Source organism: Schistocerca americana, chromosome 5, assembly GCF_021461395.2.
Source record: "Schistocerca americana isolate TAMUIC-IGC-003095 chromosome 5, iqSchAmer2.1, whole genome shotgun sequence".
Taxonomy (NCBI): domain Eukaryota; kingdom Metazoa; phylum Arthropoda; class Insecta; order Orthoptera; family Acrididae; genus Schistocerca; species Schistocerca americana.
This window is the reverse complement of record NC_060123.1, coordinates 337620449-337908806: the sequence shown is the minus strand read 5'-3', so window position 1 is coordinate 337908806 and position 288358 is coordinate 337620449. Positions and strand designations below refer to the sequence as shown.

The 288358-nt window shown below is 42.9% G+C and overlaps 1 protein-coding gene and 1 pseudogene across 1 annotated transcript; both read left to right on the top strand.

Annotated features, from left to right (window-relative positions):
* The first annotated feature begins 106098 nt into the window (after positions 1-106098).
* Positions 106099-224992, top strand: LOC124615829 (peroxiredoxin-6-like). The gene is made up of 5 exons (XM_047143978.1): positions 106099-106245; positions 148429-148585; positions 209849-210066; positions 217193-217265; positions 224515-224992. The coding sequence occupies exons 1-5, from the start codon at positions 106163-106165 to the stop codon at positions 224695-224697; spliced, it is 714 nt and encodes a 237-aa protein (XP_046999934.1). The 5' UTR covers positions 106099-106162; the 3' UTR covers positions 224698-224992.
* On the top strand, positions 149428-149545 carry LOC124617063 (annotated as a pseudogene).
* Positions 224993-288358: the final 63366 nt, after the last annotated feature.

Below are 288358 nucleotides of genomic sequence, written 5' to 3'. Positions count from 1 at the left end.
TTCGGTTGATCGGTGAAAGAAAGCAGTACAAAACTGTTCAGGGAAATTCAGGAATCCAGAAAAACAAGTCACTGAGGAATGAAATAAATAGGAAGTGCAGGGAAGCTAAGACGAAATGACTGCATGAAAAATGTGAAGAAATCTAAAAAGAAATGATTGACGGATGGATTGACTCAGCACACAGGAAAGCAAAAACGGCTTTCGGTGACATTAAAAGCAAGGGTGGCAACATTAAGAGTGCTACGGGAATTCCTTTGTTAAATGCAGAGGAGAAAGCGGATAGGTGGAAAGAGTATATTGAAGGCCTCTCTGAGTTGAAGATCTGTCTGATGTGATAGAAGAAGAAACAGGACCCGATTAAGAAGGAATAGGGAATCCAGTATTAAAATCAGAATTTAAGAGAGCTTTGGAAGACTTTAGATCATATAAGGCAGAATGGATATATAATATTCCATCAGAATTTCTAAAACGACCATTCTGGTTGGTGTGTAAAATGTATGAGTATGGCGACACGCCATCTGACTTTCGAAAAAATCTCATGCACACTATTCAGGAGACTGCAAGAGCAGACAAATGCGACAATTATCGTAAAATCAGCTTAACAGCTCATTCATCCAAGATGCTGACAAAAATAATGTACAGAAGAATGGTGTAAGTAGGCTGTTTAGGTTTTTATGCTGGTAACGCCATGTAGCGATCTATATGAAAATCACTGACTGTGCTGTGTGCAGTTGGAATTTGCTATTGTAGTGTTGGGCAGCTGGCTGTTAACAGCGCATAGCGTTGCGCAGTTGGAGGTGAGCCGCCAGCAGTGGTGGATGTGGGGGGACAGATGGAGTTTTGAGAGCGGATGATCTGGACGTGTGTCCATCACAGGCCGTAAATTTGTAAGACTGCATGTCATGAACTGATATATATATTATGACTTTTGAACAGTATAAAGGTAACTGCATTGTTTGTTCTTTGTCAAAATCTTTCATTTGCTAACTATGCCCATCAATAGTTAGTGACTTCAGTAGTTAGAATCTTTTATTTAGCTGGCACTATTGGCGCTCGCTGTATTGCAGTAGTTCGAGTAATGAGGACTTTTGTGAGGTAAGTGATTCATGAAAAGTATAGGTTATTGTTAGTCAGGGCCATTCTTTTGTAGGGATTATTAAAAGTCAGATTGCGTTGCGCTAAAAATATTGTGTGTCAGTTTAGTGATGATCAGAATAAGTAAAGAGAGAAATGTCTGAGTACGTTCAGTTTTGCTCAGCTGTTTGAAAATCAAATAACGTAAGGGGTTTACCAGCACAATAATTCACTAATTTTTCCAAGGGGACGTTTTAATGGGAAAGAAAATTGAGGATGTATTAGATGACGATCAGTTTGGCTTTAGGAAAAGTAAAGGCACCAGAGAGGCTATTCGGACGTTACGGATGATAATGGAAATCAAGACACGTTCATAGGATTTGTCGACCTGGAAAAACCGTTCGACAATGTAAAACGGTGCAATATGTTCGAAATTCTGAGCAAAATAGGGGTAATCTATAGGGAGAGACGGATTATATCCGATGTGTACAAGAACCAGGAGGGAATAATAAGAATAGACAACCAATAACGAAGTGGTCGTATTAAAAAGGGTGTAAGACAGAGATATAGTCTTTCGCCCCTACTGATCAATCTACATATCGAAGAAGCAATGACAGAAATAAAAGATTTAGGAGTGGGATTAAAATTCAAGATGAAAGGGTATCAATGGTACGATTCGCTGATGACATTGCTGTCCTGAGAGAAAGTGAAGAAGAATTACACGATCTGCTAAATGGATTGAACAGTCTAATGAGTACAGAAAGTGGGTTGAGAGTAAATCGAAGAAAGACGAATGTAATGAGAAGTAGCAGAAATGAGAACAGCGAGAAACTTAACATCAGCATTTATGCTCAGGAAGTAGATGAAATTATGGAATTCTTTTACCTAGGCAGTAAAATAACCAAGGTCGGAGCAAGGAGGACAAAAAAAGTAGACTGTCACTAGCGAAAGGGGCATTCCTGGCCAAGAGAAGTGTACTAGTATCAAACATATTAATCTGAGGAAGAAATTTCTGAGAATGTACGTTTGGAGCACATCACTGTGTGGCAGTGGACTGATAAGGTAAGGAATGAGGAGGACCTGCGCAGAATCGGAGAGGGAAAAATGGTTCAAATGGCTCTCAGGACTATGGGACTTAACATCTGGCGCCATCAGACCCCTAGACTTAGAACTACTTAAACCTAACTAACCTAAGGACATCACACACATCCATGCCCGAGGCAGGATTCGAACCTGCGACCGTAGCAGCAGAACCGTTCCGGACTGAAGCGCCTAGAACCGCTCGGTCACAGCGGCCGGTGCAGAGAAAAGGAATATGCGGAAAACACTGGCAAGAAGAAGGGACAAGGTGATACGACATCTGTTGAGACATCAGGGAATGACTTCCATGATACTAGAGGGAGCTGCAGAGGGTAGAAACTGTAGAGGAAGACAGAGATTGGAATACATCCAGCAAATAATTGAAGATGTAGTTTGCAAGTGCTACTCAGATGAAGAAGTTGGCACAGGAGAGGAAATCCTGCTGGCAAGCCGCATCAAACCAGTCAGAAGACGGATGACACAAAAAAAAGGCTTAGAGAAAGCTTTTGACAGTGCCGACTGGATTAGTCCGTTTCAAATTCTAATGGTGGCAGGGGTAAAATACCGGGAGCGGAAGGCTATTTACACTTTGTACGGAAACCAGATGGCAGTTATAGGAGTCGAGGGGCAGGAAAGGGAAGCACTGGTTGAGGAGGGAGGGAGACAGTGTTATAGCCTATCCCCAATGTTATTCAATCTGTATACTGAGCAAGCAGTAAAAGAAACAAAATAAAAATTTGGAGCACGAATTAAAGTACTGGGAGAAGAAATAAAAACTATGAGGTTTGCCGATGAGATTATGATTCTGTCAGAGACATCATAGACAGTGTCTTGGAAGGAGGATATAAGATGAACATCAACAAAAGCAAAACGAGAATAATGGACCGTAGTCGCATTATACGGAAATTACATTAGGAAATAAGAAACTGAAAGTAGTAGACGAGCTTTTGCGCAGCAAAATAATAGATGACGGTCGACGTAGAGAGGATATAAAGTGTAGACTCGGAACGGCAAGAAAAGCGTTTCTGAAAAAAATAAGTTTGTTAACATCGAATAAAGATTTAAGTGTCAGGAAGTCTTTTCTGAAACTACTTGTATGGAGTGTACCCGTGTATGGAAGCAAAACATGGACGATAAAGAGTTTAGACAAGAGGAGAATAGAAGCCTTTGAAATGTGGTGATACAGAAGAATGCTGAAGATTAGACGTGTAGATCATGTAACTAATGAGGAGGTATTGAACAGAACTAGGGTGAAGAGGAATTCGTGGCACAACTTGACTGGAGGAAGGGATTTGTTGGTAGGACACATTCTGAGGTATCAAGGGATCACCAGTTTAGTCCTACAGGGATGCGTGGAGGGTAAAAATCGTAAAGGGAGACCAAGAGATGAATACAGTAAGCAGATTCAGAAGGATGTAGGTTACAGTGGTTACTCGGAGATGAAGAGGCTTGCGCATGATAGGATAGCATGGAGAGTTGCAACAAACCACTCTTTTGACTGACGACTACCACCACCACGACATCACAACAACAATAGCATACTCCAGTCTAGTTTTCACCCGCTACAGCTCCCGCTTGTACCATGAGAGGCACTCCCTGATGCCTGAACGTATATTATCCTTGTCCCTTCTTTTTGTCAGTGTTACCCTCATATTTCTTTCCTCCCCGAGTCTACAGAGAACCTCATTTCTTACAAGCACACCCAGTATTTCTGCAGGGCGCCAGGGCATATGGATATTGCGGGGAACGAAAGGGCAGTAGTTCTCTGTGTCGCCCCGGTGTATGCTGTCGTCTCGCTGTTGAGGTACAGAGTCCTGCGTCCGTGGGAAGATGAGCGGCTGGAAGTGACAGACGTCAAGCTCCGTCTCATTAAGCTCGCAACGCGGCCGTGGTGTACCTCCTTCCAGCTACGCAGACGGGACGAGGTTCTCCTTACTCGCATTCGCTGGGCCACAGCCCCATGAAGCATGGCTTCTTGCCCCGGCGAGAGGATCCTCCAACGTAAGGTGCTGTGGTCTACAGAATACAGTGTGCCATATTTTATTAGACTGTGTTTTACTTTCTGATCAGAGAGCAGAGTCAGATTTGCTGACAGACCTGCCCTCTATTTTAAGTAACGTTCAAACGAATGCGGTGAGATATTTAAGATGCTGTGATTTGTCAAAACGGTTTCCTAAAATTTTAGGGAGATGTTCTCAGTGTGTTAACAGGTTGATTGGCTCAGCCACGTCTCTTCTAACTGCTCAGCCAGTCACATTTCCCTGTGCCTTTCTTTTGGTTCTTATGTGGTTTTACGTCTGTTTTAATCCAAGGTACAGCACCTGTCAGATAGAGTGATTGTGTAGGGTCAACGAGAGTGCGGAGTGAGTGAGTGAATGAGTGTCATTTTATACGTTTCATCCTCTGGGTGCCAACAGTCTTAGTCCTTTTATCCACATTAGTTTTCTCAATATGTGTAAGAGCGCTATTAACCTCGGCGTTGAGCACTCTTAAGCTCCAGATACAGACGTACACTACAACTAGTTTTCAACACCCTTCTACACGACGCATCCATGCTGTTCTTTACCGGTTTCCGCAGAATCCATGATTCACTTTCATAGAATGCTGCGCTGCAGATGTACATTCTCAGGAATTTCTTCCTCGTATTAAGGCGTATGTTTGATATTAGTGGATTTCTTTTCACTTCAGAGCGTTCTTTCCCTGAAGAAGTAAGCATTTTAGATACTCCTTGCTTTCTCCATAATTGGTTATTTCGCTGCCAAGGTAGAAGAAATCCTTCACTCCGTCTATTTCATGGTCCCAAAATTTGATGGTGAGTTTCTCACAACTCTCGTTTCTGTTATTACTCATTACTTTTGTCCTTCTGTTAACCCTCAATCCACAATGTGTGTTCAGTAGACTGTTAGCTCCATTCAGCATGTCCGGTAATCCTTCCTCGTTTTCACTGAGGATGATATTACCATCAGTGAATGTTATCATTAATATTCTTTCATTCTGAATTTTAATCCCACTCTTGAACCTACATTTAATTTCGATCATAGTTTCTTCCATGCACACATTGCACAGTTAGGAAGAGTCTGCATCCCTGTCTTATAAGTCCTTTTTAATCCGAGCACGTTGCTCTTAATCTTTCATTCTCTGTTCCTTCTTGACACATTGATACACTTGATTCTTATACATGCTGTATACATTTTTCTACAGCTTATTACCATTTTTCTCAGAATTTAAAACACCTTGCACCCGTCACAGGCGTTGACAGGTCACCACCATTGTGCGCCAAGCACGTATAATCAGAATCATCCTAGAAAACTGGCCACATATATATTTTATCACTGTACTTACAATTAAATATTACGATCGCAGATGGATGACATTTGACAACGAGGGAAGTATCAGAAATACACACTGCTGACAGCTGTGTCCCTAGAAATAGAAATATCTGTACCATTCTTATGACTTGACATACTCTGCCCTTTGCTGTCACAGTATTCCAAGTCAAATCCATACCTTCCTTACGACTGGACATAGTCATTTCCTCTGAACATGTCGGAATACACACACACACACACACACACACACACACATTCACAAACACACATACTTTATAAGCCTGATGCTCAATGCGAACCTATCACGCAACCCCTACTACTAAGCATAATACTTCGTCAATAACTGATTACTGGCGATAGAAAACAATCCTGAGCGAAAAATCTGTGATGGGTGGACATGTCTCATAAGTTTTTCCTACGAGTATTACCGCTGTGTCTTAGAAATAGAGGTGTAACCGTCTTACAAACCGCTATATATGTTTTAAAAAAAAGAGAGAGAAAATCAGTCGCAACAACCATATTTCTATCGCAATCGGTCTTGGTTCTACATGTGCACACAAGTATTCATGTTAAAAGCTACACTGCCTTTACGAATCAATGTATGGAATAACTTGTGAATCAATTGTGTTTTCCAGACAAATACCGTGCCAATGAATATGGATGGTGATCATAGGAGTGTATATTATCAGACCAGCTGTAGCCCACGATGCATCCTCATGATAAAATCGCTGAATTTTGTGATTCGGCTAAGGAACATGCAATGAAACCAGTATTTGCAACTTTCTCATGCCGCCGCTAGATATTTCTTCAATATTTATAACGTATTCTGCCTCAATGGCATGTCAGAGGTTCTGCGATATACTCACAGGACTACAGGCGAAGGCTGATTGAGAAATATCACAAACAGTAGATGGTGTGCTGACTGAGATCGTAAGAAACGTAAACAAGCTTCTCAGATCTCTAGTGTTACTCTATCTGCTAGAAATGCTGCCTGGGATTTGGAATCAGGTCCTTCCATTCAACCACATACCTGCATTGGATCCTATGGAGACTTCCTTTAATGATTACAGCCATTAGTGAACCACATTTCTGATACTCCCATATCTCGAAACTAGTCACCTTACTCGAACCTGTCTACTTCAGTAAAATTCCAATGTGGTTTTAGGTATTACCTACACATCTTTCAACTGCCCCTCAGACTCTGTACTACCATCCCTGCAGCTTTGAGCATGTGATCGTTCCAATTTAAATCGGAATTGAGAAGAAGTCGGTGAAAGCTTTATCTACCACCTCTGCAACCCGTGTATAAAGAGGCTGAGCTGAGTTAGTGCCACAGGACTTCGTTCTGACCATTCGGTGGAAACGGGAACATGTTGTCGTAGCTCTGTCAACTTTGTATGATGTGTAAGCTCAGCACCAAACGAAGCCTGCTCCTGCAACACAAGGTATTTTAAAAGATAAAACGGGAACTGTGAGAAGGACGAGGGTTTTGCTACTGCATTGTGGTGCATCCCCAAACTTCATACAGATACTGCAGTCTGAAGCAGATCTGCGTCCCTCAGGTTCCAGTCACGTCTACCACCCATACTGCTAGGCAAGCGATATTGCTATGTGCTTGATATCGAGAAGTATCACGTAAGTGGTATAATATTCTGGGAAACCATGTGAAAATACATGTGTTCTTGTAGTCCCAGAGTCTTGTGATTGATGTAGAAAGCATGCAAGCAAGCAAGCAGGTCAAGACCAGAAATGGTGATGCCTTTGTGCTGAGGGAAACTGACCCGGTTTTTGTACAACAGTCTTCACAGTATATGTACGAGTGTCTGGTGGTTGCTACTGAGTGTCCTATCGTGAGGGAGGTATAGATTCAGCACATCGATAGGTGTAAGTGGAATGAAAAATATTTTTTACATGGAAAATTATGCGCGCTATGGACACTGAGATTCGTTCCAGAAACACAGTCGTAAAGAGGAGACATACAAGTACATTGCTCGGTGTCAGATTGTGGCAGCAATCCTAATATTTAATTGTAGTTACACTGATAAATACGTTTCTGGTTCCCAATATTCTTATGAGAGGCATAGAAAGCATAGCAGCAAGCAAGCATGCCATCTTTTGTACACCAGTTCAGAGAGTCAGAGAAAGCTTTTGATTTAAGATGATTTGGCTCGTGGCTCTCATGAATTGGTAAATAGTGAACTAATACCAAGTTTGAGTTGTGTTGCCTTTGGGACCATGTGTGTCACATTTATGCTCTGCGGGAATTTGAGAAGATTCAAAACAATGAGTGTTTTTGCTGGGAGTATTGACAGTGTTCAAACTCCTACAACTCAGATCCTCCTGGGGTAAGGTGTCATCAGCCACCGGCTGGCCTTTCACTGGCTGACGTGTTCTTTCGTGGCTGCGGACATTGGCCACATTTATGGTGGCAATTTTCACCGTCGGCGCTGCATTGCAGCACAGTGAGTATGCTGGATGTATTTGATGATCTGTAGGCCATTTTTGCGGAGTTTAACTGTCAGTGCAGTATGGCGATCTGTACAAAATAGTTTTGGTGCTGAAAGTCTCGTCTGCAGAAAGGAATAGCTGGATAGGGCTTCCACACTGGCAGCATCAGTAATTTGGCGGGTAAATTCAGTAAGAGCCAATCAGAATGTTCCGTTCATTCGCAAGACATCCTTCGTGCTGGGACGTAGGAGCATCTACATAACAGCGGGAACATTCACCATTTCGGAGATGTATGTTGAAAGCCAGACGTCGCGATTTCCAGGAAGGGTAACATGTGACGCACGGGGTGCCTAGTTAGGGGTATCAGGAAGAATGCTGCCGGTGTTATTTTGGGATATTTTCGTAAACAGGTGCTGTTAGGACACGAATTTCCATGTAGACAATCTGGGACACCACGAAAGATCCTACAAAAGCGACAGTTAACTATTTCTGCAGCACTTTACGAATTCCGTGACGGGACTGATATATAATGGGTGGGCTGTCCCGTTAGGATCGCTAGGAACAATGCACCCTATGCTATTCTGGGAAGCATTGGACCAGATTTCTATAGCGCGACCTGTGACGTCAGTATACACAGGTAGAGGGGTGTTGCAACAGCAACGGTACCTAGATGAACACGTATTTCGACAGGTATTTCTCAGGTGTCATGGGGGAGCCGAAATGACACCTGCACATGGTTCGCCAACTGACGCCCGTGTCGTCAGTCCACGAGGGGCGCTGCTGCATCCCGACTCCTGGGAGTGTGTGCAGTAGTGCCCTGTGTGGTCCAGTGTACAGGGGGTGGTGGGTGGTGCGTGCTTCACAATCGAAAGATTTTTAACTGTGTGTAATTACGTGTGATGTGTGTTTCATGACGGTATTCCCCGCGCAATCGGAAAAAAAAGAAATGTGATAAATATAATTACTTCTCATAAGACCTGCATCTTTCCAAATGGAGAGAATGATGAGCAAGAGAAATCTAAGCCTCAAAAAACTAATTTTTTATTAAAGAACAATATACCCTTGAATTTCCCCTTTGTGAGACACTTCCTCTCCACCTCAGAGCCGCCAATTTCCAGGTAAAGGTCAGGTGGCAGGGGGGGGTGGGGGGGGTGGGAGCAGGCAGGGGGCGAGGGGGCGGAGATGGGGTGGCAGTGGTAGTGATGGATTTCCTGAAAAGTTCTTTAAATAAATAAATAAACTATATTTCATACACTGCCTTGAATCCCCTAAATTGTTTAAATAAACGATATTCCACACATAGTTTAAACAATATTCCATAGCAGCAATCGATTTCCGGACAAATTCTTTAAGTAAATAGATAAGCTATATTCCATATACTACCATAATAACTAAACAATATTCTATACATTGTCTAAATTGTTTAAGCAATATTCCATACACTACGGTCGAATTCCCTTAATATGACCGATCAACTGAGTCTTTTTCCCGCCAATATCAAGGAGGGAGGGTGTGAGGGGAGGGGGTTTACCAGAGGGGAAGAGGTTAATTAATTGATGAATTTAATTCAGTGATCAATCAAAGAGATAAGAGTGAGAGGGGCTATCCAATAACTCAGACCTTATAGTGTACCTGTAGCAGCGAGAGGGGTGGTTTCCTGAGGGGGAAGGGGAGTGTGGGGGTTGGGGTGACAATAGGTTAAGCGCCTGTCAATCAAAAGGAAGGATCCTTTTAGCAGAACAATAAGTTAAGGTCTTGTCAATCAAAGGAGAACAATAGGTTAAGTACCTGTCAATCAAAGGAGAATAATAGGTTAAGTAGCTGTCAACGAAAGGAAAACAAAACGTCTGCCTCTGAGTGCATACCTGCCCCTAATGTAGGCAATCTGTACTAACAGATTGACCTTATAGTGTACCTGTAGCAGCGAGAGGGGTGGTTTCCTGAGGGGGAAGGGGAGTGTGGGGGTTGGGGTGACAATAGGTTAAGCGCCTGTCAATCAAAAGGAAGGATCCTTTTAGCAGAACAATAAGTTAAGGTCTTGTCAATCAAAGGAGAACAATAGGTTAAGTACCTGTCAATCAAAGGAGAATAATAGGTTAAGTAGCTGTCAACGAAAGGAAAACAAAACGTCTGCCTCTGAGTGCATACCTGCCCCTAATGTAGGCAATCTGTACTAACAAAATGCACCAGAACATAGCTTGTCCCACCACTTACGCCATGTTTGCTGTGAACCAATTACAAGCCTATTCCACTATCCTTCTAGCTGTAGGTGGTATAGATGTGTTTGGGCCATTTATCCATGTACTTGCACTCGTATTATCAGCAAGTATCGCAGTTCTCAAGAGTGTGCCAGTACCTTTGGTACCTGCTTGCTGTATGTGGAGAAGAGGAGCAACTAGACTCCATGCCCCACAGTTTGGACAAAGTTGTAGCAATCTGGGGAACATCTGTGCAGAACGTTAGTGTGTTAATCAACCCTCTGTCAGGGCAATGTTGACTTATAGCACTACACCACTCATGCGTATCTCTGCACATCCCTCTGCTAAAAATTAGGCATTGCGGACCTGATTTGTCACAACCTAATTGCACAATCGAATTCGCCATCCCAAAACGCCTAGCCCTGCTGTCCCAAAGAACACCACATCTAGTGGTCCTTTGCTTCTCTGCTTCGCGAACATCTCTTTGTCCCCTCCCCTCCCATACTCCTGCTGGTTATGTCATAACAAGTGCCCAGTAAATAGTCGATAGTGTGAGGCCCCTAATCATGCACTTCTGTCACTAATAAAATAGTTCACACCACTCTTGCACACCACAAAATTTTAGTATCGATATATTGCATGTTCAGTACCTTACGTCATGACTCACACGCGATATGGCAGCACCCAGTTTCATAAAAGGATTTGAAGTTCTTTACTGGTTTTGGGGAATTGGTGCCGTTCTTCAGAAGGTTACAGTTGTCGCATTACTGGTAAAGAAATTGAATGTCTTTTATGCAACTGGTTGCTTATTATTTCGTTATGTACAGCTACAGTTACTGAGTGTGGATATAATACTAAACTTTGTTATTTATGGCAGTATATACGCGTAAGCTCACTGCTTCGCCCATAGGCAAGTCTTGTAAAAGGACTCGTTCAGGACGTAGGTCTGCAGGCGCCCGCCAGAGCGCTGGAGAGCCGTGCAGCGTGCTGTTGTGCCGACAACTCATGCGGCGTAAGCGTACACTGGGCAACCAGAACATTATGACCATCGACCTACTAACGATACAAACCGGGATAGGCGAAGCAGTGTCACTTGGCGGGGAATGACTGCTAGTCAGACACACGCATGGTGCATGTAGAATCACTGAGTGTGCTGTCCGTGTGTACAGTGGGGAAGACGCACGATCTGTCTGAGTTTCACCGAGGGTAGAATGTGATGACATGGAGGCTAGGTACGAACATTTCGGAAACTACAAGACTTGTGCAAGTTCGAGAAGTGCTGTGATGAGTGTTTTGACCACGTGGCGAAACTAAGTTGAAACCACGTCGAGATGTCATGGGTTTGAGCAGCCACCTCTCATTACAGATCTCGGTTGTCTTAGGTTGGGGAGAGTGGCAAAAGAGGACTGGTAGAGAACTGTGGCGGAATTAACATTAGACTTTAAAGCTGGGCTGAGTACAAGTGTGTCTGAACAGACAGTGCAATGAACATTCCTATCAATGGGCCTCAGCAACCAACGATCCACGTGTGTGCCAACGTTAGCACCACGACATCAGCAACTACAATTGAATTGGGCACGTGACTATCGGCACTAGACGTTGTCCCAGTAGCAGAGCGTTTCGTGATTTGATGAGTCTCGATACCTTCTTCATCGTACCGATGGGAGGGAGAGAATCTCCTTGACACCTTTTTCCCTGCGGCCCCATTATGCTATGGGAACATTCTCATGGGCATACATGGGCCCAGTGGAGCTCATGCAAGGCACAAAAGTAGAAGGGGCGTTCAATAAGTAATGCAACACTTTATTCGTCCGCCTATTTAAGTTAAAAAAATGCGGAATTTGTTGTGTTAGATGGTAAAATACTCCCGCTTCAGCCCCTATAACTCCACAAAGTTTCGATACGTGGCGGCGCTATATATAGCCTTCAAAATTGTGTCTGTAACGGAAGTGCGTTCCAAGCAGAGAGCCGTCATTGAGTTTCTTTTGACGGAGAACCAGAGTATCTCAGATATTCATAGTTGCTTGCAGGATGTCTACGGAGACTGGCAGGGAACAGAAGCACGGTGAGTCGTTGTGCGAGGCGTCTGCCATCATCGCAACAAGGTTGGGCAAACCTCTTCCTCATCCACCCTACAGTCCAGATCTCGCACCTACCGTCTTCTGTCTGTTTGGTCCAACAAAGAATGCACTCAGCGGTAAGCAGCACGTGGATGACGGGGAGGTTATTAATGCAGCAAGACGTTATCTCTAAATGGTTCAAATGGCTCTGAGCACTATGGGACTTAACTTCTAAGGTCATCAGTCCCCTAGAACTTAGAACTACTTAAACCTAACTAATCTAAGGACATCACACACATCCATGCCCGGGGCAGGATTTGAACCTGCGACCGTAGCGGTCGCGCGGTTCCAGACTGTAGCGCCTAGAACCGCACGGCCACCCTGACTGGCTGACGTTGTCTCTGATGTGAACCAGTTGAGTGATACCATGTGGGCACATAGGATCTGCTAATAGGGTGGCGTGAGGCCTCGCATTGAACGGAGATTACTTTGAAAAATACGGTTTTGTATTCAGAAGAGTGGAGAATAACACGGTGTACTGGAATCCTGAGTAAAACCAAACGGAAAAGGAAAAATGTTTTCATCACTTATTGAATGCTTCTCGTATGCGAACGGAAAAAAACGCGTGCTAGTGGCAGCTGCCTGTGTTCCACACATCGCTGAACAACGTCCGTGTAGTGTCAGGCGGCTTGGCCTCGGTTGAGCGAGCGATGTGAACGCCGTTAGGGCTTCGGTAAATCGGCAGCGCACTGAACTTCACCTGCCGGAAGGCAAGCACCTGTTTCCTCGGCAATTGCCTCACCGCATGGCGTAACGGAGAAGCGGATACCAGACTGTATTATAGACAGTGATTGAAAAGTGTGGATGCGTTACTTCAGTGAAAATTCCTAGGAGGTGTTTACACGTCAGCTACTGTCTTAACTCCAGCTAAAGCATAGTTAGATACTAACTTTCAGATAAGGTAAATGGATGCCCGTGATTATTTAAAGTCTAAAATTGATCGAGAAACGTACAAAGATTGGAAATATCGAAGCTATTTTGAAACATTTTTTAAAAAATTGGAACACTTCAGGCGAAGCGTTTTGAACGGATGTGACGTAATAAACCATCAACGACAGTTCACAGCGCTTTTATTCTCGCAGCTACATGTATAAACGGAAACTACTTATTTCAAAAGCTGGTTAACATTGTTTCCATCATGCCCGGTACGGAACTACAAGTCCCACTGCCACACCTTCACCTGCCCATATTAGGCAAAATTTTCTGTCTGACTCATGTAGTCGCAGCCCTGTGGAAATTTACTGCCTCACCGACACAGTTAGACCGCAATAGACCGGTGATGCTGCATTGTAACTTATCACCCCGGACTACAAGTCCATAAAAAAAAAAGAAAAAAAAAAAGTTTTACAGTCGAGTGAAGTAATTGTGTAGGCATTCGGTAGCAGAAGTGTATAATAATGCTGATAGGTACGAATTCTGAGATTTGATGTATACAGTGGAGAAATGTAATGAGACAGAAACTCTGATAGTGAATGGCGGGAAACGAGTGAGACAGGACTATGTGTGCACTTAGCAAGCACTGGAGCATGTTGTAGTGGAAAATCGTGTAAAAGTTCTGTAGCAGAAGCGTTTACAAAGTTCACTGGTACAAATCCAGAAATTTGGAACAGTAGTGAAACCGATGAAGCAAATTGTCGTTTACAACTGACACAGGAATGAGACAGTAAAGCTGATAGTCGAATGGCAGGAAAGGAGTTAGACAGGATTATGTGTACACTGAGCAAGCAGTAAAGTATTCGATACGAAAATGAGACTCTAAAAGTAGTGGATGAGTTTTGCAACTCTGGCAGTAAAATAACGTATGATGGCTGAAGTACATGCAACACAAAATGTTGATTAGAAATGGCAAGAAAAGCGTTTTGAAGAAACATTTGTCGACACGAAACATAAATAAGTTTTTTTTTTTTTTTCAGTATTTAAAGTACGCAGACAACTGGTTGCATAAGCTCCATGTAACAACTTTGACCAGGTGTCGACACCAGTAAGCCTATTTTCTCCAGAATGTAGTCACCTATAGCGGATAAACATGTTAAATATAAACATCTAAAATACTCAATACTTGACCTCACTGAAAAGGAGAACGTGCAATAAAACTAGCACTTACATAAATTAAATGACGTTAGAATGGTAAACATACATGATGAGCTAAGGAGCTCAAGTCAGACAGCAGAATATATGAAATAAAGCTCTCCACGGGAACAGCAAAATTTGTTACAACAGGTATAGCTTGTTAAAAGAGCAGACGTTAGACTGAACGTTTGACGACCAGTTACGACACCAGGTAAACAAGGTCTAGAGCGCGCCACTCACTGGACTATAGAAGCCTCATAAAAGTTCAACTGTATGAAACTGTTTCGCTAATAAGTCAGTGTCACACATATTTAGATGTTTTAAACAAAGTAATTGTATATGGTATAAAAAACAGGATGTATAAAAGATACAAAAGGAATAAGATAATTTTTATAAAAGTGACTATGACAATAAGTTGCAAGATGAGTAAAATGATTGATTACAAATACGTACTGAAAATAAATAATGTGCTGCAGCAGGCTTCGTTATCAAGATATTACAACAAGCAAAAAGGAGGAAATATGCCTTACATAAACCCTTTAAAACAGCATGTAGTGTACAGTGCCTTCTGGCTTACAATCAGTAAGCAAGTACAGAATCCATAAAGGAAAGCGAGAAACAACGTTTCCGAAATGGAGGTGAATGGAAACATGAACAAGGACAGAGCAGCTTGCAGAGCTGAATCAAACAAGTCTTCAGATTCAAGACCACATCAGCACCTTACTGATAACCTCCAGTATGTACAAACGCAATAAACAGTTTGTATGTTAAGAAATCGACTTTACTTGGTATACGTTGAATGAATACACATTCACATGCAATAGGCTCCATATTTCTTGTCTGGGACATATCGACCCAGAATTAAATTAAAAATAATTTCCAATCCTCTATTCTGATCAAGGTTTTTGGGAGGCTTCCCTTGATTTTAAGGCAAATGACGCAGCTTGAAATTCAGTCCCAAATGTTCACAATCTGGATTCGTTCTGTCCCACAAGCACCTGTTATTTGGCTGAAAACTCCCTGAATCTATAACTGATCATTACTATAGAATGAAAAGTACACTACCTGATGAAAAAAGTGTCTGGACACCACTATGTTACGCGGAATTGACCACTAGATAGACGTGAGGAGTAGTGTGTTGTCAGTATAAAATCAGTAACAATAGAATAACTCGTTCAGGAGGACTATCTCCGAACTGTTTAATATATGCAGTACAAAGTGCTGTAAAATGTGTTCATACCCTTGCACGTTTTGCGTCTCTTAGGGGAATTAGGCGACCGCTACCTAATCACGAGAAACACCCTCTTACAGTAACGCCATGTCCTGTCACATCCTCAGACAAGACCTGCCCCCTCGTACTGGCCTTCAACCAACTCTTTCCATCTATCCGTTCTTTCCTCTACGTTTAAAAGCGGAATTCACATTACACTCTTAATGTTATTACTATCGTTGCTTTTAATTTCACCAAAGGTCGTGTTCACTTTTCTGTACGCTGAATCATACCTGTCCGCTCTTCCCCTCTCTTTGACGAGGCCGTTAGCAGAACGAGATTGACTCCACTTGCCTGAAATCATTGGCCGAAATTGCTGAAGATTTTTATTCAAAATTTAAGTAGTGAGCGGGTTTGAACCCAGGACCCACAACGTTTTCATTACTTGTCAGAGATGCAGCCTCTAGTCGACAGATGCCCGATCCCTTGTAAACTAACGAAATAGAAATGTCTGAAACCGGATGTCATCCCGTGCATATTTTCGGTAGTAAATGGACGTCAGAAAATGCAATTTGGCAACACATGCCCGCAGGTATCTTTATCCACTACTCAGTAGCAATGCTGGCCAGTTACTTAACGAAAACTAAAAACCCTTATTTTTAAAAGAATGGGAGTTTATTTCATTTAAAAGCAAAGTTCTTTTCGAAGTAAAGATATATTTAACATGACGGAACCGTCACAAACTTGATAGAATAGATATTTATAATTTTTTATTTTGAATCTTACTCAATGAACGAATGTCAATGAAAGAAAAACTTTTATTTCATTCAGCAAGAAGATTTCACTTAAATATTATAATTTATTTATTTCTTTAAATATTCTTCGTACAATATAATGTACTGTGAAGAAAACAATTTCATTAAGAAGCAGTTATTTTGTTTCGGAAAACATACATACACTCCTGGAAATGGAAAAAAGAACACATTGACACCGGTGTGTCAGACCCACCATACTTGCTCCGGACACTGCGAGAGGGCTGTACAAGCAATGATCACACGCACGGCACAGCGGACACACCAGGAACCGCGGTGTTGGCCGTCGAATGGCGCTAGCTGCGCAGCATTTGTGCACCGCCGCCGTCAGTGAGCCAGTTTGCCGTGGCATACGGAGCTCCATCGCAGTCTTTAACACTGGTAGCATGCCGCGACAGCGTGGACGTGAACCGTATGTGCAGTTGACGGACTTTGAGCGAGGGCGTATAGTGGGCATGCGGGAGGCCGGGTGGACGTACCGCCGAATTGCTCAACACGTGGGGCGTGAGGTCTCCACAGTACATCGATGTTGTCGCCAGTGGTCGGCGGAAGGTGCACGTGCCCGTCGACCTGGGACCGGACCGCAGCGACGCACGCATGCACGCCAAGACCGTAGGATCCTACGCAGTGCCGTAGTGGACCGCACCGCCACTTCCCAGCAAATTAGGGACACTGTTGCTCCTGGGGTATCGGCGAGGACCATTCGCAACCGTCTCCATGAAGCTGGGCTACGGTCCCGCACACCGTTAGGCCGTCTTCCGCTCACGCCCCAACATCGTGCAGCCCGCCTCCAGTGGTGTCGCGACAGGCGTGAATGGAGGGACGAATGGAGACGTGTCGTCTTCAGCGATGAGAGTCGCTTCTGCCTTGGTGCCAATGATGGTCGTATGCGTGTTTGGCGCCGTGCAGGTGAGCGCCACAATCAGGACTGCATACGACCGAGGCACACAGGGCCAACACCCGGCATCATGGTGTGGGTAGCGATCTCCTACACAGGCCGTACACCACTGGTGATCGTCGAGGGGACACTGAATAGTGCACGGTACATCCAAACCGTCATCGAACCCATCGTTCTACCATTCCTAGACCGGCAAGGGAACTTGCTGTTCCAACAGGACAATGCACGTCCGCATGTATCCCGTGCCACCCAACGTGCTCTAGAAGGTGGAAGTCAACTACCCTGGCCAGCAAGATCTCCGGATCTGTCCCCCATTGAGCATGTTTGGGACTGGATGAAGCGTCGTCTCACGCGGTCTGCACGTCCAGCACGAACGCTGGTCCAACTGAGGCGCCAGGTGGAAATGGCATGGCAACCCGTTCCACAGGACTACATCCAGCATCTCTACGATCGTCTCCATGGGAGAATAGCAGCCTGCGTTGCTGCGAAAGGTGGATATACACTGTACTAGTGCCGACATTGTGCATGCTGTGTTGCCTGTGTCTATGTGCCTGTGGTTCTGTCAGTGTGATCATGTGATGTATCTGACCCCAGGAATGTGTCAATAAAGTTTCCCCTTCCTGGGACAATGAATTCACGGTGTTCTTATTTCAATTTCCAGGAGTGTAGATAGTTATCTAGCGATCACAGGCCCTGCAGACCACGCGCTGCTTCCACAAACTGCCCCCATTCCTTCCTGTTTTGTTCCGGTTCCTCCAGGGGTCTTCAAGACATGCCTGGCCAGTAAATGTTATTTTCTACACTTAAAAAAATGATTGTTATATATATATATATATATATATATATATATATATATATATATGGATCATTTAAAGAACAGTGTATGCTATGGCATTATTAGGAAGATCAAAATCAGAAAATAAAATAGTTACACCTAGATCTGGAATCGAACTCTCGAACTTCCAGAAGCTCGGGTTGGACAAGGACGGTGAAGGACTGACCGTCTTTAAGTAAATCGGTCCGGCATACACTTTAATTGGTTTGTGTAATAACGGAAAACTTTAACTAGGATGGCCGGACGGCGATTCGAACCCGGTCGTCAGGGATACGAGTCCACGGCCTGTCTATACCATTTTACCGCCTCGCTCGGAAAAAGTACTTACAAGGCATTTCCTGTGAGGCTCTGTAGAAACATTCACTGAGAAATTTAGTGCTTATGTCCTGGCTAAATGTGCAGTATTCAGTCTAAAACAAGCTGTTTGTTTCACAGTCAGGTAAAACACATACAGAGCGGACTAGAAAATACAAGTGCTTCATTGGGCTGTTGTTACTACACTGTCGAGTCACATTAGTGTGGCCACTTGTCAAAAGCTTGAGTAACCATCTGCTGCAGGTCAGACTGCTGCGACACTTGAAGGAACAGAGTCAATGAGGTTCTGGAAGGTACCTACACGGATGTGAAGCCATGCCGACTACAGTGCCGTGGGCAGCTGCGCTACGTTTCTTGTATAAAGGAGTTGTTTGTGTTGTTGCCTCGGATGATAATTACACGAAATATTTGTCAAGATTTGTAAGCGGTGGGTCCTTGAGGTACAGCAATACGCGAACACCGAGAAGTAAGTTTAAACAGTTTTATTAACAGAAGGCTGATTATAAAACACGCCCGCTATGCGCACCCATCATCACTGTGTCTGACATCCTAACAGCGCTAATTACAGTCGCATCGAAAGGCTCCATGATGAGATAAGAAAAAGAGACATATTCGCGGCCGATGCCGTGCTAGTTATCCCGTGCGCTGTGGACGGCGGCCAGTCGCTGCTTACTCTCCTGCGTTGCACTGTACTGACCGAGCAAATAGTCAGCAATCCAGATAGGTCGGCTGGGGAGCGCGTGTTACGTACCGTACGGCTGCGTGCAACCCGTAGACCCTTACAATTGGTTGAGGATCCATGGCGCGAGCAACCAGATCGATAGGCTTTGAATCCGATGAGTTTGGTGGCCAGGGAAGTACAGTAAACTCATCCCTGTACTCTTCGAACCACACACGTACACTGTGAGCAGTATGAGAAGTTGCACTGTCCTGCTGGTAGATGCCATCGTGCCGAGGAAAAACGAACTTAATGTAGCGCTGAGCTATTAATTAGCTTCTTTAAAAAATGCTTTCGTTACATCAGTATCACAAAAGGTGTCAGTGACTGAAATGGAGGCAAAACAAACTCCTTCAGATATATGATTACGTCATTAGTCGCTTCCACTGAACACAGCAGAGAAAATGGGAACTTATTTGTGATGAGCTTCGAGCCTTGGTCAGCACAAACGGATCCTAATTGCGGAGAGCGTCCTCTAGAGATCTGGGAGAGTTGCAAGCAACTCTTATCTTCAGTGTGTTTTAGTAAGGCAGCAATTTTTGTGTTACGATTTCCGAAGGTTATTTTCAAAGGCTGGCAGTGTCACTGAAAGAAGAAATATTCTGTGTGGCAGTCTCTAGTTAAAGTTCCTTTTGGTGATGGACTGATTACAAAATACTAACATCAATCACATTTAACATATAGTAAATTACGACAAATACACAAAAATGGTGCAATGCTCTCTTTCGCAACGGAGAGAAATGCGCATTTGTGTAAACAAAAAAATATTTTTCTCAGTTTTAAAAGTGTGTCACACGATTCTCAGGACATTTTAAAATTATTTAAGTACGATCCTGTACTACAACAGAAAATTTTTGTCAGTATTTAAATTGAAACTACTTTCTAACATCAATCATTTGAGCCAAAACTGAAGTAAGATACTAGGTACTACATTAAAACATAATTTTTCTGATTCCCAAATATTATTTTCCATTTGCAGTAGCTATTTTCTTTCTGATATCAGTATTAATATAGCATAAGTGTACTTAACCAGCTGTAGAAATTCTCTTTCTAACGTTCATACTGACCTTTTTTTTAAGAAAAGTGAAAATTTCGTTATTAAACTTTCCTGTAAATAAACATGGCAGATCTCACATACAAGAAACAAAAATTATAAGTTCCTGTTCCAAACCTTGTGTTTAATTAAAAGTCACTATTTTTAAATTTAAAAAAACCTATAGGTCGCAAATATCGACACATGTCTGCATAGAGGTCACTGACCCGATCTATCCTAAAGTTACTTTATCGATACTGAAGACAATTTTACCATCTCTATATCGTGTTTTACATAAGTTGATATTTCACGTTTAAGGTCCAAAGTTTCGAAGTTGCCACGACAAGTGTCTACAAGCAGCCAGCAGAGGTCTCTGCTCTCCACGGCGAAAGAAAATTTATCTCCCACACAAAATTCTGAAATTTATGTGCAGTATGTCTGAGGATGTCGAAAACCTGTTGTTGGCTTTAACAAGGCTGAGAGTTATGGTAATTTTCTTTAGAACGAATAAAATTTTCACATCCGGAAACAGCTACAGACTTCTCACGTCATATCTTGTAAACGTTTGCACGTACCGAAGCACTTTTTTAGTTGATTAGAAAACTAACTGACTCGTCAAAAGGTATTTCCAAAGTCACGTATTAGACTGAATTTCATATGTTTGAGCATCGGTAGAGGGCGTTTTCTTTTTGTTAATTTGTTGGCATACAATACGTAACAAATATGAACTTTAGTCTCATACCCTACAAAAATCAGGTAAAAGACTGAATAACCAATGTTGTACAGGTCTCCATAGTGTCTTTCCTAAGCTTTTCCGTCTGTTTCGAAGGAAATCGTAAGATAGGCTGCTAAACTAAATGTTGATGAATGTTATGCTGCAACGCTCACTGAAACTTTTCAGGAGCAACGTAGCGTTAAGTGACAACACGGTGAGAGCCGACGATGCCAGTATAGTTCCCATGGGTGAATTGGCGGAGGAAAGCAGTCCAGCCTACTAACACTCAAATGCTAACTTGTTTAAAACGGGTTACAGTTACTCTCCGCGACCGGCAAGCGCCTACTAGTCAGACTTCCCCGCAAACAGATGTGTAGGATGAGTAGTTGACTCACAGTCCCCCCTTTCACTTGCGAACCACGTCGTTAATGATCGGTCACCAGTCTTCCTGAGGTTTACATACATTTTTGTACAGTGAACCAAGCGAATAATTGACAGTTATGAAACCAGTTCACTAAAAATGATCACAAAACTCATATAATAGGGTTTAAATGTTATGTCTGGTTCCTTCTGAACTAGAAGTATTATAGGCAACACTAAAACTGACTGGCTGTTGAATGACAGTATTAACGTAAGGTCTCTGATTGCACATGATCAGTGAACAATTCGTGCTTCACACATTACAGTACGCGATACATTTTGGATTGTAAGAATGTTCGTTAACTCTGATCGTCATTCAAACCAGACGTGATGTTCACCTTAGCGTTATACGAAGCAGTAAAAGTAGCGAACATCGAGAAAATATATGAAGAAGAACCTAAGACAGTCAGTAACCTCCTACAATTTGGAAGTCAGTACTAAAAAAATACTATGTGATTGTATCATATGTATTATGTTCTCAAAGGAACCCATCGATAACTCATTCTGCAAGTTGCACAACGCTGTCGCTTGCCAGACTCATTCTAAAAACAAACTCTAGGCTGTAACTAACCCATTTTCCGGGAATATCCATTCTTACAAGAGTGCTAGTCTATGATATAGCAGAGAGGCTCTGCAAAATTTGGAAATTATGGGTGGGTACAATGACAGAAACTGTAAGAAAATTGTCTGCCAAAGACGATGGTCTGAAGTCGAATGCTGGTCCTGAACATAATCTTTCATCTGCCAGGGATATTTACAATAGTGGATAACCGCTGCAGGCTAAATGATTAACTGTTTAACCGGTTACTGCCTAAATTTCGCACAGTGGCGCTTTCTTCACCCTTCTTCCCCTCGCCTCCATATCAGGAGATGTGATAATATCGAACACGTATTGCAATTACTAAATAAATAATTACGAATTTAAAGGACGTGAGTTAAATATTTCTGTATATTCAACCACATGCGGGTTAAAAATGGTGTTTTTTGCCCTAGGGCAAGTGATGGGTGTGTCTTTAGCACCTCCATATCAACGAATCTCCAAATGTTAAAATTAGTGATGTCAGGAACAAGTGTGATTACACTTCATACTTTGCCTGTTTTCTGAAAAAATCTCTTTACGAAATTTACTTGTAGTTGCATTATTACTTTCTAACATCGACTTTTTAAATTAAATTCTGAATACATTTCATTTCCAAATGTATAAGGCCTATAGTAAGTTTTAGTTGGTTTCTTCCTAAAGAAAACCAATTTTGTGATCATATGGAGACCTATTAGATATGCATTAACTGACCAACTTACGTTATCAATTACGGTGAAAAAATGGTAAGGTGACGATTTGATGAGGAATCTAGCGCAGTGGAGTATTTCTTTTAGCCCTCATATAGGCAGATGCACACAGAACGGAAAGATACAGCAAAGGTTCTATTACAGGACACTACCTTGGAAGGGTGACTATATCCTGCGTTCAGAAATAGTGCTAGCCATATATTTTTATTGCCCCAATTCCGAGTTGGAAAATGAAATATTGTTGCTTGGGCTGTGAAAGATAGCCTCCACTACAAGTGGACTCTGGAGAAGCTAGTTAAAGGTAGCAGTTCACAGTGTAGATAGCTTTACACATTCACCAGAGGCCTCTCCCGACCCACCAGGCTGGAGAGAACGAAGACGACGGTCGAGGAAGGGAGTAGCCGTTTCTCGTTGCCCATCTCCACTGTTGCCATCTAATGGCTCCATGTTCAGGTCGGGTGAGATCTGAACAAATCTGGAGCCTGTCGCACTGTCAACAAGTGACAAACTGCTTTTACGTTCGCGTGTCTTACACATCATGCTTTACGTATTAGTTGACAGCCAACTGACTAGGACAAACGACATTGAACTCTGTGTGCGAGTGGGCTAACTCCGGCAAAATTCTAAGATTTCATCTTTCTTCCTGACGAAACTTCGTCCAAAACCATGTGACAGTAACTCAGCGAGGGAGTATGCTAACGAAAACGTAAGAACTCTCTCATTTAGATTTGCAGTGGCACGAAACTCCTGTCAACGACCTTTGTGCCAGTAACTGACAACTCACAACCTATTGTGATGGCTGTGCACCATACTTAAAAGGCAAAATGAGAAGTTTTAATTACATTTAGGAGACATTTCGTTAGTCATGTCAAATAAATGAGTGTATTCAAGGCGTTTCAAAAAGATATTCCACATTTCAAAAGACTGTCTCTTCTACATAATGAAGATAGAAACTTATGGTCGATTTTAATTTCCGCATTGTAACGTCCCTTCCGTTATATTCTGGTTACTTGCTGACTTTCTTGTTCTAAACCTCGATATGGTTCGAATCAGGAAATTGTTTTAATTATCTTTCACGAGATTTCCGATTAATAATCACCATCCATTTTTACACTATTATATACCACTGCTGTTGTTGATTAGCAATACAACTAAACCCTAAACCATTCCACGGGAGCACCTTTCTTAGTATCGACCGAGGAATCTCCTCGAAGTCAAATTTTCGCGACCGGCCCGTACATACTCTACGACCGCTCATCAACGATTCTGCCAACCGAATGCTTCTAACCGCGGCGCTAAAAACTGGGCAAAACACAGCCATTGTTGTGGCCAGGGACGCAGCTCTAATAATTATTCTGACAACTCGCCGATGCTACTGCTTGCTGTGCTCGTATCGATATTCTGACGAGCTTTGAAAACAGTAATATTACAGCATCGAAACTAAAAGTTTACCTTGGTGCTGTTTCTAAATTTCTGTTTCATATGGTTGCCAGTGAGGGCTCCTCGCTAGCTTACTCGTTTTCACTCTTCAGCGGAGTGTGGGGCGATATGAAACTTCCTGTCATATTAAAACTGTGTGCCGGGCTGATAATCGAAATCGGGACGTTTGCCTATAATGAGCAAGTGCTCTAACGACTTTTTTCCCATTTTGATCGTTATTGTTCTGGGAATTTAATCTAGCGGACGTTGCATTACATCCCTTCAAGTTCACCGTTGAATACTTCACTCAGTTTTTATTTATTTATTTACTTTTTTTTATTACAGAGGATAGACAGCCCTCTGATAGAAGACGCTGAGCTACCGTGCCGGCAACCGACTGAGACACCAAGAACGACTCACGACCCGTCCTCACAGCATTACTTCGCCAGTACATCATTTCCTATCTTCCAAACTTCACAGAAGTTCTTCTCCGGAACTTGCAAGACTAGCACTGCTGAAAGAAAGGATAGTATGGAGACAGGGCTTAGCCACCGTCTGTGGAATGTTTCCAGAATGAAATTTTCACTCTGCAACGGAGTGTGCGATGATAATAAACTTCCTTACAGGTTAAAACCTTGTGCCGGACCGAGACTCGACTTCGGGATCTTTGTCATTCGCGGGCAAGTGCTCTACCGCATATCAGCGCACGCTCCGCTGCAGAGTAAAAATTTCGTTCTAGAAACATCCCCCACGCTGTGGCTAAACCATGACTGCGCAATATCCTTTCTTCCAGGAGTACTAGTCTTGCAAGTTTGGCAGGGGACCTTCTGTGAAGTTTGGAATGTAGGAGATAATTTACGGTGGAAGTAAAGCCGTTAGGACGGGTCCTGAGTCGTGCTTGGGTAGCTCAGTCGGCAAAGCACTTGCCCGCGAAAGGTAAATGTCCCGAGTTCGAGTCATGGTCCAGTACACAGTTTCAATCTGCCAGGAGCTTTCAGCTTACTCGTTCATTGCTCAATGTGCGTGAAGTGGAGATGCCGACAACGCATCAACAAAAGACGTTTCATGATCTCCGCTTCAACAAGAGTAATCCGGTTACAAGTGTGAACCATGATTTTCGTCGAGAGTACGGCATTGCAAAGACGTATTAGCTGTAAGGAGCGTACGGAGCTCGCATTGCGCCGTTGGTCTGCAAGGTGGTCAAATCTCAGGGTTTGTGGTTACACCTACACATACATGTTGTGTATCTCACCCTATTCAGTTTGTTTACGTACACCTGCCTGTTGTACGTAAACAAGCAAAACAGGATGAGATACACAGTGAACTCAAAATACACTCCTGGAAATGGAAAAAAGAACGCATTGACACCGGTGAGTCAGACCCACCATACTTGCTCCGGACACTGCGAGAGGGCTGTACAAGCAATGATCACACGCACGGCACAGCGGACACACCAGGAACCGCGGTGTTGGCCGTCGAATGGCGCTAGCTGCGCAGCATTTGTGCACCGCCGCCGTCAGTGTCAGTAGAGATGGGTGGAGCTTGTTTATTCCCGTGAACTACTTCATTCATTTCACTCTTTGCCGTGAAGCGTTCAAATGAAGTAGTTCATTCATGAGGCACGGAAGCCTGGCGAAGGTGCCCAGTTCGCCGCTCAGCCGCGGCTACGCTCACTTCGCCTCGCTCGTACAATAAAGCTTCGTAATACTTCATAATTTTACCAACAGATGGCCGAACTATACATAATGTGCAAGCACCGTTTTACTCTCTTACGGCGTCCGAGTTAACTTAAATAGAGCATGGTTGAAGGGGACAAAGGAAAGATAAACAAAGAAGCCTGTCGCATATAAAGAAGGTATTACGTTTAATCTTGCTCGACATTTTCTCATGAAGCCCCCATTAAGTCTTTATCTACCAAGTAAAACCTTTTTTGTTGTATTCATGGACTGAAAACTAGGGCTACCAACGATATGCAGCCCAGTTTTATGTTCCTTTTCAAATTTAATCCAAAATAGAATGAGTATGTTTACCACTGTCATAAAGTCTATATATCTACGTTAAGTAATTATTCATAAGTTTTCTTGTAGATTTTATTTTTTTTGAGAACAATAACACTCCAAATTCAAAACGTAAACTGTCACCTGTAGTCATTGGTACGATTTCAGGTAAAATCGTTCTTTATCTTATTCGGAAAACAGTTTTTGTGTTTGTTCACGCTTATACAATGCCTAGCAACTCGCAATCGCGTAAAAGTAGTGAAATTTGGGGTTTCTTCGCCGATTTAGGTGATGGGAAAGCAAAGTGCAACTGTTGTTCTAACAAGGGAACCTCCCCATCGCACCTCCCTCAGATTTAGTTATAAGTTGGCACAGTCGATAGGCCTTGAAAAACTGAACACAGATCAATCGAGAAAACAGGAAGAAATTGTGTGGAACTATGAAAAAAAGAAGCAAAATATACAAACTGAGTGGTCCATGCCAAGATAGGCAACATCAAGCATAGTCTGAACGCAGGAGCTCCGTGGTCCCGTGGTTAGCGTGAGCAGCTGCGGAGTAAGAGGTCCTTGGCTCAAGTCTCCCGTCGAGTGAAAAGTTTTTCTTCATTTTCGCAACGTTATGATCTGTCCATTCGTTCATTGACGTCTCTGTTCACTGTAATAAGTTTAGTGTCTGTGTTTTTCGACCGCAACGCAAAACCGTGCGATTAGTAGACGAAAGGACGTTCCTCTCCAATGGGAACCGAAAACATTTGATCGCAAGGTCAAAGGTCAACCGATTCTTCCACAGGAAAACGCGTCTGATATATTCCATACGACACTGGTGAGGGCATGTGCGTCACATGACAGGAATATGTTGTCGACCCACCTAACCTGTACACTTGGCGAATGGATAAAAAGATTCTTCCACATTGCCTGATTTAGGTTTTCTTGTGGATGTGAGAATTACTCCCAAAAAAGTGATGAAAACATAAGAGTTTGTCACATAAACTGCAACAAATGAATCCAACAGTTTCACAGTCGCACAGTTTTCCCTGTGCTCTGTCAAAACATGTTTTTAACGTTTTCAAATTTTTCCGTGTGTAGACCGTCAAATCCTGCATATGCCCAAGCAAATCTGAACATGTCCTGCAATTTTGGAGAGCGAAGTTGATTATGTGTGAGTGCCTGAACTTTGATAATTGTCTGAAAATAAAAAATAAAATTTTACACTCGAAGGAAAACTTGAACCAAGGACCTTTCGTTCCGCAGCTGCTCACGCTCACCATGAGACCACGGCGCTCCTACACTCATACGATCCTTGAAGTTACATATCATCCGCATGGACTACTCAGTTTGTATATTTTGCTTCTTTTTTTTCATAGTTCCACACAACTTCTTCCTGTTTTCTCGATTGATCTGTGTTCAGTTTTTCAAGGCCTATCCACTGTGCCAACTTATAACTAAATCTGAGGGGGGTGCGATGGGGAGGTTCCCTTGTAAGTATATTTTGCCGCGCGATTCGTCGACAGGCAGTAGAGGGAGGATTGAAGTGAAGGGAGAATGAGTGACGTAGCGCCGATGTAGTGGGGGAGGTAGAGGGGAAGAGAGTGAGTGAACTAGAAAAAAAGTGTGGAGTGTGCTATCTGTGAAGAGTTTGAAGTACCAGTTCATTGAAATTGAGTGGTTAGTCCACACTTCACTGGAGTGAAGCCTTCATTTGAACGACTCATTCACGAGCTTCCCATCACTAAGTGTCAGCCAGTTTGCCGTGGCATACGGAGCTCCATCGCAGTCTTTAACACTGGTAGCATGCCGCGACAGCGTGGACGTGAACCGTATGTGCAGTTGACGGACTTTGAGCGAGGGCGTATAGTGGGCATGCGGGAGGCCGGGTGGACGTACCGCCGAATTGCTCAACACGTGGGGCGTGAGGTCTCCACAGTACATCGATGTTGTCGCCAGTGGTCGGCGGAAGGTGCACGTGCCCGTCGACCTGGGACCGGACCGCAGCGACGCACGCATGCACGCCAAGACCGTAGGATCCTACGCAGTGCCGTAGGGGACCGCACCGCCACTTCCCAGCAAATTAGGGACACTGTTGCTCCTGGGGTATCGGCGAGGACCATTCGCAACCGTCTCCATGAAGCTGGTCTACGGTCCCGCACACCGTTAGGCCGTCTTTCGCTCACGCCCCAACATCGTGCAGCCCGCCTCCAGTGGTGTCGCGACAGGCGTGAATGGAGGGACGAATGGAGACGTGTCGTCTTCAGCGATGAGAGTCGCTTCTGCCTTGGTGCCAATGATGGTCGTATGCGTGTTTGGCGCCGTGCAGGTGAGCGCCACAATCAGGACTGCATACGACCGAGGCACACAGGGCCAACACCCGGCATCATGGTGTGGGGAGCGATCTCCTACACTGGCCGTACACCACTGGTGATCGTCGAGGGGACACTGAATAGTGCACGGTACATCCAAACCGTCATCGAACCCATCGTTCTACCATTCCTAGACCGGCAAGGGAACTTGCTGTTCCAACAGGACAATGCACGTCCGCATGTATCCCGTGCCACCCAACGTGCTCTAGAAGGTGTAAGTCAACTACCCTGGCCAGCAAGATCTCCGGATCTGTCCCCCATTGAGCATGTTTGGGACTGGATGAAGCGTCGTCTCACGCGGTCTGCACGTCCAGCACAAACGCTGGTCCAGGTGGAAATGGCATGGCAAGCCGTTCCACAGGACTACATCCAGCATCTCTACGATCGTCTCCATGGGAGAATAGCAGCCTGCATTGCTGCGAAAGGTGGATATACACTGTACTAGTGCCGACATTGTGCATGCTCTGTTGCCTGTGTCTATGTGCCTGTGGGTCTGTCAGTGTGATCATGTGATGTATCTGACCCCAGGAATGTGTCAATAAAGTTTCCCCTTCCTGGGACAATGAATTCACAGTGTTCTTATTTCAATTTCCAGGAGTGTAGTTAGATTTGTATTAGTGTTATGTCTATGTTGGTTGGTTGTTTTGGGGAAGGAGACCAGACAGCGAGGTCATCAGTCTCATCGGATTAGGGAAGGACGGGGAAGGAAGTCGGCCGTGCCCTTTGAAAGGAACCATCCCGGCATTTGCCTGGAGCGATTTAGGGAAATCACGGAAAACCTAAATCAGGATGGCTGGACGCGGGATTGAACCGTCGTCCTCCCGAATGCGATTCCAGTGTCTAACCACTGCGCCACCTTGCTCGGTGTTATGTCTATATTAGTGACAGAAGACTGATAGTGCATCACAACAACAAGGGCAAATAAAATCAAAAGTGGAAGAAAAACACAAAAAGATGCTTATGTTTCGTAAATAGAGCGATAGTGCGACCTCCATGTGACCAGATGAGAGGAAACTCCGATGCTAACTAAAAAGGCGAAGAACTATACGCTGATAATGCCTTAAAGTGAAAAACGGCGAAACTCTTCTGGGAGAATAAAATATAGTACAGCAAGAAAAGACGTTTTTTATTTACAAAACAAATATTTTTGCGCTTTCTACGGAGGGTAGCCACGCAAGCAAACTCGTAACTCTAGGCATGATCGCAAAAATGTGGGGTGAATTTGACTTTCGTCTGGATGTTTTTCGTGCGTCTGGTGAAGGGAACTTGCAAAATTTGTGAAACGTAAATAAAACACTGATACTAAAAGTAGTTGATTATATGCCTATCCATACGAAAGATATACCCTTGTAAAAGCGGATGATTGCTTTGAAACTAAAAACTTCTCTGTCCTATGCGTAAGTTAAAATTCACGCCAAGTCAGTGTCTTCATTCACTTATAAGATATAGTCTTCTGAAATGGAATCAGTCTTTTCTGAAGCACATCATATAATAGCAATTTCTACAACATTCGTCCCTTCTTTATAACATTTCTTTTTCGCCAGATATAAGTACTAGGAGATGCGACTGTCATTTCGGTCTTTCTGCCTATGCGTAACAACAGTAAGCTGCGGACGGTGTCTATAAGCCAAAAAGGTACTCCTGCATCACTTTCAGCTTTTCAGCATCACAGAATCAGCTTTGTAAGTGCCCAAAACTAGCCATAGATCAAGTAAATGGACGAGTACCGCGAACAGTATTCTCTGTACCTGCCCCAACTAACCTATGTCGGATAAAATTACTATTGAAAGGTAGAAAAATAAAGAAGAAATAAAAAGAGCATCCTCATGATCATCGAGCTTGTTTTATAAAAATAAGATGGTATCATTCTTTAGAAAGAAATAGTTCCTCACTTATGATTTCCAGTATCTCATAATTTGTGGGAACCCTGGTACGTTCTTTGTAGAATAAAATTTCCCAGTGGCTGCAGCAAAGAGATGATTTAGAAACTGACTGATAAGAGACCCTGCTTAACACGGCCTGTCATTTTTGTTGACTCAAATGTACATATAATTTACTTTTAAATTTGGAAGTACGTCACGTTGGCCAAGTTGGTCCCTTGATAGTACAGTCATTCATAACAGTTCTTTGTTTTGTGACATTGGAACTTAATACCAAAAATTCGTCTTTTCCTGTGGCTTCTTTAGTTTTGTTTGGCAGACATACAGTGTGTAAACTTTTAGATGGCAGACCTCTCCCTAGTCCTGAATCGGCAGAAGTCGGTAAACGTCGGGAGGCTTCGCTAGGCACGCAGTTTCGACTGCTGCCAACATTACGTAGCTGACCGTGTTGTACAAGGTAGCCATTGTCGTCTGCTTCGCTATTGTTTTGCGCTGTACTGTTCTGCGTGTTTTTATTGTGCAGTTGTGTTAAACATTATCAAAATGAGTGAAGAGGCAGTTGCTGGCCCATCTCGGGAGTCGCCAACAACCCCTACCGGTAGGCCCATGGTTAGAAGGACAGTATTATGTAGCGATGCTCGCAAAATTATATTGCGTGTGATTGAATGCTGCGAAAGGGAAAGGGAGCAGAAAAAATTGCTTCACCCCATTTACAAATCTTCAGTGAGAGCTGCTACATACACAGGACAAAACATGCGTAGCATTGGAAGATTCAAACAGTTTTCCAAGAATCATCCTGGCGTCTCACCACAAACGCCTGGCAAGAAAAGGTGAGTTTCCATTTCAGATATTTTGTTCGCGATCACTTTGAAGGAATCACCAAAATTTCATCGCAAGCGGATGAATGGTTTGGGAACGAACAGAGGGCAGACATACATACATTCATTTTCATATATAGAGATTGACAATTACGTTATACTATATGACTTTTTAAGGATATTTAAATTTTATAATTAATAGTTTAACATTGCGGGGAATGAAAAAAAAAAAAAATTTGCGAGTAGTGGGAATCGAACGCGTGACAAGCCTTTGCCTAATCAATTGCGCTACGTGTAAAACGGTGACCTAACTGTAGAAACAGTGCCCATTACTGTTTTCGGGCGTTCGGAGAACAACTCACTAATGTTTCATTGCAATCGGATGAATGGTTTGTGAGCGCATAGTCCGCAGCTCGTGGTCGTGCGGTAGCGTTCTCGCTTCCCGCGCCTGGGTTCCCGGGTTCGATTCCCGGCGGGGTCAGGGATTTTCTCTGCCTCGTGATGACTGGGTGTTGTGTGATGTCCTTAGGTTAGTTAGGTTTAAGTAGTTCTAAGTTCTAGGGGACTAATGACCACAGCTGTTAAGTCCCATAGTGCTCAGAGCCATTTGTGAGCGCATAGTAGACAAACATACATACATTCATTTTTATGTATATAGATTTTAATGTACATGACGATTTCAGTTTCGTTTACGAACAACATTTAAAACGAGTTTTACTTCCAAGCCTTTCGTCTGCTTTCGTGTAAGCATGACGCGCAATTTGTAGTGCCAGCACTGCAACTGGTAGGCGTGCCTCGTCCCCCCCAACGCTCCTCTCCTCTCCCCTCCCCTCGCCAGCCAATGCTTGCTTCCTCCTCTTCCCGCACCCCCCTCACAACTCTGCCGTCATACAGTTAACACACTGCACTAAACATGTGTTGCTGCACTGCTGGACCAAGTAAAACTGAAGTGAATTATTAACTGGAGTGAACTGTCAACATATTGCCATGGAATAATGGAGTCAAGGATTTATTTATCTCATTGTTTTATTTGCTTCTTCGTAATTACCCATAAATGTTAGCCCGACTCCCAACTAGGGCGACAGACTACTTTCGAGTCTGATTTCTAACATCGCATTCACAGGTCTACTTCTTCCTCTCTTGATGACGTATAAAACTGGGGCAGCAGCAGAGATAAGAATAGACAAGTGTGAGCTTTTAATTCGTACCGAAATACGTTAACACAAAAAAAGTCCTTACTGAAAGTCACTAAGCGAATCGGATCAATTTAAGTCGTAGCTAGGCGCAACACGGCAAATTGAAAGCTTCGTCCTTACCTAGTTTTATGTTCACACAGTGCTGCAAATTCGTCGATTTTCGGACCTCCTGGAGGTAAAGCTGTAATATTTCTAGAGGATACTGAAGGTTTTTTTTCCGTACCACTTACGACGTCGTCTTGTCGGCTGCGATCCGTGCACCTGTAACGCGATAACGGAAACTATAGGGCTCATTTCTGCGTGAGCTAGTTATTTCTTGTGTGGTTGAACGCTGACGAGTGACAGCGTGGGAAGGTAGGGATAGAAAGGGAAGGTGCCGCCACGCTCGGCTGAGCCGGGCGCTGCCTAATAACGCCGGCCACCTGCCGCAGGCACTCAGGAAATCTGCGCACCCTACGTACAGCCCAGGGCTTAGCACCTGCCGGAAGGAGCCAAACCCTGACCATCTGTTGTTTACTGTCTAACAAGCGAGGCATGCTCCCCCGTCGTGGTGCATACGTGGACATAGTCAGACATACACTGAGGTGATAAAGGTCATGGGATAGCGATAGACGCATATAGCGGTAGTATCGCGTAAACAATGTATAAAAGGCCAGTGCATTGGCGGAACTGTAATATGTATTCAGCTGATTCATGTGCATATGTTTCCAACGTCATTATGTGCGCACCAAGGGAATTAACAGACTTCGAACATGGCATAGCACTTGGAACTATATGCATGGGACATTCCATTTCGTAAATAGCAAGCGAATTCAGAATTTCGAGATCCCCAGTGTCAAGAGTTTGCCTTTCACCACGGACAATGCAGTGGACGACGGCCTTCACATAACGACCGAGAGCAGTGGCGTTTGAGCGGTCGGTGCTAGCAGACAAGCAACACTCCGTGAAATAATCGAAATCAATGTGGGACGTATGACTAACGTATCCGGACGCCGGCAGGTGTGGCCGAGCGGTTCTAGGCGCTTAGGTCTGGAACCGCGCGACCACTACGGTTGCAGGTTCGAATCCTGACTCAGGCATGGGTGTGTGTGATGTCCTTAGGTTAGCTAGGTTTAAGTGGTTGTAAGTTCTAGGGGCCTGATGACCTCAGATGTTAACTCGCATAGCGCTCAGAGCCAGTTTTTAACGTATCCGTTAGGACCGCGGGACGAAATTTGGCGTTAATCGGCAATGGCAGCAGACGACTGACGGTAATGCCTATGCCAACACCGCATTGCTTGAAGCGCCCCTTTTTGGCACGTCACCATATATTTTGGGCCTAGACGACTGGAAAACCGTGACCTGGTCAGATGACTCCCGATTTCAGCTGATATGAGCTGATGGTAGGGTTTGGGAGTGATGCAGGTCTCACGAAGCCATGGACTCAAGTTGTTAACAAGGCACAGGGCATGCTGGTGGTGGCTATGTAATGTTGTGAGCTGTATTTAGGTGGAATGGACTGGGTCCTCTGGTCCCATTGAACCAATCACTGACTGAAAATTTATTTGTTCCGCTACTTGGAGACCATTTGCAGCCGCTCATGACCTTCATGTTCCGAAAGAACGATGGAATTTTCATGGATGACAATGCGCCATGCCACCCAGCCACAATTGTTCGCGATTGATTTGAAGGGCATTCAGCATAACTGGAGCGAATGATTTAGTCTCCCAGATCGCTAGATATGAATCCCATCGAACATTTATGGCATATAATTGAGAGGACAGCTCGTCCACAAACTCCTGCGCCGGCAACACTTTCACAATTATGGATGGCTATAGACGCTGCATGGCTCAATACTTCTGCAGAGGACTTCCAACGACTTGTTCAGACCATGCCACGTCGAGTTGATGCACTACTCTGGGAAAAAGGAGATCTGAAACGATATTGGAGGTATCCGATGACCTTTCTCACCTCAGAGTAAATTGGATGGCGTGTGACATCTAATATTCAATGTTGCGACGTTGTTGCGACATGTACGATACATGGCGTGCATCAGGTACTGCCATCATTTCAAAAGCTCCCAACTTGGAAACTATTATAGATAGTTAATCGTGTTTTGTTCTAAAACGTCTAGCAGTTCTCAAAGTTTCATTTCCATTGTTCTTTACAGCTGATTTGATATGGACGACAGACGAGGAAAAGGCGCAGTGTGTCCTCTGGTATGCAGAACCCAAATCTATGACGAAAGTACCGCGGAATTATCGAAGGCAGTGCGGGAGGACACCACCGGCAATAACAACAAGCATAAAAACTTTAAAGAAACAGGCAGTGTCACAGATCTTCCTCGAAGTGGACGGTCTCCTGTGTGTCACGCACGTGTTGACAGAGTGCATGCTGAATTTCAGCACATCTCCCAGAAGTCAATTCACCATGTATCCCGCGAACTGCAGGAAGCAAGACCAACTGTCCACTATTTGCTACACAACGGGTCACGCCTACAAAGTACAAATGATCCAAACATTGCACCCAAACTTCCGTCTTCTGCGGTACGCATTCGCATGTCCCGTGCTGGCCTCCTTAGATGCTGACAATAACTACGCGAAAAAGCATTTGTTTCCGAATAAAGCAACCTTCTTCATTTCTCGACACACACTATGTGATGAAAAGTATCCGGACACCTGGCTTAAAATGACTTAAAAGCTCGTATCGCCTTCCATCAGTAATGCTGTAATTCAATATGGTGTTGGCCCACAACCTTGATGACAACTTCCACTCTCTCAGGTATACGTTCAATCAGGTGCTGGAAGGTTTCTCGGGGAATGACAGCCCATTCTTCACGAAGTGCTGCACTGAGGAGAGGTATCAATACCGGCCGGTGAGGCCTGGCACGAAGTCGGCGTTCCAAAATATGCCAAAGGTGTGCTATAGTATTCAAGTCAGGACTCTGTGGAGGCCAGTCCATCACAGAGACGTTATTGTCGTGTAACCACTACGCCACATGCCGTGCATTATGAACAGGTGCTCGATCGTGTTGAAATATGCAATCGCCATCCCCGAATTGCTCTTCAACAGTAGGAAGCAAAAAGGTGCTTAAAACATAACTGTAGGCCTGTGCTGTGATAGTTTCACGCAAAACAACAAGGGATGCAAGCCCCCTCCATGAAAAACACGACCACACCATAACATCACCGCCTCCGTACTTCACTGTTGGCACTGCATACGATGGCAGATGACGTTCACCGGGCATTCGCCATACCCACGCACTGCCATCGGATCGTCACATTGTGTACCGTGATTCGTCACTCCAAACAACGTTTTTCCACTGTTCAATCGTCCAATGTTTACGCTCCTTACACCGAGCGAGGCGTCGTTTGATATTTACCGGCATGATGTGTAGCTTATGAGCAGCCGTTCGACCATGAAATCCAAGTTTTTTCACCTCCCGCCTAACTGTCATAGTAATTGCAGTGGATCGTAATGCAATATGGAATTCCTGTGTGATGGTCTAGATAGATGTCTGCCTATTACACATTACGACCCTCTTCAACCGTCGGCGGTCTCTGTCAGTCAACAGACGAGGTCGGCCTGTACGCTTTTGTGCTGTACGTGTCCCTTCACGTTTCCACTTCACTATCACAACAAAAACAGTGGATTTAGGGATGTTTAGGAGTGTAAAAATCTCTCTTACAGATTTATGACACAAATGACACTCATCACCTAATCACGTTCGAAGTCCGCGAGTCCTGCGGAGCGCCCCATTCTGCTCTCTCACGATGTCTCATGACAACTGAGGTCGCTGATATGGAGAACCTGACAGTATGCTGCAGCACAATGCACCTAATATGAAAAACGTATGTTTTGGGGGTGTCCGGATACTTTTAATAACGTAGTGTGTGAATCGCCACAGCATTAGGATTTGTGGCTTCGAAAACCCACACAATAAGCCTGAAGCTTAATATTTGGTGTGACTTACTGTGCGGCAGGGTGATAAGGCCGTATTGCTTCGCAAAGAAAATCAGAACAGGAAACGTTTACCTGGACACGTTCTAGCAGTTCCTGGTGCCATAGCCGAATATCACAGACACGGTGTACTTGACCGTTGCCATGGTAGGTAAGTGTTGATATCGTGAGTGTTATGAATAAATTATTTGTTTTGTTTTTCTGTCAATCACTGTCAAAAACATTCAGCAAGACATAACAACAACAAAGAAATAAAAATAAGAGACAATACATCATTTTCACATTGCCCCCCCCCCCCCACCCCTGGCCCACACCCTTCGAACCCCATTACTACCAAAAAGAAAAAAAAGAGTGTATCAAGCTGATATCAAACGTAGTTTGTAAATTATCAGGCAGTTAATTTGGGATTATTTGAGTAAACTTTGCTTTTTATACGTCCAATTAACTCGCCTTAAGATGAGCAAAATGTGCCTGAAACGCGTATAGCAATGTATGAAATTAAGAAATAAATAAATAATGTAGTTTGTAGCAGCACAAAACGAGTAATTTAAATAATGTGCTGCAGGCAGTCGTCATCTGGCTCCCCTGAAAGAGGCGATCGAAGATAGCGTTCAAGTCTGCTCGTCGTCTTCAGGAACTACAAGAAAACCTGAAATGTAGACACGGTAAATTTCTCTGTTGTGTCTTTCAGCATGTCAAAAACTTGCTCTTAAATTGATTGAAGGTTAGAGTTACCTTGACTTTTCGAGGCTGTTGAAATTTTCCCTTCTGGCAAAGAGCTTCTACCAAAGTAATACATCATATCTGAAACTTATTGAACCCACGGAAATAGTTTTTTTTGTTAATTAGCTACCAAAGTACCTCGTTCGACGAGGTGTTTTTCCAAAGTAACGCATCGCAGAGTTTAAGGTCCGTGTGTTATAATATACCTCAATTTTTCATAGAATAAAAATGTTTTGCGATGTAATAAAAAGGGAATGTAGGGAGGTGATCGTAAGGAACAGGAATTCGCAGCTACTGAAATTTATCGAGAGATTCTGCTCCTTCTCTACACTGAACTTGGTCACACTCCTGGTAATGATTTGACAAATTATTTGTTCTAACATTTTGATCGAATGCTCTTCCTGCCACCCATGTCGTCAGTAAACGTAAGAGTGGAAGAGCGCCTTCCGACTGTGAATCGTGTAAACATTGTTCGGCGTTATTGCAGTTTAGCTTTGTGCGTTTCGCGTTTCATGAATCAGAGATTGTGGCTCACCACAGTATTTGTCTAAACGAGCATGGAAAACCTATTTCAAAACCACATTCCATTGTCCGGTGTACCAGAGGAAAGGTTGATACACCGGGGCTTGGATTCTATCCGTGTCTTAAGGCTCTTTTACACAGAAACGAATTCTCTCTGTTGTAAATGATGGGTGCGCGCGAGAAAATGGCATTCGGTCGTGATCGGTTCTAATTCGCTGCTGTTCGCTTGTGTTGTGTTTCGTCGCTCTTTAGCTTTCGTCTGAAATCTTATCTGCTTTTGTTGACATGATTTGCTAGAGCCATAGAGTGGTCCCCAAGAATGCAATATTGCTGCTAGAAGAATGCAGATATGCGTGCTTCGAGGATCCAGTGCAAAATATGGATTAAGAGTGAACTGTAAAAATACAAAGGCAGTGAGATGTAGTAGGTATGAGAACAGCGAGAAATTTAATATCAAAATGGGGCTCACGAAGCAGACGAAGTCAAGGAATTCACCAACTTTGTACACAAAATAAGCCATCACGGACGAAACAAGGAGGACATTAAAAGCGGAGTAGCACAAGCAAAGTGGCAAATATTGGCTTTAATTTGAAGAAGACATTCCTGAGAACAATTTGGGCTCAGCATTGTGTCGTAGTGAAAGGAATGAACATATGGAAAACACTGACAAGAAGAAAGGACAGGATGACAGGAGTTGAGGAATAGCCTCCATGGTACTTGTGGACAAAAACAGCCGCAGAAGACGGAAATTTGAATGCATCCAACAAATAATTGAAGACGTAGTGTGAAGTGCTACTCTGAGATAAAGAGTTTAGCGCGGGAGGGGAATTCGTGACAGGGCGCATCAAACCAAGCAACCAGTCAGAAGACTGAGGACTGAAAAAAAGTAGCAAGCTCCAATGTTACGATAGACACCATTTGGCACAATACTGTACATTAAGTTCTTTTCTCTCACATTATGGTGAAAGGCCATGCCAAGTTTTATCAAGTGGGCTATTGTTATTAGCAGCCAACAAGCGGTGTTAAGGACATGCTCAGTATTCATAAAATGGCCGCAGACTTCCCGTGCAATTATATGTCGCAAGTTAAACACATAAACATGATTCGCACAAAAAATATTGTTGTTACGTTTCTAAGGAATAAAAAGTCGGAAAGAAAATTTTGGAAGAAAGTACACCGAAGGCAACGTCATGTATTTAAACTACCTTACATTTTCCTTCGTTAAAAGTCGCTTTAACTAAACCGAAAAACAATCTTGCTCTTGTCGCAGTTGTTTTTGGTATAATCACATCTGGTTGGGCGCAGAAAGCAGTCTCGCACGGACGCGCGGTTTAAACAGCGACAGGTGCTTCGTGTTTCCTGTACGGTAGCTTTAAAAGCATCCGTCTGCAGCCAGGACACTTAAACCGCCGTGTGCAGGGGGAAGTGACAGGTGCTTCAGGAAGGAAGGGCCTTTAAATGCAAGGTCACCTCTACAACGGACAACTCTGCAGTTCAGAGTCACAATCACCTTAGCCGTGCAATGGGTGGGAAATCTCGTTACATGTACGTTAATACGAAACACATCAGCAGAAAAACTCTATTTTTCATTATTTAAGGCTTTCTGTACTACTCTGTTTACAAGCACATGTCCATAGACAGTTGCGTGAATCATCTGAGAACGAATAATTCATTTCTCAGCGTAGTTTACGCCGTTATGAAACTCACTGAGCGGTTAAAATTTCATACCAGACGGGGATTTAAACTTAGCCCCTTGCTTTACACGGGCAATACTCCTTACGACTGGTCTTCGAGGCTTGGTTCACAAGCTGGCCCAAAGCTCGTTTGTCACAACCTCTCGCCTAGTTCCAAAACTTAACGCAGAGTGGATACGTGATTCTATTCCGTTACTAGATATCTTGCTACCTGAATCTCATAATAGAGAGTGTCAGTTGCAACATTGTCATCGAAAGATTTTTGACGTTTTTTTTTTTTTTTTAATATGATACACAAGTACATTTGGATCTATTTGCTACCTGTGGATAAATTTTATCTTATTTACACACTGTTTCTATTAAAAAAAAAAACTAACTTTAGTTCCGAATTCCGAACATGTGTAATCTGTCGGATTAAAAGCTGTGACAAAAATTTTCTCTAATTTTAAGAAGTATTCGGTAAGGGGTTCAGTAGAAACAAAATTTTATTTGGACCACCACCACTATTTTGTACAGTTCGTGGTTTTTGGGTCGTAAAAATCTTTCTCAATAGCACCGTGGTAAAAGTATGTTTCTCCCCGTAATTGTACTTTACCAGATACGACAATGAAGTCAATAAAATTTACCTTACTCATTGTTTCTTGAACACAGGGAAGCACTACGTACAGCCGCACAGGTAATGGAGATAAGAGTAAACCAGCATTACCACAGCAGTTTAGCAGAGCGCGCGTTGTCTACAAGTGTGATAGGGAGAATGAGGTTTGTCCTAATTTTTCATCTGTCAACATCCCTCGGAGGGCCACTTTTAATTTACACCGTGCTAGAACTATCACTTTACGCCAAGAAGGTTTGTCAACAGGAGAACTTGACCGTCGAAGTGGCGCACACCAGAGAAATGACATTTGAATATTCGACGGCCGCCACGAAACACAAAACATTGAAAAGCTCTCTCATGGCGCTTTCTGTGATCAATAGCACCAATTGTAAACTACTGTCTACAAATTACGGCCCTCAGTTCGCCGAGGAGAGTGCGACAGAACTGCGTTCGAGGTGCCTGGTACGATCGATTTAAAGAGGGACAGGCACTTCGTGTGGCTTTAAACCCATCCCTCAGCAACTTACCTCGAAGGCAACTCTGAGTGCTATACGCATAGGCATTTGTACGAATTTCCAGAACTTAGTGCAAGAAGAACGTTGGTAAGGGAATACCTGCATGGAAACTTGGCGTCAGGTTCTCTTCACTAACGACTGCTGAATGAGGTGGAGAGAGTGGATAGGAGGGTGTTGTACAGTGAAAGCTTTTAAAAACGTCGAGGACTTGTCTGTTGACATGTCTGATGTTGAAAAGGGGGGTCGACATGACAGACATACTGGATCCAGTGATAGACTCAGAGATTCGCAGAGCTTTAAAAGACATGCGATCAATTAAGACAGAAGGGATAGAATTTGGAATTTCTAAAATCATTGTGGGGAGTGGCAATCAAGTGACTATTCAAGTCGGTGTGTAGAATCTATGAGACTGAAGGCATACCAATGGACTTTCGGGAAAATATTATCCACATAATCTCGAAGACAGCAAGGGCACATAAATGTGAGAATTACAGCCCAATGCGCATAACAGGTTAATCATCCTAACTGCTGACAGGAATTATATACAGAAGAGCGGAAAAAAAATTTAGGTTCTGATAAACGACGATCAGTTCGGCTGTAGGAAGTTTAAAGGCACCAGAGAGGCAGTTCTGACGTTATACTTGATAATGGAAGCAAAAAAACAAGAAAAATCAAAACACATTCATAGGATTAACCGACTCAGGAAAGCATCCGACAATATTAAATGGTACAATGCGATCGGAGTTCGGAGAAAAATCGGAATAAGTTGTATGGAAAGACGGATAATCTACTATACGCACGAGAACCAAGATAGGAAACGAGAATAAAAGACCAAGAACGAAGTGCTCATATTAAAACCTATGTAATATAGGGGTGCATTCTTTCGACCTTACTATTCAGTCTACACATCGAAGAAGCAATAACAGAAATAAAAGAAAGGATCAAGAGTGGAATTAAAATTCAGTATAAGATTGGTATATAAGAGTGGAATTCGTGATGGGAGCATCAAAACAATTACAAGGCGACCGACTTTAAAAAGTAAGCCTCAGCACCAAAAGGATATTTTCTTCTATAATCGTTTAGACTGGAGCTATAGTGGCATCGTCAAATGTTAAACACACCTTGTTTGTTTGCAAGCTTGCTAGCAAATCGATGGCACGTGTAAGGGACTGCGATTTAGCGAGTTTACTCCATCACAGTATAACAATCAGAAATAATCCTTTTGAAACGGGACACTATATTGCCAGTTCGGAGATAACACAAAATAGTGGAAGCTACATTATACGGCAAAGAAATAACCAATTAACTACAAAGATAACCACAATCATAATTACTTCCACATGCTTCGATCATCAGGAACATGTTTACAGTTTGCGCCAACTATCAAGGTTAAAATTATGTGGAGGGTAGAGGATAAATTGAAAATTTCGATGATAAAAAGCCATTGGTCTGAGTTGAGTATTTAAGGTGATACGAGGTCGCCTGCGATTTACACTTGCTAGGGACCAATGGTCGGAAATGAATGTTTTAGGGCGTAAAAGATCTTGGTTGAGTAATACACTTGTTTATAAACTGCTTAGATTTCATTACAAGCAAATGTTAACCGAATCGACATTGATACCGTTACCTGGTACAACATTAACTATCGTCCACGATGCGCCCCAGCTGAGTTTCACCAACGTTTGAAGTTCATGATTTGTTGTCACAAGTGAAACATTATTCGATGCAGTAACTTACAGAGATGCATTTATTGTGTAGTACAGCAGGATGTAATGTACGGAAAGAGAAACGAATGCAAAGAGAAAAGTTTCGCAACGGGCGCCTTCATAATTGAAATGGTTTATTGAAGTGGACAAAAGTTTACGATACACTGGGCTATTCAAGCAACAGAGAGCTGAACAAATTTCTCGACATAGATTTGTTCTCACGGTAGACTTCGAGGAGACAGGGTTCCATCTTGTTGGACAAAATGTTCAAATGTCTGTAAATTCGTAAGGAACCAAACTGCCGAGGGCATCGGCCCCTAGACTTACACACTACTTAAACCAACTTATGCTAAGAACAACACACACACCCATGCCCGAGGGAGGACTCGAAACTCCGGCGGGAGGGACCGCCCAATCCGTGCATGGCTCCTCAAACCGCGCGGCCACTCCGCGCGGCATCTTGTTGGACAAGTTTCCTCAAAACAAACTTTCATCATCCTGTCCGTGAAAAGAGGTCTTCGAAGAATAAAGTGTGAACAGTGCGGGTGCTACAAGAAATACAGGCCTGTCATCATAATGAAAGTATTGTGGGCAAAATATATAGAACTTATAACATACATGTATAACGTATCATTTGCAGGCCGCCCATCTACTAGCCCTGTTTGCTTTAGTACTCCCATCTGCGGCAGGGGGAAGGGGCTTTTTGTTCGTCCTGAAGATGGTGGGCTGGTTTTCCTCTAATCATCCCATATAGGTGGCGGTAGGAGCATGAAAGCAGTGCCTTACCACCATGATCCACGAACTCCTTCCCGCGGAGTGCATTCTTCATTGGGCCAAACAGGTAGAAGTCAGGAGGTACGAGATCCGGGCAATAGGGTGGATGACAAAGAACAGTCCAGTGAAGTCTTGTGAGCCCCTCTCGGGTGCCCAGACTTGTGTGAGGCTTTGCGTTGTGTTGGAGAAGGAGAAGTTCGTTTGAACCAACTCGAATGAGAGTGTCCGCACGTTCCAAAATTGCAGAAGTCAGAGCTGTGTGCAACAGGCGCGCGGGAGATCGGACAGGTTTCCGCGACTTTGTTGCGATGTTGACAGACGCCTCGCCTAACGACTCAGCGTGATTTTGTTCACTGTCAGGTCCCCGCCGATATTCTGCAAGAGCCTATGAATATCTGCAATGTTCTGGGCTTTCGTCAAAAGAAGTTCAATGACAGCTCTCTGCTTGGAATTCACCTCCGTTTCAGACGCCATTTAGGAGGCTGCGTATAGCACCACCACATGTCGGAACTTCATCAAACTATTGGAGCTGAAGAGAGAATATTCGGAGGTGCCCCAGAACAAATTCAGAATTTTTCAACCGAAACTGGTTGAAAAAAAAAGTGTTGCCTTGCTTACTGGACGTCCCTCGTGCAACACTCGTTAACAACCAGATAAGTTTAGAAGCTCAAAGGTAATGGTGGGAAACAATAAAAAATAGAAACAGTATCGAAACAATAGGGAAAGCTACACTGAAGCACCAAAGAAACTGGTATAGGCATGCGTATTCAAATACAGATATGTAAACATGCAGAATACGGCGCTGAGGTCGACAACGCCTACATAGGACAAATGTCTGGCGCCAGGGGCGAATCTAGAAATCTAAAAGTCGGTGAAGCGGGGATGGGGGGTGGGGTTAATGGCGGGAATTGGGGTGAGAGCGAGGTTGGGGGAATGGAATATCGGTTAACAAAAGGAGAGTTGGGGTCCTCCACCGACAAATTGGTAAAATATCGTGTGGCTGAAAGTAGTTTTTGGTAACTGTTTTGGGATTCAGGGTAAAAACGTGTCTACACAATATGTGTGCTCGGGAAAATAATACGACCTGACCCGGATTTCCGGCGATTTCGAAGTTTTTGTCTGGGGTCAACAATTTAACTGTTGGTAGGCATACCCAGAATATTTAGTTTTCTTGATTACTGTAAATGGTACTCGTACATTAATATACATCCAATGTATATTAATAAATAATAAGACGCCCATTTTAAGTTAAATGATATTTATTGGTTTAGATAGTAAGCTATATGCCTCTCTTATTCTTTTGTTGAAATGTGTTCGAAATACTTTGCAACCTATATTGCTACACAATTATAAAAAAATTATTGAATCTGTTAAAGTAATATATTAGCTGATTTCTGAAGTAATTTTATTCAGTGTAACATGATACTATAGCCCCATAGCCCCAAACCCCCTTGCCACCGCCCCTGTCTGGAGCAGTTGTTAGATCGGTTACTGCTGCTACAATGGAAGGTTATCAAGATTTGAGTGAGTCTTAAAGTGGTATTATAGTCCGCGCACGGGCGAAGGGACACAGCATCTCCGAGGTAGCAATGAAGTGGGGATTTTCTCGTATGGCCATTTCATTAGTGTACCGTGAGTACCAGGAATCCGGTAAAACCTCAAATCACCTACATCACTGCGGCCGGAAAAAGATCCTGCAAGATCGGGACCGACGACGACTGAAGAGAATCGTTCAACGTGAGAGAAGTGCAACCCTTCCCCAAATTGCTGCAGATTTCAGTGCTGGATCATGAAGTCACAACGTGCGAACCATTCAACGAAACATCATCGACATGGGCTTTCGGAGCCGAAGGCCCACTTGTATACCCTTGATGACTGCCCGACACAAAGCTTTACACATCACCTTGGCCCGTCAACACCGACACCGGACTATTGATAACTGGAAACATGATGCCTGGTCGGGCGACACTCGTTTCAAATTGCATCGAGCGCATGGACGTGTACGGGTATAGAGACAACCTCATGAATACTTGGTCCCTGCATGTCGGCACAGGACTGTTCAAGCTGGTGGAGGCTCTGCAATGGTGTGGGCTTTTGCAGTGGCAAGGGACTCCTAATGTGTCTAGATACGACTTTGACAGGTAACACGTACGTAAGCATTCTGTCTGATCACCTGCATCCATTCGTGTCGATTGTGTATTCCGACGGACTTGTTCAATTCCAGCAGGACAATGCGACACCTCACACGTCCAGAATTACTACAGAGTGGCTCTAGGAACTCTTCTGAGTTTAAACACTTCCGCTGGCCACCAAACTCTCCAAACATATACGTTATTGAGCATATCTGGTTTGCCTTGCAACGTGCCGTTCAGAAGAGATCTCCATCCCATTGTACTCTTACAGATTTGTGGACAGCCCTGCAGAATTCATGGTGTCAGTTCCCTCCAGGAATACTTCAGTCATTAGTCGAGTCTATGACACGTCATGTTGTGGCACTTCTGCGTGCTCGCGGGGGCCCTACACTATATTAGGCAGGTGTAACAGTGTCTTTGGCTCTTCAGTGTAGTATTATCATATGCTTTGTTAACCTGAATAAGCAAAAATTTGTCACATACCTTAGTGCAAGGAAGAAATGATCTTCGACTCCAGGAAGCTATACTAACTTATGCTAAGATAGTGGCTACACCAATAATGAAGTTTCATGCAAAGAGTTAAAAGTAGAAACAAGAAAGTAAAATTAGGTTTGACACAAGTAGAACAGTGCGACTGAGAAATGTAGTTATTGAGATAACGAGTCCCAGCTTCAGTGTCCCCGAATGACAGTTAATGTGTTAGAGCGTTGGTAGAACTTAAGGGAAAGACGTCCCCATCGACTCTTCCCCACCGTCCGGCAACTGCCCATTAGAGCCTCATCCGTTACCAGTGAGTGCGCGGCTTCCTGCCTCCCACCAGCTGTCACATCCGTTCAACCACGCGCAAGTGAAGCCAACACTGAGAATTATTATGCACTTGTCAACCGCCGTTCTGTTCGTCAACAACACACAGTTTTCAACGACGCCTTTGAAAGTAACGACCTTCTCCTTTGCGCAACCGTTGCAAGAGATTTTCTGTTATTCTCACTCCTGTAGCGACGTCAGCCACCCTCAATCGAGGACCACGAGAAAGACAGTCCGTGTCAAGGGTGTAGGTCTGAGCTCACTGGCTCATCTCAGATGACAAACTGCGTTTCTGCGTGTGTTAAATCTTAATTGGATGTTTACGAACAAACGAGAATTGTACGTCTGCTGGAATCCGCTATTATGAACTGTTATTGTTTACGAGTCCTACAACGATCGGAAGTACGTGGCTCACATAATTTGTTATGGCTATGCATCGTGCAATAAAATTAAAATCATGTCAAAACGATCATCAATTACATGTGGCACTTCGTCTTGTATGAAATGAGGACTAGTAAGCAGAAGATAGTAAATGCTATATACGAGCTGTTATACTGTTTATGTCAAGTATGTATCTTAAAACGCAGTGTACTGCACAATTGTGTATTTTGTTGTAGTTCTAGTAAGCAGTAATACTCCATAAAAGCAGATTCCAGTAGAATATGCAATTCTCATTAGTAAGTAAACACACAGTTACGAGTTAACAGGTTTAGAAACGCATTTTTTCTGCTGAGGTGTGCGAGAGAACGAGCTCAGGCCCACCCTCGTGACGTACACGTACTGGCCTGTCTTTCTCGTGGGCCTTGCCCCGAAGTCATCAGTGAATGTTGGGGAATTCGCAGGAACCCCTATCGACATCTTAGGTAACGTGCTATAGGAGGTTTTCTGCCGCTGTCTTCCTCGGTCCCGTTAAGAAGCCGGTGCCTATTCAGTGAGTCTGACGTGTAGTGTCGTATCTGTAAGGTTATACATAAGCAGAAAGAACGGTTGCTGAGCCGCGTTTAACATTTTCATCTGACAGTGTAACCGTCATTAATTCCATGAGGCGCTGCCGAGATGTTTCGAATGCATCGCTTTGGAAAGGGGAGGGGGTTATTGGTGGATACCGAAATCAATAATCTATGTCTACGTGATTACTCCGCTATTCACAATAAAGGGCCCGGCAGAGGGTTCAATGAACCAACTTCAAGCTCTCTCTCTCCACCGTTCCACTCTCGAAAGGCGTGCGGGAAAAACGAGCGCTTAAATTTTTCTGTGCGAGCCCTGATTTCTCATATTTTATCGTGATGATCATTTCTCCCTATGTAGGTGGGTGCCAACAGAATGTTTTCGCAATCGGAGGAGAAAACTGGTGATTGAAATTTCATGAGAAGATCCCGTCGCAACGAAAATCGCCTTTGTTTTAATTATTGTCACTCCAATTCACGTATCATATCTATGGCACTAGCTCCCCTATTTCGCGATAATACAAAACGAGCTGCCCTTCTTTGTACGTTTTCGATGTCATCTGTCAGTCCCACCACCTGATGCCGATCCCACACCGCACAGCAATACTCAAGATGAGGACGGACAAGCGTTGTGCAAGCAGTCTCTTTAATTGACCTGTTGCACCTTCTAAGTGTTTTGCCAATGAATCGCAGTCTTTGGTTTGCTCTAACCACAACATTATCTATGTGATTGTTACAGTTTAGGTTATTTGTAATTGTAATACCTAAGTATTTAGTTGAATTTACAGCCATCAGATTTGTGTGACTTATCGTGTAATCGATATTTAGCAGGTTTCTTTTGGTACTCACATGAATAACTTCACACTTTTCTTTATTCAGGGTCAATTGCCACTTTTCGCACCATACAGATATCCTATCTAAATCATTTTTCAATTCGTTTTGCTCATCTGACGACTTCACAATACGGTAAATGACAGTATCATCTGCAAACAATCTAATAGGGCTACTTAGATTGTCTCCTATGTTGTTAATATAGATCAGGAACAATAGGGGGCCTATAACACTTCCTTGGGGAACGCTGGATATTACTTCTGTTTTACTAGATTACTTTCCGTCTATTACTACGAACTGTGACCTTTCTGACAGGAAGTCACGAATTCAGTCGCACAACTGAGGCGATTTCCATAGGCACGCAGTTTGGTTAGAAGACGCTTGTGAGGAACGGTGTGTAAAGCCTTCTGGAAATCTAAAAATTTGGAATCAATTTGACATCCCCTGTCGATAGCACTCATTACTTCATGAGTATAAAGAGCTAGTTGTGTTTCGCAAGAATGATATTTTCTGAATCCGTGTGGACTATGTGTCAATAAATCGTTTTTCTTCGAGTTTCTTCATAATGTTCTAAAACTGTATATGTTCCAAAACCCTACTGCAAATCGACGTTAGTGATACGGGCCTGAAATTCAGCGGATTACGCCTACCTCCTTTTTGGGGTATTGGTGTGAGTCAGCGATTGTATATAATTGCTAAATATGGAGCTATTGTATCAGCACACTCTGATAGGAACCTGACTGGTATACAACCTGGACCGGCGGCCTTGCCTTTATTAAGTGATTTAAGCTGCTTTGTTACACCGAGAATACCTGCTTCTCATCTTCGCAATTGTTCTTGATTGGAATTCAGGAATATTTACTTTGTCTTCTTTGGTAAAGGAGTTTCGGAAAACCGTGTTTAATAACTCTGCTTTAGTGGCAGTGTCATCAGCGACTTCACCGCTGTTATCGCTCAGTGAGGGTATTGATTACATCTTGCCACTGGTGTGCTTTATATATGACCAGAATCTCTTTGGGTTTTCTGCCAGATTTCGAGACAGAATTTCGTTGTGGAAATTACTGAAAACATCTCGCACTGAAGGATATTTAGAACTTCTGAAAAACTTTGCCAATCTTGGGGATTTTGCGTTCTTTTAAATTTGGCATGCTTTTTTCGCTGCTTCTGCAACAGCGATCTGACCAGTTTTGTGTACCATGGGGAACAGTACCATCACTTATCAATTTATGTGGTATATATCTCCAAATCGCTGTCGATAGTATCTCTCTGAAATCATTCCACAACTTTTCTACACTTACATGATCAGATCGGAAGGAGTGAAGACTATCTCTTAAAAAGGCGTTAAGACTATTTTTATCAGATATACTTAGGGTTTGTTTTTGATGGTTGTAGGTGTTACGGCATTCAGCCTAGCAGCAACTGCCTTTTGGTCGCTAATCCCTGTATTCGTCACAATACTCACTATTTGTCCAGGATTATTTGTTGCTAAGAGGTCACATCTGCTTTCGCATCCATTTACGCTTCGAGTGGGCTCATGAACTAATTGTTCAAAATAATTTTCTGAGAAAGCATTCAGTACAATTTCGGATGACGTTTTATGCCTGCCGCTGGCTTTAAACGTACAATTTTTCCAGCATATCGAGGGTAGATTGAAGTCACCACCGACTATAATTGTACGAACGGGGTAACTATTTCAAATGAGACTCAAGTTTTCTAAGTTTTCTTTGAACTGTTCAGCAACTACATCTTCTGAGTCGGGGGGGGGGGCGGTAAAACGCTCCAATTAATAGTTTAGTCCTATTGTCAGGTATAGCATCTTCCCATGCTATTTCGTACGAATTACGAAAGTAGTTTGCCTTGTAGAAGAGCTAGAATTTGTTAAGTACCTATCTCTGAAGGACGGTCTCATTCTTAACGAACAGTTGCAATTACGTAACAAAAACTTTTTGCAAGGTAAAATTGTCGGAATGGCGCTACTCTCCTCAATCTAGTCTCCTAAATATCGTTTTCCCATCTAATTTTATGTTTTCTCTGTACATTACTTGAACTGTATTTTCTGTTGTAAAAAAAGGACTGTTATGTTATGTTGTAACTTTCATATACCGGTAATTTTTAAAATTGTCCTTGCAGTGCCTCATTTGCTCTTAAGTTGTCTGTAATTCGATTACTTCCTGCTAGATGGCGCGAATCTGTTTTCGTGTTCACCTCGTGGCTGCCTCGGCCGATTAGCCGTTTAGTCTGACGATAGCGGCTATGTTACGCCGCTCTTGGCACTAAACGACCTTGCGGCTGTCATTATATTCCATGGAATATTTTATCTAGTTGACAATCACGTTATGATTTTACATTTTAGCTTTTATTCCTGTGACATTTCTGTTTGACGGGAGCACCTCTGCTCAGACGTTTTTAACCATGGTGTAAGTGCATTATGTTGGCACATAATTTATGGAAATAATCCTATCAAGTGTATTTTATTTCAAGCCGTGTCATTATATTTTTTATTTTTCTACTAATTTATTATTCTGATGAAGATTGCCCTAGTGCAATCGAAACCATGGTCAATGGACAAAAATTTTTTGTAACCGGTGTGACTATATGTACAGCTCGTAATCAAAACTTTATGCCACTTTTTTAGTAGGGGGACTCGAAACGGATACCTCCAGGTCGATCATTACTGTGCTAGCGATCGTAGCGAATGTAGGTGAAGAAGCGAGTAGAAATTTGTGATTAAAATTGTAATAATATTCGTTTCCTAGAAGTTTCAATAGCCAGCCTTTATTGACTACCAGAAATAATATAGCACTTAATCCGTGATTCATTGGTTTGCGAAAAGTATAAAGTTGATTAGAGCTTTTCTGTTATGTTTTCTTTATTACAAAGAATTAACCGCCCATAAAATCTCGCTGAGTTTCGTTCTCCTCGCACAGCTTAAGGAGTAGAGCGCCATACTTCGGGGGAGATGAGTGAAAGTCCCTTTACTCTGTTGCGAATGCTAGCGAAAAGTGAATGCATATTCGCAGTGTTCACTACCATTCGCTTTTATCTATGAAATAGTGTTTGCACTAGATGGAAGGGAAGGGAACACAAAGCGACGAACATACCCTAATACCGATAGATTTTTGTTTCTTTGCGCTTGTGATCGGAACACAGGATACAACACTATATGGAGCCACGCTGCAAAACTGATAGCCAGAGAGGATGCAAAGGAATTGATAACATTAGCTGCTTGAGAGAATTGATTTAAATCAGTCAGGAAAGTTGAAAGTTAGTTCAAAACTTTGCCCGAATGTCGGTTGACGCTTTTCATTGGTTACTCGTGACAACTGAGAAGGAAATTTAAAAGTAGAAAGCTAATTACCGACCACCAACATAACTTGAACAAATGCTACCATTCACATTCGGTTTATTAACAACTGGAGACGTTTACGTCAGCTAGTGTCTCTCATCTCAATAGCTACTATATCTGAGATAGGTGGTGATGTCTGCAGCAGATCTGCGAAGCACTATAAGAATTTTATTAAAATGTGTATAAGGAAGATATTGTCAATAAATATGATTAATTAAATGTGAAATATACAAACGAATTGTCAGACAGGCTATTTGGTAAAATCTGCTGTACAGTTTGTTAGAGGGCTCATGACATGATCTCTGCTAAACCATTTTTATTCATCATCAAATGTCTCTAACATAACACTGATACATCAACCATGTATTTACAAATGCCACGAACGTAAGCAACGCTATTAATCAGGTCTTCCACATATTTTTAAAATTTATTCCAATCTATTGTAGCGCGGTGGTACAACAATCTCACAGTTCTAGGTTGCACAGCGCTTTTTATTGGTTCATCAGTGTAATGGATACATATTTCTTTTTCTTTACTTTCAAGGAAATTTATTGTACTTCTTCCTTATTAATAAAATGAATTAGAAACATCGTATTTATTCTCCACGTTTCCGGGTGAGGCAAGCATCTAATAAATTTATCGTCTTTCTGACGTCCAGAGTAAGACCGTTGAGTAGTTCGACAATTTTTTACCGGTCACATTTCTTTTCCTTCGACGGTTGTGCAGTGGGTTTGTACTCATTACACTGTTCATTCCATCCAACAGATCCTGAGCGTCTTCTTAACACTCATTGAGAAGGACAATGTCATCAGCGAATCTGATCACTTATATCGTTTCATCCAGAATTTTAATCTTATTCTTGAACCTTTCTTTTATCTCTGCCATTGCTTCTTCGATGTATAGATTGAACAGCAAGGGTGGAGAGCTGCGTACCTGTGTTAGACACTTTTTAATCCAAGCATTTCTTTCTTGGTCTTCCAATCTTATAGTTACCTCTTGGTTCTTGTGCACATTCTATATTACCCGTCTTTCTCTACAGATCACTCCTATTTTTCTCAGAATTTCGAACATCTTGCACCATTTTACATTGTCGAACGCTTTTTCTAGATCAACGTATCCAATGAACGTGTCTTGATTTTTCTTTAGTGTTGCTTCCACTACCAATTGAAACGTCACCACTGGATTTCTGGTGCCTTTACCTTTACTAAGGCCAAAATAACTGTCATTCAACAGATCATCAGTTTACTATTCCATTCTTATGTATATTATTCTTGACAGCTTGGATGCAGGAGCTGTTAGACTGATGGTGCGACAGTCTTCGCACTTATCGGCCCTCACTATCTTCGCAATTGTGTGGATGATACTTTTTCGAAAGTCTGATGGCACCTAGACAGTTTCACAGATTGTATACATCAACTTGAATAGTCGTTTGGTTGTCATTCCCCTCAATGATGTTACAAATTCCACTGGAATGTTATCTATGCCTCCTCCTGCTTGTTACTAGCGGTTGGAAAACAGGTAAGCATGTGCTCAGTTGTTGTTGAGGGTTCAGTCCAGAAGCAGGGGATAAAGACAGTATCAGCTCAGTTTGTTAGTGTGGGCTGCCTACTTCAGGGGGAAGAATACGTTCAGGACCAAACCTATACTTCTCCTTTGATTGACAGGTCCTTAACCTATTCTGCTAAGAGGATTAGACCACCCCAGGTATAATCCGTCCTTTCAACCTATTATTCAGTTAAGTGGTTTTCCAAGAAACAACAGTACGTCATAGACTTCTTCTGTCCCTAAATGTTACCTCTCATGTGACAGTGTTGTGGTGCCATGTTTCAGCAGGACACATCTCCTAACATGGCATATGTCTCAGTTATCTGCGCTATGTTTAGGTACTCCCATGACCAGCAAAATCCCCAGATCTGTCCCCCTACAGGACATGTGTGGGATCCTGTTCGGAGATCGTCCTTGAGCCAATACCAAGATATCACCGGCCAGTACTGGGCTGGATGGCCTCAGCAGAGGATAGAACGGCTTTACGACACCCTTCTCAACTTAATCAATGCAAACGTCGACGCCATAGTGGCTGCAACATCATACTGATAAGTGGGCCCCTACAGTCAAGTTCCTTGTAAATGTGACTCCATTTTGTAATCACTGAAACAACATCACATACCCCCTCCGTCTGTGAAGTTTCGTTTCCTCCTCCCCTTCTAGGAGCTTCACTTTTTTTGGTCAGGCAGTGTATTTGATTTTGCTTGTAGTCTTATGGCATATCACCTGTCTCATATATTTGCATACCATGTGGAATAGTTCTGTCACAGTATGTTCTCCGAAGGACTTCAGTAATTCTGAGGGAATGTCATCTGCTACAGGTACCTTGTTTAAACATGGATTTTTCAATGACAGTATTAATTCTCTCGTCTCAACTACTTCCTCTTCCGTTTCTGTAATACTGTCTTCGAGTTTTGGATAGCGTGTTCATTAGAGAGACGGTACTGTTGTAAGAATTCCGGAATGAGTCTGTCATTTCCGTCGGTCATTAAACTGCCGTCATAATGTGGTTTAGGAAAAGAACACTCAAATGAGAACAGTTTACGTAATGGAGCTAGTCGTTCTGTAGAAATCAAGAGACATTCGTTGGCATTCGATGGATATGTAGTAAACTGTAGTAAACTGTAGTAAACTAGTAAACTGTTCCTAATCTGTGTTGCCATCATTTTGCCACGCATGTTGCCTAACCCTGTTTGGCCCGCCGGCCGTGGTGGCCCAGCGGTTCTAGGCGCTTCAGTCCGGAACCGCGCGACTGCTACGGTCGCAGGTTCGAATCCTACCTCGGGCATGGATTTGTGTGATAGTTCTTAGATTAGTTAGTTTTAAGTAGTTCTAAGTTCTCGGAGACTGATGACCTCAGATGTTAAGTCCCATAGTGCTCAGAGCCATTTGAACCTGTTTGGTCCTATGACAAGACTATATAGTTGCTGCGTGGAAGCAAGATACCTCGCAACAGCAACTGGTTTCGGTGGTTAGGGGCTCTCTTCCTGCCATACATTTGTGTCTGACAATAACAGCATTTGGTGAATACAAAACCAACATACCCTTAATTTATGAAGAAAAGGAAACAAAAAACATAACTGTGCTTCAGTCGCAGGATTTTACTTCATCCACGCGCGTTTCTACGGTTAAACCATCAAGTGGAAAGTACCTCTTAGACAGCTGTTTTTCGCGGCAAGCTGAAAGTGTCGTATCAATTGATCCTTTCTCTTATCAAGTTGTGCCACAAATTTTTTGTCTCCTCAGTTCTGCTCAGTACATCCTCATTAGTTTTGTCATAGCTGGCTCTCCCAAGGCAATCAGTAGTTCTGAAAAATGGCTCTGAGCACTATGGGACTCAACTTCTGAGGTCATTAGTCCCCTATAACTTAGAACTAGTTAAACCTAACTAACCTAAGGACATCACAAACATCCATGCCCGAGGCAGGATTCGAGCCTGCGACCGTAGCGGTCTTGCGGTTCCAGACTGCAGCGCCTTTAACCGCACGGCCACTTCGGCCGGCTGTCATGTTCTGAACGAATATCGTCTATCCCTGGGGCCTTGTTTCGATTTAGATCTGTCAGACCTCTGTCAAATTCTTCTCGCAATATCATATCTCTCATCTCATCTTCATCTACGTTCACTTTCCTTACTATAACATTGCTTTGAAGTTCATCTCTCTTGTATGGACCCCGTATAGGCGCCTTCCACCTTTCAGCTTTCCATTTTTTGCTTAGGACTGGTTTACCATCTGCGCACTTGCTATTCATAGAGCTGCTTCTCCTTTCCCCAAAGGCCTTTTTAATTCTGCTGTAGGGGCTATCTATCCTTTCCCTAGTAAAACACGCTTGTAAATCATTACATTTGTCCTATAGCGATTCCTGATTAGCAATTTTGCACTTCCTGTCAATCTCCTTTTTTTTTTTTTTCAGCTTTCACCTGCTGCATTTGGTACATTTTTTTAATTTTTTCCTTTCATCAATAAATTCAATATCTCATGTGTTAGCTAAGGATTTTTACTACGGCTTGTCTTTTTACCTATGTGATCTTCTAGCCGGCCGGGGTGGCCGAGCAGTTCTAAGCGCTACAGTCTGGAACCGCGTGACCGCTACGGTCGCAGGTTCGAATCCTGCCTCTGGCATGGATGTGTGTGATGTCCTTAGGTTACTTAGGTTTAAGTTCTAGGGGACTGATGACCTCAGAAGTTAAGTCCCATAGTGCTCAGAGCCATTTTGATCTTCTGCTGCCTTCACTATTTTAGCTCTTGAAGCTACCCATTCGTTCCTTTTCCGTGTTCTATTCAACCGTTGCTTATTCATCTCTCTGAATTCTCAACAACCTCTGGTTCTTTCAACTTATGTAGATCCTATCTCCTTAATTTCCGACGTTTTCCTATTTTTTTAAGTTTTAATCTACAGTTCATAACCAATAAATTGATAAATAGTGGTCCGAGTCCACATCCGACCTTACAAACGTCTTACAGCTTAAAGTCTGATTCCTAAATCTGTGTCTAACCATCATATAATCAGTGTGAAACCTTCCGATGCCTCCAGATCTGTTTCACGTATACAACCTTCTTTTATGGTTCTTAAACCAAGTGTCGGCTGTGATTAAATTATGCTCCAGCAAAATTCTACCAGGCGGCTTCCTCTTTCATTCCTTTATCCCAGTCCATATTCACTTACTATTTTTTCCTTTTCTTCCTTTCATTACTATCGAAGTCCTGTCCCCTATCACAATTAAATTTTTGTCTCCTACAACTATGGGAATAATTTCTTTTATCTCATCATACATTTATTCAATCTCTTCATCATCGGAGCTAGTTGGCATGTAAACTTATACTGCTGTGGTAAGCGTGGGCTTCATGACTATCTTCGATACGATAATGCGTTCACTATGCTGTTCATAGCAGCTTGCCCGCATTCCTATTTTCTTAATCATTATTAAACCAACTCCTGCATTGCCCCTATCTGACTTTCCATTTATAACCCTTATTCACCTGATCAGAAGTCCGGTTCCTCCTGTCACCGAACTTCACTAATTCCCACTATATCTAAGTTCAACCTCCCCATTTCCGTTTTTAAATTCTATCCTAGACGCCCGATTAAGGAATTTGACATTCTACGCTCCGATCGATAGAACGCCAATTCTCCTGATAACAGCATCCTCCAGAGTAGTCCCCGCCCGGAGATCCGAATGCGGGACTATTTTACCTCCGGTATATTTTACCCCAAGAGGACGCCACCATCATTTAAACCTTCAGTAGAGATGTATGCCATGGGGAAAAATTACGGCTTGTTTGCAGCCGCTCGCAGTACCAGCACAGCAAGAAATTTTGGTTGATGTTACAAGGCCGGATCAGTCAATCATCCAGACTGTTGCCCCTGCAGCTACTGAAAAGGCTGCTGCCCCACTTCAGGAACCACACGTTGGTCTGGCCTCTCAACAGATACGCCTCTGTTCTGGTTGCACCTACGATATGGTTGTCTGTGTCGCTGAGGCACGTATGCCGCCCCACAGTCGACAAGGTCCCTGGTTCATACTGAGGTGCATGCGTATGCTTCCTAAATGGCGGTAAAGGGAATTTTATGCAGTTCCTCGAGGAGATGGTATTAGGTTTTTGATAGTGAGTACATAGAACCAGGGCCACTGAGAGCCAGGACTGGATCCGCTGCAGGATACGTGATTGGGCCTCATCTCCAAATACAACAGCCCAGTTTTAGGGTTACTTTATAGAAATTTTGATGTGATTTGAACGTAACATAATTCGGGGAATATTGCAGATACACAAATGATGCTGATTGTGGTGAAATATAAAATAAATGTGATTTCTTATTATACACTAAACAAATGTTCACAAATGCAGCTTATGCTATGGCACTACACGTTGCGTGCATACTGTCGAGAGAAAACTGATAGTTGTTCTTGGTGCAAGAGGCTGAAGCAGAGCGCGCGGTAGTGCACACGTTTGTGTCATCGAGCCACTATTAACAGCGTTAAGTTTGGTTGCATGTTGTCCTTTGCTGCAGAAGCTGTAAACATCCGAGGAAATTACACAGACTGTGATATGTCATTGCACTGTATTTTATTGTATTCAGAAATCAGACGTCCTCGAATAAATCGCGCGAAGAGCAGAAAGTTTATATACAAGTACACCAAATTAGGTGTCACTAATTTTCTGATGTCGAAGAATAAAAATATTATTTATCAGTAATAGGCCTACAATGTCTGCGAATGCTTCGTTTTCTATACAAAGGCCATCACTCAGATTTTAGATGGGTATGTTTCAGCTGTAATTGTTACCATGGAAACAATGAACTACTGATGTTAGTTTATAATAAGTCACAGAATAGCCTCTGTGAAACATGTAAATCTGTTTTCCTACAAAAGTGCGGGAAGCTAGGCTTCCTAATTGCAGGACTGACACTGACAGTTATATTTCCTGCTTCCGGTACGTAATTTTTTCCGAGCACATTCCCTGCATCCACATTTCTGATTTCCACGTATATTTCCAATCAGAATTAGACTGCATAGTGGTATTTACAAATTTAAATAACATTTGCAAATACATCTGCAATTTTCAGTATATTTAATTATAACTATTGGGCAGAAAAAAAATTGTAGCACACTTGCGTAAGGTGCCGTTGCTCAAATTGTGGTTTCAATTTTACACTCGTTTTGCAATAAAGTCCTTCCAGCAAATTTATTACAATATAAAAGGTTCCTTCATCCCAATACAAGTTCAGAACGGTGCAAGGCTGGATATTGGTTCTTTTTATAAATATATTTCTGAATTCAGGAAACTAGAAATAGTTATTGTGATACACCATGTAGAATATACTATTAAAATCAAAATCATTTAGAACATCGTAAAACAAAAAAAGAAACAGTCTTAAATCACGTTTCCATTTTCCATTGCGGTTTTGAAAGAACTAACAAACAAATCGAATCGATCATGAATGAGTGTGGAAACGTTAAACATATCAAGAAATAATGCCAGTGCTATGACGTTTTCATGGGGTACGGGAATGAAAGAGTGGTAATAAATATTGGTTTGAAAAGTAGTGTTGAAGATAGTTATCAGGAACCCAAGACGACCATACCTGGGTAACTGGATAATGGCTCGACCAAGACTTGCACGGCTGAAGAGGAAACTGATACTCCTGACGAACTCACAAGTTCGACTTCAGATCCCACACAATAATGAATAACTGTCAAATGTATGTATGCTCCATTTAATTTTATTTTTAAAATTGGTTTAACTTACTTTCACTTCACTTTAAAACAAAAGCTCGTTATTTTACTGATTTGAACAACGACGAATGGCTGGAGCCAGTGACGTTGCGATATGGAGTGTTCCGTCCCCCCCCTCCCCCCCTCCCCCCCTGCCCCCCCTCCCCCGCCATAAACGTCCCCCTCCACCCATTCTTTCCCTGCATGCCCATACATTTCAGTAAACAGACATCAGTGAGCTCGTATGTAAACCGCAATGAGTTGTGCAACGAGCGGATATTATAACCAAGTTGCCTGTAATACTGTCAATGACGCTTTGCGATGCGTTTGAATCACAGCATCAAAGCCTAGATGCGTTGCCAAATTATATTCATTTGCCAGGGTCCCCAAATCTGTGAGACGTCGTTGATACATAGTTGATCTGCCAATGAGACAATTTTTAACACGAGCCAGAGTGCCGAATGACAGTTCTGCTTCAGCTATAGTGACTGTAAGAGTGTAAAAGAAATTTCGGAAATGGGACTAGAATTTTAAGCTCGTGCACCTTGTGCAAGAGGTCTGATAGTCCCAGATTAATGTACTCAAAGTTTTAAGAATAAATTGTTTTCAAATACTGGATTTCTTCTTCTGAATCCGTTGTGACATCATTATTGTATCCATTGATAAGTAACTTACATGCCTCGGTGCACCGATAGTCAGTCACCTTTCAGTATTTCCATAAAAACCCACATGTTTCATCTAAAATCTTCAGTGTTCCACATCATGTTATCAAGTTAGACGCTGAACTATCAATAATGACATAAAAAAACATGTATCTTGAATAATGGAAAATCCAGAATGGAATGTAACAATACCAGAGAAGGAAAGCTGCTACTCACCATATAGCGGAGATGCTGAGTCGCGAAAGGTACAACAAAAAGATTCACACAATTACAGCTTTCGGCCATTAAAGCCTTTGTCAGCAGTGGACACACATACACGCGCGCACATACACACTCTCACGCAAACGCAACTAGCACACACGTCTGCAGTCTCAGAGAGCTGAAACCACATGTGTGTATGTGTGTCTACTGCTGACAAAGGCTTTAATGGCCGAAAGCTGTAATTGTGTGCGTCTCTTTGTTGTGCCTATCGCGACTCAGCATCTCCGCTACATGGTGAGTAGCAGCTTTCCTTCTCTGGTATTGTTACATTTATCTTGAATAAATCTTCTGAACTGACGTCTACCACTTCATTTATGATTTCATAATGAAATGATTTTAGTGCACTCCTCCACAAATTCAGGATCGACATTAATTGCACTGCTAGGAAGAAAGGTGTTCCAATTTTCGAGAAACTACTTTAAGTGAAGTAATAATTGTTTTACCTGAACATCGATGGTGGTATTTCGAGCTTGTAGTCATTTGCTTTTGTACTAGCTTGGCACCAAAAACTTCAGCCAGACTGATGCCATGATTGAACACTTGAGAGATCTCACATAATGCAAGACACCCTCAAGCACAGACAGTGCTTCAGCTGAAAAATTTAACTTACTGAGAGTTGCAATAACAATGGCAATCTAATGCAAGTGAGCTGTAATTGGCTTTGCAGCGACAACCCGAGCACTCCAAGGGGTATCAGAGATGGAATTTAAGTACTTCCAACACACTGTTTGAGAATGTCTCACAGTTGTGGACTTCAACTGAACAGACTGTAAAGAAGTTCAATCACTTTGCAAAAAGTACCTACTTCACGACAACTCACAGCTACATATTCTCCGCATGAAGCTATGACAAGCCGACAGAGAAAATTTTGTAAGAGAATTCCACCGAAGAAAATTTATATGACCTCCTTTGTAAGACTCTCTCATTTTAATTCCATTATCATAACCTTGTTCGGTGCATTCACTGAGAGAAATTGAGTGTTTCACAAGTATTGATCGAATTAAATGTCAAATAGCAACTCCTGTTTCCCGATTACGATCTATAAATTGCAAAAACCATTTATTCATTTCACATTTAGCCGGCCGTCGTGGCCGAGCGGTTCTAGGCGCTTCAGTCTGGAACCACGCGACCGCTACGGTCACAGGTTCGGATCCTGCTTCGGGCATGGATGTGTGTGATGTCCTTAGGTTAGCTAGGTTTATGCACTTCTACGTTCTAGGGGACTGATGACCTCAGATGTTAAAGTCCCATAGTGCTCAGAGCCATTTGAACCATTTCATATTTATCAGTTTCCCTATAAAAGTAAATATAACGCAGGATGAATGTCTGCTCAACATGGTTTGAATCACGAGTTGCAGCAACAATAATTTTCTCTCTGTTACAAGATGTTATGCCTGACGTGATGGGCATGACTAGAAATAAATTCATTCTGAGTAACACTTAACAGACAATGCACTTTTAAACTATTTCCAGCTTCTTGCCCGGTTCTGACCTTGCTAATGTGTTTTGCAAGAACTGGACCATAATGACACATAAGCTATAATATTCGGAGGAAATTTAATTATTTGAATCTCCGAAGTCTGAAGCCAAGACTTTTTGATCAAGAAATGTAACATCAAGTAATATGATAGTTCACAAGTAAGTTGGCTACTCTACGGACGAACAAAAGAAGAATATTACCTCTTTATTTCCGAACATCAGCATGGCGAACATACCTATTTCGTGCCATTTCATTTCTTCGCTTTTACGATTTTTTTCAGGGCAACTGTATTCAAATACACATATTTTATTTTGTTTTTACACTTAAATGCGAAATATTTTCTGTATATTTCGTGTAAAATCACCTAGTGATGGAATCAGAAGTGCTTTATTTTGAATGTTGTTGGTAATAGTACCAAATTATAACAACGTTTCAGAGCTATTTCCGTGTACATCTGTTGGAGAAATGTTTTGGTAAGATTTCCAGGCATATTTAAAGATATCACAAAGTGATTTTAGCGCATGATGTCTAAAGGAAAAAACTGTGCAGTCAGAGTTAAACGCGAAATAGAATTTTATGCAGCTGGTCCGTAAGAATAAGTGAAGAACTGAAGTGTAAAGAAAGAACTAAATTGGCTACGTTGATTCTGGGGTAGAGGTTTTCTCATTTTGTACATGACACAAAATTTATTTCATAATAGCAGCATCCGAACTCTTAAGGTACTTGAGCCCCTTATGAGGCTTGGGCCCCAGAGACTTTTCCTCAACCTGCCCCCCCCCCCCCCCTCTTCCCTCTTGCTGAGACGGCATAGAACCCCCTAAAAGCTGGATATGAGTAGCCAATCCCCTCCAGAACCTTCAGCATTCATTAAAATTCCGGATTCTATGCATTCTTCATTATCAAAGAAGATCTACTAGAGGAAACAGCCTAGAAGTAGACTCAAGAAACAACATTATACATTGATGCACCAAAACGTTACGGCAAAATGCTTAACAGAGTATTGCTCCACCTTTGGATCCCAATACAGCAGCGACTCGGCGTGACATGGTTTCGACAAGTCGTTGGTAGGTTATCAGAGGTATTTGGCACCAGATGTCTCAGCACAGGTCACGCAGTACTAATCAGATACGATCCGATGTTTTCTGGTTGCGAAGCTGTTGCCTGAAAGCTTCCCAAACATGTAGCGTCGGTTCAGATTAGGCGAACCTGCTATCGTATTTCTCAAACACTGGAGCACGATTCTGGTCTTGTGACAAGGGCAGTTGTGTTGCTGGAAAACGTCGTCGCCGCCGTGAAGAACATCAAGCGTGAAGAACTGCAGTTGGTTTCTAATAATGTTCACGTATTCCACAGCTATATCGCCCCTTCAGTTAATACCACACGTCCCATGGAGACACAAGTGAATAACTTCCCAAGCATTATTCGGCCCCCACTGGCCTGCATGGGTGTTTCAAGCAGACGTTCGCCTGGATAACCGTGTATCCGGACACGAACATCGAGGTGGTGTAGCAAGAAACTTGATTCATCGGACCAGACGAAACGGTTTCACTGATTTACGAACCAATCTCGATGATTCCGTGCCCACTGCAACGGTAATTGACGATGTCGCTGGATCAATATCGGAGGACGTAACGGTTGTCTCTTGCAGGGCTCCATGTTCAACAATATTCGCTGAATAAAGTGCCCAAACCACTTGTGATTGCAAGTGTTGATCTGCCCGTGGTCTCACCGTCTTTCAGCTACTGTCTATAAATATTCAAAATATTAGCACGCGACCAGACTACCAGCATCATCCGAGATGATTGTCCCCAGGTGATAGTCGTTGTCGGAGTCGCTAATGTCAATGGACGTCTCGTGTCCGAAATGCCACCAAGTGGCATTCCGTATCACCACTGGCAATGGTCATAATGTTTTAGGTTCAAATGGTTCAAATGGCTCTGAGCACTATGGGACTTAACAGCTTAGGTCATCAGTCCCCTAGAACTTAGAACTACTTAAACCTAACTAACCTAAGGGCATCACACACATCCATGCCCGAGGCAAGATTCGAACCTGCGACCGTAGGGGTCACGCGGTTCCAGACTGAAGCGCCTAGAACCGCTCGGCCACCCCGGCCGGCTAATGTTTTGGGTTACCAGTGTTAAGTCACCATAGGAAAGAATAACAGAACCACAGGTTTTGTGTTTTTTGCAGAACCGTAATCTCTACTGTTTGATTCGAGTGCCTTACAGGGGATTTGGAAATGAACAGCGGTACCCTGAGCGTTTAGTTTACGCAATGCAGAGTTCCATTGGCACTGAGTTCTCCAGACGCATATGTAGCTTCTTACTCCCTTGCGGCTAGGGATAACAGTTCCCCGTAACACCCTCTTGTCCCAATCGGTAAGGATATCTTTTCATCCCCTATTGTGATTTGCAGTCGTAATTTTCTCTGGATTTCTTTAAGACGCAAGAACACCAAACACAACAGCTCCAAATACATGGTAAATTGAATCTGAACAAACCGGAAACAGCTGTTATGTGATGATTTATTAGGCAGCGGTTTCGCTGCGTTAAAGCAGCATCTTCAGGTTGTTAGTAGTGTCACATAGATAACGACACTGAGACGCCCGAAGAGTTCGATGGCACGCAGCGAAACCGTTTGGCAATAAATCATCGCATAACAGCGTTTACGGCTTATTCAAGTTCCGTTTACCGTGAATTTCAATGGCAGTGGTTTTGCATATTCTAAGGTGTAGGGTCTAAATACCTATAGCAAATTTTGACCCAAGATCAGTACGCATTATAAATGGCTGCTTAATCAACAATCAAGTTCTTTGTTGCATTCCAAGAGATATGAATAGACCGAGAATACGCCCTTTTGGAAGAAGGGTGGACGACGTTAAAAAAAATTCGGGAGCGACGTATAGACGTAAAACTAAAGTCATCAGTGCCTGTATCTGGTAATGAAAGTCAAATGACGGCTAGAAAATCTTGCCTGTGTGGCAGATTTGGCATCTCTAGTTCATTTTCACTCTGTTACTAAAATGTTTTTACCATTATTTTATCCGTGACAGCTTGAGAACACCTTGGCTGTTTTTGGATATATCACCGAGGACGAAATTTGCAACCATCCACACTTTTCGAATATGTAATTTATTTCACCATATCTAATGTGATGTGCAGACATGTATCAATCACAGACTTTTACGCTGTAATGTGTAAAGCAAAACTTGTCTCAAGAAAAAACTGAGAAAACTGTGCAAGGCATCAACACTGCAGTCTTATCTTTGGCATAGGCTCGAAATCGGTCACAATGAAATAAATTATGAATTCAGAAAGTGCAAATTGTTACAGTATGCTTCCTTAGCGACATATGTACAACTTTGAGCCTGCTGTGTCCAGAGTTTGTTTTCTGAGATGAGATGTTCTTCCTAATCTTTTACCATGAGTGCCCACGTTACTCATCCTGAATCACTAAGACTCGAGTAGGTTACTGACCGTTCTTTAAGTATTCTAAAATCGTTTATTGCTTAGGAGATTTTCCAAGACTACTGCGAACATATTGTCTTATTTACGGAATTTTAATTTTTTTACTTACTTTGTGTTTCATTTTGAACAGTAAACCTGTATACTTAGGATTCCACACTTTCAAAAACTGTTTTCTGAGCACTCATTCTAGGAAGAATCATTTCCTTTATGCTGTGGTGGTTAGTGTAATTTGTAATATCCACTGTTTTCTGATCTTCTAAGCTACCTGAAAAATTCTGTTGATTCTGGTTTACAGAATTTCGGAACATCAAAGTCGTCAGCACATCCTGTTCATTTTAACCACGACAAGTAAAACATCTCTTAATTCCAACTAGTGGCCTGAATACCTTTGCTTTCGTGATTTTGAAAAGAGAGGTTACAGTTTACCTCCATGTATCATAAGATTATGTTAAACACCTCGCATTCTTGCCAGTGATCTCAAGTTATTTCCACAGACTTGGTATCCTAAGACTGCATAAGGGTGGATGATATTCCATGATAGAGAACAAATCCTGTTATTCCTCAAACATGTTATATTGTTTAAAACAAATTCGGCCAATACCATAACGTATATGTCTCGGCGAGCTGTCTCTATTGGTTTCATCCCCATCATCCTCTTCATTACAAAGAATTTAATACAACTGGAACTACCCAGGAGTAGTAACTCTGTGTAGGACAGAGAAATAAAACTGTACCAAGATCTTGTCGCTAGTTTCTCAGCATTAGGACTGTATTTTACAAGCGTTCATAGAAGTACTTACATCTTGAAATCTCATTGACAGAGATGCCGCCGACCAATTACGATGGTTTGCTGGTAGTAAATTGCATCTGAAACTGCTTACAGTACGACAGAACGAACATTTCTTCCACAACGAAGATCCTAACCGACTAAATGATCATTGAGTATCATGATAGATTTATTGATTCGAGGCTAACTGATCGTACCGCTCTTTCACGCGACTTTAAACATTGACATTAAGATTAAACAGGAATCACGATTGTAAGTGTGTACAACTTCCCATGGACTATATAATTTCGAATCAACTTGAGTGAGATTCGACAGGAAACAGAGGAGCTCACTGATATGCTTAATGTGTCTCTTCAGCATTTTCGATGACATCAGGGTAGCCTCAACAAAGCGTGGGACAGTGTTTTCCGCTGTAAGTTGTGGAAGGTCTGCATGCCATCGTCGACCGTTGCACAGGTGTCCACCGGTTTAAAGATCCATCCGACTACACCTGTTACTTCCAGAGTCGCTCGTTGCACAGTTGACCACCGGTTTAAAGACCCAACGAACAACACCTGTTACTTCCGCCGCTGGGAGTGCTTTAAGTGACCTGATAGCAAGTTGCTGCAGAAAGGGACGATCCCAACCTGTCTGAACTCCTTGTTTCTTACTTTTTGTATGTTGTGTCTAGGAAGACAAACAATCAAACAACTCGTATTTATAAGTTTCATTACTGCAGACCAATACAATTCTTAACTGTGACTCATGTGTCGGAAGCAAAGGGCGACATACGAAATAATCAGTCTTTGCGGTGACTGCTGATCTCTGACAGATGTCTTTCCTAAAGTGCTATCGAAGTGCTCGACGTTGACGCTGCTATCCAAATGCCTTATCTTGAAGCTGCTGCCCGCATCTCGTGGTCGTGCGGTAGCGTTCTCGCTTCCCACGCCCGGGTTCCCGGGTTCGATTCCCGGCTGGGTCAGGGATTTTCTCTGCCTCGTGATGGCTGGGTGTTGTGTGCTGTCCTTAGGTTAGTTAGGTTTAAGTAGTTCTAAGTTCTAGGGGACTTATGACCACAGCAGTTGAGTCCCATAGTGCTCAGAGCCATTTGAACCATTTTTTTTTTGAAGCTGCTATTGAAATGGAGTCGGTCAGTGTGCGATTGGCTGATCTCTTTTCATATCCTTCTCTTCCCTGTCGTTCCCGACTGACGTGCCAGCGCTGACTGTACGCCGTAACAGCGTGACCACAGCAGATTTAAATTTATCCTGTGTCACTCTGAGACTCATAAATATGGTTGCCTCTTAGTCGATGTAGGGATGCTACCTCCATTGCTGCATGATGATCAGCTTTTTTAACGAAGATGGTAATTCTAATCTTGCCCGCATCTCGTGGTCGTGCGGTAGCGTTCTCGCTTCCCACGCCCGGGTTCCCGGGTTCGATTCCCGGCGGGGTCATGGATTTTCTCTGCCTCGTGATGGCTGGGTGTTGTGTGATGTCCTTAGGTTAGTTTGGTTTAAGTAGTTCTAAGTTCTAGGGGACTGATGACCATAGATGTTAAGTCCCATAGTGCTCAGAGCCAATTCTAATCTTACGAAGGAATATTTAACGATTCACCAGCCTCCGTGGCCGTGGTCGGTAACTCAAGCCTGTGGGGTTGCTCTCGACTCAGAGGGAAGCCTTTCGTTGCCTGTTGGTGGCAAGATTTCAGTGCTTGTATTTGGCCGGCAAGGGAAGGACTAATACTGACTTAAAGTTCCTGATGGCTAGTCATTGCGCCAGCGCGCTGTATTAAATTCCAAACCTGTCCGCAGTGTCTCGTGAAGTGAGGGCGTGTGGCACTGTTGTTGGAGACCCGCCCTTCGGATGACAACATTAAGCTCCATGGCCCCTTGTGTTATTTGAGGGGAATAGGCCGTGCTGGCAGCGAGTTTCACCGTCTCTGCACTTCATCCGTAAAAACACAAACGTAACACTACAGTGTGCAAGCACTCATCAAATTCATCTACACGGCACAGATACAAACCTGACACTTCATAACAGTTGGAGGAAGGCAATGACAAACAACCTCCCCTTTTCATGAGGGACGATGCAGCATCCCTGCATCTATCCACGTACACTCATTCCCTGAGTATAGGACTGCTCTGACTGTTTTCGTAACACCAGCCGTGAGATTTTATACAAGGATGGATCTGAAAGGGAGGAAAAACCCATGAATCTACCTGTTGATTTAGTTTCTACTACATACCATTTTCTAGTGATTAAAAGGCATTTTGTAGAACGCCGAAATCCGCTCATAAATGGTGAGGCAAATATGATTAGGAATTTTACCGAGTAAGGGAAAATTACGCACGTCGTACCTTCACATATCTTAATAATCACATTTTTATAAACTTCAGAGTTCTTTTAAGTAACCTCAAACGTTAATGTTAGTGCTTGTATGTGCAGATCAGTAGGAATGATGGTTTGAGAAAGACGTAATCTCGCACAAGAAGGGAAAGGAATGGGGACAGAAATACGAATATGAAGTATAAAACAACGCGCTCGGGGCTTCACATCAAATTAGTCAACCACGAGTTAACTACAAAGCGATCTGAAAGTCTACCGACAGCTGCTGTACGCGATGAGCGCTAGCTAAAAACGTAGCCCTGAGGGTAGTCAGGAGGAGTCAAAGCAAACACTAGAAAGAGTACAAACTGAATACGATTGTAGGAGCTCAGAAGTACTACCATTACAGAGGAGATATTACCCAGGATTTTCTTGTATGCACAGAGGGCAAAAATGGAACGATTGAACTAGAGTCATAGTGATGAAGCTGCCCAGAAGCCACTGATTACAAAAATGTATACATGCCATTGGACAGTATAATAGTGGATAAGGGTCCTGTGGATAAGAACAGATGTTTGTTATCTGATGCATGTTAGTGGGGCAATACTCCAGCGAAAATTGTCTTAATGTGTTCAGAACAACTAAATTCTATCGAAGTGGTGTCTTGACCGGAGCTGCTTGTTCCCAAATTTGACCTCGCTTCGCTAGTTTTGATCAATGACAAAAGTGTCCGATGTTTTTGAAAATAAGGCAGTCTCAAGCTTTTCATTATATGAAATCAGTTTGTAATCAGATATTTTGTATATCAACATGATATTGCTCCTGTAATGAAGGCAAGAGAGTTTCAATATGCCTAGAAGAAGAAACAATCCGTCATTGTAACACAAACCACAATCTGCAGACAGCTTCACAAAAATCGGTATGCCTTCTCTCGCCTTGCATAAAAAGTAACTAATTTACTTAACCTTTGCGTAAATAGGGCCCTCAATCTTAGCTAAATCTGTAGCATCTGTTACTAGGTAGAATTACTGGGAAACCATGAAAATAATGCCACGAATCTCGCATTTTTGTCCCACTGCTGGCCACGTACATTCGAAGCACTTACTACTGGCTACCACAAAACGGGCGCACTCACGCATCAGACTGCATGCCGGAATCTACCGCTGTACAGGTGCCCTTCTGTTTAAAAACCTCACGGATAGCACCTGTTACTTCCGCTATCCGGGTGGTTTAACCGTCCAACAGGCAGATTGGGGACCTTGAAAGCAACGTACGGCAAATGCAGCGCACCTGTTGGTATTTAATACCCTTCTATTTGACTACTGTTTCTTTAACTGTCGCAAAAAGAGGTTGATGTTATTACTTATTTGATATCCACACATCGGGTAAGGTGTAAGAACGGAACGAAAACTATTCTATAGACAGCTTAACCCAGATTGGAAAAGGAATACCTGTAAATCAAAATTAACAAACTATAATATAAGGAATGTTGCTGCCACCAACTTGATAACAGCAAACATTTTCAATTGTTTCTTGCATTTTGGCTTTGTTATATTAGCATTTGAAGTTTGCAGATCTACTAATCTACTCACAACACCTACAAGGGTAACAGTTCGAAGCGTTGACCAGCCATTAGAACGTATATTAGTCGTAGTTTGAACACAGTGTGCCAGAAACCATAATTTTGATCACTTCCCTTTCTGTTCCCCTACAACGCTTAAGGCAAATGGCTGCTGGTTGCATTGAAAAGGAAATGGCCGATATACTACTCCAACCTTGTCAAATTGGAGTTTATTCTGGCCCGATAGATAAACCTTGATGTTACTTCCTTTTTCTTCAGTTCTTTTGTGAGTTGAATCATTCTATTCGCCTCTGTGTATCCACTGTACCCATGCAAATGCCGGGATGGTTCTTTTGAACAAGGCACGGTCGATTTCCTTCCCCATCCTTTCGCGGTCGGAGCTTGTGCTCTGTCTCAAATTACCTTGCTGTCAACGGGACATTAAATCCTAATCTTCCTTCCTTCCTTTTCCTAATGTACTGCTTCTATTGTTGACTTCTATCAACTGGTCTTTTGTTTTTTCTACCAGAAGTTGTTCGAAGTGCTTTCTCCACTGTCCAATAGATAAAGGCTGTATTGTGGGTGCGGGATTGCTAGCCATTTTCATCTTCCTCGTCATCTCCGATGACTCCGCCGATCTCCTATATCAAAACGAATGCTCTGTTTCTGCACATACCCTTTCCCATACCTTTTACTTACACTTCCTTGCTAATTTATTCGTCCTCTTGTCTGTATCTTGTATCTGTTCCAGTCCTCTGCCCTCCCAGAGATTAATCATGAGTGATATAGTTTCTTCTTTTCCTCAGACACTCTAAGGTGACAACGGTTTTGCACCTTACATGAGCCCATTTAACGACTGACAGCTGCGCAATCGCTTTGTAGATAAATAGTTGTTGTTTGTTGGAATAATACTCTAAATTACGGTGTAGGAAATCTATGTGGAAACACATCGGCACGCTGGCTAGATAATACAGCGAGAATGCCGCGATTTTGTAATTACAAGATTTTGCAAGCGAGACAGAGCTCGGTTACCTCACCAGCTAGCCGCCGAAGAACACAGCCTAACGACATGAATGGTGAACTGGGGCAGTTCTGAAATCTGTTTAGAGCGGCCACAGCGGCCGCCAGCCTCTGAGGGACGCACGGCTGTAGGTGTCCAAGTGTTTACCAAAACAGAGCAGTGGATAGCTGGACGGGCTTTCCTGTGCGTGCTCTCGCCTATGTCCCACTAATTTGACGCCTTCGAGTAGCTCAAGTTGGGCAGGCCAGGAGTTCCGAATAACAAAAACTTTCAATGCAGGGGTCTATGTTCGCTACGACGGGGAATCTTGCCGGGAAAATTTCGAGTGGTTCCTTAGGACAAAATTTCCAGTAAACGTGTTATTGCCCACAGCTGTGGTTCTTCCCAGCCGGCGTGGGCGGAGTTTACTTGTGAAATTTTGTAGGAAGAATTGTTGAAAATAGTTCTGTTCCCAGGCTGTACATTGGTCGGCACTGGCAAACTGGGTATTTTGAGAGCTTCTAGTGATGTGATTCGCTCGGTAAAAGTTGAGGTGGGAAAACCGAGGTGAAGAGCGATCTTGCACGGCTCTCGGTAGAGGTCTTCCGTTCTGGTCTCTCGTACTTAGAGGACGTTAGCCAAGTCGTCTCCCCTCTTGGTCTTTCGTTCTGAGAGGACTTTAGCAGCGCTAGCTCATTGCTGACGGAAACATTGTCGCAATTAGAGAAGTTTACGGTCAGCAGTCTGTTGTTCGAATATTGTAGGATAGTACTTTCCGAGACGCCACACGCCGACCGCACGGACGCGCCGTAGCCGCCGGAGACCGCCGCTACAACAGGAATATTACGGTGAGATTGCTCCCGCTTCGGCCTGTGTTAGGAGTAACGTTAAATAGCTGGATCAATTGCAATTGCTGTTTCCACAGAGGTTTCACGATACTTTGGGGTTTAGTGGCTCTTCGTATTTTACGTTTGTGTCGATGTCAGTCGGTCAGCCAGTTTATAAGAGATCCCGTTTTGTACCGATTTTGTCACAGTTCACTGCCAGTGCCAGTTGGGAGGGTGATTTGTAAGTTGTTCATTGTGTTTTATTCAGCACTGATCTGAAGGTTATAGTAAAATTATTGTGATTCAGTAGAGCCTTTACTTTCAGTAGTTGATCCTGAATTTACCCTTATGCTTATTTTTTATATTTGTGTATGTGTTTGATGTCATTGAACACCCAAAGTGTTCGTGATCGTTCATGTTTGGAAGGAAAAATAGGTGTGATTTACGTCAACACTACCACCGCAGATCAATTAGGGGTGACAGGGCCACATTTAAATCTAGCGTTATCCATTTTTGCGTACACTTCCACACCCAATTTCTCTGTAAGTTGTTTGTCACACGCAAAATCCGACAAGCAACGGGTGGGGTGTTACAACACCAACAACTCTGTGGTCATCCATTCTGTTCATACTCTTCTCTCCATTTCCCTTCTTAAAGCCTATTATGCTGCTTCCTTTATTGGCTGTTTCGTGAAACTCCAGTTCTTCTCCATTGCATACATTCTTAGATTTAATGTTTGCTGTTACAAACTTTTCACAGTTTCTTCTTGTACTAGATGTATCCTATATTTTGCACCCTCTATAGCTGTACTTCAACATCCTTCTCCTCCTCCTGTTTTATCTTCGTCTTAATCGGAAAAGCAATTTTTGAAGTAACAAATCATCAGAGCCATACTCTATTCCTCTTTTTACTCTTACATATTGTACCTTAATCACGTGTTTACACTATTATAAAGTCCATAATTAGTTTTCGGCTCCTGGACGTATTAGCCCAGGTGTATTTATGAATTTCTTTATGCTGGAATTGGTCATTTATAAGAGCACACTTCTGAACCGTACAGAAGTTAATCTACCTCTTGCTGTTATCGTTCTCCAGATCCCTTCCGCATGGGCATCGTTTAAGCTGTTTCCTATTCGTCCATTTAATTCTACAATTATTTATCCATCGGGTTCAAATGATTCAAATGGCTCTAAGAACTGTGAGGTTTAACATCTGAGGTCATCAGTCCCCTAGCCTTAGAACTACTTAAACCTAACTAACCTAAGGACATCACACACATCCATACCAGAGGCAGGATTCTAACCTGCGACCGTAGCAGGACTGAAGCGCCTAGAACCGCTCGGCCACAGCAGCCGTCTGTCCATCGGGACAGTTGTTATCTCTCTTTTCTCCTCAGGTGGATTTTTGTTAGGGACATATACCCCAATGAATTCCATTTTTATTCCATGAATTTTTATTGTTACACTGATTATTCTTTCATTCACTTCCTTCCTATTAATTATTCGTTATTTCAGTTTCCTTCTTATATGAATTGCTATCCCTCATTATGGTCTTTCAGTCTCTTCCACTTCACTTCGAAACAGAATACAGTTTCCAATCATTTCTTGTTCACATCCTTTCTTTTTTGTTTCTGTAATTACCAGAAAACTATTTTCAGTACTTTCCTTAGTTATATGCTCGATATTTCCTACCAATTCCTGTACATTCAGTGTTCCACAGTCAGAGACTTTGTTCTGAACCTGAATCGGTAGCTTTTTATCCACCCAGCTTTTTTATTTTCATTTGAGAAACGCGGCAAAAGCTGTTTTTAACGCGATGGGGTGCCGGCCCCACGCAGATACATGTAGGGTCGGGATCAGGTTACCTTCCATTAGGAACTTGGATGCACTCAACGACTGTGATATGACTTTCAAATGAGAGAGCACAGCAATCAGTCGTTCTTTTCTTGCAATTCTTTCGGCAAATATAGATTTCGGCTAGTGCCATTATCAACGCACTACTTCATAGTATCAGTACATATTCTGAAAACGGCCTTGCCGTTGTGGATATACTGGTTTCCGTCAGATCGTCTAAGTTAAGCGCTGTCGGGCGTGGCCAGCACTTGGTTGAGTGACCATCCGGGCCGCCATGTTCTGTTTCCATTTTTCAGGGCGCACTCAGCCTCGTGATGCCAATTGAGGAGCTACTAGAGCGAATAGTTGCGGCTCCAGTCAAAGAAAACCATCGTAACGACCGGGAGAGCGGTGTGCGGACCACACATTCCTCCTGTCCGCATCCTCATCTGAGGATGACACGGCGGTCGGATGGTCCCGATAGGCCACTTGTGACCTGAAGACGGAGTGCTTTTAATACATGTTCTAGTACGTCAGTCCCCAGTTGTTCTGTCACAGTTCTTTCAAGACTACTGTTGTAGCTAAATCAGTTAAAATGGAAACGCTCTTCGAACGACAGTTAGTTACTTCACTGTTGGAAGATTAACAGATGGAATTAACATTTTGGTGATTAAAAGTAATACAGAATTATCTGCTTCTCTGTAGTAACGCCGCTGATACAACACATCAGTTAAGGTCAACTCCTTACAGGTGGGCGTGTAGTTTAGAAATTGGTAAGATAACTCGTCTTAATCGGCCACGTTACTACAACATAAAAAAACGAGAGTTACATACGTTACATATGTGATTACTTAAAAGCAATACTCCAATCAGTGGGCCGTAGAACAAGAAATTCGTATGAAAAATAATTACAGGCTTAGCAACAATTGTCTCATCAACGGGCATGAAAATCATAATATACATGCATTACCAATTCCTGTATACAAGAAAGGTTCATATAATACTAAAGACAAGACTTGACACATGGACTTAAACTAATGTGTTTCTGAAGAAGTAACCAAATTCTAGTTAGCTTCATGACATAAAAAACCCATTACGAAACGTGTTGATAGTTACTTTTATTTTAGTTCGCCAAAGTGCGGCCAGGAGCATTACAATAGAATTGGTCTCAAAGGAATCAAAACCTTTAGTACAGGTTTATCAAATGAAGGCTCACCAGATTTAAGATAATTCAATTATGTGGATGAAATTCCATGAGTCAACAGTAAAATACGCTTCAACAACCTGCAGCGCCAAGATTTAGGACCTGTCCGGCGGTAAGCTTCCATCTATTGCAATACACTACACGTAGGGACGATTACTTTTAAATGCCACACTTCCTCACCGTCTGGTGCACTTCATTCTACATGGAGTATAAATTCTGAGTACTTTCCGCCTGTCTTCTAACATACCGGTCCAGCCCTCAGACGCCATCAACACCAGGTCGCGTACCGAGTAAGACACAGCTCGCGCAACCGCATCCCGCACTTAATTTCCTTAGTCGCCTCGTAGTGTACCTCGTATCCGGACGTCCGGAAATCCGCACACAAAGACGAAGTAACAAGGTCTCTGGCCGCACCCGCCACTCATTGATATACAGCAGGTAGGCAAAATAGTTTGAACACCTGCACTTTCTTGGCAATGGTTTTGTTAATAAGGGGTTGGTCCCCCATTTTCCAGTAATGAAGCTGCGATTCTTCTTGGAATACTGGCATACAATGATTGTATTGTCTCCAGTGGAATGTTATGCCATCCTACTATCTGAATCTCTTCCAACTCCTGTAGTGACAATGGAGGCGGAAATCTGGTCTGCGCTTAGAACTACTTAAACCTAACTAACCTAAGGACATCACACACATCCATGCCCGAGGCAGGATTCGAGCCTGCGACCGTAGCGGTCGCGCGGATCCAGACTGAATCGCCTAGAACCGCTCGGACACACCGGCCGACAGAACTTGACAAACCTTTACGTGTGGCTAGGTCAGGCTTCGCACACTTACGTTCTGAACATTGAGACACGACTTGTCTCACATCGGAATTCAAAGTGGTCCGCATCAGATGCTTCTAATTTTTTTAATCGCTTTTTAAGACATTAAGGATCTCCCTTAGCCCGTTGTCGACGATGTAGTACAATGTCGAATGCAGCATGCTCCAGGAGTATCTCAATATGCCTAACAGTAATGGCGTTAGGAGCATCTGGCTGTACAGCGACAGCAAATTCACCACAGCAGCAGCACCAGCAGCAGCTGCAAAATTAGCCTGCTCTGACAACACTGTCACATTACTTCAAATTCCCAGAGCTTTTTAAAGAGGCGGCGGGCTAAGGGAGATCCTTAATGTCTTAAAAAGCGATTAAAAAAATTAGAAGCATCTGATGCTGGCATAAAAGTGGAGTCTTCAAATGCATTTCCAGTCACAAGATTGATTGAACCAGTATGGCAACGCGGTTTTATCTATAAACCCTAAATTGAATGAACTGATTCAGAAATTAAAATCTCCTAGCGAATCGTTGCAGTTTGTATTATACCAACATATTAAGCTTGTTATCAGTTCACTTGTCCAGACGAATGCGTGGAGTGACCTATGAACACCATTGGAAACTAACCAAGCGTTTGGGTAGCAGAAATGAAAGGAATCAGCCCTCTTTATACATCCACTTGTGAAAACCCGAATGACAAACAGCACTACATAGAAGCTTATTTCGGTATGAGGTTATGTACGATGAGGTTACAAAAGTCATAGATGGTATGCTTCCTAATATCGTGCGCACCTTCTTTTGCGCAGCGTATTGAAGAAACTTGATGTGGCTTGGACCTCACAAGTCGTTGGAAGTCACATGAAGAAATACTGAGCCATGCTGCCTCTATAGCGCTCCATAACTACAAACGTATTGCCGGTGCAGAATTTTGTGCACAAACTGACCTCTCGATTATGTTCCATAAGAGTTCGATGGATGGTCAAATATTCGCTCGAACTGTACAGAATGTTGTTCAAACCAGTCGCGAACAACTGTGGCCCGGTGACATGGTGCATTGTCATCCACAAAACTTCCATCGTTGTTTGGGAACATGAAGTCCATGAATGGCTGCAGTGGTCTCCACGTAGCCGAACAAAAGCATTTTCAGTCAATGATCGCTTCATTGGACCAGAGGGCCCAGCACATTCCATATAAACACAGCCCACACGATTGTGGAACCACCGCCGGCTTGCACAGTGCCTTCTTGCCAACTTCGGCCCATAGCTTTGTGGGGTCTGATCCACACTCGAACCCTACAATCAGCTCTTGGCAAAGGAAATCGGGACTCATCTGACCAGTCCATGGTTTTCCAGTCGTCTAGGGTCCAACCGATATGGTCACAAGCCCAGGAGAGGCGCTGCAGGCGATGCCGTGCCGTTAGGCACGCTCGTCGGTCGTCTGCTGCCACAGCCCACTAACGGCAAATTTCGCCGCACCTCCTAACGGGTACTTTCGTCCCATATTGATTCTAGGGTTATTTCACGCAGTGCTGCTTGTCTATTAGCACTAACAACTTTACGCAAAAGCCGATGCGCCTCAGAGAGAACCTGCAGAACGTCGTGAAGAAGTTTCGTGATCATACTATTGTAATAGGGGGAGACTTCAATCTACCAGGTATAGAATGGGATAGTCACACAATCAGAACTGGAGCCAGGGACAGAGACTCTTGTGACATTATCCTGACTGCCTTGTCCGAGAATTACTTCGAGCAGATAGTTAGAGAACCAACTCGTGAAGCTAACGTTTTAGACCTCATAGCAACAAATAGACCGGAACTTTTCGACTCCGTGAATGTAGAAGAGGGTATCAGTGATCATAAGTCAGTGGTTGCATCAATGACTACAAGTGTAATAAGAAATGCCAAGAAAGGAAGGAAAATATATTTGCTTAACAAGAGTGATAGGGCACAAATCGCAGAATATCTGAGTGACCACCATCAAACGTTCATTTCTGAGGAAGAGGATGTGGAACAAAAATGGAAAAAATTCAGAAACATCGTCCAGTACGCCTTAGATAAGTTCGTACCGACTAAGGTCCAAAGCGAGGGGAAAGATCCACCGTGGTATAACAATCATGTACGAAAGGTACTACGGAAACAAAGAAAGCTTCATCATAGGTTTAAGAGTAGTCGAATCATAGCTGATAAGGAAAAGCTGAACGAAGCGAAAAAGAGCGTAAAGAGAGCAATGAGAGAAGCATTCAACGAATTCGAACATAAAACATTGGCAAACAATCTAAACAAGAACCCTAAAAAGTTTTGGTCATATGTAAAATCGGTAAGCGGATCTAAATCCCCTATTCAGTCACTCGTTGACCACGATGGCACCGAAACAGAGGACGACCGAAGGAAGGCAGAAATACTGAATTCAGTGTTCCGAAACTGTTTCACTGCGGAAAATCGTAACACGGTCCCTGACTTCAGCCGTCGCACGGACGCCAAAATGGAAAATATTGAAATAAACGATATCGGAATTGAAAAACAACTGCTATCACTTAGTAGCGGAAAAGCATCCGGACCAGACGAGATACCCTTAAGATTCTACAGTGATTATGCTAAAGAACTTGCCCCCTTTCTATCAGCAATTTATCGTAGATCGCTGGAAGAACGTAAAGTACCTAGCGACTGGAAGAAAGCGCAGGTCGTTCCCATTTTCAAGAAGGGTCATAAATCAGATGCGAATAATTATAGGCCTATTTCGCTTACGTCAATCTGTTGTAGAATAATGGAACATGTTTTGTGTTCTCGTATTATGACGTTCTTAGATAATACAAATCTCCTTCATCATAACCAACATGGATTCCGCAAACAGAGATCATGTGAAACTCAGCTCGCCCTATTTGCCCAAGAAATTCACAGTGCCGTAGACACTGGCGAGCAGATTGATGCCGTATTCCTGGACTTCAGGAAGGCATTTGATACGGTTCCGCACTTACGTTTAGTGAAAAAAATACGAGCTTACGGAATATCGGACCAGGTTTGTGATTGGATTCAGGATTTCCTAGAAGAAAGAACACAACATGTCATTCTTAACGGTTCAAAATCTGCAGATGTAGAGGTAATTTCGGGAGTACCGCAGGGAAGCGTGATAGGACCTTTATTGTTTACAATATACATAAATGACTTAGTTGACAACATCGATAGCTCCGTGAGGCTATTTGCAGATGACACGGTTGTCTACAAGAAAGTAGCAACATCAGAAGACTCGTACGTACTCCAGGAGGACCTGCAGAGGATTAATGCATGGTGCGACAGCTGGCAGCTTTCCCTAAACGTAGATAAATGTAATATAATGCGCATACATAGGGGCAGAAATCCATTCCAGTGCGATTATGCCATAGGTGGTAAATCATTGGAAGCGGTAACGACCGTAAAATACTTAGGAGTTACTATCCGGAGCGATCTGAAGTGGAATGATCACATAAAACAAATAGTGGGAAAAGCAGGCGCCAGGTTGAGATTCATAGGAAGAATTCTAAGAAAATGTGACTCATCGACGAAAGAAGTAGCTTACAAAACGCTTGTTCGTCCGATTCTTGAGTATTGCTCATCAGTATGGGACCCTTACCAGGTTGGATTAATAGAAGAGATAGACATGATCCAACGAAAAGCAGCGCGATTCGTCATGGGGACATTTAGTCAGCGCGAGAGCGTTACGGAGATGCTGAACAAGCTCCAGTGGCGGACACTTCAAGAAAGGCGTTACGCAATACGGAGAGGTTTATTATCGAAATTACGAGAGAGCACATTCCGGGAAGAGATGGGCAACATATTACTACCGCCCACATATATCTCGCGTAATGATCACAACGAAAAGATCCGAGAAATTAGAGCAAATACGGAGACTTACAAGCAGTCGTTCTTCCCACGCACAATTCGTGAATGGAACAGGGAAGGGGGGATCAGATAGTGGTACAATAAGTACCCTCCGCCACACACCGTAAGGTGGCTCGCGGAGTATAGATGTAGATGTAGATGTAGTTAAGTGAACGCCATCGGCCAGTGCATTGTCTTTGATGAGAGATAATGCCTGAAATTTAGTATTCTCTGCTCACTCGTGACACTGTGGATCTCGTAATATTGAATTCTCTAGCCAGTTCGGAAACTGAATGTACCATACGTCTATCTCCAGCTACCATTCCGCGTTCAGAGTCTGTTAATTCCCTTCGTGCGGCCATAAACACGTTGGCAACCTTTTCACATGAATCACCTAAACTCAAATGACAGTTACGCCCATGCACTGCCCTTTTATACCTTGTGTACGAGATAGTACCACCACCTGTATACATATGTGCATATCGCTTATCGCTATCCCATGACTTTTGTTTCCTTCGCGGCTTACGCAACTGGTCAGAGGACCACTCGAAAGCTCCACAAGCCCCAGATAGTTTAACGTCAGACTTTTCGCAGATCAAGCAGTTATCTCTAATGAAGTACTGTCTGATAATACCTTTACAATTACGAAAGTAGATGAAATTTCAAGCTGATGGAAAGATTGGCAACTAGCTTTAAATGCCCAGAAATGTAAAACTTTGCACCTCACAAAACGAAATATATATGACGTGTTACGACTACAATGTCAATGAAACAGTTGGAATCGGTCAACTCATACAAATATCTGGGTCTAGCAATTTGTATGAATATGAAAAGAAACGATCACATAGGCTCTTTTATATTTGAAACAGGTGGCAGATTTCGTTTCATTGTTTGGATGTGGTGGATCTGGCTGAATTACTGACATTCTGAATTTTACTAAGCCAACTTAAAAACTAGTACTTCCCCTCTTGTCTACGACAGCAGCTTACAAAATTCCTGATTAGCAAAGGAGTAATTTCGACCAGTTTTTAGGACAAACCCATGACAATATGCGCCTGCCATTGTCGCTATGGGTGGCATCTAGAGAAAAACTTGATTGGTTTGACAATCAACATGGATGCTTGTGAATAAGCGATTGAAGAAGTGAAAATTACGCATCCACACATGTTAAAGAATAAACGATGCTCCACATACGCTAGTACGATTACGATGCTTCAAGTAGAAGTTAGATATTTTGATCACCCCTTTGTTATTTGTGAATGTTACTGACCGACGGCTTATTTAGGTATCCCTTTGCTAAACGCTTTTCTGCACATAAGGAGCTACAAGGCAGTTAAGAGTTATGAAGGACACTGAAATATCCGTTAGGTTTTGCAGGCAGTATGAAGTACGACAAACAAGAGAAGTTGTACAATTAATTCTACAGTTCATTCTAGTAATTAATAGATTCCGTATTAAATACTTTAAGTGAAAATAGTTAACAGAATACATAATATAAGTTGTACCTAAACATACTTTTCATCTATGCGATATATACTGTGTAAAAATATACTCCCTCAGAGAGAGCTGTCATATATGCAGTAACCTGTAGTTATGAAATATATGATACGTAACACTCCTTATAAATTTCAGTGCCATAGTGTAGGCATATTCTGTTCAAATAACTGCAGGCTGGTGACGTCGTTGACAACCGCTGATATTTGGACAATGACCACCAAGTAATTTCCAAGGTGAAACTGCAGCAAGACATCGAAATGCAAGAGAATTTGAAACCTCGGATTGCAGATAAATTCTGGGAAGATAACACACACATTCACACACACATACTGTAAATACTAGCGCCATCACGCAACCCACCATGACCGCACCAGAAGTTCTCGACAGTGAAAATTACTAAACAACGCATGAAGTAGCATTAGTTTTGTCCCTCTGTTTGACAAGGGAGAGAGCAGCATTCCATGCAAAAACTAAGTAAAAACCTCTAACTCTATTTACAACGTTACTTGCTAACTTAACTTCAACTGCCTCCTTAATAACAGTATCCCAATGGCTGGAAGTGCATGCCAAAATCTCCGTGATGGTATATTCCATAGGATCACCGGTGCCAAGGCAATGTTCTGCAATGGGGAATCTGCTGGGCTGTTGTAACTGTGTGTGACGCTTATGTCCAGTACACCGGTCCTCCACGGTTCTTATATTCTGATCAGCACGTGATACGCCACAGCTGCAAATAATACAACTGTTACATGCCACAAACCAATATAAGAAATAGATCGAATAACACATTTCACATGACATTTCCGCAAAACAATCTTCCCTGCATAAGGTAGAAACGCCGTAGACCTCGGTACCAGCTCGGTATTATCAAATGGCTCTGAGCACTATGGGACTTAATATCTGAGGTCATCAGTCCCCTAGACTTAGAACTACGTAAACCTAACCTAAGGACATCACACACATCCATGCCCCAGGCAGGATTCGAACCTGCGACCGTAGCAGCCGTGTGGTTCCGGACTGAAACGCCTAGAACCGCTCGGCCTCAGCAGCTGGCTCGGTATTATCGTCACTCACCTGTGCACTGTTGGTCGATACGTAATGCACCTCTGCTCTGTCTTCTACTATATCCATTCTGGCGGACGGTGGGTTAACGCAGCTTACAAACTCTTGGGAGGGTCTCAAACGTTGTGGGCCCTTCGAACCAAGATACGAAGTACCCCTGTCATATTGAGCCTGATGTTGACAACTTTTTGGCTTTAGATTCAAGTCAGTGTGAGCAGAATCCCTGTAAACGGCATTTTGCAACGTACCGTCAACCTTCCTGCTGACCAGTACATCACGGAAGGGAAGGCAGTCATTCTCTTCCACCTCCATCGCGAAACGAATATTCAGGTGGATTGAATTCGGGTGTTCTAAATCGTCGTTCAAATTCTCACTGTCATGAGGCCAAATAAAAAAAGTATCGTCTACATATCTGAAAAAAGACGCAGATTTCAAGGCCACCGACTCTAAGCCACGTTCACCGAAACCTCCCGTAAACAGATAGGTGACAACGGGTTTCCCATCGCAACTCCATCTGTCTGCTCATAGTATTGGTGATTGAATAAAAAGTAAGTGGAAGTCAAAGAATCCGTCAGAACGGATAGTAAAAGACAGATCAGAAGTGCTTTACGCTATCGACCAATCATGCACGGGTAAGTGATGATACTTAGTTGAAACCAAAGTCTACGGCCTTTCTGCCATATGCAGGGGGCATCACCAACATGATTCCAGAATGAAATTTTCACTCTGCAGCGGAGGGTGCGCTGATATGAAACGTTCTGGCGGACTAAAGCCGTGTGCCGTACCGAGACTCGAACTCCGGACCTTTGCCTTTCGCGGGAAAAGGGCGTGAGTCGTGCATGGGTAGCTTGGTCGTAGAGCACTTGCCCGTGAAAGGCAAAGGTCCCGATTTCGAATCTCGGTCTGGCACACAGTCCTCATCTGCAAGGAAGTTCCAATAATATTGTTTATATTTTGTGGAAATACTATGTGAAACGTGTTTTCTGATATAAATCTAAGAATATGTTCCTTCTAGTTTCCGTTAAGGATGCTCTTGGTCTGCGGCATGTGTCAGTCGTACGCTTTGCAATTGCGGCATGTCATGTATTGATCATACACTGAAGAGCCAAAGAAACTGGTACACCTGCCTAATGTCGTGTAAGGCCCCCGCAAGCACGGAAAAGTGTCGCAGCACGACTTAGCATGAACTCGACTAATGTCTGAAGTGGTGATGAAGGGAAATGATACCATAAATCCCGCAGGGCTGTCCATAAATAGTTCGAGGGGGTGGAGATCTCTTCTGAGCACCCCTTTGCAAAGCATCCCAGATATACTCAGTAATGTTCATGTCTGGGGAGCTTGGTGGCCAGCAGAAGAGTTTTAAGTCAGAAGAGTGTTCCTGGAGCCAATCTGCAGCAGTTCTGGATGTGTCAGGTGTCGCATTGTCCTGCTGGAGTTGCCCAAGTCCGTAGGGATGCAGAGTGGACATGAATAGATGCAGGCGATCAGAAAGAGTGCTTACGTACGTGTCACCTACCAGAGCCTTATCTAGATGTATCAGGGGTCCCACATCACTCCAACTGCACACGCCCCGTACCACTACAGAGCTTCCACCAGCTTGAACCATCCTCTGAAGACATACGAGGTCCATGGATTCATGAGATTGTCTCCATACCAGTACACGTCCAGTCGCTCGATACCATTTGAAACGAGATTATTCCGACCAGGTAAAATGTTTCCAATGTCGGTGTTGACGGGCCCTGGCGACGCGTAAAGATTTGTGTCGTGCAGTCATCAAGAGTACACGATTGGGCCTTCGGCTCCGGAAGCCCATACCGATGATGTTTCGTTAATGGTTCGCACGTTGACACTTGTTGATGACCCAGCACTGAAATCCGCAACAGTTTGCGAATGGTTGCACTCCTGACACGGTGAACGATTCTGTTCAGTCGTCGTTGATCTCGTTCATGCAGGATCTTTTTCCGGCCGCAGCGATGTCAGAGATTTGATGTTTTACCGGATTCCTAATATTCATGGTACACTCGTGAAATGGTTGTACGGGAAAATTCCCACTTCACCGCTACCTCGGAGATGCTGTGTCCCGTCGCTCGTGCGCCAGCTGTAACAACACGTTCAAACCCACTTAAAACTTAATAACCTGCCATTATAGCACCAGTAACCGATCTAACAACTGCGCCAGACACTTGTTGCCTTATTTAGGCGTTGCTGACCGCAGCGCCGTATTCTGCCTGTTTACGTGTCTCTGTATTTGAATACTGGCTCTTCAGTACAGTGGAAGAGCGGCGTACTGAGCATAAGCCACTGCAGAACATTGTCTGTGCACCGGTCATCCTATGGAATATAACAACACAGAGATTCTGGCATGCACTTCCAGCTATTGGAGTAATGTTATTAAGGAAGCAATGAAGTCAAGTTAGGAAGTAACCTTGTAAATGGAGACGGAAGTTTTTGCTCAAATTTTGCGTGGAATCCTGTTCTATCCCTTATCAAAAAACGGGGGTCAGAGTTAAAGCTACGTCATCCGTCGATAACTTCTGGTGTCGGTCATCCTGCTTTGAGTGGTAGCGCTAGTGTTTACAATATGTGAGTGTGAGTGCGTGTATTATCTTCCCGGAATTTCTCTTCAAACTGAGGTTTTAAATTCTCTTGCATTTCGATTTCTTGCTCCAGTTTCGCCTTGAAAATGAAAGGGTGATAACCTGCCGAAACATCTGCAGTTGTCAATAACGTCCCCCGTCTTGCAATTGACTGGATGGTTGTCTGTGTATACGGAGCACAACATACAGGTTTGGGGACGAATGGAGTTAATATATTTAAAATTGGGTTTTAAATGGTAAAATATTAAATAAAGGTCTGATCCTCTCTACTCCATTCTTACTCAGTTGCCTTCACGCTTTCATACGAAAGAATAAAATACATAAGGCTCAGTCTACAGAAATTTTGTAAAATCCATTGTGAAAGTACCCAAAGCACAACTACACAATGGCCAAAATAATGTAACTAGGAACTGTGACTGGCTGATCATTAGGAAATAGTTCAAGTGGCTCTGAGCACTATGGGACTTAACATCTGAGGTCATCAGTCCCCTAGAACTTAGAACTACTTAAACCTAACTTACCTAAGGACATCATACATATCCATGCCCGAGGCAGAATTCGAACCTGCGACCGTAGCGGTCGCGCGGTTCCAGACTGAAGCGCCTAGAACCGCTCGGCCACATCGGCCGGCTGATCATTAGGAAAAGAAAATGATTAAAGTGCCGTTGCTGATGAAATATTTAATCTGAACAGAAACATATACAGTCACAATACAGGTGTGACAGAAAGACGGCTAACGGTACAATATCTGTAGTTTTAATAAATGTACAAGTTACACAGCCAAATCCGAACGAAATATCGAACGTTCCGTGTCGAGTACCCATGACATTTGTTTGCAAATGTCGCGACAAGGTGTTTTCTTATTGGTTGTCCATTGCGGTTTGATACCAGAGACCATAACAGCAATTTGCATGACGAAAGAAACAATATAAAAAAATGGAAAACAGCACTGCTTCTTCGCTCGCCAGCTTACATGGAGGCTACCAGCAGCTGGCGCGTGGTTTGCGACACGCTGCATACCATTCCACAGCACTGCGTCAGCCTATCTGGGCGAGCGATGACTTGCAGCTGCCCTGAGGTCTAACTGTACTCATTCCGTTATCTCCTGCACACTGCTATGCGGACACATCTCGCATCGAGAAGTATCTCCCATTTTACTGTTCGTTCTCCTGTTAAGGAAAGCAACGAGGATGGGCGAAATAGTATCCAGAGACGTGTAGAACATTGGCAGTATTGTTCACATGTCAATACACAGACGCCGGCCGATGTGGCCGAGCGGCTCTAGGCGCTTCAGCCTGGAACCGTGCGACCACTACGGTCGCAGGTTCGAATCCAGCCTCGGGCATGGATGTGTGTGATGTCCTGAGGTTAGTTAAGTTTAAGTAGTTCTAAGTTCTAGGTGACTGATGTCTTTCGAAGTTAGGTACCATAGTGCTCAGAGCCATTTGAACCAATACACAGACGGTACATTGTGACCATTTTCAATCATGGCAGAGGTGAACAGATTAATTGTTTGGCAAACATCAGCTTAACAGTTTGTTTAGAATTTTTGCCTGCATACTAAATACTGTCAGTTTCGCAGGTGTCAATAATCCTTTCTAAAATGAAGTAGTAAAGAAAATAACTCCGTCTGCTAAAACGCTCTGTGATATTCTTTACAAACACAACCTGCGAGTCTCATGTGTCTTGGCTTACAATGGATAAGAGACTTAGAAGACCGCTACTGTCTTTTTCCCCAGCGTTTATCTCGTCTAGTACGGGGTCTGCTTTTTTCAGGATCTTGCAAACTTTATTTTAATATTTAACTTTGTGGCCGGATACCTTACCTGACGCCGCAATCTTCAAGGTAATCTAAGAGAGGGAAGTCGTGTGGGCCATTTGTCGGCGAATAAAGTAAACTTTTACCTGACTGCGTATCACTGAGGCGGATGTTGAGGACCAGCTCAGCATTTGCCTACACGGGCGTCATAAACCGCCTAAAAGCCGCGCTCAGGCTGGCTGGTGTGGCAGCCTACTGTTGTCAATCCACCGTGTGGACTTTTTTTGTTTTTATTATTATAATTGAACTGTTCTGCCAACAGCTTGCTACAAATACAGTACTGTTTGGAGAAAGTGAAACATCAATACCGAGGGAAGTGATCGCAATGAAATTTATTCCACCGATTAGTGACATGACACTACACAACTGATTAGATTTACAGACCTGTACACGCACTGTGTGAGTGTAGCGCCGCCACGTTGCTGCAGTCAGAGCCGCTAGACGTGGTGGCGTGGAATCAAGGAACGCCTGAATATGCTACTGGGGAATACTCTGCCACGAAGTTTGTAGGGGCGCGTCCAGAAAGCATAAATTGTGGCTGCAGAAAGACATGAACGAATAAGTTGCCGACCGACCATATCGCAGACGTGTTCGATGTGCGAGATGTCAGTCGAACGGGCTGGTCATGGGAGCAATGATACTCGTTGTTCTTTGAGGAAGGCTTGAACAATTCTCGCCACGTAGGTCTGGGCGTTGTCCTGCTGAAATAAGGCAAGTGAAGTGGTCTGCCTCGAGTTGTATAATTCCTTGATGTAGCGGTAACTGTTCATATTGGGCTCAAGGCGGAGGAGGCGAATTCAAATGGTCCAAATGGCTCTAAGCACTAAGGGACTTAACATCTGAGGTCATAAGTCCCTTAGACTTAGAACTACTTAAACCTAACTAACCTAAGGACATCACACACATCCATGCCCGAGGCGGGATTCGAACCTGCGACCGTAGCAGCAGCGCGGTTCCGGACTGAAGCGCCTAGAACCGCTCGGCCACAGAGGCGAGATCACGTCTTATAGGCAACGGCACCCCAAACCACCACTGTTTGCGTTTGTTCGCTGTGCCACTCAACAATACAGTCTGCTCGATTGCGCTCTCCACCGAGGCATCGAACACGTATGCGGCCACGTATGAAGCGGAACTCGTCCGAAAACACTACATTTTGCCACTCAGCACGCCAGTGTCGGCTTTCACATGCCTATTGCAGTCTGCAGCGTTGGTTGTTTCTGGTCAGTGGAAGCCGACACCATGGCATGCGTGCCGCCAGTCCAGCCCGCAGAAGACGCCGGCGAATCGTCGACCCAGACATGTCCACATCCGTTGCAGTGCTCCAACGCCGCCCCAACACTGGATGAAGCCTGTCATGTTCCTGTCGTAAGCGCCCGTGTTCAGCCACAGTCGGGTATTTACAGTTATTGGGGTGCTCGAGGGAGGCGCCTCCGTTGAGTGTGCATAAATTCAGATACAGCTGTTGTCGTATTCCGCGGGCATTTGTGCGGGGACCTAAGACTGTTTAATCTTACATTGTATGTAAGTGGTCAGGGACTAACTATTCCAGCTGTACTAGTTCCTTTACTGTCTTTAATGTGTGAATGTTGACTGAATCTTGAGTGGGTTCAAATTATCGCCAATTCTGTTAAAGCTAAATTTAATCCGTTTGTACAGTAGCAGCAGGGAGGTGATAGAAATCGTGCCTGGCACTCCCGTAACTGTGAAACTTAAGGCCACAGTGCGTCTCATTACTATGCAACTATTTCCAGAACTAAAACAGTTTCTTTAAAGATAGCCTGAGGCCTTAATATGTACTATGTAAGGTGATGGCACCCATCTGAATTGTAAACGTAGTGCAGTTGAATATTGTGCCGTCCTGTAACGGGCACTGAACAGCATTGGCACAGCTGATGTAGATTCTATTTGTTGTTGTTGTTGTTGTATTAATCTTTGTTTGCTGTATTATGCTGTTGACAGTTACTTAATTCACTGATGAATGACAGCTCTATTATTACTTATTAATGTATGGTCCTGCCTGTAATGATTCCGAAGTTGTTATTTTGTTAAAGTAAATCATTATCTGAGTGGAGCTTCTGTCCTTAAGCATTTCTGAATTTGGATTATGCTGCAGAATTAATTTATACACGGTCACAGGTAAATTTAATTGGTATGGGTGGCCGCTGATCCCCTTTTGATTAATTCTAGTCTGTAATTTTGTTTTAATTATCTGTTTTGGCTCTTCAGGGAAATATCAGCTAGATTACTAAATTCTGTGGCCGTTAAGTGCCTAAATCTTGAGTCAACTTCCGTCATTTATGGTTTATTATTGTTGTGCCGCAGTTGTGGCTCATGTCAAAACTTGAAGCTGGTAGCAGGATTTCATCTTTCTACAAGATGACGCCTCCCCATATTCCACGACAGTGTACGAGATAGTTTAAATCAGACATTATTACGTCGATGGATAGGTCGTTTTGCAGTCGCTAACCTGGCGATACCCAAGTGACCGTAATGTTCTTGTTATTTTTTCTTGTGGGGTTACGTCAAGGAAGGCGTTTATGTTGCAGCTCTACCACAGAACCTCGAAGACTAGTGACACAGCATCACAACCGATATCCTTACCGTCACTCCAGATATGCTGGATCGGGTATGGGCAGACTCTAGCTACTTGCTTGTACAATGAAGAGCCAAAGAAATTGCTACACCTGCCTAATGTCGTATAGGGCCCCCGTGAGCACGCAGAAGTGCCGCAACACGACGTGGCATGGACTCGACTAATGTCTGAAGTAGTGCTGGAAGGAACTGACAAGATGAATCCTATAGGGCTCTTCATAAATCCGTAAGATTACGAGGGGGTGGAGATCTCTTTTGAACAGCACGTTGCAAGTCATCCATTTGTGCTCAATAATGTTCATGTCTCAAGAAGTGTTTAACTCAGGTGTTCCTGGAGTGATTCTGGCGTGTGGGGTGTCGCACTGTCCTGCTGGAACTGCCCAAGTCCGTCGGAATGCAGGTGATCAGATAGGATGTTTACGTTTGCTTTACGTAAGTGGCAGAGTCGTATCTAGACGTATCAGGGGTCCCATATCACTCCAGCTGCACACTCCGCACACCATTACAGAGCCTCCATCAGCTGCTGAAATGCAGGGTCCATGGATTCATGAGGTTGTCTTCATACCCATACACGTCCATCTGCTCGATACAATTTGAAACGGGACTCGTCCAACAAGGCAACATGTTTCCAGCAATAAGCAGCCCAGTGTCGGTGTTGACGAGCCCTGGCGAGGCGTAAAGCATTGTGTTGTGCAGTCATGAAAGGGTACACGAGTGGGCCTTCGGCTCCGAAAGCCCATGTCGATGACGTTTTGTTGAATGGTTCGCACGCTGACACTTGATGACCCAGACTTGAAATCTGGAAAGGTTGCACTTCTGTCAGTTGAACGATTCTCTTCAGTCGTCATTGGTCCCGATCTTGCAGGATCTATTTCCGGCCGCAGCGATGTCGGAAATTTGATGTTTTACCGGATTCCTGATATTCACCGTACACTCGTGAAATGGTCGTGCGGGAAAATCCCCACTTCGTCGATACTTGAGGGATGTTGTGTCCCATCACTCGTGCGCTGATTATAGCACCACGTTCAAACTCACTAAAAAACTTGATAACCTGCCATTGTAGCAGCAGTAACCATTTTATCAACTGTGCCAGACTCTTGTTGTCTTATACTGTATAGGCGTTACCCACCGCAGCTCCGTATTCTGCCTGTTGACATATCTCCGTATTTGAATATGCGTGCCTGTACCAGTTTCTTTGGCGCCTCAGTGTACATGGTCGGGTTGTTAGATGCCAACGGTGTCAGGTTGCGCAAGACGTTGGAGACGTTTCCGATAGACCCGTTAAAATTACTTGGGAGGACTCTGTGTGCGCATTATGTACAATATCCTCGTCTCTTTCACTGAAACCTGGCAATCTGAAGCTGTTCCCTGTATCTTCACACGATAAAGACTGTTTTATCGTCACATGATATGGAACATGTACGCAATATTAACAAGGTTTCTCTATACTTTTGCCTTGAACGCTGAGAACCGGTAGAAACTAGTGTCTTCAGTCTGCTTTTGCCACTTACAAGGGAGTTAGCGCAAGCTGCCATCGCAGTTGCTGTTGAGTTGTGGTTTGTATAAATACATTCGAGCTGCTGATTATTAAAATGTATAAACTGAGTGCCATCGCCAAGTACACTGTAAGCTACGAAAATGCGATATTCCATTCACAGTGGACCATATTGAGCATGGTATCATTGCTTTAGCAACTGCAGCCATGTGTTCCCCTGGGTAACGTAGCTATATGCAGTGTGTACTGTGGTGGACACACGCCGTGCCGTACCGAATGTCACCTGATGAAGTGTCCGATGCGACATCTAAGGGAACAAAACAGAATTACGCATAAGAGCAAGGAAATCTGTATAATAGTGACCCCGCCTGTGTTGCATCAACCTCGACGGTTAATCCGTCCGTGCGTGGTGTCACGCGTATCACGTTAATCTCTCTGTCAGCTTAGCTTTGTGATAATGAATCCTGCAGATGTAGTGAGCGTGGTTGTTAGCCACTACAGCTCAAAAGAAATCTCAGAAATTGCAGTAAAGGAGAGAAATGCCGCTGCATTCGTAATCAGTGTGACAGGTGAAACAGAGGTAACCATTGAAAAATACATCACCAAAATAAATAGACTATATGGAAGGATATGAATACGCAGGAGAAGACTTGTCTGTGAAAAACTATGAATGATCCAGACTCTGATAGTGACGAAGAGATGGAAGCCCGTCGTCTGCTTATCTGCCAAGGTCATCGAAGAGAGAGAAGTGGGTTGATATATATTTTTAAAAGGCAAAGGAAATAATTTCGTTCCATTATTCCGGGAAACCTAAAAGATTGAGCTACAGAACAGTACAGAAACGATATCGTATGGTGCAAGACATACATCACTTACGATATTTACGTCATGTGGTAGAGAAAGAGGAGTAAGATAAGTGCTCAAAACGATCATGTAGTTGAAAAATTCAGGTCGACGAGAACTGTTGTAGACACCAACGTTCACGACAGGGATATTCGTGCTTGGGGTTTGAAAAAAGCCCCACAATAGGACTGGTTCAATTCAATCAATCTATCCATGGATGGGTTGCTAGGTTTAAATGAAGACGCCGTCTTGGCTCACGGGCAGTAACGAAATGTATGACCACTAAAGCATGGACCGAGTGAGGTGGCGCAGTGGCTAGCACACTGGACTCGCGTTCGGGAGGACGACGGTTCAATCCCGCGTCCGGCCATCATGATTTAGGTTTTCCGTGATTCCCCTAAATTGCTCCAGGCAAATGCCAGGATCGTTCCTTTGAAAGGGCACGGCCGACTTCCTTCCCCCGTGTTTCCCTAATCCGATGGGACCGATGACCTCGCTGTCTGGTCTCCTCCCCCCAAACAACCCAACCCAACTAAAGCATGGAATACCGATGGTGACGCGAATCAAAGATGTGACGACTTCCGAAAGCAGACGGTGTGCTTAATGAACACAATGAAACGTACAGCGATTTATTATACTGATCAAAGTGGTATACGGAAATAACCTCACCCATCGCGAACTCTGCTTTTCAAAAGGACAGATATCAGTAAGAAGTTCATCGTGGCATGATCTTGCAACAACTCATTCTTAAACCATCCAACTCGTTACGCTGGCAAGTGGAGACGTGTTTTCAAAGACGCTGATAATTTACCAGAAACCTAGAGGTCAATTTGGAGTGCGAGTAGTGCAACACATACTGAAACAGTAACACTGATTCCAGCTGCTTCGAAATCCGGCCTAGTCACTAGACAAATCCTGAAGCAATTCGTTCAAGATGTTTACTCCCCATATGCAACGAAAGAGTCTCTTGTTCTGGTTTATTCGTAATAGGACTCATAGAAATGCTATTCGGCCCCAAAACGTGGTGTATACAGTCAAGACTTACCTCCTGGTTGCACACTTTATATTCAGCTTGTTGTTGTTGTTGTTGTTGTTGTTGTGGTCTTCAGTCCAGAGACTGGTTTGATGCAGCTCTCCATGCTACTCTATCCTGTGCAAGGTTCTTCATCTCCCAGTACCTACTGCAAACTACATCCTTCTGAATCTGTTCAGTGTATTTATCTCTTGGTCTCCCTCTACGATTTTTACCCTCCACACTGCCCTCCAATACTAAATTGGTGATCCCTTGATGCCTCAGAATATGCCCTACCTACTGATCCCTTCTTCTAGTCAAGTTGTGCCACAAATTTGTCTTCTCTCCAATTCTATTCAATACCTCCTCATTAGTTATGTGATCTACCCATCTAATCTTCAGCATTCTTCTGTAGCACCACATTTCGAAAGCTTCCATTCTCTTCTTGTCTAAACTACTTATCGTCCATGGTGCACTTCCATACATGGCTACACTCCATACAAATACTTTCAGAAACGACTTCCTGACACTTAAATCTATACTCGATGTTAACAAATTTCTGTTCTTCAGAAATTTTTTCCTTGCCATTGCCAGTCTACATTTTATATCCTCTCTACTTTGACCATCATCAGTTATTTTGCTCCCCAAATAGCAAAACTCATTTACTACTTTAATCGTCTCATTTCCTAATCTAATTCCCATAGCATCACCCGATTTAATTCGACTACATTCCATTATTCTCGTTTTGCTTTTGTTGATGTTCATCTTATATTCTCCTTTCAAGACACTGTCCATTCCGTTCAGCTGCTCTTCCAGGTCCTTTGCTGTCTCTGACAGAATTACAATGTTATCGGCGAACCTCAATGTTCCTATTTCTTCTCCATGGATTTTAATTCCTACTCCAAATTTTTCTTTTGTTTCCTTTACTGCTTGCTCAATATACAGATTGAATAACACCGGGGAGAGGCTACAAACCTGTCTCACTACCTTCCCAACCACTACATCCCTTTCATGCCCCTCGAGTCTTATAACTGCCATCTGGTTTCTGTACAAATTGTATATAGCGTTTCGCTCCCTGTATTATACCCCTGCCACCTTCAGAATTTGAAAGAGAGTATTCCAGTCAACATTGTCAAAAGCTTTCTCTAAGTCTACAAATGCTAGATTCAGCATTTGATGTGCTATTCTTCCGACAGTTCAACGATGTGCAGAAGCGGATTGAAGATCACAGTATTCTTGACGGCTATCAGTTCACACCATCGTCAAGGGATTCAGTTTTGTTGCTGATGTGTATTCTACACAATCAGTTCTGTCCTCCAGTCTTCGCAGATTTTGTTCGGTGCTCCTGGACCGTAGCTTGATATGATGACTTCAGATTAGAGACGTTTCAAACTCCGCCCGAACGTATTTTTGATGTTCAAACGCAGTGTGACTCGGAAGACTGCTTCATGCAGACATTCATGAAGTGGCTGGCTCTGAGCACTATGGGACTTAACATCTGAGGTCATCAGTCTCCTAGAACTTAGAACTACTTAAACCTAACTAACCTAAGGACATCACAAACATCCATGCCCGAGGCAGGATTCGAACCTGCGACCGTAGCGGTCGCGCGGTTCCAGACTGTAGCGCCTAGAACCGCTCGGCCACCCCGGCCTGCTTCATGAAGTGCTCCTACTATGATAAGCAACTATGTTTCCCGCGCTTTATACTCTGAGGTCATATTCATCCTAATAATGTTTTTCAAGAGCTAACAGCAACTCACTATTTGGACTCGGCAATGTAATTGTCAATGGCAAATATTGTGTGCGTATTTGTAATGTACATGTAAAACTCTTACATAGAAACCAAAACTTTGTTAACAACTGCGATCGCAAGCTGCGCTATCTCCCTTGTTAGTTCCGCCCACGCTTGCGTATCCGACCGAGCTCTTACTCGCCCCACCACATTTACACTGACAGTGATGTGTGCACCGCCTGGTGGCGTATCTTGAAGAGTTTGGCAGATGAGTGACAGGCGGTGACCTCCAGGCTCGCTCCTGCCTCGGCTGCCTGTGGCAGTCTGCCAGCTGTCGTGACGAGGGTGACACACCGCCCTTGGGTGTGCCTAGAGTACGTCGTCTGCCTGCTTAAAAACAGTTGTGGCTGAGTAGCTAACTACCGGCCTCCACATCGGCTGTTACAAATCAATAAGAGACACTTCGTTTCCTCCGAATAAATAAAACGTCATCGGCTTACTTGGCACGTAAATCACAGATACAGGAGGTGGAGAAAAATATGCAAATACCACAAACACAAGACATCTACATCTACATCCATACTCAGCAAGCCAGCTGACGGTGTGTGGCGGAGGGTACCTTGAGTACCTCTATCGGTTCTCCCTTCTTTTCCATTCTCGTATTGATCGTGGAAAGAAAGATTGTCGGTATGCCTCTGTGTGGGTTCTAATCTCTCTGATTGTATCCTCATGGTCTCTTCGCGAGATATACGTAGGAGGGAGCAATATACTGCTTGACTCCTCGGTGAAGGTATGTTCTCTAAACTTCAACAAAAGCCCGTACCGAACTACTGAGCGTCTCTCCTGCAGAGTCTTCCACTGGAGTTTATCTATCATCTCCGCAACGCTTTCGCAATTACTAAATGATCCTGTAACGAAGCGCGCTGCTCTCCGTTGGATCTTCTCTATCTCTTCTATCAACCCTATCTGGTACGGATCCCACACTGCTGAGCAGTATTCAAGCAGTGGGCGAAGAAGCATACTGTAACCCACTTCCTTCGTTTTCGGATTGCATTTCCTTAGGATTCTTCCAATGAATCTCAGTCTGGCATCTGCTTTACCGACGATCTACTTCATATGATCATTCCATTTTAAATCACTCCTAATGCGTACTCCCAGATAATTTATGGAATTAACTGGTTCGAGTTGCTGACCTGCTATATTGTAGCTAAATGATAAGGGATCTATCTTTCTATGTATTCGCAGCACATTACACTTGTCTACATTGAGATTCAATTGCCATTCCCTGCACCATGCGTCAATTTGCTGCAGATCCACCTGCATTTCAGTACAACTTTCCATTGTTACAACCTCTCGATATACCACAGCATCGTCCGCAAAAAGCCTCAGTGAACTTCCGATGTCATCCACAAGGTCATTTATGTATATTGTGAATAGCAACTGTCCTACGACACTCCCCTGCGGCACACCTGAAATCACTCTTACTTCTTTAGACTTCTCTCCATTGAGAATGACATGCTGCTTTCTGTTATCTAGGAAGTCTTCAATCCCACGTCTAATTCGGTGTAGGAAACCGGTTGGCACTCAAAACAGCTTCCAGTCGTCTCAGAATGGATAAATACAGGTCCTAGTCTCTTTCGCAGGGTTGAAACAAAGTAACGCTTTGCAACATCGGTTCCAGTATCGATGGCGTTCCTCTGGTTTGGAGTCGAGAGGAAGGCTTAAACCAGAGGCTGTGTGACGATCTGGAATGCGTATTTCCCGACCTCCGCTATCGTGTGGAGAATTGTATGAACCCTGTCTACAGATCGATCGTGCGCTGCACACAGGAAGCGAATATTGGGGTAGAAGAATACGTGTCGTGTGTATAAGGTGAGATTTTTAGGATAAGGAAATGCCTCGACAGGGGCGATAAGATGCGCTCTGATTCAGGCCCGGAGGAACGGTATTAAAGCACTCATCATGGCAGATAGGAGAAACAAAAATTAATATAATACTACTTAATTGCAGCAGCGTATATGGAAGGATCTCTGAACAATTGTAGTCTCGCTTACAAATGGAAACTCCGCCCACTTAGTATCAGGGACAGAAACGTGGCTGAAACCAGAGGTTAGTAGCAATGAATTCTGAATTCCAATTGGAATGTATATCGCAGACATTGTTTCATCGTCAGTAGTGGAGGAGTATTTATAGCCGTAAAAATACGGTAGTACCTTTCGATTTTAGTACAGATTTCGAATGTGAAATAATCTGAGTGAAGATAAAGGGGATGCACAAAAATATGGAGCCACCAAAAACACCACACAACGCCATTTTTAATGTGGTGTAGGACAGTAGTTCCCTACCTAGGGTAATTACCCCCTGAGCGGTAAATGTAATTTTCTGATAGGTAAAAATAAAACGATTCAATTTTTTCGGTCACGAAATTAAATTACTTTTAAAAGATCATTACTGTTATTACTATTTTGGGAGACTAGCACTGTTTATATAAATTTTTAATAATCACTTTCTCTTGTAGTTACAACTTCCTCTTATAGTCCACCCATTACCCGTGTGCTTCGTACTAAGCATCTACGACAGTAAAATTGAGAAATATACAACACATGTACTTAAATATCTCCGAGTTCTAGATAGTTAGGTTGACCAGATTTCAAAGAGAAAAGAAAAACGGTACACTTTTGTTTACACCTGATTTCATTGCTACATTTACGCTTACCTTTTCTTGTCAATTGTCTTCATATTTTGAAATCGACAATAGGCCTATGTCGATGCAGTAGCTAAAAAATTCACAGCAAGAATGTATCTCCATTTTGTGAATTGCAAAGAGGAAATGGATCTACGTTTTTCTTCGTTGTAATAGCTTGGATACATTGTTTGCAATGTTTGCTCACTTACTAGTTATTTAGGTACGATTTGTTAAGCATAAAAAGTATGTAGTATTATTAATCAGTAATCAGACACAAATTATACATTTCATACTAAAATTTAAGATTTCTTTTTATTGCAAACTGTTAGGGCAAGCGTACACACATGCCAAACAGTATTCAATAAGCGCTGCTAACACACGCCACATCTCACACATTCTTCACAAAATTAGCTTCCATATAGCTGCAGAACCGTTTGGAGAAATGGTTGAAGTGATGCTCCTCTATACTTTCTTTGGTTTTGGTTTTACTTGTCTTGAGGGTCGTAAAGTTGAAGGTCGCCAAGTTAGGGGCTGGGGTACGAAATACTCTTTTCTTTTCTACATATCTCTTACTGTTTCTTTAGGCCTAAGACAAGTAAACCAAATGCGGTAGACTTATATACTGTGAAAATATATATTTCTATAACGTTCTACTTTTAGGAAACTTGTTTTTCGCAAATAATCAATCAAATGAGAAATGTTATTGTACGCATTAAGTTTCTCGATTAAAAACCGTGATAACTGTAAATCCCGAGTGATTTTCTCGGGACACCAGGACATTATGTGGAAACTGGGACTGTCCTGGCAAAATCGGGACGTCTGGTCAGCCTATAGATAGTTCCCGCAACAGACTAGAAATTGCTTCGTTATTCACTTTGCAACAATAAACGAAGTAATTGCTAGCACAACAGTAACTCTTTGATGGCTACTATACAGCCCACAAGTGCGGTTATCATAATCACAGAATCGGCTTCACAAACAAAGTTGACACTCGGCGCAGTGGCTGATGGGAGACACAGTAATGACATTTCCCATTTACAGCCTTTCCCATCATCCTCCGCGCCGAGTGTCAACTTTGTTTGCGCAAATATTAGATGACCCTCGCACGTCACTGTGTGAAACCGTGTTTTTGAAGGCTGTAATTGACCATAGCGACTGGGTGCTCACAGTCCAAAAGTAAAACAACTCGTCTCAGTGTTGTACTTTAACCTGCCATAATGAAGGTCGCAGCGTCAAATTCTGTGATTTTTTTTCTGAGTCTAATCAAAAGAGTTTGACTATCGGTTTTATTAAACAAATTGGTTTAAATGTATTTTTTTATTTCTAATCCTTTGCCACGTCATTTTCATCATCGTATTAACTTTTTTTGTTTTATTTTTCTACCTCCCATTCTTTTTTCGTGAGTCTGCCTGTGTCGGCTATTATCTGCGTGCCAACGAGGACTGCTCATCGGTTGGTAGCGCGGTCGCTCATGCAGTCAGTGAGGATAGTTTCGGATAACCAATGACAGCAAGAAATTACAGTTTAAGCTTATCCGTTACGGATATCTTAGATCCTGTGACTGTTAACTGAATGTAAATAAGTTACATAAAACTGCAATCAGTCACTTTTTTGAATAATTATGTTTTATTGCATGAACCGGTTTTCGAACCTTTCCAGGTTCATCTTCAGATGGTTCTGGAAGTTACATCAATATTTCTAGCATAATGGTGGGTGCTGGCTCTGTGACAAGAAGATGGAACACACTTTAATGTACCGTCATTGCTATTGTTTGTCTGTCGAATTGGGTGTAAATTAAATTTCTTACTTACTGCGACAGTATGGGCAGCTTTTTCCGTTAGTGTCCATCTGTCCGCTTCCATTTTGATGGCCGGTTGGTATATCACTTCGAACTGCTCGCATCATCAACGTGTGAAATGATATATCAATTGTCCATCAAAATGGAAGCAGATGGATACTAACGAAAAAAGCCGCCCATACTGTCGCAGTAAGTAAAAAACTAAATTTACATCCATATCGACAAGTAAACAATAGCCACGGCGATACATTAAAGCGTGTTTCATCTTCCTGTCACAGAGCCAGCACCCAGAATTATGCTAGAAATAATGATGTAACTTCTAGAAACCATCTGAAGATGAAGCTGAAAAGGTTCGAAAATCGGTTCATGGAATAAAACATAATTATTCAAAAAAGTGACTGGTTACAGTTTTATGTAGTTTATTTAAATAACAGTTAGCTTTTTTTCTGTCTCCGTTTGCTCGTAGATGTTAGCTGTAATAGAGGTAAACAAAGCCACCGTGATTTTAGTTCTGCTGCAGACTATTGACCAAAGTTTTGTGGGGTATACTACACACCACGAGGTTGTGTGTAGCCTAGGATATGAGTTTAGATTCAGGGCTGAACAAGGCGTCTCCTGGAGCATTTCAGTCATTGATCGTTTAAGACCAGCTGTCGACAGAGCAGCTTGCCTTCCTCCGGCGGCCACTTACAACATTGCTCCGCGTTACACATTAACAGCATTTGTGGTGAGACTTGCCGTGTTTGTTTGTTACCTATAACCGAGAGGTACCCGGCGGCCGACGTGGCTAAGCCGTAGCAAGTGACAGACGTCAACTATCAAGTAATTTTAAACGGGCTATAGCTAATATTTAATTACATTTAGGGGTAATGGTCTCAGAAATATTGAAAACCACTGATGGAGGACATCCGTCGGCACGCAAAATAGCTTCCAGTAGTCTCGATTGGATGAGTACAGGTCCTGGCTGATTTTTAAAGGAATCTTATAACATTCTTCCTGCAAAATAGTGGCAAGCTAAGGTAACGATAGCGATAACGCACCGTTCTCTCCGAAGTAGACCACAGAGTATCAACACTATTGGGATCTGGTGAATATGGTAGGCAAGGAAGACGCGAGAATTTAGTCTCGTGCCCTCAAAGCCGGTCCTAGATGATGCGAGCAGTGTGAACAAGGGTCCTGTAGTCTTGGAACACAGTATCACCATCGCGGAACAAACATTGTACCGTGAGATGGACCTGATCAGCCAAAATGGTCACATAATCTTTGACATAATGCAAACTTGCAGAGTAATCAAGGGGCACATGGAATACGACAATATGGCCGTGAAAATCATCACCGGAACCTCCCTCCCATTTTTCACTTCTGGGACGAAAATTCGGCCAGAAGTTAGAAACAGTGTGAAGCAAGACATATCTACATATCTAAGTAAATTGCATTGTTCCAGTGTTCCATCCACTGAACACTACAATGCTAGATTTATTCCAGAAGGCGACCAGAACTATTATCGAGACATATATAACCTTTAATGTAGGCATTACAAGGTACTGTAATAAATAATACAATAATAAAACACAAGGACCAGTACATAAGTTCCTTAAAGGGTATTGAGGCAGATTATACCCGCAGAAGGCGTGGGCTGAAATTGCGTTACACTGAACTATTGGCCATCAGACCTCCTTTTAGAATACACATGACTTACAAGAACCAAGGGACGTCGGTTCAATCCCGCGTCCGGCCATCCTGATTTAGGTTTTCCGTGATTTCCCTCAATCGCTCCAGGCAAATGCCGGGATGGTTCCTTTGAAAGGGCACGGCCGACTTCCTTCTCCATCCTTCCCTAATCCGATGAGACCGATGACCTCGCTGTCTGGTCTCCTTCCCCAAACCAACCAAAAAGAATCAAGGGGCCACAGACGGTGCTCCAGGAAACGACTACTGAGAAGGTCCGGCAACAAACACTTTCGCATGCGATGAGATAGGCAGCCAAGAGTTGCATTCACTTCACAAGCTGGTAACTCTGACTAGTGGCAGTCTAACGAATGACTAAAGATAATCTTGCTGAAGCTACCTGACGTCCGATAAACCAAATGCAACACTGGAACAATACGCCAAAGCCATAAACCGCGGTTTGCACTACGTCCCCACAATACTGTGCTTAGAGTGCCCGGGACGAGAAAGGAATCACTACCACCAGAGTAGAAGAATCACCAATCGTCCTACAATCAAGAAAGCTATCAAAACCACACGTCTTACCGGACAGCAGCGGCAAGGCGAAGTATCGTACACTGCCATTACATACACTAACCCCCAGGGCAGGTAACTGGAGGGTTAGCGGCCACCACGCAATAAAAATTACCGCTCGTTGAACTTAACAAATTGTAACAAGTTGAACGCAGTAAACAGTAAAAAGAAGTCGAGGAAAGCTAATCTGATCCGCCTTCCCCAAGCACTCCACTCGCTGCTCTTCGCCTTGGTGACACTACGAGCCGGCCGCGGTGGCCGTGCGGTTCTAGGCGCTTCAGTCCGGAACCGCGTGACTGCTACGGTCGCAGGTTCGAATCCTGCCTCGGGCATGGATGTGTGTGTTGTCCTTAGGTTAGTTGGGTTTAAGTAGTTCTAAGTTCTAGGGGACTGATGACCTCAGATGTTAAGTCCCATACTGCTCAGAGCCATTTGAACCATTTTGACACTACGAGCAGCAAAACGAACCCAAGTCACTGGAGAATCTCGAGATATCACAATGGTGGAGGTTTCTCTACTTGGATTGAAATACGCTCACCTTAAAGCTTGCTGGATCCAGTTTACGACGAGGTGCTGCACCCTCGTGACCACAGCCCTTCCATCCGGCAGTCCATGTGTGCCGCCAGTGGTCCCGGCGTGTTCTGGCTGAAGCCCGGTTTCCCTGTTACGGGTGTTTACAGCAATGATAAGTGGTTTCGCCATTACAGCTCGCCCTGCGGTTCTCTACTTCCGAAACTCCTTTCGTGTTGTTTTGGTGTTTACAAGGTTTTCGAGTGCAACATGCAGTTCTGCAGTAACTTAGCTCCGACGTAACGCACTCACGACTGTGCGAACACTGCTCTGACTACGAATGAGACTAGGAACGTGTTGCGGATATTCCACAAGTGCCGTTCGTGGTCAAACACAACTGCGAACCTGCGGGCTTGGCTAACATCTGCGTTTATTTTCAAGTATGCATTTCGCACTTTATTCAATATTTTCGTCCAACCCCTGTCAGTCCACTGCTGTCGTCGGAAAGAGAAACTGACTGTCGCGAATGTAGGTGGTAGCTACATTTTAAGCCAAAAATGTACAAAGAACATAATATCAGAGATGTGACGCCCACAAAGAACTGCTGGAGGCATACTATCCGACAGGAGAAGGAATGCTGACGTCAGAGACGATCTGGAAGTGAAAAGCTTAAATGCGCAGATTAAGGAACACAGGAACAGCTGGATACTAAATGCAGAAACTAACGTCAAAAGAATGGAAAACGACAGAATACGAAAATTAATCACGAATTATTCCCCAAGGCCCTGGAAAAAGTGGAGAGATCAATAATTTCTACCAAGAAGGCGTAAAACGCAAATATCTGATACAGAGATGATGATGATGATGATGATGATGATGACGAAGAAGAAGAAGAAGAAGAAGATGATGATGATGATGATGAAGTCCGCCACTAGGTCGACTTGCTAAATACCATTTCGAATTACGCTTGTAATATACAACAAGCTCCCAATCGTCGGGGTAAATGAGGACCCGAGACTGCGTGGATAATGGAAAGGATGGATAATCTGCAATAAACTTACGTTTCACCAGAAACTGCTACTTACTGCTTTTACAGAACATGCAATGTATCACATTTGGTTTGCACTGTCATGTCATGCGTTACTCGCCAGAAACTAACGAGTTATTTGCAAAATTACACTTTCAACACTCTGCATTTAGTATCCATTGCTTTCGTTTCACTTTCGGAAGAACTCATCAATTTTTCTTCTTTTTCTGTTTTTCTTCACCCGTTTTCTGACGACGGTTCTCATTTTCTGGAGAGTTAAAATCTCATTTTAGTCAAACGGTGTTTATCGTGCACAATCTAATAACAAACGACGCATTTGAGTGCATCGGTGTGGCTGATAACCGGTTCCACGATCGACTCGTCTTCGGTCTTGTCCTCTAGCCAACACATTCGCCATATCTATGTCTGTTAGCTGTACAAATCTCGGTTCAAATACATCGCTATTTTACCACTCGTGGACATTTTCGTCTCTGTCTCTTCACAAGCAGGAATTGGTTTCACAAGATCGATCAGACGAGTAGTAGTGTCGCTTTCCTCACTGCTATAACATCCAAAACCACTTTCAGAAGAGGTAGTTCCAATTTTCTTCCACGAGGGAGCCATTGTTGTTGTCTTCTCATCGTCCCAAGCCTTAGAAATATCGCGGATTGCATCGAGCACGTACAGGGATTTCCAGAAACTGAAGTTCACCGTCAACTGTACATTCTTGCTCAAATTGTTTCATGAGATTCGAACATTAATGTTGTCTCACAACCACGATCGTACCTGTGCGAGTGACGGAACGCACGGTGGAAAGTACCCAGTGAAACTCAATCCGTCATCCGAAAAAACCACACCTTCTTCGCGACAAGGCTTGTTCTACAGTGCACGGCATATTCGAAACGAAAATATTCGTTCTAATCAGAACATGATACTTCAGGCTCCGTTTCTATATATTTTCAGAAATCGCCGAAAAATCCATGGTGGTTTCGCAGTCCGGATCATCCACGCCTTTGGAGCCCGCTGTAAGTCGTATACAACAATATATTGCAAGCATTCGATCGACATTTGATCGACTGCTCCCGACTGAAAGTTGTTTGCTCCTTTAAACCTAAATCTTGGTGTATTAAAAGCTGATCCTTATGTGGCACAATATACACTAACGACTACAATTAAAGATTGCTTGCGGAGAGAAACAGAGAGAGCGAGAGCGAGAGAGACAGAGAGAGAGAGAGAGAAAGAGGGAGAGAGAGAGAGAGAGTGGAGCAAACGCACGAGCAGCAGGCAGCTTCTGTTTATACCAAGATTTCTGTTGTTTAGATTTTGTTCTTACATGATTCTGCGAAAACGTAAATTGTATTTCAAGTGAGTGAACAGCCTCTGTTGCAATTAACCTACGCAATTATTTTATTAATTACAATTACGCGTTTCACGCGGTTGGCGCATCATCAGACTGGAACAATAAGAAAACAGCTGCAGCTCAAATACGTGAACCTAGTGATCAGGGTATCTAATACCGCTAAAAGGCATAGCGCCAAAAAAGGCGGCGCAGGGAAAACGCCCTTGTCATGAACTACAAGTTAGCACAAGGAAACACTAAAACAAGCTACAAAGTGAAATAGCAAAAACATTGAGTATAACGGTTTGAGATGGGGAGGGGTTGGGGGCAGGAGGATGACACGAATGTGAAAGTAATAAGAAAGATTGTGTCATGTAATTAAACGTCACCATAGCAGAAGGAATAGTCGGTGCATCGTTAGCTACACGTTCACACCTATCAAACTGAATGTGGAAGAGCTGCAGTGCCCTCGCCAGTCGTAAACAGAGAAAAGGTGTGGCGAGGTTACAGAAGAGGAACTGTGTAAGTTGAGGGCCAGCCAGATGGTGGCGCTGGTGGAGCGGGAATGAAAGTGACGTGCAGGGAAAAGGGAAAGAGGTTCAGTATACGGGGAATTTATGTATTAATATGAAAGAGTAGGAAAAAGGGGAATTAAAGAGGAAATGGCGTGAAGTGAGGTTCACGCATGATGGAGAGTAACGTTGTAATGAAGAAAGGGGAACTTATAGTACTGTAGTAGGAAAATTTTGACCTAGGACGAATAGAAAGAAATGTGCCATAGCGTCGAAAGAAGAGAGAGGGGAAGGGAAAAACTAGTTATTAACAAGGAAACAGGACAAGAGGTGGAGAGGGGGTCGGGTGGTAATGGAGTGGGGTGGAAGATTTCATTTTGGATACTCAATATTTTTGCTGTTTCACCTTGTACTTCGTTTCAGAGCTCTCCTACGTTTAACTTGTAGATCATGACAAGGCTGTTATCCACCGCCATTTTAGATGGCAATCGGGCCTCACACTTAACGCTTTCAGTGTTCATCCAAGTTAAGTTTCAAATTTTTTTTCGAATTTACTCATCTTTTAGCAATATTATTACCTTGCAGTTGTGTGGACTCTGCGAAAATTCAGGTATTTTGTGTACGGGAAACGGACCATGACATATTGTGACCATCAGGTTGTTACATTTTTAATGACCTGCAAAGTGTTACTTGCATGGCTAATGTCGTGGGCACCGCGTTTGCAGGAGTATTAGATCGGTATTAGACACCTTGAAGTGGAGGATCATGTAGTAGCCGACACTCCATCACGATTACCACAAGGACTAAGCGATGAAGACAATATAAGTGAAAACAACCAGAATTTTAGGGCAAAGCTTTTGAAAAATATGCCATGCCGAAAGGACCACGAATACACATGTAAAAATTAATCCCACTTACAAGAACAAGATGTGAACAGGAATCGTATAATAAATGCTTTGAAAACAGGTGAAAACGATCACCAATTATTAAATTATAAATCGCGTTCGTGGGACCTGTTTCATCGAGCGGATATCAATAAAAGAAGTAGGAAAGTGTGTATACATGAAAAAAAAATCTCCGAATTCTTATGGCTTACACATCACTCCTGTGGATATTTTAGTGCTACTAAGTGTAACATAAAATCAAACAATATTGTTTTTCTTTTAGTATGAAACGGTTAATACAAAATATTCTTGAGGTGAGCACCCTATATCAAAAGATAAAACCTTTTAATTTACAGCAATAAGTCAGTGCTACACCCAATAATTCCAACAGAACCCTTAGTGATAGTATCTTGTGTTATGATCGAGTTAATTCCGACAGCAACGGTAGATTTAAATATGTAATTGCCTTCTATTACTTGTTTTCAAATTACTTTAAAAGGTACCCAATAAGGTCTACTAATATCATGCGGAGGCGGTAGCATTTTTCTACTATATTATCGTCATTATCCTCATGATTATCATAATCAATAATCACTAAAACATTCAACATGTTTATCTCTACTGTATCATCATCATAATAAACCCACATTTATAATATCCTCATATCTCGTAAATAATCAACAGCAAATACTCTCTGCTCTGTTTCCTTAATTAGTCAGTCTTCATAAATAACACCACTGAGCAAACAAGCCTCATTACTGTACAACTGGTCATGAAAAGAAAATCTCCACAAAAATACGTATTACCTCGGGCACAGATAATTTCGTTCAGACAACACAATCTTACCTTTAACAATCTGTAATTATTCCTTGTACGAGCAGAAAATCCTTCGTGTTCTTCCATTTCATAGTCCCACTATTATTTGCAAAACAGACTTTCCATTTGGACAACACAACTGCTATCTCATTAACCTGTGTATCTCATCTGAACTGGTACTAAATATTTCCTCACTGCTACATGCTGTTTGTAAAAGTGATGATGTTTAAAACTGTGAACTTGTTTCACCAATCTCTGTTTCACTTCCAAAAATTTAGTACTAGAAAATGTTTATTGGGTGCACAGTTCCTTGGACGATCAGTAAGATGTTTCAGATATTTCTGTAAGTGATGGAAGTTTAGTGCGGTAGCAGTGGTATATTTTGCGTAACGTGACCCATTATTACTGCCGGAATTGCAAGTCGCTGTTCTATAGTACATTCTTGTCGCGTATTGTTACGTATGTGCCACAGTCTTACTTCAGTGTAAATTCTGCTTCGTTTTCTTTACATCTTTTGCTAACGGGATCAAATATGTATTAGATGCGAATGATTTTATATCGTTTTCTTGGAATATCATCTCATAGGAATCTCTTTCCATCCCACTGCTTATCATCACGCATTACCGCATGCAACAGTTGGAATATGTACATAGAAACAGAAATCTAGCTTAGCCGCTGCCTGCTTGCTGTTTCCTGTTGTGCTTTCGAGAAATCTGCAAGAATGTTGTCAGGAGGCGAGGAAAGGGCCAGATAATTGTTTTACTTCCGTTGCACATTTAATACAAAGTCAAGCGGCATTCAGATTAGTTACAGTCGAGTTCAATTTAGATTCTGATCTAAGGTTAGCATACGAGAGTAGGTTGGATAATGGTTCGTGAAGACACAGTTTCGGTAAAATGTAGATCTTTATACAGTGAGAGTTTAAGGTGAGGTAAATTTCAGACAGAAACTAATGTAGAGAGAGAGAAAGCAGCTTACACACTGTTACTGAGCGAGGCGGCGCAGTAGTTAGCACATTGGACCCGCATTCGGGAGGACGACAGTTCAAACCCGCGTCAGGCCATCGTGATTTAGTTTTTTCGTGATTTCCCTAAAATCGCTTCAGACAAGTTCCGAGATGGTTCCTTTAAAAGGGCACCTCCCTCGAATCAACCAACCAAAACAGTGTTAGGGGTATCCAAACCGTTTATTTGCAGTGAGTACAGAATGTTGTGGCGTCATTCGCAGCACTGGTTTAACGCTGCGATTTTGCTGCAGTCGTTAGAGGATACGTAACGGAGATCTTCAGTCTTGAATGGCTAGTGTGATAAACAACCTCATTTCTCGCGTTCCGGTAATGGACTGGCAGAGGAGAAACAGGCCATTAAGGCGACGCCCGGAGGTCGGCGGTGACTGGCGATACTAGATGACCGGTCGTTTCTGCGATATCACTCTATCGGGCCATCAGACGTAAAGAGAGACCGCTGTGAGGCACCTCTTATCACTCGTGTGCTGCGCGCCGCGACCAGAGGCCACGGCCAGAGGAGAGGAGAGGAGAGGGGGTCCCGGCGTGGTGACGCAGCAGCAGCAGCCGTCGGGCCAGGGCTGGCTCAGAACACAGTACGCGGCGAGCGCGCCCACCGCCAGCATGCGGCTGGGAGCTACCGTGCCGGACTTCACGGCGCAGACCACGCACGGGCCCATACGCTTCTACAACTGGCTTGGCAACTCGTGAGTACGCTAGCCAGCCCGCGCTGCAACAGTCACGCGCTCGCTAGCTCCTCATCGTGCGACGCAGCAGCCGCGATTACCACATAGCGTCCGTGTCTCTGTCTCGTAAGGCATAGGTCACTGGATCGATTCCCGTCTCGAGTCTGGCAGTGGGTTTTAAGCACTCTGTGTGTCCTGTACAAAAGTTCCCTGGCCTGATCCCGTATCTGCACGCGATCGTCATGTTAATTTGGTTCTAACAATGTTAGTGGTAAAGGATTGCTGGATGCAACCCCCGTAGCCACCCCTCCCCTCCTCCCCCCCCCCCCCCCCCCCCCGCATGGAATTTGTGTGCCCCGTACGCGTGTAATGTTATAACCCATGTGAAAGTATAAGAACGTTTTCGAAGTAGTCGCGCATACTGTATCCGAGGTGGGACGTCGGTGTTAGCCCGGTATTCACCTAGTTGGATGTAGGAAACAACCTAAAAACCACATCCAGGCTGTCCGGTACACCGACCCTCTCCGTTAATACGCCGGACAGACTCCACTTGGGGCCAAAAAATGGTTCAAATTGCTCTGAGCACTATGCGAATTAACTTCTGAAGTCATCAGTCGCCTAGAACTTAGAACTAATTGAACATAACTAACCTAAGGACATCACACACATCCAGGCCCCAGGCAGGATTCGAACCTGCGGCCGTAGCGGTCGCTCGGTTCCAGCCTGTAGCGCCTAGAACCGCACGGCCACTCCGGCCGGCACTTGGGGCCACCACGCCTCCCCCTATCCAGGAAGCGGCATGCTAAGACGCCGGCTTTCTGAGCGAATCTAAATACGATACTACAGCTCAGAATACTGGTTTAACGACAATTTGAAGACAGGAAAAAACAACGTGGTAGCGTATAGCTTCCGAACGTGCTTGCCCATCGGCTGTCACTATTAGAATGGTGCGTATTGCAAGATACACCTGTCACCATTCTTACAGCGCGCCAAACGTGCCATTACGAAAGTCATCCCATAAGAAACAAGGCGAAGAAAACACGCTTTGTACGCGAATGCCTCTTTTTCGATAACACATGCGCAGAAAACACAACATACCTCCCATTCATGTAAACCTGTTGGTATTTTCTCTTTCTTTGCTTTAAACGTGTTGAAAATTTGGTCCCCTTCGAAACATGCCGTACACTTCATATGTTATCATCAGGTGGATCCCTCCTTCCACACCGGCCGGAGTGGCCGTGCGGTTCTAGGCGCTACAGTCTGGAACCGAGCGACCGCTACGGTCGCAGGTTCGAATCCTGCCTGGGGCATGGATGTGTGTGATGTCCTTACGTTAGTTAGGTTTAAGTAGTTCTAAGTTCTAGACGACTGATGACCTCAGAAGTTAAGTCGCATAGTGCTCAGAGCCATTTTGAACCTCCTTCCACCCCCCCTCCCCCTTTTCGTTCGTGACCCAGTCCTTCCTTCCGTCGCCTGCAAGGAAAGACTTCTTAGTCTTGAATGCCTAAACACATGACACACCGTCCGGACACTCCCCCTCCCTACACCTTGCTTTCTTCACTGTTTATAGTTCCCTTCCCTATAGTCAAGTGCTCGACCTTGGCAGCACGAATCGAAAGGAAATGTAACGATACCATAGTCTCTACTGCAGGTAAAGCAATTCACTTCACAGACTGCTTACAGGGAATCAGTGGTACGAAAGACATAGCGGAGAAAATAGTTCTTTTACGACCTATAATGGAACTCGACTCAATTTCTTGGGATAAATAGTCCACGGACAGGAAAGGAAAGTAGTGTGATTGGCCACAGACTGTTTTTGACTTGCAGGAGAGCTGCAAAAGCTCTGCCACTTGATACGTAAGAGAAATGTCACCTACAAATCTCACTGAAGCAGAAAAGCTTAGCAAATTCTAGGAGACAGTTTCCGTAGCAGAAGCCTATACATCCCTCCCATACGAAGCGACAAGTCTACATGAGATGAGTAACACATTAGACGAACGAATTAAAACCAACATTGTCCCCCACGCCTTACCCGTGGCGGAACGGCAAGAAATGTTAATGGGTGGTACTATTCAGAGGGCACATCCGTACGAAATTAGCAGTGATTTGACAAGAATAGATGAAAGAGTAGATGTAGTTCTTATCAAATGTTTGACACTGTGAATAATCGTTTCATTATCTGTAACAACATACTTGCTCCTTGCGTCACTCTGCTTCGACCACCTGGTGTAATCTTGTTTCCTAATTAGCGCAAGTTTACATCAGCGGAAGTCAGACGCTTCTAGTGAGAGTTACTCCACTCTTCGCTCAAGTATTCTATTACAGTGTGTATAATACAGCTGTATGGAGGCCCCGCAACGAAATGTAAAACAGCTTCCCGTGTTTTTTGTTTTTTGTTTTTTTGTTTTTAAAAAAAAACGGAGTATGCATCAACTTCATGTCTTGAATATAATGTGTGCTTCGTATAATGAATACATGAAGACACTAAAATAAGGCTGTCGACAAGATATAATACGCAGATGATAGTCTGATCTTTCTAGGCAATGAAACAAAAGCGTTTTTTTAGTTAAACTATTATTTTTCTTCGAGAATGATTTAATCCATACACAGTGATACACAGTTTTTAATTTTCAGTGGTGCTTTTGAAAAACTATAGGGAGGAGGAGGGTGGGGGAGAGGCAATGGTCGTGCTCATTATGATGTCCTAGATGCTCGGTCCGGCATAGTTCTGACCGTTTCCAGACAGCGGTGAAAATGCACTGCGACGGCAGCCTAGACTGCCACGTTTGTGTACTCACCTTTTATTGCAAAATGTTTCAGAGCTGTTTTAGACAGGTCCAGAATGCCATTAAAACAAATTACACAGTTCAGTTCACACTAAAACTAACTTAGTGCTCAACACTGTCGGCGTGTCACCTTGTCTACGGCATCATTGTATGCTGTATTGCGAGGGGGAGGGGAGGAGCAACAGGTGGCCAGCAATCCGCTGTTTCCAGCCACTGTCAGCTTTCTGAATCTTGAAGCCGCTATCTCTCGCTCAAGTAGCTCAATAATTTGCCTTGCGGATCTCAGTACAGCCTGTTCCACTGCTCCCCCTAAGGAAAAATTCCTAACGGTGCCAGAAACGAAAGTCGGATCCTCCGCAGATCTGACAGACATATTGACTGGTCCGCTACGGAGACCGCTATAGTTCAGTCAGTAACACCATAATAGATTGATGAGCAGGTAGTTAACCATTTAGGAATGTTAAGCGTACAAAATAATTCTCATCCCTTTGCCTACTACACAAGTTTTGCATCACCCCGGTTCCCACAACTCCTGAAGATACGTTAACTGTGGATATTGTATCATAGATACGGTCCCTTTGACTGTTCAGAGATGTCACTAAACCCGCCCAAAGATGTAAACAACAATGCATGAGCAGCTCCTATTAGACGGAGGGGGTCCGACAGCCGATCAGTTCCAGTCATTCCACCAGGAAGGAGGTACACGGCTCGTGTTGTCTGTAGTTCAACCAGGACTAGACGGTCAATACCGCCGTTCGATCGCGACCACATTCTTTGTGCCAGGGAGGGCTCTCAACAACGGAAGTGTCCAGGCGTCGCGGAGTGAACGAAAGGGATGTTGTTCGGACATGGAGGATACACAGAGAGACAGGGACTGTCAATCACATGCCTCGCTCAGGCCGCCCAAGGGCTATTACTGCAGTGGATAACCGCTACCTACGGATTGTGGCTCGGAGGAACCCTGAAACCAACGCCACCAAGTTGAATAATGCTTTTCGTGCAGCCAGAACATGTCGTGTTACGGCTCAAACTGTGCGCAGTAGGCTGCATGATGCGCAACTTCACTCCCGAAGCCCATGGCGAGGTCCCTCTTTGCAACCACGACACCATGCAGCGCGGTACAGAGGGCCCAGCAATATGCCGAATGGACCGCTCAGGACTGGCATCACGTTCTCTTCACCGATGAGTGTCGCATATGCCTTCGACGAGACAATCCTCGGAGTCGTGTTTGAAGGCAACCCGGTCAGGCTGAACGCCTTAGATACACTGTGGCGAGTGCAGCAAGGTGGAGGTTCCTTGCTGTTTTGGGGTGGCATTATGTGGGGCTGACGTACGTCGCTGGTGGTCATGGAAGGCGCCGAAACGGTTGTACGATACGTGAATGCCATCCTCCGACCGATTGTGCAACCATGTCGGCCGCACATTGGCTAGGCATTCGTCTTCAAGGACGACAATTCGCGGTACCATCGAGCAGGTCTTCTGAATGACTTCCTCCCGGATAACGACATCGTTCGACTGGAGTGGCTAGCAAGTTCTCCAGACATGAACCCTATCGAACATGCCTGGGATAGATACAAAAGGGCTGTTTATGGACGTCACCCACCAACCACTCTGAGGGATCTACGCCGAATAGCCGTTGAGGAGGGGGACAATCTGGACCAACGGTGCCTTGGTGAACTTGTGGATAGCATGCCACGACGAATACAGGCATGATTCAATGCAAGAACACTTGCTACCAGGTATTAGAGGTACCGGTGTGTAGTCGTTGTCGTAATGCGATTTACCTGACGTCCAAAAGGACATGATCATTGGATTTCGGGCCAGGGGTGGAAGCATTCCTGATATGATTAAGTATGCAAAGCAAACTGTTTGCGTACCGCCGCGTTAAGTATACTGTTCATGACACATTGGTGCTGTCCAAAACCAGTGCTGAGGCAACTGTTGTGCGGTACCGACCATAGATGACAGATGAAAGACGGCTGCAAAAGGGCTAATAGACGTGCAGCTGCTGAGCAGCTGAGTCCCAGACGAACCAAGGGGCTACCAACTGTCCTCAACGACCGTTCAGCAGATGTTGCTACGTATGGCACTTCGCAGCAGGCTCTTGATTCATCATCGACGCTGACTGCTGTTCATCGGTGACGAAGGCTGGGATATACACGCCATTACCGCAACTGGACGTCCACTGAGTGGCGACAAGCGGTCATTCCAGATGAATCACGTTTTATGCCCTATTGGGCAGATGGCTGTGGTGCTTCGGCGTGAAACGTCTGATAGCAAACACCTGCTGCAACTATGGTCTGGGGAATTATTTTGTTCTACTCCCTTGGTGATCTCGCCATTTTGGAAGTCATAATGGATCAACACAAGTATGTATCTATCCTTGGGGACCATGTCTACCCCTACGTGCAGTTTGTATTTCCTCGGGACGATGGCATCTACCAGGAGGATAACGCAACGAGTCACACTGCTCGCAGTGAACTTGAGTGGCTTGAAAAGCGCCAGGGTGAATTTATTGTACTTCCTTGGCCAGCAAACAACCAGGATTTAAACCCAGTCGAAAATCTGTGGGACAACTTCGATTGGGCTGTTCGCGCGATGGTGTCCTCAACCGAGAAACCTAGCGCAGTTGCCCATGTCATTGGAGTTATCATTGCTCCATGTCTCTGTCGGTAACTTCCAGAATCTCATTGACCCTTCCTGCACGCCTTACATGGGTCCGCGCTGCAAAAGGGGGCTATTTAGGCTTCTGACAGGTGGTCAGATAAACGTGGCTGGACAGTGTATTAGTAACACCGGCCTGCGTGAGTGAGTCAGCACATTGGGTCTCCCGAACTTGAAAATTTGGAAATTTGTGGTAAGGACTATGGGACCAAACTGCTGAGGTCATCGGTCCCTAGGCTTACACACTACTTACCCTAACTTAAACTAACTTACGGAAAGGACAACACAGACACCCATGCCTGAGGGAGGAGTCGAACCTACGGCGGAGGGGAAGGGGGGGGGGGACCCGCGCGAACCGTGACAAGACGCCTGAGACCGCGCGGCTCTCCCGAACCGATGACCAGATTTGAGAACAGAGTGAGCCTTATAAGGCAGTCGCTCATTACTGTCAACAAGACTACTCACCAGCCAGTCATTGTTCCTTACAGAAGAAGTGGTCCAGCTGTGTATTTCTTGACTTGTGAAAATATGTGGATATGATAAGGCTGCAGCTCCAGTACGGTGGATAGTCTAATTCATCCTTCAGATTACACAGTTTTCCCTTTGGCAAAGCACTTTCGTGAGAAGGTGGATTGCATGATTATTTACTTATTTATACTCTCTTTTAACGAATATGAGGATCAGCTCGTCCTCTAGATCTACGGGGTATTCACAAGCTATTGCTTCACTCTTTACAAGATAATCATCAACTAAAAAACGTTTGGATAATATAAAGCGCTGGGCATTTGATCTCGCCTTTTTTTTTTTTTTTTTTTTTTTTTTTAATACAAGACTACTGGCTAAGTCTAGGGGACTGATGACCTCAGATGCTAAGTCCCATAGTGCTTAGAGCCATTTTTTTAACTGAACTGAGCTGTTTATTTCTTATCTGTTGAAGTGGAAGAGTTAGCCTCGTCATCATCTACTGTGACAGTTCCCGTTGACGATACGCCTTCCAAAACAAAGAATTTTTATAGAAGTATGTTATTCCAGTTAATCTGGTTAACATGCAACAGGAATGTTTTTCAAAAGCGTAAAAAGCAATGATTCATACATCAAACTCCAACTGACTAACATTTTTGCGAAATGTGTACCAACATATTAGAAACAAATTTTAACAGCCAAGATCGTATTACGCACTTTTTACTCCTGATAACCGGTTTCAAAACTTATTTATTGGCCTTTAAAAATCTTCTTGTTATACGTCCTTTTCCAGTATGTTTGTATCGCACATATAATGTTGACGTAGTATGTAGCACATTCCACACAGGTTTGTTAAAAATAAAAATAAAAACCGGCGTTTCTCAAATAAAAACGATACAGTTATAATGCACCTTGTGTAACCATGGATATCCACACGCGTAACGTTCCACTGATGCTTGTTAGATGTTGAATTGCGTATCAATACAGATTCACGCGCTTGTTTACTTTTACATGATGAGTTAAATACATCATGGACGCACAACCTTTGAAATACACAGTTCAAAGCAATCACTGACCGCTCCTTCTCATCTTTATGAGAAATTTCATTTTAAATTGGTATTAATGTGATCACTGTGTCCGACCAAAAACGTTTTCACCTCGGCGTGGCACTGTTATCTGTGGTGGTAGAGTGGTGGAACAGTGTGGTTAAATTCCAATGCCAACATGTAAACAGGATAAATATCAGTGCGGCCCTTCCGAATCCCCAGTTCATTAATATACTTACTGCCACGCACATATCTCAACAATACAGACCTCTTCAGTTTTACTGTAAAAGACAATGTTTTAATGCTCGGCGATAATCGTCAGTGAGATGTAAACCATCAGAAAAACTTTGTGATAAATTTCGCAGCTTCAGAACATGGGAAGTAGAAATATTGGATAGCAATGGCTGATTAGTTTAAAAAATATATACGTAACGTTCATCAGTTGATACCATTTTCCACCACTTTAACGAGATTTTTCGAGAGTAAACGTGCACAATACTGTCGTGTATAGATGAAGCACAGGCCCAGAATGTATTGTTAACCTAGTAGTTGGTTGGTTGGTTGTTTTTGGGGAAGGAGACCAGACAGCGAGGTCATTGGTCTCATCGGATTAGGGAAGGACGGGGAAGGAAGTCGGCCGTGACCTTTGAAAGGAACCATCCCGGCATTTGCCTGGAGCGATTTAGGGAAATCACGGAAAACCTAAATCAGGATGGCCGGACGCGGGATTGAACCGTCGTCCTCCCGAATGCGAGTCCAGTGTCTAACCACTGCGCCACCTCGCTCGGTAAACCTAGTAGTCATAGACACAACATACAGCTCGAGTCCTTCAGGAGAAACACTTTTGCCTATGACAAACGCTTGAAAAGGTGTTATCAGTACACAACAGCACTCAAAATTTGCAAAATATTATCGTCCTTCAGATATTTGGCTGTCACGGCGGATAACGTTTTGATACATGCGCTAACAGTAGTTATACAGAGAAACTGAGTGAGGACATAGTGGATTGCCGATAGCAACAGAAGGAGATTTTGGAAGTGTCGGTTATGTTGTCGCCTCACCATCACAGTGATGGACATAAGTTCTCTTCCTCTCACGCGTCAGCTTCGTTTCGTTCACTGCGTCACAATCACCGTGTAATACTTAAAAATACTAGTTGTCACTCATTGGCAGTACGCAGAGAATCAGTGTTGAAACGTGACAGGGGGTAGTGGTATATCTCCACAGTTTGGGCCCTTCAGAGCTACATCGTCAATTCCTGACTGTAACTAGGAAGTGGATATGGATTAGTTGTTGCCATTTTTATAGCGCAAGAGTAATATTTTGCTGCTGCTGTTGTGGTCGGACTTACACTAGGACAATGTTGACCATTCCTGGAAATCGACACTCATGTACCTGACCACTCTCCAGTGATCAGTCTCTATGTCCCTCCTAAAATTTAAGATTCGATTACGCAGTAAGAAAGTTTACAGCTCTCTGGTAACCAAGTTTAGCGATAAATACTTTACAAAAGAATTTGCGCTTTGGTTGATACGATGGATTTTTTGTGTAGTTCAATGAAGCAAGAGACTGTGGTTCTAGGAAAGGATAAAAATTTGAAGCAGTCACAGAAATCTAGAGTGTATGGATCCACCATAAGATCGGCTTGGAGACCACGCACGTGTTATTGTATGTGAAATAAATGGCAGAGTCAACGGCCGTGGCAATGATGATACATCGGTTCCTATCAGATTACCGAAGCCAAGTACTGCAGGGAGTGTCCAGTACTTGGATGAGTGACCGTCCGGGTACATAGCGTACTGGAGCCAGTTTTTCTCTTTGACGGCAGAGGGAACAGGAGGCGTGGTGGTGTACATCTACATCTACATCTACATTTATACTCCGCAAGCCACCCAACGGTGTGTGGCGGAGGGCACTTTACGTGCCACTGTCATTACCTCCCTTTCCTGTTCCAGTCGCGTATGGTTCGCGGGAAGAACGACTGTCTGAAAGCCTCCGTGCGCGCTCTAATCTCTCTAATTTTACATTCGTGATCTCCTCGGGAGGTATAAGTAGGGGGAAGCAATATATTCGATTCCAGAAACGCACCCTCTCGAAACCTGGCGAGCAAGCTACACCGCGATGCAGAGCGCCTCTCTTGCAGAGTCTGCCACTTGAGTTTGTTAAACGTCTCCATAACGCTATCACGGTTACCAAATAACCCTGTGACGAAACTCGCCGCTCTTCTTTGGATCTTCTCTACCTCCTCCGTCAACCCGATCTGGTACGGATCCCACACTGATGAGCAATACTCAAGTATAGGTCGAACGAGTGTTTTGTAAGCCACCTCCTTTGTTGATGGACTACATTTTCTAAGGACTCTTCCAATGAATCTCAACCTGGTACCCGCCTTACCAACAATTAATTTTATATGATCATTCCACTTCAAATCGTTCCGCACGCATACTCCCAGATATTTTACAGAAGTAACTGCTACCAGTGTTTGTTCCGCTATCATATAATCATACAATAAAGGATCCTTCTTTCTATGTACTCGCAATACATTACATTTGTCTATGTTAAGGGTCAGTTGCCACTCCCTGCACCAAGTGCCTATCCGCTGCAGATCTTCCTGCATTTCGCTACAATTTTCTAATGCTGCAACTTCTTTGTATACTACGGCATCATCCGCGAAAAGCCGCATGGAACTTCCGACACTATCTACTAGGTCATTTATATATATTGTGAAGAGCAATGGTCCCATAACACTTCCCTGTGGCACGCCAGAGGTTACTTTAACGTCTGTAGACGTCTCTCCATTGATAACAACATGCTGTGTTCTGTTTGCTAAAAACTCTTCAATCCAGCCACACAGCTGGTCTGATATTCCGTAGGCTCTTACTTTGTTTATCAGGCGACAGTGCGGAACTGTATCGAACGCCTTCCCTGACCACCAGTCTTCGCGCCATTGTCCTGGATTCAGTTCCAAATACCTCGACAGTGTTTGGTCAAGCGAGGGGCTAGTGACCCGTCCGTCGGATGGGGACCTTAAGCTCGGAGGTCCCCTTAGTGCTCTTCGAGAGGAATAGGCTATATGGCAGCATCGTATTTCACTCTCTCCCTTCTGCCATGATCTCGAACACTACACTACACACTCGCCATTACAGTCGTCTACATGTAACAGCTATACTCCCACACAAATCTCCAATACTTCGCCAAGGAAAGGTGCCTGTGGGCGCTAAAAATAGGAAAAACCTTTCTAATTGGGTGACTGAATCTGTCCTTCGTGGTCTCCCGCCCAGTCATGCCATACGGTTTTACTACCATATAAATGGCAGCCACAGAGTGTGCTACCGCAGTTGTAAAAATAATAGTTACTACAGACAGTGGAACTCCTTAGCCAGTGGCTCGCCAAGACAAAGGAAGAGCTCCGAGGAATTCAGAGGCATTCAGCAAAAGCTGCAATCTGCAAGCTGATTCAGTACGTCAGTATCGTCTAGATGCACAGCATAACATAGGTGTAACTCATTGGTAGATAAACGACGCTTCTTTACGAAAGCCGCTTGTGTAAGTTTAGGAGATAATTAGTGAGACTATATTGTAGTCGTTATTGTATACTCTTTTTTAGGCTGTAAAAAGAAAATAAGAAACACCTCTCATAAAAACGGAAGTGTAAAGCAAATCAGTATACACTAGTTCCATGGAACACAAATTAAGGAAAGAGGTAAGTGCACAATATATCCTTCGATATGTAGTATATAGTACCTTTAGGAGCGCACACGTATGTGTTGTCTTTGTTTAACCCTAAAACTGAAAACTATATTTGTAAAATACAACTGCTCTTCATGTTAGCAGCCATTTAGCAATTTGTCTTATGTAGCTAAATCTTCTGAAATTTAGTGTTCTAACTAAATTAATAACAGTATTTCATAGACGACTGCTTCTCTTTTTGATCTCAAACCCCGAATTACTTTTTAGATTCGCACGACAGACCAGAATCACCAGCGCATTTTTCATACGATGCCTCCATGTAGGAGAAAATGCTTTTCAGGTATTCTTTCCAATTTTGTGATGTTTTCCGAGTACGTATCAATATTCGGCAATTCAGCTGAGACCTCACTGTCCAAAGAAGGGGATAAAGGTTCAGATCCTTAGTCCTTGTTTTACAGAGCTACTCCGTCACTAGTACCAGTATTGCTATTTATTCTGTGCTTCACTTAATCCATGCAAACTATCTATTTATAACTCGAACAAAATGGATACGTGTTTCAAAGTTTTACTGAACTTCAAAGTAGTCACCGGCATTGTGTATAACCCGCTCCCAGCGATGTGGAAGTCGTAGGATACTCTTAGCAGTGCCAGTTGTGTTGACAGTTCGAGCGGCGCGGTCTATTGCCCGACGAATTTGTAGTAGTTCTGAAGCGAATGCCGTGAAGTGTTTCCTTCTGTTTAGAAACCGAGTTGAACTTACGAAGGCTTAAGTCAGAGGAGTGCATTAGGTGGTATAGCACTTAGCAGCCCCATCAGTCAAACAAATCAGTAACAGCTTGCAATGTACGTGCTTGAGCATTGTCCTGCAAAATGATGGTCAGGTCCTGCAGCAAGTGTCATCACTTCTGTCTCTAAGCTGGTCGTAGGTTGTGTTCCAAAAATGAACAGCGTAGAAGGCGCTGCTCGAAGTGTCACCACAACTGGCACTGCTAAGAATATCCTACGACTTCCACATCGCTGGCAATGGGTTATACACAATGCTGGAGACTACTTTGAAGGTCAGTAAAACTTTGAAACACGTATCTATTTTGTACGAGCTGTAAATAAATAGTTGCCACTATTTAAGCTCCAAACCTCTTAACTTTCATAGAACCATGTTCCGGCTTCGCAACTAAATGAAAGGCAGTTTGTTTTTACAGCACGCGTTTCGCTTCTTTTATTTGTGCTTCATCTTCAGTGGCGATTTACAATGTTGTTAATCAATGTGTGTTGACCCGGAGATGTATTTACTCAGTCTTCATATTTATTTCAACATTTCCCTTGCAATTTTCACTGTGAAACAAATAAGAATACAATTTGTCCCCCGACCACCCATTCCGTACACAGTTACTAATAACACGAGAAAATGTCACACGCTGCAAAAATATTCTCGTATCTCATATTAAATTTTGGTTAAAGGGTTCACCGTTTTGGGATACCTGTTCTCTACACATAAAGCTCTCTTGTGGTTAACAAGTCAAATGATCGAAGCTACTGGCCTTGGGAAATGTCAGATCTGTGTCGGTAAAGCTTTCCGTATGAGTGGTTATCAGAAGTCGCTGTATGGAAGTTAACCATGCAACGAACGGAAGCGTCGCTCTCAGGCTAGCGTTTGCGAGAAGAGACGTTGATATAATGCGGTCATCACAACAAGCCACACATGTCCGTCGCTGTTGTCAGCGCGCTAAGAATAACTGCAGCGGTAAACGTATCGGTAATGGTATCGGTTCGCTTGCGAGTTTTCGGAAACGCGAATCAACGAACATGCAGATGAACTTCAGTGTTACTCAAAACTGTTATCAATCCCCTGCAGAAAGTATCTCGTTGGCCTGTACTACAGCATTATGAACAGTGGAAGCACCAATTAATACAAGAATTTTCTACACGACTCTGGTTCAAATGGTTCAAATGGCTCTGAGCACTATGGGACTTAACTGTGGAGGTCATCAGTCCCCTAGAACTTAGAACTACTTAAACCTAACTAACCTAAGGACATCACACACATCCATGCCCGAGGCAGGATTCGAACCTGCGACCGTAGCAGTCGCGCGGTTCCGGACTGAGCGCCTAGAACCGCTCGGCTACCGCGGCCGGCACGACTCTGGTCTCAGAATGTGCCTACTTCTTCTCCCCGTCACCGATAGTAATTTACAACTCACATCCGCTCAAACACATCTGAGAATATTCTTCAGCGATTACACAGAAACGAAACCGCTCATCTATCGAAGACCCTCTGGTTTTATCACCGTATCAGCCTCATCTCTGATGTCTTCTGTTCGTGTATTTGAAACTATTCTCAGCAATACTGAAACTCGGTATCTACACACGCCTATTATAGTTATGCATGATCCATTTATTTCGAAAGTCGTGGCACATAGAACAAAATCTGACTGTGACTCATGCGTATATATTCATTTGCAATGTGTCCGTATCAGCAAATAAAAAAAAGGTGTAACGACAAAATAGTCTTTTCTCCTTGGAGGGTTCTTCACAGATCTCCTGAGCAACATCAGTATGTGATGGAACGTCATCTTACTCGGATGCAGGTTGCATCCATCGTGGCATACCGTCGATGAGATCATCAAGTCAGCTCTGGTCCAAAGTGTCCCACTCCTCAATGGCGATGCTGCGTAACTCGCTCACAGTACGTAGTCGTTATCGCTGTCCATAAGCAGTTCGTTTCTATCGATCCCACACATGTTAATTGGGTTCATGTCCGGGGAACAGGCAGGCCACTCCACTCTGGCGTGCTAGAAAAACTTGTTCAAGAGGACAGCAGAATGAGAAGACGAGTTATCAACCGTCTATATGAAACCGCCACCAAAATGTTGGCCAAACGGTCCAGCTATTGGTTACAGAATCACCTTCCTGTACCACAGAGCAGTGACATTACCCTCAATAATCACGGGAGGTGTACGATGGCCCCATGAAATGCCACCCCAGAACATCACTGCATCGCCAACTTGATGCACATGTGCAGCACAGTATTGGAGGCGTTCGATACTACTGGGTTGTCTCCAAACAAGTTGTTTGCGATTATCAGGGTTCAAACAAATCCGAGATTCGTCAACATATAATGCCTGACGATAGAGGTGTACACATTCCGCTTTTAAGTTGCCCACGCTTGCCTGTTAGCCAGGCAAGAAAGCTCCAGCACGTTACAGCAGAACAGGACGGCTGCTTTACTCCCCTTCAAGCCAAGCTATTCTCAACCCAAGCAGGCTACAGCGGTGCTGCTTGCCTGCTCCTTTCCGCCGTTCTGCGTTACATAACAGTTTTTTTTCTGTACGCTTTCATTGCAGTGTTACTAGTAGGGTTCGCAAGTTGATAAAAATACCCGAATGTCACAAGACGAGGGTCAATGAAATGTATATTCATTCTGGATCATTGTAGGCCAGAAAACGGTGGATTTATTTGTCGTTTTTTCCTTTTCGGCGTATTTCGGACTTATTTATTTATTTTAGTGTTGTCTCTGCAACTTCACCCTCTTTCGACTAGTAATGGCCATTGTCAATTCGAACCATCGTTAGGTCATCTCTGATACATGTTTTCTGTAGTAATGAGAACAATCTCTGTAAGCCGAGATGCGTTGCATCTAAGAACCTGAGGACGTCTATTACACTGCAACGCCAAATAAAGTACGGGTTTGGAAGCCTAGTTGCTGTGACCATAGTGTGTTCCAGCCAAATATGACCCCAACTATACCAGTTTTAGTTACTTTTTCCAATATGTGTAATACAGCTTCGCTGAATTTATTCTAAGTGGCCAAAATAGTTCATTCTAAATTCCCCAAATGCAGTTTGGCATAAACGAAGTTCTTTTTTCATATTATATCAATCTAAGAAGTACGTGTCTGGAAGAATAATCTTATCTTTCATACTAAGCCTTCTTCGCACTACGTTGCGTACCACCAGAATGTAGTTTTTAATATCCACTGAGCCATTTTTCTTCCTATTTCAATCAATGTTTACCCTAGATTTAGAAAGCCAACTGCTCAAAAGCCTAAGTCCATAGCACACATTTCGACACACTTTTCAGTCAGTAATTCTTTGTCTTCTTTCAAAATATTTATGGAGTGAGGAAACTGCTGGTCAAATGTACAAACATGTCGTAACATACTAGAGGTTCCCGAATGACTGAGTGGACCCACATTCGGGAGGAAGGCGCTTCAAACCCGCGTCCGGCCATCTTGATTTAGATTTTCCGTGATTTCCCTAAATCGCTCCAGGCAAATGCCGGGATGGTTCCTTTGAAAAGGCACGGCCGGCTTCCTTCCCCGTTCTTCCCTAATCCGATGCAATCGATGACCTCGCTGTCTGGTCCCCTGCCCCAAATCAACCAAACAACAGAATGAGTTTTTAGTAACTGTTCACACAATTTGCATTGCCATACACGTACCGATTTATTTGAAGCTGCCTCGTGCACACGCTACAACTTTTCCCCTGCTGAACTTGTGCTCTTTTTCGTGACAGATTTATACTCCCCAATTCTTAATTTCTCCTCAGTGTCCTTTAAGTCTTTATTCATTTTACCGCACCCACCAATATTAATGAGTTGCAGTGAAATTTCCTACGCAAACATATACCTGGCTAGTTACGATGGATTGATAGTGCAACCTGTTGTCAGGTGCAGAAGGCTGAACGGGTCCCGTGAAGCTTGACAGGCTAGCGGAAACCCAAGTTGGCCTGCTTTAACCACTGTGCTTCAGTACATATGTACTCTTGTGACTCCTTTGCGTGAGGATGAGTTGCTTTAATGGTTGTCGCAGAGATAGGGGCAGGGAGGCTGGAAGGAAAATTTGTGCATCTCTGGTCCATTCTGCATGATTTCTTGCCTATCCGTAATGGAGTCCATGGTTGTTGCGGTGCACAACTTTGTGCTCGCCATAGTCGTCAGAAATGGAGATTCGCATCATGCAGGCGTCTCTTAACACTTTGATGCGACACATGACGCTCTTTAGCCTCTTCGAACCCAGAATTCAGTACTGGAGCACTCAGGCTACGGTTCCTTTGACTCAAAAGTCGTAGGTGTCGATCATCCTGTGCAGCTGTCAAATATGGACGGCCTGAGCGGTGCAAGTCCTTAACACTACGTGTCAATTGGAACCGATTCCATGTCCGCACCTCATCACTTTGACTCTGGTGCACACGCCGAGCAACTTCCCTGGCTGACAAGCCTTCTGTGATGATGTGGGCTCGATCGCTGGTCTCGACCGTCTTTCGTAGCCTGGTGCTTACTAACTCTATTATTCCACAGACGTCTCTGATTTTTCCCTACAAGTGCTTTACTTTTAGTTTAAAGGCTGCAGTCCATTCGAGTGCGGCAGTCTTCCCGTAGTTAGCGCGTACGGTAACAGTGAGTGTGTTTACAAATAACGTCACGGGTGCTCTTCCGATCGGTACAGGAACAGTCACAATAGCAACACACCTGCACGTCATATCTGGATGTTGCAAAAAAAAAAAAAAAAAAAAAAAAAAAAAAAAAAAAAAAACTTTTGTTGATGTGTGTCTAAATTTTTCCTTAATCTGAAATTTATTACTTCATTATAAAAATGCATGTGACATTCCACATCGTCACACGGGTGATGGTGACACAAAATGTAGCGAGAGTGTCATTTGTTGATTGTAGACATCAAGGCAGTTCTTAGCCCGTTATTTTACAATTACCGTCCAACATGATAAATTTGTTGTGATGTGGGGTGGCCCAGGGATCAGTGCTGTTCCTTATTTATATAAATGATATGTCCTCTAGTACTACAGGTAATTCTAAAATATTTCCGTTTGCTGATGACTCTAGCTTGGTAGTAAAGGATGTTGTGTGACCCATTGGCTCTGTTTCAAATAGTGCAGTACGTGACATAAGTTCATGGCTTGTAGAAAATAAACTAACGGTAAATCACAGTGAGACTCAGTTTTCACAGTTTCTAGCACAATTCAACATAACCCGATGTTTCAATTTCACAAAATGGGCATACGATTAGAGAAACTGAACAGTTCCAATTTCTAGGTGTTCAGATAGATAGTTAACTGTCGTGGAAAGCCCATTTTTAGGATCTTTTTCAAAGACTTAATGCTACCATTTTTACTATTCGAACGGTATCTGAAGTGAGTGATAGTTCGACACGAAAATTAGTCTGCTTGGCTTATTTTCATTCGCGTGTGGCGTATGGTGTTATATTTTGGGGTAAGTCTTCCCATTCTCATAGGATATTTTGGGCTCAGAAATAGGCAGTTCGGGCAATAAGTGGTGTAACCAGAATGAGATTTTCACTCTGCAGCGGAGTTTCTCATTCTGGAAACATCCCCCAGGCTGTGGTTAAGCCATGTCTCAACAATATCCTTTCTTTCAGAAGTGCTAGTTCTGCAGATTCGCAGGAGAGCTTCTGTAAAGTTTGGAAGGTAGGAGACGAGGTACTGGCAGAAGTAACGCTGTGAGCATGGGGCGTGGGTCATGCTTGGGTAGCTCACTTTGTAGAGCACTTGCCCGCGAAAGGCAAAGGTCCCGAGTTCGAGTCTCGGTCCGGCACACAGTTTTAATCTTCCAGGAACTTTAAGTAAGTGGTGTAAGTTTGCGAATTCTTGTCTACCCCTGTTCATTAGTCTGGGTATTCTGATAACGGCCTCTCAATATATATATTCTTTACTGTCGTTTCTTGGTAACAATACCAGCTTCTTCCCAAGAATTAGCAATTTTAACTCATTTAATACTAGCCAGAAATCCAATCTGGATTTGGATCGCACTTTCTTGACTCTTGTGCAGAAATGTACGCAGTGTACTGCTGCATCCATATTCAACAAGCTACCACAAGAATTCAAAAATATTAGCAGTAATCCACGCGCTTTCAAATCGAAACTGAACAGTTTCCTCCTTCTTTTCTGTCGAGGAGGTCCTTGGAAAATTAATCTGATTCCTGTGTTATATTGTTGATTGCGTTTACATAAACTTATGGCTTGTCTTTTTTGGGTTCATAAACATTTTATTTGATCTGTTATTACTTTTGTGCTGTAATTTCATGTGTTGACACGTTCCATGACCTTGGAGATTTGCTCCTCAATTTGATCCTACGGAACTAGGCGTAAATAAAATTTAAATAGTATAAACCCCCTTTTGTAAGGAATGGGCCTCAAACTTCAACCTAGGTTTTGTTCATGGCTTGCGTATATCTCTACAGGGGAATTGCCAGCATGATTCCATGAACAAAGACTGGACGTAGTCTGTCCTCCTTCCACAACTGAACTACTGGACAGTGCCTAATGACGTCTGTGCCGTTGTTTTACATGGTAGTTAGCAGAATGCCCTCAATCAGTCCTAAAGCTTAATGTACTAAAACAAAATTTGCTAAAGAGGCACATTAAAACATTGCTACCGAGTTCACTGCTGACCTGTCTCCGTCTATGTTTACGTTCAGTGAAGATAGGAAACGCTGCTCACGGTAAGACTACATAAACTTTTGTATCTACTGAGATGTGGCTGTTTGAAATGCGGCTGTTAACTATCTCCCGTGTTCTGTGGACTTTTAACGTTTCTCGACATGTTATGTGCCGTATGTACGGTACACTGCATGGATGTCGTTACCGCAGTCGACAATCATTCCTACTTCACTATCTACGACTATCAGTCGATAGCCGCACTGCCTCATGTGATGTCAGAATTTAAAATGTAGGGTGTACATGCCTCGGAAAACTGGGACGCATGTCAGTCTAAATGAACTAAGAAGTTGCCAACCTAGCTGGAAAAGCAACGGCTTTGAATGCACTCGTGAAGTAGCTCGTTTGACGTGCGCGCACTGGAAACATCTGGCGCTATCAGGAGTAGCTGTGCTTGTTGTTTACAGCAGAACGTAACGTTCATGGATGCCGTAACTCACACGAGTCCTTGGTACCGTCTTTTCACATAGTGGTACTGTGTCTGCGCATGTGCTGGACAATGGTTTTCTTTTTTGTTCTATTAAATGTCGATTGTTTTGTTTCTTTTCTATGTTGTTGTTGTGGTCTGTTTTGTTTTCAGCGCCTACACCTCGCCGTTCGGCATGTCTCGCAATGTTGCACCAGCGAAATCAAAACTAAACTTCATTGTCAAACTAAATTTCTATCCACTACGCTATTACCTTTCGTTTGCTAAGTTCTAAAGGAAAGGTACAAGATTGATGTTCGACGCATAACGTTTGTAGTTTTGTCAGTAGTGGCCTTATCATGCAGACACGATATTCTTTAGAGGCTTGGCTCACAAACCTACATTATCTACCTGAAATTTTATGAATTACAACAGCATTGAAAACCTTAACCTTCCTAACGTCTTTCTGGAGCTCAACTTTCGAGAAAGCTATGAAAGTTCATCGTGAAACAGAAGTCGTCTTTATATACATTCTGAAAGGCGCTCTCCTTTCTAACTCTTGTCACAACTAAGCATCACTTTGTGAAGTGGTTTCTGGCTTTTCCCAAGGTGACGTTAAAGATCCCTCTGCTGTTCCTCATCTGTATAAACGATTTAGGAGACAATCTGAGGAGACGACTTAGATTGTTTGCAGATGATGCTTTTGTTTATCGTCTAGTAAAGTCGTTAAAAAATCAAACAAATTACAAAACGATTTAGAAAATATATATGTGTTAAGAAAAAAATTCTCACTCTACAGCGGAGTGTGCGCTAATATGAAACTTCCTGGCAGATCAAAACTGTTGTAATCTGCCAGGAAGTTTCATATCAGCGCACACTCCGGTGTAGAGTGAGAATTTCATCCTAGAAACATCCCAAATGGTTCAAATGGCTCTGAGCACTATGGGACTCAACTTCTGAGGTCATTAGTCTCCTAGAACTTAGAACTAGTTAAACCTAACTAACCTAAGGACATCACAAACATCCGTGACCGAGGCAGGATTCGAACCTGCGACCGTAGCGGTCTTGCGGTTCCAAAACATCCCATATGCTGTGGCTAAGCCATGTCTGCGCAATATCCTTTCTTCCAGGAGTGCAAGGTTCGCAGGAGAGCTTCTGTGAAGTTTGGAAGGTAGGAGACGAGGTACTGGCGGAAATAAAGATGTGAGGACGGGGAGTGAGTCGTGCTTGGATAGTTCGGTAGAGCACTTGCCCGCGAAAGGCAAATGTCCCGAGTTCGCGTCTCTGTCCGGCACACAGTTTTAATCTGCCAGGAAGTTTTATATATGTGTTGTTGTTGCTGCGGTCTTCAGTCCAGAGACTGGTTTAATGCAGTTCTCCGTGCTACTCTATCCTGTGAAAGCTTCTCCTTTTCCAAGTAACTACTGCACCCTACATTCTTCTGAATCTGCTGAGTGTATTCATCTCTTCGTCTCCCTCTGCAATTTTTACCCTCCACGCTGCCCTTCCATGTTAAATTGGTGAACCCTTGATGCCTCAGAACATGTCCTCCCAACCGATCCCTTCTTCTAGACTAGTTGTGCCACAAATTCCTCTTCTCCACAATTCTATTCAATACCGCCTCATTAGTTATGTGATCTACCCAACGAATCTTCAGCATCCTTCTGTAGCACCACATTTCGAAAGCTTCTATTCTCTTCTTGTCCAAACTAGTTATCGACCACCTTTCATGTCCATACATGACTGCAATCCATACAAATACTTTCAGAAAAGAGTTCCTGAGACGTAAATCTATACTCGATGTTAACAAATTTCTCTTCTTCTGAAACGCTTTTCTTGCCATTGCCAGTCTACGTTTAATATCCTCCCTACTTTGACCATCATCAGTTATTTTGCTCTCCAAATAGCAAAACTCATCTACTACTTTAAGTGTCCCATTTCCTAATCTAATTCCCTCAGCATCATCTTATTTAATTAGACTACATTCCATTATCCTCGTTTTACTTCTGTTGATGCTCATCTTATATCCTCCTTTCCAGACACTGTCCATTCCGTTCAACTGCTCTTCCAGGTCCTTTGCTGTCTCCGATAGAATTACAATGTCATCGGCAAACCTCAAAGTTTTTATTGCCTCTGCGTGGATTTTAATTCCTACCCCAAATTTTCTTTTTCTTCCTTTACTGCTTGTTCAATGTATAGATTGAATAACATTGAGGATAGGCTACAACACTCCCTCACTCCCTTCCCAACCACCGCTTCCCTTTCATGTCTCTCGGCTCTTATAACTGCCATCTGGTTTCTGTATAAATTGTAAATAGCCTTTCGTTCCCCGTATTTCACCCCTGCCACCTTCAGAATTTGAAAGAGAGTATTCCAGTCAACATTGTCTACAAATATTGGAAACGTAGGTTTGTCTCTCCTTCATTTATCTTCTAAGATAAGTCGCAGGGTCAGTACTGCCTCACGTGATCCAACATTTCTACGGAAGCTGATCTTCCCCGAGGTCGGCTTCTACCAGTTTTTCCATTCGTCTGTAAGGAATTCGTATCAGTATTTTACAGCAGTGACTTATTAAGCTGGTAATTCGGTAATTTTCTTTTGGGTTGGAATTATTATATTCTTCTTGAAGTCTGAGGGTATTTCGCCTGTCTCATACCTTTTGCTTACCTGACGGTAGAGTTTCGTCGGATCTGGCTCTCCCAAGACTATCAGTAGCTCTAATGGAATGTTGTCGAATCCCTGGGCCTTGCTTTGACTTAGATCTTTCAGTGCTCACTCAAATTCTTCACGCAGTATCGTATCTCCCATTTCGTCTTCGCCTACGTCCTCTTCCATTTCCATAATATTGCCCTGAGGTACGTCGCCCTTCTATATACCCTCTACACACACCTTCCAACTTTCTGCTTTCCCTTTTTTGGTTACAACTGGTTTTCCATCTGAGCCCTTGATATTCATACAAGTGGTTCTCTTTTCTTCAAAGGTCTCTTTAATTTTCCTGTAGGCAGTATCTATCTTACCACAAGTGATCTGCTCCATTAATCCTATCTGGTAAGGATTCCACGCCGCACAACAAGATTACAAAAGAGGACCGTCAAGAGTAGTGTATGCAGTTTCTTAGAAGGTCTGTTACATTTTCCAAGTGTTCTGCCAATAAAACGCAGCATTTGGTCCTCCTTCCCAACAACATTTTCTACGTGTACTTTTGAATTTAATTTGTTCGTAATTGTAATTCCTAGGTATTTAGTTGAATTTACGGCCTTTAGATTTGACTGATTTATTGTGTAATCGAAGTTTAGCGGATTCCCTTCAGCACTCATGTGGATGACCTTACACTTTTCATTATATAGAGTCAACTGCCAATTTAAGCACCATACATACATCTTCCCGCCATGAACCATGGACCTTGCCGTTTTTGGGGAGGCTTTCGTGCCTCAGCGATACAGATAGCCATACCGCAGGTGCAACCACAACGGAGTAGTATCTGTTGAGAGGCCAGACAAACGTGTGGTTCCTGAAGAGCGGCAGCAGCCTTTTCAGTAGTTGCAGGGGCAACAATCTAGATGATTGACTGATCTGGCCTTGTAACATTAACCAAAACGGCCTTGCTGTGCTGGTACTGCGAACGCCTGAAAGCAAGGGGAAACTACGGCCGTAATTTTTCCCGAGGGCATACAGCTTTACTGTATGCTTAAATGATAATAACGTCCAGCTGAGTAAAATATTTCGGAAGTAAAATAGTCCTCCATTCGAATCTCCGGGCGGGCATTTCTCAGGAGGACGTCATTATCAGGAAAAAGAAAACTGGCGTTATACGGATCGAGGCGTGGAATGTCATTCCCTTAATCGGCTAGGCAGGGTAGAAAATTTAAAAAGGGAAAATGATAGTTTAAAGTTAGATAGAGTGGGAATTAGTGAAGTTCGGTGGCAGGAGGAACAAGACTTCTGGTCAGGTGAAACAGAGTTGTAAATACAAAATCAAATAGGGGTAATACATTAGTATGTTTAATAATGAATAAAAAGGTAGGAGCGCGGGTCAGCTATTACGAACAGCATAGTGAACCCATTATTGTAGCCAAGAGAGACACGAAGCCCACGCCTACCACAGTAGTACAAGTTTATATGCCAACTAGCTCCGCAGATGACGAAAAGTTTGAAGAAATTAATCAGATAGTGAAGGGAGACTAAAATTTAATAGTCATGGGGGACTGGAATTCGATAGTAGATAAAGGAGGAGAAGGAAAAGTAGTAGGTTATTATGGAATGGGAGCAATGAATGAAAGAGGAAGCCGCCTGGTAGAATTTTGCACAGAGCATAACTTGATCATAGATAATATTTAGCCGGCCGTTGTGGCCGAGCGGTTCTAGGCGCTTCAGTCCGGAACCGCGCGCCTGCTACGGTCGCAGGTTCGAATCCTACCTCGGGCATGCATTTGTGTGATGTCCTTTGGTTAGTTAGGCTTAAGTAGTTCTAAGTCTAGGGGACTGATGACGTCAGATGTTAAGTTCCATAGCGCGTAGAGCCATTTGAACATTTGGTTTAAGAATCATGAAAGAACGTTGCATACGTGGAAGAGGACTGGAGACACTGGAAGGCTTCAGATAGATTGTGTAGTGGTAATACAGAGATTTAGGAACCAGGTTTTTAATTGTAAGAGATTTCCAGGGGCAGACGTGGATTCTGACCCCAATCTATTGGTTATGAACTGTAGATTAAAACTGAAGAAACTGCAAAAAGATGGGAATTTAAGGAGACGGGACCTGGATAAACTTAAAGAACCAGAGGTTGTAGAGTGCTTCAGGGAGAGCATTAGGGAACGATTGACAAAAATGGGGGAAAGAAATACAGTAGAAGAAGAATGGGTACTTTGAGAGATGAAATAGTGAAGGTAGCAGAGGATCAAGTAGGTAAAAAGACGAGGCATAGTAAAAATCCTTGAGTAACAGAAGAGATATTAAATTTAATTGATGAAAGGAGAAAATATAAAATTGCAGTAAATGAATCAGGCAGATAGGAATACAAACGTCTCAAAAATGAGATCGACAGGAAGTGCAAAATGGCTAAGCAAGGATGGCTAGAAGACAAATGTAAGAATTTGGAGGCATATGTCACGAGTGGTAAGATAGATACTGCCTACAAGAAAATTAGAAAGACCTTCTTTGGAGAAAAGAGAACTACTTGTATGAATACCAAGAGCTCAGATGGAAGACCAGTTCTAAGCAAAGAAGGGAACGCAGAAAGTTGGAAGGAATATACAGAGGCTCTAATCAAGGGCGATGTACTTGAGGGCAATATTGTGGAAATGGAAGAAGACGTAGGTGAAGATGAATTGGGAGATACGATAGTGCGTGAAGAATTCGGCAGAGCACGGAAAGACGTAGGTCAAAACAAGGCCCTGGGAGTAGAAAACATTCCATTAGAGCTACTGATAGCCTTGGGAAAGCCAGGCACTTAAAGTAGTAGATGAGTTGTGCTATTTGGGGAACAAAATAACTGATGATGGTTGAAGTAGAGAGGATACTAAATGTAGACTGGCAATGGCAAGGAAAGCGTTTCTGAAAAAGGGAAATTTGTTAATATCGAGTGTAGATTTAAGTGTCAGGAAGTATTTTCTAAAAGTATTTGTATGGAGTGTAGTCATTTATGGAAGTGAAACATGGACGATAAATAGCTTGGACAAGAAGAGAATAGAAGCTTTCGAAATGTGGTGCTACAGAAGAATGTTGAAGATTAGGTGGGTAGATCACGTAACTAATGAGGAGGTATTGAATAGAACTAGTGAGAAGAAGAATTTGTGGCACAACTTGTCTAGAAGAAGGGATCGGTTGGTAAGACATGTCCTGAGGCATCTAGGGATTTCCAATTTAGTATTGGAGGGCAGCGTGGAGGGCAAAAATCATAGAGGGAGATCAAGAGTTGAATACACTACACAGATTCAGAAGGATGTAGGGTGCAAGAGTTACTCGGAGATGAAGAAGCTTGCACAGGATAGAGTAGCATGGAGAGCTGCATCAAACCAGTCTCTGGACTGAAGACCACAACAACAGCAACAACAACAACATGGCCCTTTATCTATTCCGCCAATTGTTTCTGCGTTTCATTTATATACATTCAGATTTATTCCCACGCCTAATGTAGTCACCACAGTAGCGGAGACTGATGCTGAATTTCCTCTGTGCTACATTAATTTATACGTTAAATAGTCACTTTATAGTCTTGTTATGCTTCGTGATATGAAGCACCTTTTCTAACTGAACTTCTTCCATCCTGGAAGTACCTGGAACTCTATTCCTGTCACTTCCATTTTACAGATCTTCAAGAAAAAAACACAGACTATTTACTAATTCTACATTAAAAAGCCTTCAGACTTTGCGCAGGACCCTGGCTCAACGCTGAGCTCATCACTCATCTCCATCCACGCGGCTTTGAAACTGCTTCCGAATGTGAGTTCCAGACTTTTCCCAAGATCGTCCTACTACCTAAATTTACCTCTGTTCACCGCTCATGCTGTTAATTTGCCAACGACTCTGTACCTCACACACATCAATTATCTCTTTCTTCCTTTCTGTACCAACAGTTTGTTCTCCATCCTCTTATCTGTAAGTGTGGCCATTTATTGTAAATCTTAGGTGGAACAACAAGAAAAAGGAGAGAAAGGATTAGAGGGCACTAAAATGGGAAAGGGACTGAAATGTATGAAAGGAAATCATGAGGAGAGTCTCGCTCGTGTGCTATTTTCTGCCACTAGATGCAGCCACAGTCACTTTGCCAAGTAGAGCACGGCAGCGAAAGTGTAAAATGTATATTTTCGGTTTGTTCTTTAGTTTGTTATGGGTATGCATTTTTCGTCAGTGAAACAAAAAATTGTGCCAGTTTTTGAAAGAAAGCAGAGTGACACCATTCTACAATAAGAGTAGTATTATGCTTTATATCCATCTGTTGTAGCATCTTAGAACACTCTGAGCTCAAACATAATGAGATATGGTGAACAGAATGAGCACCTTCATACCAACCGCCATGCATTACGAAAAAATCGGTCATGCGAAACCCAAACCGTGCTCTTTTCCGTGACACCCTGAAAGCCGTGAATCAAAGCAGTCAGGTAGATGCTGTATTTTTTGAGGTCTGAAAAGCGTTTGACTCAGTATCACACTTCAGCTTCTAGTCGAAAATACTATCGTATAGGGTATCGAGGTAAATTTCTGACAGAAACGAGAATTTCTTGGTAGGGAGGGTCAACTGTAAAGGTGTAGCTGTAGGGAGTCCACATAAATAATTTTTTCCTATTATTTAGTTACATTCGTTTTTTTCAGCCATAAATGTCAATATATCCAGATATTACAGGAACGTAGATGTTTCAGTATATCCCTATGTATCTTTACGGTCGGCTGTTGAAGCTGAACAATCTAGTGGTAGGGCGGTGACAAGAAGAACTCTGATTGCTGACACTGTGGCGTGGTTGATGCGTTGGTTTTCTTCTGTGAAGACACGGATAAAACATTTTTAAATCAATATGTGCACCATATCGTTTGAACTGAAAAAAAAACAGTGTTTCATATTGAATAAACTGTAAACTGTGATCTCTCTCTCTCTCTCTCTCTCTCTCTCTCTCTCACACACACACACACACACACACACACACACACACAAACAACAATGCTATTGAACACGTTTCATGCGCAGCACTAACCAAACGCTACTGGATACTTCCGCACAAGACGCGTCTCAGCGTCCCATATACAGTTACCATAACCACAGAGATCGGCTTACATTACATAAGCTTCGCATGGCATTGCGTGACACCCAATTTTCGAAGGCTGCAATTTAGTGTTGTGAGTGGATCACGACAGTTATAGATATAAAGCTGTATCCCAGAGTCATATCATAACGCAATGGTTATCGTATTAACGTCACGAGCAGAAGGTTAGAATCTCGTCACATGCAGCGAATTTCTTTTATTACTAAATCTAACCAAAACAATTTGATTATAACTTTTATTCAGTTAATTGCTACAAGTGTGGTAACCAATGATAGCGAGAAATTACAGTTTACTTAACGTAAAAACTAGTTTTCTTTGACGTCATGAGTTTGTTCGTACGAGGTTAGTTTTAATCGTTGGGAACAAAGCGATTGTGATTTTAGTTCTGCCGCAGATTGTTGTCCGCCGGTTTCTCAGATACACTGCACTTCATGAGATTGTGGTTTAGCGTAAGACGTAAGTTTAAATTCAGGGCTACAAAACGAGTCGTCTGCCGCAGTTCAGTCACTGGCCACTTAAAATCAGCTATCGACAGAGCCTTTCCCATTTCCGACATACCTCGCGGCCGCCACTCAAAACATTCCTCCGCGTTACACATTAACAGCATTTCGATGTTAGGCAACGAAGACCTCGTAACTCAATCTGTCCGCGAAATCCTCTTAACTCCAGTAACTAATACTACATTACGAAAGAGAGTTTTAAAAGTGTGCAGAATTCTCTAATCTGTCAATAACTAGGCTTCTACTACATAATTACAGATGTAGCAGCATTATCTGTATCACCTTATACAATTTTTAAGAAATCGTGTTTTCTTCTCCTGCAAAATTTAACAAAATAGAGTTACGAGGTTTTCACTGCCTACAATCGATTTGTGAAATGACACGGCTGGTTTGTGTCTCACCCTTAACAGAGCATAGCTAGTAGCCGATGTTGCGACACCGTAGTGGCAAGTGACAGACGTAAGCTATCAAGTAATTTTAATCGGACTACTGTTTATTTTCGTTGCTTCTTACGGCTTCATCATGGTTTTCTGATATTTGATTGATGGTACTGTCTAGCAGACGACTCCTAATAACCTTGCCGTCAGACAGCGGTATCTTCAACACTTTTCCTTCCTCTGTTACACCAAGAAAAGCGCAAGCACGACGTAAACAAGACTCACAACTGTTACGCCACTTTTACCGACTTATGCAGCAAGGTTTACACTAGAGTTTAAATCATACCACAGTCTTCTAGCCTTATGATTCTCGAGAGATTAACTTTTAACTCAGCAAAGTTTTATGAAATCGTGAAAATATCCTTTGCAACTAATTAAAGTAAATTAAATATACTTCCAGTCAACCAAATTTTATAAATTGTACACAATGTTAATCAGCAAATTCCGAATAATGTTTCTGCATAAAAAATTTTTGCCGGTCTACGACAAAATTGCCGTTGCAGCACTGTTGTTGTGGTCTTCAGTCCTGAGACTGGTTTCATGCAGCTCTCCATGCTACTCTATCCTGTGCAAGCTTCTTCATCTCCCAGTACCTACTGCAACCTACATCCTTCTGAATCTGCATAGTGTATTCGTCTCTTGGTCTCCCTCTACGATTTTTACCCTCCACGCTGCCCTGAAATACTAAATTGGTGATTCCTTGATGCCTCAGAACATGTCCCAGCAACCGATCCCTTCTTCTAGTCAAGTTGTGCCACAAACTCCTCTTCTCCCCAATTCTATTCAATACCTCCTGATTAGGTATGTGATCTACTCATCGAATCTTCAGCATCCTTCTGTAGCACCACATTTCGAAAGCTTCTATTCTCTTCTTGTCCAAACTAGTTATCGTCCACCTTTCATGTCCATACATGGCTACACTCCATACAAATACTTTCAGAAACGACTTCCTGACACTTAAATCTATACTCGTTGTTAACAAATTTCTCTTGCCATTGCCAGTCTACATTTTATATCCTCTCTACTTCGACCATCATCAGTTATTTTGCTGCCCAAATAGCAAAATTCTTTTATTACTTTAAGTGTCTCATTTCCAAATCTAATTCCCTCAGCATCACTCGACTTAATTCAACTACATTCCATTATCCCCTTTTTGCTGTTGTTGACGTTCATCTTATATCCTCCTTTCAAGACACTGTCCATTCCATTCAACTGCTCCTCCAAGTCCTTTGCTGTCTCTGACAGAATTACAGTGTCAGTTGCAGCAGTATCAATTTACTAATGTAGTGATTACTCCACCTCTATCTTCACAAAGTTTCTGCATTTGGTGAAATAATAGTCATACTTGCACACATTCAGTGTTCAAAATGGCTCTGAGCACTATGCGACTTAACTTCTGAGGTCATCAGTCGCCTAGAACTTAGAACTAATTAAACCTAACTAACCTAAGGACATCACACACATCCATGCCCGAGGCAGGATTCGAACCTGCGACCGTAGCGATCGCTCGGTTCCAGACTGTAGCGCCTAGAACCGCACGGCCACTCCGACCGCCACATTCAGTGTATCTGACAAGTTTAGCAGAATCTGATTCCCCCCCAAGTTTCGCAGATTCTGATTCCCCACGTACTAACTGTGACAAATGAACAGTTTTTCCAGCTCGCTATTGTGCTGTGAGAGCGCTAACCTACCATAAGCTTGCTTTGATCTTATTGGCTGAGAATCGCAGGACACGCAGTACTCGAAGTTGAAAGCTGGTACACCTCTTTTGGGTTGATCTTTTAACAATATTACGCGAGTTACATGGGTTCCGAGCGACAGCGTCATTCAGAGACATTGATACTACGTACTTGTGAAACTATTTTTAATGTCAGAAAACAAAATTTGTATAATTTTCTTCGGCCTGGAAATTAGAAATTTGTGGTAAGGTCTTATGGGACCAAACTGCTGAGGTCATGGGTCCCTACGCTTACGCGCTACTTAATCTAACTTAAACTAACTTACACTAAGGACAACACACAAATGTTTCAAATGGCTCTGAGTACTATGGGACTTAACATCTGAGGTCATCAGTCTCCTAGAACTTAGAACCACCTAAACCTAACTAACCTAAGGACACCACACATTCATGCCCGAGGCAGGATTCGAACCTGCGACCGTAGCGGTCACGCGGTTCCAGACTGAAGCGCCTAGAACCGCTAGGCCACTCCGGCCGGCCGACAACACACACACACCCATGTCCGAGGGAGGACTCGAACCTCCGACGTGAAGGGCCGCGCAATCCGTGAATGGCACTTCAGACCGCACAGCTACCGCGCGCTGGCTTCATGCTGGTTTTGCATGTTTGAATGATCGTGCAGGGTGAGTAGATGAATACAGTTTTTTGCTTTTGAATTACACAATAAACTTAATTTCATTCTTTTTGTGCAGAATCCCGTACACAGGATTAATCTCTGTTAATTAACATATTTATGTTCATTCGGTAGAATAGAGAGATTAAGTCAAAACATAATCACACGCTCATTTTCACTATATACGAGGCGAATCCAATAAGCAATGCAAGACATTCCTTTCCTCGGTCAATTTCGGTTCAAAAATCCGAAATTTGGTGTTGGACATCACAAAATATTTTCACTTCAGTCCATATATGTAGTAAAAAGTTCCGATACGTGGTGGCACTTTACGTAGCCTTCAAACTGGCGCCGGCTAAAGGCGCTACAGTCTGGAACCGCGCGACCGCTACGGTCGCAGGTTCGAATCCTGCCTCGGGCATGGATGTTTGTGATGCCCTTAGGTTAGTTAGGTTTAAGTAGTTCTAAGTTCTAGGGGACTTATGACCACAGCAGTTGAGTCCCATAGTGCTCAGAGCCATTTGAACCATTCAAAATGGCACCTTTAACGGAAGTGCGCTCCAAGCAGAGAGCTGTCATTGAGTTTCTTGTGGCGGAAAACCAGAGCATCATAGATATTCATAGGCGCTCACAGAATATCTACGGAGACCTAGCAGTGAACAAGAGCACGGTGAAGCGTTGGGTGAGGCGTCTGTCAACATTGTAACAAGGTGCCGCAAACCTTTCCGATCCCTTGCGTGTCGACCGGCCGCACACATCTGTGATTAGTACAATGTTGGAACTTGCGGACACTCTCATTGGAGGTGATTGACGGATCACAATGAAAGACCTCGCCGGTCAACTAGACGGCTCTGTCGGTATACACACATTTCCACCAGCTGGGGTAGTCATAAGTTTGTGCTCCCTGGGTTCCTCGCCACCTAATTGGGGGAAAAAAACTGACGACCATAAAGAGCATTCATCTGCTTGGCCCAGTGATGGATGTACTCCACGGTAAACAGTACGAGGATGATGGGGAGGTTACTGTTGCGGCGAGGCGTTGGCTCCGATGTCGACCAGCAGAGTGATACCATGCGGCCCTCCCAGTAAGATGGCGTTATGCCGTCGCATTGAACGGAGATTACATTGAAAAATAGGATTTTGTAACCAAAAGAGTGAGGATTAATTAAATATTGGAAGCCTGAATAAAACGAACCCGAATTCAGAAAAAAAATGTGTTGCATTACTTATTGAACTTCCCTCGTACGAAACGAACTGCCCTTCTTTGTGTGTTTTCGATGTCCTCCGTCAATGCTATTTCGTAAGGATCCAGCGCCGTGCAGATATGCTACAGAAGAGGCCCGACAAGCGTGGTGTGGGCAGTTTCTTTAATAGGAGGAGGACTAATCCCCATCCGGCCGCCGGCCGGGGTGGCCGAGCGGTTCTAGGCGCTACATTCTGAAACCGCGCGACCGCTACGATCGCGGGTTCGAATCCTGCCCCGGGCATGGATGTGTGTGACGTCCTTAGGTTAGCTAGGTTTAAGTACTTCTAAGTGCTAGGGGACTGATGACCTGAGAAGTTAAGTCCCATAGTGCTCAGAGCCATTTTTTGAACCCATCCGGCCATTCTGAATAGGTTTCCCGTGAACTTGCTTGAGGTAAATACCGGAATGGTTCCTTCTACATGACCAATATGACTACCTGTCCCATCTCTGTTAAAGTAGACCTGCAAATACGTAAACGCCTGTATCTATGAATTATGTTTTGTTTTTTGTTGTTAACATACTACTCCGTAACATGCCCAGCATCCTCACAACACTGATCCACGGATGAATAAAAATACTAGTACTGCTACATGTTGCGAGAGTAAACAAAACAAACGTCTGGACTTAATAGTGGCAGCCTTCGCAACCCGCACGTACAGTTGCGCCGGGCGCAGCGTGCCGTCGGTCCAAGGCTATTAATGATTCACGGCGCACACTTCGATCGTCGCCGTGCCAGCCAACAGTGCGCGTCGAGCCAAATCTCAGTCCCCATTGCCTCCCGCGCACACTGCGCGCTGCCGTTCCATTTGCGCCTATCAGCTTCCATTAGGACTTCCGCCTGACCACGTGCAGTAACTGGATGTGAGGGTCTTGCTACACAGAGGAAGAACATATCGCCGCAGGAGCAAACCACGTCACTAACATGATTATCTGGAACGTAGTTCAACATTCGATACCAGCGAAATGCACCAATATCGAGCGCTTCCTTGTTTTCTCCCGCTTTGAAATTCACTGACAATGTAATTGTAGAATCCTGCCTAGTCGTCGAGTACGGAGTGTCTAGGGAAGTTGCTTTCTCAGGTCGCTAGACAAACAATTCAAACAAATCAAATTAATTTTATTAGGAAAAATAAATGTTAATTGACAATTACATAGATGTATCGCAAGAAAAGGGCGACAGACAAAATAAACAAGCTTCTTCACTTCATACAATTCTACATTGTACAAACGATACGAATGTCCTATTCGCATAGAGGCCGCTGCTGCCCCGTAGTCATCCTAGATAAGTGTCGGTCAGCGTGCAATTGGCTGACGTTTGTCACAGACTGCTCTACCGTTCCCGACTGGCGTGCAGCTCTTGTTTTTACGCCGTAACAGTAATCATACTACTTCAGTATTATTTTCGTTTCGATTCCAAAACTTTTATTACCCTGTTAACTCCATAAGTCAGAAAAGTCCATGGAAGTTACATAATAGGGTTTCGTTTAATGTCTGGTGAAAGTGACAATAGTGACAGATTGCTAATTTAGCTGTGAGGAGCCCAACAACAACTAAAGTGAGCGAAACAGTTGACGCAGGGTTCACAGTCATAAATAACAAAGAAATGAAATAACAAAGAAGTATGTATTCTGTGGATACCTTCAACGAGAACAGTACCATTTTGGTACAGAAGAAAGGTAGTTATCAAATCAAAAGGTGTGACTGTGTGTGTGTGTGTGTGTGTGTGTGTGTGTGTGTGTGTGTGTGTGTACGTGGGTTTTGGCCGTCCAAAGACGAGGTGATTAGCGCCCTAGCTAAAATAATCTGACTCGAATAATGGCAAAAATTCGTAAACCTTTAAAACACACGATGCAGACTCTCTCAAAACACGTTACTCAACAGAATTAAAGGATCAGTTTTTAGAGACCCCGTAATTATCTCCACTTGCCGCGCATAACTGTGAAACTTGGCTCAAAGGCACCTATAATCTTCTTCTATAATGCTGCAAAGTAGTGCTGTCCTGCAACGTCAGCCTAGAGCTCGATGACGCTTCAAACTGCAAGATGTCGACATATATAGGCAACTGGAGTCTCAGGGATATCAAGGGGTTGCCTACCTGCAGGCGCCAATACCTACACTATTGGACATTGCTACACCACGAAGATAACGTGCTACAGACGCGAAATTTAACCGAAAGGAAAAAGATGCTGTCATATGCGAATGATTAGCTTTCCAGAGCATTCACACAAGGTTGGCGACAGTGGCGACACCTACAACGTGCTGACATGAGAAACGTTACCAACCTATTTCTCATACACAAACAGCAATTGACCGGCGTTGCCTGGTGAAACGTTGTTGTGATGCCTCGTGTAAGGAGGAGAAATGCGTACCATCACGTTTCCGACTTTGATAAAGGTCGGATTGTAGCCTATCGCGATTGCGGTTTACCGTATCGCGAAATTGCTGCTCGCGTTGGTCGAGATCCAATGACTGTTAGCAGAATATGGAATCAGTGGGTTCAGGAGGGTAATACGGAACGCCTTGCTGGATCCCAACGGCCTCGTATCACTAGCAGTCGAGATGACAGGCATCTTATCCGCATGGCTGTAACGAATCGTGCAGCCACGTCTTGATCCCTGAGTCAACTGATGGGGACGTTTACAAGGCAACAACCATCTGCACGAATAGTTCGACGACGTTTGCAGCAGCATGGACTATCAGCTCGGAGACGATGGCTGCGGTTACCCTTGACGCTGCATCACAGACAAGAGCACCTGCGATGGTGTACTCAACGACGAACCTGGGTGCACGAATGGCAAAACTTAATTTTTTCGGATGAATCCAGGTTCTGTTTAGAGCATCATGATGGTCGCATCCGTGTTTGGCGACATCGCGGTGAACGCACATTGGAAGCGTGTATTCGTCATCGCCATACTGGCGTATCAGCTGGCGTGATGGTATGGGGTGCCATTGGTTACACGTCTCGGTCACCTCTTGTTCGCATTGACGGCACTTTGAACAGTGGACGTTACATTTCAGATGTGTTACGACCCGCAGCTCTACCCTTCAGTCGATCCCTGCGAAACCCTACATTTCAGCAGGATAATGCACGATCGCATGCTGCAGGTCCTGTACGGGCCTTTCTGGATGCAGAAAGTGTTCGGCTGCTGCCCTGGCCAGCACAATCTGCAGATCTCTCACCAATTGAAAACGTCTGGTCAATGGTGGCCGAGTAACTGGCTCGTCACAATATGCCAGTCACTACTCGTGATGAACTGTGGTATCGTGTTGAAGCTGCATGGGCAGCTGTACCTGTACACGCCATCTAAGCTCTCTTTGACTCAGTGCCCAGGCATATCAAGTCCGTTATTACGGCGAGAGGTGGTTGTTCTAGGTACTGATTTCTCAGGATCTATGCACTCAAACTGGGTGAAAATGTAATCACATGTCAGTTTTAGTATAAAACATTTGTCCAATGAATACCCGTTTATCATCTACATTTCTTGTTGGTGTAGCAATTTTAATGGCCAGTAGTGTATTTTATGGATTGTCTCCGTAAATGTTTGTTTTTAAAATTGTTAATAAAGGTGGATACTGCGGAACTTTGCGTTTTGTTCAAGCATATGTCAATTTCTCACTCCTCCGTGATCACGCCACAGGATGACGTGAAAGAGAGGGGCTGGAAAAGGATAAGCTCCCATTTCTGCTTCGGATCATGTTCACATGTCATCGAATGGTAATGAACGGTTCCTAGTGGATCCAACCTTTACAAGAGATCAAAACTCCGGTCCAAACTCACTGCACTCTCCTGACCGACCCATTTTGTTGTTTCTGCTGCTCTACTGACAATACTCAAAAGCACTTTTATTCTGGTGGGTACACCCTCGTGACGTCAATCAGTCATTTCCACATTACCTATGGTTGTGCGGATACTTTTGATCAGATAGCGTACTTCGCACCTACCGCAACATTTCTGCGTCTTGCACTGTACATCTTCAGATGGACAAGCCTTCCCATTATAACACCTTTATTGAACGTCAGCACCGAAATATGACCTTGACATACAATAAGCATTATCCTCTGTGAGGAATTTTGAATCGATTGTCCGTGTGTTAACCTAATGGACAGAGGGTGTCGAACATAAATTTCGTTACTCTTGCCATTAATAGAAAGCTGAAAGACTTTAATTTAGGAAATAATGAAAGTAGTGAAAGTTTTCGTGAATGAAACAATAAACGGTCGCCAGCCTAATTAGGCATAATAATGTGGGAACATTAAGTTCAAAGAATTTAATAATAATTTTGCAAATGGACTCTCATTATTTCTCTCTTCATAAAGTGAAATGTACTCACACCACTACAGGACGAACTGAACAGTGATTACAGTAGTTATCATTCGGATAAATTAGCAGTCACAGAAAGATAAATGGTACTTTATTCCTGTTAATAGTAATCATCATCTCAACCATTAACCAATTCAGCACCAAAAGGTTATCAAAGACATCACGAGACTAAGTGAAGCATGACGAGAGTCCGAGTTTAACTAATGCACAAACATCACAAATGTAATAAAATAACACTGTACAAACACTTTTTTAAACTTCCTTTTTTATGAAAGTACTTCAGATACCTTTAGCAAAAGCAATATTTAGTTTAACTTTCTCATCATAGAAAAGAATATAATTGGGGCCCACAAACTGTCATTTACTCTACAGGCAAATTTTGTAGCTATTTCAGAGACAAATTGTATTACACTAATGTGGCTTTCTAACCCCACTTGAATTTGTTTATAGTATTTCTATACTACTACGAGGGCTATCCACAAAGTACATTACGTTTTCGTTTGTGTCCGTTAGGGGCGGTGCTAGCGCCGCCATCTTGGTGTCATGCATTCCGCCGCTCAGTCGCCATCCTGCCGTGCTAGTGAGAGGCTCGTGCTGTACTGCGTTGAGTTACTGTGACAGTTTGAAATGTCAGCGTTAATTGAAAATGCCGCGAAGTGTGAAGGGCGTGCTGTAATAAGGTTTCTGACTGCAAAAAACTGTACACCGATAGAAATCTATCGGCAGCTTTGTGAAGTGTATGGGGACAACATAATCACTGAAGGTGGAGTGCGTCAATGGGTCATAAAATTTAAAAATGGCCGAACTAACGTTCACGACGAAGAGCGAAGTGGAAGATCCAGCATAGTGACTGCCGAACTTGTCGAAAAAGTCTATGCCGCGGTCCGTGAAAACCGTAATTTCACAATAACGGAACTCTCTATGAGTTTTCCACAAATTTCACGAAGTTTGTTGCACGAAATCATTACCGAAAAGCTTGGTTACCACAAGTTTTGTGCAAGATGGATACCAAAAATCTTGACAGAGATTCACAAAAATCTGTGAATGGCTGCAGCGTTAACGTTTTTGGACGCTTACGAGAAAGATTGCGACTTATTACTCGATGGCATCGTTACTGGTGACGAAACATGGGTTAAGCATGTGAACTGCGAGACAAAATTGAAGTCAATGCAGTGGGGCGACACAAATTCCCCCCAAAAACCCAAGAAATGCATGCAGACAATGTCGGCAAGGAAGGTGATGGCGACTGTCTTTTGGGACAGAAAAGGTGTGATTTTTGTGGATTTTCTGGAAAGAGGCACTACAATAAACTCTCAAAGGTATTGCCAAACTCTGCACAACCTCAGAAGAGCAATACAAAACAAGCGCAGGGGAAAGTTGGGCTCAAAGATCTTGCTGATTCACGACAACACCCGTGGGGTGGGACACGGCAAATGCCACTCGTGAAGTTCTCGAATCTTTTAAGTGGGAGTTGTTTCCTCATCCGCCGTACAGTCCCGACCTGGCACCGAGCGACTTCCACTTATTCCCAGTAATGAAGACGTGGTTGGCTATGCAGCGTTTTGATGACGACGCACAGCTTCAAGAAGAGGTAACCGCGTGGTTGAAGGCGCAAGCGGCCGAATTTTACAACGAAGGAATTTCCAAGCTCGTCCATCGCTACGACAAGTGCCTTAATTTAAATGGCAACTATGTAGAAAAGCAGTATTTAAGTGTGGCTTTCATCTGTATATAATAAAAAAATTTCCAGTACTTTATTTATTTTTAATTCCAAAACGTAATGTACTTTGTGGATAGCCCTCGTATATCAATTTACTCAAATATTATTCTCAAATAAAACTTCAGAAATTAGTTCATGGTAAAAGTCAAAGCAAAAATCAAATTTCCTGTAAGTAAAATTATGTGCCTTTTTCATTACCTGTGAAGCAGGTGGTTTAACAAGCAACCTTTATACACTTTAGCACTGAAACTTCGGCACATTCAAAGTAGAAAAATACCACGATTATTCAGAAACAGGATAATCGGTCTTTTGCACGTTTAGGAAAGGGCAATAAAACGGTTTTATGATCAGGACATTTCCAAAGCTCACGCACATGTTTTTATCACTTGAATTATTATTGAAAAAAACACACACGCAATCATACTGGTCAATACCACGATGTTGTTGTTGTTGTTGCGGTAATCAGTCGTGAGACTGGTTTGATGCAGACCTCCATGCTACTCTATACCGTGCAAGCTCCTTCATCTCCCAGTACCTACTGCAGCCTGCATCCTTCTGAATCTGCTTAGTGTATTCATCTCTTGGTCTCCCTCAACGATTTTTGCCCACTCTGCCCTCCAATACTAAATTGGTGATCCCTTGAAGCCTCAGAACTTGTCCTACCAACAGATCCCTTCTTCTAGTCAAGTTGTGCCACAAATTTCTCTTCTCTCCTATTCTATTCAATACCTCCTCATTAGTTATGTGATCTACCCATCTAATCTTCAGTATTCTACACTCCTGGAAATTGAAATAAGAACACCGTGAATTCATTGTCCCAGGAAGGGGAAACTTTATTGACACATTCCTGGGGTCAGATACATCACATGATCACACTGACAGAACCACAGGCACATAGACACAGGCAACAGAGCATGCACAACGTCGGCACTAGTACAGTGTATATCCACCTTTCGCAGCAATGCAGGCTGCTATTCTCCAATGGAGACGATCGTAGAGATGCTGGATGTAGTCCTGTGGAACGGCTTGCCATGCCATTTCCACCTGGCGCCTCAGTTGGACCAGCGTTCGTGCTGGACGTGCAGACCGCGTGAGACGACGCTTCATCCAGTCCCAAACATGCTCAATGGGGGACAGATCCGGGGATCTTGCTGGCCAGGGCAGTTGACTTACACCTTCTAGAGCACGTTGGGTGGCACGGGATACATGCGGACGTGCATTGTCCTGTTGGAACAGCAAGTTCCCTTGCCGGTCTAGGAATGGTAGAACGATGGGTTCGATGACAGTTTGGATGTACCGTGCACTATTCAGTGTCCCCTCGACGATCACCAGTGGTGTACGGCCAGTGTAGGAGATCGCTCCCCACACCATGATGCCGGGTGTTGGCCCTGTGTGCCTCGGTCGTATGCAGTCCTGATTGTGGCGCTCACCTGCACGGCGCCAAACACGCATACGACCATCATTGGTACCAAGGCAGAAGCGACTCTCATCGCTGAAGACGACACGTCTCCATTCGTCCCTCCATTCACGCCTGTCGCGACACCACTGGAGGCGGGCTGCACGATGTTGGGGCGTGAGCGGAAGACGGCCTAACGGTGTGCGGGACCGTAGCCCAGCTTCATGGAGACGGTTGCGAATGGTCCTCGCCGATACCCCAGGAGCAACAGTGTCCCTAATTTGCTGGGAAGTGGCGGTGCGGTCCCCTACGGCACTGCGTAGGATCCTACGGTCTTGGCGTGCATCCGTGCGTCGCTGCGGTCCGGTCCCAGGTCGACGGGCACGTGCACCTTCCGCCGACCACTGGCGACAACATCGATGTACTGTGGAGACCTCACGCCCCACGTGTTGAGCAATTCGGCGGTACGTCCACCCGGCCTCCCGCATGCCCACTATACGCCCTCGCTCAAAGTCCGTCAACTGCACATACGGTTCACGTCCACGCTGTCGCGGCATGCTACCAGTGTTAAAGACTGCGATGGAGCTCCGTATGCCACGGCAAACTGGCTGACACTGACGGCGGCGGTGCACAAATGCTGCGCAGCTAGCGCCATTCGACGGCCAACACCGCGGTTATTTATCGTCCATGTTTCACTTCCATACATGGCTACACTCCATACGAATACTTTCAGAAACGACTTCCTGACACTTAAATCTATACTCGATTTAACAAATTTCTCTTCTTCAGAAACGCTTTCCTTGCCATTGCCAGTCTACATTTTATATCCTCTTTACTTCGATCATCATCAGTTATTTTGCTCCCCAAATAGCAAACTCCTTTACTACTTTAAGTATCTCATTCCCTATTCTAATTCCCTCTGCATCACCCGAGTTAACTCGACTAAATTCCATTATCCTCGTTTTGCTTTTGTTGATGTTCATCTTATATCCTCCTTTCAAGACACTGTCCCTTCCATTCAACTGCTCTTCCAAGTCCTTTGCTGTCTCTGACAGAATTACAATGCCATCGGCGAACCTTAAAGTTTTTATTTCTTCTCCACGAATTTTAATACCTACTCCGAATTTTTCTTTTGTTTCCTTTATTGCTTGCTCAATATACAGATTGAATAACATCGGTGAGAGCCTACAACCCTGTCTCACTTCCTTCCCAACCACTGCTTCCCATTCACGTCCCTCGACTCTTAAAACTGCCATCTGGTTTCTGTACAAATTGTAAATAGCCTTTCGCTCCCTGTATTTTACCCCTGCCATCTTCAGAATTTGAAAGAGACTATTCCAGTCAACATTGTCAAAAGCTTTCTCTAAGTCTACACATGCGAGAAACGTAAGTTTGTCTTTTCTTAATCCAGTTTCTAAGATAAGTCGTAGGGTCAGTATTGCCTCACATGTTCCAATATTTCTACGGAATCCAAGCTGATCTTCCCCGAGGTCGGCTTCTACCAGTTTTTCCATTCGCCTGTAAAGAATTCGCGTTAGTATTTTGCAGCCGTGACTTATTAAACTGATAGTTCGGTAATTTTCACATCTGTCAACACCTGCTTTCTTTGGGACTGGAATTATTATATTCTTCTTTAAGTCCGAGGGTATTTCGCCTGTCTCATACATTTTGCTCACCATTATTGAAAAACACACACACACAAACATACTGGTCCATACCACGATACATGTCTGATTTCCAGAAGTTGGCGGAGCAGTGGCGCAATAGTGCTGGCAAGCACGTGGCAGCTATCTGGTCTCAGCTCTTGCTGTTTAACGCTCTTTTCAGATTTCTTCTTGGCGACGTATTAATCATTTTAGAGCCATTCCATAATACAAGAGCACAATATTACAGCCTAAACCACATCTGAGGCAATTTCAACATAAATTGGCACTCACGGTATTGACTGTACAACTGCTGGCCACTGACTGCGTAATGTGCTCTCTCTCTCTCTCTCTCTCTCTTGCCACCTAGATTGACCGCCAAACCCACCTTTTCCCGCGCGCCAACCCCCCTCCGTAGGGGAGGGGATTCCCTACACCATTTCCATTATATAATCCAACTTTCCAAAGTACACTACTGGCCATTAAAATTGCTCTACCAAGAAGTAATGCAGATGATAAACGGGTATTCATTGGACAAATATATTATACTAGAACTGACTCGTGATTACATTTTCACGCAATTTGGGTGCATAGTTCCTGAGAAATCAGTACCCAGAACAACCACCTCTGGTCGTAATAACGGCCTTGATATGCCTGGGCATTGAATCAAACGGAGCTTGGATGGCGTGTACAGGTACAGCTGCCCATCCAGCTTCAACACGATACCACAGTTCATCAAGAGTAGTGACTGGCGTATGGTGACGAGCCAGTTGCTCGGCCAATATTGACCAGACGTTTACAATTGGTGAGAGATCTGGAGAATGTGCTGGCCAGGGCAGCAATCGAACATTTTCTGCATACAGAAAGGCCCCTACAGGACCTGCAGCATGCGGTCGTGCATTATCCTGGTGAAATATAGGGTTTCGCAGGGATCGACTGAAGGGTGGAGCCACGGATTGTAACACATCTGAAATGTAACGTCCGCTGTTCAAAGTGCCGTCAATGCGAACAAGAGCTTACGGAGACGTGTAACCAGTGGCAAACCATGCCATCACGCTGGGTGATACGCCACTATGGCAATGACGAATACACGTTCACCGCGATGTCGCCAAACACGGATGCGACTATCATGATGCTCTAAACAGAACCTGGATTCATCCGAAAAAAATACGTTTTGCCATTCGTGCACCCAGGTTCGTCGTTGAGTACACCATCGCAGGCGCTCCTGTCTGTGATGCAGCGTCAAGGGTAACCGCAGCCATGGTCTCCGAGCTGATAGTCGATGCTGCTGCAAACGTCGTCGAACTGTTCGTGCAGATGGTTGTTGTCTTGCAAACGTCCCCATATGTATACTCAGGGATCGAGACGTGGCTGCACGATCCGTTACAGCCATGCGGGTAAGATGTCTGTCATCTCGACTGCTAGTGATACGAGGCCGTTGGAATCCAGCACGGCGTTCCGTATTACCCTCCTGAATCCACCGATTCCATTATCTGCTAACAGTCATTGGATGTCGACCAACGCGAGCAGCAATGTCGCGATACTATAAACCGCAATCGCGATAGGCTACAATCCGACCTTTATCAAACTCGTAAAATTGATGGTACGCATTTCTCCTCCTTACACGAGGCAAGGCAACGACGTTTCACCAGGCAACGCCGGTCAACTGCTGTTTGTGTATGAGAAATCGGTTGGAAACTTTCCTCATGTCAGAACGTTCTAGGTGGCACTACTGGAGCCAACCTTTTGTGAATGCTCAGAAAAGCTAATCATTTGCATATCACAGCATCTTCTTCCTTTCGGTTAAATTTCGCGTCTGTAGCAAATCTTGGTGGTGTAGCAATCTTAATGGCCAGTAGTGTATGAACCAGTATTCAGAGTACAATTTCTCTTTTACGAGCATACGTATTTTATAAAGTTTCATTATTTTTAAACATTATTAAGTTTTTACAATATATACATCATAAACTTCCACTTTCCCTCTGACAATTCAAATATCTTAACTAGTACAGAACAATCACTTCATAGTTACATACACATAATTACACTGTATAAACTACTTATAATCGATAATGGTGCCGCACCATGACTTTTACTTGCTCAGTCTGTATGCGTTTGCAAATTAGCCAATAATCAGCAACGATGCTCGACTTCTCGCTCATTTATTACCACCTCGCTTAAAACTGTCCTTGAGGAACCTCTTGTAAAAGGTGCCAAAGAGGCCTCTTGGCTGCTTGTCTTGAGATGATTCAGTTTTTCCTCGTGTGTTTCCTGCGAGGTGACGGTGGTGACGGAGTCGTGGTGTGCTTGCAGGTGGTGCATCCTGTTCTCGCACCCGGCGGACTTCACGCCGGTGTGCACCACGGAGCTGGCGCGCATGGCGGAGCGCGCCTACGAGTTCACCAAGCGCGGCGTGCGCATGATCGGACACTCGTGCGACTCCGTGGCCAAGCACCTCGTCTGGCTGCAGGTACGTCACACATTTACGTTCATCCAGCTGTTTAACAAACAAGCTTTGCAATATGCTCCAATCATGCCTTACATTTTCACATGTTGGTTGTTCGTTACTGCTACCTCATCTTTGTTACTAGCTAGGTATCGCAAAAGTGATCTCACGGCCATCCACGGAATAGGGACGGCGGTTATCGCTGAAAGAACCGTTTTGCGGTTGTACCGGTCTTTTTCTTCTGCAGTTTAAGCTGGCTGTTAAAACTACTCAAAATAACTGGTTTCTGAACTAACAGATTTCTCTTTTTTTACTGCGGTTGTTTTCAGCAATAGACGTAGACTTCGAAGAAAGAATGCAGGAGATCTCGATCGACAGGGCATTGAGACTGTGACAGAAACTGGTCTGATTGTCTCCAGCAATATGGTGAAGGTTAAGGAGACGATGTGGCAACACAGTGAGCGAAATGCCACAAGCTTGTGACATCCCTGCAGCGACATTTTTTCGCCCTGAAGCAACCACAAAATGAGGGTTTCAGTTATCATCCCAAGTTTATAACACGTCAATAAAAATTATAGGTATATATATCAAATTTATTTTCTCTTCCGAGCAATGTTATGGATGTTTTCTCCTTATATGATATTGCAAGTTGGTTGTGCCTCCTCCAGTTTCTAATCTTGTGAAGGAAATGGAGCACTGTACGCAAATGCTACGGAGCTACGTAAATTACTTTGAACCCATTTTCAAGGATCACAGCGAAAAACTACCATATAGACCAGGTAGGGGCTAGTCATCACATTCTACGTACACTGTCACCGTCTAATAGACCCTGCCACACGTTAATAGGTACAGCGTTGTGCCAGCAAGCCAACGGCCTTGCCGCAGTGGTAAGACCGGTTCCCGTCAGATCACCAAAGTTAAGCGTTGTCGGGCTGGGGTAGCACTTGGATGGGTGACCATCCGGTCTGCCAAGCGCTGTTGGCAAGCGGGGTGAACTCAGCCCTTGTGAGGCAAACTGAGGAGCTACTTGATTGAGAAGTAGCGGCTCCGGTCTCGGAGAGTGGTGTGCTGACCACATGCCCCTCCATGTCCGCATCCAGTGACGCCTGTAGGCTGAGGATGACACGGCGGCCGGTCGGTACCGTTGGGCCTTCATGGCCTGTTCTGGAGGATTTGTGCCAGCAATGCTGTAGCTATTCTATCTTTTGTACGTTGCTAGTTTATAACTGTGGACGTTGTAATAAGAATAGCAGTGATCGCTTTTGCCACTTTCTGTAATAAGGCAATCGTTCAAATCAGTGGAAGGTTTAAGGATAATCGTTTTCTTAAAAAAAAGTTTTACTTAAAAACCAAAAATTTTAGCACTGCTGCTATGCCAAATTGATACGCTGGTTTTTTACTCCATCATTACTAAAACATGAAAAAAACCTGTTATAACCAAGACAGAACAAATACTGAAAAGCATCGTTTATTCAGAACTAAAATATCGGTATCGGTTTTAACCGGAAGGTGTTTCCCATCCCTACCATGGAATTTAATATTATCCATATATCGAAAGTGAGGTAGCAATTGTTACTTTATCTGTACTAGCTTTGGAAATTATGGGAGTAGGTGTTCACTGGAATGATATTGTGGTTCACCCAGTTGCAGTGCATATACAGTGCATAGCAACACATTACTACGCCAGGGCACGAAGACAAGTGTCACGCGACTACTATTGATTCCCGCTGCTGATGAAGAGGGCTTGAACTGGTGTGTGGATGGAGTGTCTCATGAGACTGACAGGGGTAGAAGCGGCTGATTTTAATGCATGACGAGGATCGCTGGTTCCATGTATTTTATTTTGTTTATGAATGTACCAATGTTCTGATAGAGGTTTTAGTGTTTTAATCAAATCAGCTGTCGACAACGTGATGAGGAGAACAGTGTCTCCCGAAACGTGCTGTTATTTTTTATGTGAAGTACAGTTAAGGTGTCAGTAACGCAACTAGTCATTACTGAGAATCATGGAAGGTTCCTTACGTGTGGGAAGGATAAAATATCTGTAACTACTAACCAGTGTTGGAGGTTTCGCCAGCTCGAGTAGCTACCGATTGTACAAGAGAGACTTTCTTCACGGGACATCAACCTTTTGGCTGAATTAATGCGGGCCGCCACGACTTACTCTTCTGTTTTCCTTTCGCCGCGAGTTTTAATTTCTTCCCTGAACTTTTGTTTTATTTCCGCCATTGTTTCTTTGGTGAATTCTTTCTACCATGTACAGATTGAACAATTGGGCACAAATATTGCTTCGATGCCATCCTCTTTATCTTAGAGAAGCACTTACCCGTACTCAAACATTTGGTCTGTGTGTTCTTATCTCTTTGTTTCCCTACAGTTTATAGCCAGTACAGCTCTCTCTAATACTGTCCAAGTTATTCCCTGACAACTGAAAACGTTCTGTCATACTGTCGTCGCAAAGCGTGCTCCAGTGTCCAGCACCGCAGTCTCTAACCCGGGCGATTCCTGGTTCGAATTCCGAATCCCGAATTTTGTTCTCTCGGGGACTGAGTGTTTGTGTTGTCCAAATCACTTCAGTACAACAAAAATCCAGCCAAAGTTGCAAATATTCCTTTTTTTTAGTTACTCGATGACTAGTTCTGGGCCGGGACCCATTTTCAAATCATCCAGATAGTCAAAACGGTATGTCCAAACACATCTTGTCAAAAACATATACGTATGATGAAGTTCAAATGAAAGGTTACAGCATGCTGGAAGATCACAAATCACTATATCCTACCTTCAACGTCGGGCAAGTCGCCGAAATGGCGTCAGATAGGAACACCTGCACAAGGTGGCGAAACACTCAGATGGTGTCTCCTGGTCAATAACATCAAATGTTAATTTCACCTTCCTGTCCCTTTTTATAGCCAATGTTTGCCAGATATTCCTTACCTTGCCGAGTCAGCGGAATACTTTCTCACCTATTATCTGTCCACTAAATCGTCAGTTCCCTTCCGCAACAGGACGTCTGAGACGCTCCATTTTTCATCTTTTCTGGTTTTACCAATGTTTAAGACTCATCTTGATGCACTGCTGTGCTTCAGACGTATTTATCAGATGTTTCTTCCTCCACTTAAGACCTATGTTTGACTCTACTAGACTTCTTTCTGTAAGTAATGTCCTTTTCGCTCCCTAGTCCGTTATTTTGCTTTCTAGGTAGCAGATTTCTTTCACGTCGTTTCCTATGTGGTTCAAAATTTTTATGTTAAGTTTATCGCTGAATCATTTCTGACACTCATTAGTACTTTAGAATTTCTTTAACATACTCTTAGGTCATATTCTGTTCTTATTAGACTGACATTTCGTTGAAGAAATTCTGTAATTGTTCGTCACTTTCTATGAGGTGAGCAATGTCATCAGTGAATCTGATATCCTTTCACCCTGAACCTTTGTTTTATTTCCGCCACTGTTCCTTGGATATATTGTTTCTACCATGTACAGGTTGAACAACAGGAGAAAATACTGCTTCGATGTCTTATGCCCCTTCTAATCTGAGCACTTACCTCTTGTCTTCCATTTTTATGGCTCCCTCTCTGTTCTTGTACAGCTATTAAACGTCTTTCCCTCTGCTTACAAGTGCTCCTTTAAAAACATGTTTTAAAATGGCGGTGAAAATACAGTATATGGCTCTCTGCATTGATGAGTCTAAACGCTATGGTGACTTCAGACATCTAGGGGAGAACGTGTTCTGTCGGTTGCCAGAGTACTTAGGAAATCGGGGCAAAGAATTCGCTGATACAACAGCCAAATAAGCCAAGGAACATTACATACATCGACGAAATGTAAAATCTCTCTACATACAATGACGTCGTTGTTGCGGCAAAAGGGACATGCGCCTGAACGGACAGATAATAATTTGCGACCGATGAAGCCAAACGTTTGCTAGTTTCACACCTCCTTCCAGTAACTGAAGCTAAATGAAGTCATATTGACATTCCTCCGAAATGGCCGTAGTCTTCTTATGATGAGTTTAATTCCAGCGAGAGCACCCAGAAGTGTGCAGTGCTTGCTATATTACGCCCAGTTGTAGTTGAATGTTCTCTATGTGCTGACCGGAAGGCAGTCCTTCAGTTACCTGTGGCCTTGTCCTATTTTAGATGATGTTTGGATCGTTGTAGCAAAGTTTCTAAAATTTGCGAGGTTATAGGACTATTCCCTAAATTATTAGGATACAGACGTCAACTGACATTGGAATGTCTGATTCTCCCGTTTCATATATCAGTGGTGAGGCAGCCACAAACAAAGGGAAAAAAGTTTCAACTACTTTTATTTCACTACAGCAACAACAATGAGATTGTGTGTATGAGTGAGTCTGTGTATTTATGTGTATGTGTGTTCAAACGTAACTCACACTTTAATGTTTCTGAGGGTGGCTTTTTCCTTGCTTAATTAATCAGGTAGACAAATTTTTAAGGCCGTTATCGTATTATTGGATATTCTATTAAAGCTCTTTTATCATATGACTATTACAACGGTATTAAAGAAATAATAAGAATGTGTTTTAAGTTCACTCGCCCAAGAAAAATATTTACGAGCAATAATAACCGAGACACTGAGCACCTCAAACCCAAACAACGGCATGCCTTCAGAATGAACTGTCTCTTGCTGTTGATCGTTTTGTTTGAACAAGTCAGGCTCATCAGTTTCTTATACAACTTCAGATTAGAAGATTTGTGATAATAGTAGTGAAAGTGAAGGAATATTTGGGAATCACCAATTCCAGGGGACTCTTATGCTCGTAGTTCTTCTGATCGAAAGAAGAACAGTAGAAGAAATTAATGAAAGTAACAGCCTACTTAGTACACGATATTAGCTGATAATGAAATGTGCTAGTATAAAACATAAGCCTAAGTTTGAACAAGAAATCGATGAGAAGCACAACATTATATGGAAATGAGTAATGGACGTTGGGAAAAAACCGGGAAAGAAGAGATCGAAGCGTTTGAGATGTGCTGTTACTGGCAGATATTGAAAATTAAATAGACTGGGAAAACAGAAAACAAATTCTTGTGCACGTACGCTCGTGTAAGAATTATTTGACCTTGACATTCGTATCGCAGTACTCTACTTACCTAATGATGCCAATACAGCGAAACCGTTCATTGTATAGGAGTGTTCGATCTAGGCGGTCCTTTATTTATGAAATACCGCAATTGTTAATGACGTTTTTCATTCGTGGAAGACATTGGTCAGAGAACAAATTCGATGATGCCTTGAGCTCTTCAATCAGTAGCATGCAAAACAGTAAACTGCATGCCTCGCCTCATTCTGTTCTGGAGCTCATGCTCGCTTCCACCACCATTACTATATCAGTCATCTGCACCATTTGAACAGTATCGCAAAGCCTGAGGCAGTTATTTTGACAGAACGACAAGGAAATGAATGCGCGTCGGAAATTTGCGGAGAAGTCTCAAAACTACAGCAGTTTCAAACCTTTTCCTCGGTTCCGACACCACTGACTGCGCCTTTCCTGCCCATTGTAAAAGCTGACTGCTGCTGGCCGCAGACGTTAAGTTTCCGCGTTCTCGCAGCGTGAGTTACGTAATCTGTTTATTGCTCTGTCAACGGTGTTACGCAATGGAGAAAGCGGCGGTAGCACGCGACACACGCCAGACGCGCCTCGTGGGTGCGCTGCCCACCTGCTCCCGTGTAATGATTGAGCTGCAGCCATCTGAAGACGTTAAAGAACGGTGTTGAATATTTTCATAGGTGGCAGTACTCACCAAAACAAGAAGAAAAGTCCAATAAAATGGGCTTTAAAATGCATTCTTTTTAAGAGATATGAGCACTTCTTTAATAGAACACATGAGTTTCACAGTAGCGAAGATGAATAAGTCCTTATAGCTCTTAAGGCAGCGGTTCCCAACCTTACTTAGATCATTACTCCTGAGTGCAATTAGACCTCAAATAGTACCTCCGTCTTCCCCCCACCCCACCCCCACCCACCCACGCACCCACCCACCCTGCCGTCTGTTGCCCGCCCTTCCTCCACCATATTATCACCAACTTTAGCACGTAACTAAACAGTAGAATGAAAAGCTTTTCTTGTAAGACTTCTTTGTAAATCATGAAATATGAATGATATTTAGTTTGTGTGTGTGTGTGTGTGTGTGTGTGTGTGTGTGTGTGTGTGTGTCAGAGAGAGAGAAAGAAAAAATGAATTGCGAAGAAATTCGTGGTGCATCGCAAGTGCTACCCACAACTCCTTCTCAGGTAAGAAAGGTACCACTGTGTGGGTAGACACTTGTTACAAGACATACTTCCGCTGCGTTACTCGTCTCCATTGCGACACTTCCTTGACGTGCACGCTGCAACCCCACTTCAAATCAACCAAGTTAAAACGTGTGCATTATACTTACTGTTCGAAAATCACTTGATTGCTGCACTCCTTATTTCTCAACTGGCAGAAATTGGAAGACTTGAGTCTGTTAATGCTTTGTGCCTGACCACAACCACTAATACTAATAATGATAATTGTAACAGTGTGTACAGAACTATAGTAGCCCTTATGTAGTGATTGCTTGTCGTGCTGTCAATTTATTTACCTGTTTGGAATAGAGTGATGAAGCAATTTCTGCAGGTACTATGTACAACTTGGAAAAGACATTTTTTTGAGGCATTTAGCATTTGTTGCGTACACGTCTTACTTTCAGCATCAGCGATGTATGGGACAAAGCACAAAATGTGTGTGTAGTGGGTGGACTATGTGAGGAACCCCTAACCTCCGCCGCATTAATGCTACTAATTTGGCCGAGCGTTTCTAGGCGCTTCAGTCTGGAACCGCGCGACTGCTACGGTCGCAGGTTCGAATCCTGCCTCGGGCATGGATGTGTGTGATGTCCTTAGGTTAGTTAGGTTTCAGTAGTTCTAAGTTCTAGGGGACTGATGACCTCAGATGTTAAGTCCCATAGTGCTCAGAGCCATTTTTCTACTAATTGAGAAAAAGCAATTATTGATAACTTAATTAGAGTCTCAGAAAATAATTTAGTTTCCTGACTGAAATAGAATCAAATCGTTTAGTTTTTACCGCTCAGAAAATTTCATTTTCTCCTCGTGGGGTAATTATCCACAGGTTCGGTACCACTGTCTTAAGGTGTGCATTTTAGAGCCCATGTTCATTGGACTTCTTTTCTTGTTTTGCTGAGTACTGCCACCTCTCAAAAATATTCGACACCTTTTTTTAACACCCTGCATATTACTAAGCGACTATCCCGGGGGACGGAACCCAAACCCTTTTGCAGGCCTATTAATGGCCTCCACGGGTATCAAAAAATTGAGTTGCAGCATTGCGCGTCATTACTGACCTACTTTAAATTTTAAAATGTTGTTTGCTATATAATCTTATGTGGGAGGTTCAATACAATGTGAAAGGTATTGCAGTTACAAACTGTGTATATGTCTTGAGGCAGGATAAGTCACTGCTCGCAAATACCCAGACGAAATTCATCCAGTATCTGAAAAGAGCACTTACTGACTTGCAACAAACTTTGCACATAATTTCAAGCCTTCGGGAAACTTTTTTCACCGACGACTCCCACAAAATGATGAAAGAAAGAAGTTTACCTCTTACTGTATTTACGCTCTTGATACAGTAAAACTGCTGCATCAGGCATGACGTTTTAATTAATTATTCGTTGCTGCTAACTGTATTCGCAACAAATTTTACAGATAGTTCCCATATGCAGGGTGTATCAAATCTTTTGGTTCAAATTGAAACAGGTGATAGTGGGTCCAGCCGACCGTTGTGGCCGAGCGGTTCTAGGCGCTTCTGTCCGGAACCGCGTTGCTGCTACGGTCGCAGGTTCGAATCGTGCGTCGGGCATGGATGTGTTTGATGTCCTTAGCTTAGTTGGTATAAGTAGTTCTAAGTCTAGAGGACTGATGATCTCAGATGTTAAGTCCCATAGTGCTCATAGCGATTTGAACCATTTGATAGTGGGTCCACAGAACATTGAATTGAGACATGGAACCAATGGTCGAAAATGCATATTTATTGCGTTATGGACATACACACTGTACACGCGTAAGAATACAGTAGCTTATAGAAACCGTTCGAAGGGACGACCGCCATTCTTAATGCAATGCATATATGGCAACGGCACAAGAGTACAACTGCGCTCTCTCAAAGATCCCTGGGTCTGTTGTACCAGGAAATAGGCACTTTGGACCCTACACAGTAATACATCTCATCTTGGACACGTCACAAGCAGTCTGATACAATTGACAACTGTCACCAGAGATAGTGGTGTGCGTGCGGCACAGGTTAATGTGTGGGTGCGATGCATCCGGTCGTTACGTGACAAACGTCCTATGAGCAAAGTTGTATACAGCAGGTCTGTTTGGTGGCTAGGGATAAATCCTGCTTGTCACCCGCTGTCTGTTCCAGTGTACAACAGACAACCGGGATCTTTGCAAGAGTGCGGCAGAACTGCGTGCGCCCTTGCAATACACGCATTCAGACTGGCGGTCGTCACTTTGAACAATTACTATCAGCTATGTTGTTAAGTGGTGTACGCCTTGTATGTCCATGCCGCAATAAATATGAGTTTCCACGATTGGCTGTGGGCTCACTATCATCTATTTCAGTTTGACACAAAAGGTTTGAGACGCCCTGTGTAGCACAGAATGTACCTGCAAAATTATATCGCTGTATCACGGATGGCGTCAATGGGAGCATTAGCGACTTCCAACAAACATTAGATGCAGAAACATGGTCACTGCGGCGCTACAGCCCCATTGAATCTCGTCATTTTGGAGTTCCCCAGTGCCACATCTAGTTACTAGTTTTCTAGTTACTAGTCTTCTGTCTGGTTTCATGCGAGTATCAATGACTTCACCTCTCCCCCTCCCCCACTCCCCTCCGTTGTCACTTTAAAATCCCTTACCCCACAGTTTGGCATACCCGCCGTGCCACCCTTATACCGCCACCCTTACATCGTCATCATATACTCTGCAAACCACGGTGAAGGGCATGACAGAGGGTAGATCCGATTGTACCGGTTATTAGGGTTTCTTCCCCTTCCATTCACTTATGGAGCGCGGGATGAATGATTGTTTGAATGCCTCTGTGTGTGCTGTAATTATTTTAATCTTGTCCTCACTATCGCTATCTACCAATACACAAAAATCTAGCACCTGATTTACCCACTAATTGAGCCTTTCTTCATTCCATTTCATGTACCTACAAAATGTTACACCCAGGTATTTGTATGAATTGGTCGATGTCAACTTGACTCACTGATGTATAATCATAGGATGCTACATCTTTTCGTTTTGTGAAATGCACAATTTTATGTTTATATGCATTTAAAGCAAGCTGCCAGTCTTTGAAATCTTATCAAGATCTGACAGAACATTTATGCTGCCTCTTTCAAATAGTACTTCATTATACGAGGGTCACTCCAAAAGAAAAGCACACTATTTTTGTAAAAATACAGTTTTCATTCTGCATGTGTGAAAGTTTTACAGTGTATAGATGCATCCTTCCCGCTTGTTTTCAAACTTAGTTCAACCTGTTCCCGTGAGTGGCGCCGTCACAGCATGTCTCCAAGATGGCTGCTATACTTGACGTTGGTCAGCATCAACGTGCTGTCATAGAATTCCTGTGTTGTGAAAACGAGACAGTGGGAAACATCCACAAGAGGTTGAAAAAGGTGTATGGAGATGCTGCTGTCGATCGCAGTACAGTTAGTTGGTGGGCAAGCAGGTTACGTGATGAAAGCGGGCACGGCAATACTGTGGATTGTCCTCGTAGCGGCAGGGCTCGTGCTGCACACACTCCAGACAATGTGCAGAGAGTTAACGAAATGGTGACTACTGACAGACGCATCACGGTGAACGAATTGTCACGTTACGTTGGGATAGGGGAAGGAAGTGTTTGCAGAATACTGAAAGTGTTGGCGTTAAAAAAGGTTTCTGCCAGGTGGGTTCCGAGGGTGTTGACAGTGGCTCACAAAGAAACAAGAAAAACGGTATCCAGCGAGCTTTTGGAACAGTACGAGAATGGTGGAGATGAATTTCTTGGAAGAATTGTGACAGATGATGAAACATGGCTCCATCATTTTTCACCAGACACGAGAGGCAATCAATGGAGTGGCATCATGAAAGTTCACCCAAGAAAAAAAATTCAAAAACACACCTTCTGCTGGAAAACTTATGGCTACGGTGTTTTTCGATTCCGAAGGACTCTTGCTTGTGGACATCATGCCAAGTGAAACCACCATAAATTCTGATGCATATATGACAACACTGAAGAAACTTCAAGCTCATCTGAGTCGTGTTCGATCACATCGGCAAAAGCAGGATGTTTTGCTGTTTCACGACAATGCACGCCCACATGTCAGTCAAAAAACCATGGAAGCGATCACAAAACTCGGATGGACTGAAACACCCGCCTTACAGTCCTGACCTGGCTCCATGTGACTATCATCTCTTTGGGAAACTGAAAGACTCTCTTCGTGAAAGAAGGTTTGAAGATGATGACTCCCTTGTGCACGCTGCCAGACAGTGGCTCCAACAGGTTGATCCAGAATTTTACCGTGAGGGTATACAGGCGCTGTTTCCAAGGTGGCGTAAGGCAGTTGAGAGGGATGGAAATTATGTGGAGAAATGAAAATATTGTTCCTAAAGGATGTATCCACACAGTAAAACTTTCAGACATGTAGAATAAAAGATGGATTTTTAAAAAATAGTGTGCATTTCTTTTGGAGTGACCCTCGTAGATAACTGCATTATCTACAAAATCTCCCAGGTCACGATTACTTTTGTCTGTAAGCTCACCGATGTAAAAGATGAACAGCAAGGGTCCCAACACACTTTCCCTGGGATACACCCGAAGTTACTTCTACATCTGACAATGACTCTCAATTCAAGATAACATGCTGCATCTTCCCTACCAGAATGTCATCAATCAAGTCACAAATTTCACTTGCTACCGCACATGATCGAACTTTCATCAGTAAGCGTAGGTGTGATACTGAGTCCAATGCTTCTCGGAAATCAAGAAATACTGCATCGACGGCAGCCGAATAAGGATGTCGAAGGGGTTGCCTGACTCTCAGGCGCTAGAGCAGCCGCTGGGCGGAATTGATGTTCCTGACAGCTATATTTTTAACGTGCTCAGAAAAAGTGCATGCGTAGTACCGATTATGTTACCGAGCTGGGTGATATTAGAAGGGCACTAGTCTCTCACGTGTCAATATCGAACCCTCTCATCATCACGCCGCAAGAGGGCGCGAGGAAAGACGGATAAAAAAAAACATAAAAACGCTTTATTGCTTCTGATCACGTTCAGATTTCGTCGAGTGATTTTGAATGGCCCTAGTTGTTCCATCCCGTATGACAAAGCAAAACTTGCTGTCATGCTACATTCCAAAGCGGCGAGATCATGTTCAGCTGGATTGTAGCCCATGATGTCGTTAGAGTAGGGATGAATCGCCTAGGATGGGCGCGGGGGGTGTCATCAGTGTCGAACGTTGTCAAGGATGTCGTTCTTATCGCGTGCGCCAAAAGAAGGGGTGAAATGAGGATAAGAGAGGCTGTGACGATCTTTTCATCGTGTGATACTTTCGCGGTGGCGTTGGGTGGAACTGGGGTGAAATTTAGTGCCAATGTAACATCATTAGCCCGCTTTACAGGTATCATGAACTTCTGATATGTGATCTTTTCTTCGCATGTGTCAACACCTTGCTTTTTGAAGCATCGCTGAGGCCGGGGGTGACGTCACTGGTTGCCACTCTATAACAGTGGAATGTTTTAGGTAGTTCTGATCTAAATTTCAATGGGAGACAAATGCGCACTGTATTTCATTCACTACATATGTAATTAAGCTCATCGTTAATCTTATTTATTCGTACTACTCTAGTCGATTTTCTATGTTCATGTGGCTGGTGCTGTAGTACTTAATCACTTTCACTGAGAATGGCAATGTCATCTCTCCATGGATTTTTATCTCACTTCTCAACTTTCGTTTATTTCTGTCATCGCTTCTTCGCTGTGCAGGTTGAGCAGTAGGAAAGGAAAACTGTTATCCTTGCCATGCACCCTTTTTAATCCGATGGCCTATTGGTCTTTCAATGATATTGTCCCATCTTGGTTATTGTATGATACTGTCTTTCCCTGTAGTTCACTCCTATTTTCGTGTTAATTTCGAACATCTTGGATCATTTTATTCTCTCCGCCGCTTTTTGTAGGTCATCAGATCCTACGAGTGTCTTTTGCTTTTTCTTAGGTCTGCCTTCTACTTTCAAGAGCAACGTCAGATCCCTCTGTTGGCCTTTCCTTTGCTAACGGCGAAAGTGATCGTCATCTAACAGATCCTTAATTTTCTTTTCCATACTTCTGTATATTATTGTTGTCAGCAACTTGAATGAATCCTCTGTTAATCTGACTGTACAATAGGTCTCGCACTTATCTGACTGATATCTGCTGTGAGTGATATCTTTCGTCTAAACCGATGGTGCGTCTGCAGATTCATAGATTATACTAACTAACTTGAAAATTCCTTTGGTAACTAACTCCCCCCCCCCCCCCCAATGATTTTAGAACATGTGAAGAAATACACTCCTGGAAATTGAAATAAGAACACCGTGAAGTCATTGTCCCAGGAAGGGGAAACTTTATTGACACATTCCTGGGGTCAGATACATCACACTGACAGAACCACAGGCACATAGACACAGGCAACAGAGCATGCACAATGGCGGCACTAGTACAGTGTATATCCACCTTTCGCAGCAATGCAGGCTGCTATTCTCCAATGGAGACGATCGTAGAGATGCTGGATGTAGTCCTGTGGAACGGCTTGCCATGCCATTTCCACCTGGCGCCTCAGTTGGACCAGCGTTCATGCTGGACGTGCAGACCGTGTGAGACGACGCTTCATCCAGTCCCAAACATGCTCAATGGTGGACAGATCCGGAGATCTTGCTGGCCAGGGTAGTTGACTTACACCTTCTAGAGCACGCTGGGTGGCACGGGATACATGCGGACGTGCATTGTCCTGTTGGAACAGCAAGTTCCCTTGCCGGTCTAGGAATGGTAGAACGATGGGTTCGATGACAGTTTGGATGTACCGTGCACTATTCAGTGTCCCCTCGACGATCACCAGTGGTGTACGGCCAGTGTAGGAGATCGCTCCCCACACCATGATGCCGGGTGTTGGCCCTGTGTGCCTCGGTCGTATGCAGTCCTGATTGTGGCGGTCACCTGCACGGCGCCAAACACGCATACGACCATCATTGGCACCAAGGCAGAAGCGACTCTCATCGCTGAAGACGACACGTCTCCATTCGTCCCTCCATTCACGCCTGTCGCGACACCACTGGAGGCGGGCTGCACGATGTTGGGGCGTGAGCGGAAGACAGCCTAACGGTGTGCGGGACCGTAGCCCAGCTTCATGGAGACGGTTGCGAATGGTCCTCGCCGATACCCCAGGAGCAACAGTGTCCCTAATTTGCTGGGAAGTGGCGGTGCGGTCCCCTACGGCACTGCGTAGGATCCTACGGTCTTGGCGTGCATCCGTGCGTCGCTGCGGTCCGGTCCCAGGTCGACGGGCACGTGCACCTTCCGCCGACCACTGGCGACAACATCGATGTACTGTGGAGACCTCACGCCCCACGTGTTGAGCAATTCGGCGGTACGTCCACCCGGCCTCCCGCATGCCCACTATACGCCCTCGCTCAAAGTCCGTCAACTGCACATACGGTTCACGTCCACGCTGTCGCGGCATGCTACCAGTGTTAAAGACTGCGATGGAGCTCCGTATGCCACGGCAAACTGGCTGACACTGACGGCGGCGGTGCACAAATGCTGCGCAGCTAGCGCCATTCGACGGCCAACACCGCGGTTCCTGGTGTGTCCGCTGTGCCGGGCGTGTGATCATTGCTTGTACAGCCCTCTCGCAGTGTCCGGAGCAAGTATGGTGGGTCTGACACACCGGTGTCAATGTGTTCTTTTTTCCATTTCCAGGAGTGTATTATCTGTGATGTCTGCTTTGTTTGGTAGTACTTCACCCTAAACCGTGTGCATTTGATAGCTGTCAGTTAATGAATACCCTACGCTTGGGACACCCCATCTTCGAAGTGGTCTAATCAAGTTCCATCGTGTCAAGAGTGTCTCGTGACTACATCGACTGTGGGGAAACGGCTGCCACCAGGGTCAACTATCGTCGACAACACCGTTATAAGGAAAGGGGTCGCTGAAGGCAATAGCACATTGTAACACAAGATAGGCGGGATGCACGGCAGCAAACCACTTATCTGTTAAGTGCTTGACAACAGTAACTGCTGAGCAGCCATACCAACCAGAGTCAGTTCCTCCCTGCGGCGTGCAGAAGACACCAGCCACCGCTCAAAAGGTGAACTTCTGCCTACTGCTCCTAGCAGGACACAGAAATTAGTACAGGCATGAGAACTCCTCCATTGATGCTCAAAGCGAGTAAAGGGTCGACAGAACTGGTACACCGTGGATACATGTTGATATACCGAGGGTTGGAACTTAAATAGTGGCAACTATTTATTCACAACCGATACAAAAGAGGTACATGGTTGCACCTGTTACTGTCCTTCAAAGTAGTCACCAGCGTTGTGTAGAACCCGTTTCAAGGGATATGGAAGGTGTAATATACCGTTAGCAGAGCCTGTTCTGTTGATGGTGTGAATGGAGCGGTCTACTGCCTGTCGAATCTCTGGAACAGTTCTGAAGCGAATGCCACGAAGTCGTTCCTTCATCTTCGAAATCAAATCGAAGTCACAAGGACTTAAATCCAGGGAGTATGGTGGATGGTACAGTACTTCCCAGTCCCATCGACCGAACAGAGTAGCCACAGCTTGCGCTGTATGCGCCCGCGCATTGTCGTGAAAATGATGGGTGGGTTGCGCAGAAAGTGGTGCTGCTTCTTTCGCTAAGCTGGTCGCAGATGATGCACCAAAAACGAACAGTAATACTATGCATTGACGGTCTGCAGTGGAGGAATGTAATGCGTTAGGATAGCACCATCACAGTCGTACACGAGAATCACCATAACTTTCATCATACAGGGGCTCTGACGCACTTTCGATTTTCGCGACGACCATAATGACGCCACTCCCTGGATTGGCTTTTCAGTTTTGGCTCCTACAATGTGATTCAAATTGTTCAAATGGCTCTGAGCGCTATGATACTTAAACTCTGAGATTATCAGTCCCCTAGAACTTATAACTACTTCAATCTAACTAACCTATGGACATCACACACTTCCATACCCGAGGCAGGATTCGCACCTGCGACCGTAGCGGTCACTCGGCTCCAGACTGAAGCGTTTCTTAATGGGACCAAACAGATGAAAGTCCGACAGTGCAACGTCCAGGCTGTATTGTGAATGCTGGAGCACCTAGCACACAAATTTAGCGATTTTCTCACAAACAGGAGCAGCAACATGGGGGCGAGCATTGTCATGAAGAAGTTTGACAGCGTCAGCATTAGTGTTGTGGCGTTCGTCACGAAGGGCACATCGCAAATTAACCAAAGTTTCCATGTAGGCTGCAGCATCCACGGTGGCCCCACGTTCAGCAAAGTCCACCAGTAACTCACCATGTATATCCCAGAACATTGTCTCAAGCACTTTCCTAGCAGATTGAGTCACTTTGGGGAACCAGCATGTTTCCATTCCAACTAGAGGCATGCTTGGTTTCTGGCGTGTAGTGGTACATCCACAATTCATCAACCGTGATGATTCCTATCAGAAACTGATGCCCTTCTGCGGCGTAACCCGTTAAGCGAACCAATCTTGTCATCATTCGCTGGCTCTTGTGGCTGTCTGTCAGGTTCCTAGGCATCCATCGAGCACTAACGTAACGATATTTCAACGTATCACGAACAGCATGTCCACCGCACCATATGAAATGTTGAACTGCTGCGAAAAGATTTGCAGTTGCACATGGCGGGCCGGCCGGAGTGGCCGAGCGATCCTAAGCATTACAGTCTGGAACCGCGCGACCGCTACGGTCGCAGGTTCGAATCCTGCCTCGGGCATGGATGTGTGTGATGTCCTTAGGTTAGTTAGGTTTAAGTAGCTCTAAGTTCTAGGGGACTGATGATCTCAGAAGTTAAGTCCCATAGTGCTCAGAGCCGTTTTTTGCACAAGGCGGTCGTTCAAAGCTGCTTCCTCAACGACAATCTGCAGGGTTGCAGCTGGTACCAAGCTTCTGGATCGTGGTGACTCATAAAGTTTCACAGGGCCCTCTTGGAAGAAGTACTCCACGTGGAGACATTGCTGCGGTCCATACAGTCATCCCCATACAACCCATGCATGTCCCGGCGAATATCACTCGGTTTATACCCATTGTTCCACAGATATCGAACTACACTTCACTGCTCCGTTGCTCTTCACAAATTGGCCACAGTAACATGCGCGCCATGTTTGTTTCGTAATTAAGGCTTCTCTCGCTAAAGCAACACATGAAAAAAAAAATACCCTGTGTAGCTCGAACTTCAAACTATATAGTCGTGAAATTTCAATATTCCAGTTGTGCGTTGCTTTCCGATCCTCCGTCGGACATCTGAATAGAAATCCGTTTATGATGTTCTAAGACTGAAACCGGTTGATGCTTAAGGTTTCAGTAGAACAGTTGATGGTCAAATATGCATTTCATAAAATTTCTGATTGTATTTGTGTGGAGTGTAGCCACGTATGGAAGTGAAACATGTACGATAAACAGTTTAGACAAGAAGATGTTCATATGTTCAAATGTGTGTGAATTCCTAACGGACCAAACTGCTGAGGTCACCGCCTCCTAGACTTACACACTACTTAAACTAACTTATGCTAAGAACAACACACACACCCATACCCGAGGGAGAACACGGAACCTCCGGAAGGAGGGGCCGCGCAATCCGTGACATGGCGCCTCAAACCACGCGGCCACTCCGCGCCGCTGACAACAAGATGATAATAGAAACTGGAGGACTATACCACTGGGATTTAGACCGTTGAATAATGTTGTAATTTACTATGTATTGGAATTCATAGAATGCAGTCTATGTTAGTGTAATCGAGACTTGCAGAAGACTGGGTAAGGGAGGGGGGGGATGCTAGACACTGACAGGTAATGATTGATGTCCAACTCCCTCTGACATGATGCTGGGTTCTCTTAATTCTGAAAATTTCTTTACATTTCAGAATAGTGATTGAAAGGAATTAAATGTCTCAGTTGCTTCAATACGTTATTAGTTTCTACATGTTCGCAGAATGCCGTTGTCTCGCAAATGTATATCCAAGTAATGAAATGATGCTTCAGTTGCTGATACAGACTTGAAGTCCACGGTCTTCACGTCCATGTCATTTTTATGTGGATCTGGAAACAGCCTGGATATAAAGGCAGTAATCGGAGAAGGATATATCAGCAGCTGAGATGGCCTTTCATTAATTGCTTCAATACATATTACACTACCTTTCACTTTCAACTGCATGACAAAATAACAATGATGACGAAATTCGGCGCCTAATACACCTTTTTATACGCTTGTGACAATAAATGGCTGTTGGAAACTGCGGTTTAATCCTAGGTCAATATTCAATTTTTAACCGTAGGTTGGAACTTGAGAACCGTTCATAGTCAACAACTTGTATTAAGCTTCTCTTTTTCGACATATTTTTGTTGTTTGTAGGACAGAGATGCCGCTCCTCTATCAAAAGACCACTGCCCTGAGTTGTTATCTTCTTGACAAACAAGAGATATTGGCAGCCGGCGGTGATAATATCTGTGGCAGAACAGTTGGCGCTGCTGTGTCAGTCTCTTTCCTGTTCATCGATTCAAGGCCCAAAACATTTTTATTACCGTACAATCTGCACTAATTTAAAGTAGTAGCAGTAGTAATTCTCGTTTATATCATATCCCGTTCGGCTTCTGCGTTACAGTGTGGACACTGACGTCTCTGATCCCGGTTTCCTTTCACCTGAGTTTCTAGTTCGTCGATTCGCGAGTGTAATTCAAGGTAACTGGAACGAAGGATCTACAGACGATGCCAGCTTATGTTATGGAGTTGACTAAACTGCATTAACTGGTCGCTTTCCACCAATCGATCAGCCAAGAGAGCCATTTTATTTACATTCAGAAATAGTCAAAAACTTGGAATATATAGTGTGAAGTACATTTTCTCCCACATTGTTTCCTGCATAACTTCCCATGTTTAACAACAGTTTACTTGGTTTTATGTCAGCTCCAGTTCACTGACAATTTTTTTACCTCTTCACTATCCTTGTACACGGTTATTAACCATTCTTTAGGTAATGAATACTTATTTGATTCGTATTGGAAACTAAATCGCCGATGTTTTGAACAAATCCTGACTCTACTTCAGTTAGTAAATAATTGATTCTCATAGCTCTAGGCGTTACGCCGTGATAAGAAACTGTTCTTCAGGTTGGGAGAGTCAAACAGATCTACTCAAAATGGTAGTAATTTAACGCTGGCTTTGACCACTTCAGCTTTACGCAGGCCTGCAGCATTTGTATTGGCGGTATCCATGGTCTTTCATTTTTCAATCATTTCTTCTGGATCACTTCGGACTTATTCCTTATGTTTAGCTATCTTTGTATACGAAACACCATTCGCTTGCATCATTTCTTTTATTTCACTCCTAACATACAATTGAAGATAAAATCTTCCAGGATGGTGTGCAGCGTTATGTTCAGTTCCTTCTACGCGATCAGCGCTTCGACCCCTCTGCTGACATCTTCTTCAGCGGCCTCGTGTGTTCACAGTTAGCTAAACGTGAGCACAAGAAGATCCTGAAAAACATCACAGCAGAGCGGTCGAAACTTCTGTCGTGTAAAACAAATTGAAATGACGCTGTCTAACGTCCTAGAAGATTTTACCATCAACGAAGACTATCGCGAAAGTCATCAGGCTTAACATAACTTATTACTACTGTTTTTCGCTAAAACAAAATGTAGACGAGCTAACAGACAGGGCAGTTTCGTACAATTGTAGATATTTTGTAAAAAAAAAAAAAAAAAAAAAAAAACATACTTATACGAATACTCGAAATAAATTCATATTTTTCAGTCACAGTCTTCATTTTTATTTATCTCCACTGCCTATAATTACACGGGAAGTGTCTTTAATACATTTTGGTTGGAGTGGTGAGGTCTATGCCGCACAAGGAATGCGTATCCAGTAGTAGCGTTGAAATAGCGGTCGTCTAATACCATACTACGCATTTTCTGGGTGTTTAAATATATGGTTCTTGGTTCCGTTCTCATTCAAGTGTATTATACCCTATCTGCATTCAGCTGACCGTTTTGTAACTACGAGTATTATAATCCCTCGCCAACTTCTGACGAATTTTCATTGGCGGTGAACCGTCAAAAAGCTAAAATTCTTGTGGCAACTCAGTTTTATAATTTATCCATTTGTATAGAGAATATACAACACGACTATGTTACGAATCTGCATATAACAAACTATTCCGCAGATCAAGTTGACCTTTAATTGACATCATTGTATAAGATGAACAAAAAACTTGATTTCAAAACCTTCTCAGCGATAGGGAAAGAAATTTTCTTTTTTCCGCCCTAAACGAAACTGAATTTAAAAAATCCTAAATTCCTACTGTTCACTCATTTCTGTAAGGGAAGGACTAGGACAGAGGGTTTTTTGCAGGCAGGAGACCACTAAAGAAGTCGGCGTATACTGTCCATATTCTACATCTATGATCCGCAAGTCCGCAAGCCGCTTTATGATGTATGGCGGACGGTACTTTGTGGACCATTGTCACTCTCTACCCCCCCACCCGCCCTCCTTTTCCTGTTCCAGCCCGAATAGAACTTCGAAAGAACAATTGTTGGTCATCCTTTGTGCGACTCCAAATGTCTTTAATCTTACCCTCATGGTCTTTTAACGAGGAATCAATATATTGGTTAACTCTTGTAGTAACGTACGCCCTCGACATTTTAACAGTAAACCACAACCATAGGAGCTGGATATGCGGTCATGTCCGTGACGTTATCGTGGTTAGTAAACCAACTTGACACGAAACGTGGCGCTCTTCTTTGGATCTTCTTTATTTCCTCCAGCAGCCTTAACTGACAGGCAGTATTGAAGTATCGGTCTAAGGAGTGTTTTGAAAGCTACCCTCATCGTTGGTATACACTTCCTGGCGAGTCTTCCAATGAATTTCAGTCTAGCATCTGCCACTAATACAATTAGCTTTATGTGATCATTCCACTTTACATCTCTCCATACGCATACACCGTCAGTACTCTGCAGTTCCAGAATTTCACTTCAGTTTCCGAACAGAAAGAATTCTCTGTATACCTCGTATAACAGCATCACCCGCGAACAGTATCATGTAGTATTTAATGTTCTCGGCGAAGTCATTTTTGCATATTGTGAACGGAAATGGGCCCGTAACACTCTCTTGATGTACAGTCGCAGTTAGTTTTACATCTGCTGATGTCTCTCAGTTAAGAATGATGTGTTCTACTTGCCACGAACTCTTTAACCCATTCACAAAGCTAGTATGATATTCCGTGCATCCATATTTTCCTCATAAGGGGACTGCTGAACTGTATCGGGCGTCTTGTGGAAGTCAAGGAACACGGCGTACAAAAATGGCTCTGAGCACTATGTGACTTAACATCTGATATCATCAGTCCCCTAGAACTTAGAACTACTTAAACCTAACTAACCTACGGACATCACTCACATCCATGCCCGAGGCAGGATTCGAACCTGTGACCGTAGCGGTCGCGCGGTTCCACACTGAAGCACCTAGAACAGTTCGCCCACAGCGGCCGGCGAACACGGCGTACCTAGTCGCTCCTGGGTGTCAAGAATGAATACAGCGAGTTGGGATTTGTCTGCGGAATGCCTGTTGATTTCTGCAATGGAGATTTTCGGTCTCAAAGAAGGTCCTAAAACGCGAGCATACAACGCGTTCCAAAATTCTCCAACAGACTGTAATCGATGTAGGCCTATAATTGTGTGCGTATGTTTGACGACTCTTCTTCAAAACGAGAATGTACTGTGATGCATATATCTTGTGTTCTGTCCCGTGTGCAAACGACATTGTCGAATACCAAATGTGTGAGTACGTGAAAAAGTTTCCCTAGATGTTTCAGAGGAAACCCTCTTTCGAAAAAGTTACAAAAATAATCTCCAAGGAAGGAAATGATGGCAAAATAAAAGTGGAACCTAATATTTAAATAAGAGATACAGCCAGACTGATGTCATCATTCGAGAGGGTAAATATTATGACACTTGACATTCGTTTACACTTCAGAACAACAATACAGGTACAACCAAAATATGCAGGTAGACTTCCACAAATCAAACAGCACATAGTGCGTACTTTAGACTTTCAGTACTCTAATATATAATGAGCTCTTTATTCAGTTATCATTGCACTAATTTTGCGCATGAGTTCGTACGTTTGCTGAAACATATTGTATATACAAGGCGCCCTTGAGGCCAGTGCATTAGTCTTGTGTACGTAAAGGACTCCAAAGAAGCCAGATCATTATCTGACTGGCACCAACCGCAACTGTAAGCGCCTTGTCACTGGACGAATACATTTCTGGGTTGAATGGCGGTATATTTTAGTTTCTCCTCCGCGAATTTAGGATTGGTGTCTCACTCCTTCCCCATCGTTGTATATCAGCTATCTCGAAGTGGTAATGAAATTTCTCTCACACTCTGAAAGTCTGAATCGTAGACGATAAAACAAAGATTCTTAAGCATTGCTTTTCTCATATTCATGAGTGTCACAAATAAACACAAGGCATCAACGCTTCTTCGAATGAACATGATGTGCACTAAGTAAAAATCAGTTACGTCACAAATACCGCACATTTGATATTTATTACATCATGCACATACCTGCATCAAATTCCCGATTATTCGGTTGCGGATTATCTAGTTCGCAGTTTATTCGTGCAATATTCAGCGATTGTTGCAAAATATGAAACAAAGCCTGAAGTATTCAGTTGTACTTCGAACGAATATCTTCGTTCAGTATACACTATTAAGCAAGTGACTCACGTTTTACCACCGGAAGATCATGGGGGTTCTAAACCTATTGTCCGATCTCCCAGAAATGTTTTTAAGTTGTTTACCATTTCATGTTGAGATAAATATGGGGACTCTGATCTTGTAACATGTTCGCAGCCCATTTCCTGACTACATATTTGCCTACCAAGACAAGAAGAGAAAAGAGAAGAGAAGTTTCTGAAATGACGTGTTACCGAAGAATTCTGAAGACTACGTGGGTAGATCGCTTAACTAATGAGGAGGTACTAAATAAAATTGCGGAGGACAAAAATTTGTGGCATAACTTGACTAAAGAAGTTCACATAAAACTGAAATAATTGGGACTAAAATTATTATTGATGGGACACATTCTGAGATGTGAAAAAAATCGTCACTTTTGCAATTTATTATAGTTTAGCGATTTATTAGTGTGAGTGGGGGTGTTTAATATTGTAAAGGGAAACAAAGAGGCGAGTACGGTGAGCAAATTCACATAGATGTAGGTTGCAGTAATTATTCGGCGATGAAGTGGAGGGTAAGGTCGATAATTTCCAACCCTTTGTTTCCGCTAACTAACTCGTAGCAGTGGGTTTTTAAACGTAGCATTGAGCGTATAAGTACTCTAAATGGCAGTTTCTGGGAAAATCATGACTCTGAATTCTTGTATTTCGGTTGTCCTTACAATATCGTGTCCACGTTAACCCCGATAATCCGAAGTTTGCAGTATAAGTGAATGGTATAGATATCACCATCAGAAATAAGTTCACATAAAACTGAAATAATTGGGACTAATTATTATCTGACGACAAACTTCCGCATGTGTGTGTTTGTTGAAGGGGGAAAGGTGGCACTGCAGTTTCAAAAGTTTTGATGTATCATCGCTTCTCTTGCCTTTTGCGCGCGATATGGCGAGATCGACAATTTGCTAAGTTGAATTAACGGGCTCTAGTTGTTAAAACATTATAATTTCACTTAAAATCTGACGTTCAAAAGGCACTGTTGTTAGAAAATTAAAACACTGTTGCCCACCGCACTTGCGGTTATTAATGGGAAAAGCTTAACCTGTTCAAACTGGCTAAAACAAAAAAACGTCACTTAAATATAAAAAGTTTGAAACTGAAATAAAATCTTCCTGCACAGTCAGTTTTATCTGCGCATCGGGCAATCTCGTGACACTCCAGATATCTCAATAATACTACCAGCAAGATAAGAGGTGAGTTTCGACCGACTGTTACCTTGACGGATATCTGATGTTTTGCTATTCTTCTAAAAATGCGTTGCTCGTGACTATACGAGGTTACTGTTTCATAACATCACAGTCTATTAAACACAGTGAGACATGTTAAACGGGTCATCAGAATAGCACAGACACTTTCAATTATAGACAAAATGTCTAGGTAGGCAATAATTGCTGGCGGTGGATTGCCGTATAATTGGATATTTCTGTACGTACGTAAATGGACCGAGGAGATGCGGTAGTCAGATCAGTTACGTTAAATACAACTATTCCGTTTTTTACTAATACTCTAGCTGTACTAGGCCAGTCTTTGCTGTGGCTGCTTAAATGTAAATGAAAGAAAAGAGAAAACAAACGTTTCTAATATGTACGAGAATTGCATATACGTCCTAATCTCCGTCTCTCCCGTGTCTCTGTCTATCTCCCCTTCCCCCTTTCTTTGTCCATCTCCTCCTCCTCCTCCCCCTTTCTCCATCTTCTCCTCTCCCCCCCCCCTCTCTCTCTCTCTCTCACGATCTCCTCCTGGCCCCTCTCCTACCCCTATTTCAGTTTACCACCTTCTCCCCCACCTTCATCTTCTCTTACCCCCCCCCCCCTCCTTCTCTCTCTCTCTCTCTCTCTCTCTCTCTCTCTCTCCATTTTCTCCTACCCCACTCTCTCTCTCTCTGTCCCTCTCCTTCTTCACGTTTTCTAAGTCCATTTCCTGCCCCGCCCCTCTCTGTCCGCCTTCTCTTCTCCCTTCCCTCTGACCTTAGCCTTGCTTGTTGCAATAGTAAATTCAGATTCTGTAACAGTAGTATTTTAATCTTAAAACAATAATCCATAAATACAGCTATCCTATTTGCTAACAGTCTTTCACTATTGTTTATTTTATATATATGTTTATATGTTAAAAGTTTATAGTCCATATGTGTCCAAACGTTTATTACTGTAATGTGTAAAAATTTGAACTAAATCAGAAAGGTACATTTTAAGATTTCTGGAAACAATATTTTTCCGTGGAATGAATCTACAAAAATTGTGTGTCTGAAACTATCAGCAGCGAAAATAAAAGAGAAACACATCAGTGCAGAGGATAACGTAGATCAGGCTTGGAAGAAAATCAAAGAAAGTATCCAAGCAGCAGCTCAAGAAGCATTGGATTCACGAGTTATAAAGCAAGATAGGAAATACAAACACAAGATCCTTTTTCGTTAAGAGATTAAAGAAATGTGTAAAAAAAAGAGGCATGCCTATTTCAAATATAAAACACTCAAATCTCAAGAGTCCACCGTTTTAAACAGGAGCACTGGGAAACCTTTTCGAAGCATTTAGTACATGACTTCTGTAGGTTTCTGAAACAAATTTAGAGAATGATACGATAGCAGAGGAAAGAATTAAATGAAATTTTGAAAGTGAACTACATAAGTAAGGAATCACGGGTTAAATATTTAACAGAGTTGTATAGACGTAAAAAATCACCAGAAAATGATGAGCCCAGAGATCAGTATGCAAGTAAATGATGACGCGAGACTCACACGCAGAGGTCGAAGAAGCTGTAAGTCGGTTAAAAAATAGGAAGTCGCCAAGGAAAGATAGGATTCCCAATGAACTGCTGAAGTATGGAAAATATCCACTAACAGAACAGTTAACCAAGTTGAATAACAACGTTATAGCTGGTAGTAAAATTCCAAACGATTGTAGAACAAGCATTACAATTCTCATGTACGAAAAAGGAGATAAGAAGAACTCATCCAAATACGGAGGGATAAATCTACCGAGTTCAGTTCTTAAACTCATAACAAAAGTAAAAGGAAGTAAAATAAAAAGCATTACAACACTTGCAGAGTAGCAGTATGGTTTTAGATCGGGTATATCATGCACAGATGCAATATTCTTTCTTAGACAGGTTGTAGAGAAGTCCCTTGAATACAACAGACCAGCTTATCTCTGATATATTGATTTACAGAACGCTTTCGACAGGATTCAATTAAAAGATATTTGAAACCTATTCTATAGTCGAGCTATTCCTACCAACTCAATAAAAACAGCTGAAGACGTTTATTCCAGCTACGCCTAGGCGAGAATTGGTTTCAGGTTAACTAGCTGCAGTGCAATGAATAGTGGTACTAGATAAGGTGACCCTTTAAACCCGCTATTTTTTAGTATAGTCGTAGACGAGGTGACAAAGAAAGTATTGGCTGGTAGTGGTTATAGAATAGGGGATGAATAAATAAGAATTGTTTGTTACGCTGACGATGCAGTTCTTCCGGAAAGCAATGAAGATACACTGCAGAAACTTTTGCACATATTTAACGTGGTAGCCGAAAACATACATATGGTCATATCTTCTCAAAAAACCAAATCTATGACGAATTAGGTGCAAACTGGAAGTGGACCGAAAAGATATTCAGTATCTTGGTATTGAATTATCCAGCAGTAGAAACGTCGAAATGGAAGTTAGGGAACAAGTAGAAAAGGGAAACAAAGTGGTAGGGCACTTAAATCATACTATTTGGGAAAACAGACATATAGGGAAAGATGCAAAGGCAAGAATATGGAGAACAGTAGTGAGACAAATTATGACATACACTGCTGAGACAGGACTGGAAACATAAAAAACAAAGAGACTTTTGGAAACTACGGAAATGAAAATTCTACGAAGGATTACAGGGAAGACAGTGAAACATAGGCAGAGAAATGAAAGCATTAATAAGTGGTTACATAAGAGAGAGCTTGAATGTAATGAACACATAGACAGGATGAGTGAAAGGAAGATTCTGAAAATCGTAAGAGTTAAATGACCAGCTTTTAAAAGAAATATTGGCCGTCCAAGGAAAAGATGGAGCGATAGTCTCAAGATAGACTGACGGGTACCGAAGGAAAACAGGCTTTAGCCTAGGAAGAAAGGAAAAACAAGCAGAAGAAGAAGACGTATTTATATATTGTATGTATTAAAAACATACACTTATTAAAGAATTAGGTACCTAAAAGCACGCCCATATCAGAATTCAACGTTGTGTCAAAATTTCAAAGCAATCAGTCAAGAACTTTCGGAGATTAACGATTCTGAACAAACCAACATATACATTTTTATACCGTTACCTTTTATTACATACATACCAGATAGCGTTCCAGTAGGTACATAAAAACACTTGATTGTTAGACTGCAACGTTGTGTCAAAACTTTAATGCAATCGGACGAGAACTTTCGGAGATACACGACTTTGGACAAATGAACATTTTTATTTGTATAGTAGATAGAAGCCACACACATAAAATTAAAAAAAAAATTGAGAAAAATTTACGTATATCTGTCAAGGTAATGCAGAGGAAACTGCAATAAAATTTGATATCACTGTTATCTGGTTACTGACAAATAGGCTTCTTGATAATTATATCTATAAATACTGGTCTATAGAGGAGAAATAAACTTGAAGACAATATCATAGAAACACAAGAAGATGCAGATGAAGATGGACTGAAGACAGGATACTGCGAGAATAATTTGACAAGGCTCTGAAAAACAGAATTCGAAACAAGGCGTCTGGTGGACACGCCATCCTCTCACAATTAAGGAGATTCTTAAGAGAGTCGCCTATGAGAAAACGATTCCATCTGTTGAGCAAAGCATATGAGACGGCTAAATACTCAAAGACTTCAAGAAATATGTGTTAATTCCAGAGTGAAGATTACCGAACAACAGTTTAATAAGTTATGGGTGCAAAATACTGAGACAAATTATTTACAGAAGTATGGAAAAACTGGTAGAGGCTCACCTCGCCGGAGGTCAGTTTGGATTCCGGAGAAATGTAGGAACACGCTTGGCACTACTGACCTGCAGTTATACCTGCAAATGTTGACTACTCTTTGAGACTGTAGGGAAACGAGACTGCATTTGTAAGTCTTGAAGGACATGAGAGGACAACAATTACGTTGTCTAAGGAGTAGCTGGGTACGGAGTGAGACAGAGCCGTAGTTTATACCCGATGTTATTCAAACAACACTGAGCAAGCTGTGAATCAAACAAAGGAGAAACTCAGAGAAATTCACAGGAAAGTATGTTCATCACATTGCAATTCTGTCAGAGACAGCAATGGTCTTGGAAGAGCAGTTTAACGAAATGCATAGTGTCTTTAAAATAGTAAAACAAGGGTAATGGACTGATGACCTCAGATGTTAAATCCCATAGTGCTCAGAGTCATTTGAACCATTTTGAACCTAGTAGTCCCGTAACAAAATATAAACGTTACCGTCGTAAATGCAATTAATATTTTATCTTGAAGTCACGGTAAACATTTATGGACAGCCTGTATGTGGCACAAATTGACTGAAAGAATGGACCAGTTGAAAGGACGCATCCTGATGCATCGAGGAGCGTTTAATTTCGGGCCGGAGGGATGTGTACGGTGTTAAAAACAGTAGAGGAAGACAAAGGATTCGAATAAATTAAAAAGATTAAAATTGATGTAGATTGCAATAGCTAAGCAGAATGAAGGAACTTGGAGAGGTTAGATTCGCGTGTAGAGCTTCATCAAACCATTAATGAATGTATGTATGTATGAACACTGTATGATCAAAAGTTTCCGGACACCCTCAAAAACATACGTTTTTTATATTAGGTGCATTGTGCTGCCACCTATTGCCAGGTACTCCATATCAGCGACCTCACGGACTTCGAACGTGGTCTGGTGATTGGGTGTCACTTGTGTCGTACCTCTGTGCGCGAGATTTCCAGACTCTTAAACAGCCCTAGGTCGACAGTTTCCAATGTTATAGTGAGGTGGAAACGTGAAGGGACACGTACAGCACAAAAGCATACAGGCCGACCTCGTCTGTTGACTGACAGACACCGAAGACAGTTGAAGAGGGTCGTAATATATAATAAGCAGACATCTCTCGAGACCATCACCTAGGATCCACTGAGGGTGCTATCACAGTTACGCAGGAGGTGAGAAAACTTGGATTTCATGGTCGAGCGGCTGCTCATAAGCCACACATCACGCTGCTAAATGCCAAACGAGCCCTCGCTTGGTGTAAGGAACGTAAACATTGGAAGATTGAACAGTGCAAAAACGTTATGTGGAGTACACAATGTGGCGGTCCGATGGCAGGGTGTGGGTATGGCGAATGCCCGGTGAACGTCATCTGCCAGCGTGTGTAGTCCCAACAGTAAAATTCAGAGGCGGTGGTGTTATGGTGTGCTCGTGTTTTTTATGGAGGGGGCTTGCTCCGCCAGTTATTTTGCTTGGCACAATTACAGCACAGGTGGACATTTATGTTTTAAGCAGCTTCTTGCTTCCCACTGTTGAAGAGTAATTCGGGGATGGCGATTGCATCTTTCAACACGATCGAGCACCTGTTCATAATGCACTGCCTGTGGCGGAGTGGTTACACGGTAATAACATCCCTGTAATGGACTGGCCTGCACAGAGTCCTGACCTGCTTCATATAGAACACTTCTGGCATCGACATCGATACTTCTCTTTAGTGCAGCACTCCGTGAAGAATGGGCTGCCATTCCCCAAGAAACCTTCCAGCGTCTGGGTGAACGTATGCCTGCGAGAGTGGAAGCTGTCATCAAGGCTGAGGGTGGGCCAACACCATACTGAATTCCAGCACTACCGACGGAGGGCGCCACGAACTTGTAATTCATTTTCAGAGAGATGTCCGGATACTTTTGATCACATAGAGTATGTTCCACATCTCCTCCTAAATCACTGCATCGATTTCACCAAACTTGGTACAAATATCACATACTGTCTGGAAAGCATCGCTGTCGGGAGTAAGAACCATCTATCTATGAAAGGGATGCGAGTGGGAGTGTAAAAGTGTGTATCCAACGATGCGCTAATACCTAGACTTTATTACCCAGTGTTTTGTGACCTGCAACAAATTTTACACATAATTTCAAACCATTATGAAATTTTTTCTCGCTGTCAACCCTCACAAAAAGATAAAGGGAAAACGTTTATCCCTTCCCTTTCGCTGCTCATGCAATAAAACTGCCGCATCAGACATGACGTTTTAATTTATTACTTCGTTACTAGTAACAGCATTCGCAAATCATTTTGCAGACAGTGTTTGCATATACCACTGAATGCGCCTCCGAAATTATATCATCGTACAACATATAGTTCGGGAGATACGACGTCATAAACACGGAAATGGGTGAAGAAGTGCGGCGTCCTGCATAACGTTTAAAATTATTTCTTCTTTGCTACTAAGTCTATTCGCAGCATATTTCGCAGACAGTATCCGCAAATAACGCTGAATGTACTTGAAAAATTATACCACTTCGACACAGGTGGACTCAGAAATGAAATAGTAAGAGTTGGACAGAGAGGGGAGAGTAGGAGATGCACAGAGAAGGGAAAGAGGAGGGGATGGACAGAGAGGAGAAGGAGATGGACAGAAAGAGGAGGAAGAGGAAAGAGACACATAGAGAGGGGGTGGAGGAGATGCCCAAAGATGGGGAGGAGAAAATACGCTGAGGACAGGGGGGGGGGGGGGGGTGGAGGACACGGAGAGAGAGGGAAGGAGCAGGTGGAAAGAGGGGGAAGGATCAGATGTACAGAGGGAGGAAGAGGTGGAGATGGATAGAGAGTGGGGAGGAGCAGATGGACAGAGAGAGGGGAAGGCGGATATGGACTAATAGGTGACTGGAATAAGTAAATATCCGGGTAACACCGGGTACCCAGCTAGTTTACAAATAAACGACGTGTTTCGAGAGGCAATGCTCCCATCATTATGTTGTCGAACTTCGCTCAAGAAGTTCAAACGGCAAAAACTCTTCTAACTGCTAATGCGCCGGCCGGTGTGGCCGTGCGGTTCTGGGCTCTTCAGCCTGGAACCGCGTGACCGCCACAGTCGCAGGTTCGAATCCTGCCTCGGGCATGGATGTGTGTGATGTCCCTAGGTTACTTAGGTTTAAGTAGTTCTAAGTTCTAGGGGACTGATGACCACAGATGTTAAGTCCCATAGTGCTCAGACCCATTTGAACCATTTTTGAACTGTTAATGCAATGACATAACAACCGTTATGTCAGATTCATAATGAGTAATATTAAATTGCTTGTGCCAGGTGAGGCATTTCTGTGTAAATATAAATTGCTATTGTGTTGGCAGACATTTTAGCGTTTTAACCTCGTTAGCTGAGCTTACAACCTGTTGATGAAAGCATCGTCTCTCTAAACGTGTTGTTGAGTTACGTGTAGGATAAAATTTACGGTTGAGTACTATCAATTGTTACTGTAATAAAATCCGTTACCTCACTTCCTTAATGGGTAATTTTAAATCACAAAAAGAACCAAAGCGTCGGACTAGACGCTCATCTTCAGCGACGAATAGCAATATTTTCAGATCTTTTTTTTTTATTTTATGGTTTGTACCGTGCGTTATGTGATCTAGATTCGAACATGCACATACACAGATTGTGGTAACATCGCATACACAAGATTTTAAAGGGCAGTGCATTGGCGATGCTGTCATTTGGACTCAGGTGATTCGCGTGAAAAGGTTTCCGACGTGATTATGGCCGCACGGCGGCACTTAACAGACTGTCAACGCGGAATGCTAATTGGAGCTAGATGCATGGGACATTCCATTTCAGAAGTCGTTAGTAGTTCCAGTATTCCGATATCCAAAATGTCAAGAATGTGCCGAGAACACCAAATTTCAGGCAGTACGTATCACAACGGACAATGCGGTGGCCGGCGGCCTTTCCTTAACGACCAGGGCTTCGGCGTTTGCGTTGCCAGTGCTACCATACAAGCAACGCTACTTAAATAACCGCAAAAATCAATGTGGGGCTCACGACGAAGGCATCCGTTAGGACACTGCGGCGAAATTTTGGCGGCAATGGGCTATGGCAGCAGACGGCCGACGAGAGTGCCTTTGCTAACAGCACATCTCCGACAGTGCGTCTCCTGCGCTCGGGAACATATCGGTTGGATGCTAGACGAGCGGGGACCGTGGCCTCGTCAGATAAGTCCCAGTTTCAGTAGGGTTCGAGTGTGACGCAGGTTGTGACGCAGGTTGTCAGCAAGGCACTGCGCAAGCTGGTGGTGGCTCCATAATGGTGTCCGCTGTGTTTACGTGGATTGGACTGACTCCTTGGTTATGTTCGGCAACTTGGAGACCATTTGCAGCCATTCGTGGACTTCACGTTCCTAAACAACGATGGCATTTTTATGGATGGCAATGCGCCATTTCACCGGGCCACAATTGTTCGCGACTGGTTTGAAGAACATTCTGGACGATTCGAGCGTATGATTTGGCCACCCAAAACACCCGACGTGAATCCCATGTAACATTTATGGGACGTAATCAGGAGGCCAGTTCGTGTACAAAATCCTGCACCGGCAACACATTCACTGTTTTGGACGGCTGTGGAGGCAACCTGGCTCAGTATTTCTGCAAGGGGTTTCGAACGACCTGTTGAGTCCATGCCACGTCGATTTGCTGCACTACGCCGAGCAAAAGGAAGTCTGATACCATAAGAGGTTTCCCATGACTTCTGTCAACTCAGTGAGCCGCGCGGGGTAGCTTCGCGGTCTCAGACGTCGTGTCCCGGTCCGCGCGGCTCCTCCCGTCGGAGGTTCGAGTCCTTCCTCGGGCATGGGTGTGTATGTTGCCAGCGTAAGATAGTTTCAGTTAGATTAAGTAGTGTGTAAGCATAGGGACCGATGACCTCGGGAGGTTGGTCCCATAAGATCTTAACACGAATTTCCAAATTTCCAACTCAGTGTATTGTAACAACGTGAGTGGTAACATCTTACCCACCTGTGGTTCTCCTGGTCTTGGATTTTTGTCTTCTGATAGTTCAATATTATTAAAAAGCCACGTTAACGAAGTTTTCACATTTATTTTGGAGGCATAATACATTGTTAAATGTCGTGTCTCTGCCAGCTATCAACTACGAGGAGACTACAAACACCAAAGTAGATTATATTTCATTTCGAGCGAGTTTACATTGTTTATTGTCAAACATTACTCTCTAATTTCGATGGCCTTCTCGCTTATGAGAACTACACTTTAAATTAAATTTACTACTCTGTTTTTCGTTCATGGTTTTCACGAGAAATGTAGATGGTCCAGTACTTTAGTAGCTACTGAAAGACGAATCTAGAGTGATGTGCAGTCTTTTCCCGTCTTATTAAGAGAGTACATGAATCTCTCTGATTTTATGTTCTATGATATTAATTATCTCTCGGTTCGATAGTATTTATTAAATCAAATATGTAAACTGATATGACTTATTAGGTACCTTGACACCTACAGATGCTATCTATGTAAAGTAAATAGTTAGATGGATTAATAGTTTGGCAAATTTTGGCTGAGAGGACACTGCAGGGTTGTCCAAACCCATGGCTGAGAAAACCTATTTCGACATAATAGCCGATTGGAAACATTTGACATTTCCTTGACCTTCCAGAAAAAAACCTGGTGATAGACCAAGAAATGTTTACCATGTAAAGTGACGACGATGCGGAGATCTCTAACATTTCAGCCATCCCACTCTGTGAATCGCCACTGGAGTGTCACTACCCAACACTTTTATGTGCCCTAGACACTATATTGTAGAATATGGGAGCAAAATACAGAACGAGGAAGGTGGTAACCCAATGGAACACAGTCAGTGTGATCGGCAGGTGTGGTTCGTGTAGTTTCCGCATAACAATAAGTGACGTCTTTGTAGCGTATGTTTTCCAAAAATCCTTTTCTTCTCTTGTCTTTTCCTCTCGGATTATATTAGATGCAAACCTGCATCTGAAAAACAGTTGAAGAGAAAATATCCTACTAAACTCATATAAGTTAGATATAATTAGATTGGATACCTGCTAAGTCATCCAGATGGTAGTGACATTGATTGTTTGGGTGCGAACCCTTTGCATAAGTACATAGTGCTAAGCAGGTCCAAAACTACACCGTGGACGCTACTGTCACACTTATTGGAATATGTATATTTTTTGATAAACACTTTTTGACTTTTGAGGTTTCCTCATACCTTTTGAATTTTTAAGTTTCCTCCGCTTGCCTGACGATATGTTTAAGGTTTTTTAAAACAGTTGGTGGCTGCTTAATTATGAACAAACTTCACGGCTGCATCATAGCGCAGAAAGATAAGTCTTCAAACTAGCTATAAGAAAAAAAAATATTATTCCATTGTTATTTTATTGTTACATTTATTTTGCAACATGTCGTCACTGTAAGAGAGTCTTCATTGTAGCACGTATGAAGAGATGAACTGAAACAAGCTATGAGAAGACATGGAGTAAGGCGTCAAATCAGACGACAGTCTCATCAGTATGAAGGAATTAGACTTTCTTTCTGAATCTGATTAATGTTGATTAGTGATATTTTCACGTGAAACAATTCACGGGAATCACATACTGTTATTTTCAGTATGTCAGTTAAATGTTAAAATATAAGCCAATTAGTAATTATAGAAAGTCATAATTCCTAACAGGACAGTCGGTGAAATGTTTTTGGCTGGAATGTGACGGATGATCTGACGGTACAAATTTCAGGAAAGACACCTGGTGGAACGCATGGTGAAGATTATTCTGCAGTGAAATTGTTTGCAATAAGCCTGAAGGAGTCGATTTATTTTCATAGAAGTGAAAATAATAAAATTAGATCTACTATTATCAAAAGAAAAACAATAATAAAATTCTTCAGAAATCTGTTATCCTCTGGCCCCAGCAGAATGTGTTAAATTTATCGGAGAGATGTGTGTAGTCATTTTATCAAGTGGACATTTCCGCTCCTTGAAATTTGCACCAGCGGTGCCCTTTGTTCGAGTGTGTACAAACGATTCGTCATGCTTCAAAAACAAGTTTTGTATTTACTGGATGCATAAAGTGAATTAATTTCTTCTGGAACTGTTCTCGCGTAATACATTATAGATGAATGTACCTTGTATTACTCTATGAAATACTGTTATTTTATTTTGGAACATGTGTTTACCGCATTGAAACTAGCATCGTTTCTAATCTCAGGGGCGGTAAACAGCGATAACGCTTTATCTGTAACGGGACACCTCAGGTACCTGTTAGCAGAGGATGTCTGATACATGTACATTATTGGTCCATGCGCTGAAATGGGATAAGCATTTGAATGTTGTCACAGAGTGTTTAAACATTGGTATAGTACTAGCTGAAGAACCCTACGCCTCCGAAAGCGTTACTGAACTGTGAGAATCTTGAGTTGTGGCAAAATAATATGAGTGGTATTTGCATATAGAAGTGGCACCATCGGTTGGACACTCAGCTGGAGCGCTGGCATTTCATTCTGTGATGATTCCACTGCGTCACCGGTGAATGTTTCCTGAAAGCAGTTGTCGCTTTAATTCTGTATTTCTTCATTCTAATTTCTATTCTAAGTTAAAAAAGAACTTATAAGTAAAAAGGCTTGGAAGCGGAAAGCCAGTGGAAGCGGAACAGTTATAAAACATGACACTGATGTGTAATTACATACACCGACGGAAAAAAAAATCGTAACACCCAGGAGTTGTCCGAAATAAACTTTAAGTTGGCAAACGTGTTTCTACGTCTGAAAGACGATGTCTATTCAGATTCCGCACCAGTCGCATAAGAGGAAGCAACTCAGTTGTGTTTTCAAGACACGCTGTAACGCTCGTGAGCTTTAGTTACCTTTGAGATTGGACGTGGTGAGCTGATGTTAGTCAAGAATGCCTTTAATACGACAAAGACGCCTTTATCAACACCTCACTGAGTTCCAACGAGGTCGTGTAATAGGGTTACGAGAAGGTGGATGTTTCTTTTGCGATATTGTAGAAAGACTTGACGAGAATGTAGCCACTGTATGTGGCTGCTGACAGCGGTGGTCGCGACAGTGTAAAGTCGTAAGAATCCTGGACTCCAGACGGCCACGTGACACTATAGCGAGGGAACACCACGCGTTCTGCATCTGCAGCAGCAGTTTGAGCGGCAGCTGTCACGACAGTGACACAGCGAACTGTTACAAGTCGGTTACTTCAAGGACAGCTCCGACTCAGACTCCCAGTAACGTGCATTCCACTGGCCCCAAACCACTGCCATTTGCGACTTCAGCGAGTCCTCACTAGAGGGTAGGGTGGCGGTCTATTGTATTTTCTCATGACAGTTGGTTCTGCCTCAGTGCCAGTGATGTACGTTTTTTGGTTAGAACCAACATGTCTGCATGCTAGACACACTGGACCTACACCTGGAGTTACAGCTTAGGGTGCGATTCCGTATGACAGGAGAAGCACTCTAGTGGTTATACCACGCATCCTGACTGCAGATCTGTACATTGATCTGGTGATTCGACTTCTTGTGCTGCCATTCACGAACAGTACTCCAAACGGCGTCTGCCAACTGTCTCTGAGCACTATGGGACTTAACATCTGAGGTCATCAGTCCGCTAGAACTAAGAACTACTTAAATCTAACTAGCCTAAGGACATCACACACATCCATGCCTGAGGCAGGATTCGAATCTGCGACCGTAGCAGCAGCGAGACTCCAGATTGAAGCGTCCAGAACCGCTCTGCCACAGCGGCCGGCCTCCTCCAACTGGATACCGCTCGCCCATATACCGCTGTTGTAACCCAGCATCCTCCACAGATTGTCGCCATATTGAAATTCTTCCAATCCATATGTGGCACACAGCAAACCAGTGCTTAACAGTATTGGTTAAAAACAGTCTTGGTTGCAATTTTAGGTTTTTTTATTTTTTCAACCACGCGTTTCGCCTTATTTAGGCATCTTCAGGTTGATCTTAATTTGGTATTTCTTAAAACGATCCTTTAGATGGACGCGAGTGACTCCAAGATCCGCATCTAAAGGATCGTTTTAAGAAATATCAAATTAACATCAACCTGAAGATGCCTAAATAAGGCGAAACGCGTAGTTGAAAAAATAAAAAAACTAAAATTGGAACCAAGACTGTGTTTAACCAATACTATCGACATGTTGCCTGGGCCTGCTCCATTACCAGATCAGTCTCTCCAGTCGAGCACATGTGGGACATCGTCGGACGATAATCACAGCGTCATCCACAACCATCATCAATCATCCCTTTATTAACCGACGAAGAGCAAGAAAGCTGGAGTTCCATCCCACAAATTGACATCTGGCATCTGTACAGCACAATGAATGCACGTTTGCAAGCTTGCTTCAATATTCTAGCGGTTACACCGGCTATTAATGTACCAGCGTTTCATATTTACAATGGCTTATTTAGTGCTTATATTGACTTATGATCTTTCAATGTTAATCAGTGAAATATGTTACCTAGACAAATGTATTCACGAAATTTCATTACTCTACATTAATTATTTTTTGTGTTGCGATTTTTTTCCGTCAGTGTTTTTTTTCGAATGCTACCGACACAAATAAGCGATGACCTCGTGTCAAGAATTTGGCCCCAGAAGAAGTGAAATGTTGCAGCACTCTGGTCGACCATTTCTATTGTCCCCCTAGACCATTTCAGGCAAAAATCGTCATGCTTTCCTTTCCAATCTGGAGCCGTTTCCCAGTGCCATCCGTCCCCAACAATGCATTCCTCACTTCTGCGGCGCCCTCAATGTCGACCACGAATTTCTCTTATCTTCCTCCCTTAACCGAATATTGGCGTGGCCCTGTTTTCCTTTTTTTTTTCTTGAGTCTTTTTTTTTTAATGAAAATAAGGGAACATCTACCCAAGCGGCTCTTTTTCTAGTCATCATAGATTTTGTGAATAGTAACGTTATTGCTGAAGAAGCTCTTAAGATAAATGCTGAAGAACTGCCAGAAGAGAAATTGTGCTAATACATATCTTCAGAGACGAGAAATGAAAGCTGTGGTTTCATTTTAATTTTAACTTTTCTCTGTTTACTGTTACCAGTTATTCTATTATTTTATTTTCTCATCTTTGCCGGATCGATTGAATCATCTCTACAATATACGTAGTTCGCAGAACGCTGATTAAATAAATAATGAAACATATAAATTAATGGTTTGTGATAAAACTTGGTCCGCAGCTCGTGGTCGTGCGGTAGCGTTCTCGCTTCTTACGCCCGGGTTCCCGGGTTCGATTCCCGGCGGGGTTAGGGATTTTCTCTGCCTCGTGATGACTGGGTGTTGTGTGATGTCCTTAGGTTAGTTAGGTTTAAGTAGTTCTAAGTTCTAGGAGACTGATGACCATAGATGTTAAGTCCCATAGTGCTCAGAGCCATTTGAACCATTTTTTGATAAAACTTACTTACCAGAAATGCAATATAGCAATAGGATTTAAATCAGTGTGTCGAACCCTGTGAAGCCACAATCAGATTTTTCAACTTAGATACGGATATCTTAGGTCTGTCAGATTTGTTGTTTTTGTTGGAATCTTATTGAAAGTGGAACCCGCAAATAAACTGCAACCACTCTACAGAATGGTTACAGGTATGTTATACGAATGCATGAGGTATTTCTGCTAGTTTCTTTACACCTGTCGTTTCGTAGTCTTGCGAATTAGGTGAGTTGCTGTAGAACCTGGTTATTTTCAGCCAAAAATACCAGTAGGCGGGGAGTGGAGCAGAGGGGGTTCCCAACTGGGAATATTTTTGGTGGCGTTTTCCAAATTCCGGCTTTCGCCTGACGAGCTCGAAAAACCTCCTGAAAACCTTTATCTGAACAGGGGAATCGGTCGTACTTTTAATTTGCGCCATTGCTTTCGTGGTTGTATTATATTTCCTTAAGATTTACTCAATGAACCTCAGTCCGGAATCTACTCCCTACAGTCAGTTTTACGTGTTCACGCCATGTTGGGCCGCACCGAGCGGTTTCTTCTAGGCGCCTTTCGCTTGTTACTTTTTTCAATTGGTTCATCAAAAATATTAGTCGAACGTTAAGTGATCACTTCACCTGTTTATGCTGAATGCATTGCATTTGTTTACGACCATGGTAATGTTGTTTTCATCATCATTTCAACCCCATCCGGCGCGCAGGTCGCTCATTGTGGCGTCGAATGTAATAAGACCTGCACCAAGACGGCCGGACCTACCCCCTAAGGGGCCTCCCGGCCAATGTCGCCAAACGCTCATTTTACGACCATAGTGTTCTGCGCGAGTCGTTGATCCTCTTCAATCTCATGCACTTTGCTACAGTCTTCCGATCTTGCAGCCTTCCTATAGAAGCAGCACGGTCAACGAGCCCATGGAGCTTCCATTAGATCGTTGATAGACTCTAAGGCAAAAAAGGAAAAGATGCACCACGAAGGAATTATTCGAAATGGACGAAAATCGGTAGATGTGATGTACATGTAGAGACAAACAAATCATTACGATTTCAGAAAAACTGAATGATTTATTCAAGAGAAAGATCTACACAAACTGAGGAAGTCAATGACACGTTGGGCCACCTCTGGCCCTTATGCAAGCAGTTATTCGGCTTGGCATTGATTGATAAAGTCGCTGGACTTCCTCCTGAGAACATTGTGTCAAGTTCTGTCCGATCGGGGCGATAAATAGTCAAATTACCGAGCTGGTTGGAGGGACCTGCCCATATTGCTCCAAACGTTCTCAGTTGGGGAGAGATCGGCGACCTCACTGGCCAAGGTGGGAGGTTTGGAAGGACGAAGACAAGCAGTGTGCAGGCGGTCGTTACCTTGCTGAAATGTAAGTCCAGGATGGCTAGCAATGAAGGGCAACAAAACGGAGCTCAGAATACCGTCGACGTACCGCTGTGCTGTAAGGGTGGCACGGGTGTCAACCAAAGGGGTCCTGGGTTGTCAGGCAGTATGTCGGCCGACAGATAGGTTAGTATTCCACTGCTGTCCGAAGCGTCTCCAGACACGTGTTTACTGGTCATAGGGGCTCATTTCGGAGCAGGAATCATCACTGAAGGCAATTTTGCTCCATTAAATGGGATTCCAGACCGAATACGTGTACGGAGACGCACTCATATAACCCATCGATACATCAACGATGTTCTAGACTCCGGTCCGTTGCCCTTCACGGCCAGCCTCCCTGGACTTACATTTGACCAAGATAATACCCGCCCACACAAGGCGAAAGATTCTACTGCTTGTCTTCGCACTTCACAATCTCTACATTGCTCCTCAAATGTGATTGAACCTCAATGCCAGTTTGGACCCACTCTTAACAACATCACAAATGATTGCGCTGATAACATCAATGATATTTTATTGCTGCCACCTGCTTTGGCTGGTGCACGTCTCCGAAGCCGATGCCGTTAGTGGCTATCATACACTTCGTAGTTTGTGTCTGAAGATGGCCAAAACCGGTCATAAAAAATGGCTCTGAGCACTATGGGACTTAACATCTGAGGTCATCAGTCCCCTAGAACTTAGAACTACTTAAACCTAACTAACCTAAGGACATCACACACATCCATGCCCGGTGCAGGATTCGAACCTGCGACCGTAGCGGTCATGCGGTTCCAGACTGTAGCGCCTAGAACCGCTCGGCCACCCTGGCCGGCTAAAACCGGTCATAGCAATTTTTAAAAAAGTGATCTTGACTTTGTTTATAACGTAAGTGACGACACAATGCCATCAGTTTATAAATTGTATTAGGTTATGTTTGTACATATTGTGCAGCAACGTAATAGCATAAATGTACTGCGAAATAATTTTGCTATCACGGCTTCTTCGAGAAGTCATGTACGGTGCTTTTCGTTGAAAACGGTTGCATGGAATTCTATACCATCATACGTTTTTACGGGTTACTGCCAAAGGAAATATTTTCCATATTCGATTAAGTGTTCTTTATCGATAGCAGTTAAGAAACCAGCGGCTGAATTCAAACGTGACTGCAATTTGCTGTCATTATATTGGGTCTATTTGTTCATGCCAGAATGTAATCCGCAGTGAGAAAGTGGATCGAAGTCAGCACCCTTGGACCAATGAAAATGGAATCGAGCTCAACCAACGGCAAAGTTACGATCAATGTTAATTGGGACACAGAAAAAGATTCTCTTTCGTGAGGATCCTGAATGAGGTAAAAGGATAAAATGTGGATACTTCGCAAGCCCTCTAGGGAAAATAGGTGAATTTTTGCGACGGTAGAGACCCGAATAAAAAACGCAAAAGATAATTTTTCAGCAGTTACAGTGAATGGCAATGTGAAAAAAGTGAAGGATTTTACGATCGAACTGTTCCACTCTATTTGATATGTTTTGCACCCTGTAAAACATCTAAGTGAAGAGGGTAATGAACACGTAGATGGATTTTCTGCAGATTTTCCAAAATCATGGAAGCATGAAGCCTACTCACTAGTCAAACGTTGTACCAAATACATCGACCTGAAAGGGGAGTACACTTTTTACCTAAGAAATACAATCTTTTATTGTCAGACTAAGACTTTCTGATCAAGCTGTTGTTTTCCTGAATTTCAGCTCTTGCCTAGAGTAACAATAGTTTTATATACTTTATATGCTACTGCTGGAAGTCTCACCCCCACACATGGACTCTGCATATAGCAAATTTTCTCCTGCCAGTTTTGTATCAAATTTGATACCAGCTACTCGTTTGTGGGATGTCACTGCCTTCTGATATACAGTTCATTGCCCATTAAAATAATAAGAGCGGCGTAAAAATTTGTTACAGGTGGGCTCGTTGTGTTTAATACCAAAATCTGAATGATTTCATGCTTTGAAAAAGTGGTTGTTAATGCACGGTACTTCCTATTTCATCGCACCGAAAGCAGGAAGAGGCACCGTCATCGCTGTAAACGAATGCTAAGTGGTGTGCTGCGAGGCCAGACCCTGTCTGAAGTTACGTGTAGATCTCCCACTGACTTGTACTGTCAGCGTTGACAGACAAGGTCGCGCCAAGGTGTGCGTTGCGCCAGCATTGGCAGCCACGTGCTGCCGCCACGCTCCTGTCTCAGAACTCGAGATGAAGGATGACCAGGATTAACGGTCCGTCAACGACGTAGTCATTACAGACGAAGCACAAGCTGGGATTGAATGGGTCGGTGGGGGGGGGGGGGAGGGGGGGGGGAGGAAACGAGCCACGTAGTTTTCAAGGGAACGGAACAATCTCGGCATTTGCCCTATACGACTTAGGGAGACCACAGGAAACGGAAATCTTGTTGGCCGTACGGGGTTTCGAACTGGCGTTCTCCCAAAAGCGAGACCAGCATCCTGCCATTGCACCACCTCAACCCAAGACTAGTGGCATTTACCTGGTGCTATTCTTCGCCTATGTGCCCGTTCGGTAAAAGATAAGTCAGCTCTGGTGAAAGATTGGCTTGGGCTTCAGTCGCAAATGGAGCCCATCAACAGTCATAAATGTTACTTTATTGATACACAATTAATCAACCCTGTTTTTTATTCAAGCAGTACTATAATGAATAGAAGCGAAAGGGTTGTCATTCCCTACCAAATAGGACTACTTCTTTCTTTTCTTTCAGCAGTGGTTGCTGGATACTCACGTCGTAAATACCTTAGCAAACAGAAGAAGGAGCAGAAGTCTCTGATGCATTGTCTGGGACGAAAATATGGTGGGTTTTCTTTGGGGAGGGAGGGGGGGGGGGGGTCATCAGTCTTCTGACTGGTTTGATACGACCCGTCACGAATTCCTCTTCTGTGCCAACCTCTTCATCTCAGAGTAGCACTTGCAACCCACGTCCTTAATTATTTGGTGGATGTATTTCAATCGCCGGCCGAAGTGGCCGTGCGGTTAAAGGCGCTGCAGTCTGGAACCGCAAGACCGCTACGATCGCAGGTTCGAATCCTGCCTCGGGCATGGATGTGTGTGATGTCCTTAGGTTAGTTAGGTTTAACTAGTTCTAAGTTCTAGGAGACTGATGACCTCAGCAGTTGAGTCCCATAGTGCTCAGAGCCATTTTGTATTTCAATCTCTGTCTTCCTCTATAGTTTTTGCCGTCTACAGTTCGCTCTAGTACCATGGAAGTCATTCCCTCATGTCTTAACAGATGTCATATCATCCTGTCCCTTCTCCTTGTCAGTGTTTCCCACACATTCCTTTCCTCTCCGATTCTGCGCAGAACCTCCTCACTCCTTACCTTATCAGACCACCTACTTTTCAACATTCGTCTGTAGCACCACATCTTAAGTGCTTCGATTCTCTTCTGTTCCGGCTTTCCCACAGTCCATGTTTCACTACCATACAATGCTGTACTCCAGACGTACATTCTCAAAAATTTCTTCCTCAAATTTAGGTCTATGTTTGATACTAGCAGACTTCTCTTGGCGAGGAATTCCCTCTTTGCCGTTGCTAGTCTGCTTTTGACATCCACCTTGCTCTGTCCTTGGTTATTTTACTGCCTAGGTAGCAAAATTCCTTAACTTCATCTACTTCGCGACCATCAATACTGATGTTCAGTTTCTCGCTATTCTCCTTTCTACTACCTCTCATTACCTTCGTCTTTCTTCGATTTACTCTCAGTCCATACTGTGTACTCATTAGACTGTTCATTCCGTTCAGCTGATCATGTAAGTCTTCTTCACTTTCACTCAGGATAGCAATGTCATCAGCGAATCGTATCATTAATATCCTATCACCTTGAATTTTAATTCCACTCCTGAACCTTTCTTTTATTTCATCATTGCTTCTTCGATGTACAGATTGAACAGTAGGGGAGAAAGACTACATCCCTGTCTTACACCCTTTTTAATCCGCGCGCTTCGTTCTTGGTCGTCCACTTTCATTATTTCCTCTTGGCTCTTGTACGTATTGCATATTACCCGTCTCTCCCTGTAGCTTACCCCTATTTTTCTCAGAATTTGGAACATCTTGCACCATTTTACATTGTCGAAGGCTTTTTCCATGTCGACAAATGCTATGAGCGTGTCTTGATTTTTCTTTAGTCTTGCTTCCATTATCAACCGCAACGTCAAAATTGCCTCTGTCGTGCCTTTACCTTTTCTAAACCCAAACTGATCGTCATCTAGCACATCCTCAGTTTTCTTTTCCACTCTTCTATACATCATTATTGTCAGCAACTTGGATGCATGAGCTGTTAAGCTCACTGTGCGGTAATTCTTTCGCTTGTCACCTCTTGCAGTGTTCGGAATTGTGTTGATGATATGGCTTTGGCCGTTAAAAACCAGAAGGAGAAATAGTCCGCAGTACATACATCAGTTTTATTTTTCGAAGGGAGCAGTGGCAGTGAACAGTAATCCTACCAATACAAAAGACGTACCTCCATACAAATTGCATCACTGAAAAATCGTGCATTTGGACACTGTGAACACATTACGAAATAACTGCATATTATCATAAGTAGTTTCCTCGCAAGCCAAGAGAGTACGAAATCCCCGATCTGTCTTATTCGGCGCATGCAAATCAGCCTTTCAGTTTTCTCTGACTACAATGGTAAGTGTTGAATCGCCAATTAGGATCTGACAAAAAATACTGGATTACATTAAATCTGGCAACAAGATGTCTTGTGTAAAAAATTATGGGTATTGAATAACAGCAATAACTTGCCGAGCCAAGCGGTCTATTCGGGCAAACATCCTGTTTAACGTAAAAGTTACTCAAATGGCTTATCTGGATGCAAAATGTTTCACGCACATCTTAGAAATCTCCAACTTCACTGATTCCTTATCCCGTTTTAGGTGATTACATATGTGCACTAGGCTTATCCCTAAACCTTCAAGAGTTAGCCCCCAAACTCCACTCCAACGCGAAGATTTTTACTCTCCGCCTCACAATCGTCATTTCTCCAAATCAGCAACGGAGTTATATTCAATTATTCAAATCACCCGTATCCAGGGCGCCAACAGCTGCAAGTATCCCGTTTTCACACTTTCACTTTTTATGTCATTGTCTATTAACAGTTATATTTTGTACAGAGTTGCAAGGAAAATGTGATTCGAGAATTTTCGTAAAAAGAGCTTCCACGAAGACGATTGTGCTCCGATAATATTTAAATTGACTTTCCGAATTTTGTTACAGTCAGTTAAGAAATTCATGTCACATGTAATCACAAACACTGAATAGTTAATCTATAAAAAAGTTATTTTAGACGAATAATTGCAAAAGTGACTGTGAATGATTTGCGGAAGACTGTTCACGAAAGCAAGGATGCTTCAGGAATGAATACAGTCCAAGATGCTTCCCGATTCATGCTGCAGAAGTGACAAATGTGAGGTTCTTCTATTTATCAGCTGGACGTGTTTACGGATCGTAACAATAAACACTAGACACTAGACTTTAGGCGAACAGCAAGGCTGATACTCTCTTGAACAACAGTAAGAGGCGATTGACACAGTTCTCCTTCGTTTTGTACTTCACACGAGGCTCGTAACATTAAAGCTGAAGCTCTCCAAGCGCTGTAGAAATATTCCTTTCCGCGTTTTATCTAGATCAAGCAAGGTTAAAGTCAACACCGTCGAAGCTACCTCGTAATCCTTGTGCACGACTAAGCAGTCTCTCACGGAATATGCCTGCAGCTGTAAAGGCAGAATATGCCACCTCAATATCTACAATGAAGACACAATTCCTATAAGACGATTATCAAAATGACGCCAGCACCAGAGTGAATGTGATTAACGCAGCGTGGGATCATGTTTAGTGCATTGAAGAGAAACTATTCGTTGTTGAAAGGATGAGTAAAAATCCGTGTATTGTTTGTGAATGCATTGTTCCACTCATCGAGCAGTGTAGTATTTAGTTACGCCAGTGATGATGGGAAAGAAAATCTGCACTAGAAAAATTGCAAATTCTTGATTACGTTAAATTCTATATAAAGGACGGTCCGGGGCAGGAGGAGAAATTTATCCAAATTTCAGAAGACGTCTCAGTTAATGGAGACTTTTAATAGACGAGAGGGAGTTGTTTATCTAACAATACTCACACAACAGCATCAAACCGTCACTTCCAATGAAAGCCCAACTGTACCTACCGGCCGCCGTGTCAGCCACAGTCGGTAGGCGTCATCGGATGCGAATATGGAGGGGTGTCTGGTTAGCATATCGTTCTAAAGGCGTGACCGGAGAAGTTCGGGTACATGACATCACAAATATGTATCATACGTAAACAATACATCTTGTTGGAAACAAAATGGAGCTTGACTCACCGCTCCAGTCAATGTTGCTTAGAGTTGCCATCTTTTACACCCACGCAATGCTTCCTTTGTGATAATAAAAGGCTTTGAGATTGTCAACAGTCAGCGAATCTACATTTTGTACTATTCGAATATGACTCTAATGACATTTGAGAAAATGGCTCTGAGCACTATGCGACTTAACTTCTGAGGTCATCAGTCGCCTAGAACTTAGAACTAATTAAACCTAACTAACCTAAGGACATCACACACATCCATGCCCGACGCAGGATTCGAACCTGCGGCCGTAGCGGTCGCTCGGTTCCAGACTGTAGCGCCCAGAACCGCACGGCCACTTCGGCCGGCGACATTTGAGAAGCTGATTCATTTCAGACCTCTCTTGCGGATTATAAGCGTTACGGTTCTTTGCGATGAATACGTTGAACGTCCAGCTATAATTAGAATCGGTCTTCCTTTAACATCGACGTCTGTCGGAGGTGTCCTGCCGCGAGCCTTGAACACCGTCATCCCTGCAGAAATTAATGGTCTCGACACTCCTAAGGCCCTGTATTCACTCCAGCAACTCATGCGGCAACGCTTAACTTCGTTGAAAGTCAGAGACGTGGTCATTTCCCTGCTCCCTTACGAGCGACCAATGGAGTGGACATAATAATCGAGAACATAGTGTTCTACAGGGTAAATTTGATCCAAGGAAACTTTGCTATTCGTTACACAGGGCTATAACTGTACTGGCAGCTAATGAAAGATTGAAGAATTAGTATAGCCCCTTACAATCTAAATACCTCTTTAGAGAAGAGCGTAAAAGAATAACGAAAAATGCCATTTTGAGTATGTCGCTCCATATATAAATAATGGCAAATGCATTTTTTCCCTCCAAGCATACAAGAGTCGGTTGTATAAACATCGCTGACTGGAGATCAAATTTGACGTTAGATGAGAAAGAGAACTGTGTTCAGGGCTCAGCTCTATTGTATAACGCTGAACTTGGGTCCACCTAAGCAGGTTCAGATTTGATCTTAGGTAACAGACAACATGCTTGGCAACACGGCTAGAATCGGCAATCGATACGATTATTGAGCTTCGACCGTAGATATTTAACATTATCGTAGATACGCATTATTTATTATCGAAAGTGTCGAGCTACAAACAGGGGAGCAAGTGACCAGTAAAGGAGAGATCGCCAAACTTTTCTCAATAGGAGAAAGATTTGCTGCTGCAAATTGTGTTGGGCCCATATAAAGGTGTCTCTGTGGCCAACAACTTAAGGGCATGTAGAGAAGCTGTTGACTTTAATTCTCTCGTAAGCCCGATACCTTATGACGGCTCTACAAGCTGCTGATATGTCTGCTTTAAACAGATCACCAACCAAAATTTGAAAGTTTCCTATGGAGTAAAATTTTAAGGTTAACACCAAGATGCACAATGCAGTCAATGGTTGGTTTCTTTTGACTGATTTCATAAGACTGTCTCTGAGCCTTAGTTCCAACTGCTCTACAATAATTTTCTCGAAACGAAACCTCAGCTTAAATGAGTCTTTAATCTTTTCCATTAAGGATATTTTATAACCCGTGACTATTAACAAAACGTAAATAAGTTACATAAAACAGCAATCAGTCACTTTTTTTGAATAACCTTTTCAGGTTCATCTTCAAATGGTTTCTGGAAGTTACATCATTAGTTTAGCATAATGTTGGGTGCTGGCTTGCGACAGAATGGGCGGCTTTTTTCCGTTAGTGTCCAACTGTTTGCTTCCATTTTGATGGTTATTTGGTACTTCAAAAAAAAAGAAATGGTTCAAATGGCTCTGAGGACTATGGGACTTAACTTCTGAGGTCATAAGTCCCCTAGAACTTAGAACTACGTAAACCTAACTAACCTAAGGACATCACACACATCCATGCCTGAGGTAGGATTCGAACCTGCGACAGTAGCGGTCGCGCGGTTCCAGACTGAAGCGCCTAGAACCGCTCGGCCACAGCGGCCGGTACTTGGTACTTCATTTCGCACACTAACACAATTTACTCGTATATTAATTTACACTCTGACAGCGAAACTTTGCCCAGCATTCACCTGCGACTGGTTGCTGTTTTATGTAACTTATTTACATTAAATGAGTGTAATTCAACTCCAAGAGCGGGTTCACCCTTTCATGGAACGTGTGGGGAGCTCGTTGGATCACGTCTTCGTCGTCCTCTATGACATATCTGCGTGCTCAGATATTTGTAAAGTAAATGAAATGAAACAATGTAATTCACATCGCGTCGGGTTATTACACACAGAATTTTACGCAACAGTTGTCCAGAACGCTCGGAAAACGGAGAGTATGGTATGTGTTCAGTGGTATGGAAAGGAATGGTAATGTTGTTGTAATTATCTTTTACCAATAATGTAGAGAAAGTAGTAACAAACGGAAGAAATTCAGGAATCGACACGGATTCGAGCATGCGATGTACTGCACTGCAGTCCACAACATAACCTCTGAGCCACCGCAATGAATGAAATTAACTTGTGTGGTTAGTGTATTTCAATGAACTTGCTTATTTTCTCTTTATCAACACATGTGGAATTATCACAGCAGTTTAAGGACGAGTTCGATAGTTAACAATTTAATATTAATTGCACAGTTGCTGCTACTCGAGCCGAAAGAGAATACATACAAGTGATATTGAACCGTTATTGGCTGCTATCAAAATTTCAATACTTAACTGTTCACTGCAAATTTCTTGAATTTTCTTTCTTACTCTGCTGCTAAATATCTAAAATGCCTTCGAACTTATGACATAAATTACGAGTCCTCTGTTATGAGTTCGATCGTACTTACACACTGTAGCCGGTAATTTCCTTAACCTAACCTTCCAGATCGAAAAAACGTATTTTGAACATCAGCGGCGTGGGAACGGCGTAGTCACATATTAACTTGCCATTTTTTGTATTCATAACATTTTTTAATATTTCAGTTGGTATCTGCTAAAAACAAAAGCGACGGATCGTATTGCCGCTGCACTATAAACCGACGATTAGAGCTGAACCTGACTCTGAACCGCGAATTTTCGCCTGTCAAATATGATCCGACTTCACGGCGATATGATCTAAGATTAACGTTTATACAACGCAGATGTCCTGGCTAAGTTTGATCTGAGGTCATTTTTCGTATTAACCTAAGATTTAATGCTTTATACAGTCGGCCCATAGTTTGACATATAGAACCTTTACCAGCAGTAACAAATGAATGTCTATAGTCGAGTCAGCGTAACAGATCCCTGACAGTTGACAGTCTGTTGCCAGCTTTTCATCTAGAAAGCGCAAACGGGTGCAGTAGAAAACGATAGGCAACTGCACAGCTCCGGCAACAATGAGGCGTTGTCATGAAGACGTTTACGGAATCTCGTATTGTGGTTGCAGAATACACGCGAAGCTGTTGCACCTAGCCCACTGCAGCTGTCAGAATATTTGTGCAGCGACTCGACTGTAGTTCAGCGAGTAATTAGCATTACCACATCCCAAAGATGCCATGTTATGGAACATAAGAATATGTGCTTCTCTTTCTGTAGTACCTATATGTGGAGGAGCAGACGTATCACAAAGCCCAGTATTTTTGCTCGAAACATTGTGCTGGCTTAAATCATCCAGTAATATTTCCGCCAACTATGGTTTTCATTCCCTACGCACATCAAATGAAACAGGCAAGGGTATCAGGAGAATTATTTGAGCGTAAGTAAGTTCGTCTCTTTGGAGCATGTGAACGTATTCACTTCATCGTCTTGTGAGTCACATCCGCCCGTTGCATGAGACATTCTTCCACGCTGGGGCGACACCACGTACTGAATATGCATAGACGTGATGTAACAAGTGGCTTACGTACTCATGTGGTAATCTCTCTGTAACGTCAGTGTTGTGAAGTACCAAAAACAATATGCCTCCAGCACGAGATCGACCATAATTCAAAAATAATAATTAAATGAGACTGATAGCAGTATAAATAAATAAATAGAAATTTAAGAAATTGCAACACTTATTTTGTTTTGCTTTTCAAAACAGACGTCTTAATTGTTATTCCATCTGTTTGATGGGTGAAATTTTGAATCTAATTAGATGAGGACTTCATTAAAAAGTTTGCATTTCAAATAAACTACTGGCCATTAAAATTGCTGCACCACAAAGACGACGTGCAACAGACACGACATTTAACCAACAGGAAGAAGATGCTGTAATATGCAAATGATTAGCTTTTCAGTGCATTCACCCAAGGTTGGCGCCGGTGGCGACACCTACAACGTGCTGACATGAGGAAAGTTACCAACCGATTTCTCATACACAAACAGCAGTTGACCGGAGTTGCCTGGTGAAACGTTGTTGTGATGCCTCGTGTAAGGAGAAGAAATGCGTACCATCACGTTTCCGACTTTATAAAGGTCGTATTGTACCCTATCGCGATTGCGGTTTACCGTATCGCGACATTGCTGCTCGCGTTGGTCGAGATCCAATGACTGTTAGCAGAATATGGAATCGGTGGGTTCAGGAGGCTAATGCGGAAGGCCGTGCTGGATGCCAACGGCCTCATATCACTAGCAGTCGAGATGACACGCATCTTATCCGCATGGCTGTAACGGATCGTGCAGCCACGTCTCGATCCTTGAATCAAAAGATGGGGACGTTTACAAGACAACAGCCGTCTGCACGAACAGTTCGACGACGTTTGCAGCAGCATGGCCTATCAGCTCGGAAACCATGGCTGCGGTTACCCTTGACGCTGCATCAGAGACAGGAGTGCCTGCGATGGTGTACTCAACGACGAACCTGGGGGCACGAATGGCAAAACGTCATTTTTTCAGATGAATCCAGGTTCTGTTTACAGTATCATGATGGTCGCATCCGTGTTTGGCGACATCGCGGTGAACGCACATTGGAAGCGTGTATTCGTCATCGCCATACTGGCGTATCACCCAGCGTGATGGTATGCGGTGCCATTGGTTACACGTCTCTGTCACCTCTTGTTCGCATTGACGGCACTTTGAACAGTGGACGTTACATTTCAGATGTGTTACGACCCGTGGCTCATTCGATCCGTACGAAACCCTACATCTCAGCAGGATAATGCACGACCGCATGTTGCAGGTCCTGTACGTGCCTTTCTGGACACAGAAAATGTTCGACTGCTGCCCTGGCCAGCACATTCTCCAGATCTCGCACCAGTTGAAAACGTCTGGTCAATGGTGGCCGAGCAACTACCTCGTCACAATACGCCAGTCACTACTCTTGATGAACTGTGGTGTCTTGTTGAAGCTGCATGGGCAGCTGTACCTGTACACGCCACCCAAGCTCTGTTTGACTAAATGCCCAGGCGTATCAAGGCCGTTATTACGGCCAGAGGTGGTTGTTCCGGGTATTGATTTCTCAGGATCTATGCACCCAAATTGCGTGAAAATGTTATCACATGTTAGTTCTAGTATAATATATTTGTCCAATGAATACCCGCTTATCATCTGCATTTCTTCTTGGTGTAGCAATTTTAATGACCAGTAGTGTACATTTGCGCTAATTAGGACAATATTTCACATTGAAGACTGAGGCAGCTTGTAACACACGTTACCTATTATCTTGCAGACGGCTCGTTTACTAATTTATGTTTACTGAAATGTCTTTCAACTGTCGAATGCTTTCGCCCGTGTAAGTTTCCGCTTTTAATTATGCTACACTCGGTGTTATTCCACAGTTTAGTGGTACGGATGGGGCTGAAATGCACTGACGAAAAAAAAAATCGCAACACCAAGAAAACAAAAGTTGGTAGGCGTGTTTCTACATCTGAAAGATGACTACTCAAATTACGTGCCAGTCGCATAAGAGCTAGTAGCGCCGCCATGAGGATGCAAATCAGGTTTGTTTTAAATACACTGTGTGTATGTCGTGAGACTGAACTTTATGAGTTGATGTTAGTCAAGAATGTCTTTAAGGCAACAAAGACCTCATTATCAACACCTCACTGAACACGTTTGTGTAATAGGACTACGAGAAATTGGATATTTATTCCGCGGCACTGCAGAAATACTTAGTAGGAATGTAGCCACTGTACATGATTGTTAGCAGCGGTTGTCACGGGAATGTATGGCCTCAAGAAGACATGGCTCCGGACTGCCACGTGATAATATCGCGAGGGAACACAATTGTGTTTGGCGTATGGCCCTGGCGCATTGAACTGCGTCCTCAGCAGCAATTTGATCGGGTGTTGGGACCACAGTGATACAGCGAAGCCGGCTGGTGTGGCCGTGCGGTTCTAGGCGCTTTAGTCTGGAACCGCGTGACCGCTACGGTCGCAGGTTCGAATCCTGCCTCGGGCGTGGATGTGTGATGTCCTTAGGTTAGTTAGGTTTAAGTAGTTCTAAGTTCTAGGGGACTGATGACCACAAACGTTAAGTCCCATAGTGCTCAGAGCCATTCAAACCATTTTGATACAGCGAACTGTTACAAATCGGGTACTTCAAGGACAGGCCCGGGCCAGACGCCCTGTAGCGTACATTCCCTAACCCCTAACGACCGCCATTTTCGACTTCAGTGATGTTAAGCGAGAGCTCACTGGAGGGCAGAATAGAGCTCTGTTGTGTTGTCTGATGAAAGACAGTTCTGCCTCGGTGCCACTGATGGCCGTGTATTGTTTAGAAGAAATAGAAGGAGGCTAGTTGATGGCCTGCAACCAACCCGTCTGCTTGCTAGACACAACAGACCTACACCTGGAGTTATGGCCTGAGATACGATATCGCATGACAGAAGGAGCTCTGTCGTGGTTATTCCACGCATCCTGACTGTAGGTTCTTACGTCTGTCTTGTGATTTGATCTGTTGTGCTGCCATTCATATACAGAATAACGTTCTATGGCGGGGGGGGGGGGGGGGGGGGGGAGTCAACTGAATTCCGCTCGCCCACATACCGTTGTTGTAACCCAACATGCTCTACACAATGTCGACCCGTTGTCTTGGCCAGCCCGATCACAAGATCTGTCTCCAGTCGAGCACAGATGGGATATCATAGGACAACTTCAGCGTCATCTAGTCATCTACAAACAGCATTAACCGCCCCTGTATTGAACGACCAAGTGCAACGGGCATGGAACTCCATCCCACAAACTGATCTCCGACACCCGTAAAGTACAATGTATGCTTTCATTCAACATCCGGGCGATTACACATGTTATTAATGTGCCAGTATTTCGTATTTACAGTGTCATATCTCGTGCTCGCATTAACCTCTGATCTTGCAACGTTAATCACTTAAATATGTTAAGTAGATAAATGTTCAAAAATCGTTCAAATGACTCTGAGCGCTATGGGACTTAAAACAGCGGAGGTCATCAGTCCCCTAGAACGTAGAACTACTTGAAGCTAACTAACCTAAGGACACCACACACATCCATGCCCAAGGCAGGTTTCGAACCTGCGACCGCAGCGGTCGCGCGGTTCCAGACTGAAGCGCCTAGAACCGCTGGGCCACTCCAGCCGGATAGATAAATGTGTTCCCTTAATTTCATTACTCTACATCAATTTATTTTTTTATTTTATTTTATTTTATTTTGTTGCGATTTTTTCCCGTCAGTATATTTCATCTGCATACGAGGACTCATAAATGGCTGTGAGATTCGTTCAAAAGTACTGTACGTAAGAGATGGTTAACTGAGTAAGCCATAGAGGAATAAAGTTTACCTTCGCTGTGTTGAGATTTACGTCAAATGTTCTGCAGCTTACGTATCGGCTGAAATACAAAATTTTATTTTGAAATAGACTGCAGGCTTACTTCCTTTGAAAGTTGCTGTAAGTTTGAAAGCTGAAGACGGAATAAAGTCGTAGTTAGGAGTAAATAAATGATCTGATGAGTGTGTATGTCTTCACTTAACGGACAGTTACATCAGCTCTTGCTTTGCAAACTGTGATACTCCAGAATTACTGTGTCAATGTCGTAGAAAAATTAACATGTGACTTTCAGCCCTGCTCTTACAGTGGTATAGCTAATTATTTGTCGTTTTCGTTATTACAGTGAGTACAAGGAAATGAATAACTCCTCTGAATTATGTGCGTCAGTGTTCATATCACACGACCTCTGCTCTGGCATACATAGGGTGAACAATAATAAAATCGACAAACTGCAGGGACGGATTCCTGACAAGAAATGTAGGTAAGAAGGTCTCATAAACATGTGTCCGCAAATGAATCGTTGCCGCGCTGTATGGCGATGACTAATAGAAGTTCCTCTGGCCGCTGCTGATAATCCCTGCACTTGTTGCAGGGGACATGGAGAGTAAGGGCTGCGCAGCGTGCAGTGGCAGCACGGTTAGAGGCGCCGTGTCAAAAAATTGCGCGGTCCCTCACGCCGGCGGTTCGAGTCCTCCCTCGGGCATGGGTGTGTGTGTGTGTGTGTGTGTGTGTGTGTGTGTGTGTGTGTGTGTGTGTGTGTGTGTTGTTCTTAGCATAAGTTAATTTAAGTAGTGTGTAAGTCTAGGGACCGTTCACCTCAGCAGTTTGGTCCCTTACGAATTAACATACATTTGAACAGCAGCGGTTGTCATATAGGATACACATAATCGTACTTCAGCTTACAGCGTGTTGGCGGGTCACTTTCCTGGAGCTTGTACTAGGGTTCTTCTCAATATCCTGTAGATGCCAGTCCTCCAAAGCTGGTGTAGTTGGTTGGTTGATTTGGGAGACGGGATCCAAACACCGAGGTCACCGGTCCCAACGAATTAGGGAAGGATGGGGAAGGAGTCAGCCGTGCCCTTTCAAAGGAACCATCCGGGGAATTTGCCTGAAGCGATTTAGGGAAATCACGGAAAGCCTAGATCTGGATGGCCTGACACGGGTTTGAACCGTCGTCCTCCCGAATTCGAGTCCAGTGTGCTAACGACTGAGCCATCCCGCTTGGTGCAAACCCGATGTACGAAGTCTGCCGACTCCCTGTACGTTCGTCTGTCTGAAAGGACCCAAGACAACACAAACGCACGGAAAGGGCTTGAAAAGTTGTGTGGTGTGGTCGGTGTCTGTGAGGGTACCTGTTTTGTTATAGCCGTGCTGTCTTTCGACCGTTCCCATCTGCTTGGCCATACACAAACACCACCTCAGCTTGTTCCCGACAAGTATGCCAGACCATTCTACTGCTTACGGTACGCTGCGTTCAAAGCACAGCCTTCAACACACAAGGAACACACGGCACGTGGTCAGAGGAATTTTTATTCGTCAGCGCCATCTACCGTGGCAACGATGCACTTCTGGACATATGTTCATAGGGACTTTTTTCCTCCATATCCAGTCATCAATCCGTTCCTGCAGGTTGTTGGTTTTATCAATGTTCACCCTGTGTAGTTGAATAGAAAATGAAAGAAATCGCTTTAATGCAAGATTGAAGATTAGTCGTGACAGACAAAAACATACTCATTATCAGCGTACTACAGGGTGAAAATGGTTCAAATGGCTCTGAGCACTATGGGACTTAACATCTGCGGTCATCAGTCCCCTAGACTTAGAACTACTTAAACCTAACTAACCTAAGGACATCACACACATCCATGCCCGAGGCAGGATTCGAACCTGCAACCGTAGCGGTCACGCGATTCCACACTGAAGCGCCTAGAACCCCACGGCCACACCGGCCGGCCTACAGGGTGATTCACGAAGATGTGCAAACATTTTAATATGTTAATCTACAAGTAAAACTAAGAAAAAGTTTTCATAAACATAGGTCCGCAAATGTTTAGTTACGGAGTTAGACTAATAAAAGATTTTGCCTGAAAATTAGCAACGTTGATATTATGAAGCCATCGCAAAACTGTACGAGGAAAATGTAAAGCACGATTTACATTTATTTTCTTGTTACTGGTCTGGTGCATCTAATAAAACATGTCACAGACGTGTATCTGCAGTAGTTTTCCAGAACATCCAGAGAAGCAAAGATTATTATTCAAGTAATTTTTTTTACTTTCCACGAAGAACGTAGAAACGTTTAGGTCATTGTTGGTAACCGCTAGTGAGTTGTTATAGTCGTTTCCTAACCGTGAAACTACTTAGTTTTCTGTATTAATCAGTGAAAGAGCATAATAACAACCATGTATTTAAGTGAAACCACACAGTAACTGTTGTAGTTTGTAGATTATTTATGCAATAGGGATGCCTTTCAAATTTACGGCAGAGGAATACGCCGATATGGTGTTTATTTATGGCAAATATGATCGTAATGCTGCAGCTGCAGTTAACGAATATCGCGCACGTTATCCAACTCGGAGGATTCCGAATACACGAACCATTAGTGGAGTATTTCGAATGTTACGGGAGACAGGTTCTCTGCATAGCGTTCATAATCAGTACGAGCGCCCGATACGTGAAGACAATGATGAGGATATTGTGGATACTGTTCAACATAGCCCGGGTACCAGTACACGAAGTATCTCACAACGATTAGGCATTTCACAGTCTAAGGTACAATGATCTGTATCCTTACCATAAACAAAAATTGCATCATTTACGTCTGGAAGATTCTGCCCTTCGCTTGGAGTTGTGCAACTGGTTAAATACTAATCGGCAGTTACACAAATACATTTTATTTACTGATGAGGCACAGCCTACTCGAAATGGTATAAGCAATTTACATAACGAACACATATGGGCTGAAGCAAACCCACTTGCAACAGTGCAACACAATTTGCAGCAGCGATTTAGCATAGATGTGTGGTGTGGTATAATCAGCACACACTTTATTGGACCATTCATTTTCCCAGGACGTCTAACTGGAGAGACGTACATACAATTCCTTCCAGAAGAAATGCACTGCTTGCTCGAAGATGTTCCACTTCCTACGCGATTGCAAATGTATTTTCAACATGACTACGCGCCTCCACATTTCACCAATGCCGTTATTACACATTTAAATTTGCATTTTCCCCAGAAATGAATTGGTCGTGGTGCTACACGTCTGTGTCCACCCAGATCGCCCGATGTAAATGGTTCAAATGGCTCTGAGCACTATGGGACTTAACATCTGAGGTCATCAGTCCCCTAGAACTTAGAACTACTTAAACCAAACTGACCTAAGGACATCACATACACCCATGCCCGAGGCAGGATTCGAACCTGCGACCGTAGCAGTCGCGCGGTTCCGGACTGAAGCGCCCAGAACCGCTCGGCCACCGTGGCCGGCTCGCCCGATTTAACACTAATGGATTTTTGTGTATGGGGATGGATGAAATACATAGTTTATGAGGACATGCATTATGAATGCAATAGACGAAATTAAGAACAACCCTGTGAAACTGAAATGAGCAATAAAATCTGTTCATACAAGTGTAGCTAAATGCACTGAAATCGGTAGAGACATTTTTGAACATTTATTGTGAAATTCTATGTACACTGTACAGCTTCCTTAACACTGAGCTTGTTTTTCGGTTTAACACGAATTCACGCGTGCTATGTTATTAATAAAAGCACATTCATACAGATTCAGTTAACGTCATTACTATCATTTTTCCAAAACTAAATTCTCAACAACTTCTGTTGAAAACTTTGCGCAATTACCTGCAATTTAAAAAACAAATTGGGCCAACTAGTCAATAATAAATTAAAAATTTTACGAAATTACTTCTTTGCTTCTCTGTATGTTCTGGAAAACTAGTGCAGTTACACGTCTGGAACATGTTTTATTAGATTCATCAGATCAATAAGAACAAAATAAATGGAAGTCGTGCTTTACTTTAACCGCGTACAGATTTTCGATGGCTTCATATTATCGAAGTTGCTAAATTTCAGGCAAAATCTTTTATTAGCCGTAACTCCGTAACTAAACATTTGCGGACCTATGTTTGCATGAACTTTTTTCTTTAGTTTTACTTGAAGAATAAAGTAATAAAATGTTTGCATATCTTCGTGAATCACCCTGTATATCTATGGAAGTTTTAAAAACGATATCTTCCAGACATTTGCCGAAAAATGTTAAATCATAGCAGATCCAAATATTCCTGAAAATATTAGATCGTATCTCTCGTTAAACAGCGATGATCACTGCAAAAGAAGATCTGAGAGTTGCTATATGAATATTTTCACACATACACTTTCGACCCGTCTTATGTAAATTCCTGTAATACCGGGTGACCAAAAAGTCAGTATAAATTTGAAAACTTAATAAACCACGGAATAATGTAGTTAGAGAGGTAAAAATTGACACACATGCTTGGAATGACATGGGCTTTTATTAGAACCAAAAAAAAAGCGAAGTATTACTAGACGCGTGAAAGATCTCTTACGCGCGTCGTTTGGTGATGATCGCGTGCTCAGCCGCCACTTTCGTAATGCTTGGCCTCCCAGGTCCCCAGACCTCAGTCCGTGTGATAATTGGCTTTGGGCTTACCTGAAGTCGCAAGTGTATCGTGATCGACCGACATCTCTAGGGATGCTGAAAGACAACATCCGACGCCCATGTCTCACCATAACTCCGGACATGCTTTACAGTGCTGTTCACAACATTATTCCTCGACTACAGCAATTGTTGAGGAATGATGGTGGATATATTGAGCATTTCCTGTAAAGAACATCATCTTTGCTTGGTCTTACTTTGTTATGCTAATTATTGCTATTCTGATCAGATGAAGCGCCATCTGTCTGACATTTTTGAACGTCTGTATTTTTTTGGTTCTAATAAAAACCCAACTCATTCCAAGCATGTGTGTCAATTTGTACCTCTCTATCTACATTATTCCGTGATTTATTCAGTTTCCTAATTTATGCTGACTTTTTGATCACCCGGTATATATGCTACAGACTATTGTGTTAAGGGTCATACATTTCTTTGTAGGCGCCTACGTGAACTGCTTCATGTAGACTAGTTAATTGTTAGAAATTTAGGAAGAACTACGGCGTGGCTTACTTTTAATTTACCTTGTGTGTCTTAACCCAAATCGAAGGGTTCCCCAAACTTTTCATCAAGAGCATTTTGATGTTCTCTCTTCCATTGATGTGTTTAAGTCTCTTTTTCTCAAATTTCGCATAAGTTGTCTTGATCTCATCATAACTTCAAAGATTTCTGTTTCATGTTGTTAGAATAACCAGTGTGAAAGCTCTTTTGCTTCCCCTAGTCCCGCCTGGCCATCCGACTGTGTTTCGAGGCCCACAGGAAAGACAGCTCGTGTTTATCACAGCATGTGACGCTGCAGATCTTAAGAGTGCGAGTAGCAGTCTCCGGCGTGGAGCGAGTAACTACACTCAAGTTCAAAAAAACAGAACGCCTTGAACGACTAGAGATAGGACGTTAATAGTCACAGGACGTGTACATTAGTATGTTCTGCAGAAATGATTAGCACTGAACTATGTCGGCGGCCTGCAGGATCGAGGTCAACATCGATATCGCGGCGCAACACCATCTCCATGAAAAATCTGCCTGCAGCTCTCGTTGTTGCTATAAACCGAGGGTAGTGGGTCAGCGTGACTTGAGCAGGCGTAGAGGATGTCTCGGAGATCTGTGCACGAACCACACCTCAAATCAGTGAGTTTGAAAGAGGGCGTTTTATTGGCATGAAAGAATGTGATGCATCCATCTGGGAAATAGCCACTCGTGTGGGACGACGTGTTTCGGCAATGCAACGGGTACGGGCAGAATGGTTCACGGAAGGCCGTAGGACACAACAAGATAGGTCACGTTGCACCGCCCAGACTCCCCCTCCCCGCAGGAGGGACATTGCAGGACACATCTGTGTCCTCTTCGGCTCTGGCGCAACTGTGTAACAGTGTGTAACACACCGTACATTATCAGGGTCAATGTATTGTCAGCAGCTGAGAATGATGCGCGCGACGGGAATGGGAAACCTGGTCATATGTGCCATGGAGCGGGAGTTCACGTCGTACAAAAAACATTGTCATGAAAGTAGATCTGCCTTTGTCAGCAATACATTTCAACTAATTAAGTATATCTAATCAGCACACTCGTTTAGGATATTCCTACTTTCGTAGAAATACCGACCATTTTTTACATTTGTGTAGCCTGTTGAATAATTAGTTTATTAATGCTGATAATGTGCATGCAACAATTGAAATGCTTTTCCACATCACGGCGAGGCAATTAAAACATCGTTATTTGTGACGCAAGTGAAGCAGCAAGATGATGAAATTGTAAGTGATCAACTGTCATATAAAAACCTTTCACAGTATTTTAGTAACACATAACTGAAGCAAATCTATCTACATCCGATACAGGCTGTAATATACATAGTCAACAACAAAGAAGAAAACCAGCAGAAGACATCACTGATTTCGATTTCTAGATATACACCGCCCCCCCCCCCTCCTTCCCCCCCAAATGCCACACCAGCAGCTACATTAAAAAATTAAAAAACAGTGGACAAAGTGTTCTAGACTAATCTAGATTAAGAGTGTTTATTTTAAGTAACATTTTTCTATGTATGTATGTATGTATGTATTAACGCTTGAAAATGAACAGAACATGTTCCATGTTCGAATCGCGTTGCATTATGTTAGATTAAGCATACAATAAAATAAAAAGTGACTGGTAGCAGAAACTTGAAATAAATAATTATCCCACACAGTCACGGTCCACAAACATAGCCATTATGGCTGAAAATAATTAGGACTAAGTCTACTTTTGGGCAAACTTTTAACACCTTTTTGTCATCACAATTACTGAGCGGTAGAGAGATAAGGAATACTGAGAAGATAAGGAATACTATTTACGGAACGGAAATGAAATAAATTATATGTCTGGGTATACACAGGACGAAACGGTATGCACCATGACACTGTATCGCCAAAGCTGTCTAGCTGTTGACCCAGGTAAAGAAGTGACAAATACGAGGACAAATGTAGCGCAAAGTAGTGAAGCTGCCGTTATGAAACGAGTAAATGAATAGATCTAGGTTCGATGCAAAACATAACATGCAACATCCAATAGGTACACTAGTAAGCAAAGTAATTAAGTGTTGCACCTCTACAACAAAACTTCTGACTATTTAACGACAGTAGTCTGCGCACTTACAAAATCTGAAAACCTTGTATGTAAGCTTAATGAAGGTTGCGCCATGAAATAATGTTGTAATGTTACAGAGCAAGTACATAAGAAAAGGAAGTTGTTTGGACGTTCCGACAAAGCAAGAAGAGTACGGCAAAACGTAACTGGCGGCAATAGCAGCGTAATGCGACATGTACGCCTTCCATGTAGCACGTATTGCTGCAGCCTCCAGTTTGAAGGCTGATTTGATGCATCTTTCCACGTTAGTCCATCCATGCATTACTGTTCATCTTTGCATAACTATTAAAAATTTTTGCTTTATTCTAGCCACTATCACCCATTACAATCACCCCCCCCACCACCCTCACCACCCACCAACCGCACTCCTCCACCCCCCCCCCTCCCTCCCCACAGTCGACACTCCTCCATTATCGAATTGACAATTGTTTAATACCTGAAAAACAAACACCTTCCGAATAGGCCTTGAAGGCCCAACGGTACCGACTGGTCGCCTTGTCATCCTCAGCCCTTAGGCGTCACCGGGTGCGGATACGAAGGGGCTTGTGGTCAGCATGGAGATCTCCCGGTCGTTGTCAGCTTTCGTGACCGGTGCCGCTACTTTTCAATCAGGTACCTCCTCAGTTGGCCTCACAAGGGCTGAGTGCACATCAACTTGCCAACAGCACTCGGCAGACAGTACCGTTGTTGACATACATTGTATCTAAGGTTCAGGTTTTATTTTGGTATATATTAATTGGGTTACGATGTTCTGTGCTTATCATTTTGTTAACCAGCTCACAAAGTATTGCTTCTCATATGTTTCCTGTTTCTTTATTAGATGTGATGACGATTATAACCGAAGCGCGTCATAGCATTTTGCGATCTAGAAATATTCTGTGTGTAAGTACTCCTGTCCTACACAAAGTGATTCCATTCAGAGTAGGTGGTGCTGCCGGCGATGGAGGCGGAAATGGTGGTGGTGGTGGCTGTGGTGGATGTCGCGCAGTTGACTGACGCCTATTTGCGCTCGCAGGACATCCGGTCGTTCGCGCGCAACCTGCCGGCGGAGTTCCCGTACCCCATCATCGCGGACGAGACGCGCCAGCTGGCCGTGGCGCTGGACATGCTGGACGAGTCCGAGCGCACCGCGGAGGGCGACCCGGTCAGCGTGCGCGCCGTGCTCATCATCGCTCCCGACCGCCGCCTCCGGCTCTCCATGTACTACCCCAACACCACCGGCCGCAACGTCGAGTGAGTCCGCGCCTGCTAGCCAAGCTGCTGCTGCTTCAACACTCTCCCCCACATTCTTCTCCCAAGCTGTGCGAAATTCGATGATCTATTCACAAAGGAAATTGCTATCATGGTTCCCTTGGTCTTCCAATCTCTCATCGAGGCACACCGCACAAAAATTAGTCACCTCAACGACACATCAAGCTCTAGACAATGGTCTCCACTCGGTGACGAATGAGCTCACAAGTTTCTTCAGATACATTATATCCATCTGAAGCCCCTAGAGCCACAAATTTGGGGGATGTCAATGGCTACATTTCACTTGCATTTCCAAACAGTCTTAGACATTTTCTATGGAATTAAGATCGAGTGATTTGGCGGACCTTCCGAGACTTAGTAGCGCCCCTGAGAATCCACCGGCAACGTGCAGCCCTGTAAACCTTAGAAGTGTTTACATGAAAATACAGCAGCAGGGCAACACTTGGTCACTGAGAGTGGTGGCACATGCATCCTGGTTCACGCCTACAGTAACCTGAATCTTTGGACTCAAACCATGATGCGAAAAACACCCAGAGAACATCATCTGGCTTGAACTACACGCTCCGACACACTACATCTACATCTACATCTACATTTATACTCCGCAAGCCACCCAACGGTGTATGGCGGAGGGCACTTTACGTGCCACTGTCATTACCTCCCTTTCCTGTTCCAGTCGCGCATGGTTCGCGGGAAGAACGACTGTCTGAAAGCCTCCATGCGCGCTCTAATCTCTTTAATTTTACATTCGTGATCTCCTCGGGAGGTATAAGTAGGGGGAAGCAATATATTCGATACCTCATCCAGAAACGCACCCCCTCGAAACCTGGACAGCAGGCTACACCGCGATGCAGAGCGCCTCTCTTGCAGAGTCTGCCACTTGAGTTTATTAAACATCTCCGTAACGCTATCACGGTTACCAAATAACCCGGTGACGAAACGCGCCGCTCTTCTTTGGATCTTCTCTATCTCCTCCGTCAGACCGATCTGGTACGGATCCCACACTGATGAGCAATACTCAAGTATAGGTCGAACGAGTGTTTTGTAAGCCACCTCCTTTGTTGATGGACTACATTTTCTAAGCACTCTCCTAATGAATCTCAACCTGGTACCCGCCTTACCAACAATTAATTTTATATGATCATTCCACTTCAAATCGTTCCGCACGCATACTCCCAGATATTTTACAGACGTAACTGCTACCAGTGTTTGTTCCGCTATCATATAATCATACAGTAAAGGATCCTTCTTTCTATGTATTCGCAATACATTACATTTGTCTATGTTAAGGGTCAGTTGCCACTCCCTGCACCAAGTGCCTATCCGCTGCAGATCTTCCTGCATTTCGCTACAATTTTCTAATGCTGCAATTTCTCTGTATACTACAGCATCATCCGCGAAAAGCCGCATGGAACTTCCGACACTATCTACTAAGTCATTTATGTATATTGTGAAAAGCAATGGTCCCATAACACTCCCCTGTGGCACGCCAGAGGTTACTTTAACGTCTGTAGACGTCTCTCCATTGATAACAACATGCTGTGTTCTGTTTGCTAAAAACTCTTCAATCCAGCCACACAGCTGGTCTGATATTCCGTAGGCTCTTACTTTGTTTATCAGGCGACAGTGCGGAACTGTATCGAACGCCTTCCGGAAGTCAAGAAAAATAGCATCTACCTGGGAGCCTGTATCTAATATTTTCTGGGTCTCATGAACAAATAAGGCGAGTTGGGTCTCACACGATCGCTGTTTCCGGAATCCATGTTGATTCCTACATAGTAGATTCTGGGTTTCCAGAAATGACATGATACGCGAGCAAAAAACATGTTCTAAAATTCTACAAGAGATCGACGTAAGAGATATAGGTCTATAGTTTTGCGCATCTGCTCGACGACCCTTCTTGAAGACTGGGACTACCTGTGCTCTTTTCCAATCATTTGGAACCCTCCGTTCCTCTAGAGACTTGCGGTACCCGGCTGTTAGAAGGGGGGCAAGTTCTTTCGCGTACTCTGTGTAGAATCGAATTGGTATCCCGTCAGGTCCAGTGGACTTTCCTCTATTGAGTGATTCCAGTTGCTTTTCTATTCCTTGGACACTTATTTCGATGTCAGCCATTTTTTCGTTTGTGCGAGGATTTAGAGAAGGAACTGCAGTGCGGTCTTCCTCTGTGAAACAGCTTTGGAAAAAGGTGTTTAGTATTTCAGCTTTACGTGTGTCATCCTCTGTTTCAATGCCATCATCATCCCGTAGTGTCTGGATATGCTGTTTCGAGCCACTTACTGATTTAACGTAAGACCAGAACTTCCTAGGATTTTCTGTCAAGTCGGTACATAGAATTTTACTTTCGAATTCACTGAACGCTTCACGCATAGCCCTCCTTACGCTAACTTTGACATCGTTTAGCTTCTGTTTGCCTGAGAGGTTTTGGCTGCGTTTAAACTTGGAGTGGAGCTCTCTTTGCTTTCGCAGTAGTTTCCTAACTTTGTTGTTGTACCACGGTGGGTTTTTCCCGTCCCTCACAGTTTTACTCGGCACGTACCTGTCTAAAACGCATTTTACGATTGCCTTGAACTTTTTCCATAAACACTCAACATTGTCAGTGTCGGAACAGAAATTTTCGTTTTGATCTGTTAGGTAGTCTGAAATCTGCCTTCTATTACTCTTGCTAAACAGATAAACCTTCCTCCCTTTTTTTTATATTCCTCTTAACTTCCATATTCAGGGATGCTGCAACGGCCTTATGATCACTGATTCCCTGTACTGTACATACAGAGTCGAAAAGTTCGGGTCTGTTTGTTATCAGTAGGTCCAAGATGTTATCTCCACGAGTCGGTTCTCTGTTTAATTGCTCGAGGTAATTTTCGGATAGTGCACTCAGTATAATGTCACTCGATGCTCTGTCCCTACCACCCGTCCTAAACATCTGAGTGTCCCAGTCTATATCTGGTAAATTGAAATCTCCACCTAAGACTATAACATACTGAGAAAATTTATGTGAAATGTATTCCAAATTTTCTCTCAGTTGTTCCGCCACTAATGCTGCTGAGTCGGGAGGTCGGTAAAAGGAGCCAATTATTAACCTAGTTCGGTTGTTTAGTGTAACCTCCACCCATAATAATTCACAGGAACTATCCACTTCTACTTCACTACAGGATAAACTACTACTAACAGCGACGAACACTCCACCACCGGTTGCATGCAATCTATCCTTTCTAAACACCGTCTGTACCTTTGTAAAACTTCGGCAGAATTTATCTCTGGCTTAAGCCAGCTTTCTGTACCTATAACGATTTCAGCTTCGGTGCTTTCTATCAGCGCTTGAAGTTCCGGTACTTTACCAACGCAGCTTCGACAGTTGACAATTACAATACCGATTGCTGCTTGGTCCCCGCATGTCCTGACTTTGCCCCGCACCCGTTGAGGCTGTTGCCCTTTCTGTACTTGCCCAAGGCCATCTAACCTAAAAAAACCGCCCAGCCCACGCCACACAACCCCTGCTACCCGTGTAGCCGCTTGTTGCGTGTAGTGGACTCCTGACCTATCCAGCGGAACCCGAACCCCACCACCCTATGGCACAAGTCGAGGAATCTGCAGCCCACACGGTCGCAGAACCGTCTCAGCCTCTGATTCAGACGCTCCACTCGGCTCTGTACCAAAGGTCCGCAGTCAGTCCTGTCGACGATGCTGCAGATGGTGAGCTCTGCTTTCATCCCGCTAGCGAGACTGGCAGTCTTCACCAAATCAGATAGCCGGCGGAAGCCAGAGAGGATTTCCTCCGATCCATAGCGACACACATCATTGGTGCCGACATGAGCGACCACCTGCAGATGGGTGCACCCTGTACCCTTCATGGCATCCGGAAGGACCCTTTCCACATCTGGAATGCCTCCCCCCGGTATGCACACGGAGTGCACATTGGTTTTCTTCCCCTCTCTTGCTGCCATTTCCCTAAGGGGCCCCATTACGCGCCTGACGTTGGAGCTCCCAATTACCAGTAAGCCCACCCTCTGCAACTGCCCGGATCTTGCAGACTGAGGGGCAACCTCTGGAACAGGACAAGCAGCCATGTCAGGCCGAAGATCAGTATCAGCCTGAGACAGAGCCTGAAACCGGTTCGTCAGACAAACTGGAGAGGCTTTCCGTTCAGCCCTCCGGAATGTCTTTCGCCCCCTGCCACACCTTGAAACGACCTCCCACTCTACCACAGGTGAGGGATCAGCCTCAATGCGGACAGTATCCCGGGCAACCACAGTCGTAGTCCGATCAGGGGATGCGTGGGACGAGCTGGCCGTCCCCGACAAACCCCCATCCGGACCCCCACAGTGATGCCCATTGGCAGCAGCCTCAAGCTGTGTGACCGAAGCCAACACTGCCTGAAGCTGGGAGCGAAGGGATGCCAACTCAGCCTGCATCCGAACACAGCAGTTGCAGTCCCTATCCATGCTAAAAACTGTTTTGCAAAGAACATCTGAACTAATCTACAGAGAGCGCAAACAAATCGACAAAATTTAAACGGTTATTAAAATACAAGATTGCCTAGTAAATGCAGTAATGCTGCTACTTGCGCACTGCTGACACTGCTCGGCGGCGGAAGGAGACTAAGCGAATTTACACTATTCAGGTACTAAAACGCGATGCTACACTCTCAAATACTATAATACGCCCGAAATTTATCAATTAAACAATGCAAGTACCAAAAACACGCAAAGAAATTAAGAATTAAACTATGTAACAAATGAGTGAGCTAGGAGTATACGACTTGCTGCTCAGCTGCTTGTCCAACGGTTTAATATTCTGAAAACCACTGTCAGATGCGTTGCAGACGGAACTTCTCAGTATATCAAATACTACGACGAGAAGAATTTGACAGATCATTGAAAGACCTAAGTCAAAACAAGGCTTCGGTAGTAGACATTCGCATGTGGTGCACAAGATGTATGAGGCAGGCGAAATAACCTCGAACTTCAAGAAGAATGTAATAATTCCAATTGAAAAGAAAGCAGTTGCTGACACGTGTAAAAATTATCATACTATGGTTTAATAAGTCATGGTGGCAAAATACTAACACGATTTTTTTACGGGAGAATGGAAAATCTGGTAGAAACCATAGTCCTGGAAGATCAGTTTGAGTTTCGGAGAAATGTAGGAGAACGTGAGGCAATACTGACCTTACAACATATCTCAGAAGATAGATCATCGAAAGTCAAACCTACTTTTATAGCTTTTGTGGACTTAGAGAAATCTTAGGATAATGTTGACTGGAATACTCTCTTTAAAATTCTGAAGGTAGCAGGGGTACAATCAGAGAGCGAAACGTTGTACAGAACGTTGTACAGAAAAAGAATGGCTGTTGCAAAAGTCGAGGGGTATGAAAGTGAAGCAGTGGTTGTGAAGGGAATGAGACAGAGTTGTAGCCCACACCCAATATTATTCAATCGGTTTGTTGAGCAAGCAATAAAGGAAAACAAAGAAAAATTTGGAGTAGGAATTAAAGTTCAGGGAGAAGAAATAAAAACTTTGATGTTTTCCGATGACACCGTGATTCTGTCAGAGACAGTTGTACGGTATGCACAGTGTGTTGAAAGGAGGATATAAAACGAATACCAACAAAAGCGAAACAAGTACAATGTAATGCAGTCGAATTAAATCAGGTGACGCTGAGGAAATTAGATTATGAAACGAGACACTTAAATCAGTATATGAGTTTCGCTATTTTGGCAGCAAAATAACTGATGATGGATCAAAGTGTCAACCGACAACGGCAGGAAAAGCATTTCTGAAGAAGAGAAATTTGTTAAAATCAAATATAGACTTAAGTGCTAGGAAGTCTTTCCTGAAGGTATGCCGGCCGGAGTGGCCGTGCGGTTCTGGGCGCTACAGTCTGGAGCCGCGTGACCGCTACGGTCGCAGGTTCGAATCCTGCCTCGGGCCTGGATGTGTGTGTTGTCCTTAGGTTAGTTAGGTTTAAGTAGTTCTAAGTTCTAGGGGACTGATGACCACAGCAGTTAAGTCCCATAGTGCCCAGAGCCATTTGAACCATTTGAACCTGTTATTTGTTTGTAGTGTAGCCATGTATGGAAGTAAAATGTGGATGACAAACTGTTTTGACAGGAAGAGAATAGAATCTTTTGAAACGTGGAGCTTCGAAAGAATACTGAAGATTAAATGGGTACATCACGTAACTAATGAGGTGGTACTTAACAGAATTGCGGAGACACGAAGTCTGTGGCACAACCTAAATGGAAGAGAGGATCGGTCGATAGGACACATTCTGAGACATCAAGAGACCACGAAATTTAGCACTGGAGCGAAATGTGTGGGGTAATAACCATAGAGGGAGGCCAGAAGATGAATATAGTATGCAGATAAAAAGGACGGAGGTTGCAGTAGTTTCTAGGAGATGAAGAAGCTTGCACAATGGCATAGAGAGCGCCTCAAACCACACAACAACACAACGATTTACTCCTGTTCTGGTCGTCAGATGGAGCGCGAAAAAAATAACTGCTTAAATGCCATTGTGCGCGCTATAAAATAGTCTTCAGTCCGCAGTCCCTACGGCAGAGATACGTAGCGGGGTGTAGTATATTTCTAGACTCATTACTTAGTACTGATGGTTTTAATTTTTTATAAGCAGTCTATCCCAAGTTAATTCCTGCCAGTTTAGATTTTTCATTATTTCATGATGCTCTTTCGTAGATCAAACGAGCTTCTGACCAATCGTGCTGTCTTTCTTTTTACATCATTGATTCCTCTTTGCATAGCAGTCATATGACAAAAAATACACATATACAATGTTATATAACATACATTGCATTAATGAAAGAAAAGAAAGAGTAAAAAGAACTAAAGAAAATTATGCCTGAAAGCCTCCAGGCATACACACTGCTGCCTCCCCAAAGAGGTACCGTTATTCAGATTTGTAGAACTGTCGCACGCAATCGTTGATTTGCTAAGAAATACATTTATGAACGGTACTCATTGCAGATATCAAAATCAGTCATTCGACGAAATTGTGACTCGTTGCAGTAATTTTTTATTACTGCTGTAATATTCTTGTAACCTTAATCAAAACGCTATCTCATATTCATACATATGTTTTCTGTTACAGTGAGATACTGAGGGTAATCGATTCACTGATGCTCACGGAAAGACTTCGCGTCGTCACCCCAGTTGACTGGACGGTAAGTAGCGTCCATAAATCAGAATGATGCTACGGCAACTCTCAGCAGTGTTGATGTGTCACGATACGCTTTAATTAGTCGTGAAATACGACCATTGCTGATGCATGATCACTACTTCTCGCATAGAGCATAATGGCGATGTTTACAGTAAAATGTTGTTCTTATTATGTTGGTACACATGCGCGATTCTGCAAGTCAAGTGTGACCCCTGACCTTATTGCTGTAGTCAAGCCTTGGTCTCCCTCTACAGTATATATTCCGCACACTTCTCCTCTGTACCAAACTGACGATTCTTTGGTGCCTCGAAATCAACCAACCCCTTCTTTTACTCAAGTTGTGGCACATATTTATTTTCTCCCCATTTAGATTTAGTACCTTCTCGTTAGTTATCTGATATACACATCTTATCTTCAGCAACACATTTTAAAAGTTCCTGTTTTGTGTATCACCCGTGACTCACTTACGTACAAGGCTACACTCCAGACACGTGCCTACAGAAAAGATTTCCTAACACTTACATTTATATTCAGTGTTAAGAAATTTCTGTTTATCAGAACTGCTTTTTTTGGTATTGCCATTGTTTTCTGTATCCTCTATTTGGGCCGTCAGTTTTGTGCCACCCACATAGCGTATCTCGTCTACTACCTTTAGCGTCTTATTGCAAAAATGGCTCTAAGCACTATGGGACTTAACATGTGAGGTCATCAGTCCTCGAGACTTAAAACTACTTAAACCTAACTAACCTAAGGACATCACACACATCCATGCCCGAGGCAGGATTCGAACCTGTGTCCATAGCAGCAGCGCGGTTCCGGACTGAAGCGCCTAGAACCGCTCGGCCACAGCGGCCGGCTCTTATTTCGTATTCTGATTCCTTCAGCATGGTCAGACGTAATTCGACTATAGTCAATTATCCTTGCATTAGTTTCGTTATTGATCATCTCGTAACCTCCTTTCGAGACAGTATCCATTTTGTTCAACTGGTCAAATCTCTTCTGTATCCGACTGAACGACAATATCGTCGGCAGACCTCATTTTTTTTCCTGAACCTTGATTCTATTTATAGATCTCCGACTGGTTTCCGTTACTCCATTCCGAATTCACAGATTGAATAGCATCGAGGATAGGCTATAACTCCCTCTTACTCATTTCTGATCTACTACTTCACTTTCATATCCTTCGATTCATAATTGCAGTCTGATATCTGGATATGTTCTAGATAACCTTTCATTCAATGTATTTTATCCCTACTACGTTCAGAATTTCAAAGAGATTATTCCATTCAACATTGTCAAAAGCTTTACCCAGCGCGTTCCAACATTTCTCCGAAACCCAAACTGATCTTCTCCTAGGTCAACTTCTACCGATTTTTATATTCCTTGAGTGAATGTAATTGCTGAACAAATTCGTATCAGTTGTTTGGAGTCATGAATTATTAAACTAAAGATTCGGTAATATTAGGACTTGTCAGCACCTACTTTTTTAGAATCCAAATTACATGATTGGCAGAGGCTCACTCAGTAGGCAGGCTTCCCATGCGCATAAGGACCGAAATGCAGGGTTAGTTACGTCACAGACGCCGTCTTTAATGATATTACGCTTCGCTATAAGTACAGTATTAATTCGATATGCAAACTACGTTTGTGCATTTCATAAATGTTCTCAACTGGAGCGTAATTCCTTGTTCCTCTTTTGTTTATGACCTGTCATGTTTCACCAAATTCGAATAATCGCCATAAACTTTTAATTAATGCCTCACTACCATGGGACATAATGGTGCAAATCCTACACATATTCAACCTTCAAGGCGACCGTATTTTCCCAGAAATGGATGGCCTTGTGTAGACCCTAGTTATAGAAGTCTGAATGTTGGTTGTTTTGGAAACGATGCTCCTCGAAAATCATTCTTAGTCATTCTGAAAATGCCAACTTCTCAGTTGTTTCTTCATCCGACGAAAGAGGCGGAAGTCACGTACCATACCAGGATAATACGAGAAAGGGGCCTACTTCTATAATCCAGGGATCAGTGTGTCTGAGTCGTGCTCAGAATAAAATGGGATATTGTCGCGGAACAAGAACACCAACTTGGACAGCTTCGTCACGAGCTTTCGGTAGCATGCTCCTGTATAGTGTGCCCCTAACGAGCATATACTGTTAACACCATACCATGCCATTTCTGCGTTGTCTTCGTTCGGTGGCTTTACAAATGAAAGTGAACAGTCCCAGAAGACAGGTATTGGCGATCTTTTTTCATGTTCAAAAAATTGTACAAAATGTTGAAAACTGATCCATGACTGAAACGCACTTTTTCTACTATCGCTTGTCTGTGATCCGCCGGCGTTCTAATATTGGTGTCTCCACTTCTCTTCCCGGTTCTTTGCAAGAGATGAGCTGTCTTTTATTTCTTCATAGTTCAGATTTAACTGATCATAATGGACGCGTTCTAATTCTTCATAGTGCAGACTTAAATAACAATATTGGAAGCATCTGTGCCACTACCTACTACGTCTTACAGACTTTTGAGTAAAGGAATGGGCCGTGTCCACATTCTGACTTTCGAGATTGAAGAACTCCTACACTTTCTTTTGTTTATTATTTTTGTTATTATGTAATTAACATTAGCAAATAATTACAATGTAATGTTCCTTCCAGTGGTTGCTTTGGTGCAAAGCCCTCTCACTTATTGCAGAGCTGCCGACACTTTGAAACAATCAGGATGATGCTTACATTAAACATTTTCGCTGCAAGAATTTTTTAAATAAGTATCTTACATTTATAGAGTATCCAACAATTTAGGAAACCGCACCATTTTTTCATTTCCGACACTGGAGCTCCTGATTTACATCAACAACGTATACCTCATATTCCCATTAACGGCTTTCTCTGATGTTGGATCCGGACAGAAAAAATGGCCCACAGGGCCTAAGTAAGGAAGGAGTTTGTTGGGGTCCTCTATCTTTGCTCATGCTCTCTCTTGGTGCCTCTGTCTTCAGCATAAACCATTCAGTAGCTTTTCAAAGTGATTCCTTTATTCTTCATTTCCAATCTGGTTACTAGCTTTAAATTTAAGATACATTTCTTAAACCTTTAATGTGTTCATTAAAAAATTGTCTGTAGGTCCATTTCTTAATGGGCTGCAATTCTCTTTCCCAGCAAAAATCCTAATTACATATCATTTCAATAGCCCACATGTTGCCAAGATTAATTAGGGTACGCTGCAGAAGTTTCGCTGGGAAGCCCTTACACGTACTACAAACTGTCCCGATCTCTTCCCACGCGATTTCTATATTTTTGGAGCCCTGAAGAAGGAGCTATGCGGCCTCCGATTTGTTTCGAAAGAAGAGGTGCACCCCTGGGTATTATCATGGTTATGTAGGGAACCGCAAGCTTTTTACCATGATGGCACTGACCGTCTTTTATCACTGTGGGATAAATGTATTAATAGATAAGGCGATTAATTTTGCAATAATAAACAGTTTACGACTTCCTTTCTCTATGTCTCGTTTCCATTTGGACGCCCCTTATGCAAATATACAACACACTGTTGTGTATATGCATACTTGAATCGCCTCCAGAAGTACTGAAAATGTGGAACTCCAAATGATAGTTCGCCAAATTCAACAGTCTATGGACATAGCCCATTAATGTCTTGGAAGTACCGACTCTGTTGGGAGAGAGCGAAGAAATATACACTCCACGGCAGATCTCTGCCTCATCTACAGGGATCAATGCCTTCCCCCAAAATTGCAAAACTTAACATTTTTTATACACAAGCGTTCATATGATGATTTACTATTGCCGAACACTTGCACTAACTTTGCACTGATTGTTCCAGCGATGTTACCCTTCAAATGCGGGAAGCAAATTATCGCGCGATAGTACACTTCGAATCTGAAATGCGCAATTTTTTTTGTTCCTCTAGCGGTATATACGGTACTGTGGCGCTGGTATTTCTCATAGAGTTACTAAAAATGACCATACCGCTCAGTGACACTGGTGTAACGTTTCCATAGTGAAGATGCATTTTGCAGAGCAACACTGTGTTTGCACATAGTAAATGATGTGAAACATCTGATAAAACGTTGAATACGCTTGACTTAACGGATACAAATAACTTTCATAAGGACTCTGTATGTCTGTTAGAAAGAAGTCTGAAAATGAAATGGCTAATTAAAGTTATACTGGAGATCGGCTGTTCAAGTCCAAGTTAGTTAAAAATACAGCAAAACTGAGAAAAGGATAGTAGATAAAATTGTTCTGCACAAAATTAAATTACAGACTGAAAAATAACCGCAAATGACGAACCTAGCGCATGTCACAGGAGATATTAAAGAAGAACAGAAAGTGAAAATCTTAGTGAGCGATAAAATAATCTCACCATCTGCTGCTCTGTAGTTTCAGTCAACTGACTTGAATCGATAACTTGCCGCATTTTCGCTCCTAACTGTAGGAAACGAACCCTACGAATGGGTATCTAGAACTTCCTGTCCTTTGATGCAGACCTGTTATACCGACTGGTTATAATTAAAAGTGCAGCTACATAGAGAGGTCCAGTGCGGGCTATAATTGTCGTATGGCAGTGAAAATTGGGAGATATTCTAATGCGTTAATGCGGAACTGATTTCCGCTGGAAAAAGATTGGTTTCAATTTTGGTTAACAAGTGCAGATCTGGCGCTGCGAGTGCTAATAGGGCTATAGAAATGTTTCCATATATAATGGTTTAAGTACACGACTTTGGCAAAAAAGGTCAAACAAGCGAGAACGGCATAATGTTGAATTTATTATTAACCTTTTTGGCGTGTCGAATGACAGCGTGGATGTCGTACCGTAACACAAACAGTATACAACGCCAGATTTGCACCTGGTCGCCAAAACCAGAACTAATTTTTTCCAGTGTAAACAGGTTCTATATTAACTACGACGTTTCACTGCCATCCGGACAGCCCACACCGGACTTCCGTGAGTAGCTGTTCTTTAATTATAACTATCCAACAGAAAATTAGGAAACTACTTCGTCTAACACAGAATTGAATACTCAGTGTCAGTAGAAGTCGTGAAGTAACATCATTTTATTTTGTTCTTCAGTTTCTTTTCGTTGTCTCTCAAACCCTTCAAATCACTAGGCCAGTATTCATATTCGCTCCTGTAAATAGCGGCATCATTTCGGAAACAGTTGCCTCACTTCTCCACTACGACATGATAAAGCACTCCGTCTTCAGGCCACAAGTGGCCCATCGGGACCACCCGACCGCCGTGTCATCCTCAGTTGAGGATGCGGATAGGAGGGGCGTGTGGTCAGCACACCGCTCTCCCGATCGTTATGGTGGTTTTCTGTGACCGGAGACGCTACTATTCTACATCTACATCTACATCCATACTCCGCAAGCCACCTGACGGTGTGTGGCGGAGGGTACCTTGAGTACCTCTATCGGTTCTCCCTTCTATTCCAGTCCCGTATTGTTCGTGGAAAGAAGGATTGTCGGTATGCTTCTGTGTGGGCTCTAATCTCTCTGATTTTATCCTCGTAGTCTCTTCGCGAGATATACGTAGGAGGGCGCAATATACTGCTTGACTCTTCGGTGAAGGTATGTTCTCTAAACTTCAACAAAAGCCCGTACCGAGCTACTGAGCGTCTCTCCTGCAGAGTCTTCCACTGGAGTTTATCTATCATCTCCGTAACGCTTTCGCGATTACTAAATGATCCTGTAACGAAGCGCGCTGCTCTCCGTTGGATCTTATCTCTCTCTTCTCTCAACCCTATGCGGCACGGATCCCACACTGCTGAGCAGTATTCAAGCAGTGGGCGAACAAGCGTACTGTAACCTACTTCCTTTGTTTTCGGATTGCATTTCCTTAGTATTCTTCCAATGAATCTCAGTCTGGCATATGCTTTACCGTCGATCAGCTTTATATGATCACTCTATTTTAAATCACTCCTAATATGTACTCCCAGATAATTTATGGAATTAACTACTTCCAGCTGCTGACCTGCTATATTGTAGCTAAATGATAAGGGATCTATCTTTCTATGTATTCGCAGCACATTACACTTGTCTACATTGAGATTCAACTGCCATTCCCTGCACCATGCGTCAATTCGTTGCAGATCCTCCTGCATTTCAGTACAATTTTCCATTGTTACAACCTCTCGATACACCACAGCATCATCTGCAAAAAGCCTCAGTGAACTTCCGATGCCATCCACAAGGTCATTTATGTATATTGTGAATAGCTACGGTCCTACGACACTCCCCTGCGGCACACCTGAAATCGCTCTTACTTCGGAAGACTTCTCTCCAGTCACACAATTGGTCTGATAGTCCATATGCTCTTACTTTGTTCATTAAACGACTGTGGGGAACTGTACCGAACGCCTTTCGGAAGTCAAGAAACACAGCTTCTACCTGGGAACCCGTGTCTATGGCCCTCTGAGTCTCGTCGACGAATAACGCGAGCTGGGTTTCACACGAACGTCCTTTTCGAAACCCATGCTGATTCCTACAGAGTGGATTTCCAGTCTCCAGAAAAGCCATTATACTCGAACGTGTTCCAAAATTCTACAACTGATCGACGTTAGAGATATAGGTCTATAGTTCTGCACATCTGTTCGACGTCCCTTCTTGAAAACGGGGATGACCTGTGCCCTTTTCCAATCCTTTGAACCGCCACGCTCTTCTAGAGACCTACGGTACACCGCTGCAAGACAAGGGGGTGGGGGGGGGGGGGGGCAAGTTCCTTCGCGTACTCTGTGTAAAATCGAACTGGTATCCCATCAGTTACAGCGGCCTTTCCTCTTTTGAGCGATTTTGATTGTTTCTCTATCCCTCTGTCGTCTTTTTTAATATCTACCATTTTGTCATCTGTGCGACAATCTAGAGAAGGAACTACAGTGCAGTCTTCCTCCGTGAAACAGCTTTCGGTCGAGTAGCTCCTCAATTGGCATCACGAGGCTGAGTGCACCCCAAAAAATGGCAACACCGCACGGCGGCTGAATGGTCACCCATTCAAGTGCCGGCCACGCCCGACTGCGCTTAACTTCAGTGATCTCACGGAAACCGGTGTATCCACCGTGGCAAGGCCGTTGCCACACGACATCATAAGAGCTTGGAATTCAATGTATGCCGAGACCGCAGACATGTTGCTCCTAACGTAACTTTAATTTTTTGTAGGGGTTAATTAAAGTTTTATGACTGTCCTCTGTACGTAACGCTGTGTGTGTACCAGCTGGCGTGTCGCGCCGTGTTCCAGATGGGGGACGACCTGCTGGTGGACACGACGAGCGGGCCCTCGCAGTGCGGCACCGTGCCGCGCGCCTCCGTGCCGGAGAACCGCGTGGAGACGGTGCAGATGCCGTCGGGCCTGGCGTACGTGCGCAAGACCAAGTTCTACTACGACTCCTCGCCCTCCACCTGCGAGTTCTGGGACAGCTGAGCACCGGCGCATCTCGCAGGGTCTCCTCACTGTTTCTGTACATCCGAGAAGCCCGAGAAAACTAAACCAGTCATCACTGGCGTATCTCCGCTACGGACACTGCATTTTTAAAATCTTCAGAGGCAGCTGAAATGTTTTTCACAGTCGTGCATTAACACCGCAGCCATACTTTAAAGGACAGCATCCAACTGTAATGTTTGTACCTTTCAGACAGCCAAATTTCTGTATGATAATTATCATTGTGGATGTACTGAAAATAACGTTTGTTAATGAAATATAAAATACTCGTAATAATCGTTTAAATTTATCACTTTATCCAGTACTGTCGGATCACTTCTTTGTTCATTTTTCCACGAACTGCTGAGCACTAGCCTCACATTTACGGGATTCTTGTTAGTTTTTTTCCTAAAGTTAAACACGTCATATGCGCCTGGCAGAAATGCCGGCGATTGTAGGCAAACACACACAACGATGATGCTATTGATCGGTCCCTGCAATGTGTACGTAACAGATCTGCAGTGACACGCTCAGCCACGTGCTCCTGTTCCAGCAGGTGTTGCTGTAATTAATTAGCATTTGCAATGCTGGAGTATGGACACATTTTGCAAATCACTCTCTCAAAACTGGCAAAATTGTTCACCTATTGAGAGAAGTAAGACACGTATGAAAATGTGAGTTGCACTATTCACGACAACTGAAGAAACCGCAAAAAGGTGGGAATTTAAGGAGATGGGACCTGGATAAACTGAAAGAAACAGATGTTGTACAGAGTTTCAGGGAGAGCATAAGGGGACAATTTCTCAGGAATGGGGGAAAGAAATACAGTATAAGAAGAATGGGTAGCTCTGAGAGATGAAGTAGTGAAGGCAGCAGAGGACCTGGTGGGTAGAAAGACGAGGGCTAGTAGAAATCCTTGGGTAACAGAAGAAATTTTGAATTTAATTGATGAAAGGAGAAAATATAAAAATGCAGTAAATGAAGCAGGCAAAAAGGAATACAATCGTCTCAAAAATGAGATCGACAGGAAGTGCAAAATGGCTAAGCAGAGATGGCTAGAGGACAAATGTAAGGACGTAGAGGGTTATCTCACTAGGGGTAAGATAGATACTGCCTACAGGAAAATTAAAGAGACCTTTGGAGAAAAGAGAACCACTTGTATGAATATCAAGAGCTCAGATGGAAACTCAGTTCTAAGCAAAGAAGGGAAAGTAGAAAGGTGGAGGGAGTATATAGAGGGCCTATACAAGGGCAATGTACTTGAGGACAATATTATGGAAATGGAGGAGGATGTAGATGAAGATGAAATGGGAGATACGATACTGGGTGAAGAGTATGACAGAGCGCTGAAAGACCTGACTCGAAACAAGGCCCCGGGAGTAGACAATATTCCATTAGAACTACTGACGGCCTTGGGAGAGCCAGTCCTGACAAAACTCTACCATCTGGTGAGCAAGATGTATGAGACAGGCAAAATACCCTCAGACTTCAAGAAGAATATAATAATCCCAATCCCAAAGAAAGCAGGTGTTGACAGATGTGAAAATTACCGAACAATCACTTTAATAAGTCACGGATGCAAAATACTAACGCGTATTCTCTACAGACAAATGGAAAGACTGGTAGAAGCTGACCTCGGGGAAGATCAGTTTGGATTCCGTAGAAATATTGGAACACGTGAGGCAATACTGACCCCACGGCTTATCTTAGAAGCTAGATTAAGGAAAGGCAAACCTACGTTTCTAGCATTTGTAGACTTGGAGAAAGCTTTTGACAATGTTAACTGGAGTACTCTCTTTCAAATTCTGAAGGTGGCAGGGGTAAAATACAGGGAGCGAAAGGCTATTTACAATTTGTACAGAAACCAGATGCCAGTTATAAGAGTCGAGGGGCACGAAAGGGAAGCAGTGGTTGGGAAGGGAGTGAGACAGGGTTGTAGCCTACCCCCGATGTTATTCAATCTCTATATTCAGCAAGCAGTAAAGGAAACAAAAGAAAAATTCAGAGTAGGTATTAAAATCCATGGAGAAGAAATAAAAACTTTGAGGTTCGCCGATGACATTGTAATTCTGTCAGAGACAGCAAAGGACTTGGAAGAGCAGTTGAACGGAATGGACAGTGTCATGAAAGGAGGGTATAAGATGAACATCAACAATAGCAAAACGAGGATAATGGAATGTAGTCGAATTAAGTCGGTTGATGCTGAGGGAATTAGATTAGGAAATGAGACACTTAAAGTAGTAAAGAAGTTTTGCTATTTTGGGAGCAAAATAACTGATGATGGTCGAAGTAGAGAGGATATAATATCTAGACTGGCAATAGCAAGGAAAGCGTTTCTGAAGAAGAGAAATTTGTTAACATCGAGTATAGATTTAAGTGTCAGAAAGTCGTTTCTGAAAGTATATGTATGGAGCGTAGCCATGTATGGAAGTGAAACATGGACGATAACTAGTTTGGACAAGAAGAGAATAGAAGCTTTCGAAATGTGGTGCTACAGAAGAATGCTGAAGATTAGATGGGTAGATCACATAACTAATGAGGAGGTGTTGAATAGGATTTGGGAGAAGAGAAGTTTGTCGCACAACTTAACTAGAAGAAGGGACCGGTTGGTAGGACATGTTCTGAGGCATCAAGGGATCACCAATTTAGTATTGGAGGGCAGCATGGAGGGTAAAAATCGTAGAGGGAGACCAAGAGATGAATACACTAAACAGATGCAGAAGGATGTAGGCTGCAGTAGGTACTGGAAGATGAAGAAGCTTGCACAGGATAGAGTAGCATGGAGAGCTGCATCAAACCAGTCTCACGACTGAAGACCACATCAACAAAACAATCGTCTGTTAGTTAACAACTATTTTTTTTAAAATCCATCTTTTATTGTAAATGTTTGAAAGTCTTACAGTGTGTAGATACATCCATTAGGAACAATATTTTCATTTCTCCACATAATTCCCATCCCCCTCAACTGCCTTACGCCGTCTTGGAAACAGCGCCTGTATACCAGCACGGTAAAACTCTGGACGAACCTGTTGGAGCCACTGTTTGGCAGAGTGCACAAGGGAGTCATCATCTTCAAACCTTGTTCCACGAAGAGAGTCTTTCAGTTTCCCAAAGAGGTGATAGTCACGTGGAGCCAGGTCAGGACTGTAAGGCGCGTGTCTCAGTGTTGTCCATCCGAGTTTTGTGATCGCTTCCATGGTTTTTTGACTGACATGTGGCCGTACATTGTCGTGCAACAGCAAAACATTCTGCTTTTTAGCCGATGTGGTCGAACACGACTCAGTCGAGCTTGAAGTTTCTTCAGTGTCGTCACATATGCATCCGAATTTATGGTGGTTGCACTTGGCATAATGTCCACAACCAAGACTTTCGGAATCGAAAAAGACCATAGCCATAACTTTTCCAGCAGAAGGTGTGCTTTTGAATTTTTTTTTCTTGGGTGAATTTGCATGATGCCACTCCATTGATTGCCTCTTCGTCTCTGGTGAAAAATGATGGAGCCATGTTTCATCACCTGCGACAATTCTTCCAAGAAATTCATCTCCACCATTCTCGTACTGTTCCAAAAGTTCGCTGCATACCGTTTTTCTTGTTTCTTTGTGAGCCACTGTCAACATCCTGGGAACCCACCTGGCAGAAACCTTTTTTAACGCCAACACTTCCAGTATTTTGCAAACGCTTCCTTCCCCTATCCCAACGTAGCGTGACAATTCGTTCACTGTGATGCGTCTATCAGCAGCCACCAGTTCGTTAACTCTCTCCACATTGTTTGGAGTGTGTGCGGTACGAGGCCTGCCGCTTCGAGGACAATCTTCAATATTGCCGTGCCCGCTTTCACCACGTAACCTGCTTGCCCACCGACTAACCGTACTGCAGTCGACAGCAGCATCTCCATACACCTCTTTCAACCTCTTGTGGATGTTTCCCACTCTCTCGTTTTCACAGCACAGGAATTCTATGACAGCACGTTGCTTCTGACGAACATCAAGTGTAGCAGCCATCTTGAAGACATGCTGTGACGGCGCCATTCACGGGAACAGGTTGAACTAAGTTTGAAAACAAGCGGGAAGGATGTATCTACACACTGTAAAGCTTTCACTCATGCATAATGAAAACTGTATTTTTACAAAAATAGTGTGCATTTCTTTTGGAGTGACTCTCGTAACAAATAATACGCCCAGAAAATACTTCCAGCACCCTAAAATAGGCGTCCCCCAAGGAACGTGATGCAAGTTTGGTAGCCTATCCTAGACTGCATGAATTACGTGGGGTGTTCAATAAGTAATGCATTTTTTCTGAAAGCAGGTTGGTTTCATTCAGGATTCAATACACCATATAATTATCCACTCTTTTCGCTACAAAACCCTATTTTTCAGCATGATCTTCATTCAGTGCGACGGCGTCGTGTTACTGGCAGGGTCTGTAAGCTCGCACTGTACCACTTTGCCAGTCAATGTCGCAGCCAGCATCTAACTGCATCAGTAACCGCCCCATGTACTGCATCCCACGAAGGGCATTCAGCCAAACAGATGGAACCCGAAAGGTGCGAGATCCGAGCCGTAAGGTGGATGAGCAAGAATAGTCAATAAAGTTTTGTGAGATTCTCTCAGGTGCGCTGACTTGTGTAGCACCTTGTGTTTTCATGGGGAAGCAGAAGTTCGTTTGAATTTTTGTGGCGACGAATATGCTGAAGTCAAACATTGCACGAGTCACAGTTACGGACGGTCGGCCAGCACGCGGAAGATCGAACGGGTTTGTGCGACATTGTTTCGATGACGACAGGCGCCTCGTCCAAGACTCATCGTGCTTTTGTTCGCTTCCAGTTCTCCATAGACATTCGGCAAGCACCTATGAACATCTGCGTTGCTCTGGTTTTCCGCCAATAGAAACGCATTGGCAGCTCTCTGCTTGGAACGCCCTTCCGTTAGAGACGCAATTTTAAAGGCTATATATATCGCCGCCACCTTTAGAAGTTGAAGCGTGAATATTCCGCGATCCCCCACAGCAAATTCCGCATTTCCTCAACTGAAATCGGCCGATAAAAAAAAGTGTTGCATTACGTATTGATTGCTACTCGTATTTTTCGGACCAGTTTCATTTTCCCCACCCAATGGGTGTGTTTAAGATATGTAAGTAATTTTCATTACGATGTCACAATACACTACATTTGCATAATGCTCCGTTCTTTTTCAGGACGGCGTGTGCAACCATCACAAAGCAAATCATTGTAGTCTCCATGACACCACAACAAAATCAATGTACAGCCATCCATGAAATATTGTCATATAATGTATATTTTCTGTTGTACTAATCTTTAGCGCTAAAGCACCAAGTAAGCGCACGCCACCAGAATGTCCTTCCACGGGGATGATTATTAATATCCATGGTACAACACTGCTACTCAGAAGTCAGTAGTATTTTTGTGCACTGCCTGACAAAAAAAAGTGCAGCACCGAGAAGGGAAGGCGGAAAGGAAATGAAACCTCACAGTTTGAGACGGTATTTGATGTTATTTCAGTGATTACAAAGTCGAATCAAATTTACAAAGAACTTGGCTGTATGAGCACACTTATAGTATGACGTTTCACGCCCTCTAGCCTGGATGCACACACTTATTTTGTTGGTAAGTGTATCATAAGGCCTGAGACAAGGTGGCCAACAACTGCTGTAGCTCATCTTTGATATCCTGGATGCTGACACTTGTTTCAGTCAGTACCAAAACACTGGGGCGGAGCTGACTTCCGAGCTGGCGACACACGTGTTCTGTTGGGATAGATCCGAGGATCTGTTGGCGACGAGAGTACCTCAGTATCACCCAAACAATTCACAGAGACACGTCCCATCTGTGGACGACTATTTGTCCTGTTGAAAATGGCACCGAGGTACTGTCGCGTTCGAGGTAATACATCAAGACCCGTAAAGTTCGTAACGAACTGTCCCATAGTCAGAGTTCCCTCATACACTATCAGTTGTGACCTGAAATCATACTCTCCTGCTCCCCACACCATGACATCAGAAGTTATGGGCTCTGCAACGAACCTGTGACGTCACGCCAGTCGGCTGGTCCACCACGCTTTGCGAGCGTTCGGTACCGTGCAGGTACGTAATTGAAAAGGTATCCACTAAAGGTCTTAAATTTGTCATGTGTTGTCGAGAGCACGTGCATTTCAACGCACAATCAAGAATTATTAAACTCGTCTGAAATAGTTACTCTCTCCCCGCCAGAGAAAGCTGCTGACTCTCATAAAACCAGCAGTGTACTTGTAATGACGTACGCACCACGGCCTGTGTTTCTCCTTGGCTTTGTAACACCGTTGAATCTCTCCAAAACATTAGAAGAATGGGACCACTTCGCAAGTCGCCGCCTGTCTTACTTTCCCTACAGTCGCTTATAGTTTATACGTATCCTTCAAGTGCTTTGGAAGTTATTCCCTGATCTTTTAAACATATCCTACAATCTTGTACGTTCTTCATGTTAGTGTTTTCTATATACTCCTCCATACAGAAGTATGCTAAGAAATTGTTAAAGTCAGTAATACAGTGTCAATGTTCCATCGTTTCCACACTCTGTGTTCGGTTCCATACCAAAATAAAAGATCGAATAATTATGTAGCTCTCGAGTTCTGCTGTAAATACATGAGCTTTGCCACAACCTCTAAGTACAGGAGTGACACTTGTTATTCATTCTTATAATCATCTTCAGAGTTTTAATTCTTCTATAGATTACCCTGTTTCCACACATTTATATCTGAACTCTGTCTTGGATCTCAAAATATTCCTACAAGGCTTTTCATTCCCAAGTACACCAATGTGATTCCTCATGTTATAATGTGTTGCTTTTTTATAAGATTAAGCATCACATTTCCTTAGCTCTACTGTGTTTAGAATAAGATAACTCATTCATAATGCATTCACGTCTTGTCTCAGTCGCTTCACCAGCGCAAACAAAATGACCGCCAATGAAATCATATCGTTGCATACTTAATTTATTAAGTCCCATTGTAAATTTTCGGGTACTTTGTGGAACATGACTATGGTAGTCATTTCTGCCAACGCCCGACCCAATGTCTTGAGGACTGCGGTAATATTTTTCCTCTGAGTTGCTTAATTCAAAGATTCATTGAATGTTTTAGTATTTTTATAATGATATTTTCTTCATAAAAAGTACTTTCCAATGGCATAATAAAGGTTAGTCTTTCCTCTACGTCAGAATGTTTCATAGTCTTCAAGCATCTCAGTTGTATGACACTTTCTGGATCATTAAAACTGTGTGCCAGAACTTTGCCTCGTGGGAAACACTTGTATAATTTTCTAATATGTCATTTTGGTATGAACGATTCACACAATTTTGGTTCAGTTTTTTTTGTTTCTGTACATTACACAAATTTTACTTAGAAATGCATGGAAGGTAACTGAATGTCCGCGAAACTAAAGAAGTGAGTAGAAATAAACTTAACCTGCACAAAAAAAAGTCACTCATATCTGCAACAAACTTAGTATATACGTCTTTGACACAAGTTTATTAAAAGCGACTTTATTATCGCAGTTTTACAAAAAGTGAGATAAATTAAATACTTTAAATTGCAAAGGCTGAACTCGGATGCTGAATTTCTACACAATATGAGTCTTTTTATTTGCACTATAAAAATAATTGCACTGGCACCAAAATAGTATCGTATTTTTTTAGTAATATTATGCATTCACATAGGACAATTACTGTCCAGGAAAGAGAATTCTAGAAGATCTAGTGTGCTGATCAAGAATTTTATTTAAATGACTGTTCACCAGCTCTGGAAGTTTCCTCTTCCTCGTGTGGTTTATTTCTAATAATAATGACTCATTCGAATGGAGGAGCAGCATTCAGTCAGTGATATTATACAGCAGATTCCACGTTGAATAGACGTAAAATAACAGCGATAAATATCAAATTTTCGATATAGGAGTATTTATTTTTTCAATCAGTGACAATCATCAGTCGGAAGGAAGACTTCTGAGTGGACTGCACATCTTTATTCTGTACAGGAGTTCCTCGGAAAACGACGTTTGAGACTTTTATTTCGTATAAGTATATACTGTCACAAATCTCAGTGTTTTTAAAATCAACATCTTGCAAACTATGTATATACGACCGAACAACTTTGTAGATCCAGTGGGACCCGAGGTAACACACACATAAAAATCGTTTACCACGGAATGGTAATTATCTTCATTAGAAAAGGGTTTTGGCCACTATGTGATTCAAACGGTTGCTGGTAGCATCACACACAGCATTCATATTTTTGCACTGCTGCAGATTTTACAGTTTCATACGCATATCAGAAAACTGCCCCTGAGAATGTCTCCTCTTTTTCCACTGAGGTAACGAAGGATAACAAGTTGATCAAATTTGTTCTTGGTGTCGTGCAGTACATGTGAATGACATAAACTCAATCACTTGAAAATGACATAAAAGGCCGAAACGTGGGTTATAATTAAATAAACATCAATACAGCGAATCGCGGTGTGTTCACTTAAAAATTATTATACAACTGTAAATAAGATGTATAAAATTGCAACCAGTCACTTTTTTGAATAATTGTGTTTTATTCCGTGAACCGGTTTTCTAACCTTTTCAGTTTCGTCTTCAGATGGTTTCTGGAAGTTATATCATTATTTCTAGCATAAAGCTGCGGCTCTATGACAAAAATATGGAACATGCTTTAATGTATCGTCATAGCTATTGCTTATCTATCGATACGTCGATATGTAGAAAAGAACAAAGTTCGTCTGTTCAAAGTAGGCCATTGCCAAATATTTTTGTCAAGTTCTTTGTTACAAGCAAGAGTTGTAAAGCGCATGCTGGATGCTGGCAAAACCTCGCTGTCAGAGTGTAAATTAATATAGTTTGGTGGAAGTGCGTGTAGCGATATAACAACGGGACATCAAAATGGAGGCAGACAGATGGACACTATCCGAAAAAAGCCGCCCATACAGTCGCAGTATGTAAAAAACTAAATTTACATCCATATCGACAGATAAGCAATAGTCATGGCGACACATTAAAGCATCTTTTTGTCATAGAGCAAGCATCCAGCATTATGCTAGAAATAATGATGTAACTTCCAGAAACCATCTGAAGATGAACCTAAAAAGGTTCCAAAACCGGTTCGTGGAATAAAACACAATTATTAAAAAAAGTGACTGGTTGCAGTTTTATATAACTTATTTACATTCAATTTATAGTCATGGTTCTACAATATCTGTAAAGGATAAGCATAATATTATACAATTGTTGCTCAGCAACAACAAAAACTATTTATTCTTCTCACTTAGGTCTTCACTTTGAAACCTTCCCGTCTTCTCTATATCTCTTTTGTTACGCAACCTTCCCTTTTACAATAACCTATGAAACCTTCCCTTAGGATTTCTACCTCATGCTTAATAATAACAAATGAAATCTTCCCTTTGAAATTAATTCTCTTTCTCAATCTTCGCATACAAATTTAAATGCTGCTTATTAAAAGTTATTTTCTGATCATTTCGGCGAAACATAGAATGTGTCGTCGTCGTGGCCCTCAGTCGTTACCTCCAATAACCCAAAACTGTTCCTTATCTTTTTTTACTGTTACTGGATCGCCACCTGACTGCTACATCGAACTGCGACATGAATATACTTACTCTGTTTTACTATTCTCTATTTAGCTGCTGGTGGGCTGTCATAATAAGTGGCTGTATTTATTACCAAAGCTGACGTTATTCTTTAATAGTAAAGCTGACGTTATTCTTTAATTAATTTGACTGAAGTTACGTAATTCATAGTTAAACTTTTTCTTGACAACAATAAAATTTTGGGAAGTTTTACGTCGATGGTTTTTGAGATGGATTATAATCAGTAATGCAATATTGCTGACAAAAATTAATTATATTCTCAATGAAATGATTTTACAAATGTTCAAATGGGACTTACTTTTTACAATAATCTTACAACTAGCAATGCGCAAACATACCTTCAGTAGCCTTGAGTTTCTCAAACAAAATAATTCAATAATATTAGTTTCTCTAATGACAATAGTTAGCTGATGTCTCTGTACATCCGTTTATAATCTCTAGTGGTTGGCAGGCACACCGCTCCTCTCAACCTCTCGCTTCAGACCTACTACCGGCTCGCTTCACATATCGCTTACTACTGACTTCCTACGAACGCTAAAGTACGGTCTCTCCTGCCAACAATGCTTTCTGATGCAGACAAACCCTGCTACCATTGCAAAATGTATCAATGCGCGGTCTTTCCCTCTCTTTTCTTAAAATATATCCATACGCTGTCTCTCCCGCCCTTTTTAAAATTATATCAATGTGCGGTCTCTCTTGCCAACAATACTGTGGTGCAGACGTTCCCTGCTACCACAATTATTTCCAGCATGACAAATATTAATTATTCCTACTTAATCCTATTAATAAAATATAAACATATTTCATAAATTGTGGTTTGACAATAGACAATAGAAATATACACGTCTCACAACTTCTATGTGCCTTAGCAGAACTACATACCACATCAGCTTGTATTGCATGAAGTTCCCCAATTTTCATTTTTAACTTATCTCAGAGCACCAGTCTGAAGTTCTGTGTTTTCATGAAAACTTTCGGTTTCGTCATGAACCTCATTACTTACTATTTTATATTCTAGAGATTTATTGCTATTTGTGGTTATTGTAAGTGAACTATTTCAATGAAATGATTACATAATTTTGTTTCTAGAATAATCAAAGCTCAGGCTACAAAGACACTTACAATCAGTGTAGCCGGTAAAGTCTGACTGAATATTATTCATCTTTGGGCACATCAGTTCGGCTGCTTGTGAATTCCCATATAAAATTGGAGCACTGATAACGTTTTTCACACACTACCATGTTTCGGATAGCTTTTCCTGACATTCTGCTGTTTATTTTGATCTGAATTGAGGGATTAACAATTTCTTCGGAGTTTTTCAAAGTGCTATAGGCCCTGAATCGAGATATAACGCTAGAATTAAGTATCTGCTATCTTTATTGCACCCACCGTATAGACCTTTCTTTAGATTTTGATTTAGAGGATACCTGTATAGTCCACGTAAAGTACTGTGACAATTTGAACCACTTTTTTGTACTTCTGCTCTTCATGTTAAAACAGACTGAATTTGGTTTTTCATGCTGGCAGCTGCAATTACAGCAAGATGGGCGGAATCGAATAATTGTTCCTTACAGAAAGGATCAGAATAATTCGGAACATCAGATTCCTCAGGTATTTAAATCCCTCTCTAACTTGTGTTGGTTTTCGGTCGAGACATCCATAATATCATATTTGGCTTTCAAGTAATGCTTGGCAGTAAATTTTTTATTTTTATTTTTTTCATCCTTTCATTATGTTTATCATTATTATTATTATTGTAGCATATCTGCCTTCACGACAAATAATTAAAGCTAATATGAGTTTAATACACCGTCGAAAACGAGATCGCGGTTTTGAATCCCGCTACTTTGCAACACGAGTTCAGTGTGTAACAATTGTCTCCCAACGCGTCGTCTTCTTATCGATTAAAATTGTCTTACACATGCTTATCCATCGTGATGGGAACAAACGTTCCCCAGTATCCATTACTGTGACCCTTGAAATGAAATGTTAATCATGCAGATTATTCAGTGGACGTAATTAGATATGACTCTCACTCAGCCACATTAATTTCTGTGAGTATACTGCATTAAACGTGTCGTTAAATACTTAGTTTAATGGCATGCAATATACTGAGAACAATGCAGACCATCCCTGTGTGTCCTATGTTCATACACAAATCGTGGAAAGGTGAACCATTACGGACAATCTGAGAAGTGTCTCTCAAGTAGCAGCTGCTCAGAGTCGTCTATCCGGACGCAACAAACATCGTCTGCAGGGAATTCCCGCCCATCAAGGAGAAGTGGGATTCCTCGATGGCTTGACAAATACTCAGTGCGAAGTAAATTTGGTTCACAAATGTCTTCGTCATCTGAATAAAAGCGCCTACTATTTTCCTGCCTTCGCTCATATCAAAATGCATTCATAAGCTATTCTGACAAATTCTATTTCAGATGTTAATGTTTCAAAGTACTAGGCATTACCTTACTGTTTACATGTTTTTACTAGTGTGTAATAAGTAGACAAAACTTTTTGTTTTGTTGTACTGTAACGCCAGTTTATATCTCTTGACTCTCAAATATATCCACTAAAACAGCATTGTAAAGAATTATGTTGTGTTATATGGGTACTTACTTGAGGACACATTATTATGTTCGTGGTCCCTTTGTCTTCATCGATTGCTCCACGAAAACTCACGATGTTAGTTGCAAATCTATCAAATAAATTAAATTAATTATTAAATAATTATTTTGTATAAAACATTCAGTTGATGATTTGACACGTGAATTAGGAAAATGGTTACCATATTCTGTCTGTAGATTTGCAGTGTTTAGATTTTAAGAGCTTCGTACAACGATCTCTCTCTCTTCTACACCACTGATTCAGTCGCCACAAATTTATAACAAATGTCTGTTTTAGTTGTTTAAAGGGCCTCGTTTCTCATAGGGACTAAAATACCCCTTACAGAGACGTTCAACATAAACAAAATTTAGAATTTCGTTATACTGATCAGCATACTATCGTGATAGTTACAGAAGGTGCCATAAGCAGTAATGTTAAAAGCTCAGAGCACGTCCTTGACATTACTGTGCAATAATAATTATTTAAATTTCCTAACTTGCTACGAATAATCTGTAACTTCCACACGTCAATTTCTTTCTTTCTCAGTATTATGAATAGCGCTATGCTATCTTGAGACATATACATCTCTTTTTTTTTTCTCTCTCCAAGTTGTTGTATTCCTCAAGAAAGATGGAAACATCTTCTGCATCACTGAGAGCATTTGCAGCTGCTTCAGTGGTTTTTATGTTTTGATAATAGTAACTGTTACTCTTCCTTTTCAAATGAATTTTTATTTTGTTTTCAATCAAACATATTTCTCCTAGTTTTAAGCATCTTCAGTGGTAGACAAAGGATATCAACGGCATAATTGTTCACTTTTTTTCTTTGAGATTCTTAATGTTTCGTAGCAGCAATTTTAGAATAGCGTAATTTTCACATTACTTATAAGTAAATGATGTAGAGTGTGCACTCATTTTTTGCCTCCTATGTTTGATGTACGTCGACTGCCTTTTCTCTAAGCACTTCTCATCTCAAGCTTCTCACATCCAAGTTCTCACTTAATTTAATGTCACAACCCTATCGTTCACTGCACTTGTCATTCTTGCTTGGGTTACTGACAGATCGTGTAAATTGTGATGGATGACAGTCGAGTGCTACGTTGCAATGGGTAATTACTCTAAGTAGTGTAGCAGTGGGGCGCACATGTATGTGTGTGTCTCAGTATATCGTTATAGTAGTGGCAGACATTACATTTCCCAGACTGAGAGTTTTATATCTCTGTAATTCTCATAAGAATTTCGGCCGAGACTTTTAAGAAAATAAAAAGAACATTCAGATGCCTCTTTCTCTCTTTTGAATTCTTCAAAATAGGACAGCTTGGCTCATAATATCCAGAAATTTGTGTTTTACTTCTGCCGCAGCACATTATTTCAGCAGACTGCTGTGTGGATTAATCATGCTTATACGTTTTATTTTGGTTTTTAGTCCTTTTGTAGTGATTATTTAACACCAGTAAACATCAGCAACAGATAACCAACTTTTGTAGAGCCTACCTGTTATTCATCTGCAAGCATCGTTGTTACACCAACAGTCCCAGTTATTTCCCAACTGAAACTTCATTCAGAGCACAATTGATGGGTCTAAGTCCTGGAATCATATAGAATCATGATTCAGTATGTAAGTCAAGAAGGACGACAATTTATTTATATCAGTACTTGATCTATTTGATGAATATAGTACAATGGCCTGCAGTTTACTACAGTTGCTCAGAACTGGAGCGTTTAATAACTGCATCATGGGATGTATGTTGTTTTTGCATCTCACATAGTTTAGCTTTATTTTGGTACAATGTTGTTCCGTGTTCTTCAGTTCCTTATTACACATTATGTCGCAGTTGTCTGACGGCCTGTTAGTAACCAGACTTTCATCCGCCAGCAGCGCACACACACACACACATACACACACACACACACACACACACACACACCAGCGAGAGGACCTGTTAATGGCCCGAGCGTATGCATCTAAAACGCGAAGGGCATCTGGAGCAATGCCGCCTGCAGGACTGAACCGCAACTGTTGCAGTTTATGTGGCGAAGGATCCTCAGAGAGAACGCAAATGTCGAGCCAGTCCTATAAATATTCAGTTGCATTCAAATTTTGGGCAATTTGGCAACAGGGAAATAATCTGACAAAAATAACCAGATGTCAACAGCATTATCCTGTTGAAAAATCCCATCTTTCACATACATTATAATTTCAGTGAGTGATTATACTCTCTGATCATCTGAGTTCCACCCAAACCTGTCCAGACCTTTTACGTAGAATAATACAAATAAATAACAGCAGGCCATAACACTGAGCCCATAGCTTTGTGTCCATTTACTAATGGTTGCAAGGTATTCACCACTGGAAGTTCCAGTCGATTCATCACGGTATGCTCAACTACTGTAGTAGACAAGTCTGCCAGCCCTTTTATTTAGTTTGTGACAGAGATTTTTATCTTATTTAATTTCTATGAACTGCTTTATGTTAGTTTGACAGCATTCTCTGTTTTGTTAATTGTTTTTGATTCCAAAGTAATGTTATTGCAGTTTTAGTTTCCGATTATTATTAAGACAATTATAAAATGTGAATGAATACATCTGAATGTACGAAACTTTATTTGTAAATGTATTCCTTTTATTCTACTTGTGAATAATGTTAATCTACTGAAAGTATACAACGTAAATTTTATGATATGTAACCAAATACTATGCCCATTAGGTAAAAATTAATATCTGTGTTTTGTAATCGAGCGAGGAAGAGGTAGACAGTTAATAATTATCAAGTTCGTTGAATTGTCGCCCTGAAGATGCTCGAACTGTAGTAGACATTTAATTTATGTTGGGCACTGCAAAACCATGAAGTCAAGATCGCAAATGAAATCTTTTGTTTACTAGTTCCAGCTAAAAATCCAACAACCTTCAGATCATAAAACATTATTGATTAGTGTTGATGCTATTATGGCTTTACACATCGGTAAAAGTGTTCTTAAAATGACAACATCTATACATAACATAAATAAAACCAGCGTTTCATCGCTCAATTGCACTGGCCACGAACGATGAAACGCAGTTTTTAATTACGTTATGTCATTGTAAGAAAGATTTTAACTATGTGTAAAGCCATAATGGCACCAACAGTAATCAAGAATGTTTTATGGTCAGAAGATAGCTAAACTCTTAGCCGAAACTAGTAATCCATCCAAATAAAAGAGATTTCGTGTGCGATCTTGACTTCATTGGTTTTCAATCCCTAAGCTAAGGGCTAACTGTGAGTTGATGGTGAACTGAGATTGACAGTGGTACATTAGGATGGAATGTGTCATATAATGAGAAAGGAAGAATTGTGAAGCAAAGCTGAGACTGTGATGTGTCAAAAATAGTGCCAAAGGAAGTAATTTAACGAGAAGAAGTTAAAGTAAAGGTATTTTGAGATACTGCTGACGTAATGGAGACTGTTGTTTCGGACGGTAATGCCGTCGTGTTAGTATAGCGTCACGAACTGTGAGATGAGACATCACACATGTAGAAATTGTTTAAGATTATGGAAGCAGATTAAGAAAGAAGAGAAGCCGACTGCGAGATGGAAATCAATTTTCTAATGTGCAAACGAGAAGAGAAAAACAGGAGAGTTCAACAACTGTCTGATGCCAGAAGGTCACTACGTCGAATTTGAAAAATTCTGTGTAACTATATGTACTCACATTTAAGATATGCTGGCAGAAGGAGAAAAGCGTAAGGCTAGGAAACTTACAAGTTACTTTATTTGTCAGTAATAGAAATGTGTACATGGACTGCTGCGAATGAATGAACCGTTCATCAGAACTATTACGTCGACTTCCGTATGATACAGATAAAATTAGAACTGTTTAAAATTATTTGAGTGGTCATAGTACATGATTTGTGGGAAACAAAAGTTTTGAATAAATATGCACACTGTCATAAAAACACATCTTATCGGTGGGTATCCATTGTTAAACTTATATACAGTGTTTTGAACATTGTTTGCATCTCATCCATTCCCAAATTTTCCATAGAGTGAATACAATATTTCTTGTCGTTGATCTGTATTTTTGGTGACAGTAATTTTCATAGAATTTAGTAAATGTGAACTGGAGAAACCGCCATTTTCACAACCATCTCAGCACAGAACACCAAAATATAAAACTGCATTTCCTATGTTACGATGCGGGAGCAGAGAATGACAGCAGTGCTCCTCGTGTTTTGGCAGTGAACTTCGAGAATGAGAAAATACGCCCTTTTGTTTTTCGAAGGATAAGTATTAGATGATAATATTTTTTAGTTTTAGTTGATGGGTGGCTCTCATAGTTTAATGGTAAAGTGCCTGCCTGGAAATGTTTTTGTGACCTTGCAAAACAGTAAACTTGAGAAATCTCAATGAAAAACTGAGATCAACTTCTCGTAGCTGGAGGTCACAGTCCTGTCAAATTTTGTAAATGTCATTGTGGTCGCCTTTTGACTGCAAAATAATTTATTTGGGAAAACCAATATTGCAATTTCATACATGTAGTCATAGTTACATGAAGGTAATTACACTTTAGCACACATCAAAACAAAAAAATCATTTGGTTCACATGTCAGATGACTTTTAGACTCGGACATGAGCTAAAGCGCAATTACCTTCATTTTATAATAGCCACATGGTGAAATTCCTGTAGGGGAGTGTACAGATAAATAATTTTACAGTTAAAAGACGATCATAACGTCAATTACTAAAACAGGATGACATTCTATACTGCAAAATAAGGGGCTTATCTAATGTCTAGTAAACTCGGTCTATTTTAATTTCTATTGATTAATATTTATGCATATGTCACATGCATAGTCACGTGCAATCACCCTTCTGTACAGCCACTTTCAAGCAAAATAAACTTACATCACCACAAAATTCTCAACTAAATCAATTGAACGACAAACTGAGAACAAAGGAAGGTATATATTTGATGACTGTGGCCAAAACTTTTTTGTTAATGACACCTGTAAAGAAAACTTACTATATGACAAGTGTTTCTTTACCGTTACTCCTGAACTGGGCAACTTTTTGGCTGCTCTCATCCATTATTAGATAATGAAACGAGACCTATGTACAACTTTCATTATTAGCACATTTCTTACCTTTTATTTATTTGTAATGTGCACTTGTGTTTTGCTTCTGATGCTGAAGTGAAAATATTGTCAACAATACTACTACTAACAACTGTTGCATCAAAAGTTGATATAAAACAAGTGCTATCTGTCTTAGAATAACCTGTGCCTAGAGAGTTTACAAAATCTGACTGTCAAAAGTGATCCTCGCACTTGCAGTAATAAGTACAGTTAATGTCTTCAGCTATACTGCAAATTAATTTCCCCCTTCTTAATGTATCACCCATTAATGCTGCTGTGAATTTCCAGAAACGTTTATTCTGCTGTTTTCGTTGTGAGCTTAGGTTTGAAAAATAACTAACGTACCTGGGTTATGTCACACTGGTCTTCTAATCTGAAGCTCGAATCTTTCCTTCCTGTGTGGTCCTTCTTCGCTTCTTTAAAATGCAATTCAGAGTAAAAATCCTGAAAGAAAAAAGGTCAGATTCATCTCATGTGGATGATAAATTAATATTACATTGAGCTTTCTTTATTAAACTTCTGCAATTACATTTAATTTTTGTTTAAGTTCTGAGATTCTTCTGTATTGTTTCCTATTATGAAAGTCAACAATCCATTTAGATACAATAATAATTACAAAAACCTAACTAACCTCTGTTCCTATTCTACAAAAAGATATATTTTTTGTACATACAGAAAAAATATTTCAGTATATTTCAGTTCTCGTGTGCAATGGAGGAAGTGGACTGCTGGAGAGTTACCTATTTTTTAATTGTACTACATATCTGTGCATTATGATACTACTATAGTGTGACCATAGTTCCATTGCATTTATTGTTACTGTAATTTATTCCAGAAAATATCTGTAATGTAACTTCACTGAATAGGCCTACTGATACAGTGAGGTCTGTAACACTACTAAATGTATCTCGATTTCTTGAGGGTATTTTTGTTCTGTAGTTAAACCTCCAAAAATCTGGATATAGCTTCAGCTTCAGCAAATACCTCTACATATCATAATAAAGACTACATCCAACAAAATATTAAGACAAATAATAAAACAAAGTGCTATACACATAATTAAGACAGTCTACTACAATATGACGCGCATTATAGCAGCTGTAAATTTATACCGCACCGAATATTGCCACACGAATGTGTGTGAATGACATTCTGTTTGAAGGAGAGGATATGGTATCCTGACTAATTACATGACAATATAACCATTGTGAATACGCCAGTAACAAACACCTTTTAACTAGGATAACAACCATGTCCAGTGCAGACTATAGAAAATAAAAAAGGGACAGAAATCAATACATCTAATAAAAGAAAGTAATTGTACAGACCACTTGGTGAGTAGGGCATCAACAGCCGCAGAAATCCATTTGAAAAAATACATAAGCACAACAGCTGCTGTAAGACGATTTATTGTTCTCTTATTGGTTCACTACTAGTTTTGTGACTATAAAGCCACATCTTCAGGTACCATTCAACAGACCTAAGGAAGAACAAATTTTTTTTGTATCCTACATAGCATAAACTATGTGATAAAATTTTTAATTTCGCTATAAATAACAAAAGGAAGAGAACAGACCTTTTCAGACATGGAATAAAACATAGATGTCCCCAATTCCCATGATGATCATAGCATAAAAACGTACTGTCAAAAATCTTTACAGTGGGCAGTATGTGACATGTAAGCTAGAAGATACAGAGATACTAAGAGCCCAATCAAAGAAAAAACTCTTAAATTGGCATCATCTGGAATCTGAGAACATTAATGCTAGGAGGACAAATTGCTCATTCTGCTTTCAAACTGCCATTAATCTCGCACAGCAAAAATTACCAGTTTGCGATGTATCAAAAGCCTCAGGGCGAGGTCCACTCTTAAAGCAGAGTAAAGTAATCACTTGGAGTGAATATACAATGTCGCATACAAAAATCATTCGAAGGATTAGATACAACACTACAAGATCATCAATTATAATTTCTGGTGATTTTCAGCGAAAACTTCCAGTTATTCCAAAATCAATTCCAGCAGATGAAATCAATGCATGTTTGAAGAAATCATTTCTCTGGTTCAAAATGGTTCAAATGGCTCTGAGCACTATGGGACTCAACTGCTGAGGTCATTAGTCCCCTAGAACTTAGAACTAGTTAAACCTAACTAACCTAAGGACATCACAAACATCCATGCCCGAGGCAGGATTCGAACCTGCGATCGTAGCAGTCGCGCGGTTCCGGACTGAGCACCTGAACCGCTAGACCACCGCGGCCGGCTCATTTCTCTGAAGTGAAGTTGCTAATGATGAAAAAGCGAAAAATTTTCCAAAAAACCTCTTAAAAACTGAAGGAGGCACTCATTTAATTGAATGTATTATTGGGCGAATTGGACCTACAAATGGTTTATGTAATATTGAAAACAGTTCAAATGAATTTTATCCCAAAACTTTTCAGAATTACAAAAATTGAAGTTGGTTATACGACAGAGCCATTTTAGCAGTAAGAAAGGTAGCAGCTGGCGGTATTAATTAAAAAAAGGGTCTGAGAACTATGGGACTTAACTTCTGAGGTCATCAGTCCCCTAGAACTTAGAACCACTTAAACGTTACTAACCTAAGGATATCACACACATCCATGCCCGAGGCAGGATTCGAACCTGCGATCGTAGCGGTCGCGCGGTTCCATGCTGTAGCGCCTAGAACCACAGGGCCACCCCAGCTGGCGCAATTTGCGTAAGAAATTTCTGAGAATGTATATTAGGAGCATAGCATTGTAGGTAGTGAAACACAGACTTTCGGAACACAGGAACGGAAGAGAATCGAAGAGGTTGAATGTGGTGTTACAAAAAGATGTTGAAAATTACATGGATTGATAACATAAAGATTGAGGAGGTTCTCCACATAATTGGCTAGGATATGAATATATGGTAATCACTGGCAAGGAGAAGGGACAGGCTGATAGGACGCTAAGACATCAAGGAATAACTTATATGATACTAGAGGGAGGTGTAGGGGATAGAAATTTTAGAGGAAGACAGAGACGGAAATACGTCCAGAAAATAATTGAGGGTATAGGCTGCAATGACTGCTGTGATATGAAAAGGATAGGACAGCAGAAGACTTCGTGGCGGGCTGCATCAAACGAATCGGAAGACTGATGACTGAAAAGAAAATAAATAAGTAAAGAGTAGAAGAACTGAAGGATTTCTGCTGCCTTGGAAGCAAAATGACATCTGGCGAAATAAGTAGCACTTATCAAGCAGTCCAGAGCAGTCAGAGACATCATTCCCCACCATCAAGAAGGGGCCTGAGTTTGAGTAAAAAATTTCAAAGGTTTATCTGGAGCACAGTTAGCATTCTACGGAGGTTAATCATTGATTTTGGGGAAACCGTAAAAGTAGAGAACTGAATCGTTTGGTACGTGGTGATACGGAAGGAACCTGAATATTTAATGGATTTATAAGATGCGAAATGAGGAGGTTAACTGAAGAATCGACGAGGAAAGAAATATGTGCGAAATAGTAACTAGAGGGAAGAGTGGTTGGACATGTGTTACATCAGCGAATACCTTCTGTGGTACTACAGGGAACCATAGTGGGCAAAAATTAGAGTGGAAGTAGAGATTAGAAGGCACAGAACAAATAACTGATAGCACTGGGTGCAAGTACTACCATGATATATAGTGACTGTATACGAGATCTTGGCGTTCCACATCAATTTAGTCAGAAGACTTATAAAAGAAATCTCATTTGTTCTGCACGTGCATGATTTGCCTCGTACGGCTATGGCCCCTTCACACACAATTTGATACCTTCGAAGCTCATACTGCGTTCATTGATTATTATTATTATTATTATTATTATTTTGAGTCATCAGTCTTCTGAATCGTTTGATGAGGCCAGCACGAATGTGCTAACCTCTTCATCTCAGAGCAGCGCTTGTACCTTATGTTCTCAATTATTTGTTGTCTGTATTTCAATCTCTTTCTCCCTTTATAATCCTTACTCCCTACAGCTACCTCTAGTACCATAGGAATTATCTGCTGATGTCTTAACACACGTCCGGTCATACTGTCCCATCTTTTTGCCATAGTTTTACATTTGTTCCTTTCTTCATCTATTCTGCTGAGAATCTCTTCATTGCTTACCTTATCGGTCCACCTAATTTTTAACATTCTTCTGTAACGCCACATCTCAAACGCTTAGATTCTCAGCCGGCCGGTGTGGCCGAGAGGTTCTAGGCGCTTCAGTCCATCACCGCGCTGCTACTACGGTCGCAGGTTCGAATCCTGCCTCGGGCATGGATGTGTGTGATGTCGTTAGGTTAGTTAGGTTTAAGTAGTTCTAAGTTCCAGGGGACTGATGACCTCAGAAGTTAAGTCCCATAGTGCTCAGAGCCATTTGAACCATTTGCTTAGATTCTCTTCTGTTCCAGTTTTCTCTCTGTCTATGATTCACTGCCATAGAATACTGTACTCCAAACTTACATTCTCAAAAATTTCTTCCTGAAATTAAGGCCTATATTTGATACCAATAGGCTTTTGGAATGCCCTTTCTGACTGTGATAGTCTGCTTTTTATGTCCTCTTGTTCGCCTGTCATGGGTTATAGCGCTTCCAAGGTAGCAGGATTCCTTAACTTTGTCCACTTCGTGGTCACCAATTTTGATCTTGATTTTCTCGTTGTTCCCATTGCTGCTAACTCTCATTACTTTTGTCTTTTTCCGGTTTATTCTCAATCCAAGTTATATGCTCATCAGACTGCCTGTAATTTTTCTTCACTTTCACTGAAGATGTCATTCACCCTGAATTTTAATACCACTCTTGAATCTTTTTTTTTTTATTTCGGTCATTGATTCTTCGATGTATGGATTGAACAGCTGTCTTACACACTTTTTAATCCGAGCACATCGTTTTTGATCTTCCAGTCGTATTGCTCGTACTTGGTTCTTGTATGTCTTGTAAATTATCCGTCTTTCCCTAAGCTTTTACATTCTTCTGTAGATTATTCTTGTCAGCAGCGTTCATCCATGAGCTGTTAATTCGATTGTGCGATAATTCTCGCACCTATCTGCCTTCGCTATCTTCGGTATTGTGAGGATGATATTTTTCCGAAAGTCTAATAGTACGTCGCCAGTCTCGTAGATTCTACGCGCCAACCTGAAAAGTCGTTTGGTTACCTCTTCCCACAATGATTTCAAAAATTCCAATTGAATGTGATCTACTCTTTCTGCATTATTTGATTTCAGATCTTCCAGAGCTCTATTAAATTCTGACTCTAATACTGGATCCCCTGTGTCTTCCATATCGACTTTGAATTCTTCTTCTAGCACGTCATCATGCAAGTCCTCCAAACTGCAGTTTACACCTATGCATTCTCTCCTCTGCGTTGAACAGAGGTACCCGCACTCGTAGTGTTATCACCTTTGCAATTAATTATTCCGAAGTTTGTTCTGAATTGTGTTTTCCTGGGAATCATCAGTTTTTCTATTTCTTTCCAGCAGTCATTTCGCCTTGACTACTCTGCACTTCCTATCTGTTTCATTCCAAAGGGATTTATATTGCTATATTCCAGTCGTTCCCTGAAATATTTGTACTTCTTCTTTTCGCCAATCAATTGAAGACTTTCTTCTGTTACCCAATGTTTCTTTGCAGTTACCTTCCTTGTTGCTATGTTTCTCTGTCCAACATCTGTGCTTGCCTTTCTGAGAGTTTTCCATTCCTCTTCAGCTGGATTGCCGCCCTGGTATTCCTTATCGCACTATTCACAGCCTTACCGAACTTCAAACGCGTCTCATCATTCCTGACTACTTGTGTATCCCATTTCCTTCCACACTGAGTCTTTCGCACATTTCCCTTAAACTGCAGTCTACTCTTCATCACTACTAAAATGTGATGCTAATCTTTGTCCGCACCTGGCTATGCCTTAAAATCCATTATCAGCTGTCGGGTTCTTTGTCTGACCATGACGTAATCCAGCTGGAATTTCCGGGCTAATAGGCCGTGGTCGATATATAAAAATTTCTCCTAACGTTTCGTCTCCGACTGCAGGAGACATCTTCAGAGATACAATGGCGAACTGCATCCAGAACTCGAGAGAGCGCCGAATGTATAGTCAAAGTAGAGGGCACCACAGTCCATCACGTGACGTCGGCTACGAGATTATCTCTGGCAGTGTCAACTTTCCCGACTGAAAGTAATCGATCCTGTTTCTTACGTTGCAATATTGACATCCAAATTTTATCTAATTTAACTCTTTCCTCTTTTCTGTTTATACGGTGTTTATAAATATCGATAGCCTTATAAACCCGACCACAAGTACACCCGGGGCAGCCAAAGGATGTCGTATATCTTTTTCGATCTTGAACATTCTTTTACTTTCCTGGTGGGTCTGAAGGTAGTTTCCACACATCCCCAGTGCGATCTGTAATCGTACTGATGAACGGAAAGAAAATTTTCCCTTTGGGTGGCCGTCGAGCCTCGTCGATCTTGACTCTCTCCCTAGGGCTAAGTGCCCGATCTATCTATTTGTTCGAATAACCAACCTTCTCGAATGTCGACCGTAGAAGTTCAAGCTCATTTCTAAATAAGTCGGTTCACAAATTTTGTGCGCCCTGTCCTACCTTTTGTAGTTTCTTCAGTTTTAATCAACAGTTCATAACCAATAAATTGTGGTCAGATTTCACATCTGCCTCTGTAAATGTCTTACAATTTAAAACCTGGTTCCTAAATCTCTGTCTTTCCATTCTATAATCTATCTGAAATCTTCCACTGTCTCCAGGCCTCTTCCACGTATACAACCTTCTTTCATGATTCTTAAACCAAGTGTTAGCTATGACTAAGCTATGCTATACGCAAAATTCTACCAGGCGGCTTCCTCTTTCATTCCTTACCCCCAGTCCATATTCACCAACTACTTGTTCACCTATTCTTTTCCCTACTATCGAGTTCCAGTCCCCCATGACTACTAAATTTTCATTTCCATCAACTACCTGAATAGTTTCTGTAATCGCATCATACATTTCTTCAATCTCTTCACCATCTGCGGAGCTAGTTGGCATATAAACTTGTACTACTGTGATAGGCGTGGCCTTCATGTCTATCTTGGCTACAATAATGGGTTCACTATCCTGTTCATAGTAGCTTACTCGCACTCCTATTTTTTATTCATTATTAAACCTACTCCTGCATTACTACTATCTGATTTTGTATTTATAGCCTTGTATTCACCTGACTAGAAGTCTTTTTTCTCCTGCCACCGAACTTCAGTAATTCCCAGTATATCTAGCTTTAACCTATCCATTTCATTTTTAAATTTTCTAACCTAGCTGCCCGATTAAGGGATCTGACATTCCCCGCTCCGATCCGTAGAACGCCAGTTTTCTTTGTCCTGATGACGATGTCCTCCTGAGGAGTCCCCGCCCGGAGATCCGAATGGGGGACTATTTTACCTCCGGAATATTTTACCCAAGAGGACGCCATCTTCATTTAACCATATCGTAAAGCTGCATGCCCTCGGGAAAAATTACGACTGTAGTTTCCCCTTGCTTTCAGCCGTTCGCAGTACCAGCGCAGCAAGTCATTTTGGTTAATGTTACCAGGCCAGATCAGTCAACCGTCCAGACTGATGCCCCTGAAACTACTAGAAAGGCTGCTGCCCCTCTTCAGGAACCACACGTTTGTCTGGCCTCTCAACAGATACCCCTCTGTTGTGGTTGCATCTGCGGTACGGCTACCTGTATCGCTGAGGCACGCAAGCCTCCCCACCAATGGCAAGGTCCATGCTTCATAGGGTAGGAAACCGTAAATGACAAAAATTATAGGGTAAGAAAGCTATTAGAATATCTAAATCAAATAACTGTGTTCGTTAAGTGCAAATGGTGTTCTGATATGTAGAGACTGTGTGTGAAACAGTAGCATTCCGCGTCAACGCAGTCAGAAGACTGTTAAAAGAAAACTCAGTTATTCTGCAGGAGCACTGTTTGCTTCGTACAGCTGTGGCATGTGGACTGTCGCATTTCACACTACCTTTCTTAACTACGATGCCGTGAGACCATTTACGATACACTTTCTCCACAGAATCACGGCTACGGTACACAAATCTCATTTCAGAAATATTTAATTGGCTAATCCGTACTTTTACCTTTGTTTTTAAAAATGTTCTTGGCGGAATGTGAGTGGGCGTATTCAAGTGGCTGTGCCAGTGCCAATGTTGGTGGTGGCGTCACCATATTGCCATTGTCTGATTTCTTCCAGACGAAATTTTCGCCTTGTCCACATCGTGATTTCATTCACGGCAGTGCACCTCAAGAAAAGTTGGAGTCACCTTATTTTTTTCCATTTTCTAGTTTTTTGTTGTTTCATTTATTATCAGAAACATGGAGTCATATGCAGAGTATAACTGGAGTGGAAATACAAATAAACGGTACAAAAATTGATGTTTATTACCGTAGTTAGTTATTACATTATTAATAGCGACAACTTATGGACCAAGATTACAAACTTTTTTTAAAAAAAAGTACAACTCTGTTGCGCATTCGTTTGTAAAAAATGTGTGTAAAATCTTATGGGACTTAACTGCTAAGGTCATCAGTCCCTAAGCTTCCACACTACTTAAACTAAATCATCCTAAGGACAAACACACACACCCCTGCCCGAGGGAGGACTCGAACCTCCGCCGGGACCAGCCGCACAGTCCATGACTGCAGGCACTCGTTTGTACCGGTTGTTTCGTTCCACCTTGTAAACATAAATTTTGCAGAATGTGACCCTCGCTCGTAAAATCCACTTGCTGCATAATGAAATAGTGCGCCCTCGATTCGTATTTTGAATAGACTCATGCGGTAAGCAAGTGCTTCATATTTTGTAATATCTGTGTTCTACAATGGTCTGAATGTATTGGAAAGCCTGAATTTATGAGTAATAAAACCAAAAGAGTTTCTGACATACTTCTAGAACGACTCAAACGATAAGTGAAGTTACGCTTCCGAAGAGCTGAACTGTCCGCCTTGATGGCTATGGGGGACAGCGTGGCAGACTGCTAACCGAAGGGGAGATTTTCTCCGATCGGGGAGTGGGTGTTGTGTTGCCTTTACCTTCGTAGCGTCATAACTGACAGGAAAATCGCGTGCTTGGCATCATATCACAGGTCTAAGCCTATGCAACTTCATATCAGTGTACGGGTTGGCCCTAACGTATGCTCGGTACTGTGGGATGACGCTGTCGTGTCTCCCAGTATTGTGATGGCTGTATGCGCTCGTCCCGAAATCCAATTATTTATAACGAAAATCTAAAGAAAGCCCTGAACAACGTTTAACTGTGTAAGTGTTCCGAGAAAATGTCTCGTCAGCTACAGCAGCATATGGAACTTGAGTATCTGTGTTTGTCTGGATAGAGGTTGCCGGAATATTCTTTCAACTGCAATAACTCTCACATCACTACTTTTGTGGTATGCACCCACATCGACAGCAATAAAGCCGGTCGCCGTTTGGTGTGGAAGTATTAACAGTAACGCCAGAATTTTCACACGTGATATAGTTATCCATAATGAAGTACAGACTTAAAAATGTTGCACAACTATTCATTCGGATCTTGATAAGATTTCAGGATGGTGCAAACACTGGCAGCTTGCTCCAAGTGCTCAGGAATGTATAAATGTGCACAACACAAAACAAAAAAGTAGTATCGTATGAGGACAATATCAACGAATTACAACTGGATTCATTCAAATAGTACAAATACCTAAGTGTAACAGTTTGTATGGATATGAAATGGAATTATCACATAGCTCAGTCGTAGGCGAAGCAGGTAGCATACTTCGGTTTATTGGTATAATACTGAGGAAATTACGAAGGAGACTGCTTACGAAATGCACATGCGACCCATCCTAGAATACTGCTGAAGTGTGTTGGAATAGGGCTAACAGGGGCTATTGAACGTACCGGGTGATCAAAAAGTCAGCATAAATTTGAAAACTGAATAAATCACGGAATAATGTAGATAGACAGGTACAAATTGACACACATGCTTGGAATGACATGGGGTTTTATTAGAACCAAAAAATACAAAAGTTCAAAAAATGTCCGACAGGTGGCGCTTCATCTGATCAGACTAGCAGTAATTAGCATAACAAAGTAAGACGAAGCAAAGATGATGTTCTTTACAGGAAATGCTCAATATGTCCACCATCATTCCTCAACAATAGCTGTAGTCGAGGAATAATGTTGTGAACACCACTGTAAATCATGTCCAGAGTTATGCTGAGGCATCGCTAGAGATGTCGGTCGATCACGATACACTTGCGACTTCAGGTAACCCCAAAGCCAATAATCGCACGGGCTGAGGTCTGGGGACCTGGGTCGCCAAGCACGACGAAAGTGGCGGCTGAGCACACGATCATCACCAAACGACGCGCGCAAGAGGTCTTTCACGCGTCTAGGAATACGGGGTGGAGCGCCATCCTGCATAAACATCATACTTTCCAGCAGGTGTTTATCAGCCAGGCTGGGGATGATGCGATTCTGTAACATATCGGCGTACCTCCCACCCGTCACGGTAGCAGTTTTGCTGTCCAGCGCCATTTGTCGGACATTTTGTGAACTTTGCTTTTTTTCTTTTTTTTTGATGTAATGAAACCCCATGTCATTCCAAGCATGTGTGTCAATTTTTACCTCTGTATCTATATTATTCCGTAGGTTACTAAGTTTTATAAATTTATACTGACTTTTTGATCACCCGGTTTATAGAGAAGAACAGCACGAATGGTCATAGGCCTGTTTGAATCGCAGGAGAGTGTCAGAGAGATGTTGAAAGAATTTAACTGGTAGAAAATACTATTCGGAGAAAGTCTGCTAACGAAGTTTCAAGAACCGGTTTAACATGATGACTCTAAAAATATACTACAGCATCTCACGGAGGCATCGCGAGTGCTAGATTGGTCTATTTACAGCGCATATAAAGGTGTGTACTCCGTGGCCGAGTGGTCTGCGTAGATGGCTGCCATGCGAAACACCCGGGTCCGATTCCCGGTATGTTTAAGGACTTTTCCGCGGTGGAGGACTTGTACGGGAGGCACTCAGCCTCGTGATGCCAGTTGAGGAGCTACTTCACTGACTAGTGGCGGCTCCACGGTCCGGAAAGTCTGCAAAACGGCCGGAGTATCGGTGTGCTGACCACGTGCCCCTTCATGCCGCACCTGCAAGACGCAGCAAGGCAGAGGACGACACGCCGGCCGGTGGAAATCCACTAGACCTTCACGGCCGGGCGAGGACCTCATTTAATACAGGCGTTTAAACAATCATTCTTACCTGCTCCACAAATGAGAGGAATGGGAAGAAGGCCAAATAATTGATAAAATTGGAAGTATCATCCATGAAGCACTTGACAATAGTCGGAAGAGTACGGATCGGGATTAAGGTGAGTCGCCCTGCAGAGCTCAGACTCTCAGCTTTAATCCTGTCGTCGTTGTGGGTGAGAATGAACAGGTGGACGCCGCGTCGGACTTTTGACAGCACACGTGCCCCGACGGTGGCAGCGCCACCCCGGCGCCGTGGTGGCCGCCGGCGTCGCGTGGCGTCTCTATTGATCGCCGCCCCTCCAATAACACCCGCAGCCAAGGCGAGGGCGAGGCGGTGCGTGGACGCCGAAGCGAGGCTCCACCGCAGCGTGCAACGACAGCGACGACTGTGGTGCAGCGGCAGGATTAGCTATTCTCACACGACTGTTGGCGGCGTTTCGCAGATGACCGCGTCCTTCGGCACAATAACCGTTCTTTAGCTACTTTACCATCCCGACACCCACCCTCGCAGCTCTTTATCACTTTTAACTCAGTTTGCTTGTTGCCTTTGGTTTCAAACGTTCATAAAACAACAGTTTCTTAATCGCCATAAAAGTTTTCTAGGTTTGGTACCGCGTCATAACGTAAAAACTACTGCTGCTATAGAAAAACCAACGTTTCGGCCACGATTGCAGCGGCCTTCTTTTGCGTCTAATGACCATTAGACCCAGAAGAAGGCCGCTGCAATCGTGGCTGAAACGTTGGTTTTTCTATATTGGTTCAAATGGCTCTGAGCACTATGGGACTCAACTTCTGAGGTCATTAGTCCCCTAGAACTTAGAACTAGTTAAACCTAACTAACCTAAGGACATCACACACGTCCATGCCCGAGGCAGGATTTGAACCTGCGACCGTAGCGGTCTCGCGGTTCCAGACTGCAGCGCCTAGAACCACTCGGCCACTTCGGCCTGCGGTTTTTCTATAGCAGCAGTAGATTTTACATTATGACGCGGTACCAAACCCAGAAAACTTTTATGTCGACTGACTCTGGCCGCGGAAGCCTACGCAATTATAACAGTTTCTTAAGTTACTAACTCCATTCACTTGTCTGAAGGAGGGGTCACCAAAATGCGGGCCAAGTCCGGATCCGGCCTCCAGACGGTACTTGAATTTCTCTGATAAAACGTATGGAAGTATCTGTCTCATTGCTGGTGATACTAGGACTACATGCCGCCATTAGACCTGAGTTGTAGTTTCTGCAGCGGAATTAATGTATGCTGAGCCACTCACACGGCGGTTGAAACTTTTCTAGCAACAACATGGACACGCTTCACGAGAACCTTCGTTCCTACATCAACAAATCAAGAGTTCCACCTCCAAACCTCGGCCGTCGCCAGAATCCCGACGTACGGACCTATTATCTATGTACACAAGGATCTACAGACGTGTTCTCATGTCGTGTTCCGTGCAGACTCTCTCAAATCACCGTTACAAACACCGTACACGGGCCCTTGTCCCGTATTAATATTCGGTGACATACAGTCAATCGCCGTCATTTCCGGAAGAAAATCATTCCGAGGTCTGTGACTTGTCAGTACGGTAAAATTCTATTTCGTTTTTACAAGCTCCGAAACGGAATACATATTTTTCTCACTTAGAAATAAAGTTGAACCGCAGCTGTCACATCCTCCCTGGCTGTCAAAGTGCATGAACTGAACTTGAAACTTCAGGGAAAGGATAACCTCGTCTGATTTCGGAGAAATATATAATTGTTTGATGCAGGCTGGAAGAAGAAAACTTTTCTCATTTTCATTTCAAAGAATTTTATGCTGCAATCCCAAAGTTATCGACCTTGGCTTTCCGAAGAAAAATATTCGTGACTTGAGAAAGCATTTTTTCGAGAGATTTTTAGATTTTGACAGAACTGAGTGCAACTTTCTTCTGTTCCAGAATCCATTTGACTGTAACCTTGATGCTACGCCACTTCCACCACAGTTGGGGGCCCATTCATTTGCAATCAAATGCCTTGTTGAAAAGGAAGCACAGAGAAAGAGAAGTGCACAGAAAAAGTATCTGAAGTCAGCACGTCGAACGAGACTGACTAATGTACATCTGAAACCAATTGTCTCGACTGGATGCAGCAATACCGGACCAAACACTGATGATATCTAAAAAGCATCCTAGATATGATGTAATTCTCTTTTTGTTAACGTCGCCCCCTTTTACAACATTTTTAGTAAATAAATATGTTGTTTGTCCTTGTTTTTTATTCACTGCTGCCACTCACCCACTATTAACACCAGATGCCAAACTTAGTTTCTCGTCTTTTTTTCTAGAGCTTTGGTTTTGGTTAGAAAATATTCTGCAATATGGTAATGTGGTGAGTGCTCGTCATTTTTTTTTCAGTTATCCAGATAGATGTGAAAAACGTTTGGTGACGCCTGGTCTAATGCAATTTGTGGATAAATCCACAATTTTTATAGAAATTATAGTGCTCTTTAGCACTAGCAATGTTTGTTTTAAAGTGTTTGTAGATAGACGTATTACGAAGCCGAAAGTGGAAGCTAAACGTTTGTCCCATAAGGGACGCAATTTTTGAGTGCATAGTAACACACAAATTTATCTAAAAAATTAAATACTATACACATTATTGGAGAGTATGCTCCCTGTAACAATGTATAATGTTACACAAATACTCTCCACGAGTCTGCAAGCACACTCTCGTTCTTTCGATGAAATTTTCCATAACTTTTCGACGTTCTTGCATCTCTAGGTCTGAAATCACGCTTTGAATCTCACCCTTGACCTCTGGAAGTGATCGTGGTTTGTTTGTGTACACACTAGATTTGAGGTACCTCCACAGAAAGAAATCAGATGATGTCGAATCATGAGATGTGGGTGGCCTATTCACGACACAGTTACGAGAAATCTCTTTAACAAGGAATCTCTCTCGTAACGATTGATGTGCGACATGTTGCGCCTTTTTGCTGAAACCAAACCTCTTCAGCATTCGCTCGTTCTGGTACAGATCACAAAACTGCTCTCAGCATATTGCAGTGCAGTTCGTCGCCATCTTCGAAGAAGTACGGCCCATTTAGCCCTTCTCGCAGATGCCACACCACACAACACTCTTTGTGGATGTCATGGTTTCTCCATATTTACTAGAGGGTTTCCTGTGTCCCAAAGCCTGCAAAGTCATTCAACAGAAAGCTAACCTCATCAACGAACATTATTTTCTTGATGAAACTGCAGCAATATCTTCCAAATTATATACTACGGCAAGTGATGAAGGCCTCAGAGATCTAGTAATAAGAGTGCTCTTCTCATTTATTGCCCTGTCCACTTCTTTGGCGAGGGCAGACCTTCAGCAGGCAAGACAATGCTTGTTCTGACGGGGAGTGGCAGACTGCTACTGCCATTATTCTTAAAGTTCGTGGCTGAGAGCTCCATAATCTGCCAATTATCTTTCTTTGGATGTTGTTTCAAATGGTGTCCCATAAAGAATACAACTATTGAAATGCCCGTCATTTCTGTTCAAGTAAGTTGGCAGCACTCACCGTTGCACAGTTTTGATCTGTTTCCTTTGTGGTTAGTAAAGGAGTGTTTCCCAATGGCACCGTTGTTGTCAAAGTGAAAACTTACTACAAATGCGATGAATGTTGTCTAGAGAATGTTTGCAAAGTCCATGGAAGGTATGGTCAACGTAAGGCATTGAATAAGGTGACTCTGATGAGGCTGATCGCCAGATGTGAGGAAACCGTTTCGATTGTGGACATTGAACATTTGGGGAGTCCTCGTGTTAGTCGTTCTGTGGGAGACAACGCCATCGTAAGTAATAATGTTACTGCAAGATCGGTGAAATATATTCGGCGATGTTCACAACAGTTAAATATTCCCAGAACCAGCATACAACGAATTCTGAATGAACATACCATTCCGTATATAAAATGCACCTGACAAAGGGACTAAATCCTATCGATCACGAAAAGCACCGAGCGTTTGCATATTAGGCGCTAGTGACACAAGGACCGGACAGCAATTTCAATAAGAAAATAATGTTCGCTGAGGAGATGCATTTTCTGTTGAATGGCCTAGTGAACAAGAGAAACAGCAGGATTTTTAGCACAGAAAACCCCCGAGCAAATGTGGAGAAGCCATTACATTCATAACGAGTGACTGTGTGGTGTGGCATTTGGGAGAAGGGCGAAGATGGTGTCAGAAGTGCGTTAACAGTAGACGGCGAACTTCACCGCAGTATGCTGAGAGAGCTTTTGTGATCTGTACCAGAACGAGTGAATGCTGAAAAGGTTTGGTTTCAACATGATGGCGTAACATGTCACACGTCGGTTGCAACGATGATCTTGTTACGAGAGAGTTTCCCTGGCTGGGTGAGGTTACTTCCAGTACAGAAAGAAGAATCCTGATATCCAATCTGAGTCATCCGTTGAGCGTTTATGCATCAACCGCCCAGAGATTCAAGAGCAGGGAAAGGTTCACGAAAATTAGCAACACGTTCCAAACGACTACATAAAAAGAAATAATATAAATGTGGAAATCACAAGTTGCAAGCCGGCCGGTGTGGCCGTGCGGTTAAAGGTGCTTCAGTCTGGAACCGCGTGACCGCTACGGTCGCAGGTTCGAATCCTGCCTCGGGCATGGATATGTGTGATGTCCTTAGGTTAGTTAGGTTTAATTAGTTCTAAGTTCTAGGCGACTGATGACCTCAGATGTTAAGTCGCATAGTGCTCAGAGCCAGCCACAAGTTGCAAGTTATCGCCAGTCTTCACAACCGCCTGAAAATCTCCCTCTTGGCAACGAAAAGAAGTGGTCTGTGTGGTGAGCTCCCAATCGCCTACGCTCTGGAGACAGAAGATCCAGATCCAAATTCCAAAAATAGGATTTTCCGGTAGCCACTACTAACTGCGACTGCAGCGCAAACCATTCACCATTTTTTCTGCTGTCTGCCTTGTATCTCTTCATGCATCAAGTTAGATCCACTTCAAGCAGCTCCAATCGATGATGTAAACGCCCAATCACGCATACTCGGAAATGTTTTCTTTTTCCATAGTTTTGATGATTCGATAAAAAGAAGTAATCTGCACATGCTTTTCGTACCCTTTTACATAATGCAGGAACATTTAACACTGAGCGAAAGATATATGTGAACACAGTAACATATTTCATTTGTTTATAGAAGCTCCATAAAGATGCACTTGTCGGAGCACGAGTTAACATCTTCATAGCCGGCCGAAGTGGCCGTGCGGTTAAAGGCGCTGCAGTCTGGAACTGCAAGACCGCTACGGTCGCAGGTTTGAATCCTGCCTCGGGCATGGATGTTTGTGATGTCCCTAGGTTAGTTGGGTTTAACTAGTTCTAAGTTCTAGGGGACTAATGACCTCAGCAGTTGAGTCCCATAGTGCTCAGAGCCATTTGAACCATTTTTGAACATCTTCATATTTATATGCATCCTATAAAATGACTCTTTCAACATCATCCCGATAACAGAATCGTTAAGATGCTCTACAGATCATGTAAGTAACTAACTAAATGTGCCAACGAATAAAAGTAGCTACCAAGGTCTGACCCATTAGTTTGCAAACACAGAGAGCCTGTCATGTGCAAGTTATATCTATCTGCCTCGCACCGCTTCCAACTGACTTTCTCATGCTGAAGGAGTGAAAAGACTTACGCTGCTATTCTGCTCCAGTGCAAGCGAAAGCTACAACACGCACAGAAAAATAATACATATCACTAGGTATAGCATCTCTCCAACTTCCGATTCGTGATACGCGCCATGGCGTACAGGGGTGGAAAAAACTATGGGAACAACGAGGGAAATGGATGCCTGAAGATAAACGCAGGTGGTGCTGTGGTATATGACCAAGAACTGTACCTGTGCAATGCTCTCAATGCATTGCAAATGTAAGTCGAGGTCAGAACAAAGTTCTGTGTAATTGTGAGTGCATTAATGAGAGCTAAGTGAATTCGAGCGTGGAAAACTTGTTGGTGCTCCTATGGTGGGTGCTTCCGTAACCAAGGTAGACGAAGTGTTTGGTGTTTTGTGAGGCACCACATCGAAGATTTGTACTACACACAGGAAAACTGAAAAACATAATCCGTTAAGCCACAACGCGGATAGAAGTGTGTGTCGAGTGATCGTGACAAACGGTCACTGTAGAAGATTGAAACGAAAAATAAGAGGTCCCTTCAGAGTTGAATGTCGCTCCCGCGGACCCTGTTACTAGCAAAGCAACACGAAGAGAGCTCAGTAAGCTGGGAATTCCAGACAGAGCTGGAATTCGAAAACTGCACATCATTGACGCAAATGCCAGTAACAGGAAAACGTGGTACCGAAGCCATAAAACCTAAACAGTGGAGCAATGGAAGAAAATAATTTGGTCGGATGAGTCTTGTTCCACGTTGTTTCCAACTTCTGGCAGAGTTCACGTCTGGCGCACGCCATACCAAGCCTACGATGCAGAGTGCTTTTGCGAAGAGTGGCGTTCGGTGATGACTTGGGCGTTTTATTCCATGTGTACTCCGCAAGGTCGCATTACGGGCAAAGATTATGTGGCCATTTCGGCTGATCAGGTTCGTCGCGTGATACAATGTTCGTTCCCCAATGCTGATGCTACGTTCCAAGACGACAAGCCCCTGTTCATACAGCTCACATCGTCCAGCACTGCTGTCGTGGGACAGGTATACAAGGGACTTAATGGGAGCTTTAGACCCTCTTAGCGATTTTACATAGGATCAGAATTTTCTCGGGTTCTTGAGAAACAAGGCACGGTGCAAGGAATTACGTATACCGAAGAAAATCCGATGGCGATGCTGCCGTTCCCAGTAGGCTCTTCACCATAGTGGAAAATTCACAATTGTGAGACGACATAAGTCCTAGAGGATACTTTCAGAGCCTTAAAGTGTAAAAATGAAGGTGGGGTGAGTTTTAATGGAATTTATCTGCACCATCTTAATTTGCCTGAAGACTTTGTGCTGCTTGTGTCCAGCGCCGATAGACTTCATCGTGAAATGGAAGGACTTTTATAAAGCAGGTTTGAAAGCAGACATGAAAATCAATTGTAATAAGACTAAAATAATGTTCGACTAACATATCGAAAAGAAGTTTGTAAAGATTGACAGTTGATGGAACCAGTTGATCAGTTTTTGTGTTTAGGGTAGCTGAAGACACTGGCTGTTGGGCAGTAAAACAAATAAACAGAAGAGAAGAAATAGCTTTCACTGCTTTTGGTAAACTAACTAGGTGTTTCAAAACACGGTCTTCGATTTCTATGAAATAAAGCCTACAATCTGTTGAGTATTTCCAGTTTTGACGTATAAGTGAAGTGCGTGACCTCGAACGCCCACTACCGCACGTAAATGTACTTAAAATATAAATTGCTTATCCCAAAAACAGTGATATGAGCCAGTCACACCCAAAACTTCACGTCTTACTACGAGTGACATGGAATAATCGTCCATTCATAGTCTAAGAGAGGAACTTTGGCATCGTGACAGAACAAAACATCGATATAACAGAAACAAAAGCACACGTATTTCTGTGTCGAAACTTATTACTGTATTTCCCTCTGCTTAAAATAATTACGCTGTCTGAACAAAAAACTTTTTATATTGACATTATAGTGTTGCATAGATATTCAGCCTTCGATGTGGGGTTTCAGTAAAGTAGTCAAAGCAAAGTTGAACAGAACAGTATACACATCTGACTGAAGCCACATTTTCGCAATCATCATCACTTTGGCATTCAAGGAGCCCAATGTCGCACCCCACACTAATTACATCTGCAAGCGATGACACTGGCATGTCAATCTCGTAGCCTGAGTTTTACCAAGCCTACTTGTATTTCGGTGCCATAAATCGATTGTACAGCACAAAGGTAAATCAGACGATGAAACAACGATCGTGTGCTTTACTTATGATACGCACCACGTTTCAACTTTGACTGTAACACTTCGACAATATTCATGGGATGAATTTGCCACAGATACCAATGTACACGCTTTACACTCCAACCCACGACTGAAAACTCCGAAACATGGCCTCCTGCTGCAGCTATACTATACACACTGTAAGGTGCGGTTCTGCTTATTCTAGAACCGAGAACAACTGTGTAAGATGAAATGACAAGTTTAATGTCGCAATTTTTATCACATAATTACACGCTTTTACACAGTTTTCAACTTGACAACATAAAAACAGGACACTGGATAATGCACCTTGCCAACATCAAAAAGTTAAATAATTTTATACACAGCAATGTTAAATATTAACTCTCTGAAAGAACATTAATCCTAAGCACAATATTATGAAAGTTTAATTGGAAATTTCTTTAATAAATTGCTCCTACACATACGTTGTGATGTTGGTCAGTAGTACGAAAATCATCCGATTCCAGTACAAAATTCGGCACTATTTAGGATGACAGTCAAGTCTACGGTGGATGGTTAGTTAAGAGACAAATTTTAGAGCAAGATTACCCAAGGCCGCTCGAGTTTACAGTGGACGCAAGCTGGCGAACCAACAAAGTTTACACCTCTGCAGGCGGTATTTACCTTAAGGTGCGATGTGCTGCCGGTTGCAAGGCCGCTCTCTCCCACAGAAATTCCTACAAAACTAATCTGGCCGTTGCTGAACTTTCCAGCAGAAACTTTCCCTATGTTTCTCAATATGCAAGAAAACATGTACTCAGCCCTAGTAGTATTATGTGGTGATATACACGAGATGGTTGGGGCAGTGTGCATATTATAGTGCCCTCTCAGTTCTCGCAAGAACAATTAACTAATTTGGCTAGTTTGTTTCTCCACAGTTGGAGCTAAACGTTGCTATACCTAATTTCTAGCTGAAGTGCAGCCGCCGTGAACGCGGTGTCCACACAAATTTCTTCTCTGCGTTGTATGGGGCGTTAAGCGCTCCGTTCTGCACTTGACGCCAGTTTAGAGAAGAGTTCACAAAAATTTCTCTCTTGTCCTACTCATGGCAGAACTGCCTCTCTCCACTTGGGTTCCTTCTTCCTCCACTTCACGGCCCTTTTCGACCAATAGGAGGGTTCCTCTTATTTTGTAGAAACTTTCTCTAGCAATCGCAATGTATCCTAGCTGAGTCGAAATTTCAGTACTTTTCTCCTTCCTAGTGCATTTCCGAGAATCGGACGTTTTGTGACCGTTCTAGACGCCTAAAGTATATTACCTTTCTGCGCATCGCACTCGCTGGACGAAATGTGTCACTGTTTTTTGTTTGTATCCGAAACGCAGCTTTCTAAAGCTTTTTCTCTGTCCCTTGTGCAGACGTGCCGCTACACGCGGTCCTCTGGCCTGAATCACCTGTCCCAGGGTCGCTGACCCCCCTTCTGTCACCCCTTTAAGTGGTTTCTGTCATAACCTCCGCAGTGTTCCTTCGCTACAGCATTGTATGGCTGGCTTTTCAAAACTAAAAGCGATTTGCGTTGCCTGTTCCACCTTCCAGTCAAAGACATGCATTATATAGGAACGGTGTATTAATTACTGTCGATTGGCTGTCATCCCTTTTTGCGTTCCATACTGTTAGGCAAATGTTCTCATAACCACCGAATTATGTTAGGTATCTTCACCTTCTCGTTGCGATGTAAGATGCAAATCTGTTATTCTGCCACATTACAACACAACTAGGGTAAGTACTTGACAGTGCAGGTGCAACGTGTCACCATCGAATGGCGCTTGCAGACAATTGAGTTTTGCATACGAATGACTCATAACAGTGTTTTTTGATTGAGTGGTTTGTATTCTAAGCATATTTTCGTCCGGTTCCGCGGTTCACGCAGTTCCCTTGTTAGAGTAGTGTGATATGGACTTTAATTGGGAAAATTATTTAAAACATGGGGTTGGTCACAGAGCAATGCAAAGACTTATTCTAGAAATTACCAGGACAGAGAGAAACAAACAAAAGATTTGGAGAACGGACTAGAGTGGAAGACATAATTGCAGCTAAAATGAAACTGGATTAGTGGGTGGGCATGCAGTCAGACGATTGGCTGATTCACACAACTAGAAAACTGTCGGCTGTAAAGCTCTGTATGGGAAGAGTATGGCCAGCTATCTGCCGCCGCCGTTTCAGGCCCATCGGGATTCTACTTCTACATGAAAACTAACTGGTTCGAAAATAGTAACGAATTCTGGAACTTGGAAGCTACGTTTAACGCAAGATACTTTTCTATCGCTTACCTCAGGCCGTGTCCACGTGGGCGGGCTTGAAGCCTGGCCGGTAAATATTCCAGCCAGGTCAGGGTAGAAATGCAAAACCTGACTTACCTCTGTCAACAACTAATACGGCACGGTTGGTGAATCAACAGGTGGAAACGGCAAGACAAGGACAGAAGAAAAAAACCGCACATTAAAAAAAACTGACTTCCCAAAAGTATGCGGAAACGATTGAAAGATGCGGCGACTCCCTCACCTACTTGCTCGTATTGCCATGGTTTGCAGATCAGTGCTCAGAATTGTAGTACTTATAACCGTGAGTGCACACTGCGGTTTTATACTGCGTAACTTACGATATTATCAGAGTTGTGACATTCGTTGCTACTATAGTGACACATGTACTCGTACTTCTCAAAATTTCGGATGTGAGCTTTTCAAAGAATATATTTCTCTTAATTGCAACTTCCTACACGTTATGCTAGGGCAATCTACACTCATGCTCATAAATTAAGGATAATTGCAGAATGTGGTGCCACACAATGTGGCACGACACAAAACTGGCGCTAATAGCATAGGAACATAGGGAACACACACGACACAGATCTGTAAGTCCACGGTATTGGGGATAAGTTGAGAAAATCGTCCTGAAACACATGTGCTGTTTCCTGGGCATGTACCCCGACATAAATTTGGAATATGATCACCATGCACACGAACACAGGCCGCACAACGGGTTGACATACTCTGGAACAGGTGGCCGAGCAGCTGCTGGGGTATAGCCTCCCATTCTTGCACCAGTGCCTGTCGGAGATCCTGAAGTGTGGTAGGAGTTTGAAGACGTGCAGCCATACGTCGATCGAGAGCGTCCCAGACGTGCTCGATGGGGCTTAGGTCTGGAGAACAGGCAGGCCACTCCATTCGCCTGATATCTTCTGTTTCAAGGTATTCCTCCACGATGGCAGCTCGGTGGGGCCGTGCATTATCATCCATCAGGAGGAAGGTGGGACCCACTGCACCCCTGAAAAGCCGGACATACTGGTGCAAAGTGACGTCCAGATACACCTGACCTGTTACAGTTCCTCTGTCAAACACATGCAGGGGTGTACGTGCATCAATCATAATTCCACCCCACACCATCAAACCACGACCTTCATACTGTACCTTTCAAGGACTTTAAGGGGTTTGGTATCAGGTTCCTGGTTCACGCCAGATGAAAACCCGGCGAGAATCACTGTTCAGACTGTACCTGGACTCGTCCTTGAACATAACCTGGGACCACTGTTCCAATGATCATGTACTGTGTTCTTGACACCAAGCTTTACGGGCTCTCCTGTGACCAGTGATCAGTGGAATACACCTCGCAGGTCTCCGGGCGAATAAACCATGTCTGTTCAGTCGTCTGTAGACTGTGTGTCTGGAGACAACTGTTCCAGTGGCTGCGGTAAGGTCCCGAGCAAGGCTACCTGCAGTACTCCGTGGCCGTCTGCGGGCACTGATGGTGAACTATCGGTCTTCTTGTGGTGTTCTACACTGTGGACGCCCCGTACTGTAGCGCCACGATACGTTTCTTGTCTGCTGGAATAGTTGCCATAATCGTGAGATCACACTCTGTGGCACACGGAGGGCTCGTACTACGACCTGCTGCGTTTGACCAGCCTCCAGTCGCCCTAGTATTCTACCCGTCATAACGTCGTCAGTATGTGATCTCTGAGCCATTTTCAACACGCAGTCACCATTAGCACATCTGAAAACATCTGCACACTTACTCACTACACCGTACTCTGACATGCACCAACACACCTCTGCGTGTGTGGACTGCTGCCTGCGCCACTGTGCGACGACCACAGGTCAAATGCACGGCATGGTCATACCCCGAGGTGATTTAAACCCGCAAACAGCCAACCAGAGCGTTGTTTCACCATGTATCAGCATTATCCTTATTTTATGAGCATGAGTGTACTATTCGCTGCATTAACAAATTATTATTATCATTATTCCTATAACATTAAAATATTTTATGCATGTTATGGTAATTTCATAATTTATTAACATATTTAAACATTTATACATATAATTAGTCAAAGTCCCCTGCTGCGTTTTCATATATATGCAGGCTAATCTCAGGGACTACTTCAGGGATTTTGCTACAGTTTTCGCTGATAAGTGGACTGATTCACGAGGAATTTTTGTGTATATACTTTATAATTATATTAATAGTCAATGTGTAATATATGCACTTTAATCTGTTCCGTCTTTGGAGAGATATCGTGGCAATGATGGGAGGTACGATCTGGTCAGCTACAGAAGAGGCGGTATCTGGCGGAAAAAGCAGTAATGTAAACAGCCGCCGCAACTCCAGAGATCAGAGAAGCCTGACCAGAGTCAGTTCATATCTGTTATGTATATATTATAAATTAAAGTCCACCATCATGTTTTTCCATCTATATGTAGAAGCAAATCTCAGGAATCACTGTAGAAATTTTGATATAGTTTTCACAAACTCTGGAGATTGATTCACAAAAAGGTTTGTGTATGTAATTTATTACCGCTACGCTTAGAAAGTCATCTGACATAAACAGCTAGCGCAGGCTGCTCGAAGAGGGAAAAGGTATAACATTGCTTTCTGAAAAATGGAGTATAAAATATAATAATCGATATGAAACGAAAATGAAAGCGATACATGCGCTCTGAGAATTATAATAAGCATGATCTTTGTCAAGTAGTATAAAAGAAAGAAACTTTGTTTCTTTGTTCTCTCTGCTGTTCTTTCATCTTCTTGCTTCTGACGTCCTAGCTGAAGGTCGCACATAGATCACGGTCTGTAATTAATTAATATACTCATATGTAGTGTATTTAGAATTTCTGCTCTATATATATATATATATATATATATATATATATATATATATATATATATATATATATCAGTATCTAATGCAGTATGTGTTTTTGTTAGCAGCAAGAAAGTACTTTCGCTGTCCCCTTTATTTAATTAATTATGTAATAATTAAATGTTGCCCAGGATATTTGTAATTGCATTGTTGAAGCGAAGCCATTTCTGTTAAAATTGACGAAAACTTCTTAATAGTCATTTAATTCTGAAAGTAATGAAAAGATTTAATCTTAATAAATGTAAAACGGCGCCTCATAATAATTTCCGTTTCATTTTAGGCCATAGATACAGTTTTATTGAAAAGAATTATTTTAATTGTGTACGCTGCCATTGCACGTAGGCAGCTATAATGGAGCATCAAGCCTCACAGAGACAAATAAATATTGAGTATTATATTTAATTTGCTTATCGCGTAACACTAAAGAAAGATATTTTTTTATCCATCTTGAGTAAGACGGATGTCTTCACGTTGTAATACGTATGATGTTTCTGGCGATAGCGCCCTGAGAAATAAAATTTAGCCGTGGCTTTTAGTGAACGTAAAAGAGATTTTCTTTAATAAAACATTTTCATTCCAAATTAACGGAACAATTTTCTCTTTTCAAAATGTTATGCGATAAAGGTCGCTATTTTATATACTTTATTGTTATTGATATTAAAATCATTTCAATCTGTGACGCGTTAAATGTGGCGGTTCAAATGGCTCTGAGCACTATGGGACTTAACTTCTGAGGTCATCAGTCCCCTAGAACTTAGAACTACTTAAACCTAACTAACCTAAGGACTCACACGCATCAATGCCCGAGGCAGGATTAAATGTGGCGGTAATAGCGACTTATATTTGGGGGGGGGGGGGGGTATGAAGACAGAGACAGTAAGGAATTGTGATCCTCCCCCCCCGCCCCCCTTGACCCCCACCCGGAAACTGAAACCTCTATTAGCACCTGACAATATACTTGGCCGTTTCTGTTAAATAAGAGGGCTCAACTGATTCACATATTTCGAAGGTAAAGAACTAGCTTCAAAGAGGACATCTACAACCTTCAGTAACAAAAAATGTATTCAAAACTTGTCGTAAACTATATTTATGGCGAGGATAAAACCTGGTTTTCGTGGTGCTGCCATTTATTAACAGCGACAGCAGTAGATTCCACAAGTATTGTTATAGCATCGAGCTCAAATACCTAGCGTTGTCCTAAGTGCCTGTCGGCTTAAATTGATTGCCTCGAAGCCTCAGATCCAACGGTATAAATTATTCAATATTAGGCCTGCAAACACCTTTTTTATAATGAAAAGTGAAAGGTTCGCGAAAAGTACCACAATTCTGGAATAATTTTCGTTTTGAGCGGCGTTCCTCCTTGTACAGGACGTTTCTCTCTGCCCTTTGATTTAGATTTATTACTTATCTTCAGAGTTCATCTTCAATGTTAAAAACCTTCTCATCTCTTCTAATCGTCCGGTGTTCAGGAACACTGCTTGCAGTAAATCCTTTTCTTGAGTTCTATGCTAGTGATTCTCTTTTGCTCCGTTTCACGCGCGAGAGGGTGCTAATTTTATGCATGCAAACACCACAATAATTCATGATTAGATAACGCTGATGTGCCAAAATAAATTTATCGAAGTATGTACTATAGTCCACAGCGTATTAATCAAGATAAATATAAAGGAGATAAAGTTACATTTTAAATGAAATTAATTAATAACATAGCAAATAAAATTGCAACGTTGTCCCTGGTGTGGGAGGAATCTGATTGTTAAATAATTTAGTTCAATACATGTTATAAATGGATAAAATACCAGTAATAACCTATTGTAAAATAATATTCTTCACGTCCGTCCTACATAGACGTTTTCACGCTCAACACTTACAAGGGCATGTAGGTGGCACAGTCCCTTTTATTATTTAATTTGTTGCTAAAAGAGGTATGATTTTCTGTTATTGTATCTATTTGTTTCATTGGGGCAGCTCTTCAGCTGTACTTGTGTCTTTACGTCTTTTCTAATACTTGTTTTACTTCGCGTCTTTACTGCATTCCATTTGCTTTTTGATTACACAATCGGATAGTTTGTGGCCAGCCTAGCGTTCAGTACCCGCGCTAATTTTTAATTACTACCATTTCTTTGTTTTTAATTCTTGTATCACATTGTATTCCATCGTTATACTAACGATGGTACAATTCATATTTCTTGTCTGGCTATTTTACAATCTCATAATAGTTGCCTACGTCTTTATCTACTTGCCATTTTGTCCAGAAGATACTCAGTAAGTTATCGGAGGTTTTTCCAACTTTCCTCTTATTTTGTAAAACTGTGCTGATTGGAACAAGATGAAATTTGTCAGAGAACGCTATTTTTCATGCCAATATTCTCAAGTGATGTTGCATGCTTTTTTCCTTCATTGCGATAACATTCCGTCTTTCATCAGGAGCACATTTTAACACCACTGTAATTTTTTGTATTAATTAAATTGTTTTCTCCTTTTTTTCTTCATTGTTTCACCGTTATCTTTCGACGTGAACACGTAGACCTCCTCCAGTCTGAGGAAAATAATTCGACATTTGTTTTGCTCATAGTTACCAACAATACTTCACTCACCTACTAATAATTCCTATAGCATTTATACGACTGACTGACGGGACAGGTGTATCGTATATCAGCTTTCCGCTTTACACTTCGCCACACTATTCCTACTACGTGTAAGTCACTCTTCCATCCCTCGCTCCCTCTTGGCAAATTACTGTACAAACTTTCCTAAGGTTTCATCCCATTGTAGCCATTTACTAGACTTCAATCTTAATACAGACAGTAAAGCATTTTTTTTCCAATTTTCCTGTAATTCAGTGTGGATCCTGCAGGAAAAGCAAATATCTGAGAAACTATGTAAAACTTAAATGGTTTCAAAAGGCATAGAGACATATGTAATATGGCAGAAAAAACTATATGGTTTGTTTGTGCTCTGTTAATTACGGAGCAAAATCTTAGAAGAAAATTTTAAGTGCAAGAGTTTCGTTGAATTTCACATTCGCATAGCCAGCACCCGCACGTAAGAGTAAATTCATTAGTTAATCAAAACGTCATTTCAGGTTTTTCACAGAAACCAATCAATAAATTTCCTTTCTCTATCACAGGGCAAATGCTAATTTAAAATGATGACTACAATAGCGGCTTAATAATGGTAATTCTATTAACTTTTTCTCAGTTTTGTTCTGTTGTTGTCTTCAGTCCTGAGACTGGTTTGATGCAGCTCTCCATGCTACTCTATCCTGTGCAAGCTTCTTCATCTCCCAGTACTTACTGCAACCTACATCCTTCTGAATCTGCTTAGTGTATTCATCTCTTGGTCCCCCTCTACGATGTTTACCCTCCACGCTGCCCTCCAATGCTAAATTTGTGATCCCTTGATGCCTCAGAACATGTCCTACCAACCGGTCCCTTCATCTAGTCAGGTTGTGCCACAAACTCCTCTTCTCCCCAGTTCTATTCAATACCCCTGATTAGTTACGTGATCTACCCATCTAATCTTCAGCATTCTTTTGTACCACCACATTTCGAAAGCTTCTATTCTCTTCTTGTCCAAACTATTTATCGTCCATGTTTCACTTCCATACATGGCTACACTCCATACAAATACTTTCATAAACGACTTCCTGACAAATCTATACTCGATGTTAACAAATTTCTCTTCTTCAGAAACGCTTTCCTTGCCATTTCCAGTCTACATTTTATATCCTCTCTACTTCGACCATCATCAGTTATTTTGCTCCCCAAATAGCAAAACTCCTTTACTACTTAAAGTGTCTCATTTCCTAATCTAATTCCCTCAGCATAAGGATGTAGAGGCTTATCTCACTAGGGGTAAGATAGATACCGCCTACAGGAAAATTAAAGAGACCTTTGGAGATAAGAGAACGACTTGTATGAATATCAAGACCTCAGATGGAAACCCAGTTCTAAGCAAAGAAGGGAAAGCAGAAAGGTGGAAGGAGTATATAGAGGGTCTATACAAGGGCGATGTACTTGAGGACAATATTATGGAAATGGAAGAGGATGTAGATGAAGATGAAATGGGAGATATGATACTGCGTGAAGAGTTTGACAGAGCACTGAAGGACCTGAATCGAAACAAGGCCCCCGGAGTAGACAATATTCCATTGGAACTACTGACGGCCGTGGGAGAGCCAGTCCTGACAAAACTCTACCATCTGGTGAGCAAGATGTATGAAACAGGCGAAATACCCACAGACTTCAAGAAGAATATAATAATTCCAATCCCAAAGAAAGCAGGTGTTGACAGATGTGAAAATTACCGAACTATCAGCTTAATAAGTCACAGCTGCAAAATACTAACACGAATTCTTTACAGACGAATGGAAAAACTAGTAGAAGCCAACCTCGGGGAAGATCAGTTTGGATTCCGTAGAAACACTGGAACACGTGAGGCAATACTGACCTTACGACTTATCTTAGAAGAAAGATTAAGGAAAGGCAAACCTACGTTTCTAGCATTTGTAGACTTAGAGAAAGCTTTTGACAATGTTGCCTGGAATACTCTCTTCCAAATTCTAAAGGTGGCAGGGGTAAAATACAGGGAGCGAAAGGCTATTTACAATTTGTACAGAAACCAGATGGCAGTTATAAGAGTCGAGGGACATGAAAGGGAAGCAGTGGTTGGGAAGGGAGTAAGACAGGGTTGTAGCCTCTCCCCGATGTTGTTCAATCTGTATATTGAGCAAGCAGTAAAGGAAACAAAAGAAAAATTCGGAGTAGGTATTAAAATTCATGGAGAAGAAATAAAAACTTTGAGGTTCGCCGATGACATTGTAATTCTGTCAGAGACAGCAAAGGACTTGGAAGAGCAGTTGAATGGAATGGACAGTGTCTTGAAAGGGGGATATAAGATGAACATCAACAAAAGCAAAACAAGGATAATGGAATGTAGTCTAATTAAGTCGGGTGATGCTGAGGGAATTAGATTAGGAAATGAGGCACTTAAAGTAGTAAAGGAGTTTTGCTATTTGGGGAGCAAAATAACTGATGATGGTCGAAGTAGAGAGGATATAAAATGTAGGCTGGCAATGGCAAGGAAAGCGTTTCTGAAGAAGAGAAATTTGTTAACATCCAGTATAGATTTAAGTGTCAGGAAGTCATTTCTGAAAGTATTCGTATGGAGTGTAGCCATGTATGGAAGTGAAACATGGACGATAAATAGTTTGGACAAGAAGAGAATAGAAGCTTTCGAAATGTGGTGCTACAGAAGAATGCTGAAGATTAGATGGGTAGATCACATAAGTAATGAGGAAGTATTGAATAGGATTGGGGAGAAGAGAAGTTTGTGGCACAACTTGACCAGAAGAAGGGATCGGTTGGTAGGACATGTTCTGAGGCATCAAGGGATCACCAATTTAGTATTGGAGGGCAGCGTGGAGGGTAAAAATCGTAGAGGGAGACCAAGAGATGAATACACTAAGCAGATTCAGAAGGATGTAGGTTGCAGTAGGTACTGGGAGATGAAAAAGCTTGCACAGGATAGAGTAGCATGGAGAGCTGCATCAAACCAGTCTCAGGACTGAAGACCACAACAACAACACCCGACTTAATTCGACCACATTCTATTATCCTCGTTTTGCATTTGTTGATGTTCATCTTATATCCTCCTTTCAAGACACTGTCCATTCCGTTCAACTGCTCTTCCAAGTCCTTTGCTGTCTCTGACAGAATTACAATGTCATCGGCGAACCTCAAAGTTTTTATTTCTTCTCCATGGATTTTAACACCTACTCCGAATTTTTCTTTTGTTTTCTTTACTGTTTGCTCAATATACAGATTGAATAACATCGGGGACAGGCTACAACCCTGTCTCACTCCCTTCCCAACCGCTGCTTCCCTTTCATGTCCCTCGACTCTTATAACTGCCATCTGGTTTCTGTACAAATTGTAGATAGCCTTTCGCTCCCTGTATTTTACCCCTGCCATCTTTAGAATTTGAAATAGAGTATTCCAGTCAACATTGTCAAAAGCTTTCGCTAAGTCTACAAATGCTAGAAATGTAGGTTTGCCTTTCCTTAATCTATTTTCTAAGATAAGTCGTAGGGTCAGTATTGCCTCACGTGTTCCAACATTTCTGCGGAATCCAAACTGATCTTCCCCGAGGTCGGTGTCTACCAGTTTTTCCATTCGTCTGTAAAAAATTCGCGTTAGTATTTTGCAGTAGTGACTTATTAAGCTGATAGTTCGGTAAGTTTTGTTCTACTGCAGAGAAAATGTTCGTTATGCCATTTGTTAAACATAATAGAAGCAGATTCGAAGTAACAGTCTAGTCACGCGGTGCAAAACAAGATCGCCATTGTCATCTTTTGCCTAGAACGTGTAATACTCCAGCTTCTTTCATGTCTCGTATATTGACAATCACTGCAATTACTGTAATTTCATGTACATATAACACACAGCAGTGACGGTTATTGCCGTGAGCCCGCTTTCCCCCTTGCACCAGACACAGCTCCTTTCGTTGCTCACAGGTAGTGGGGAAGCACCATGGCTGAGGGAAGAACCGGTCACGCTGACACAACTGATTGCGTCCCTTACAATATAGCAGCACCTCACTTCCGTTTCACACTTTTCCGTTCGAATAACTGTGCCGCTACGGCACATCCCAGAATACACGCAATAGTTCTCCAGTAACTGCGGCGGGCGCTCCCTTGAGCGCGGCAGTGTTTTTGAAATGCTTCAAGGAGAGACGCAGTGCTATTCAGTTTCGAACTAACATTCACAAATGTTTCAGGTTCATCACGACACATATCTACGGCAAATTGTTTTTGCTCGTACCGAAACTCATTCACCTGCTTTCCGTTCACAAACATTTTTTTTATTGCTGCCTTTGAAGATATACGAAATGTTCTGCATTAGTCGAACATTAAAACTAGGAGAAATCAAAACGGGATCACTTCTGTATATCGTATCAGGTATGTAATGACCTTATCGTCGATCACAGTACATCTTGATGAAGACGTGTGGTATTCCTTGATTACCACTGTAAGTGATAGTTACAATGTTTTTACACACGTTTGTAAACGAGGACATTCTCTGCTTTAACATACGAGAATGGAAAGTGCATTTCACCCAGGTAGGTGACACCTAACTATAGCCGGCCGCGGTGGCCGTGCGCATCTAGGCGCTGCAGTCCGGAACCGCGGGACTGCTGCGGTTCGAATCCTGCCTCGGGCATGGATGTGTGTGATGTCCTTAGGTTAGTTAGGTTTAAATAGTTCTAAGTTCTAGGGGACTGATGACCTAAGATGTTAAGTCCCATAGTGCTCAGAGCCATTTCAACCAACACCTATGACAAACAGTTCTTGTGGGGCAGACGCCACTGTATTAGTCTATTTCGTAAGCGGAAGAAACCACATAACAGTTGTTGAATCAATAACACTGGGATGGAAGAGGACCTCTGTCAGTGTTTTTTTATTTTACACCAGACGGTTGAATTCTAGTGCTCCGAAACCGATCGTGTAAGCCAGGGGTAGTCGTAAGCCTTTTTTAATTACCGCCGACTTTTGTAGCTCTGTTATCAGTAAAATTTTCTAACTACCCCCCTGTTCCACAGTAATGTGGATTTATAAGGTAGAAACGTAACTTTATAAAATTTACAAATCATAGTTGCAGTCAGTTAAAGAATATAAACTACTTGTCAAATACTTAATGTCAATATTTTATGAAAACCTAATTAAAATATTTTTAAAATCCCAAATGGCTACCACCTACCGCGAAAGATGGAACCCAATAGTGGGCGGTGGGGAGCAGGCTGACTACCACTGGAGTACGCAATAAAAATTTTTTGATTCGCCATAAAATGTTCGTGGTCCCTTCAATTTACAAAATAATATATTAACAAGCTTTAATGTTGACTGTATTAATTTTACTACTGACAGAGGTTTCAGTGACGCAGGTTGCGTTTTCATTTTATGGTTTGGCGCCACAGCGAGAATGATGTCACACAGGCTGATCTAAATAGCTTTATGGGTACCTGACGATGATCTCTTGATCTAAATTGGTGGTTTATTAAGTTTTATCAAGCCAAAAGCTCTCGCTGGTCATGAAATATGACCTCTCTTTCAAATATTTGTAAGCTATGTGGCACCACCTGCACAAAACATGTAATCTGATATGAGTAGCACGCGTTGCTGGTTGCGATCGATCTTTATTGATAAATAAGAATTTTTGTAGCAAAGGTCGCGTATTTGAGTATTTTTATTTACACAATGAGCGGTTTTGACCGCTCTAGATGTAATCTTAGGATCTTTTGGGAATAAAGTTACTGTGCATGAATCGTATGACCGTAACCATAGCACACTCCATGTATAAAAGAAAGGCACCACATTGGCTTGTTAAATACATAAAACAGAGTAACTAAAAATGTGTAGCACCAACTGTATGCCCCAGAGTGACGCCGAGTTTGTCTGTGAAGCCGTAATAGCTACTGCCCATTAGGACGGAGTAATGGGCCATCTTCCCTAACAGGACGTAACTATAACGGCCCCACGGACAAACTCGGCGCCTCTCCGAGGCACACTGTTGGTGCTACACATTTTTTAGTTACTCTGTTTTATGTATTTGACAATCCAATGTGGTGCCTTTCTTTTATACACGGAGTGTGCTATCGTTACGGTCATACGACTCATGCGCAGTAACATTATTCCCAAAGGATCGTAAGACTACAGCTAGACCTGTCGAAACCGATCATTGAGGAAATAAAAATACGAGTATTTCAAAATGCGATCTATGCTGCAAATATTCTTATTTATCAAGGTATGTGTGAGATATTTCATTGGGATTTTTCAGTACACACAAATAATTATGTTACCCAAACCTAGATTAGAATGTAAGATATAAATTTGTACACAGAACGTGTAAATTCTGCACAAAGGTACGAATTGTGGTATTTTCAGCACTATTAGATAGAAATGTAACTGAAAGAAAAAACACTGTTCAATGCGAAAATAATATCTTTTCAAACAAAGTAAGTCTTTCCTTTAGAGCTGCTCAGCATATAACCGCATCTTCAGTGGGTCGTTGAAGTGGTGAACCCAATCACTTAGTACATTTACATGCACATCCACATGACTCCAGTTCACGCTTAAGTGGCTGGAAAGGGTTCATCAAACCACCTTCTAGGTATTTCACTGCCGTTCCGCTCTCGATCTGCGCATGGAAAAAATCGAATACTTAAATCTTTCCGGGCGAGCCCTGATTTCTCTCATTTTATTATAATCATTTCTCCCTACGTAGGTGGGCGCCAATAAAATATTTTCGCATTCGGAGGAGAAAGTTGGTCATTGAAATGTCACGAAAAGGAAAACGCCTGTATTTTACCGATTTCCACCCGAATTCGCGTGTCATATCCATAGAACTCTCTCCCCTATTTCGCCATAGTAAAAAAGATGCTGCCCGTCATTGAACTTTTTCGATGTCCTTCGTCAATCGTATCTGATGTGGACCCCACACCGCGCAGCGTACTCCAGAAGAGGACGGACAAACGTAGTGTAGACAGTCTTGTTAGTAGACCTGTTGCGGTACTTGAGTGTTCCCCCAATGGGCACTTCGATTGGTCACCGTCCGGGTCTGCTGAGTGCTGTTGGTAACTATGGTGCTTTCAGCCCTTGTGAAGCCAGTTGAGGAGCTTCTTGGTGGTGGTGGTGTAAGTTCCTATGGGACCAAACAGCTATGGTCATCGGTCCCTAGGCTTGCACGCTACTTAACCTAACTTAAACTAACTTACGCTAAGGAGAACACACACACCCATGCCCGAGGGAGGACTCGAATCCCCGACAGGGGGATCCCAAAGAATGGTGGCAAGGTGCCTTCTTGACTGAGGAGTAGCGGTACCGGTCACGAAAACTGACAATAGCCGGCAGAGTGGTGTGTCCCTCCATATCTGCATCCGACAACATCTAAGGTCTGAGGAAGACATGGCAGCCGGTCGGTACCGTTGAGCCCGCAAGGACTGCTCGGACGATGTTTGTTTGTAATCCCTGTACAAAAGAAAATTTTAGTTTCTCAATGTGATGCAAAAGAAGAGATCTGAACTTGCCCACAGTGTACACACTAGTACACAGAAGAGCCAAAGAAACAGGTACACTCCCTAATATCGTGTAGACCTTCCGCGAGCACTCAGAAGTGCAGCAATAAGACATGGCGCGGACTAGACTAATGTCAGAAGTAGTGCTGGAGGACACTGACACCATGAATCCTACAGGGCTCTCCATAATTCCGCAGGAATACGAGGTGGTAGGGATCTCTTCTAAATAGCATATTGCAAGGCATCCCCGATATGCCCAATAATATTCATGTCTGGTGGCCAACAAAAGTGTATAAATTCAGAAGAGTATTCCTAGAGCCACTCTGTAGCAGTTCTGGACGTGTAGGGTGACGCATTGTCCTGCTGGAATTGTCCAAGTCGTCGGAATGCACAATGGACATGAATGGATGCTGGTGGTCAGACAAGATGCTTTCGTACGTGCCACCTGTCAGATTCGTATCTAGACATATCAGGGATCTCTTATCACACCAACTGCACACACCCCACACCATTACAGAGACTCTGCCAGCTTAAAAAATGGTTCAAATGGCTCTGAGCACTATGGGACTTAACATCTGAGGTCATCAGTCACCTAGACTTAGAACTAACCTAGCACCTAGAACCGCTCGGCCACAGCGGCCGGCCCGCCAGCTTGAAAAGTCCCCTTCTGACGTGCAGGGTCCATGGATTCATGAGTTTGTCTCCATACCCGTACACGTCCATTCGCTCGATACGATTTGAAACGAGACTCGTCCGACCAGACAACATGGTTCTAGTCATCAACAGTCCAGTGTCGATGTTGACGTGCCCAGGTGAGGCGTAAAGCCCTGCGTCGTGCCGTCATCAAGGGTATACGAGTGGTGTTTGGCTCCCAAAGCCCATATCGATAATGTTTTGTTGAGTGGTTCGCACGTTGACACTTGTTGATGGCCCAGCATTGAAATCTGAAGCAATTTGCGGTAGGGTCGCACTTCTGTCACTTTGAACGATTCTGTTCAGTCGCCGTTGGTCCCGTTCCTACAGGACCTTTTCCCGAGCGTAGCGATGTCGGAGATTTGATGTTTTACGGGATTCCTGATACTGACGGTACATTCGTGAAATGGTCGTACTGGAAAATCCGCATTTCATCGCCACCTCCGAGATGCTGTGTCCAATCGCTCGTGCGCCGACTATAACACCACGTCAAACTCACTGAACTCTTGATAACCTGCCATTGTAATAACAGTAACCGATCTAACAACTGTGCCAGACACTTGTTGTCTTATATAGGAATTGCCGACCACAGCGCCGTATTTTGCCTGTTTACATGACTCTGTATTTGAATACGCATACGTATACCAGTTTCTTTGGCGCTTTAGTGTATATGACTGAGTTCAGCGGCCACGCCCCCTGTAGTGGCTTCAAGCTGTAGGGAGCCACAACATGGTATTCAATACATCGGAATGTAACAGTTGAAGTAGGAGGTGGAATTTTGTTAATGAGCAACATAATGCTAGCAGCCATCAACCTAATTCTTTGTCTTTACCATGTAACCTGGTTTTCAGGAAATGTTCCACTTCTAAAATCACCCATCGCCATTTTGGAAATAGCTGCCACGTAATGGATTGCTTGTCCGAAGAAAGAGGAAGAAGCTACTGGTTACCATGTCTGGAAGATACGGGGAGAAGAAACCGACAGCCCACAAAAAAAGCATTCTGTGTGGCTGTGTTCTATGCAGAGTAGGCTGGACTGTTGTCGCGGAGCTGAAACCAACGGTCGGCGATATTTGTCACTTTCAAAACGTCGTGTAAGATGTTGCACTGTCGCCTATACTGCAGTTCGGCAGTCTTCTAGCAATAGGAGCTCCACTTCTCTTGCGATCTCCATTTCTTCATAGAGAGATGGTCTGTTACGTTGTTCTTGTCATGCAGTTGATGACCATACCGGGAAAGTCTGCGCCACCTAATCGTTTTGTCATATAGTGATGTATCGTTGCCATTACAACTCTTCACGGTTTGTTGAGTACTGTTCCTTTCAAATACAGCAAAGGAATTTCTGCACGATATTCTATCAACAGACTGTACTGCTTTGTTTTGAGTCCTGTGAAGGCCTGCTGCGTTACTCTGCCGTAGGAATTACAACACGTAACAACACTGTAGACATGTACCCCCAAACAAACAAGTAATTAATTACAGTCCTTTATTTTTAGAAATATTAATTGAAGCTTAATGATATAGTAAATTAGTATACTGAACGGGTAATTCAATACGTAAAGATGAAAATTTAATAGTTATGGGGGACTGGATGCGATTTTAGGGGAAGAAGCAGAAGAATGGCTTACGGGAAAAAATGGGCTTCTTAGTAGGATTGAGAGAGGAGAAAAACTAATTGAGTTCTCCAATAAATTTCAGCTAGTAGTAGCGAATATTCTGTTCAAGAATCACAAGAAAAGGAGGTATACTTGGAAAAGGACGGGAGATAAGGGAAGATTTCAGTCAGATTACATGATGGTCAGGCAGAGTTTGTGAAATCAGATATTCGATTGTAAGGCGTACTAGCACCAGGTAAAGATTCAGATCACAATTTAGTAATGATGATAAGTAGGCTGTAGTTCAAGAGATCAATCAGGAAGAATCAATCCGGAAAGGGGAGGGATACGGAAGGACTAAGGAATGAAGAGATACGTTTAACGTTCTCTAAGGCGATAATGAATAGCTCAGTAGCCAGTTCGGCTGAAGTGGAATGGATATCTCTAAAAAGAGCAGTCACAGAAGGTGGAAGGAAAAATACAGGTACAAGGAAGGTAACTGTGAGGAAATCAAGGGTAGCAGAAGAAATACTTCAGTTGATCGATGGAAGAAGGAAGTACAAAAAAGTTCAAGGAAATTCAGTAATACAGAGGCACAAATCCATTAGGAATGAAATAGTAAGTGCACGCAGTACAACAGCACAAGCATTCCGTCATTTGATCATCGGACGGACTCCCGCACGGACGACATACTAATAAGCAACCCTGGCATAGAGAAGCAACTGAAAGATTTGAAAGCAAATAAATCACCAGGTTCGGATGACATCCCAGTTTTACAGAGCGTAGTCTACGGCAATGGCCCCTTAGTTCAAAAGTTCAAATGTGTGTGAGTTCTTAAGGCTCTAAATGGCTCTGAGGACTATGGGACTTAACATCTGTGGTCATTAGTCCCCTAGAACTTAGAACTACTTAAACCTAACTAACCTAAGGACATCACACACATCCATGCCCGAGGCAGGATTCGAACCTGCGACCGTAGCGGTCGCGCGGTTCCGGAATGAAGCGCCTAGAACCGCTCGGCCAGGAAGTTACATCATTACTGCTAACATAATGCTGGGTGCTGGTTTGCGACAGTATAGGCGGCTTTTTTCGTTTAGTGTCCACCTGTCTGCCTCCATTTTGAATGATGTAACTTCCAGAAGCCATCTGAAGATGAACCTGAAAAGGTTCGAAAACCGGTTCATGGAATAAAACATAATTATTCAAAAAAGTGACTGGTTGCAGTTCTGTATAACTTATTTATAGGATGAAAATCGAATGAGGATAAGTCGGGACTGTATGGAGAATGAACGATGACAGTGAACTCAAGGCGTCGGGTTGCAGCGCTCGTGTGTGGTCTGGCTCTGCCATGCTGAAGGAGAGGGTGCTCCATGCGTGGGCGAACTGATAGAATTCGAAATTCGATTACAGCACGCAACGACCTAGTCGTGACATACATCGCCATGTTATACGCTGCAATTCGGAGTCCTCTAGCGGCAGAGGGCTGCAAATATGTAGCCATAAAGAATACAAATGTAGAATGTTAATAACTCTTTCTTTATTTAAAAAGCTTTAAGAGTTTTCGCATAACAAATTCGGACTCATTACTTTTTCGCTGCCGGCCTCTGTAGCCGAGCGGTTCTAGGCGCTTCAGTCCTGAACCGTGCTGTTGCTACGGTCGCAGGTTCGAATCCTGCCTCGGGCATGGATGTGTGTGATGTCCTTAGGTTAGTTAGGTTTAAGTAGTTCTAAGTCTAGGGGACTGATGACCTCAGATGTTAACTCCCATAGTGCTCAGAGCCATTTGAGCCATTTTGAACTTTTTCGCTCTCATATATTGCTGGTTTTAATACATAATTCATAGTAATTGGATCGACAAGTCACAAATGAAATAGAAACATAAATACGTTTTATATTTCAACACCGCTACCAATTAGCAAGACTGCATACCAATCTGCCTTCTTCGTTTACCAAGCCTACACGAGAAGTCAAAGCTACCAAGCCTTCACTAGAAGTGAACTTCACTTTGTCTCCCTGGAAAGTGGGAGACAATTCTGGGCATATGTCACGGTCTGCTGGGTGAGCACTTTAAGAAGCGCCAGCCAATCGCAGGGCAGCCGTCCTCCTCTCCACATACGTCTTCTTCTGCCATTACTGTTTAATATTTGGTTACATTAAATTCATATTAACAATGTCTGAAGATGGCCTTGTAAGCCGAAAACCGGTTAGCAATAAAAGTAATATTGTAGAACAAAAGCAAACTGGTGCTTTTCATTTATTACATTAAATTCTACTATTCTTGTCTCAGTCAAACTTTTATCTGTCGTGATCTGTTATTTCTGTCTACCAAAAGTCAGTTTTAATAACTGGTGTATTACACAAATTTCCTCTCTTCTTGGATTTTCTGAAATAACACCTGGAGTGCAGCCTTTGCTAGCCACGCCCTGGGAAGACCGTTAGGTGTCCTTCCTGCTCGCGAAAAACCACCTGAACCAATGCTGTGGCCTTCAGGTTAGTCATTTCCGAGAATCTGCGGTGTCTTAGATCTGCGACGATAGCTGCCCGCGGCACCCGCTCTGCCCAGCACAGAAAACCAACACTGAATCCAAGTGTATAGATTTCTTAATTTGTTTTCATAGCTAGACGGGGATTTCTACATTTACAAGGTACAATTTTAGAAAATGTCGTTGCGATGGTATGAAATGCAGATAGAGCGAATCGAGAATTGGTGAAGGAAAACTTACCTCCACAAATGGATTTATCGATTGTTCTTAGCTTAAAACGATATTTCAAGGGAGCTTGCATGAAATGGCAATGGTCCTCAGAAGCGCAAAGTGTTCCTGCGTCCAGTACACGGCGGAAATTTTCAGCCGGTGCCTGATGCAAAAGCTTTAAGATTATAGTCCCATAATGTCATTTCCTTTACATATTTGTGTGTTAGATTCGATAGGAGTTTGAGAAAGCACACAACCGTCGCGAAATCAAGAAAAGTACTGTTGTAAGCCTATGACAATATTAAATCATTCATGAAACATACTGCTGTACGCTCTATCCCAAAAATATCAAAATAAATTATTTACAGAAGAGAAGCGACACAAAGTTTTAGTTGGTCTTTAGTGCTATGTTCAGGAAAACTGTATCCCACAATAAAAATTTTCATGTGTATTGTATTGTATTTCGTTTAAAGCTATGTTTCTTTTCAATCTTTTTTTTTCTCGAGTTCGTATCTTTCAGACATCAGGTGACAATAGTTGTTGAGTTTTCGAAAATACAGAGATTCAAAACTGTCACATCTCGTGGTTAATTATTCTGTTTGTATAGAAGGATAGGAGGTAAATACTCCGAAGACAACGCCCGTGTAGTGGATATGTTCCGATAAAATCACTTTAGACGTTACTTGCGATAGCTAACAATTCTTTTAAAGACAGTTTCCTGCAACACCTATCGCTGTCTGTCTGATTCAATGTCAAATCAAATGCATATACAAGAATAGTGAACAGAGTACCTCGACTGACGTCACCACGACGAACGTATGACGCGCGTTCGTAGCAGCCCGTTTGTGGTGCTTTACCGTGATGAGAAACGTAACAGGAACGGTCAGTGTTTCATTTTCCTCCTTTCAGCAATATCTGATCCAGCGCTCTCTGAAATGATAAAAATCCACCCATTTCCAGAAACACTGCTGGTCATCTCAGTACTGAACACTTTATGTAGTCAGTGTCTCCGATTTCGACTGCGGAAGTGAGTACAACGTGTCGTATTACAACTATCGTAATTATGTTAACTAGACAGGATACTGCATACTCTACAACGGAACTGCTGCAATTGCGTCTTAATGAATGTACGTATACCACCAGGTGTACTGAAACTTTTGTGTGAGGGGGCGGGGACGGGGGGGGGGGGGCGGGGCGGGAAGGGATAGAATACCATATAATACCATGTCTGTGCGGTAATTATGTCGTATAAGTTATACGTGAATATTACTGAATATTATCACAGGGCAGACTGGTTCCATATAAAATGTGTTAAAGATAAGGAAGACTCACTGAAACGTTTCATCTCCACTGAACTCGAAACCGAAAAATAGTTTCCAGTGGGCTGACCTGTGTGTTGAACAACGTTAGTTGCTTAAAGAGCACACACTGTTCCAGTTTCCGGATGAAATTCACCGAAATTTTTGCATTTTAATGTGCTTTTTGTGCATTTTCTTGTTCTAGTTTTCCCTAGATATCCTCTATGGTAATTTTCTTCCCTCTCGCTGTGCAACTAAGTAATTGTTGTATCTATACAATGCTTAAGGTGCTGGCGGGGCATCAGAGCCTAACATTGCTTTCCTTTCTCCTCTCAAGGTATGACAGAATGCTTCCAGGGGCAAAGGACAAGTATATTACTGGCCATTAAAATTGCTACACCAAGAAGAAATGCAGATGAGAAACGGGTATTCATTGGACAAATATATTATACTAGTACTGACATGTGATTATATTTTCACGCAATTTGGATGCGTAGATCCTGAGAAATCAGTACCCAGAACAACCACCTCTGGCCGTAATAACGGCCTTGATACGACTGGGCATTAAGTGAAACAGAGCTTGGATGGCGTGTACAGGTACAGCTGCCCAGGCAGCTTCAACACGATCCCACAATTAATCACGAGTAGTGACTGGCGTATTGTGACGAGCCAGTTGTATAGCCTTCATGAATCAGTCTGTAACGTCTGAAAGATAGTTTCCGCGAGATAGCGGAAAATGTTCCTTTACATGATGAATGTTTGCATCATGAAACTACCAACTACCACTCTTTTAACGATAAATCAAATTAGCAACTTCAGATGCCCTCCCCCTCCCCCCCCCCCCCTCCTCAACACTCTCCCCAACCTTCTTAGTAAATACCCACCATATTCGCAAATCTAAATCAATCACATCCATGTCTGCACATAAGAAGAAGTATCAATTTAGCATAAACCTGAAGAAAGAATATGTAATGGATACTGACTAGCAGTAACCTTACTAACAGCCATTTCTCGTGAACTCTCAAAACTATTGCACCAGTCGCCGCTGTTTTCGCTGCAGCCAAAAATGCTGAAGGACTGTGGGTACTATAAGCCTCAATTAGCACTGGACATTCAAGTCGCATTACTTTTTCCTCGTGTTAACAGCTAGTTCTCAGAAACTACTGGAAATTTTCGAATGAAATTTTCGCTCTGCAGCTGATATGATACTTCCAGGCAGATTAAAACTGTAAGCCACAAAGAGAACTGCAGAAGTGCTAGTCCTGCAAGTTTCTCAAGAGAACATCTGCCAGTCTTGAAAGGAAGGCTGTGAGGTACTGGCGGAAATAATACTGTGAGGAGAGCAGTCGTGAGCCATGCTTGGGTAGCTCGGTTGGTAGAGAACACGCCTCCAAACAGCAAAGGTCCCCAGTTCGGATCTCGAGTTGGCACAGTCCTTTAATCTGCGAGGAAGTTTGGTACGAGAATTTTTAATGTAGAAAGTATTCGCATGTATATGAAAGATACCTGTCTGGCAGCAAAATAATACATGTACAAATCTCTCACAGAATCCCTTGAATGCGAAGTCGCAAGTTCACTCTTCAGTAAGGCTCATTTGATAGTGTTATCTCAACAGTTATGACAAGAAAAATATTAATTGTTAATGACTCACCACATGCATCAGGGGTGCGACAGAAAATGAATGTCCGGGAGGTGCAAGGATCTACCTTCTGTAGGACCTAGGTATTACGCTTCACAAAATGGACACCGTCAATATTCAATAAATGTTCAAACCAAGACGTTAACTTGAGGCACGAACACCGAATGAAAAATGGTGTGCCACAGTGACCACGAAAGTTCTCACCATCAAACCCTATGGCGAACTCTTGGGAGCTACAAACTGTGCAGGACGTTCATCTGGGTACCGATTCTTAAAAAATGCATAGAGAATCGTATTGTTGCAATGGAGTGATGAGAACTGATGGAACGTGAAAAGACGCAATCGAATACGAAACAGTCTATCGCGTAACTTATAGTGAAACTGGCTATCCTTGAAGGCGTAGATACAAACAGTGGGATAATATGTTTTGTAGACACGGGAAAAAAAATATTCAGAGGCTGAATTTCTCCAGTGATTTGAGGTTGTTCCGACTGCCCATAAAACTGGCTATCCTTGAAGGCATAGATACAGACAGTGCGATAATGTGTTTTGTAGACAAAGGAGAAACAAACATCCAGAGGCTGAATATGTCCAGTGATTCCAGGTTGTCTCAACTGCATTGTACACATTTTTTCAGAGGAACAGTTTTCTCTAAAGGCGTATGATTTTTATACGTACACCAGGAATCAAGTAAAAGCAAGTTATTTTGGCTAGCTGTTGGTCAAAAGCAGATCTCATACCATAATTGTAGTTCCATTACGCCCATTCTCCCATTCTTGGTATCTGTGACCTAAATATTCCCTACTGTCCTTGTAAGATAACGCACACGAGAAAGAATAATGGGGGGCAGAGCACCTCCAACTTCTCGCAGCACAATAAATAATTTTCCAGACAATTAACCATCCATATTGACTGTCGCCATAATTGTATACGAATGCGTTAAGTCATTGATGTTAGTTGATCTTGGTACAACCCTCTTGGTACCTCTAATTGTCAGGATTCCCTTTATATGCATTTACTATTCAAATCTCGATTGTTTGGAGCAGAAGACAAATTCCTTACTAAACGATGGCATAACTATCTTTATCTCAAGCCCGCCCGGTTGCACGTGCGGTCCAACGCACAGCTTTCCGGGCGGGAAGGAGCGCCTGGTCCCCGGCACGAATCCGCCTGGCGGATTTGTGTCGAGGTCCGGTGAACCGGCCAGTCTGTGGATGGTTTTTAGGAGGTTTTCCATCGCCCTCGGCGAATGCGGGCTGGTTCCCCTTATTCCGCCTCAGTTACACTATGTCGGCGATTGCTACGCAAACAAGTTCTCCACGTACGCGTACACCACCATTACTCTACCACGCAAACATAGGGGCTACACTCGTATGGTGTGAGACGTTCCCTGGGGGTCCACCGGGGGTCGAACCGCACAATAACCCTGGGTTCGGTGTGGGGCGGCGGAGAGGTGAAGTGGACTGCGGTAGTCGTCGAGGGGTTGTGGACCACTGCGGCTGCGTCGGGGACGGAGCCTCTCCGTCGTTTCTAGGTCCCCGGTTAACATACAATACAATACAATACAATCTTTATCTAATCTCCAAATTTTCGCGCCGATTCCGCAGTTTGCTGGGCATCGCGAAATTGACGCCTCGTTTGAAATTTCGTTATCTTACGTCTACCAACTTTGTATCACTGTTTGAAATTATGAAAGCATCTACTGCTTCTCGTGAAATCACTGTAATCTATGTCGCGCGCAGCTTGATGTGCTTAACGTAGTAGTTCACCATCATGTGCATCCTCTAAATTGTATCGAGCATCCTTGAAACGCGCAAACACCAGTTTTTATGACAAGTGCGCCTTGTCCTCCTTTGAATATCCGTAGCATTACGCACTACATGCTCATGGTGCGGCGGACTTATTCGAAATGAACATGTTCATAATTGTTTTTGTACTATGCTGCGGATGATTTTCGATGTACGTAATTATGTTTAATACCCGCTCCTTCGACAACGGTTGTCCTATACTACGTTTCATTGGAGATAAGATTGTGCCTGCCTGTCTGACAAAGATGATGAATTGCATGGCTCGACATCTGTTTCAGTATCACTTCCACTTGTTAAGCACGTATCGTCATCATTGTACTCCTCATGTACATTGTCCGCACTGTCGAGTGTATACGCCGGCCGCGGTGACCGAGCGGTTTTAGGCACTTCAGTCCGGAACCGCGCGACTGCTACGGTCGCAGGTTCGAATTCTGCCTCGGCCATGGATGTGTGTGATGTCCTTAGGTTATTTAGGTTTAAGTAGTCCTAATTTCTAGGAGACTGATGACCTAAGAAGTTGAGTCCCATAGTGTTCAGAGCCATTTGAACCATTTTTTTTTTTCGAGTGTATACGACATTACACACTTCACTGACTGATCATGTACAAACGCTAATATTTCATCTGCCACTTCTTTCTCACTCTACGATATTCCTTAGGTTCCTTTCCGACGAAATGTCATCTTCGGCAACTGTTGTTGTAGATATAATGCAATGTTTGCTTTGTTTATCGTTGTCATTGCTCTGCTTTATATCAGTGCTTTATAGCACTGTTGCAAGCTACTCGTGGACTGAGCAGTTCAACTAAGCCCCTTAGACTCATGCTGTGCTCACCATTGCATACTTCCAGTCCCGCCCCCTATTGCCATTAGCAGGTAATCTTATGGTTGCATGGTAGACAATATGGGGGACGTCGAGTGCTGTAGACATTATTGGCCTTCTGCGACCTCACACTCTGGGGTTCCTTGACGGTTTAGTGCGTTGAATATATTACGCATGTGTCCATTAAAACTGCAACACCAGAAAGGATAGGAAGCAACGAAATTTTACATATTGTAAGCAAATATTGTAGTATAAAGAATACATAATTAAATTAGAAGGTGATTTGTGAGCAAACGTTTAGAAATTTTTGCGCACAGAACTGCCACTTGTGGCAGCTGCGATGGGTCTAATCTGGCTGATAAGTCATTCCATGCTGCTTGCTATTCTCTGTGCCAGAGTTCGTCAATCGTAGCGGCTGGTGAGTAATGACGTGCCAGGTGCTCATCAATTAGTGACCAGTTATTTTCAGTGTGTGAGACACCTGGGAAATGTTCTGGCCAGGAAAACAATCCAACACCACCTGTACCGAGGCAAGCCAGGACAACAACTATCTTGCATAAATAAAGAAAACGAACCAACACAGCCGTACCACCGAAGAAATTTATATCAACCGACTAGTTTCGGCGCAACGCCTACGCAGCCTTCAGATGAACCTATTTATTTATATCATTAGCTGCTGTGCCTGGCGTTGCCTGGGACGTTGAATATCTGCCACACAGAGTGCCTAGCCATGCGCGTCGTTCACAGTCATAGTGAGCGCAAACCACATGGGAAACCGCAATTGCTTTAAATCGAAGGGCATATTTGAATCACTGGGTGTCAACTGAATGCGACAAATGCATTCCTCCTTACCTGCGGCATTCATAGGAAACAGCTATCGGGCTTCCGGTTCTGACTAAAATATCTTCTAGGGTATTCTCTCGTCCTGCGATATACTGATGACTGCTGGTATTATCTCCCAGACGGGTATTGCTGCTGTAATTTATCTCGCGATAGGAATTACAGTCCGTTTACCACGACATATTTCGTTTGTTAGACATCCAATTTTCCACTATTTTTTTCACTGTTTAGTCTGAATGTAGAAATTTGAAGCATATCGGCCAAAAACTTTGAAGTAAAGCGTCCAGAACTTTTCGAGATGTTTGGTAACAACGTCCCTTCGCCCTCTCTCTCTCCTCTCTCTCTCTATAACGCCTTTGGCCGTGTACAGCATTCTGGGCGCCTTTTCAAGCTCTAGATCTACGTCTCACTGCGTCCTTCCTCTCCAACCGTCCTTCCTATGTCATCATTCATAGCAGCATTTCCCGTATCTTTCTACCGAAGGTGTGCCCCAGGGCTCCATCCTTGCT

What these genes read in the sequence shown, in the direction of transcription:
- LOC124615829 (XM_047143978.1), top strand. Translation starts at nt 106,163, where the DNA reads ATGCGGCTGGGAGCTACCGTGCCGGACTTCACGGCGCAGACCACGCAC. An exon ending in TACAACTGGCTTGGCAACTC is followed by an intron (nt 106,246 to 148,428) that starts GTGAGTACGCTA and finishes GTGTGCTTGCAG; the next exon opens with GTGGTGCATCCTGTTCTCGC. An exon ending in AGCACCTCGTCTGGCTGCAG is followed by an intron (nt 148,586 to 209,848) that starts GTACGTCACACA and finishes TTGCGCTCGCAG; the next exon opens with GACATCCGGTCGTTCGCGCG.